The sequence below is a fragment of the Patella vulgata genome, chromosome 7 (assembly GCF_932274485.2).
Source record: "Patella vulgata chromosome 7, xgPatVulg1.2, whole genome shotgun sequence".
In the NCBI taxonomy this organism is placed as follows: Eukaryota; Metazoa; Mollusca; class Gastropoda; family Patellidae; genus Patella; species Patella vulgata.
In genome coordinates this window covers 52,902,474-53,190,831 of record NC_065885.2, presented here as the reverse complement: position 1 = coordinate 53,190,831, position 288,358 = coordinate 52,902,474, and the positions used below count along the sequence as shown (strand labels likewise).

General features: G+C 34.3%; 7 protein-coding genes and 3 long non-coding RNA genes across 16 annotated transcripts; 8 read left to right on the top strand and 2 right to left on the bottom strand.

Annotated features, from left to right (window-relative positions):
- The first annotated feature begins 13,543 nt into the window (after positions 1-13,543).
- Positions 13,544-28,658, top strand: LOC126828817 (LHFPL tetraspan subfamily member 3 protein). 2 transcript variants are annotated; one of them, XM_050558826.2, is made up of 4 exons: positions 13,544-14,154; positions 23,664-23,900; positions 24,072-24,087; positions 27,008-27,146. In XM_050558826.2, exons 1-4 carry the CDS (start codon positions 13,746-13,748, stop codon positions 27,009-27,011), a joined length of 666 nt encoding a protein of 221 aa, XP_050414783.1. In that variant the 5' UTR covers positions 13,544-13,745; the 3' UTR covers positions 27,012-27,146. The 2 variants fall into 2 exon arrangements, with proteins under 2 accessions (XP_050414783.1, XP_050414782.1); XM_050558825.2 differs by lacking the exon at positions 24,072-24,087 and having other exon boundaries at positions 27,008-28,658.
- Positions 28,659-47,591: 18,933 nt separating this feature from the next.
- LOC126828826 (uncharacterized) lies at positions 47,592-53,492 on the bottom strand. 3 transcript variants are annotated; one of them, XR_007683260.2, is made up of 4 exons: positions 53,472-53,492; positions 51,132-51,222; positions 49,284-49,441; positions 47,592-48,020 (listed from the first exon to the last, which is right to left on the bottom strand). It is a non-coding gene; the product is annotated as an uncharacterized LOC126828826 (long non-coding RNA). The 3 variants fall into 3 exon arrangements; XR_007683258.1 differs by lacking the exon at positions 53,472-53,492 and adding an exon at positions 52,832-52,955; XR_007683259.2 differs by lacking the exon at positions 53,472-53,492 and adding an exon at positions 51,348-51,400.
- A 2,916-nt stretch (positions 53,493-56,408) lies between these two features.
- Positions 56,409-62,166, bottom strand: LOC126828832 (uncharacterized). Its single transcript, XR_007683267.1, has 4 exons — positions 62,042-62,166; positions 61,024-61,111; positions 57,983-58,152; positions 56,409-57,116 (listed from the first exon to the last, which is right to left on the bottom strand). It is a non-coding gene; the product is annotated as an uncharacterized LOC126828832 (long non-coding RNA).
- Positions 62,167-108,477: 46,311 nt separating this feature from the next.
- On the top strand, positions 108,478-127,040 carry LOC126828812 (paired box protein Pax-2-A). Of its 3 annotated transcripts, none has more exons than XM_050558819.2 (5): positions 108,478-108,677; positions 116,992-117,039; positions 121,081-121,301; positions 121,768-122,260; positions 126,142-127,040. In XM_050558819.2, the coding sequence occupies exons 2-5, from the start codon at positions 117,021-117,023 to the stop codon at positions 126,516-126,518; spliced, it is 1,110 nt and encodes a 369-aa protein (XP_050414776.1). In that variant the 5' UTR covers positions 108,478-108,677; positions 116,992-117,020; the 3' UTR covers positions 126,519-127,040. The 3 variants fall into 3 exon arrangements, with proteins under 3 accessions (XP_050414776.1, XP_050414775.1, XP_055958402.1); XM_050558818.2 differs by lacking the exon at positions 108,478-108,677 and adding an exon at positions 116,350-116,566; XM_056102427.1 differs by lacking the exon at positions 108,478-108,677 and having other exon boundaries at positions 116,630-117,039.
- Positions 127,041-146,223: 19,183 nt separating this feature from the next.
- On the top strand, positions 146,224-154,371 carry LOC126828810 (26S proteasome non-ATPase regulatory subunit 6). Its single transcript, XM_050558815.2, has 8 exons — positions 146,224-146,412; positions 149,605-149,810; positions 150,491-150,636; positions 151,056-151,275; positions 151,582-151,690; positions 152,633-152,801; positions 153,315-153,420; positions 154,189-154,371. The coding sequence occupies exons 1-8, from the start codon at positions 146,268-146,270 to the stop codon at positions 154,255-154,257; spliced, it is 1,170 nt and encodes a 389-aa protein (XP_050414772.1). The 5' UTR covers positions 146,224-146,267; the 3' UTR covers positions 154,258-154,371.
- Positions 154,372-155,709: 1,338 nt separating this feature from the next.
- On the top strand, positions 155,710-177,667 carry LOC126828797 (DCC-interacting protein 13-alpha). 2 transcript variants are annotated; one of them, XM_050558789.2, is made up of 22 exons: positions 155,710-155,879; positions 157,529-157,627; positions 158,034-158,093; positions 158,367-158,438; positions 158,616-158,703; positions 159,146-159,187; positions 159,889-160,004; positions 160,332-160,510; positions 161,186-161,350; positions 162,673-162,757; positions 163,568-163,588; positions 167,021-167,130; positions 168,001-168,043; positions 168,485-168,559; positions 168,963-169,033; positions 169,826-169,993; positions 170,885-171,006; positions 171,347-171,542; positions 172,472-172,571; positions 172,936-172,986; positions 173,230-173,283; positions 173,909-177,667. In XM_050558789.2, the coding sequence occupies exons 1-22, from the start codon at positions 155,826-155,828 to the stop codon at positions 174,125-174,127; spliced, it is 2,190 nt and encodes a 729-aa protein (XP_050414746.1). In that variant the 5' UTR covers positions 155,710-155,825; the 3' UTR covers positions 174,128-177,667. The 2 variants fall into 2 exon arrangements, with proteins under 2 accessions (XP_050414746.1, XP_050414747.1); XM_050558790.2 differs by lacking the exon at positions 163,568-163,588.
- Positions 177,668-183,432: 5,765 nt separating this feature from the next.
- Positions 183,433-189,789, top strand: LOC126828827 (uncharacterized). The gene is made up of 5 exons (XR_007683261.2): positions 183,433-183,761; positions 185,094-185,232; positions 185,410-185,555; positions 187,831-187,960; positions 189,116-189,789. It is a non-coding gene; the product is annotated as an uncharacterized LOC126828827 (long non-coding RNA).
- Positions 189,790-193,947: 4,158 nt separating this feature from the next.
- Positions 193,948-241,533, top strand: LOC126828790 (voltage-dependent calcium channel subunit alpha-2/delta-1). The gene is made up of 38 exons (XM_050558773.2): positions 193,948-194,074; positions 200,130-200,211; positions 206,896-207,036; positions 207,643-207,702; positions 207,945-208,074; positions 209,127-209,258; positions 210,402-210,459; positions 210,800-210,850; positions 211,507-211,606; positions 212,088-212,165; positions 212,433-212,522; positions 213,088-213,216; positions 214,221-214,311; positions 214,715-214,764; positions 217,930-218,010; positions 221,278-221,334; positions 221,796-221,873; positions 222,434-222,508; positions 223,330-223,401; positions 223,581-223,652; positions 224,134-224,195; positions 225,230-225,297; positions 225,689-225,737; positions 226,737-226,834; positions 227,091-227,163; positions 227,754-227,837; positions 228,189-228,292; positions 229,054-229,152; positions 229,511-229,689; positions 230,021-230,091; positions 230,496-230,577; positions 230,951-231,012; positions 231,527-231,553; positions 231,755-231,780; positions 232,037-232,154; positions 234,363-234,484; positions 235,007-235,089; positions 235,598-241,533. Exons 1-38 carry the CDS (start codon positions 193,965-193,967, stop codon positions 235,712-235,714), a joined length of 3,261 nt encoding a protein of 1,086 aa, XP_050414730.2. The 5' UTR covers positions 193,948-193,964; the 3' UTR covers positions 235,715-241,533.
- A 7,425-nt stretch (positions 241,534-248,958) lies between these two features.
- On the top strand, positions 248,959-254,682 carry LOC126827926 (E3 ubiquitin-protein ligase CCNB1IP1-like). Its single transcript, XM_050557507.1, has 9 exons — positions 248,959-249,018; positions 249,984-249,999; positions 250,515-250,574; positions 250,934-251,004; positions 251,776-251,850; positions 252,699-252,813; positions 253,590-253,610; positions 253,894-253,985; positions 254,551-254,682. The coding sequence occupies exons 1-9, from the start codon at positions 248,959-248,961 to the stop codon at positions 254,680-254,682; spliced, it is 642 nt and encodes a 213-aa protein (XP_050413464.1).
- A 3,123-nt stretch (positions 254,683-257,805) lies between these two features.
- On the top strand, positions 257,806-286,571 carry LOC126828795 (protein O-linked-mannose beta-1,2-N-acetylglucosaminyltransferase 1). The gene is made up of 26 exons (XM_050558784.2): positions 257,806-258,102; positions 261,426-261,529; positions 262,005-262,082; positions 262,876-262,920; positions 266,057-266,159; positions 267,085-267,143; positions 268,046-268,096; positions 269,749-269,833; positions 270,430-270,556; positions 270,825-270,891; positions 271,458-271,641; positions 272,897-273,006; positions 273,829-273,913; positions 274,151-274,277; positions 274,672-274,741; positions 275,607-275,705; positions 275,887-275,982; positions 276,329-276,405; positions 276,941-277,034; positions 277,300-277,349; positions 277,629-277,755; positions 278,102-278,237; positions 279,156-279,305; positions 280,037-280,201; positions 282,373-282,504; positions 283,164-286,571. The coding sequence occupies exons 2-26, from the start codon at positions 261,466-261,468 to the stop codon at positions 283,282-283,284; spliced, it is 2,502 nt and encodes an 833-aa protein (XP_050414741.1). The 5' UTR covers positions 257,806-258,102; positions 261,426-261,465; the 3' UTR covers positions 283,285-286,571.
- Positions 286,572-288,358: the final 1,787 nt, after the last annotated feature.

Below are 288,358 nucleotides of genomic sequence, written 5' to 3'. Positions count from 1 at the left end.
CGTTATCACGCCACCACTGACACATGAAAGCGGAATTAATTAAATATCAATATTTATCAGCTGTGACACCCAGATGGTCGACCCATTACAAGGTCCCAAATCAAGGCCAGAGAACCGAACAAAACAAGCTCACTAATGAGTCATTAACTAAAGGATCATTATACATTATATGTCTAGAAGAATAAAAGTATTATATTGAGTTAACATAGAGATGTCTCTTGAAGAACTAATAGTGTAACATCCCTGTAAAACTGTATGAATTCCAATTTGACTATCGCCAAAGTTGATAAATTCCAAAACGACTATCACAAAAAAGTTGATAAATTCCAAAACGACTATCACAAAAATCGACAGTATCCAATCGTGAATAAAGCGGAAAGGCGGTGAACTTGTAGAGCTGAAAGACTTTTGTTTTCCTGGGAAAATATCATTAAGTTTAATATTCTACTTCCACCAATGCATACACAAATGATAGTAAGCAAAGCATAATGGGCATAGTCCGAAACATTCATAATCATTTCTAAATATTAATCTAAAAATAAAAACTGCTAGTGACGTTTATAATATATTGACGTGAAATATTGAAATAATATACCCTAGGTAACCCCGAAATTCTTGATCAGTATTTATTGGCTGTGAGCCAATCGCCTGTGCTGTATGAGGTATTGTTAACAAAATACTACCCGTCTTCACTGTGTACAACTATGAACCTTTATAACTTTATGCAGTCTAAACTTAATTGTTATAAAAAAAAGATAAAAAATATCAAGGGGAAGGCAAAAGAGTGAGTATCGAGTTAGTTCTGCGGTATCCCCCAGCAGTCGAATTTGACTTCTTCTACTAGAGGATAGATCCAATTGCTTTAGTCTCAAAGGAAAGTATGTATGTAACTTAATCCACAGAACCACGGCTCACCCGATATCTAAAGGTTTATATCTAATATTTATTATAATAACATGGGATGGTGCAATATCTATATACAAGGGAAATAACTCCATTTCAAAGAGACGAATAAATAGATAAATTATTACAATTATGTATTTTAATTAACAGCATCGAGTGATTTAACTCCGGCAAACAAATCTGTAAAAACCCAAAACACACTTTTCTTATGTGAAACAAGACAAAATCAATTACTGTTTTTGGCGGATAAATTACCCCATCAAGTAACATTACTTTGGACACCGCTATTGATTTCTGTCGAGAGTTTTTCCCCATATCAACTATAATTTATCAGCTGTCTTTAACTACAACCAAGCACAGATATATGTCCTGTTAAATTAGCTGGATTTAATATTTTATACAGGAAATTAACAATTTGAATAAATAAGGTTTAACTCAAAACTTCTGGTTGCATCCATGCTGAGTCGTAAATATGTATACCTATGCTGGGTCCCACTATCGGTATTGGTTTCTTTTTATCTCTAAATCTTTGAGATAGAGGAAATAGGATTGATTACTAAATCTGTCAGTGAAATTGAACGATTGTCAATATGCAACAATATATGTATACCTTGTCAATATTCGTATACCTTGACTATATACCTATGTATAATCCAAACTACACTGTCAATAAACATGCTAAAACTGGACAAAACACGCGTCATCATTTATAATCAATGAAGGGGGGGGGGGAGAAAAAATCCTACATAAAAATATTAACTTTTAAAAACTATTGGAATTTAAAATTATTTCTACAAAAGAAGGAAAGGATATAGAGGTACATGACCAAAGAGTGAGTATCGAGTTAGTTCTGTGGTATCCCCCAGCAGTCGAATTTGACTTCTTCTACTAGAGGATAGATCCAATTGCTTCAGTCTCATTGGAAAGTATTTAACTTAATTCACAGAACCACGGCTCACCCGATATCTATACGTTTATATCTTATATTTATTATAACCACATGAGATGGTGCAATATTATATACAAGGGAAATTACTTCATTGAAAAGATAACGGATATAAAAAAAATTACAAAATCATTCGTGTTTCTATTATGAATTAACATCGTCGAGTGATTGTTTTAACTCTGGAATACAAATATGCCGAAACCCAAAAAGATTTGGCACCCCATACAGTAACATAATTTTACGTAACGCTATTGCCCTCAATTTACATTCACATCATTGATTTCTGTCGGGATTTATTCTCCATAGCATCTATTAATAGTAACGTATGTGTATAAGCCGATCAAGCGCACAATTTCTATCTTGGTTGATTATCGACAGGAAACGAGACGATGCATTATACCAGTAATCCTCAACCAGTGTGCCGCGAGATCTTCCTAAGTGTGCCGCGAAATTTTTAATCGGCACACTAAGAAAATGCGAAAAACTACGTGATCCCAATTGAGTATTTACTGATGTCTACTGATAGTTCATAGTTGTGTTTTTCTTTATTTAGTTTGAGTCATTCTATGTGTCTATGACTAGTCTCTGTCTACGGTTGTATGTTTTTATTTTGCAAAATTCAAATATCTTTCATATATATTTAGCCAGGTGTGCCGCTATTTTTTCATGTGTTCCAAGGTGTGCCGCTGTCAAAAAATGGTTGAGAACCACTGCATTATACCAACTGTCTTTAACTATAGCTGATTACAGATATAATTACGTTGGACTTATCTTGTTTATCTTGGTATATTTTGTAATGTACACCTTATTTTGCAAATTAGTCGCCCAAACTCATCAATTTGTTCAACACACCGTCGCGCATGCTCGGTTTATTCAAAGTGCGTGCTCACTAAGGAAGTTTCTCTGGATTTTTTAGAGCGGTTTACCACTTGTCAGTTGTGTAGTCATCTGGCAATGAACAGGCTCCTAGTCGTTGTAGTGGGATAGAAACGAACCCAAAAGTAGTCTCCGCAATATAGAACACGAAGTATAAATCATTTCGCCATTAACAAATAATGACACCGTCACCAATTATTTCAGAGATGGCAATAAGTAATACTAGTATTCATTGATCATGAGCATTGTCCTCCTCCATAGTTTTTATTAAAAATCTCCATATTTGGAACTTATTTAAACTTTCAGGTTATGAATGTTATCACATTGTGTAACCCAGCAATATGCACAAGAGAGAAAAGATCACTGGGCAAATTGTCGACCACCCACTTGTCACTTCCCGCGCTAAATAGTGTTTTTATTCCAATAGCAGAACATTCACAAATAAATAAAGTCACTGATTACGTTAGTCTTGTTTCTTTGTTTTTGTTGGGGCTAGGGATGTATATGCGTCTTTTCTGCAAACCAGTAACCCAAACTCTAACTACTATTGAAGTTGTTTCAACAATCTAAAACCTGAAGTATAAAAAACCCCCATTCCGGCTTTAAAGGGTCTACAATACAATTGGTAATATTTAAATGAAGACTAGCAATATTCTTATGTCGCAAAACCTCCCTGTTAGGGGATATCATGAAAACGTTATCACGTCACCACTGACACATGAAAGCGGAATTAATTAAATATCCATATCGTGTCAGCTGTGACACCCAGATGGTCGACCCATTACAAGGTCCCAAATCCAGCCCAGAGAACCGAACTAGGACCAGGGCTCCCACAATACAAGCTCACTAATGAGTCATTAACTAAAGGAGTTTTGTACATTATATGTCTAGCAGAATAAAAGTATTATATTGAGTGAACATAGAGATGTGTTTTGAAGAACTGATAGTTTAACATTCCGAACAAAACTGTATAAATTCCAATTTGACTATCGCCAAAGTTGATAAATTCCAAAACGACTATCGCAAAAATCGGCAGAATCCAACTATGAATTAAGCGGAAAGGCGGTGAACTTGAGGAGCTGAGAATCTTTTGTTTTCCTGGGAAAATATCATTAAGTTTAATATTCTACTGTGCCAATGACTACGTGCACCAGTGCATATACAAAGGCTAGTAAGCAAGGCGTAGGATGCATAGTGACTCTTGTCCGAAACATTCATAATCATTTCTAAATATTAATTTAAAAAAAAACTATTAGTGATGTTAATAATATATTGACGTGAAATATTGAAATAATATACCCTAGGTAAGTCTTGTACAAAAAAGACGAAATTCTTGATTAGTATTAATTGGCTGTGAGCCAATCGCCTGTGCTGTATGAGGCATTGTTAACAAAATACTACCCTTCTTCACTGTGTACAAATATGAACCTTTGTAAATGTATGAAATCTAAAACTTAATTGTTATAAAAAGAGTAAAACAATACAAGGGGAAGGCAAAGGAGTGAATATCGAAAATAGGAAAAAAGTGATTAAGGGTAGTAGATCGCAAAAGAGTGAGTATCGAGTTAGTTCTGTGGTATCCCCCAGCAGTCGAATTTGACTTCTTCTACTAGAGGATAGATCCAATTGCTTCAGTCTCATTGGAAAGTATTTAACTTAATTCACAGAACCACGGCTCACCCGATATCTACAGGTTTATATCTTTTATTTATTATAAATCACATGAGATGGTGCAATATGTAAATACAAGGGAAATAACTCCATTTAAAAGATACAAATAAATATTATAAAATATATGTATTTTAAATTAACAGCATCTAGTTATTTAACTCCGGCAAACAAATCTGTAAAACCCGAAAAGACATTTTTCTTATGTGAAACAAGACAGAATCAATTACTGTTTTTGGCGGATAAATCACCCCATCACATCAAGTAACATACTTTGGACAAGGGTATTGATTTCTGTCGGGAGTTTTTCCCCATATCAACTATAAATAGTAACTTGTAGCTATCGGGGTTGACTATCGCCAGAAAATGAGACGGTGTAATATATAAGCTGCCTTTAACTACAACCGATTACATATATATGTCCTGTAAAATTAGCTGGATTTAATATTTTGTACAGGAGAATTAACAATTTGAATAAATAAGGTTTAACTCAAAACTTCTGGTTGCATCCATTCTGAGTCGTAAATATGTATACATGTACCTATGCTGGGTTCCACTATCGGTATTGTTTTCTTTATCTCTAATTCTTTGAGATGGAGTAAATCAGTTTGATTACCAAATCTGTCAGTGAAATTGAACGATTGTCAATATGCAACAATATATGTATACCTGGTCAATATTCGTATACCTTGACTATATACCTATGTATAATACAAACTACACTGTCAATCAACATGCTAAAACTGGACAAAACACGCGTCATCATTTAAAATCAATGGTGGAGGATAGAAAAGGTCCTACATACAAATAGTAACTTTTAAAAACTATTGGAATTTCAAATTATATCTACAAAAGAAGGAAAGGATATAGAGGTACATGACAAAAGAGTGAGTATCGAGTTAGTTCTGTGGTATCCCCCAGCAGTCGAATTTGACTTCTTCTACTAGAGGATAGATCCAATTGCTTTTGTCTCAAAGGAAAGTATTTAACTTAATCCACAGAACCACGGCTCACACGATATCTATACGTTTATGTCTTATATTTATTATAATCACATGAGATGGTGCAATATCTATATACAAGGGAAATTACTCCATTTACACGCGGTAACGGATATAAAAAAAATACCAAATCATTCGTGTTTTTATTATGAATTAACATCGCCGAGTGATTGCTTCAACACTGGAAAACAAATACATGTATGCCGAAACATAATTTTACGTAATATCATTGATGTTTGTCCGGAGTTATTCTCCATAGCATCTATTAATAGTAACTTATGTGTATAAGGCGGATCATGGATGATTATGGACAGAAAACGAGACGATGCATTATACCAACTGTCTTTGACTATAGCTGATTACAGATATATGGCATTTAAACTGACAGTTGACCTATATTACAGAAATGCTGTAACAACAAAAATGTTATTTAAAAGGAGAACTAACGATTTGAATACCGGCACCTTAATCGTAAACTTCTGGTTATCTCCAAATTACAAATACAAGATGTGTAGACCTATGCTTGATTGCCGCTTTCCGTAAGTCTCTAAATCATTGAGACTGAGGAAATTGTATTGTCAATATACGTACCTATATTATTATTAATAATATTAATATTAATAATATAGGATTGTTACATAACAAAACTAATGCAATACTGTGTATAAATATTAATTTTAAAAAACTAACAGAATTTCAACAAACCAATGAAACACGATCAATATTATAGCAGAACATTTACAAATAAATAAAGTGTATACAAATAATTACGTTGGACTTATTTTGTTTATCTTGGTATCTTTTGTAATGTACACCTTATTTTGCAAAACAGTCGCCAAACTCATTAATTTGGTCAAAAGACCGTCGCGCATGCTCGGTTTATTCAAAGTGCGTGCTCACTAGGGAAGTTCCTCTGGAATTTTTTTTAGTTCGGTTTACCACTTGTCAGTTGTTTAGTCGTCTGTCAATGAACAGGCTCCTAGTCGTTTCAGTGGGATAAAAACAAATCGTGGTCCCGTATACACGCCGACGTGCACGTAAAAGAATCCAAAAGTAGCCTCCGCAATTTAGAATACGAAGTATAAATCATTTCGCCATTAACAAATAAAGACACCAACACCAAGCATCAATCATTTCAGAGATGACAAGTAGTATTCATTGATCATGAGCATTGTCCTCATCAACAGGTTTTATTTAAACATCTCCATATTAAGAACTTATTTAAAATTTCAGGTTATGAATGTTATCGTGAAATGAGCGGGTATTGCTATCCACCATCACATTGTGTAACCCAGCAATATGCACAAGAGAGAAGAGATCACTGGGCAAATTGTCGACCACCTACTTGTCATTTCCCGCGCTTAGCTAAATAGTGTTTTTATTCCAATAGCAGACCATTCACAAATAAATAAAGTAACTCTTACGTTAGTCTTATTTCTTTGTTTTTGTTGGGGCTGGGGATGTATATGCGTCTTTTCTGAAAACCAGTAACTCAAACTCTAACTACTATTGAAATTGTTTCAACAATCTAGAACCTGAAGTATAAATAATTTCACCTTTACTTATTCCCAGAAGATCTCATTATTCCTGATTCTGCATCTATAAATGACTTCCATTTCGACTTTAAAGGGTCTACATTACAATTGGTAATATTAAATACAGACGGGCGATATTCTTATGTCGCAAAACCTCTCTGTTAGGGGATATCATGGAAACGTTATCACGCCACCACTGACACATGAAAGCGGAATTAATTAAATATCAATATTTATCAGCTGTGACACCCAGATGGTCGACCCATTACAAGGTCCCAAATCAAGGCCAGAGAACCGAACAATACAAGCTCACTAATGAGTCATTAACTAAAGGATCATTATACATTATATGTCTAGAAGAATAAAAGTATTATATTGAGTTAACATAGAGATGTCTCTTGAAGAACTAATAGTGTAACATCCCTGTAAAACTGTATGAATTCCAATTTGACTATCGCCAAAGTTGATAAATTCCAAAACGACTATCACAAAAAAGTTGATAAATTCCAAAACGACTATCACAAAAATCGACAGTATCCAATCGTGAATAAAGCGGAAAGGCGGTGAACTTGTAGAGCTGAAAGACTTTTGTTTTCCTGGGAAAATATCATTAAGTTTAATATTCTACTTCCACCAATGCATACACAAATGATAGTAAGCAAAGCATAATGGGCATAGTGTCCCTTGTCCGAAACATTCATAATCATTTCTAAATATTAATCTAAAAATAAAAACTGCTAGTGACGTTTATTATATATTGGCGTGAAATATTGAAATAATATACCCTAGGTAACCCCGAAATTCTTGATCAGTATTTATTGGCTGTGAGCCAATCGCCTGTGCTGTATGAGGTATTGTTAACAAAATACTACCCGTCTTCACTGTGTACAACTATGAACCTTTATAACTTTATGCAGTCTAAACTTAATTGTTATAAAAAAAAAGATAAAAAATATCAAGGGGAAGGCAAAAGAGTGAGTATCGAGTTAGTTCTGCGGTATCCCCCAGCAGTCGAATTTGACTTCTTCTACTAGAGGATAGATCCAATTGCTTTAGTCTCAAAGGAAAGTATGTATGTAACTTAATCCACAGAACCACGGCTCACCCGATATCTAAAGGTTTATATCTAATATTTATTATAATAACATGGGATGGTGCAATATCTATATACAAGGGAAATAACTCCATTTCAAAGAGACGAATAAATAGATAAATTATTACAATTATGTATTTTAATTAACAGCATCGAGTGATTTAACTCCGGCAAACAAATCTGTAAAAACCCAAAACACATTTTTCTTATGTGAAACAAGACAAAATCAATTACTGTTTTTGGCGGATAAATCACCCCATCAAGTAACATTACTTTGGACACCGCTATTGATTTCTGTCGAGAGTTTTTCCCCATATCAACTATAAATAGTAACTTGTAGCTATCGAAGTTGACTATCGGCAGAAAATGGAACGGTGTAATTTATCAGCTGTCTTTAACTACAACCAAGCACAGATATATGTCCTGTTAAATTAGCTGGATTTAATATTTTGTACAGGAAATTAACAATTTGAATAAATAAGGTTTAACTCAAAACTTCTGGTTGCATCCATGCTGAGTGGTAAATATGTATACCTATGCTAGGTCCCACTATCGGTATTGGTTTCTTTTTATCTCTAAATCTTTGAGATAGAGGAAATAGGATTGATTACTAAATCTGTCAGTGAAATTGAACGATTGTCAATATGAAACAATATATGTATACCTTGTCAATATTCGTATACCTTGACTATATACCTATGTATAATACAAACTACACTGTCAATAAACATGCTAAAACTGGACAAAACACGCGTCATCATTTATAATCAATGAAGGGGGGGGGGGAGAAAAAATCCTACATAAAAATATTAACTTTTAAAAACTATTGGAATTTAAAATTATTTCTACAAAAGAAGGAAAGGATATAGAGGTACATGACAAAAGAGTGAGTATCGAGTTAGTTCTGTGGTATCCCCCAGCAGTCGAATTTGACTTCTTCTACTAGAGGATAGATCCAATTGCTTCAGTCTCATTGGAAAGTATTTAACTTAATTCACAGAACCACGGCTCACCCGAAATCTATACGTTTATATCTTATATTTATTATAATCACATGAGATGGTGCAATATTATATACAAGGGAAATTACTTCATTGAAAAGATAACGGATATAAAAAAAATTACAAAATCATTCGTGTTTCTATTATGAATTAACATCGTCGAGTGATTGTTTTAACTCTGGAATACAAATATGCCGAAACCCAAAAAGATTTGGCACCCCATACAGTCATACAGTAACATAATTTTACGTAACGCTATTGCCCTCAATTTACATTCACATCATTGATTTCTGTCGGGATTTATTCTCCATAGCATCTATTAATAGTAACGTATGTGTATACGCCGATCAAGCGCACAATTTCTATCTTGGTTGATTATCGACAGGAAACGAGACGATGCATTATACCAGTAATCCTCAACCAGTGTGCCGCGAGATCTTCCTAAGTGTGCCGCGAAATTTTTAATCGGCACACTAAGAAAATGTGAAAAACTACGTGATCCCAATTGAGTATTTACTGATGTCTACTGATAGTTCATAGTTGTGTTTTTCTTTATTTAGTTTGAGTCATTCTATGTGTCTATGACTAGTCTCTGTCTACGGTTGTATGTTTTTATTTTGCAAAATTCAAATATCTTTCATATATATTTAGCCAGGTGTGCCGCTATTTTTTCATGTGTTCCAAGGTGTGCCGCTGTCAAAAAATGGTTGAGAACCACTGCATTATACCAACTGTCTTTAACTATAGCTGATTACAGATATAATTACGTTGGACTTATCTTGTTTATCTTGTATATTTTGTAATGTACACCTTATTTTGCAAATTAGTCGCCCAAACCCATCAATTTGTTCAACACACCGTCGCGCATGCTCGGTTTTTTCAAAGTGCGTGCTCACTAAGGAAGTTTCTCTGGATTTTTTAGAGCGGTTTACCACTTGTCAGTTGTGTAGTCATCTGGCAATGAACAGGCTCCTAGTCGTTGTAGTGGGATAGAAACGAACCCAAAAGTAGTCTCCGCAATATAGAACACGAAGTATAAATCATTTCGCCATTATATAACAAATAATGACACCGTCACCAATTATTTCAGAGATGGCAATTAGTAATACTAGTATTCATTGATCATGAGCATTGTCCTCCTCCATAGTTTTTATTAAAAATCTCCATATTTGGAACTTATTTAAACTTTCAGGTTATGAATGTTATCACATTGTGTAACCCAGCAATATGCACAAGAGAGAAAAGATCACTGGGCAAATTGTCGACCACCCACTTGTCACTTCCCGCGCTAAATAGTGTTTTTATTCCAATAGCAGAACATTCACAAATAAATAAAGTCACTGATTACGTTAGTCTTGTTTCTTTGTTTTTGTTGGGGCTAGGGATGTATATGCGTCTTTTCTGCAAACCAGTAACCCAAACTCTAACTACTATTGAAGTTGTTTCAACAATCTAAAACCTGAAGTATAAAAAACCCCATTCCGGCTTTAAAGGGTCTACAATACAATTGGTAATATCTAAATGAAGACTAGCAATATTCTTATGTCGCAAAACCTCCCTGTTAGGGGATATCATGGAAACGTTATCACGTCACCACTGACACATGAAAGCGGAATTAATTAAATATCCATATCGTGTCAGCTGTGACACCCAGATGGTCGACCCATTACAAGGTCCCAAATCCAGCCCAGAGAACCGAACTAGGACCAGGGCTCCCACAATACAAGCTCACTAATAATAATAATAATGTACATTTATATAGCGCTTAATCCATCCATGAGCATGCTCTAAGCGCTGTAAGTTAATGGCTTCTGTGGATAATACATCGTGAACATATGCGTCTTAAGTCTAGATCGAAATTGAGCAACTGTTTCTGAACACTTTATTTTGTCAGGTAAGTCATTCCATAGTCGTGGACCATATACACTGAAGGCTTTATCACCAAAAGATTTTAATTTAGTTGAAGGTACAACAAGTGATAGATTATTCTGTGAACGGAGTGGTCGGTTTGGTACATAAGGCTGCATAAGATCTGTGATATAGGATGGAGCTGAATCATGCTGAGACTTGTAGACCAGTGTTAAGATTTTAAAGTTTATACTTTAATGAGTCATTAACTAAAGGAGTTTTGTACATTATATGTCTAGCAGAATAAAAGTATTATATTGAGTGAACATAGAGATGTGTCTTGAAGAACTGATAGTTTAACATTCCGAACAAAACTGTATAAATTCCAATTTGACTATCGCCAAAGTTGATAAATTCCAAAACGACTATCACAAAAAAGTTGATAAATTCCAAAACGACTATCACAAAAATCGACAGAATCCAATCGTGAATAAAGCGGAAAGGCGGTGAACTTGTAGAGCTGAAAGACTTTTGTTTTCCTGGGAAAATATCATTAAGTTTAATATTCTACTTCCACCAATGCATACACAAATGATAGTAAGCAAAGCATAATGGGCATAGTGTCCCTTGTCCGAAACATTCATAATCATTTCTAAATATTAATTTAAAAATAAAAACTGCTAGTGACGTTAATAATATATTGACGTGAAATATTGAAATAATATACCCTAGGTATATTAACAATTTGAATAAATAAGGTTTAACTCAAAACTTCTGGTTGCATCCATGCTGAGTCGTAAATATGTATACCTATGCTGGGTTCTACTATCGGTATTGGTTTCTTTTTATCTCTAAATCTTTGAGATAGAGGAAATCGGACTGATTACTAAATCTGTCAGTGAAATTGAACGATTGTCAATATGCAACAATATATGTATACCTTGTCAATATTCGTATACCTTGACCCTTGACTATATACCTATGTATAATACAAACTACACTGTCAATAAACATGCTAAAACTGGACAAAACACGCGTTATCATTTATAATCAATGAGGGGGGGGGGAATCCTACATAAAAATATTAACCTTTAAAAACTATTGGAATTTAAAATTATTTCTACAAAAGAAGGAAAGGATATAGAGGTGTAAGTACATGACAAAAGAGTGAGTATCGAGTTAGTTCTGTGGTATCCCCCAGCAGTCGAATTTGACTTCTTCTACTAGAGGATAGATCCAATTGCTTTAGTCTCAAAGGAAAGTATGTATGTAACTTAATCCACAGAACCACGGCTCACCCGATATCTATACGTTTATATCTTATATTTATTATAATCACATGAGATGGTGCAATATCTACATACAAGGGAAATTACTCTATTTACACGCGGTAACGGATATAAAAAGAAATTACAAAATCATTGTGTTTTTATTATGAATTAATATCGTCGAGTGATTGTTTCAACACTGGAAAACAAATATGCCGAAATCCCAAAAGACTTGGTATCCCATACAGTAACATAACTTTACGTAACGCTATTGCCCTGAATTTGCATTCACATCATTAATTTCTGTCGGGAGTTATTTTCCATAGCATCTATTAATAGTAACTTAGATGTATAAAGCCGATCTTTATATCTTGGTTGATTATCGACAGAAAACAAGACGATGCATTTTTACATCTGTCTTTGACTATAGCTGATTACAGATATGGCATGTAAACTGACAGTTGAGCTATATTACAGAAATGCTGTAAAAACAAAAAATGTTATTTAAAAGGAGAACTAACAATTTGAATACCTGCACCTTAACCGTAAACTTTTGGTTATCTCCCGGTATCAAATACAAGATGTGTAGGCCGATGATTGATTGCCGCTGTCCGTAATTTTGTTTAAATTCTTTAAATCATTGAGATTGAGGAAATCGGATTGTAAACAAACGAAGAAAACACGATCAAGAGGTGAACGTAATTGACAAAAGAGTGAAGACAGAGTTTTGCATTATTCTCAAAGTAAATCAGTATATCAACATAAACCACAGAACCAAGGCTCACCCGATGTCTACACGTTCATATCTTATATTTATTATAATCCCATGGGATTATGCAATATCTACATACAAGGGAAATAACTCTATTTAAAATGTTTCATTTTGCCCGAATCTTCAATTTTCAATCCCCCTGAAAGCACCCTTCTTAACTAAAATTAGCAAATTAACTTTCGCTTAATCTATCAAAATCAAAGTTTAACTGCATAATAACTACCATAGTATCTCTAATCTACATAGCAAATCAATAAGAAAAAAGTCGTACTACTAACTGTTCTTTTGGAAAAATTAATACATTTGGGACTTTCTCAGTCGACATGTGAACACAAAATGGGTTATATCTAAAAGATAAAATTGGCTTGATTACGAAAGTAAAGTGCTACTTGTTGTCCCTATGCAAAACAAATCAATATATAAAAATGAATGGGATGAACAAAATTTAACAGGTAAACCCAATTGGATTTGTCTCCCTTCATTCAATGGCTATTTTTATCTTTTGCATTTACCTTTTATCTGTCATTCACGTCAACGGTCGCGTTTATGTCACGTGGTTTGTATTGATCACGTTTTTCCAGTCTCTTTAAGTGGTTGCCTAACAAAGTATACAAAAAGACCAGCCATGCGAGACTAGACTAACCATTGTTATGGGTAAACTGGTTTGACCGGTAGCGGTATTTTATCGCTTTAATTACAGGTGCTCTCTTGTCGCGGAGGTGGAAAAATCGTTTATGAGCCTCACCCAGCATAACAACAATACATCGACATAGGGTGTTTCTGATAGAAGAAGATTTTGCTAGGTTTTGGGGCAGATTTTCTTAAAGTTTCACCATGGAACGTGAAACAGTTATTGAGGACAGACTAAGTAAAATTTATCATACAAATTACGTGCGAAATTCTCGAGCTATCTGCGTTCTGTGGGGAATATTCACTGTGTGTTATGCCATACTAAACATCGTCTGTTTCATTCAACCCCAATGGATAGGGGACACAGGAGTTGCCACGGCTGGGTTTTTTGGATTATACAAATATTGTGTGCTCCGAAATAATAATGAGTTTGAATGTCTGGGAGATTTTTTTGACGCCGATTCTTATTTAAATTCCTCGTTTCACGCGGCAGCAGTATTTATTGGTCTGTCTGCTCTACTTTTTCTCATCTGCTGTTTATGTCTTCTGTTGTTTTTATTCCTGAACACAGCCACCGTACTCAGAATATGTGGATGGATTCAAGTTCTTGGAGGTTAGTATATGATGTAGACAAGTATTTTTAAATTCACTGACTATTAATAGTGTCTGTGACCACGCCTCTTTAAACATGACACTACAAAATTCATGGCCGGTAAATTCATTATCCATATCAATATGCCCATGTCTGATAGTCAAAGGTTTTGGTACATGCTTTATTCTCTCTTCCAATTGTTAACAACCGTTATTGTCCATTATTGATCCGAAGGACGAATTCGTTTCCACAAAATATCACCATTTAAAGTATGCTAGATTTGCAATTAATTATTCATTTTCACAAACTAACGGATTGTTATTTAATTAACTGCACTGGTATGTTCTGGTTGAATAGTTAATTATTTAGTTAACTTGTTTTACGTTTGAATTAGGGAATCCATGCTGTTAAAATATACCAATAGAAAGATTTTGCTACCATCATACTTCCATTTCCTACCTAGAAATATGTAATAAAAAAAGTACATTTCCTGGTAAATAGATACAGGTACATTTGTATATACTCCTACTTAATATGTAAATGCCACACAGTAATAATACATATAGATAACAATCAAAGTTCAGCCGTATTCACACTTATCTGTTCATTAATAGATATACATTGTATATATAAAAGGGTTTCAAAGTTTTAAATAAATTTATCATTCTTAACCATATCCCTCTTAATATAATTCTAGATACAAATGAGTATACGTGTATAAAGGCGATTGTGTATTATTACAATTTTACAATTAATTTGAAAAAAATTGTTACTGTATAACATAAATATATTTCATGTTTAAAAATCTAAAATTCATAGTTATTAGTGTTTCAGTATTTTAAACCAAATTGTAATTCTTAATCACCACCCTTAACGCTTTATGCATGTACACACAGTTATAATACGTTACAACATCCATTGTACAACATAAGATATAAATTGATCTGAAATGTATCGATATAACGTGCTGTTTATGAAATAAAAGTGTGTGTGTGTGTGTGGGGGGGGGGGGGGGCGAATGGTTAGCACGTGCGCGATGTATCATAAGGTCTGGCGTGGTTTCGATTCCCCGGATGTACGTGACACGGAATAGGGTGGCCTGCCCAACCTCGTGGGTTTTTTCCAGGTCATCCGGTTTCCTCCCACTGCTTAAGACTCCTACGCGCAAGCGAAATATTCAAATAAGATTGAACCTTGTGTTAGTCCCGGAATGACCTAGTTTGTCTCGAGTGGACGTTAAATCCCATCTCCCCCCCCCCCTCTCTCTCTCTCTCTCTCTCTCTATAAAATATAAAATTCATGACTAATACATTAGGGTTTTGTTTAGTATTGTAAATAAAATGATAATGTATAAACACACTCCTGTTAATCAATGTTATATAATTATAATAATGAGTATATAGATCGTAACGTGTTGTAATATGACACTAATGTAGCGTATAATAATAATAATAAGTATTCTATGAAGTTTTCATTTCTATTACATTAAGCTTTGTTTAGTTTGTAATCAATATCAACCTTTCCAATATCGTTACATCGTTTTATCTATCACTCAATATCGATTACGTATTGTGCATGATATGATTGACCTAGATCACGATATAGTATCAATCAATCAGTGATTACCAATCGGTGTGGTGTGGAAGAAATCATTATTGAACTTTATCATTTAGCAAGGCATGGTAACATTTAACAGCTTTCGAGACAATGCCCAATGAGTTTAAAAATTCGTTGGGATTTCAAATTTTCAAAATGTTTTAATCTCGTAATACACATGATCTTAAGTTCTATTTGGTTTTAAATTTAAAACATAGCGTAAAGTTCAGGAATGACACATTTGGGTGTGTTATATTTACGTACATAAAACACAGAGAGTCACTTTATCAACATATGTATTCCCTGGACATGATTTTAAAAAAATAAAATAAATAAACACCTCACACATCTTAAAACCTAGTTCATTTCCCTAAATTCTTTAAATATATGCATTACACGAAAAACTTACATATTGCCTATTTTAGAATATGTTTTAAATAAAAACATAAAAATAACACATAAATCTTTACATATATATTAAATACTGTTACTTTTATGTTTATTTTCACCTATACGGTTTTAAAACTCTTTCGTTTAATGGACCTTGATATATCACTATTCTTAATGTAAAATTTCAACAAAGATTTGTTAGCTATGTAAACTCATATAATAGTTCCGGTCTGAAATTTGTGTTGGTCTGATCTAGATGAATTTAGTTTTATGTACTGTTATAAGCCCGACTTGGGTCATTGTGGTTGTTTAAAATAATTGTTACCAAAGAAGAAGAAAGGAAGACATCACTGGTTAGATAAAGGTTAGGTCAGGACCAGTATAATCCGTTTCGCTTTTATGTGTTTAACATTTACACTTAAGTAAGGGGTAACATTTTTTAAGTATTTGTGTTCAATGGACCCGAACCTGTCATGTAGTTAGTGAATAGACGCTTTGGTTTGGTAAGATTTAAGAATGTCCTGATTTAGACTTCATATAGAACGGGGAATTGACAAAGGAGTAGTATCGGTCAATCGAAATGATATACAGAGCAAATTTAGCTAAATGGATAAGGTTATTGAAACGAATGTAAGACGTTTCGGGCACGGTGGTTTTTAACTCTAATCTGTTAGTTTTACGAGCACCAGTAAGTACCCCATATAACCAACATAGCCTTATCTTAAAAGATGCTGTTGCACTGTATTATACCCCATATAACCAACATAGCCTTATCTTAAAAGATGTTGTTGCACTGTATTATAGTTCTAATTTTTTTTTTTAAAAAAAGCGGAACGAAATTACACCCTGAGTCAAATCACATAGCATAGTTCCCGTATGCACACTGTGGTCCAAATAGGATTTAAGTTAATCGTGCATTGTGCATATCAATTATGTTCGGAAGTCTGCTCTGAGTAACTGAAAACATTCTAACTGCAAGTCTTGGGAGTGTAACGTATTCCAGCATGACTATCTCTACAGCTAAACACGTGACGACAAACACACCTTAGTTGTAAAGTGTCTTTAGTCTTGTGGTGGTAAATAAACCTACCTATTACCAATATTTATCTACCACCAAACCATCAGCCTTGTACATACCATGACGTGTGTCACTATCTGTGGAACTCTAAAAGTGCTTTGATGAACAAACTCTAATCTCAGCTGTCTTACTGGACAGTTTTGAATTAAAAATCCCAATTTTACTAATGCCACTGATAAATCTATAATAACAATTTACGCCCTTGATAGTTAAGCAGTTCTGTTATAGATGCAATTATGTTAATGTTAGATTCCACACATGTAAGTAAGTGTGCGGGTACATGTAGAGTCGCCTGTTTCTCGGGAATCTCTGGCTTCCTCACAATGCCAAAGATATTATTAAACCATACCACACGAGTTGAATACATCCCCACCCCCTCTTTGAAGGTACGCTTTTCTGTCGAACAAATGTCTACTCTGTGGTTCTAATTTACTTCCCATATACGGATATGGTTATATTCCCTATTAATTGTTTTAATGATAATTTAATACAATAATTAACTCAGAAATGGTGCTGTAGGAACCATCCACAAAAAAATTAAAAATGTACAAATACCCTGAAGAGAAATAAACAAAAGCAAACTATATTCGTGTGTTTGTAATGCAAGAATGGCTACAATATTTTAAACCCGGAGCAGTTAGCGAATTCCTGCTAGAATCAATATTGTACTGGATATTGATTACAGCAGAAAAGCATCATATACAACACGTATTTCTATCTTTTATCCAATTGACACGCTACGGGTCGATGATTGTTTTTTCTGTTTACTTGTAAACAAGGATATCTCATTCTAACACACGTATATCCTAAAATCTGATACTGTGATCTAAATGGCATTTTCCCCCTCTACAATTCGTACCGTTAAAATAATCTACATTAAACATTGCCGGCTTTCATTTGGAAGATTTGCTGTTTTTTTGGCAACGTTTGCAACATACGTGGTCACGAAGATGCTGTGTTTAAAGATATTTAAATGTTGAGACATTGTACATGTTTAATCGTTAAATTTAAACAATTTAATTAATTGAAAGATATGGTTTAGCGGAAATGAAGCCATTTAAGTAGTATTTTTTTTCCAGAAATCCCCTAATGATATTAGGAAGTTCGGAGTTTAGATATGAATTAAACTGGCTAATTTCTCAAATAACTAGAATATGTAAGACACGAGTTAAATTACGGGTGTATATACCTCTGAAATGACACTTTATTTCATTTGGACGCTGGCTAGTTTTTCAAATACCGCGAAATTATATCGAAAGAGTACGGCGCCAGTTCAGATTACGTCGGTATATTAATTTTGTCAAACACAACCTAGTATTCACTAGTTGATCGAGTAGAAATATCTTTCTGATGGGAAACAACGTGTAAAAAGAAACAAAATTATAAAAATGTTTTAAAAAATTGTATCCGCTTATGAATATTTATTTATTTGTTTTATTTAAATATATGTTTACCAACATTTTTTTAATTTACCTTGAGCTCCTCAAATACCGCATGTCTCACGTAAAAGTGCATTTTAAAACATAATTGTGTAAAGTTTTAAAAATATCTATTTAAGACGTTGCAAGCCAAATAATCGAAGTAGTTTGTCATTTACGGTTATTTAAGGAAATTTAGTTATACCGGTTTCCACTGCTTCATTGGTGTGTAAATGTTAATTTCAAGTGGTTTTATTTACCTTTAAGTAAGAGTACAGTTGCCTAAGTCAACATACACCTAGTTATATACCCTATGCCTAGGTGTGGTCATCTAGAATTAATTGCCTATGCAATCGTCACCGACTTTAAAGGAGCTAGATCGCTAGTATTTGGGACCTAGAAATTTACCCAAATGGGTTGCAACGCATATAATAATGTAATATGAATATATATAAACTGATTTACATCCAATCGTTTCTGTTTTACTCTAATTTCTAATCAGTTATTTTCGGCGAAATAAATTAAAAGTCTCATTCGAATAGCAATCTCTAGCGTCTGGTTATTCTAGTCTAGACCGATGGTATTTATTGCGCATGCTCTGCAGATAAGAATATTGCGTCATCATTTGACTTGACTTGTTACAAATGGCGCTGAAACGCATTATGTTACACGGTTCGTGTACCAATGGTAAAATGTTTATGTTTGATATCAGAAGCCTATCTTTTCCCGGTAAGATCACAACATCAGTGTTGATTTAAATTGACTAATAATTCGTCGAAGACTTTAGGTGATATTCAGTTAGAGACTTGGCTACTTTAAAGAGATGAATTACTAATTGAATTTTTGAACCATTAGTGGTGGGGTGGGCTCGTGTCACTTATACATGTAGTGTAATTTCGGGGTCCATTGCAGTATTCTAACATTAATTAGACATGTAGTCTTAAAATTTTCTGGGAGAATCGAAGAGGTGGAAGTTTTGTTTCTTTGTTTTTTTTTAATATTTTTATAATACGATACATTCACTTCAGTTGGATTTGATCTTTGGAAGATATTGATCTCAAACTCTTGATTTTCATGCCAAATGGCCCAATGTTACATGATTGGGAGGTAAGAAGATTATAACTAAACAAACGATAAAAATATCATGTTCCTGTGTCGTTAGCTGATACAAATTAAATATATTTGAACATATTTCAATCGTATAGTCATGAATTCAGTAAAAACGAATGTATAGCCTTGGTATTCCTTCAATATGGATATCTAACTTATTTCAAAGAAATCCAATCGTAGCCGGGGACCATTTTGTAGTTTGTTTAGTGATTTGCCGACCAGTAGACCTTATCACACAACCTTCCTAAATCTTAATGGGAAATACCTCCCCTATTGTCTGCATTAACCCCGCCGCTTTCATGATGTGTGAGAGTAAATTACAAACACGCCGGAAATTATAGTATAGAGGTTTTCAGTTCACAGACAATTGTCGTGTTAGAATATTACTGGATTGCGATGATGAATTATTTAATTTAGTTTTCAGTTCACGGACAAATGTCGTGTTAGAATATTGCAGGATTGCGATGATGAACCATTTAATTTACACGTAGTTTTCAATTCACAGAGAATTGTTGTGTTGCAATATTACTGGATTGCGATAATGAACTAAATTTGGCTGTCTATGTACACGACAGCTTACAAAAACCTACACCTTAAAACTGTTGTCTTCCCGATTAGAATATAAATTAAATCCTATCACGGTGACACTGTATACTACGCTTATGATATCGTGATGAGTTGATGGAAATAGAATTTAAAATGGATACAATGGATGTTCAAGTCAAATTGACGTCATAATCCTGAGGGATTAAAACCTGGTTAAAACCTATTTTTGCTGGCAGTACAAAAACTCGTATGCAAATTATAGAGTAGATCATTCGAACATTATTCGGCGCGGAAGGGTGTGTGGGTGTGTGTGGGTGAGGGGGGGGGTATAAGTTTGGAGGAAACCGGAGAAACCCCACGTAGTTATGCAGGCGAAACAACGCTTTTGGCCTCCATAACCTCTGAAAAATGAAAATAACACTTTAAACTCCTATATAAATGGATATCTGAAGCATGAATGTGTACAACATGCCAACGGAATCTGGTTCACAGCCTCATCCAAGATATGTGCAATAGCCTCGCGATGCTATTTTCGACAAATCCCCACGTCTCTTCTAGTAACACTAGCGGGAATGTGCTTCTGGAAAAGCTAAAGGCAAAACTTCTCCCCGAAAATTTCATGAAATATGTTTAACCTGAGGTCATCTTTTCTTATTTTTTACCAAATAAAATGATAAAAATTTTGAAAATTTCTTAAGCAGCGAGAACCCCCACAAAAATATCGTGACTGGTTACGACTTCAGTGATTATATGTTTAAAAACTGCAGTTTAAATTTAAATGATTTTGTAAGAAATAGACCTGCAAATCGAAAGCTATTGAAGGTTTGTCGTTTGTCATTTGCCAGAAAGTTACAATCCTAACTAAACATGGCGTGTTTATTTATAGTGTTGGGATTTGAAGCTAATCTTAATGATCAACAGAACTTTGTCCAAAATATCAACAAAACAGTCTCTGTATTTATCAGTTGTATAAGATGGTGCAGTATTAAATTTAGAAATGTCAAAGAAATGAAACAAGTAGCTGATTACTCTATGTTTTATGATATTATCTCTCCTGGATTTTCTGACTCTTTCAACTTCTTTTTCTCGCTCAGCTCCGGTAAATAATCAGCTGAAAAATGTGTTGATTGTCAATAAACTTTATGAGTATCTGTTTTTACAAAAGAGATATCTATTGACATTTTTGTTTAGAATCTTAAAAGAGTGGAAATGAAACTGTTGGTTTGGTAATCTGTGATATTAAATTAGATAATGAGACAGAGATATTTTCCTGTGATAAATAACCCCCATTCCTGTTTATATAGTATAATTAAAATCTTATTCAGAATCCTGAACATTGATTAAAGTCTTACAGTGTATGCTAAACATTAATTTAAATCTTATTCAGTATCCTATAAACATTGATTAAAATCTCATTCACTAATTTACACATTGATGAAAATCTTATTCACAATCTTACGCGTTGATTAAAATCTTATTCACTATCTTACACGTTGATTAAAATCTTATTCACTATCTTGATTAAAATCTTATTCACTATCTTACACGTTAATTAAAATCTTATTCACTATCTTACACATTGATGGAAATCTTATTCACTATCTTATACGTTGATTAAGTCTTATTCACATTGATGGAAATCTTATTCAGTATCCCACACACTGATTAAAATTTTGTTCATTCCCCTACACATTAAGTAAAATCTTATTCAATACCCTACACATATTTTTCAGTGTCTTATACATTGATTAAAACCTTATATTGTGTCTTATAAGTTAATTAAAATCATATTCGGTGTCTTATAAGTTAATTAAATTCATACTCTGTGTCCTACAAACTGTTTAACGTCTTATTCACTGTCCGTTTTATGAGCATCATATCTAATCATATTTCGAATCTTTAATGGTTACTAAACTGTAAAATTTATGTTTTAGAATAGAGACTCAATAAGTTACTTAATTCATTATACGACCGGATAAAATTTCAATCACATATTTCTTAGCAACAGAATGTTCTCCCCACCTCATGTTGTATTATCAAACTAAAATTATTTCACAGTTTGGCGAAATTTATCTGACCACATTGCTCAAGTCTACAGAGCCGTAAGGTATCCTGATTGTAAATTTACCTTTAGTTAAAAGTTAAGATTATATCAACTGTAGCCATGAACCGCCATCGATCATGTAGTTTGCATATGGATTAGGCTATCTAATCTAGTTGTCGTTGATGCCCATTCCAATGACTAAACTAAACTGTCCTAAAACCATTCATTAATGCAACTATCTTTTATTCCTATTTTAATATAATAGTTTAATACTTTATTCAAATTTCTCCTAATTAAATCGTTCACCTTATTAATTAAATACCATTAAATTCAAATACGTCATCACAATCACATTAGTAGACCTTGTACTTATTAATATATCACTGTCTTTTTATTGCAACACTATAAAAAAATCATGACCCCGTTATACATGATATTAATTCACACGACCTTATTAAATTAATAGGTCACAGTCTTATTGATAGGTCACACTGATAGGTTACAGCTTTATTCCACATATTTATTAATTGCACCGATCATTTTATTAATATGATCTCATTTAATATATCATAGTAATACACCACACTGTTATTATTATTATGCTACTGTTGATAAACAGAAATCTTATTAATTACACCACACGCTTTTTAATACACCACTATTAGTACACACAAATCGTGCTACACCACACACTTATTATAACACCACTGCAATTATTACACCACACCCGTAGCAGTACTTCACTATTAATACACGGATATTTTATTACACCACACCCTTTTAAAACATCACTATTGGTAAACACAGATCATGCTACATCACACCCTTATTATAACACCGCTGTTTCATAGAGCTATTATTACACGACACCCGTATTAGAACATTGTACATCAGTATTGATACGCGAGATTTTATTACACCACACCATTATTAATACATTACTATTTCCACACACGGGTAGTTTTAAGCTACATCCTCATTATAACACCATTGTTAACCATAGACCTAGTATTACAAAAACACCATTAATTGGTACACGGAGGTATTATTACATCACATCTCTACTAATACGCCGCGATTAGTGCGCAGATACCTTATTACACCACACCTTTAGTATATATGGGGATATTATACCACACCTCTATTAATACAGTACAATTATTACATGCAGTACACAGCGATCTCATCTCTTGCATACCACATGATTGGCTTTATATATATTTAGATTAAAATGTCCGTTGGCAGGCATAATGTTAGAATCCAGGGGAGGGGGGGGGGAATAATATTTGTGTTACTGCTACACATATAGTTTTGGTCAACGTTTGAATATGTTATTCTTCTTTTGCAGCAATTTTTATGTTCCTTGGTTGTGTCATCTTTCCAAATGGCTGGGACCACAAAACTTTCAACAAGATTTGTCTAAATGATAACAAGTCCTACGATATGGGTTCCTGTGGTATACGATGGGCTTACATCTTGGCCATTATACTGATCTTTGATGCCACCATCTTGGCAATTTTGGCCTTCGTCTTGGCAGCAAAACAGGCCAAACTCTTACCAGAAGTGTACAAAAAGATGGAAAAATGTAAGTAAATTTTGGAGTATGTTTTGGTGACCTCAAACATTAACAGTCGGGAAATTTGGACAGTATATATACTAAATAATAATGACAGATATGTACAAAATAAAATCTGTTAAATTGTTGTATATGCCAAAACTATATATTTCATATTCAATTGTTACCTTTTCTTTGCAGCGGAGAAAAATTTTCAGTAGGTATCAAACCGTGTTCATTGTCGTAAAAAAGGAAATTACATGTATCTCTTTTTACACGTAGTCTGTTAACCTCCGTTTTCTGCGTTTTAACCATTGCTTTTAATTTTGTCACTTTTGAAATATTTTGTGTTAGAATTATCACGTTTTTGTATTCGTATGATATATTAATTTGTTTAAATAACAATAGTCAATTGTATTTAACTTTCATTTTATTTTTAACTTTACATGCTTAATACTTTTATTAATAAAATTTAAACCATTAAGTTTTTACAAACCAGTTTATCCTTTAAACCTGGGCTCCACTAACTAACTGGTATTATACTATAACACTGTATTGTAAATTATGGACCGACTATACAGCTTTAAAGTTTTAAGCTTTTTTTCTTCAATTTTTGTGAGTGTATGTTATGTTTAAATCCTCTATTTTCCTCGATGTCAAGTTACTGTAGAGTAGAAGACGTGAATATTTATAAAAGACGCACATTTATAAATCCCTGTTGTATCCCACCCCTCCATTGTTGCATTTAATTGTCTACACCGCCATGGATAAGACACAGAGCTATACGTGTTTTATACGTATTTAGCATTAAAGTAAACAATAATTTTTTTTGAAAACCAAATGAAAGCTAATTTCTTAGACAGTAGTAAACGTTTACTTGAAGGTGTTGTCAGTTTTTAAAGGTCAGAGTTCGGATTGATTCATTCTTCATTCCGAAGTGTACGTGAAATCGCTATTTAAACAAGTTACTATGGCAACGGTTACTGTCACCATGATCTGTTACCAATGTGTTAAGTAGTCTTGGTATCTTCTTTACAATTCTTAAAAAAAACAACATTTCTATCTGTTTCGTATTTTCTTTTTATTAGATTATAAGTTTATCAGGTATATATTCGTCCAAAAAAAAAAGACTGCGATATTCATTTTCCTAGAGATACCATCTACTAGGGATGTCACTGAACATAGTTTCTAATAATTAAGTTGATTTCGCTATTTGTTAAAAGGGAAAAGGTCAGATATTACAACCGATTGTAATGTGTTGATGTTGTGAGTTGTCAAAGCCACAATTTGAGCTTGTATAATCTCTAAATATGAGCATGGAGATGAATTTACTGACTATTTGTTTCCTATAGCCCCAATTGTCCAGACATTGTTTACTTGTATTCCAAACTCGCCCAAAGCTGAAGCGGCTAGTTGACACAATTCATTTTTCTGCCGACAACGTTGGAAAGAGTTAATACCTCAGATTAAACTTTCAGGACCAGAGATTTGGATAGGTTGTTAGCCATTCTCGATTATTGGGGTGGCGGAATTTCACATCATATCATGTCGATATATATCCGTAAGTCCTAAATATAAACCCATGCTGTTTGTTGGTCTTTATATTTTGTAAAAAAAATCCACAAGGAACGTCCAAACATTTTAGAAAAATAGCTACCTTTAAGACAACACATTAACATTAAAAATCCCCATACTTTTTTGGAAATGCGCTCCAAAACGAACGCCACAGTTCTATAATTCCATGATTTCGCATTTAGTTTTCTGTTTTGGGGACAAGGAAAAAAAAACCCTATACGGTTGTTGATCAATCGTTTAACGTAGACAAACTTGATCACTGGTGACTAAAACTTGGAAGCTGTAAAAGTTCAATGGGGTGGAGTCAATCGGCGCACTGGTTTTTTAGCAAAGGAAGAGCTAGCCATGCTAAGATGACTCTGTTTACTTCAGCCTACAGAAGACTCGTATTAATCTGTCGACTGAATCTGAATAAACAGCCAAAGTTTGTCGGCATCCCCACTAAAACACGACTTTTTCGGCCTCGTTGGCAGGTTTCAGACCAATACTGTGTCAATAATGTTACTTCTTCAATGAACTTTATTTGTTTGTCGTGTTGTCTTTTTCGGAAAATGATACAAATATTTCAAAACTATTGTATAGTTGTTTCACCATTGAAATTTTATGTTTTTAAGTGCACGAATTCTATTATCTACTATATAATGTGGAAACTTATAAACGTGAAAATAGAAATGAAATGGGGTTTAAAGTCCTACTGTTCTGCTCCGACTGAGCTAATGATGACGCAAACGTGGAAATGATCAAGCTTTTGTTGTTTTGAGCCGCCCTTGTGTACTAGTAATCTTGTCTAACATGGATCACACATCTCGTCAATTTCTAAACGAACATAACTTAAAGGTGGTTCGTCACAAGTAAATATTTCAATAATCCCTTGTTAATAAGTTGCTAATGGACAGACGACGTCACCGCCCAAAGATTAGTTGACTCTAACTGTTACAAAAAAAATAAACCCATTGTTCGATTATCCCAAATTAACCCTGTTTGTCCAGCCTTTCTACTGTTTAATAACCTTAAACAAAACACATGTACTTGTAAGTTATTATTGTGCTATTAGTAAACTAAAACTTTAGTTTTCTCTGTTAATACCAGTAACTTATGTTTTATCCTGCTGTTCTTTTAACACGATATAATTTTTATTTAGTTAAAGTCACATAGTTATATTTTGGATTATATTAGTATTAACAATTACAACTTTTAGCATAAACTTTTAAACACGTAAACCTCTGGATAGCGACTACTGTTGTAACAAATACAGTAGTCTGCAGCCTTCTTCCATGATATTCGAAATAATAATGATATTAGCTACTTTTAAATATGTTTATTGGTAAATGTATATAATATATACATATAGATTTATGTTGATTTTTAAAAAATATATAAATCTGACACTGTAACATTGATCAGTATTTTTTCTGCATTACATGTATATACCCATGGATCAGGGTGCGTTAATTAAATGAATGTTACGGATCAGGTGTCATTAATTAACTGATTACACTCTGTTTCATTACTACTGTGCCATGTTTACTAATGATCGTTTTTTCATTTATTTCTTATTTCAGCTGATTTCAATGGCTACGCAAGTGATACGATGTCTAAACGATCAGGACTACACGCTTTATCCGATGATCGATATTCCGAATATTCTCATCGATCAGAAAAATCAAAACGATCGATACATTCCAGTAGAGCTGCTTAAATCAATAATATTTGTCTATGTATAGCAATATATGGTTTATTAGACGGACCAATTATTCACTACATATTCGTTGACGAAATCCCAATTCAAAAATCGATTATGGTTTAAGGTAACATCAAAACTTTACATCAATTGTTTGGAAAATTTGTCTGTGAACAAAAACTGAAGGAAAATTATGAATAATTGGTCTTTGTAATAAGTCACCTTTTTGTATAATAATGTAAATTATTAGCTTTTATAATTAATTTTTTTGACATAGAACTAGTTATAAAGTCCCGTTTAGAGATGCCGTGATGCAACTCTTTAAAATCATTTCTGAACAAATTTTCCGTCTGATAGAATATTCCGATTACAGCTTTATCAAAGAAGTACTCTTCTGTACGCCCAAGCTCTCGTAATGATATACAATACAATCATGTTATGCCAACTTAAACAGGCTTTATTAATAAGAACAGACTAAAGGAATTATATGATTTAAATTTTACTAAAACAATCCACAACAAACAAGTGGCCATGACATTAGATAGTCTAAATGTTTGATTTGGTTGCTTTTACTAAATTGTTTTATGACTTTCTTACTTAATTCGTGTTTTATTTTGAGATTATTGACTATTTAACCTTAAACTCATTATGTCAGATTTTAACATATTTGTTGTGTACCTGTATCATGTATTGTCTTTATTTGTAAAACTCTAAATGGGACCCTGTTCTCATAACGCCAGGGCGTTACAATCTAAGGGAGAAAACTCTATAAGAAATTCTGTGGGTACAGACCACTAACTAATTCCAGAATTTACATTTATTTTGTAATGTCGTGACTGACACGTTACATTTGGCGATACACTGGTTGATATTAAATATGAGAAATAAGTGGTCTGTGTCGTTTTACATTTTGAATATTATTACAAAATTGATAAAATTATTTCGGCACTATGGTAAAAATCTGTAATATTGTATTTTGTAAACTGTTAAATTGTATATTGTGTATAGGGTAAATGTATATTGTACAAATGATATCATGCATAGTACGCTATAGAGATCAAATAATATTAAATAGCGAGTAAACGTTATATTTTTGTGTTCAATAACTGTAGATAATACATTACCCATGTCATTTTACCATAGAGATAACATAATTACTTATATTTTATTATTTATATTATATATTGAGCTTGGCTTATTATTCTACCACTATAATTACAATTTACCTGAATTCTTTAATGTCTCAATCGCGATACACACACGTATGTCATCATGTCTTTATTTGGTTTTATTCTTAACCCTATAGCAGAGATTAAATTTTAATTTTTGGTTTATTCTTTTACATTGAATAGAACGATAGGCACTCATTTTACCATTATAAATTATACCTAAAAAAATATCCTCTAACAAATTTAACATCAGAAATTGAAATCTTGTCCGTAGTTTGACTATAATCTAAAAACCGAAGTTTTGTCACTAATTTTACTATATGAATTGTAATATTCAAGACAATAAAATATTCTTTTATAATACAGCAGCCTTGGTTTTTTAATTGAAAGATACTGATACTCAATGCTAATTAACTGTGAAGAACAGGACCGAGGTCCCTGTACACATTGGCGTGCGTGTGAAAGACACCTTGGCAGTTGGAATTTGAAATAAGATTAGGACGTGTAGCGCCGCTGTCCAGGCAAACTTTTCCGCGTACCACACTATGACCTTTTCCGTCTTCATCAACCCGGGAGATGCGAAAATGTAGGACGTTAAGCCCCAATTCATTTCATTTACTATACGGAGAAGCCAATCTGATTAAAATACTGATCTATATTTCGTTTCGTTTTTTATACTTTCGATGGCCTACACTACATGTAGATCTAACAAATTATTGTGGGAGTTCACGTCAGGTCTCAAGTAAGCGACATATGTCCCTATAACGTCAGTCATTCGATTAACCAATCAGAATCGATGTTGCATGTGGCTATGCTTTGCTTTGGTTTGATTTCTATCGCTGCTAATGTCTACCCACCGATTCCGCGCAAAAAAGGTCAAGCACTCGATTCGACAGACCATTTGATTGGCTGACCCCTCATTTCAAGCATAACACGAGTTAAATAACAATTCTTCCAGATCCTAGTGCAGTAAAGACAAGTAAAACGAAATTTTGAACTATAAAAACGAAACGAAATAGGATCTGTGTTTTAATCAGATTACGAAGAAGCCTCCGTTAGGGTCTATAAAAGATTAAGACCAAGTTATCGGCTTAAATTATCATTTTTCAAAATGCACTATAGGATAGCGTCCTTAGATTTTACGCCCCTATGGACATATAATTCAAGCCCTCAATTGTTTCAAATAAACAAAATAACCACTAGATCAAGCCCCACTCATTTACATTTGAATGACTACTCGGCTGTATTCCGAGGTTTTAGGCGTTACCTGTGGCAATTTAGTCGTTGCTCTGAAAAGGTCGACCTGCGTATTCACCTCGACTCACGGAATAAGTTGCATATAGCACGTTATCATGTTTTCATCCGAGTACTGCTTTATCGACAGATGCTACTTCTTGCTTGGAATAACTTTTGGCTTTTTTGTTTTCCACTATTTTACATGGAGATGCCAGGAAACCTTATATAATCCCCACCTCACGGGTTTACTTCATACAACGATAGGTTATCTCCCCCTTCTTAAAATTAGAAAGTGTTTGTGTTTAGCGGCCCTGATTAACCCCTGATCATACAAGTTTTAAGTACACATTCATATGTCAGAGTTTTCTTAGTTATCTTAACACACGGAATTCCTTTAATATAGAGTTGTATTCCGCTTTGCTACTAAAGCGTTTCTATAATCAAATACCCATAGTCAAAACTTGGGTCGGTTAAAATTAACTTTTCAAATTACCAGGGCGAACAAGCATCACAAACAATATAAATATAAAGGCCAATAGTCAACTCATTTGTATAGCTTTGTTTCCACAAAGCTTAGAGAGATAAAGAATACTTTCTTTCTGTCCTTTCTGGTTATTCATACAATGTCTATTTTTACTTTATTTCCATACAAAAATGAATGATTTATTTTTGGCCTTCTTGGTTGTCCATATTATGTTGGACCTATTAGTCAGTTAATTAAAACAAAGGACCGAACCCACAGCCATGATAACCTAAATGTCAACAAAAACTGAAAACGACCTTATATTTTATAAATATATAGGCCATGGGCTGAAACATCGGACTTTTATGCTGGATTTCTATATGCTATAAAAAGGTTAGGATAGCGCCCGTGGTTCTTATATGTGAATTACACATGTTGTTTCAACGCTAATGAATTGTTTTGTAAACGAAGTAACCACTAGACTAGGCCTGACCTGTAACGTACGGTCTCGATAAATTTATATCAGCTTTCTCCGTGAAAAAAGTGTATAAAGTAAAAACAGCCGGAAATAGTTGTTCCTTTTGGATCAAAATTTGTCGATCAACTGACAAGCAAAAACATTTACTAAAAAATATAATAATATAAAACTTTTTGTGGCGAATCGAACCCCCATAGAAATAAATATCTAAGTCGTAAATATAGGCCCATTTTTCCTACACACACACTAAAATACTCTCTACTACTACACAGTGGTTCCCAACCTTTTGTTGGTTGCGACCCCATTCCAGTGCATTATCTAATCGCGACCAGGTCATCTTTTACTGTGAAACATTCGTCATTATTTACATTTATTATATAAAACTTATTGTGGGGAATCGAACCCCCATAGAATTAAATATCTAAGCCGTACATATAATCCCATTTTGCCTACATACACATTAAAATACTGCCTATTATACAGTGGTTCCCAACCATAATCGCGACCCCTCTAAGAACAATTTATTTACATTTATTATTGATTTACTTATTTGACAACTTATTGTTTACATTTTACACATTTTTAAAAATTGAGAAAAGACAATTGGAAATGAGCTAAGAGGTGTATAGATCATGAAAGTTTTAGAGTAATCCGCCACGAATCCACAAAAAGTGCGTGTCGCGACCCAGAGTTTGGGAACCCAGGCTCTACTATAATAGCGCCCGTAGTTCTTATACCGCGAACGGTATATAAGAATTCAATGTGCGTGAAATTTTTATTTAACGAAGTGACCACTAGACCAGGCCTGACCCATTTATTTTTTATATCGTAGCTATACATACCTATAAAACCTGAGGTAGTGATTGTGCAATCCAAGAAAAACAGAGTTGTCTTCTCAATATCACAATCTTAGTCAAGTGTGAATGAGTAGGTGTCAGCTTTTGTTTCTTCAATTTTCGATTCCACACAATTCTGTCAGTTGGGTTTACTCAAAAGACAGACGAAGTCAAATTAATTTAGTTGCTGAAATTATTAAATCTGCAATATGTTTCATTTCTGAGTTTTCATCATAAAGTTTCAAAAGAGTAGAATGAAAAAGAATACATGGTTACCCATACGACTGACCTTAAACATCATGTGATTGCCCTCATTAATTGTTTAAAACACGGGGACGAACTCGCAGCTATGATAACCTATACGTTAACAAAGATTCAAAACCATCACAGATTTCTTTTATAATAGAAAAGTTGACTAAAACTGTATAGATTGCTGAATTTCTTATATGTTATTTCCAGTTAAAAAGGCCAGGATAGCGCCCATGGTTCTTATGTGTAAATTACACATCTTGATTCAGCCACAATGAATTGTTTAGTAAACGAAGTAACCACTAGGCTAGGCCTGACCAGTAATTACGGTGGGAATTAATTTATATCAGTTTTCTCCGTTGATCAACCCAATTAAATTTATTGAAAAACAAGCGTTTAAGCAAATACAGCGCCTCAAAGTTGTTACTTTTGGATCAGCTGTCATAACAACAAATGAAAACTTTTTTGTATTTATTCATGTCAGTAAGAAGTAACAACAAATAAAAATAATAAAATACATGTGTACACTATTTAAATATATTATAGAACCTAATATGTAATGAACTATACAGGTCACAATTTTATGGAATACAATCACTGCTTATTGCTGATAAAGCCCTGATAAAGTATAAATGTGTGTGAGATAGCTATATTTAATGTCCGCTTCCACCGAAGTGATATCGCAGACAATATAAAGTATAACATGTAACGAAACAATATATACATGTAAAAAATAGCACTTAGTTAATGCTGGCCAGCCGAGACACACTTCTAATTACCTTGATGGAATCCTAACTTAATTAAAGTCATGTAATTATGAAAGTGATCAAGGTTGATAAGGGTAATACTAATAACAACCAATATGACACGGATCATTTTTACCTGAAAATAAAACAAATTGATTAATGGTAACTTGTATTGACAATGGTATTGATTAATGGTAACTAATATTGACAATGATTTGGACTGTTCACGTATGTCACCGATTTTTAACTGTGAATAAAATCACTTTTAGGGTTTCAAAGAACAAATCATCTAACTAAATATTCCTCATGCAGTTTCAAAAGCCTAAAATGAAATTGAACAGACACCACAAGCATTATAATATAAATATAAACTTCAACCTTCATCTCATTTGTATAGCTTTACCTTACATTAAAGGAGTTAAATCGCCAATATTTGGGACCTAGACATTGACACAAATGGGCCGCCACGCATATAATAATGCAATATGAATGTAAATAAACTGATTTACATTGAATTGTTTCTGTTTTACTATAATTTCTAATCCTTTTTTGAGTTACAAACTTAGCTGCTTTAAGCCTGAAATGAATAATTTATTTTTTGCTGTCTTGGTGATCCATAAAATTAATTTCTATTTTACTTCCTTTCCATAAAGCCTCAAACGAAAGTGAATTACATGTAATTCATTTTTGGCATTCTTGTCTGTCCATATTATGTGATTGACCCGACAGTCAAACGAAGGACCGAACTCACAGCTACGATAAACTAAACGTCAAAACAAAACCTCAAAATCACCATGCACATATTTTTTTTAAATATGGCCTTGCTCTAAAGAAATCCTACTGCTTGCTGAATTACTATATGCTATAAAAAGGGTTAGGATAGCGCCTGTGGTCCTTATGGGTAAATAACACAGGTTGATTCAACGTTAATGAATTGTTTGGTAAACAAAGTAACCATTGGGCCAAGCCTGACCCGATTTCAACATTACCCATTTCAATATTTTAATAACAACACCTCCAATGCTTCTCTAGATAGTACATTAAACCGGTTTATAAATTAAAAAATTGACCGGGCTAAATATTTATGAAACGTAGTGGGAATCGAACCCACGCCAAAAAATATTTAAATCCTAAATAGCTACGTATTTCCGAATTACCCCTAAAACTATACCGATCTCTGTTGAAACTCCTTTATTTAAAGAAAAGGATGATTTAAAAGAAAAGATCAGGTAAGCGTCCGTAGTTCCTCTACCGCGAATGGTATATAGAATTCCAAGGTCTATGTATTGTTTTATCAAATATAGAGTTGCATTTTTGAAAACACCTTAAAATAAACCGAACACTACTGAAATACATTTTTTAAAGAACATGTGTTAAAAGAAAAGATCAGGATAGCGTCCGTAGTTCTTATACCGCGAACGGTATATATATAGCATTTCAATGTCTGTGAATTGTTAATTAAACGAAGTAACCACTAGACCAAGCCTGACCCAAGTACTAGTGTCGCAACCACGTTATTTAACCATGGGGTAGTGATTGTGCAATCCTTATAAACAGAGTTGTCTGCCCTATATCACTGTTTTAAGTATATGTTCGTGAAATCGAAGTGAGAAGTGTCAATTTTTCCAAATTTTCGATGACAAGCAATATTATGAATTCCGTCCACTCAAGATTTAATCTTCACACTTTATAGGTTTAACCTATACAAGTAACGGAACATATGTCACATAGTACATTGTATAGGTTTATATATTAATATATATTAACTAACAGTAACAATTACATAAGTAAACCTTGGTTTAGCACCAAGAACACTGTGTTGAAAAATAAAAATACAAAAATCAAAAAGTTTAATAATGGGATCGAACTAACAGTAAACATTCCTTAAATGAACTACACCAGTAATAATTTTCTATTTGCCTGTTAGTATTATAAATCAAAAGTACAGGATGATATCCGTGGTCATTTGCACCATTATTATAGCGAGCTCATTCCACGCTGTGGCTGATTTATTGTTATTTTCAGCATTAAAATAATGACATTACTGAAGGTGATAATTGACTAAAATCTCCAAAATTAAAAAAAAGAACACAGTCGTTTATAAAAGTTCAGGTAGTAAAGTACCATATATAAGTAAACAAAAACGCGCAGAATCAGTGAATCGTAATTAATAACTCGCAATCACCTTGCCACGGGCCCTTGAAAATGCTACTAGGGTAAAATTAACTAAGTAGCCACTAATTAAAGCAAGCCTTACACCTGAAACAATAGACTTAAAACAATCCTACATTATTCAGAGGGGCCTAATATTTGTTAAAGTTACATGTAGGTACTCAACACGCCAGGTGCAACATAGCTCGGTTGGTGCTGGCGTGCCATTAAACACCATTTCATTCATTCATAGAAAACTCTTCAAGATATTATAAACTGTTTTAGTGACATAACGAGAAATTATGCTACTTTAAAAATATTTTAAAATATCGATTTGGACAGAATGCAAGAACTCATTTGTTTACAAACAAAAAGAAGAAAAAGAGACCAAGATGGCGTCAGTGGGCTTATAAATCTCTAAGGCGATTAAACCTCCTAGAATACACACCCGAATTTCGAACGAAGTAACCACTAGACTAAGCGTGGCCTCGTGTTGAGCACTTCAGTTACTAAACAAGACCAACCTTCTCCTGATTGTGCAATACCAATATTGATAGGACCATATGTAGATGTGTTCATCATTCTCAAATTCCTTGGACCTGAAGGTCATTCATTAGACATGTTCTCCAAATTCACATTTGGGTGTACGTGTATTAATATCGGCTTTGTTTGATAGATCAGGATAGCGTCCGTAGTTCTTATACCGCGAACGGTATATATATAGCATTTCAATGTCTGTGAATTGTTAATTAAACGAAGTAACCACTAGACCAAGCCTGACCCAAGTACTAGTGTCGCAACCACGTTATTTAACCATGGGGTAGTGATTGTGCAATCCTTATAAACAGAGTTGTCTGCCCTATATCACTGTTTTAAGTATATGTTCGTGAAATCGAAGTGAGAAGTGTCAATTTTTCCAAATTTTCGATGACAAGCAATATTATGAATTCCGTCCACTCAAGATTTAATCTTCACACTTTATAGGTTTAACCTATACAAGTAACGGAACATATGTCACATAGTACATTGTATAGGTTTATATATTAATATATATTAACTAACAGTAACAATTACATAAGTAAACCTTGGTTTAGCACCAAGAACACTGTGTTGAAAAATAAAAATACAAAAATCAAAAAGTTTAATAATGGGATCGAACTAACAGTAAACATTCCTTAAATGAACTACACCAGTAATAATTTTCTATTTGCCTGTTAGTATTATAAATCAAAAGTACAGGATGATATCCGTGGTCATTTGCACCATTATTATAGCGAGCTCATTCCACGCTGTGGCTGATTTATTGTTATTTTCAGCATTAAAATAATGACATTACTGAAGGTGATAATTGACTAAAATCTCCAAAATTAAAAAAAAGAACACAGTCGTTTATAAAAGTTCAGGTAGTAAAGTACCATATATAAGTAAACAAAAACGCGCAGAATCAGTGAATCGTAATTAATAACTCGCAATCACCTTGCCACGGGCCCTTGAAAATGCTACTAGGGTAAAATTAACTAAGTAGCCACTAATTAAAGCAAGCCTTACACCTGAAACAATAGACTTAAAACAATCCTACATTATTCAGAGGGGCCTAATATTTGTTAAAGTTACATGTAGGTACTCAACACGCCAGGTGCAACATAGCTCGGTTGGTGCTGGCGTGCCATTAAACACCATTTCATTCATTCATAGAAAACTCTTCAAGATATTATAAACTGTTTTAGTGACATAACGAGAAATTATGCTACTTTAAAAATATTTTAAAATATCGATTTGGACAGAATGCAAGAACTCATTTGTTTACAAACAAAAAGAAGAAAAAGAGACCAAGATGGCGTCAGTGGGCTTATAAATCTCTAAGGCGATTAAACCTCCTAGAATACACACCCGAATTTCGAACGAAGTAACCACTAGACTAAGCGTGGCCTCGTGTTGAGCACTTCAGTTACTAAACAAGACCAACCTTCTCCTGATTGTGCAATACCAATATTGATAGGACCATATGTAGATGTGTTCATCATTCTCAAATTCCTTGGACCTGAAGGTCATTCATTAGACATGTTCTCCAAATTCACATTTGGGTGTACGTGTATTAATATCGGCTTTGTTTGATAATCAATCCATTTCAATCATCTACATAGCTTCTCTAGATAATATATTAAACTGGTTTATTAATATATAACGTTGATGCTTTTCGATTACAAAATTGACCAGACTAAACAGTAGTATTAAAATATATATTAAGGGCATCGATTCCGTGCAAATAAATATCTAAAACGTAAATATAAGCCTATTATTTTCGAGATAAACCTTAGAATATGATGGTCCCAACTGGAATTCATTTATCTAAGACTGGGGTAACGTCCGTGGTTTTTAATTCAAGGTACACGAATTGTTTGATTAAGAAGTAACCAGTAGACGAAGTCTGACCCAGATATCTCGTGGTTACGTTGCTATATACTCTGACGTATTGTGCAATCCCACTGGCGTCTCTCATATATGGTTCTATCTACAGTTAAATAATTCCCATGCGTAGTGACCTTTAGCTGTGGGAGGAAACAGGAGGATCCAAAGAAATCCCACGAAGTTGGACAGGCGAACGCTGACGTCATACGAGCGTAAAAAAAAGTACATTATGATTGAAAATCAATAGTATTTTCTTTTGAATTATTTAAACAATTCATTTCAGAGTAATAGGACAATAATTGACGTATCTAAGATGAACAAAATTACGTAACAGATGTAATGAAATATAAAGGCCAGAAAAAATCACCTCATAATTAAAGCCTCTACTGCGCCAACAAGATTTCATAGCAAAGGAGTAGAACAACTCTCGGAGTTTAAAAATCATTTCAGTGAAAAAGAAAACCCATATCACAATAATGTATGAATTATTCTAGCCTCTGATGTGTCTACACAAACGGAAAAGTAATGGCGTTTATCGACACGTCAGCACTAACCAGGGTATTTTCCGCGAAAGATTTGATGGATTACAGATACGGACTAGGTGATAGCAATATCCGACCACATTAAAATTCGGCGTGTATATAAAATCAGTCAATCCCTGGTAATTGCACAAATAATCAATTGAACAAGTCAACAGTGAAGCTGATGTCCCCCGCAGAAATTTTCGTGTTCCATGGTCTCAATCCATCAACTTGCTTATCTCTGCTTAGCCTAAGTGGAAAATGCCGATGATCAACCAATCAGATTAAAGTCTCAACTTCGATTCCGGTCCTGACTGGGTTATTTTTTCTTCCGCTAGTTTGAAGCCTTTGTCTAAAATGCTATACTAATTCTAAACACAATTTATATACAGATAGAATTTACTACATGTATTTAAAAAATAAATGAAATGAAATGAAATGGGGTTTAACGTCCTACTGTTCTGCTCCTATGCTGGGCTAATGAAGACGGGCATACGCCGTACAGTGTGCTATGAGGGCAATTTTGCCCGGGCAGCGGCACTATCGCCTACTCTTATATCGAATTCCAACTGCCAAGGGACCTTTTACGTGCATTCCAATGTATACACGGGACCTCGGTTTTTCGTCTCATCCGAAGGACTAGACAGCTGTCCTTGTCAGGCCCCCCGACCTGCATCACTGACAAGGGGGAACCCCGCCGGAAAATCTGGATGAACTTTCTCGGCCAATGCAGGGATCGAATTTAAAAATAAATATCCGGCCTAAATGACTTTAAGTTATAAGACACCATTGTGGCAATATTATCTAATAATTCAATCGAACAGTATCACAAAGGGACTATTAAAAAAATATAAAATAGAATATTCTACCTCAATTAGAATGGTTAGCGCGTGCGCGTTGCATCATTGAGTCAAATGGCGTGTTTTCGATTACCCGGTTGTACTGACAAGGAGTAGGGTCGCCTGTCCGACCTCGGAGTTTTCTGCGGCTCCTCAGGTTTCCTCCCACTGCTAAAGATCCTTACGCGCCAGCGAACTGTTGAAGTAAAATTGAACCCTATGCTAGTCCCGAAATGACCTAGTTTGTGTCGAGTGGACATTAGATCCCACTCGGAAACCGGAGGACCCGGAGAAAACCCACTGTCCAACCTCGTGGGTTTTCTCCGGGTCCTCCGGTTTCCTCCCACTGCTAAATTGCGGTCTGAATCCTATGTATTACAACATCAACGCTGTAATTCAAGTAGCTTAATCATCCAATTCATGAAGGTCAGGCTTGGTCTAGTGGTTACTTCGTTTACATAAAACAATTCTAAATCGCAGGAATCATTGTGTCGCAAGGACATAAGAACCATGGACGCTATCCTGACCTCTTTTGAAATAAATATTACCATGGCAATATACTGAATTATCTTTCAAGGTTCAAGATGCAGTAGGCCATTATATAAATTACACTTTATAGTTGTGGGTATAGGTTCGATCCCACCTACATGATTTTTTTCCGCCAATTTGTATGTTTGTAATTGAAGTAGTAAGGTCAAACTGGGTGTAGATGTTAGATGACGAACAGTGTCTGTGCAAACCATTTTGGAAAGACAATTAGGACCACAGTTATCACAATACAATTAATTCTCAGTAGTCACAAGGCGTCAGTTTTAATATGGTTGTTGGGTTGAGTATGTTCGGACTACTAATATAATTAAATTTAAAAATAATATCGCATTTCAAATAATCCGAGACTTATTTTATTATACACAATGACTGACCTACTGATGGTAAGATTGCATGTAGCAATGAATTGATTTAGCTGAAAATGTTTGCGTATTATGTCAAAACAGTAGATATTATGGGAATGTTGATGATGTCACAGTTGTGGGTTGACCAAAGCAAAGGGTTTGGAAATTAAAAAAAAAGTAATTTGTCAGAGTGAAAGAGGGGATCGAATCCGCGGCTATGGTACTCTACAATGTTAGAAAGATACACACACTTTCATCGTAATGCCAATAATGGACGAAGAAGAGTCTGCTTCGATAATATTTGCTATTAAACTGTCAGGATAGCGCACGTGGTTCCCGTGTACATACGATCCCATATTAAGGAATTGTTTGCTAACGAAGTAACCAATAGGCCAAGCCTAATCGATATCAGTCCTTATAACTGTACTACTTGAATCGTTGATTTTTCAACTCAAGTACCACATACTTGAGGTCTAGCATAGTGTAAGTGTAGATTTTTGACTCAATGAGCTCTAAATCTCGCATTCTGGTGAAGTCCCAATTTATATTCAAATCATAGATGGAATAAGGACATTTGATGGATAACCGTTGTGTGAAGGGTTGTTTATTACTACACAAGAAATAACCGAACACATTATATCTATTTTAAACCTTAACATGGTACAGCTAGAATATATATTCCCCCATTATTACACAAAACATAAAACTTAATAAATCAACTCTTATGTTGGAGTAGAATATACAGTCCAACAAAATTTAATTGATATAGGGGCTTATTGTATCTGGAACCTTGAAATATAATCCAATCTACTGGTATAATTATTTATTGATTTCAAAAGAATTACAGGATAGCGTCCGTGGTTCTTACGTCGCAAGCGACATACATGATTCCAAGGTTTGTGAATTGTTTTAAATAAACGAAGTAACCACTAGACCAAGCCTGGCCTGCTCAACACTGTATAATTGAATCAAAGTTATATACCTTGTTTTCAAGGTGTATGGGTTGATACACCATCTCTTTTTTGGGTGGGGCTCCGAGGCAAACGCTTATTTCTACTCAGGTAAATGATGTCAGTACACCGCACGTGCATTTCACGGTTTAAATCAGGCCAGGGAAAATGTTCCTAACAGGGATATTGATTGGTTGAGAAAAGCAAACGTCATCCAATCATTTTGTACAATAGCCAACATCCTGACTGCGTCGATTGTAGTGGATGGCAGAAATGAATGCGGGAATTCGTCGAAGAATCCTACTTTATAATGTCACAGATATATATTTTCTAAGACCGAAAATATCAGTTCTGCAAGAGATTTCAATGATCGCGAAGATTTAGAAGCCCGATCCTTCACAGAACAAGAAATTAAAGCCATGCAGATGAGTCGAATTCCGCCAAACACGAGGAAAAATACCAATTGCATAGGAATATGGTGACACTTCGAGATCAGTACAAAAGATTGGATTTTAACTTTTTTGATAAGCAAAGTACATTTGCTAATTTCCGCACAGATCAATTCATTAACTTCGCGAGGTATTGACATCCAGTGACAGACAAAAACAAGACGAGTTGGAATTGTAGAGTTCTCAAGTTTGTAGTGTAGAAAATGTCAATGGATTAATTTATACTAGGAATATATTTGGATTACGTGCTGCGGATGAGCATAAACCGCGACAAAATGTGAAAGTTTTTAGTGTTGAAAATGCCAAGAGATTAATTTATAAATAGTAAACTATTTGGATTATGTGCAGCGGATGAGCATAAGCCGCGACAAAATGTGAAAGTGCGACAAAATGTGAAAGTGCGACTAGATTCAAAATGTAAAGAAATGTGAGACAAAATGTAAGAATATGACTGAAAGTGACGCACATTCGAAAAGTGCTGAGTCAGTTGAAAATGATGACTCTTTTACCATAACATGTTCAAAACGGGTTGTAGATGTTCAAATAAATATGTAAAATCATGATTTTGTTATTTTTGTCCCTTTTCAACTGATACACGGCCACTTTTCAACTGATACACGTCCACTTTTCAAAAGTGGCCGTGAAAAGTAGCCGTGTATCGGTGTATACCCTCCCATTTTCATCAAAGAGTCGAGAAAAAGTATGGGTATAAATATGGTTTCAGATCACAATTGATTCTCACCAGTCTTACATTTTACAAAATGTTAGTAAAGACTAGTGGTTACTGCGTTCGAGAACTGGGCGTGTATGGCTAAACTGTGAGGTTAAATAGCCTAAATAGATAATTAAGAGCCACTAACGCTATCCTTTCTTTTTTCTATCAAATACAAAAGAGCACAGGATAGCGTCCGTGGTTCTTATGTGCGAACACACAGTGAATCTCTTCAATGCAACTGAATTGTTAACTTAACGAAGTAACCACTAGACTAAGCCTGGCCCGTTTAGCGCTGTACAATTAATCTACTTGAATCGAGTCTTTGGTTGTGCAATACTTATGGATCCAGACCACAATTAATCTCTACATTGTTACATTTTAAATCTTCTTACAGCTAGAATCTAAGCATTTGTAGGATAACTGGCAAGTAAAGGACAATTTTGTTACTTCGTAAAAGCTTCGTTACCTTTGTCGAATATTGTGATGTTAATATTAAACGAAATCCTTAGTTAAATTCATGTATATACCCATAAACCCACGGTCTTTGTTTCCTTTGTACTTTTGAGTCCACTGGCGTGGTTTCGATTGCCCGATTGTACGTGACAAGGAGTAGGGTCGCCTGTCTAACCTCGTGGGTATTCTCCGGTTTCATCCCACTGCTAAAGACCCCTACGCGCAATTGAATTATTGAAATAAAATTAAATCATATGTTACTCCCGAAATGACCTAGTTTATGTCGAGTGGACAAAATAAAATTTAAATATGTATGAAACATGTAGTGGGAATCGAACCCATGCTAAATACCTACAATTACACCATAAAATATATCTGACTCCTGAAATTCTTTTATTTTAAGAACCCCCACCCCCAACAAATCATGATTTAAAAGAAAAGACCAGGATAGCGTCCGTAGTTCTTATACCACGAACGGTATATATATAGAATTTCCAGATCTATTGCTTTAGCACACGAAGTAACCACTAGACCAAGCCTGGCCCAATATAATATAAAGCGGCCACCTTACTTCACCATGTGTAGTGATTGTGCAATCCTGGTAAAACAGAGTTATCTGCCCTACATCCAGTTTTATTAAAAATTTACTGAAATCGAAGCCAGGAGTGTCAGTTTGTCAGAATTTTCGATGACAATCAATATTGTGAATTCTATCCACTTAAGACTAAATCGCCGAAAGGTACATTGTATGGGATTACGAGTAAATAAATTCCACTGACGAAACATTTCACATGGTACATTGTATAGCTTCACCATTATACCATTTACCTATATATATATAGCCTAATTGACAGTAAGAATTACTTAAGTACACTTTCATTTAGCACCAGGAAAACTGTGATGGAAAATAAAAATCAAAAAGTCCAATAATCGGATCGAATTCACAGCAACCATTCCATAAATGAACTACACCAGTAATAATTTTCTATTTGCATGTTAATATTACAGATCAAATGTACAGGGTGATACCCGTGGTCATTTGACCCAATGTATGGCGAACTCATTCCACGCCGTTGCTGTTGTATTGTTTAGTTCTGGGTTGGGTTAAGATAGGGCGGGCCGGAAGCGTATGGTGTAAAGGTCCCCAAATTTCCCCACAAACATTATTTAAAACTGACTAAAGTAACGAGCGATAACTTCAGTCAGTTTTGTAGAAGGATAACTCGTGTTTTCCTTTTTTCACTTCCATTTCTTGAAATCTTCGTTATGCATCTATCGTAGCAATGTGTTAAAAATACTTTGGGGCCTATCAGATGAAAAAGGAATCAAAGTTGTCGGTCATATTTGAAATAAACATGTTTATCGGAGTCACTAGGGGGGCGTTCTAAAGTGCAAAAACCAAGTGATATTCTCTTCTGAGGGGTACTTTTTATATAGGTAAATTGTGGCACCATTCCCACGAAAGAAGAATTTTGTCCGTCATACTTGTCCGTCGTTCTACCTGGATTCTATAATGTGTTCAGCTTGGAACCGGTTCTGAAGGGCCTTTTCTACACTTCTAGCGCTCCAGTTTCTCTGCCATTTTATGATCGTCGATTAGTTGTCTAACATAAAATATAGTTGGATTTTTTTTCTTCAGATCGATGGAAGCGGTTTGGCATTAATGGACGATGATCAACTTAAAGTGTATTTTGCATCGTTTGGAGATAGGATTGCTCTGAAACACTTTGTTACAAGAAAATCGTCATCGGAAAATCATTCATTCTAAATCGACTTCGAACAAAAATAAATATGAAAAGGGCAGCATCATCAGATTCAGATGGAGACGTCGAAAAGTCATCAGATAGGAAAATAAAGCTGTTTGGAAGTTCAAACGCCAAAAAAGAAACAAGAGTCATTGAAATTGGTTGGTTAAATTGGATAAGTGGACATGGATACAAACAAGTGAGGAAACCGAGATGTGGAGAAACAAGAAAAATAAAGATTGACAAAACTGCCATGAAAGAAGAAATTATCTTGTAAGCAAAAGATTTATTCTTCCCTGATGGGAAATCTCAACTTGGAGTTCTTTTGAATGCTCTATTAGAAATTTTGAAGAAAAAGATCTCGTAGGGGATGTAGGCTATTTGTATGAAAAAACAAAGTTGGGTATTCTTAGATTTTATTTGGCTACAAAATCACATCCCTCAGCAAAAGTTACCACAGCAGACTTGTCTACTGACAGGACGAGTGAAGATATTATCAGAATAACGACACCTCACTTGACAATCCCAGCGAGTATGTGAAAGAATTTTCACATGAGAATACGAACGAACATTAAGCCGTTCGAACAGGGAAAGAGCAGATGTGATTTACACAGATGATGAATATTACGATAAGACTGTTCTCTACATACATCGGGGCAACGCGTTTGATGAGATGATAAAGGCATTCGAACACGAATCCATCATGCATCAACCCCACATGATAAAACGTGTGTTACAGAACGGACACGGGGAAGTCAGAGATGACATGGGTGGTGTTTTGCGGGATTGCCTGGCCGAATTCTGGAGTGACTTTTATGAAAAGTGCACTGTCAGCGATGTTCACAAAATACCACAGCTAAGGCATGATTTCGGTGAAGGTAAATGGAAATCCGTCGCAAGAATATTGGTAATTTGATGGTGGGATAGTGGTTACCTCTCTATAAAGTTATCTCATGTAATTTTTGAATACATCTTTCTCAACGAGGTTAGAAGTGACTTAATAGAATCTTTCTTACAGTTTATTCTGGCGACTGCAAAGGAAGGTGGTAAAGATGGCAATGTGCAAGTTTCCAGAAGGCGAAGATGTAGATGACCTATTAGATGTCTTAGAAGATCTTTAATGTAAACGAAAAATAAATGAGAAAAATATAAAGAGTGTGCTGTTGAAAATTACACACAAGGAACTCCTGCAAACTCCTAAATATATTAGACATTCGTCACTGAAAATGGATATCATGTCAGATATATATGTGAAACTTATACCGAAGACGAAAAGTGTCCTTTCGATACTACGGGGTGAAGTTTTGCCAAAAGACCAATTCATCCTGGATTATTTAAAGAAACTCATTCGTTAGATGAACCCAGATATGCTATCGAAGTTTCTTGGACTTTGTACTGGGTCGGATGAGCTGACAATGTTGGAATTAACCCTCGAGGTAATAGACATGGATGGATTTGCCAGGAACCCTACGGCTAACACCTATGCAGGTATAATCAAAATTCCAAGACAGTATAGTTCATATTTAGAGTTTCTGTCTGAAATGAATAGCATACTCAATTCTAATATGTGGGTGATGGACTTTATTTAATATCTAAGCTAAAGACACTTTCACGTTGATGTCATTTCATTTAATATTAGTGCCGAGAAGGTAATGACCATTTTAATAAACATGACTTTCCTTTGATTTCAATGATCGATCGGTCAAAGATGGAACTGTTAAATCAGCAACAAAACGTCTCGAAAATTTAAATGTGATTATAGTGATGTTAATATTCAACGAAATCCGTATGTATAAACCCATAACCCACCGTCTTTGTTTCCTTTGTACTTTGAGTCAACTGGCGTGATTTCGATTCCCTGGTTGTACGTGACAAGGAGTAGGGTCTTTCTCCGGGTCCTCCGGTTTCCTCCCACTGCTAAAGACCCCTACGCGCAAGTGAATTATTGAAATAAAATTAAACCATATGTTACTAACGAAATGACCTAGTAATATGTCGAGTTGACGTTAAACCCAATTTCTCTCTCTCTTTCTTTCCTTTGTACTATAATGATAATAATGTTGATAATGGAAGCGAAACCTGGTGCAGTTTGAATTCCCCAATGTACATTTATGGTATAATTTCTTATGGGCGTTTTGGGGGAATGGTTTAACGAGTGCACGTTAAATCATAGTCTGGCATTGAGTCAAATGATGTGGTTTCGATTTTCTGCTTGTACGTGACCAAGAGTAGGATCGCTTTTCAAGCCTCGTGGGGTTTCTCCGGGTTCTTTGGTTTCCTCTCACTTCTAAAGACCTCTACGCCCAAACGGTTTAATGAAATAAAATCGAACCATTTGTTACTCCCGAAGTGACATAGTTTTAATCGAGTGGACGTATGAATGTGATTTTAGATTAATAGCCAGGTAAGATATAATGCATCAATTACAGTTTGACAGTTTACGTATAGGATATTAACCTACCCGAGGTTGATATGGTAGAGAACGCGAGGGAGAGTAGGTTTATATCCGACATATACAACGCCATTTCACCCTTAAATTTAATGGGCTCTTCCATTAAAAGGCAACAACGATTGGATAATTGCTCGATAGTTTCCGCCAAATAGCGAAAATTACCGAAGTAATCACGTGCAATTACGTGCATGTTTATGTTTATACGTCGCCATTTTGGACTATTGAATTGAAAGCAAAAACAAAATGGATAGTAATACGAAGTCAGACGAAAAAATAATCCTTTTTAGCCAACATATTGACGATGGAATAGATGTGAATGCAAATATCGACGAGGATCTATCCAAAGCCTGCAGAAAATTTGGACCAAAAGGCATTCTTTTCCAAGAATTCAGACAGTGAACCATGATTGAAGGTTTTTGGTATGTTCAGAGAAGGATTTGACCGACTGTTATAAAATACTTTATAAAGGAACTCTTGAGCGATAAATAATTTCAAGTCTAGGAGTGTGTGGACGGAAAGAAAATTCTGGAAGATATCTTAGACATTGAGTATGGATAATCGATTTAAATATGCCGATAAGTACGCCGTCTATTTCGGCCCGGAATGTTACAAACTGTACCATAACATTTTTTAATTGTCAAAAGAATAAAAATTTATTTCTGTGTTTTTTTGTTTTATTTCGATCTTCTATATCATCAGTGGTTGATATGAGCTGAATATATCGACCTGAGATGACGTCATTAGCGGTTGATATGAAATATCAACCTGTCATGACGTCATCAGCGGTTGATATGGACGAATATATCAACCTGTGACGACGTCATGACAGGTTGTTATGAGATATAACTGCTATGGACATCAAAGAAAAAACTACCGCCAGTTGTATATAGTAAAATATGATCTGTGGGTTATATGTAATACACCCAATAGAATTCTATTGTTCGTAATGTATATTGATTCAAACACTTATACAAAGCTAATCATGTGTAAGTTATTTCACTATCAAAGACCTGTATATTGGTTACTTCGTTACTAAACAATTTAAAAGAATTGAACATATAATATGACCTTTTCTAACTGTTATCAAAATCATACAAAGGATTATGACTGATATTTTATTTTGTGTTATGTTTAATATTTCATTAATGGTTATAATTTTTATACCAAGGATTCGATTCCGGTCCTGACTGAGTTATTTTTTTTCTTCGGTAATTTTGTTGCTTTTGTCTAAAATGCTATCTAATTCTAAATACAATTGATATACAGATAGAATTTACTATTTAAAAAATAAATATCCGGCCTAAATGACTTAAGTTATAAGACACCATTGCCCCAATATTATCTCATAATTCAATCGAACAGTATCACTAAGGGACTAATTAAACATGGTATAAATAATTATTAATGAATTGGCACTCGCGTCAGAAATGGGATTCAATCAAACAAGAGAGGATTCAGACCACGAGAAAATTATTTTAATGACGCTGTATTTAAAATAATGTGTCAGTCATCTTGTCCGACATCTTTGCTCTCTTTTCTTTGGAAGTTTATCTACAAAAAAATACTTTAGTCAATTAAGTCGTATGTCATTTGTTGCAACGTTTTTGGTCGATTAGTGTTGCTACCCTATTGAGGTTCAGAAAAAGACTGTCCTTTTTTTTTAAAAAAAAAAATATTCGAAATCGTCCAAAAATAATTAAAACATAGCAAATGATTTTAACATTTTAATATACATCTAAATACAATAATCTTGAAAATGCAACATATATCATAATATTACGCTCCAAGATGTGTGTTCATGTTTTAACTCTGTCTGGTAGAGGATTTATATAGTCTTTGTCCTATTGTTCAGCCAGATTCAGTTTATTGAATAAAATATTGATGGAAATCGGTGAAGAAATTTACCCTAGAGAATCTGAATCGCCGAAAGATGAAATACCGTGGTCATCGTTGCTTGAAGTCCCAAAATTACTATCGCTTGAAACCCCAAAACCACTGTCATGGTTGCTTGAACTCCCAAAGAAACCGCCACTAGACTCCGTGTTCCCAGATGTAGAGGATACGTGATTGGTACTGTCTGATCCTGGCGTTTCTTGGCTAGTCGAGTCTAATGCTGACACCTGCCCACTCTTACCCATGACTGTAAAATATAAGAATGTGTGCTTGGAATACCTTTACTGTCATTATCTCGAAAACATGTTATTTGCTTAATAACAATATGTCCATTTGTAACGCGCTAGATCTAAATGCATATTGTGGTTATTATCTACGTATCTCTAAACTCTTCATTTCTCATATATGATTCACTTTAAGTTAGCACTGCACAACACGAATCGATTTTGAGTTTTGCAATAATAAATCCAGTAAAGGTCGCAACATATTTTGTTAATTAAAGGATATGAATGTCTGCCCTAACCCAACGATTTCCAAATCCATGTATGATACATCTTCCGGGTATGTTGCTATGCATGATCTACATACATCTGTAATGTTCCTATTTCACTTTGGAGAAGATCTCCCCGTCATTCATCAGAACTCGAGCCTAAACTCATGTTGGATGTTGACTAAATGTCATAAGCAAAAGAGATATCTTCAAGAAATCTGATCTCCATCGTTTTCATTTGCTTGATAAAGACGAGAGCATCCTCGTCAAAACGTCCCATAGTATTAAACTCAGTAATTGTGTATCCATAAAATTGTACCTTGTGTTAATATGTTCAATTATTAAATACCAATCAAAGAGGTTTTACATGATCGATTGTAAATTAAAACTGGGCAACACCCGGCTAATTATTAGTATTACAGCTACGAGAAAACGCTTACAGATTGAATACACGAAGTCTACTGTTTTCTAAACAAATGTGAAATATATGCAATTAAAGTAACTAAGTCTCTAACTCAATATCATCCAAAATCTTCAACATTGAAAACACGATTTATTTGTCAAATTAAATCAACATTCATGTTGTGATCTTACCGGAAAAAGATGGGCTTTTGATATCCAACATTTAAGACAAAATAAACATTTTACCATTGGTACACGAATCGTGTACCATAATGCGCTTCAGCCCCAGTTGAATCAAGAGACGAGGCTAGACACATTGCACCAAATCAAACGGCGTATGTAGACTGGAATAACCAGACGCTAGAAATTTGCACTCGCTTGAGACTGCTGGCTTATTTCGCCGAACATAACTGATTTGAAATTGGGAGTAAAAACGGAAACCATTGAATGTAAATCAGTTTATAAACATTCATATTACAGTATTATATATGCGTTGCGACCCACTTTTGTCAATTTCTAGGTCCCAAATGTTAGCGATTTAGCTCCTTTAAAATTTACAATAAAAATCTCTCTTTTGAAAAGTCTAGTATTTTATAATATAGAGCCAGTTGCACTTACCACAGAGACAAATAATGGTAAATACTGCCGCAAAAAATATAACTAATATTGGGAGAACGGGAGGAACACTAGGAGTCTCTGTGGAAAAACTTGAAGAAGGTGTCCTGCTGCGAAAACTTGGATAAAAAGGCGTGGGAGAAATCGTCGTGGTTGTCGTACTTGAAAGAAAGATAGAAGTATGGTATTAATAAACGTGTTACTATAAAAAAAAATTATTAATACAGAGAAAAAATGTGACAAAACCGGGGCGTGGTCTAACGTTGTCGTAGATAAAGATCAACCTTGTGAGAAGAGGGTGATTGGCAAAGTGGGACACTATAAACCTGTCTTAGGATCTCTCTTTGCGATGATGTTGAACATTAAGATAACCTCTAACTGTTACCAGTTGAAGTTTACAGTCATATGAAAGGCACCCAATTTTCGTGAAGAATGTTCCTCTGTGCATATGACATGCTTCTACGTCGCCATACAATCCGACATGACCAATATAATGCGAATCTCCTAGAGAAGGTGTTTTCCGTCACGACGCCATATTTCAATAATCCGATAGGCCTCTCAGTGCCATATCCAGTCGATAACGAAGAGTTTTGTAAGATAGGGGGCGGTGAGGTAACCATTTCTCTTTCAACATAGTGCTTGGTGTCTCAAGAGTACTGCATTCTCTCTAGCTCATCTTCCAGAAGGTTGAGTTTCACTATGGTAAGTTTTCAGCGCATTTTATTATCAAAACGGCTTTTTTAAATTCCATTTCATCATGACAACTCATATTTTACACCATCATTGACTCTCCGAAGCTTCAAAAGGAACTAAATATTTAACATTCTATGGTGTTATATAAACCCAATAGATGTTTGGCGTATTGGACACCCTGCTAAATAAAATGGGGCGCTTACACTGAGCCTTATTGACTATAGCATGATAAATATTTGGACCCTAGGGAAGCTTTATGCGAGGAGCTGCAATTTGTATAGATTTTAACTCTTAGTCATTGGAATGGCCGCAACCCCATAATATTTAATTATGAAACGTATTAGTAAAGCATAATGTTGGTCCGAGAGGTCATCTGTCTTGTTCTAAATTGTCTATCAACTAGCACTGAAGGCAGGGGCAATGAGAGAGTGTGTGTGTGTGTGGATGTTTAAATACCACGACTTTCACTGAATAGACTACGGATTAAAACATTTTGTCTGGGGCCACTCTTCTTTGTGTGAATTTTTTCGGGCATCGTTTATTATTTGTGAATGCAGCTGATACATTCCGATTGGGTGGTTGAAATTCAGGTCGGTGGGATTTCGGTTACAAAACGATTGGACAATTTGAAGTTGCTTAATAGTAGAAAAATGCTTTTGCGGTGGTTAAATTTTCAAAATTTTCTCTGGGAGGGCGAGGCCCCCATACGCCGTGACGATTGATTAGTTGTTTCGGATTCAGGTTAGCCACCTATATTGGACCACATTGAAGTTCCTGTAATCATGGGCTGTAATAGAAGGAAACGCGTTTGCAACAGTTAAATTTTCAAAATCTTCGCCAGGCTGTTCCATCTCCATGGACTGCACTCGTATGATTGGTTGATTGGAATTTGAGTCACCCACCTAAATTAAGCAATATCGGACCAATTTGAAGTTGCTCTATTCGCGGACTATACGACCAGCTTCGCCGAAGAAGATCGGCGCCGTCGTCTGTAACCCGAAATTGTTTCGGGCATTTTGGGTTCTGCCCCTCTAACAGTCATCGAGCCCATACGCCTGTCAACTGGTCTTTTGTCTGAGTTGTCTGATTATCCCACTCATGGTATAGTGTCACTGCATACAGACGTACAACAACAAAACACAAAATCATTGTATTTACCTTTTCTCGCAACAATAGCTCTCCCACACAAATCTAGTACAACAACTACCTGTAGAACAGTAATAGCCGCCACAATAAACTCCATAACATACTATTAAAGATAAGAACAGAGACAATAACAATCTGTCATGTTGTATTTTTATAACTAATTTAGACAGATCAATGTGTGTATTTAGTAAGGATACCAATATACGATCGTTTAAAATAGGTACTAACCAAATCCACCACTGTAGTCAATGTAGTCAAGTCTTTTTTATACACAAGTTTGCACGTGTTACATAAGGGCATTATGGGATAAATCTCATTGCCATAATACATGGTGTGGTTTATATGATCATGGGCATAATCATCCAAATTTCCATAATGTCCTTGTGGGAACCAGATAGTTAAGCCAAGAGGCGACAACAGTTCAAAAAGGTTTGTTTTGTCGCTTTGTTTATAATCGTCGCCCTTTTAACTCTCAAGTAAGGGCTTTGAGCAGTCCAAAATGCACATTTTAAACCTAGCACTGTAAAAAATTTTCATAATATATGCCATTTTTTTTATATTATAGACTTTCTGAGGGAATACCCTGAATATTTCGGTACTAATTTCGATTGGGTATTCACCCAGCTTGTGAGCCTGTCAGATTCCTCGCGCTTTCCATCTGGACTGCCCACATTTTATAATCGAATTTAATTTGAAAGGCTGTACTTTCATATAATACATTATACTAAAAATAGTTTGTCCAATCAGTGAATTATAGTTTGTTCAACCGGGATAACGAAGACGGGTATACGCTATAGTTGATTTAATTGTTTTAGTGCCACAACTTCTGATTGGACGCTACTGTTCACATGTCTGCAGTAAAGAGAAAACGTAGCTATAAGTTCGGGAAATGCAAAGTAATCTAGCAACGTCCAGATGTAGTAAAACTCACAATCGTTGCTTCAGGAACATTGGGGAATAGAGACTTTTGGAATGCGTAAATCCTGGTCCGTATCGCTTATCAGTGATTGTAACCATGATAAAGACTGGAATTTAATCATTATTTTTGATGAGTTTTTTCTCTGAATTTTCATATTTTTCCTGTCTGTCTGCATGCTGGGTGATCTACGTGCTAAATTTAGGGAGGTGGGGCTTTGCAAATCAGTCAATGGTGTGATTCTTTGGTAAAGGTGTATAAACTTTCTGAAATGATACATGAATGAAACCAAAAATTGCTGTCGAGTCGAAGTCGCAAATTTTTAAGGAGATTCGACATTAAATCTTATTTAATAGCTCGGTGATTGTCGAGCGACTTTACTCCTTCCAGGAATTTGTAGGCTAGGCAGTTGACTAGTACTGATGGTGATCTTGGTAGATAATTGCCATCATGCTGTAATATAACTAAACTCTGCTCAGCTACGTGGCGAGAAAATCTGTCAAAACCCTAAAACTACATTGATGCGTAATACGGATGGTGAAAATTCCGTTTGCCAAAAGTCTCTGTTATTATGTTTTGGACAAACGTATTGATGTGGGGTGTAATTTTAACCTTGAAATTTGAAGTTAATGATGGCATTATCATTTAAATACATGTAGGTTCATCAGATCTCCAAGAAATTTTATCCATTTCCTAAAATTGAATTAAAACCTGTTTATGTTATGAAGTAGTTTATTTAAATTTTATCTTAAAAAAAGATAAAAAATTATTTCAATTTTTCAAACAACAAACTTACCTGAGACTGATATCGCATAACAGACCACGGTCAAGTATTTTAACTGTAACATGTTAATGCTATCAGGGAGAACACAACAGATCTACTCTAATGCTAAATATAATGTATGCTATAAAGTATTTTTCAACCAGGATATTGTGGATGATAATTACTATTCTTTTGATCAAATAAACAGTGACACCAGTAGTGAATTTTCTTTGAAAGGCTGTACTTTCATATAATACATTATACTAAAAATAGTTTTTCCAATCAGTGAATTATAGTTTGTTCAACCGGGATAACGAAGACAGATATATGCCACACAGTGTGCTATAAGGGAAATTTGCAAGCACAGCATTTGAATTCCTACCGTTAAGGGTTCTTTTACCTCAGTTTTTTGCTCCACCTAAACGACTAGACAATGTGCCTTATCAAGGGGAAACAACACTAGAAAATCCCAGGATGCTTTTTTGGCCAACACCGGGATCTAACCCCACACTCTCTGATTAGAGAGCTAGTACCCTACTGAGCCACCATGAGTCCCCGATGGCATTAAATAAGACGGGATATTGTAAATACCCATTTTATTCATTAATACAACATTTGACAATAGATAAAAAAAACCCACGTTACAGGTTAATTTACTGCAACATTTTCATACTTTATTTTGAGAAAGCCCAATCACCTAGAACTACATGTGTATATCTTTTTAACCAGGATATGTAGACGGTCAATAATTCGTTTTAAATATAGAGCAGTGACACCACTAGTGAATGTTCTATGTAGAACCGGATTTTCATATTGTACTTGAAGTAGGTGTCGAACAATTTGTAACAATGTTACTATGCTTGATTGAAAACATATTGTACTCATGTGATTGGGGGATTGTGCTCAGTTCGCCATTAAGTTGAGACACGCAACTATAGTAAGGTGTAATAATAAATGAAATATGTTCATAATAGGCTTCATTAACTACGCACAATCTTGTAGCGCTTTTTCTTTCACAAACATGCCCCATACAAAGAGTCCCAAATATGTCATTTTCATTGATTGATCACTAGAGACTACCCGCGGTTTTCACTTCTGTGAGTGGCCCTATGAAAATGTTGTCTTCCATAATGCCTGCCTATCCACACACTCCCCTTCCTATTTAATTATGTATACGATTTTGAGCTTTCTGTCATAATGAAACCATATTAATGCCTTGAGTCTATCACCATTTTACGCCGAGTTGTTGACTCAGTGTCAGAACATTGTAAATGCTACCTGGGTCAAACGTCTTGATATTTAAAACTTGTGATTGTTATAAAAAGAAACCGTAATTAACCCTGTGAAACCAAATTGTCTCGAGATAGCCCCAGAAAATGTCCACGAGAAGAAATGAAACCTGTGAAATTGATCTACAAAGATGAATTTGCTAAAATACCGGACGAAGTTGCACCAAACTTGCCTTCTTTTCCCTCCATGCTCAAGCTTTGGGACTTGCACTACTCCACAAAAGAGAGAGGGAGATAGAGAGGGGAGATATGGGGTTTAACGCCCATTCGACACAAACTAGGTCATTTCGGGACTGAAATATGGTTTATTTTTACTTCAATAGTTCGCTTGCGTGTAGGATTCTTTAGCTGTGACAGGAAAACGGAGAAAACCAATGAGGCGAATCAGGCGGTCCTACTCTGGAATCAAAACCAAGCCACTTGACTCAATGACAAACCTTCTGATCTAACGCGCAGGCATTAAACCATTCAACTACCGTCGCCTCATAAGATGAAGAGCTTATGACTTGGTTTAGAAGAGCAACATATTTTTGTCCAGAAGCTAATGACATGATTATGGTCATATGTCACAAAAGGTTTGAACCCTAACAATTTGTAGTGCGTATCCATACAAGTAAAAATCAACTGCTGGGGCATATGGCCACAGCAACACCTTCAAGTACCCCAAAATTAGGTCATATGTTACATGGCTGAAACCTTTTAGAAGTAAAGATATCCATAGCTGGAGTAAATATTTCGCCAATCTAACCAAAATTTCAGGGGCTTTCCCCAGGTCAAACCACGCTCAATATCTCATCACGGGGCTAATAATATGGTCATCAGTTACATGGCTGAAACTTAACTTAACAGCAACAAAGATCCACATTTGAAAAATATAAATTTCAGAAATCGAACCAAAAGTTTTGGGGCTTTATGTAATTATTGAATTCAATACACTACACAATTTTAATACACTATAACTTGAGTTACGTTATCCTTTGCTAAATGTTTGTCCACACAACCGTCAAATTATGAATTATACTGCTTGCTACAATTAACCAATTAACTGGTGGTTAATTCACTTTTAAGGCAACTTATTGAAGCTTAAGTATACCAATACCTACTTTGACAGTGAATTCCGGAAAGGGCAGATTGCTCTTAAAAGAACCGGGAAGCCCTTTTCAAGAATGGCTGTAGATTTAACTTTCGAACAGACACTTAACGCAGATGTGCTTCTAGCCAAAGAACAGGGATCAGTCCAGTGCATTCCATACTTCGATCTCGGCTCGACAAAGATGGGTCAATAGTCATTCAATTCGTGTCTTTCTAATTTGTTTTAACGAACTTGGTTTAAATACAAACGATGATATTTCCTGAGATTTAGAGCTGTTTATAGCAACACACATTTCGAATCTTGGAGCTACGTCATCAGAGTCTTTAGGTGGAAACGAAGCACTCAATAACTGTGATTATACCGCATCTTTTAGTTCGAAAGGGAAAGTCTGACCTTTAAAATCTTTAGAAAAGGCTGTAGATGTTCATAGGTATTGTTTTCTTCGTCATTGGAGTCTTCGCTTTCTTGTTATCCTCTTCACCTACGCAAATACTGTATTGTTGCCCCAGTAGCTTAATTTAATTTTTTAGACGTTACCTGTGGCAATTTAGTCATTGCTCTAAAACATTAGTCGGGAATAAGTTGAACATAGTAGGTTATCACGTTTGTTTCCACCGGAGTGCCACGTTATCGACTGATTCTGCTTGTTGCTTCAACCGTTATTAAATATCATTTGCCCTAAAAAAAAATAACCTGAGTGACGTGTGCTGCTTGGGATAACTTTCTGACCATTTATTTACATGAAGTTGAATTTATTTTTGACCTACCTGGTTTTCCATATGATTGATCTAAAACATCATGTGATTGTCCCCATTTAATTTTTAAAAAATGGACTAAAACTGTACAGCTTGCTGAATTTTTATATGTTTTTATAGTATAAAAAGATGAAATCTGCGTATTTCGCCAAACATAACTGATTAAGAATTACAGTAAAAACAGAAACGATTGAATGAAAATCAGTTTATATACATTCATATTACATTATTATATGCGTTGTTACCCATTTGTGTCGATTTCTATGAGCTCCTTTAAATACAATACAAAAACTTGTCAGGTTTTTATGCCATAATTATTTTTGAAAATGAAATATACAGTATATCATAACATTACGCTCCAAGATATGTGTTCATGTTTGTAACTCGGTCTTGCAGGAGACAAATTATGTACATGCCATGTAGTCTTTGGCCTACTGTTAGGTCAGATTCAGTTTACTGAGTCATGGAGAATGAGTATGTGCACGGTAAAGTTCGAGGCCGTGACTCATGGAACTACTTTAATGAAAAAGCTTCACCCCAATACTAACCATTCCTGAAAAGTCGATGACAATCTGTGACAAATCGGGCAAATAACAATAAATATATGCCGGTGTATAAATTACCATCACAAAATCAACAAGTTAGAGGCCTAATGCGTCATTTAGCACTTTATTCATCGATTGCAAACTACAATATTACGAAAAGTTAATCACTAACAAGAATATCAGCCATATTTATTGGTAGCCGAAGATTATATAGGGTTTGATATTTTGATTTCTTAATTAAAAGTTCAATTATCAATCTGAGTTCATACTTAGCATGGATTAAGCCGTGAGAAATTTGATATTTTTGTGAAAATGTGAGTGACGCACCTTTAAGTGTTGTGTTTTCACTTTTTTATTCTTAATCTGAATCGCCGAAAGATGAAATACCGTGGTCATCGTTGCTTGAACTCCCAAAATGGCTACCGCTTGAAAATCCAAAACCGCTGTCATTGTTGCTTGAAAACCCAAAACCGCTGTCGTCGTTTCTTGAACTCCCAAACCCACTGTCATCGTTTCCGCTGTTTAAAGACCACGCAAAGAAACCACCACTAGACTCCGTGTTCCCAGATATAGAGGATATGTGATTGGTACTATCTGATCCTGGTGTTTCCTGCCTGGCCTGCCCACATCTACCAACTGTAAAATATAAGAATATGTGTCTGGAGGAGTTTTACTGCCATTATCTCGAAAACATATTGATATTTGTTTAATAATAATATGCCCATTTGCAACGCGCTAGATCCAAACCAACCATTTCGAAACCCATGTATCCGATTATATTACTATGCATGATCTACATACATCTGAAATGTTCCCATTTCACTTTGTAGAAGATCTCACTGGCTCTTCATCTGAACTATTCACCGAATTATCGGCCCTTGCCACAAGAGGGAAGTATCCCAACTGTATTACGTCACTTAGTCTGAAACATTCGAGTTGGCAACAGGTCTGTTAACATGTCGAGAATAAGGTGGAACGGGAAACTAAACCCTTTGCAAATAAATTTCTAAATGCGTTCACCCGCAAGATATTGGCCAATATTGTACCTGGTGTAAATATCGACACTTTGGGTGAAACCGATCTAAAACGATTTGCGACCGACATTAACTTGATATTCAAGAGGCCAGAGAAAATTTTGACTATAGAAGTCTATTAGAAGCTAGAAGAGAGGATTATCTTCAATAAGTTCTTGCGGCTATGGTAGTGTTAGGCATAAAGGTATCTGAATCTAGAAGGGATAGGAATATCATATGTGTACATCTGTAAGCCGGTATTTGAAGTAAAACGTAGATATGAGTCACGCAAGAGCAAATGTGACACGTTGATTATGGTCTTGGCAAGTTAATAAATGTCTTAATTAATAAGTTATATAACATTTAAGACCTAAAGAAAGACCTGCAATAGGCAGATTTATCTTTTTTGCAAAATGCATCTTTAAAGTGAAAAGTTGAAAATGATATATACACAACTAAAATTTACAATATAGAGCCGGTTGCACTTACCACTAGTACAAATAAAGAGAATTATTGCCAAAACCATACCCCCTATACATATTGGGATAATGGGAATATCAGGAGTCCTTCTGGATAAAGGTGGAGAAGGTGTCCTTCTAGGAAAACTTGGATAAAATGTCCTGGTAGAAATCGTCGTGGTTGAGTAACTGGTTGTCGTACTTGAAAGAAAGATGGATTTATGATATTAATAAACGTGTTACTATAAAACTTAATAATACAGAGAAAAAAAATCACAAATCCCCGGTGTGGTCTTATTAACATTGTGATAAATAATATGGTTGTCAAAGTGGGACACTACAACCCTGTCTAGGATATCTTTTTGTGATGCCGTTGAATATTAAGATTACCTCTAACTGTGTGAAAGTTTACACTCATATGAAAGGCAACCCCATAGCATGATAGAGTCGGCGGAATCCGTTGAAGGATGTTCCTCTGTTCACATGCCATGTTCCTGCGTCGCCATACTAGAGCTCTACCATCCGACATAAACAATAGAATGCGAATCTCATCAAACCAGAGTGTTTATCTTCATGACACCATATTCCAATTGTCTGATAGGTCTCCCAGCGCCATATCCAGCAGATTACGAACAGTTCTGTAACATAGGGACCCTGCCAAAAAGGGCGCTTCTACAAATAGCTAGTGACAGCAAAGCTACTACAAAATCGCAATTATTTCGGGGCCTTAATGACTATAGGATGTTTAATATTTGGTCTGTTGGGAAGCATTATGCACTGAGCTCTGAAAAAGGCAAAATATGAGTTGCTGATGAGAAATAGACCAAAATGTGTTAAAAAGTGCAGAATGTTCTCTGGGTCTTCAATCGGTAAGACAGAAAGTCACGGGTTCGAAACCATCGTGGGCCGAGAAGGGTCCGCTGGATTTTCCAGTCTGATTGTGATTTTTCCTTTTCAGTGGTACAAGATGAAGGTCCTGGCAGGGAACAGTGGGTAATCATTCGGATGGTATGTAAGACTTAGGAGTTTTGAAAGACGCGAGATTTAAACAACTACGGATTATTTCTGAACTAATAAATGGCTAATGACCTTTAATCTTGAAAAAACTGGATTAATCATCTCCACTATTGAATTTCAAAGTACGTATCTATATACGACTTCGTTTCATAAACATCTAGGAATATAGGATGACCTTATATGGAATTTCTATATTGAATCTTTAATTTCAACTTACACGATCCATTTCAAATAGATTATATTAATGTTATATTTTACCAGTTCTTGAGTATGGCTGCCCGCACAGTCTTATAAATCTTTATAGACGCATTATTTAAAAACTACGGAAGCCCATATTCGAACCATTTCTTACAATTTGCTTTTCCTTATTTTCCAATTTTAAAAACTTTTTCCAATTTTTATTTAGAATTCTCAATTTCGTAGAAAACAATACATTTGCCAGGAAAATTTAACTACCACTAAGGAAAACAATACATTTGCCCAAAAAATTTATTTAACTTCCCCTAAACATCAAGCAATCCATTTTGGGTCGGTTTATGTTGTGCATATTCTTGGATATGATGAGCTGCCTCGGGCGCTTACTTGTAATCCTTACATAACTCTGGGCTATACATGTACATTCATGTTTTGTGACAGATTGTCACGAGTGAAGTTGATGGACAGTCTTGCCATTAATGTCGTTTAAAACATCGGTTTATTCTCAAATAAACAATATTAGTTCTATTCTTGGTCTTCTACCTTTTTTTTTTGCGATGTATCTGATCAATTTAAAGGTTTAAAGTAATTAAGTCTCTAATTCAATATCATCAAAAATCTTCGACATTGAAAACACGAATTATTTGTCAATTCAAATCAACATTGGTCTTGTGATCTTACAGGGAAAAGTCGGGCTTCTGATATCCAATATTCAAGACAAAATAAACATTTTACCATCGGTACACGAATCGTGTACCATACGGTGTTTCAGCGCAATTTGGAACAAGCCATGTCAAATGGGGATGCTATATTCTTATCTGGAGAGCATGCGCAATAAATACCATCGGTGTAAACTGGAATAACCAGACGCTAAATAACCAGATTGTCATTTAATTGAGACTTGGGCGAATTTCGCCAAACATTGCTGATTAGAAATTACACTAAACACAGAAACGATTGAATGTAAATCAGTTTATATACATTCATATTACATTATTATATGCGTTGCTTCCTATTTGTGTCAATTTCTAGGTCCCAAATATTAGCGATTTAGCTCCTTTAATCTATAATCAAAGAAGCTTCTTTTAAACTTAATCACTTACGCTAGGTTCCCACTATCACGATTCGCGTTTGATTGAAATCGTGGTTTTAGTCGAGGAGTAATCGTGGTGATCCTTTCAGGCCTAATCATATATTGAGATCAGTCGTGGCAATCGTGTTGATGGTATCGACACGTATCCGAACGTATCTTCACGTACCAGATCGTGGACTCAATAGGGACAATCCTATCGTAACGCATCGCACGACAGTGAGAACCCAGCATTACGTAGAGCTGAATTTCAACTTACACGATCCATTTCAAATATATTATAAAAATGGTATATTTTACCTATTCTTGCGTCTGGCTGAGAAGTTTGGAACAGCTGTTCAAATTATAATCCAGAAAAATTTGAGAAATTGTAGCTTAAAACTGCCCGCACAGTAACTAAAGTTGGTCATTTATGCATCTCTCGAATATCTTTATTTTAAAACTGCATGAACTAGATTACATCATCTCAGAAAGATTAAACGATTAGGCATATTACACGAGTTTCTTATCTTTAACGGATAATAGGTTATAAAAGCAATAATTATAATCTCAGATACTGTAATGATTAAAAAGTACTACCTTGTCGGTTAATTTTAACAAAAAACTCTTTTCCCTAAAACCATTCAACAGTTCAATAGCTTACGTCTATCCATTCAACAGTTCAATAGCTTACGTCTATCAACTGGTCCGATGGGTCTTGTTCCGACTGGTCGTTTTGTCATGGTATAGTGTCAATGCATACACACGTACAACAAAATCATTGTATTTACCTTTTTTCGCAACAATAGCTCTTCCACACAACTATACAACATCTACCCGTATGAAAGTAATTACCGCCACAAAAAACTCCATAACATACTATTAAAGATAAGAATATAGACTATAATAATCTGCTATTTTGTAAATTGTGATACTTGGTGTGGATAATGAATGATCATGAGCATATTCCAAGAAGTGGAGGCGGCATCATGTCATTTTGGCGAAGTCATCGACACCATATTGGTTAATCCAAAACAGCGTCTGTAATTATGTTGATAATATGCCTGGCTGTTCCGGGTTGACGGACTATGTGAAACAAAAAATAAGAAATATAAAATTTCTTGTGAAAAAAATCACTTTGCCTTCTAGTCAACAAAATAAAGTGTCCGAAATATCATTACTTTTTGGTCACCAGTAGGGTTAACTGGTTTTCTGTCCAACTGAGGATTAAAGCCAACAAACAAGGAGGATTGATCGATGGTGCGGTCCGATTAGTTTTTGGCACCACTTTTTTAGCTTCTTAGTCACTGCCTTCAATCGTCATAATTTTAAAATGACGTCATGCCGTCTACAGTTCATAAAGCTTCTTGGCACATTCACTCATATTTTCATAATGACCTTGTAGTGGGCAAGAGAGTTAAGCCAAGAGGCGACAACAGTTCAAAAAGGCTTCGTTTTGTTGGACGGGGAAGTCATATACCGCACATCGTGTGTTTTTTGGGGGTTTTTGGGGTTTTTTTTTTAGTTGTTTTTTTTTAAATCATAGATTATATGAAACAATGAATAAGCGTCGTGTCACACGTTTCATGGACACACGTATTATTGGGGATGTGGTTTTAAGCTTGAGTTTTGCAGTTAGTGTTGTCATTATTATTTAGATATTAGTTTCAACAAAACTACAAGAAATTTTACTTCAATAAGCCACCCATTGCCCCAAAAATGAGACAAAACCTGTTGATATGAAGTAGTTTATTCAAATTTAATATCTAAAAACTCACATTATTTCAGTTGATCAAACAACAAACTTACCCGAGACCGGTAGTATCACATAAAACAACACGGCCAAGCTTTTGAACTGTAACATGTTTATGGAGAATACACCAGGTCTACTCCATTACTAAATTTATTGCATGTTATAAAATGTTATCAACCAGGATGTTGTGGATGATAATTATGCAGCGATTAATTAATTGTCTGTTTCTCACGCATGGCCGTTTTATCCAAAATAATTACGCACTTCTTTAATTATTTGGTAAAATTTAGCAAGGAGAAAAATTCGTTACATATTATAATTTGTGAAACTAACATTCTTTTGCCTTCAACGCTGAACTGAAATTCATTTATTTATCCATATATTTATATGTATTATGTAAGTGTACATGAAGATTTATACTATAACTGACCTATTTCTAACTCGACGGTGATAAATAAACTCATCAAAAATATGAAATCTGTCCGTAACACAGGAAGTTATATCAAGCCAGCGCACACACACTTCAGTCAAGTCAGTGATTTTGACAAGACTATCTTCTATATTATTGAAAACAAAATTCAATAAGTGATGGGGTGACCACCCATCCGGCATATTGCGGGACAGCCTCTCAAAATGCTTCTATTCTTCAATACAAGCCAAAATGTCCCGCAATTGCTCACATCAAAGATTTCTATACAGTAATATGTGTGAATCTATAGTCTCGATAGTCTACTTGAATGAGAATTGGCCTATTGGCTGCCGAAATGTGGGGAGTCTAAAGTGTGGCGGCCACACCTGTTTTTGTGGAAAATGTCATATTTTCACGCACCATATTTCCTAGAGTACAATTCCGATCGAGCTGAAATTTGAAATATCGTCTTGCGGCTGCTAATCAAACATGTATTCCAATTTTCATCAAAATATGAGACGGTTGGAGTAAATTTTACCGTTTTAATTGGTGATTTGACACGGGCTGACCCCTATATGGGAAATTTAAATGAAATGGGGTTTAATGTCCTTCTGTTCTGCTCCTATACTGGCCTAATGAAGACGGGCATACGCCATACAGTGTGCTATCTAATTCCAACTGCTAAGGGATCTTTTACGAACACGCCAATTTATACACGGAACCTCGGTTTTTTGTCCCATCCGAACGACTAGACAGCTGTTCTTGTCAGGCCTTCCGTCCTGCACCACTGACAAGGGGAAACCACGCCGGAAAATTAAATTAAACATTAAATATTCGTGTCAGGAGTTTCACAAGTATAGGCCTATATTAAAAATTCGCAGATTATTAGAATCCGAGAAGTCGCACAAAAAGTACTCTTTTAAATCTTGAAGTTTTAGTTGCATATCTCTCAATGTCTCTTGTCTTTGCTTCATCATAAATCATAAACTCACTAAACTGTCTTGAGTTGTTGTGCATTCAGGAGAAAATCACAAGTTATCACTACAAAATCAGAGTATTTCATTACCATATTTCTTGTCTCAGAATGCTTGGAATAAAACTGAGATCAGGATAGCGTCCGTAGTTTTTATGTCGCGAAACAAGAACAAAATAAAAGTGTCGTAGCTACATTACTATATACTACGGGGTAACAATTGTAGACAACCGAATGACGAATGACAGGAAATTTCTTAATAATAACGTATTCCTTTAAACAGTTTCAGATTTAGGGGGGAAAATAAGTTTTTCAATCATGGCGGCTGTTAATTTGCATTGTGAATCATGTAATTAAGTTATTACATTCTATATCTGTTTATTTGCTTACCTGGCCACGAAAACATAGGTTTAGACACCATTTCCACCAAATTTGAACATTTGATAGCCAAGTTATAGCATTAAGTCAATTTTTGAAACATGAAATTATGCTAATTAGCATATTACGCAATTTGACTCCTTTCCACCAAAAATATTTTGGAACATTTTTAGTATGATGTGCAGGAGACCTTACTGAAATGCATACCACCAAAAGAAATTGCAATTTGTTTTGGGTTGGGCCCTTTTTTCAGCTAGATTGACTGGACTATTATATGTAATGAACTGTATAATCATGCATATATATTAGAGGGTCCCGCCTTTCTGTCAGTTCTCATAATACATTGTGCTTGATAACGACAAGAAAATCATTTTTTGAACGCAACTTGATTAGAAATATCAGTAATTGTTATCCATAGAACTGTTGGGTTTAATTTAATGTGTTCAATTACTAAATGCCATTCAAACAGTTTAAGCTATATACGTGTAAATAAATTCCAGTCGCTCATATATATATATACTAGCAGGATACCCTGCTTCGCTCGGGGGTCATAACTCCGAAACTGGAAGTGGTAGACTAACGCCACCTAGCCCATGTTACTCCCCGGTCCGAGCTACCCCTATACCCCAAATTTCAGACTCAGGGCAGACCTAGTGTAGCCGCCAACCCCGAACAGACCGGCTTCGCTCGGGGGTCATAACTCCGAAACCGGAAGTGGTAGACTAACGCCACCTGGCCTATGTTACTCCCCGGTCCGAGCTACCCCTACACCCCAGATTTCAGACTCGGGGCCGACCTAGTGTAGCCGCCAACCCCGAACAGACCGGCTTCGCTCGGGGGCCATAACTCCGAAACCGGAAGTGGTAGACTAACGCCACCTGGCCTATGTTACTCCCCGGTCCGAGCTACCCCTATACCAAAAATTTCAGACTCGGGCCGACCTAATGTAGCCGCCAACCCCGAACAGACAGACAGACAAACGACAGTCACAAATATTAGTATAGATTAATGAAGAGTCAATAAGAATCACATTAAGTAGATTTAGTTTAGCACCAGGAAAAGGAATGGATTACTAAGATTGTTTATGTATATCTCTGCTGTTACAATTATACAAAATGAAAATGGAGTTTAACGTCCCTCTGTTCTGCTCCGACTGGGCTAATGAAGACGGACACGCGCCATACAGTGCGCTATGAGGGAAATTTTGCCCGGACAGCGGCGCGAGGGCCTACTCTCATATCGAATTCCAACTGTCAAGGGATATTTTACGTGCACGCCAATGTGTAGAAGGGTCCTTGGTTTTCGTCCCATCCGAACGACTAGACAGCTGTCCTTGTCAGACCCTCCGTCCTGCACCACTGACAAGGAAAAGCCATGCCGGAAAATCTCGATGAACTTTCTCGGCCAACACTGGGAGCGAACCCGCGACCTCCAGGCTAGCCTACAATTATACAATGAGTTGTAATAGTTTAATTCGGGCAAGAGCCCACAATACTTACACTCTTAACTGTAGGATGGTACAAGATAGGGTGTGATCAATTTTAGTAAAATTATGTACATCAGTGGATAGAACACACATTTTTGATAACCTATTAAAGACAATAGGAAAACAAACCGTCACATATATTGTACTTCTTCACGTATTTCTACATTTTATTCTATAATTTCTATATTTTATGCAAATTTCTATATTTTATTATATAATTTCTACCTTTTATTCTATAGTTTCTATACTTTATGCTATAATTTTTATATTTTATTTTATAATTTCTACCTTTTATTCTATAGTTTCTATACTTTATGCTATAATTTCTATATTTTATTCTATAATTTCTACCTTTTATTCTATACTTTATGCCATAATTTCTATATTTTATGCTATAATTTCTATATTTTTCGCTATAATAATATTATATGATAAAATGTATTAAAAATTATAGTTATCTGCATGTGTATAATCCTGATGATAAACAAGTACATCTCATTTTCTATAGCTTTGCTTTTTGGCTTGTTTTCCATAAAACCTCGAAAGAAAGGGACTAATTTATTTTTGCCGTTCTTGTTTGTCCATATTATGATTGACCTATTAGCTATTTGTCCATTAAATAAAACAAAGGACAGAACCCACGGATATGATAAGCTAAACGTCGAAACAAAAGCTCATTTTTTTTATATATAGGCAGTGGACTAAAACAAGAGTACTGCTTGTTGAATTTTTATATGTTTTTAAAAGGTTAGGATATCGCCCGATGGTTCTTATGTGTAAATTACACATTTGATTCAGCCTGAATGAATTGTTTAGTAAACGAAGTAACCACTGGGCTAGGCCTGACCGGAAATTTACGCTTGTTATGATTCAGCTGACAAAAAAAAAGAAGGAAATATTAAAAATTTAAATGAATATTAAATCTTATGGGGGGGGGGGGGGGATCGAACCGTGCAAATAAATAACTGTAAATATAGGCATATCTAAATACATCCTACTGTAATATACATATTTATTTAAAAATAAAACTGAATAAAATGAGGTTCAGGATAGCGTCCGTGGTTCTTATACCGCGAGCGGCATAGTAATTTTCAAGGTGTGTGAAATGTTTAGTTCAACGAAGTAACCACTAGACCAGGCCTGACCTAATTGTATCGTAGCTATATTACTATAATATACTTTGTGTAGTGATTGTGCAATCCAAGAAAAACACAGTTATCTGCCCCAATATCACAATCCTGGACAAATGTTTCTGCGAATTGTCCGATTTTTTTTCCTGAATTTTAGATGACAAGTAACTCTATAAGTTCCGCATTTTTGTGAAATCAAATTCATTTAGCCGCTGATATACTATTTAAATCAGTTTAATGTTTCTTTTTCTAACTGAATATTGCACATAAAGTTTAAAAAGTCTGAAATGTTATTCATATAATTGACCGAATCGCGTGATTGTCTCGTTGGTTAAGTAAAACAGGGGGACGAACCCATAGCCTTTATTCTATATGCCTACAATGTATTTTTGGCGTTGGCGGTTATCGATATGATTGGCCTAAAACATCGTGTGACTGTCCTCTTTAAACAGGGGGACGAAATCGCAGTCATTATATCCTAAATGTCAATAAAAAGTGTGAAAGTCCACATATTATATTTAGTATAGCTAGTGGACTAAAATAATTCATACAGCTTTCTGAATTTTTATAACATTTCTATATGCTAAAAATGATTAGAATAGCGCCCGTCGAACTAATGTGTTAATTACAAAATATGTTGATTCAACGCTAATGAATTGTTTAGTAAACGAAGTAGTCACTGGACCAAGTCTGATCGGATTTCTACAGTTGGGGTGAATTGATATCAGCATTGCCCGTTGTTCAATCCATTTTAATTTTTTGAAACAAATTATGTGATTAAAATAAAAATAAAACCCTAGCTCCGCCATTGGTTCTCTATTAAATCGGTTAATTTATGACCGGACAAAAAAAACAAGAAACAACTAAAATACATAATATATGCAGTGGGAAGCTATACCCCACCCCACCCCCATGCAGATTAATATATATCTAAACCGTAACCTAAGTATAGGCCTGCATTTTTTTTAAAACACGCCTTAAAATATATCGCTCTACTGAAACTCAGTTATTTTCAAAAACGTGTTAAAAGATCAGGATAGCGTCCGTAGTTCTTTTACCGCGAACGGTACATAGAATTCCAAGGTCTGTGAATTGTTTTAATAAACGAAGTAACCACTAGACCAAGCCTGACCCAAGTACTTGAGTCGCAACCACGTTATTTAACCATGGGGCAGTGATCGTGCAATCCTGGAAAACAGAGTTGTCTACCCTATATCATAGTTTAATTATATATTGCGGAGATCGAAGGGAGGAATGTCAGTTCTTACTGACAGTAAGAATTACATTAGTAAACTTTGTTTAGCACCAGGAAAACGGTGTTGGAAAATAAAAATAAAAAAATCAGAAAATTCAATTGCGGGATCGAACCCACAGCAAATATTCCTTCAAATACACAAACCAATTATGTCTTCTATGTGCATATTAATATCATAGACCCGGTCTTGAAACACTATCAAACACTACAGGATAATAAATTAACTACTAAATTAGACCATAGCAAACAGCCCCCCCCCCCCCCGCTTTAAGTCAAAGGTTTTTAACTATAAAAAAAGTAATTGTAAGAGTAATATAGGAGATCGAACCCACATCTGTGATACATCTCACTGGTACAAAGATGCACATTGTTTCATTGAATGTCTGTCAATAACGGGTCAAGGAATATCTGCTGGTTAATTTGTGCTATAAGGGTGCCAGGATACAGTGAGCGGTTCTTGTGTGCTATTGCTAACACTCGTGTGCACACGACCCCATTTTAAGAAATTGTTCGCTAACAAAGTAACCGCTTGGCTTAGTATAGCCTATACTAATAGTTTTAAATGTACTACCAAAACTATTGGTGGCTTTTAACTAAAGCACCACCGACTTCATGCTAGTGCGTACGTTTTTCCATGATGAGCTATGCGTCTTTCTAAATGGACGTTTTATGCATTTCCGTGGTATCTGGTACAACAGATCACAAATAATATCATCAACTTTATCGTCAAACATAAAATGGACGCTTGGTGTTTTTCTGTTACAAAAAAGGACATGATAGCGTCTGCGGTTCTTATGTGCGAACACATATTCACTGATTCAATGTCTGCTGAATTGTTAAATAAACGAAGTAACCACTAGACCAAGCCTGTCCCGTTCAACGCTGTATAATTAATATACTTAAACCCATACGTTGGTTGTGCAATACTTAAGGATCCAGACCACAATTAAATTTCAACACTTTGCATTAATATACTCTTCAAAAAAGTAGGGGATATTGAAATGCAAATACCTATGCAGGTTGTGATATGATAAATAGTCCTGTATACTTGACATGCTTTGAGAGTATGTTCACAGATGAAGAACTTATCGCCCCAACAGAACCACTGAGTTGCACATGCGACACGCAATAGCGCCATACAAGTGGGAGGGGTTGATGAAAACTGCCGCGTGCTTGGTTATCCTATTCATGTTTGCTTTCCTATCGGTTCTTGCATAAGATTGACTGTTTAGCGTATCTTTGCTTTAATATGTTACGTTTAATTTGCAATGAGACGTCTTCAACATGATGAACGTCTACGTGCTATGGGCATGCTTCAAATGGGTTCTACACAGCGAGCAGTAGCCAACATGCTTATGTGTCACAGTCTGTGATCAGGAGACTGGAACCGGTACCAACATACACACAATGCTGATGATAGACCTCGTTCAGGTCGTCCTAGAGCCACTACACAGGTCCTGCGAAATCGAGGACAAACGGCCAATCAGCTTTCTGTAAACTTGTATTAGGTTACAGGAATTCGAGTTACACCCCAAACGATTAGAAATCGGCTAAATGCAGCCCATTTGCATTGGCTCCCAGTAATCTAGAGAATCAAATTCAGAATCCTACTGGCAACCTATAAAGCCTTCAACGGAACTGCACCTTAATACCTTTGTGACTTAGTAACTCCACATAGAACCCATATCGCATCAGAGACGTCAAGGCTTCATCAACCTACAACCAATCTAGATCTTTTTGGAATTCGCTACCCCAAATCATTAGACAATCAACCTTAATAATTTTCAAAAAAAAATGAAATGAAATGGGGTTTAACGTCCTACTGTTCTGCTCCTATGCCGGGCTAATGAAGACGGGCATACGCCATACAGTGTGCTATGAGGGAAATAAATTCAGTGTTTATTATTATTAACAATTATAATGTTGTCACGCCCGAAGAAATGAAATTAATTGGATGTTATCAAACCTAGATATGCCTATTATTTTAGTAGTAAGTCAACAAATTTTATGACATTTACACCTGGATTTCAAACTGTGTTTGCTCGTGGCAGATACTTGGCTAAATAGAAATTCTTTCATATTTCAAGATCTCGGTTCCTTTCGATATTGGAATGTATCCGACCATAACTTCATGGATTATGGCCCCTGATTGTACGAAAAATCACGTTTTTAGCTTGTGGACACTGTAAGATGTCACAAATTTGATCCGATTTTGATAAATATGCTAAAAATGATTAGAATAGCGCCCGTCGAACTAATGTGTTAATTACACAATATGTTGATTCAACGCTAATGAATTGTTTAGTAAACGAAGTAGTCACTGGACCAAGTCTGATCGGATTTCTACAGTTGGGGTGAATTGATATCAGCATTGCCCGTTGTTCAATCCATTTTAATTTTTTGAAACAAATTATGTGATTAAAATAAAAATAAAACCCTAGCTAAGCCATTGGTTCTCTATTAAATCGGTTAATTTATGACCGGACAAACAAAACAAGAAACAACTAAAATACATAATATATGCAGTGGGAAGCTATACCCCACCCCACCCCCATGCAGATTAATATATATCTAAACCGTAACCTAAGTATAGGCCTGCATTTTTTTTAAAACACGCCTTAAAATATATCGCTCTACTGAAACTCAGTTATTTTCAAAAACGTGTTAAAAGATCAGGATAGCGTCCGTAGTTCTTTTACCGCGAACGGTACATAGAATTCCAAGGTCTGTGAATTGTTTTAATAAACGAAGTAACCACTAGACCAAGCCTGACCCAAGTACTTGAGTCGCAACCACGTTATTTAACCATGGGGCAGTGATTGTGCAATCCTGGAAAACAGAGTTGTCTACCCTATATCATAGTTTAATTATATATTGCGGAGATCGAAGTGAGGAATGTCAGTTCTTACTGACAGTAAGAATTACATTAGTAAACTTTGTTTAGCACCAGGAAAACGGTGTTGGAAAATAAAAATAAAAAAATCAGAAAATTCAATTGCGGGATCGAACCCACAGCAAATATTCCTTCAAATACACAAACCAATTATGTCTTCTATGTGCATATTAATATCATAGACCCGGTCTTGAAACACTATCAAACACTACAGGATAATAAATTAACTACTAAATTAGACCATAGCAAACAGCCCCCCCCCCCCGCTTTAAGTCAAAGGTTTTTAACTATAAAAAAAGTAATTGTAAGAGTAATATAGGAGATCGAACCCACATCTGTGATACATCTCACTGGTACAAAGATGCACATTGTTTCATTGAATGTCTGTCAATAACGGGTCAAGGAATATCTGCTGGTTAATTTGTGCTATAAGGGTGCCAGGATACAGTGAGCGGTTCTTGTGTGCTATTGCTAACACTCGTGTGCACACGACCCCATTTTAAGGAATTGTTCGCTAACAAAGTAACCGCTTGGCTTAGTATAGCCTATACTAATAGTTTTAAATGTACTACCAAAACTATTGGTGGCTTTTAACTAAAGCACCACCGACTTCATGCTAGTGCGTACGTTTTTCCATGATGAGCTATGCGTCTTTCTAAATGGACGTTTTATGCATTTCCGTGGTATCTGGTACAACAGATCACAAATAATATCATCAACTTTATCGTCAAACATAAAATGGACGCTTGGTGTTTTTCTGTTACAAAAAAGGACATGATAGCGTCTGCGGTTCTTATGTGCGAACACATATTCACTGATTCAATGTCTGCTGAATTGTTAAATAAACGAAGTAACCACTAGACCAAGCCTGTCCCGTTCAACGCTGTATAATTAATATACTTAAACCCATACGTTGGTTGTGCAATACTTAAGGATCCAGACCACAATTAAATTTCAACACTTTGCATTAATATACTCTTCAAAAAAGTAGGGGATATTGAAATGCAAATACCTATGCAGGTTGTGATATGATAAATAGTCCTGTATACTTGACATGCTTTGAGAGTATGTTCACAGATGAAGAACTTATCGCCCCAACAGAACCACTGAGTTGCACATGCGACACGCAATAGCGCCATACAAGTGGGAGGGGTTGATGAAAACTGCCGCGTGCTTGGTTATCCTATTCATGTTTGCTTTCCTATCGGTTCTTGCATAAGATTGACTGTTTAGCGTATCTTTGCTTTAATATGTTACGTTTAATTTGCAATGAGACGTCTTCAACATGATGAACGTCTACGTGCTATGGGCATGCTTCAAATGGGTTCTACACAGCGAGCAGTAGCCAACATGCTTATGTGTCACAGTCTGTGATCAGGAGACTGGAACCGGTACCAACATACACACAATGCTGATGATAGACCTCGTTCAGGTCGTCCTAGAGCCACTACACAGGTCCTGCGAAATCGAGGACAAACGGCCAATCAGCTTTCTGTAAACTTGTATTAGGTTACAGGAATTCGAGTTACACCCCAAACGATTAGAAATCGGCTAAATGCAGCCCATTTGCATTGGCTCCCAGTAATCTAGAGAATCAAATTCAGAATCCTACTGGCAACCTATAAAGCCTTCAACGGAACTGCACCTTAATACCTTTGTGACTTAGTAACTCCACATAGAACCCATATCGCATCAGAGACGTCAAGGCTTCATCAACCTACAACCAATCTAGATCTTTTTGGAATTCGCTACCCCAAATCATTAGACAATCAACCTTAATAATTTTCAAAAAAAAATGAAATGAAATGGGGTTTAACGTCCTACTGTTCTGCTCCTATGCCGGGCTAATGAAGACGGGCATACGCCATACAGTGTGCTATGAGGGAAATAAATTCAGTGTTTATTATTATTAACAATTATAATGTTGTCACGCCCGAAGAAATGAAATTAATTGGATGTTATCAAACCTAGATATGCCTATTATTTTAGTAGTAAGTCAACAAATTTTATGACATTTACACCTGGATTTCAAACTGTGTTTGCTCGTGGCAGATACTTGGCTAAATAGAAATTCTTTCATATTTCAAGATCTCGGTTCCTTTCGATATTGGAATGTATCCGACCATAACTTCATGGATTATGGCCCCTGATTGTACGAAAAATCACGTTTTTAGCTTGTGGACACTCTAAGATGTCACAAATTTGATCCGATTTTGATAAATCTTGAAATGCATGTTTATAACTCAAAGATCTTGGTTCGTTGCGATATTCGCGCATATCTTATCGTAACGTCCTGAATTATGGCCCCTGACTGTACGAAAATTCACGTTTTTGGCTTGTGGACCCTTCCAGAGGTCACAATTTTTATCCAATTTAAAAAACCGTTTTAGTATATCACCGTTACACCGTAATGAAGGTTGAGTTCGAATTTCGTGAAAATCGGGCCAAAACTGACAGACAAAATGGCCGCCGCTTGTACGCGAATAGTGTAAAAAATATGGTATATCAAGGTTGTGGACCCTGTAGAGGTCACAATTTTAATTCGATTTTGATCAAACTTGAAATGAATGTTTATAACCCAATGACCTTGGTTCCTTTCGATATTTGCGCATATCGAATCATAACTAAATTATAGCCCCTGATTGTACGAAAAATCACCTTTTTTTTTAGCTTGTGGTCCCTTTGGAGGTCACAATTATTATCCGATTTAAAAAAAAAAAAACATTTGATTATATCACCGTTACGCCGTAATGAAGGTAGAGTTTGAATTTCATGAAAATCGGACCAAATTTGCCGGTCAAAATGACCGTCGCTTGTACGCGAATCGTGTAAAACTATGGTATATCAAGGTTGTGGACCCTCTGGAGGTCACAATTTTGTGCCGATTTTGATGAAACTTGAAATGCATTTTTATGACCCAAAGATCTTGGGATTCTTTCGATAATTGCGCATATTGGATCTTAACTTGCTGAATTATGACCCCTTTTTTTGCTTTTGGTCCCTCTGAAGGTCACAATTATCTGATTTTGATGAAACTTAATTTGAAATGCATGTTTATAACCCAAAGATCTTGATTCCTTTCGATATTCGCGCATATCGGATCGTAACTTCCTGGATTATCGTCCCTGATTGGTCGAAAAATCACATTTTTAGCTTGCGGATTCTCTAGAGGTCACAATTTTTTTTTCGATTTTAAAAACCGTTAAGATCACCATTCCACCATAATGAAGGTTGAATTGGAATTTTGGGAAAATCGAAATGAAACTTACCGTGTTAGGAATGTCCATAATATGTATAATTTAACACGAAATTCAAAAGTCAGTCACGTCGGAATTTAATTTCCCTGAACCCTTAACTACATATACAATAAATGTTAACTCGTCTTAATTGAAGCAGACGTCTTATGACGAGATTTTTTTATAATGCTTTCATACTCTACAATAAGTTTTGTAGAAGAACGTCTCACGGACGGAATAATCCTTTGACCATCGTCTTCAGATGGCTTAGCAGCAACGTTTTAATGATGAACATCCAGAGTACTGTACTGGTAAAATTAAATTTTTAAAATTTTGTGCTTTGAGGTCCAAAAATGTGAAGCTGACAAATGTGAATACACACACAGAACATCATTGTCAATGCCCATCAAATATACAGTTCGTATATTGGACACGCTTCTTCATAATGAAAAGAAATAAAATCCATGTTGAGTACAACTTTTTGAATATACTTACCGGTATATGTATTACATGTGATAAAGGAAAGGAAAATTTTCATAAATTATATTGTATACTTGGGCCCGGTTCCTAAAAGATTCTTAAAGTAAGCACAAGGGCATACCTCACTTTTTCTTACGTAAGAAACGTATACAATACCATCTCTAGAAAAGTCTTATCTAACCACAAGTCAAGTATGAGTCTAAGCACATTGTGACTGGTAAACTGAAACTACGATGCTCATGCTCTCTCACGTCATATGCGAATTACGTTATAAATTGGTCGGTTGCTTTGTTTATCGTCTGCTTCTCTTTCATCAAAATAAAATCAACTAGCAAGCTGTTCCCCTAAGAAGGAAAGAAACTGGCCGACAGAAGAAAATACCTTTTTGATGCTGCTAGTCGAGGCAAACAAGGAAAATTTAATCAGTTTATCACCGTTGAGAAGAAAAGGGACACGTGGAAAGATATCAAGAGTCTTTTGGCAAGCGGAATCTTTCCCATCCGTATAGATTTAGAGTTTTGGCGTGGTCTCGGCACTAGTGTAGATGGCACTGCGTGGGTTCACTGATACTGTTTCGTGTTTCGAAGCAGGATGATGGGAAGCGAAGCAAAAAAAAAAAACAGTTGTGGGCCAGGCGACAGTCCTCACGCACACATACTTTGCCGTTAAAGCGCCTGCATATCTCTCGACCATCAGTTAGATATGGTCCACTTGATTTAGGAGGTGAAAATTTGGCAGACAAACGTATTTTAGTCCTGTCATGGCTAGTTGAAGATCCAAATAATGAATTCAAGACGACTGCAGTGGTGCTATCAGACCTATGGATCAGATTGTAGTCCCTCAATTGTGGCTTAATTGGGGGGGGGGGGGGTATTCCAAGTAAAATTTGTGACTCCTTGAGATTCCCTATATTCGCGGTCATATAATAACACATTCTGCCATACCTAGTTAGTCGAAAGTCTTAAAACAGATTGGGTATAGACTAAATAACTACAAATCCCCACTATGTCAAGGTCTCAACTGGGGTAATGTTTAGGCAACGCTTGCTCTCGCCCCCAACCTGCAATTTCACTCCATTACCGATGTCAATGTGTTTGTCTTCAAACATTTCGCGGGCCTGAACCCAAATAAAATCTTTTATCCTACGCAATTTACCTGGACTAGGCCTGTGTAACTCATCATGTGCAGTATCGGTAAATTGGTAGGGGTTAGTGGTCCTAGTGGTTGCTGCGGTTGAGAAGTGAAATTCAGTGGAGCCGGACTATTACGGTTTATCTGTTTGGCGAGGCGGGCCTTTTCCACCTCCATTTCTAATTTCCTACAGGACTGCGGGGTGGTCGAGGCGAATAATGGACACCATTCTGGCCACTCACATCAACGTTGTCATGGACACCATCACACGTTGGTGTAATACTTGACAGCATGTCGTGCTCGACATCTTCAACAAGGTCTTCATGTTTAACCCTCTCCAAGCGTTCAGACAGGTTCTCCCCAGCTTCTGTCCATGTTATTGAACTGTTAATGTAATTGTAATGTTAAAACCCTGTTCACGTTTGCTGTTGGCAAAGCACATGGCTGCCCACATTGAACTAAAATACGAAACTACGTAAAATCATATAGAAAGCTATTCCCCCATAGTTTCGTAAAACTTAATATACCTAAAAGAAATTAACACCAAATATTCGCACAGCGTACGTATGAGTAGCTGAGATTAGTTATAATTCAGCATGAAGGCAGTTATATATCAAGATCGCCACCAGTGCTAGTCAAGTGCCTAGCCTACAAATTTCTGGAGGGAGTAAAGTCGTTGGACAGTCGCTGAACTATTAAATAAATAAAATTTAATGTCGAATCTTATTAAAATATTAATATTAACAGAAGTTTTTGGTTTCACCAATGTATCATTTCAATAAGGTAATACTTCTTTACCATAGAATCGCAACATTTACAGACTTAGATTAACACACTTTTTAAACATAATTTTTTAACTAACTTACTTGGCAAATAGCTTCCGATCCTTCTACATGTAATCATTTCATGAAATACTGAGCCAACTACCTTGTTTCAATATCTTCTGTTAGCAAAGCGGGTGAAACCTTTTGTCGATGATATTTTAAGCAGATTCGCCATTAACTTATCAATATCATCTATTTTCAGCCACTATTCAGCAATGGTCCTAACTGTGTTCAAGGCTTGTGTACCTTCAACTAAATTGTTTTCAAGTGAATATTACATTCATTTTTTTTAGTTTTGCACACTTTCCTTGTATCGTGGAGGCTGTATATGTTATGGTCGATTCATGTGGAGGAATCTCATCATTTTGTTTGATTGGGCAGAATTTTAAAAACGGATTTTATCAATACCGTGGAGTATTACTCTTAGAACTTTGATTTTTGGAATGAGAATGCTATAAATAGCACATCGTTTCACTAAAATATTATTGTCCTTCATGGAGCAAAGCGGCTAAATATATTCGATGTCAGCTACTGGCATTATATGCCTTGTGGAAGTTGCTGTTATATGTTGTGGAACTAAGGGCATACCACCTTCGGCACAGCATTCTTTCCACGATTCTCAGCTTCTCTCTCTCCAATCTCTACGCATGCTTCCTATCCTCGTCATCTATTCCATCTTCATCTTTCTGGACGCCACCATTTCTTCTTCGAAGTCGAAAACAAAATCGACCTGTGATGGACGTGTGCGGAGGCCTCGTTGGTCTTATAAGGTCAATTATCTGGGCATGATTAGACAGGCTCTAGCCTATAGTCCTGGGGCCTGTTTCACGAACTTTTAACTAAGATAACATCCAAATTTTAGTAATTTGATTGGATAATATTAGATTGATTTTAGTGCTTAGCCAATCAAAATTGAAGTATCTACTTTAATTTGGATTTTATCTTTAGTTAAAATTTCGTGAAACAGGCCCCCGAACTGCATAGCTTATACGACATAAGCGGTATTTCGATCCGATCTACTTTCCTGCAATCGGTTGCCCATACTTTAGAGGTGTGGAATGCAATAGTACAACCAGCATTTAACATAAGTTACAATAGCTTCTAAAATAATAGAAAGAAAAATTAAGCCTTTAATGTCGGGAATCGAACCCATGCATAAACATGGGTATTAAGAATACGATTTTAAACGAAATGGCAAGTTAAAATCCTTTATATATTCTTAACAAACAACAAAGTTAAAATCCTTTATGTTTTCTTAACATTTTGTGAATAACTGCAAAAGGTCAGGATAGCGTCCGTAGTTCCATGTCTAGTAGACACGAGTTAATTTACAATTCCCTTAAATTTTCAGTAACGAAGTAACCATTAGACAAAGCCTGGCCCGGTAATTAAGAACAATTAAACGTTTATACATGTATCTTATCACCGTTGTTGTTTGTGAAAGACATGACACGTGATTTGATATTAGATAAGATGAAAGAGATTAGATATTATTACGTGTTATCGATCACTAACAATATATCTTTGTAGGGTATATTATATGAATCAAAGACCTATTTCACTTCCATACTACAGACTAATGATTTAAACCATGAAAATACGCATAAGTCTGATCGAACGCTTCAATGACTTCTCAAAGTCAATAAAGTTTTTCTTTTATAATCCTCTGACTTTCGAATACTTTGGGTTAGAATGCCAAGCATATATTGTGGACAGCACAATCAGAGGTCGTGACATAGCGACCTCCACGGAAACCTTGACATTGAACGAACCTTGAACTTTGCAACTCGATTATCACAGGCAGACATTTTAGCTGTAAAGCGCGAGACTCCATATTCGCCATGATCGAGGAATCTGATAGGCTCACAAGCTGAGTGAATACCCAATCGAAATTAGTGCCGAAATATGCAGGGTATTACCTGACGGGCTTGATAAGATGTACGTAGTTAAAGCGAGACCAAGCCTTCTATTGAAGATGAATTTAAGGGAAAACAAGCCAACAGTGAAGCTGATGTCCCTTAGATAACAAACCTTAATCTCTCAACCCTCCGTGTTTCGAGATAAGACATGAGGCCATTACCTATAACGTTGCACCTGCGGGAGCGATTCACACCCGGCATTTTTAAACAAAATTGACAATAGTTTTAATCAAAACAACGATTGATTATTGTTATTTATAATATTTCTACAACACCCAACTACAATTAAGCATATAATTCTACCTGAAACGGGTACAAATCGTCGTTTTTAAAATCGAGGCGTTAAGCCGTTACTAAGACCGCCATCTTTTTAAACGATACGCTGTCATCATGAAGGCGGGGCTAAATATAAGGCTTTTATAACAGCCAATCAAAAGGGCAATCGAAAGCACAGTAACTATGAATGGATTTCGATGGCGGTGAAATGTCAGACAAAAACAACGCTTCATTAATTTAAACGCGAATATTTGGAGTTAGGCGACAGTTGTGCTATTACATTGGCCTCTGTAAGTTTAAATAATCATAATATCATAAACTTATCTATTTTAAAGATGTTACATGCATTAATAAAGAAATTGAGTTTGCCACGATCAAACTCAGTCAAACCTTTGAAGTACCTTGTAGTAAAACTGAGTTTTACCACTCTCCATCAGTTAGAATCAAAGTTATCTTGTCCCTAAGCATCGGCCAATGAAATTGCGTAGCTCGCCTAATGAACATTTGCATCAAGTTTAAACGTTCTACCTCACTTAAATGCAGAGTTATGTTTCAAAGTCTTGACCAATCAAATTGCTTATCGCTATTCAGCCTAAGCAGAAAAAGTTCATTATCGAACTTAGTCAAGGTATTAATGTAATGAAACTATACACCAAGTTTCATCACTCTCACTTAATTAGAACTAACGTTCTCGTGTCCCAAAGCACCAACCAACCAAATTGCTTATCTCTGCTTACCCTAAACAGAAGATGCTCATCTTCGAACTTCATCAAGGCATTCACCTAATAAACACATACACCAAGTTTGAAAATTCTAAGTTTGAGAGTAAGTGTGTCCCCAATGAACGCCTAAACCAAGTGTAAACATTCTAGCTCTATTAGAAGGAGAGTTATTGTATTCCAAAATCTCGACCAATTAGAGCCAAGATAAATTCTTTACCCAAGAAGTGCTTTTTAGAAATTCTGATCCCAAACTTGAATGCTTTTTCTAAAGTGTCGATTCAGAACAGGTTTTTAAACCAGCGGTTGCCAGGCAAGATACGCCCACATTTTGCAAGAGATGGTTAGAGAACAAGTTTTAAAAAACCGATTTTTCGTACAGTCAAGGGCCATAATTCAGGAAGTTGTGATCTGATATTCAGTGATATTCGCGAATATCGAAAGACACCAAGATATATTTCAAGTTTCATAAAAATTGTGACTTCTAGAGGGTTCACAGCCTTGATATACCATATATTTACACTTTTTGCGTAGGAGGGGCGGCCATTTTGTCCGGCAGGTTTGGTCCCATTTTCACGAAATTCGAACTCAACCATCATTAGAGTATATCGGTGATATATATTTTTGGGGTTTTTTTTTTCAATCGGATAAAAATTGTGACCTCAAGAGGGACAACAAGCTATAAACGCGATTTTTCGTACATTTTTTCGTATATGTGGTCGGATCCCATATATAACTATTGCACAACCAGTATGTTAGGTTACAGTAAATTAATTTACAGCATTGTAAGGGTTGGTCTAGTGGTTACTTCGTTAAATTGACAATTCTGTTGGCTTGAACCAGTTGACTATGTGTTCGCACATAAGAACCACGGACGCTATCCTGTGCTCTTTTGGCCTTTAATTTTGTTTTGTCATAAATACCATAAATAACAATATTTTAGGAACAAGCAGATGACCAAGATACCAATCTTAGGAAACATATTTTTGGTGCTTTTATATGGGTTCAATATCAAGCCAATGGCGTAGGTAAATGTCTTACAATTCAGCAAATGTTATATAATCAGTTTAACAAATATCTCCGATATAAACGGTACATGTGGTTGCCATAATATTTATCAAATATGTATGATAGTAACTAAATGTGATAAGAACAATCAGCCATAATATAGTCGGTTGTTTAACTTATTGAGGGTTAGAAAAATATTGACTCATTTCACGTGTCTTGCGACGATGAAAGGGTATGGTCAGATATGGAAGCCACCTATTAATTATATGTTGTGCCTGGACCTGTTACAGTAACATCTTCGTAATCAGCCTCGACCATTAAACCAGACATAGTGTAGCTCTCCAAAGTTATACACAGAGTTGATTATAGATAAATTTCCGTAACCCCTTAGCATAATTTTAAATATACTCTACAAACTGGGTTTTTTAGTCTGCACAGTAAATGAGAAGAGAACTCCGGGACTATTATTTTTGCACATATGTAGCTAAAAGAAGTTTGTATATTGAGGCACCAGGAATCGTGATAAAAAAATGATGCCGGTGCCATAAGACATTAAAAGTCTCAAACCAAGTAAATCACCAAAGACATTCTTGTAATAATTATAAAATGTAATTTTAATATATATTCACAGAAATTATAAACACCAAGAATACAATTAGATCCGTTTCTTTTAGTATTGATGCCTCATACTAACGCTTATGTGGTTATAGAAATATTCGCAAAAGAACCATACGGCGATGATTGTCATACAAATACTTCATGTAATAAACATAGGTTCATCTTTAACCATGTTTGCTGTGGAGAAGCAGAATTCTATATACAACAGGAATAAATTCTTAGATTTTAAAACCTAGCAAATAAATTTAGTAAATCCGATGATTTGAAGGGAGCCTACATTCCCTTTCACATATAAAGATTCCCACCAGTGTTCCTAGATAACTGCACACGAGTCAATTTAGAAAATAATTATGGTCTGTTATTAGCTCCGTATTCGAAGTTGTCTCCCCTAGAATGTCATTTCTTTCATTGCTAATCTGTAACTTATAACATACTGTTTCAAATATTAGGAGTCGCATATGAATTGTTACACAGACAAACTTTTGATGGACAATACACGTATTTAAAGGCTAGAAAATCAATATTCAGAGCCTTTTTATTATCTGCCTTGTCCCTACCTGGAATCGAACTCACGGCCAAGTTACTGTCACTTTAGATCGTCACGATGGTAATTCCTTGTTTTTAACAGAAAATCATCAAAAGACAATTCCAACGATTTTTCTTTCCACAGTAAATTGATAAAACGGTAACGGCAGGATAGCGTCCGTGGTTCTTTCATTGCGAAACCGCAATGATAAATCAATTTTGTGAGTGATACAAATGTTTTAATAACGAAGTAACCACTAGACTAGGCCTACCTGGAGGTCAATAACAGTAATAATCGTAATAGGACAACTAGTGGTTGATTATGAACTATCACCGATTTTTTTTTTACAAGAAAGCAGGGGATTATTAAAATATGTTCGTCTGTCCGTCACACTTTTTGGGACACAGTAACCCTTTCTAATGTTCAGACTTGGTATAGGTGTTTATTAGGTCAATGCCTTGATGGAGTTCGAAGATGATAATTTTTTGCTTAGGGTCAGCAGAGATAAGCAATGCGATTGATTGATGTTTTGGGACACGATAACTTTTTCTAATTTAGTAATTAAGTGAGAGTGAGGACAAATTTTGTATAGCTTTGTTACATCATTATCTTGACTAAGTTCGATGATGAACTTTTCTGCTTAGGGTTAGCAGAACGATAAGCAATTTGATTAGTCGAGACTTTGAAACACAATAACTCTCCTAATTGAGCTAGAATGTTGTAACTAAGTTCGATGATGAGAATTTTCTGCTTAGAGTAAGGAGCGATAAGCTATTTGATTGTTCAAGACTTTGGAACATAACAACTCTGCTTATAAGTGAAGTAGAATGTTTAAACCTGATGTAGATGTTCATTAGGTGAATGTCTTGACTGAGTTCAATATTTAACATTTCGAGCTAAAGCTAAGTAGAGCTAAGCAACTTCATTGTTTGATGCTTTGGGAGAAGATAACTTGGATTCTATCTGATAGAGAGTGATGAAACTTAGTGTATAGTTGATGATCAGTTTGATTGCTTGATACTTTTTAAAAAAAAAATAAATGTGCTATTAATTAATATGTGTCATCTATTTATTTTGGGATTTCGGCGGGGGACATCAGCCTCACTGTTTGGCTTGTTTTTTTTTATTATCGGGCGCCAGAGCTTGGTGCAGACCTTTCTAGGTATACCCAGTGGTCTCATGTCGTTCCACTCCACTAATCCCTGGGTTAATCCATGCGGGGGGGGGGGGGGGCACGTGTTCAAGTTATATGCCCTTGATGACTGCTATTTTTATCGACCAACCCCCATAATTCGTTAATTGCAAAGGGAAGTAACTCATCGGGTAAAATCAGCAAAACGCAAAGGCTCCCATTCAAAAGACAAGGTTTGGAATTAGCCGGAAGGTAGCCTAATTCTCAAGTTTCTCCAAGCAAAAAATGAGAGAAGTCCAAATTACACTGAATGCGAATTTATTAACAACAAATTACAATAATTATTTAATGTTAATGAAGACCGGGCAGGTATTTATATACACATAGGTTCTAGAGTTTAATTGAAATTGTTAATTAGGCGGTTTCGCAATGTCAAAACTCAAACCTGTAAACCCGGGTATCAACCAAAGTACCTTCTTTGATTTAACCACACTACTTATATAAAAATGTGTGTGTGTGTAATAGCTTTATTTAACGTCCGCTTCCACCGAGGTGATATCGCAGACAATTGCATGTTATATATACTAGTGGAATTATTTACAAAAGGGATTAAATGGATAATTAAATATGTATATAATATATGTACAGAAAACAATAAATGACGGGACGAGACGTTATATGAGGAGTGCAATATAAAGAAGTGCGAATAGAGACAATCATAGACATTTTACAACACGACACGAATATTTGACAAAATATAAATTAATTTGCATGACGAACATTTAGACAAACAGACATGGTATGTCTCTATCAGATTTCGCTTGAAATCTGTTCCAGGGCAATCTCAAGAAATTATTAGCATAAGGACAAAATTAGCTATACACAAAGTCACGGCTCAAATTGGAAGCATGGAATTAAATGTTGAATGTTTCCAGAATAGATGTGCCAATATAGATAATGATATAATGGAGTTAGTTCTAGAAAAGGCCCTAGATGGAGAAACTCCCAAAGAATTGGAGCTCGAATGTAACGAATGCAACAAGAAAGTTCTTAGAGAGTGAGAAAAGGGTCACAACCGGTTAGAGAACTATCACTCCAAGTATGGAGGTGACATATTCAAACTAGAGAATGGGCGGGAGAGTGATGTCGATTCATCCGACGGTGAAAGTGCAGATTGGCCAAAACAGGCACAACCAAAAGGACCGAAACTAAAACCCAAACCGCTGAAATCTAGACAAAGAAACCAGAGAGGGCATAACGTTATTAGTAGGTCTAGCCAAATTCAGACACTCCTAGAGATTCGTCGGCCCTAACCAACGCACCAATGTGGAACCTTCAAACAAACCTATCCTAACAAATGAAGAAAACCGTTTTTTGTTGGGTTTTTTGCTTTAGTCCGGGGCCAGTCCAGAAATCGGGGCCGGTGGAAAAAGAACCCGAAACAATAGATCCAATACCAGGAGATGATATTTGATAAGGGACTAAAATTTACCCCAACACCTTCAAATGATAGTTGCTTACTCTAGTCTGAACTGACACAATTTTGTAGAAAACTGCGCCTCAGACATCATTTCTTCAGAGAGGATGATCCTCGACCCCCAGAACCCGAAAGCCGGCCCGAAACAAATTTACTTTTACACCAAAATCAGGAAAAGATGTACAATTACGATAAATTCATAACTATAGCAACTCATAAAACTCGATCAAAACCCATCATTAAAAATCTAAATAAAGATGAATTGAATAATCTCAATAATCTGAAAAATAATCAAAACGTGCAGATAACCGATGAACTCTAGTCGTTATGGATAAGTCATTCTATCAAGAAAGTATATTCAAAATGCTCAAAAACACGGAATATTATGCTCCATCAACCATCAAAGAATACAACGTCATGGTGATTGCGAGAACATTTGTATCTGGCTACACCGGAATGCTGTTAAGGGAGGAACAAGAATATCTTGTGAACTTCGCTCCAAGCATTGGATACTTTTATGGATTACCGAAAGTACACAAAAGTAAGCTAATTCAAAATGCTGAAAGACGAACTAATCATGAAATTGTAAATATAAAATGTCTAGTTGACCTAACGTTCAGGTCAATAGTAGACGGGCCAAATAGTACCCAAAGACTTAGCAACTTCATTGATAACATTCTGAAACCACTATGTTCTAAAGTCAAAAGTTTTCTCCGCGATGATATAGATTTCCTACATCATTTACCTAAGCAGGTAGAACCTGGTAGTACATTAATTAGCTTTGATGTAGTAAATCTATATAATAACATCAGTAAAGATCTGGGGTTAAAAGCTACGGAATATTGGATAGATACATACCCTGATAGTATCCCAGATCGTTTTTCTAAAAGATTTATAATTGGCGCTCTAAATTTAGTAATTTCAAATAACATATTTTTTATACGCCCACATTTTCATGTGGCTCAGTGTACATAGCTTTAACCACCGATTGGAATTAGCAGTAAAATAACACTTCTGTAATAATGTAATAACCGACAAATTACGATCTTTGTATACACTATGCAGAGAAAAAAACTCCATGAACTCAGTTAGCTGAAGTCTGACAAACCAGTGCACCAAAGCCGTGCAAATCGAATGGAACGAGGTGGGTGCAACACAAGCTGGAAGCCAGTTACAAAAGGATTATAAATTGGTAACACATCTTGAAACGATGGCTGTAGTTCAAAAAGAACTTACGGCTAAGGGCATTTTAGATGGTATAAAGACATTTAATTATGTTTGAATACAATTCCCAAAATAAATACTAAAAGTATGCTGATAATATGAAACTGATGCACGATTTCAACTGAATGATAAGGGTGAAAATTTATATAATTGTTCTAAACTTCTGGATACCAAATCATGGCCATCACTTACTAACATTGTTGACAATAAAGGCGATTTTAATCATTTGGAAATGATAGAGTCAAGACAAGCTACATTTCATTTGATAATATTATGTTATTCTGCAGAGGATTTTTCCATTATTGATGATATTAGTTATGAATGATGAGGAATGAAATATTTCATTTCGTGTAATTTGATTCATTTACCACCAAATGAAATTTGGTCAATTATTTATAAGTTTTCTGGTGAAGGATATAGAAATATATCAAAGACAACTGCAATTGTTGAAAGTGTTTTTATATCATGAATATTCAAGTCTCAACTCTGATATTGTGGATTCCTTAGTACGAATAAAGAAAACATGACCAAAATTAGAAGCTTTCAATGCTGAACTAGCTGTAAATCTTCCTTTTTTTGATGTAAAGAATAGACTACAAATACAGATTTCAAGATCAAAAAACGAAAATGGTGTAGGTGCAGCACCACCTGAAAAAAGAATGAGATTTAATAAACAATAATGATAAAACTACTGAGATTTTTTAGAAACTATCAAAAGACTTGTGTTTTAATTAGTAAATAAAATTATGTGATAAAATGATTGCTTTATTTTTTAACAAAAAATACACTACGTATCAAATACGCATTACATATATGTAAATATTAAGTTTACACACTTTTATTTTTAAATACTACGAAAATTGCTAATCATATTTGTGTATTGCAGACGTGTTTATTGAAAACAAAAGTGGTCTAAGAACATGTATCGTTTATGAGTTGTCTCCCCTAGAATGCTATGTCGTCATAGCTAGACTGTAAGTTCTAACATCACATGCTTTGTAAAATATTACCAGTTGCATATTTTTTCACGTGTCACTGACATATTTTTAAAAACGAAACAAAAATTTCAAGGCAAAAAAACCCCCAAAATCAATGCTTTCGGCTTATTTTTTTTATCTGCCTTGTTCCCTACCTGGTATCGAACTCACGACCAAGATGTTACTACAGGAAATTTATGTTTACATCAAAACAAAGAACATACATAAATAGACCAAACCTACCATTTGCCTATCTACGGTAATTGATAAAATCTGGGCGGTAGGATAGCGTCCGTGGTTCTTACATTGCGAAACCGCAATGTGAGTACCTTTTTGTGAGTTATACAAATGTTTAAGAAACGAAGTAACCACTAGACTAGGCCTACCTAAAGCAAACTCACCACAATAATCTATATGAGCAAAATACCGCTTGAGTGTGAAATATCTACGTCACAGGCATTATCACCATGTACTAGGTTAAGAATGTTTTACAGTTAGTGTCAGACCAATGAGCATCGGACAAGTTATATGAATTAACTTTTTGCATAAACATACCGTAGTTAGCGTCATCAGTTGTATTATCTCTAACATAAAAAAAATTGCAGAACTTGACATCACAAACTATTGGTGGTGGAGCAGTATTTGTTGGTTTGGAGTTTTTGAGTGTGGCGTTACATTTTTTTATTAAATAGTTCTTGATTACAAGTCCGGCCCACACCGCCACGACTTGCCCAGTCTCTACCCAAGGCAACGTCTTGTCTCAGATAATCAGTGCAGTGTGGACAGTCCCACGACCACGATTCAATCGATTTCCGTCGCGTCGTGGCTTAAGACAATTAAATCCGTCTGCCCTGTTTGATTCACTTCCTACTATTATATTTTGTATAGATCTTAGTTGTAAGAACGTATTAAAATCTGTACATTGCAAAGTGATCTATGTGGAATTCGTTGTTCCTTTTTTACAAAGTTGAGTTCATAACTCATTTTCACAACTATCTCGGATTGGCACACTATTTACAGAAGTCGCTGTTGGTCATGGGTTACTTTTCCTGAAGCGCTATGTTTACATTCTTAGTCAAACATTATATATTGCCTGATCACTTACAAAAATTCCACACTTATCTGCCCACACGGATCTTTTGAGTGCCTTTTCTGAAAACCGAAAATCTTTTCATCAAATACCCATATTACTATGGTTAAAAATACTATAAGTTATTTAAATTTCGGGCCGGAATAGTATAAACCAAATCACAACCAATTTTTCTCGACTTAATTCGTACTAATTTTTGGATTATATCCTTTGTGGTCCACCAGATAGCGCTGATTATACTGGTCACGTGTCGTTACGCGCAGGTCTACAAACCGTAACCTTTGACATATGGCCACCTATTACAGGTAAAGGGGGATGAAAGAGGGGGTAATTTTCTTGTCGGTGACAGTATTAAATCTACCGAAAGGGCAATAAAATACATGGACTCCTTTGTTCAGTTATCCTGATGAAAGTGTGATAGCTGCCTTTTATGGGTTTCACATGACGTTCAAAATAGTTTTTGTGATTCGCAAATTGTTTCATATGTTAGACCCTTATTATCCTGATATTGTACCTAATTTGCCTAGAAGAATAGGACATGAAAATAATTTTTGTCGGCATGGTTGATTAAAATGCAATTAAAGTTAATTTCTAATGAACAGGTATGAAAATCTGTTCATCAAATCTACCATATTTACTATCAAACATGGAGCAGTCGTCGGATAGGAATTTTAGTTTTAAAGAAGTATAAATAATCTATTTTTAATCGTTCATCCCAGATAAGTCGGTGCTTAATTCTTTTTTTCATGGAAAATTCCAGGACTCTATAATATTCTAGGCAACGACGATATTTTCCGGTAAACGTACGTGGATTTTTTTTTATTTTACATTGTTAAACATTCTAGAGTAAATGACGTTATGATATGATATTAATAAATTTTTGTGGGGCGTGGTGGGGTCATTTTGGTAAGAATTATTATACAACATAATTTAGAAATGTTCACATTTTCACTGAAAAATAAAATGCAAAAACGTGCCTACCAGTAAAACTTTACATCTGCGTTTCCCCAGCATTTGATAAAGAAGAACTAAAAAGTAAAGAAAATTGATTATCTGAAAAAAAAGTACAAGCATGATATAATTGACTATAAAGGAAATTGGTAACCACACAGCAAACGCCTCGGTACATTTTAGTAGAATCTGAATTTTAAACTGATTCCAACACACCCTTAGGGTGGTATACAGCCTTCTTGTTGTAGCTCATTTAAGGTCATATTTTAAGTTGACCATTTACACCCATTGAGAATAAGTGTCATTCTTAGTTATTCCAGATAAAGAAGAAGATAATGGAACTGAAGTACTGGGGTTAAACGTAAAAACTACAGAAAGGAAATGGAAAGATATAGTCGATGTCATGGCAGTTACTTTCAGAATAAGGCCGGCATGTGAACAAACCATATTTGGTAAGTATCTTTCGGCTAATTGGCCCTATTTGAATATGCACGAAAGTTCAATACAACGAATCTGACCTGGGTCGGGATGCTGCAAGTGGAAAATGAAACAGATCATTTATGAGAGGAGTAAGATTGTGGAGATAGTTAATTGTATTTTTTTTTGTTTTTTTCAGCGTGGATTTTCCTTGTCGGTGAAGCAGGACAGCGTCTAGTCATTGGCGTTGGGCGTAAAACAGAGGTATACACGTGTGCTTAAACTTAAAAGAACTCTTGACAGTTTGAATTCTATGAAGAGCAGACAGAGAGGCTCATAGTATACTCTTTGGTACAAGCCAGGTTGGCTGCAGAAGAGTTGGGCGTAAAACTCTATTTCATTTTATTTTAGCTTCGAAACACCAAATCCGAGAAGTGCCCCAGAAGCCACATTGCATATTTTAGCTTTAGATCTTTTGTAATGGCGGGACCGTTACTACAACATGGACGGTTAGGGGTGTCCTGTAATATCCCAGGTAGAATCAGGACTGTAAGGTTCGAAATAAGATGTATACGTGTGTAGGGTTTAGTGTTTATGTTATTTTTTATTCTGGTTGAGAAGCCCCCCCCCCCCTCAATCCAAGATTCAAGGCGCTAAATAAATGTACTAACAATATCTAGACACCTTCGTCTTTGTTGGGTTTTCTTTTTTTAGAAAATCCTTCCTTTTTAAGTTGGCCAACGCATCGTACAGCTTTTTTGTATCCTGGCTGTATCTGCTCCGATTCTCTAAAACGCAAAGTCATATTATAAGGTTATCAAAAGGCGGAGAGGGGCGAATTTTAACAGTATGTTACCTGAGTAATGTGTAATTAATTCGAATTTCTCTTCTAATACCATTAAGTCTTTAATTACGTGTTTTATACTTCACTGACTTAATCGTTTTTTAAACTCATTAGCATATAGATATATTATGAGGTAAGCCCCGGGGTGCAATATGACGTGCAGTGACAAGTAAAAGACTACGCTGATGCCCTTTTTCTTAAATTCAGCATCTTGAAACGTATTGTCAAATTATTGGAGCCCACTGCTGAGTATTATCAAATAACTAACCTAAGTCGATTAATTCGTCGTTTTTTTTCTAAAGACTGTAAACACTGTATTTGAGAGAGAGGCCAATTAGGGTTAATTATAACGACAATGTACGTCAAAAGGCACGTGCACTCGTGTTGAAATTTGTTTCGAATTATCACCGTGCTGTATATGAGAAATAAATGAAGTGACATTTTTTAGCTCATGTTACGGTTGGCGGGATTGCACGTGCATGAAAATTGCCTGACAAAAAAAGCACGCGTAGTTAATTAATATTCAATGAAGCAATTAACAAGGGCGATAATTACCACCTTGCTTTAATATTTTCTACAATTCCAATAAATCTATATTTGGTACAAAATGGTAGCGGGTTTCTGTTGATGATTGTTTAATTTTGGAGATAACATCTTGGAAAAGTTTTTTCGTTAGAACACACTGTTAAATACATATTAAATAGCACAGCAGTTATACTTAATTGTCGGCCGATGTTCATTAAAATTTTACTGATTTTTTGTAGTCAAAAACGTACCTTGTTAGTCTAAATATAACCTTAAAGATATATTATGTAAGCGCCGATTCTGCCTATTGCAAGTCATTTTCTTTCTGGCTTCATTTTTTATATAAATTATCATTTAGACATTTAGTTAAATAAAACGTCCATGGCTGGGATATTGAGTGGATTAGACAATGTAAATGAAATGTGGGTTTAACGTCCTACTGTTCTGCTCCTAAACTGGGCTAATGAAGACGGGCATACGCCATACAGTGTGCTATATCGAATTCCAACTGCCAAGGGATCTTTTACGTGCACCCCAATTTGTACACGGGACCTCAGTTTTTCGTCCCATCCGAACGACTAGACAGCTGTCCTTGTCAGGCCCTCCGTCCTGCATCACTGACAAGGGAGAACCACGCCGGAAAATCTGGATGAACTTTCTCGGCCAATGCAGGGATCGAACACCCGACCTCAAGGCTATCGGGCCAGCGTCTTGATTAGACAATGTCTGCCATATCTTTATTAAACGTAAATATAGAAAATCCTCCATATAAATGCATGGTTGTTTCTGTGTAAATTCATAATTCTGAAGCCATGGTAAAGAGCATGACCAGATCATTAAGCACTGTTCCACATACTTAAGAAAAAATGACGTTTCGATTTAGTAACTTCCCTAGATTTTCTATCTTTCTCCGGGGTCAACCCGAACCGCAGTAAATTGTCGCTCGCTCGATTCTATTAATGAGAGGGGTGACTTAGGGCTAAGTTAATAAAACTATGAAGATATTTTTTTTTTAAAAAATGAAGCATTTTAAAGATGCATATATAGCAGTAGTAGTAGTAACCGGAATATATTAAAGTCAATCTGATTAAAATACAGATCTATAATATTTCGTTTCGTTTTGTTTTTTTGTTTTTTTTATACTTCCGATGGCCTACACTACATGAAAATCTGAGAAGTTGTACTCCTCGAAGGTCGTGTCAGGGGTCGTCAGACATTGATTAATCAATCAGCGTTGACGTTTCTAGTGGTTTTACCCACAGTTCCGTGCATGGCACGCCAAGAAGTCGCCGTAACAGACTGTTTCATTGGCTTATCTTTCCCTTCAACCAAAACGCCAGTAATATAACAACTCCTCCAGATCCTAGTGTAGTAAAGACAAGTAAAACGAAATTTTGAACGAAAGGACATAGGATCTGTGTTTTAATCAGATTGAGATTAAAGTCTGCTTCAGTCGAGAGTGATATCGTAGACAAAATGCCTCTTTAAATGATGTGTAACAGTTAACGTTTTAATGGAAGCAAAAAAATAAAATACAACAGGGGATAATATATCGACTATTCTGATTAGTCGCCAAAGAACTTAGTAGACCAATGAAAACATCGCACATAATTGATATTTGGTGCAGCAATGGTTATCAGCTGATAATGGTCGTTAACACTGCTTTAGGAATAATATGATATAAAATGAATTTATATCACCAATATACCGTAATATACTTCAATGTGGGTTTCTTTGGTACATATTGCTCGGCCATATTAATGTCAGTTTTTATTTGGACTCGGATGATAAAATACAGTACCGTCGGTCGGAAAGGGTGATCAATAAAGACAAAGGAGGGTTACAAAATAATGCATAGTACGTGGATTATCAGGGCAACATACCAAAGTAACTGGCGTTGCAATAGCAAATCAGTACCATAGCCCGCTTAGGGCAAGACATCCGCCATTACGAGACTTCCTCCTTCCACCGACCTTACACTGGGACCGAGAGATTCAAACAATATATAAATGGTTCGTGATTTTTTTTTTTTTTTCCATTGCGACACAAATATATATGCCAATTCTAAAAAATCTATTTGACTATTTTTAATTAAATCACCAATTTTCGATAACTTGGTTGTGTGATTCATTATAGCAGTGTCAAATTACACAAAATAAGCCTTTGATATTGTGGATTGTTGAAGGATTTCACAAAATTAAAAATAATGTGCAGGGGCTTTGGTCCAAGGTGGGGGTTTCCTTTAAGTCCCGACAACTCTCAAGTTGTTTTACGTCCACTCCGCACAAACTAGGTCATTTTGGGACTAACATGTACAATTTATATCAATAATTCGCTTACGCCTCTCTCTCCACGACCCGGGGTTTATCTACTACCGATTGCTTACATAACAAGTTCAATAAAATAAATAATTCTCTATTTTTTGAAGGGGATCTTTCAGTTTTAAAAACCTCACCATGCTGGGAGAATTTGTATGGCGGTGGTCCTACTATGGATATGATCCCACAAGATACTGGGCGTGGCAGCATAAATAAATAATGCATCTGGGACATTTCAAAGAACATCAGATTTCCAAGTATCGTTTATTTCAACACACTAATCGAAGGTCGAAAAATGAAGTGTTCATAATGAATGTTGATCGACTAAGCTCTAAATTTTATCGCATGTTTTTGTTATAATTTTTTTTTTTTTTTTTAATAAATTTCTTTAACCACCCTTTCACTGTTGCACACACACGATAATTTAACAATTGGGGTGATTAACAACACGTGACCATAATTAGCATATTATCATCTGTACATCTAGGTTAAATGACGCGGCCATTCTTTCATCTTGCCGACAACTATGTACAAATGGTGCTTAAATCCAAAAGATAAGCTCAAAAGGGGGGAAAGTGGTTTAATTTATTCAATTACATTGTGATAATCATGGGTCAGGTATTTAACAAGAGTTTTGTAAAAGTAAATATCATATTTCTTAAAGGGCTATTTGGGTACTTTGGTTTTGTTTGTCTGTGTTTTAAGAATTATCAATCATTCTATCGTTTCCTTTTTTGAAATCGTTTACATTGGGGATATGATGTATAGAATATGCATCCCTATTACATATCTTTCTTTGCCAATAACTTGTGCAATATTTCGACATTACTGACCAAAAAACAGGCTCTTGTTGGTGATTACTAGGACGGCTTCATAATGTATATAATATAATGTATAATAACCTTGAATGTAAAGGAAGGAGGCTAGATTCGAATACAGAACTATCAAACACACCATAAAAGTCACGTGTCTATATTGAACAGTACGTGTGTTTGCGAATACTACAAGAGGAAAGAAACCTGAATAAAACCTCAAATATACAACATTAACAAATTTTCCGGTCCGTACGTCACTTTTAATCATGTATATTGCGTTTATTCGTTTCTTTATATTTCTTCTACAATTACTCAACAATCCTAATGTGCAAGTATTATCATATATATTATCTTTTATGTGAGCTAAGTACGAAGACAATTCCGTGAAATATTTTACAATGTGATAATAGTAATCTATTTTCGAAAGTATTTGGGGTTCAGTTGCTTCTAAGTCTATAGAACCCATATTTAGCATATCAAGTCGAACATAAAAATGACCAATTAATAAACACGCGCCTATAACAAAACCTTATCATTACCTTTAAAAGAATAATGAAACGAAAGTAAGCTGGAAATACATCACCATGCAAGCACGTGACTTTGAGATTCGGGTTTTGTTTTCCAGACACAACTGTAACGTCTAGGCAGGAAGCCTTCTAGAACCACACAAGTCATATTTTGTCGATAACTGATTGGGATAAAGATTTTTAACAGCCTTTTGCACATAATTAAACCAGTTTTATTGAATGTTATTTGGAACGGCTATTTAAAATAACTGCATCGATTAATCTAATAATATACGTATCTTCCGTACCTTTATACTGAACATCGTTATAAGCCCACTCGAAAAAACTGTTTTTCAATCAGACATTCGGATTATTGCATTTAAATCCCTTTTTGTTAAGTTTATCTTTCGCTTTATTTGAAACAGGCATTTTAAAAAATTATAGACTTGTATCTTCCTAATTTAAGATATAAATTCTACTTCAGGTATGCACAAATTAATTCATCACGACCCTTAGATTTATCTCTTTTGTGTATCACCCATACTTGTATATTTTCACAATAATGCGGTAGTATTGGGTAAATCGTCCTGCCAGGGTCGCTTGTTGGGGATGGTGTTGGCTCACGAACCAGGAGGTCCTGGGTTCGCTTCCGCTGATGGCGGACAAAGATCCTCGGGATTTTCCAGCAAGAATTCCCCTTGTCAGTGATATATGGCGGAGGGCCTGACAAGAAAGACATCTAGTCGGTTTGTATACTACGGAGGGGGGTGGGGGTGGATGGCCGAATGGTTAGCACGTGCGTGCTGTATCATAAAGCCTGTGTCATTGAGTCAACTGGCGTTGTACGTGACAAGGAGTAGGGTCGCATGTCCAACCTCGTGGGTTTTCTCCGGGTCCTCCGGTTTCCTCCCACTGCTAAAGACCCCTACGCGCAAGCGAATTATTGAAATAAAATTAAACCACATGTTAGTCCCGAAATGACCTGGTTTGTGTCGAGTGGACGTTAAACCCCATTTCTCTCTCTCTCTCTCTTGTATACTACGAAAACCATTGGCAGCACAAATAGAAACAAGAGGGCAAAATAACTCTTATAGCACACTGCAAGGCGTATGTCCGTCTCCATTATCCCGATTGAAGCAGACCAGAAGAACTTATTTAATTTCGTACGTGTTCCTAGTTGTATCACCTTTACCTTAATCGGGTTTTAATTTGTTTAGCGTGTAAGAAGCCGAAACAGACACGAACTAAGTGTAAACTGCGTCACCAATGTATTTACCATTGGTGATCCAGATATCTACCGACAACAGAGCACTGAATATTTAATGGTGAGCGAAGGGTGAAATCAAAGATTATTAATGACCGAGCTTTTCACTGCTAAAAAATTGTAGAGAATACAAACTACAATGCAGACCTAAAGTTACATGACACTATTAATTTACTACTTCACCCATCGGGTGGTAGAACATCATTATTAGTATACCGTCCCCGTAGCTGTATCAAACAAACTTCCCATAGGCCACATTTTATCGTAATAATGACCACTGTTACTTTATGATATCCGCTATAAAAACATCAAAGAATTTGGCCGTGGACTTACGACAGGTGACGACAATCACGAACTGGGCAATTTAATGACTTGATTCAGTGTCGTAAAACATTTTCCCACCATTAAAATGTTGTTTATTTTTACTTTTTTCCTTTGTCAAAAATACATTTCTATCGTGATCGCCCTGGTCAAGCTGTGCATCATTTTCACGCCAAATTACGTGGCCACAAAGATGTGGTTTTAAACGACACTTCCTGCAGTGGCCATCTTTGTTTCTTGCAATATCACTTATCACATGATGCCTGATTTGTACCTCATCCATAAAAGAGTCGATAAATGATCTGCCCAGGGTGATGCATGTTTGGGATTTAAACATGACTTTTATGTTTTTTAAAGTATGTGAAATTAATGAGCATACACGTTTAATGTTATCGGAATGTGAAGTCGCATTAAAACTTTCTACTGGCCGTAAAATATATATCGGTCGTGTTGCATTTCAGTTATTTCGTATTAATTATTACCATGTGTATTTTATTTTTTATGAGAAATGAATGTGGCGTTGGATGCATAGGCTGAATTAGGCCTATAGATACATACCGTTTTACATATTAGTGAAATTTACTTTTATTCTAAAATCGAAAAAGAAGAATCTAATTGAACTGTCATAATTAACTAATTAATTTGTCTCATATGAATAGAATTTTAAAAAAAAGTATTTAAAAAATATAATGGATGTGCTGTCATAAAAGGTTGGCATTTGAATATGAAAAATAAAAAATAAAACGTGTCATTTTGAAATATAGAAATTCCAACAAAACATTAATGTCATCTCTATCAAATCAACCCGTCAAATTGTGGTTTGTCAAATCCGCGAGTCAATTAAGAACACCTTTTAAACGTGGTCAAAACCCCACATATGACAGTCAAACAGGAGAGTCAATTGCTTGGTCAACAATAACCATGTAGATCCATTGGGAAGGGTTTTTCTAAATCGGCGCTAATTGTATTTGAGGTTTCTGAATTATTAAACACATCTTGAAAAAACTTGCGAAGATGTTAAGACACTGAACTAAAGAATATTAAACAATGGGCTGGGAATTTGGCAGGTTTTTCTCTCAAGCACTGTTATGTCAATACACGAGTCAGCACCTTGATTTCAGATAGCAGTGTCATTCAATTTGATTTTTTTTTTTATTTTCCAGAAGAAGAAAAAAATTTCAAAAAGAAGTGTGATGAAAATAATTCTGTTAATTATTTTTTTGTAAGATATTAATCTGGTTTCTTTCCTTACAAACTAATCTTTTCCCGATTGTCAAAAAACAAAAATTCACATGGACTGTTGTTTTGTATATCTAAAGAAACCCAATCATGCATAACTTAACTATTTATATAATGAACAATCTCTTACGTTATGGAAGCCTAAAACTGCAATCAAATGTATAATTAATTTACAAACTAAATTAAAAACAATTATAAACTGGTAAAATAATTCATATTTTTCATTGGACTAATAATGGCTTTTCCCAATACAGGCCTACCAAATGATTATAAGACCACACAACAGTCAGATAATAATCTAATAGAAAAGGGTGAATATCGGCTTAAATAAGAAATGCTTTCTGATTTTATCGTAAACGAGAAGAATTGGACTTTTTTCATGTTATCAATGGATGTTTTTTCTTCACAATTAAATCATCGGATGTCTTATTTCAAAATGCGATTTTAAGAACGAATCTGAAAGTGTGGCATTGTGCTTTCGTGGACCGAATATTTAAACTCTGCCAACTGTAAAAAGAAAATGTTTTGTGAAACTTATGATAATAAAGCAACTCCAGTTGTTTTTAACTTAATTACATGGACTTTACTTTCATTTTGAAACTGTCAGAATATCCAAAACCAAGATGGACTATTCAACATTCAAATTTATATTTTCTTTACATTGACCCTTTCGGGCCAGAGATCTCTACTATGTCTTACCCACCTTTCTCACGCATTAAAATACGATCCTTATCTGCGACCATTTTGAATAGCCTTGGTCAGATTAGAATGAATGTCGTAAATAACGCATCAGTGCTCGCTACTTTGAAATCATATTATGTTTTAAGGTAGTAAATGTCCTATAAAAACAGGTTTTGTTTATATTGATTATATTCCCAAAAGACATTTCAGCGTTGTCTCCCCAACGCTTGGCTCCGTGGGTAGCCAACATTTTCTCCCCTGGAGGTGAATCGAAAACGAAAATGGACAATACGAAGCTATCAGATCTCTTTGCTGGCTTCTACTCCATTACACACCTCGCTTTACACTCGACAGTTTTTATGGGCCATCAATATACAATAGTCAACAAAACCGGGAAGCTTTTATTTTCTGTGAACTAAACTATCCAGATACAGCACCTGCATTGAGCATGTCCAGTCTTTATTCACCATGTCGAAAAGAATTAACCTCAAGATAGGTTTTCTTAAAAGCGTCCGTCTGCTGGCAAAAGCTCCTCTCTCTTGTTGAACTTTCAGTTGGAAGTCCTGATTAAGAAAATGTTCTACATACACCTTGATGTTAATTTTGACTTTCATAATATTTACATGGGATATCCTATTTTTATTATCCAATATATTCAATAGTATGTCGAGTGTCTCTAGGTTTATGTTCGTTATAATTCCTGATAATATATACATGCATCTCTAAGCTTCTTTTTTACTACCTTAGCTTTCTACAATTTATTTTTGTCTTTTTCAGAGATTCTATGAACTAAAGACGCGTATAGATGTATTCTTTGTTTTCAGCATGGAAATAACATTTGCATTATTCGGTAATTCTAGCACTATGATTTTTGTATCTGATGCATTGAATTTACTTGCTTGCTGCATGGAATACCATCCCATGTCGACATCCGAACCCGACTACAGTTTATATGTTCTTTAAGGTTCTTCTTGCACAAGAGTGATTTTTTTTCTAATACTATTTATTCAACAAGTATTTACATATTGTAAAGGTACAAGACGGAGCTTATATAAAAGCATTGGATATATTTATGTTTTCTTATAATTGTTTCATCTGTTACATTTCTCTATGATTCTATCATTTATATTTCGATAACTATTTATTTTTACTCTGTATGTGATTTTGTATTAATTTGTACAATCCTTATTCCGATGAATTTCTCTCATTACATATTTAGTAACTATAATTCTTTATATTTTGCTTTTTATACATTTTACCTAATACTCAGATCATCTATTGTTGATCACTACTCTCCTCCGCCCCAACACCCCCAAGTAAAATAAAAAAATGAATACTAAAAAATTAATCATTGGGGCCCACAGAACAAATAATGAAAATGATAAAATGTCGATATCAACATAAAAAATAAGCGCTTTAGTTTTCCAAATCGAGATGTACAATAAGATGTGTCAAAGTACAGAACCCTGTAATATACTACATAAACTGCAACTGGAGTATTTGCTGCCATTGAAACAATTTGAAACGATTTTCTCACCACATATTAAGTTACTATAACTTTTAATATTCTCAATGTTTTATTTTATTAATTCCTTATATTCTGTATGTTTTTATGTATATATTCGTCCTTTAATTAAATAATTACGATTTAATGTGTACAGAAACTTGTCTTTGGGATTTGTTAGGCTACAACTCCGTAATTAATACATGCGTTAATACAGAGATAATCTATGTTTTATTTATAATTGTTTAATATTTTCGGTCCACAAATATCTATTTATATCAATTCCTATTTTAATAGGAACTGCAGTATACTTACACGTCATATAAGAAAATTCATAATTTGATTAATACAGTAAAATCGGTCCTAATTGAGTCTTAAAATGGACATAATTGTAGCTCACCACTCTACATTTAATTTGTAGAAATGCTGTCACGAACCACAAATTAAGCCACAAAAATTGCCATCATGATCATTAACTGAAGTTCTTTATATATTCATCTATAATTAACATGGAAATAATCTGCTCATATTTTTCTATTGGAAACAATGTATAAACATTATAAGGAAACGGCCCTTTGATAGTTTCAGCTCCATTGAGTCTTTAATTCGCTTCATTTTTCACCAGCTGTAGGATATAATGGGTAATCATCGAAGTAGGGGGTTTATATTTAGCTAGCAAACTGGTCGACTATCAACAAGCATTCGAGCTTACCCTATTCATTTACATGCTTTTTACCATCCAAATTATAGAATTAAATGACTCTTTTTGTTGTTGTCGGCGCATATGTTTGACTTTAACTTTCTCTTTTGTTTGTTGCTGGGTCTATAGTCCATATTAATCTTTGAGAATATGTTTTCGGATGATTTTATGCTTCATGAAATCCTCTTACTAAAGGCTAATTTGCAGTGCCCTATGCTCGTTTTCTGTCGATGACAACTATTCTAATATGGGGATTTTGTTTCCCTCTTATTAGTGAAAGTAATACATTTGGACTGTGTAAATAAATAAAACAGTAGGATTATAGTTGTGGGGTGGTTTGGGAAAGGAGGGGGGGGGGGGGTCGATCGTAAAACACAATCTCCACCAATTTTCCTCGAATGCCAACTATAAATAGATGCATTGGATTTGCTTTTTTTCTCCAAACCGCATTACCCACGCCAACTTGGTACCGATATTTCATTTTTTTTTTTTACATAAATAGTCCCGGTCCATGAAAGGGGGTTACGCTGGCACTACAGAATGTTAAAAGTCAGACTCTTCGTTTACATTTTGACTCATTGTAAACCAGAACCGTTACCCATCCCCATCTCTGTGGACCGGATGACTTCAGACGACGAATTATAGAACACCATAAATAAAAGTGAATTTAAGTGTGTAAATCAACGCCAAAATGTAACAACACCGCCTATTAACCTGTCTGAAAATTTTAATCAAAATATTGAATCTCTTTCAGAAATGATCGATAGAGATTCGATGAACGGGGTTACGAATTTCATTTAAGAAATTCCATTCTTTAATTCTATGAGTAACCTGATAATACCGACGATTACTTACCTCGAGAGGTGTATTGGTATGGTTATTCGTGCACTTACACGGCGAATTGTGGAACCTGAATATTCGTATCTCTCCGTTTTAGAGCCGCGGATAGTTGTTCAGAAATAGTATAAAGGTTTGTATAGATCTGTTTCACCAACCAGTGCTATTCGTTAAAATATCTTTAAGACTTATCCTTTAACTATATATTCAATTAAAGAAAAAATAATTAATTTTGAATATAAATATGTTGATATGACAATTCAATAGAATAAAGAATCGAGTAAGAAGTGTTAGAAAATTAATGGTGTATATTATAAGCAGCGTAAAATTAATGGAATCTACACAAAAACATCGAATGTGAACACGTGTATAGAGGTTGAAGGGTATAATTTATGTATATATCTACACGATAACAAAATATTTGTATGACTCTCTTAACCACATACAGAGCAGTGAGATTCGCTTGCTGATCAAACGCAGAAACTAAATAACCCTATTCTTTAAATGTGACCATGGTCAGATGATGACAACAAACCGGACAATAGAGGTGGCTATAAAACTGACAATATTAACAGCTTTATGGTCTCATCACAAAGCAGAGTCTAATAGAATTAACTAAATGAAGGACTCGTACAAGCTAGACACCCATTTCTCTTTTCAGTTAAGTCGACCAGAAAAAAGTCCTTTCACGATTGGTATTAAGATGATGGTGTGTTATGGATAAGGAGGCTTGTGAACTTTTGATACTTTTAATACGTGAAAAGTAACCTATCCGATTAAATCAAATCTTTAATAAAACAAGGAGCACATTTGTTTCTTAATACTTTGTTTCCTAAGTAATACTCGGAAGATTTATTATTGGTCAACCTGGAAAAATATTAATACTAAAGATTAATCCTAAGGTCCAACAGAACAAATAATGAAAAAGATAAAATGCCGATATCAACATAAAAATCAGTGCTTCAGTTTTCCAAATCGAGATATACAATAAGATGAGTCAAAGTACAGAACCCTGTAATATACTCCATAAGCTGCGACTGGAATATTTTGCTGCCATTGAAACAATTTACGAAATCGAAAATCGTTACACTAACTGTGTATCGTATTCATATAAGTTTCGTCTTTGGTGAAAGTACAAGAACGAAATCCATTTGTCTGTATTCCCCAAAGCACTAGGATAGACGAAATCGGAATAGTCACTAAACCCGGATTTACTTAGTGTTAAAAGATATCGACATTTCTTAGAATGTATTCGAAATACTTCTTAGTACTTTTTATACAGAGATTAACCTGCTGAAGCAGTGGTATCAATCACATAGCATTGCGGCGTAAATATCAATAGTGGATACTAGCATTTTAGAATCTGTCCACCTCTCAGATTAGTTGTAATAGATGTATATATAATTAGCATGTGGGTTAGGTAAGGTCGGGTAAATTATTTAAAAAATATATAGGTGGACAGATTCTGTTATCACTCTATTTTGTGTTAGATTTGTATATGATAAGACATTTTAACAAAGTCGTTTAGTCTCGTGTTTAAGATGTTGCCGACATTTCTACTGTGAACACGATGGTGGAATCTCGATACCCTACCAAACGCTAAAGTCAGAGTAGCACAACCACCATTCCAAAGGGGGTTTCAAACCGGTTATTTTTTTAAAGAGTTATCGAAGTAACTAAATCTTTCTGGACACTGATGTGCAATACTGTTAATATGCTATGCATTATTACCGTGGTCTTATCTTCTACCTCCTCGACAGCAAACAACGAACAGAAGTAGACTCCAGCTGATGCAAGTGAAGTCAGAGTAACCTTGACTAAGTACATATAGATTAGAAGTAGTTTAAATGTATTTATTTCGAATGAACATTATTATTATTCAAGTGCAGTAAAAATAAAAATATGTTCGAAATAAAAATAGATTTGAATTACGAGAAGAGTCTATCGAGAAGGGTTGAAAGCTAATGACAGGGCCGGGGATATGATTTTTGGTTTGTGAGTAATTATCAAGCGCCGTTTCAATGTCTAGACCTAGACCTGCGTAAACAGCCCTTTTTGAATGTTTAATGCATGTTCCATTAATCGCCTCTTGTAATATTCATTGAGTGCAAAAAGACTGAATAAGCGACAAAGATCGGTTATCAGGTAACCTAATACTATCATTAGCGTTCTGAAAAAAGCCACAATTTTCTTTGAAGGCCATTGATTGGTGTGTGAGCCGAAATTTGTGCCCAACGTGTACAACATAATATTAGTTGACATCATATCGTACGCGGGAACAAAGGCAGAGGACAAAGTTTAAACGTTGGGTGAAAACAGCTCAAATAATCCCCGCTGCTAATTATTACCCATGCACGTGCTATAGACACGCTGGATCCGCCTGCCCATAATCATTTCATGACGTCAAGTGGCCTCTATTCACGTGACACAAAAACACTAGCCTTGTACACTGAGACAGTTGCCATACGCGAGCCTAACGTGGTTCTAATGCCTGGATAATCCAAGAGAGTTAATTTGAAGGGGAAGCAACTCGTTTACGGACGATTTTCTTTTATGTTAGGGTTAATACTAGGCTGTCAATAGTTCCTCTCTTGTGCTGTGTTTTTCGATTGTTAGGAAGTTCTATAGCTCTAACTAATGAATTTTTGATTAGTAATATAATGAATATTTAATATGATTTTACGATAAAGCCTTTTATGCCTTCTTTAATCTGACTGAAGCGTTCGTGATTTTTAAATCAACACTTTTTTCCTTGCGAATTTTACTTTTTTGTGAAAACACCTGCTTTTGTTCCGAGCTTAATTTTCTTGTCGTTTTCAGGAAAAAATGACATTTATCGAGGAATAATCAACTGTTAAAAATAGACAGTACAGACTGTTTAAAATTCTATGAGAGTGTTTTCTGAAAAAAAAATCATGACAGTGAAAGTGTTAAATAATATGAAAGATAATATTCCGACATAATTTTTATTAGCCTAAAAGTTTTATGATGTAGAAAAAAGATAATATCAAATAAAAGAAATGTCATAAATCCGAAGTTGCTTTCATTAAAACATATTTTTAATACGTTTTATTGGAGATTCATCGCCGTTTTAATATTATTAACCGTAATCTAATAACCATAAATATATATGGCTGATTTAATATAAGGTTGATGTCACCAAGATTGTGTTGATAACAATAATATTTCCATATCTGACATCATAAAAGATTTAGTCAAAGATGCGTGATAACAATGACTGGCGTAGTGCACGAGGCGGGGCATGGTGATTTTGAAATAGTTTGCTAATAATGAATAGAACCCCATTGATTATAATTTGATTTATTTCCTAGATGTTTATACCAATACTAGTAGAATGCAGATTGAACAATATTAAAGAGGATAGAATTTTTCTTAAGCAATATTAAAGTAGCATATTAGTTTACACGAGCCTATGTAATCAACGATGATTGTTTTTAGTCTTGGTTATCCAGTGCTATCCTCAGAATTCTTATTTGTGTTATTGACTATTAGATCGGGCGTTTGAATAAAAAGAGAGAGAGAAAGAGAAATGGGGTTTAGCGTCCACTCGACACAAACCAGGTCATTTCGGGACTAACACATGGTTTAATTTTTTATTTCAATAATTCGTTTGCGCGTAGGGCCTTCAGCAGTGGGAGGAAACCGGGGGACCCGGAGAAAACCCACGAGGTGGGACAGGCGCCCCTACTCTTTGTCACGTACAACCGGGGAATCGAAACCACGCCAGTTGTCTCAATGACAGACCTCATGATACAGCGCGCACGTGCTAACCATTCGGCCATCACCCCCCCCCCCCCCCCCGCGTTTGAATAAAGCCCGTCGTACACGAGCAAATTTTCTTTGACAAATGGAGATTTGTCAAATAAATTTGCTCGTGTACGAGAGGAAATTTGCCACATTTTCATTTGCCATATGAGATTTGACAAAAGCTGGCATGCATAGCTTTTCGTCAAATAAATGTGTCAGAGATTTGGAACTTATGCTCGTAATTTGCCACAAATCTGCGCACGCATCTAAATCTAATGATTTCACTTTCATTTTTCGACGCAGGGGCAAATGTATTTGCTGGTTTCGTACACGGTCAAAGAAAATTTGAAGAGACCGTCAAACAAATTTGTTTAATTTATTTGATCTTGTACGACCAGCTTAAGGATTTGATTGCGATTGTTAATGACAAAGTTTAATATGGTAATTGTCATGTGTTCGTTTTGGGCATGAAAGATCATTTTCTTTTTTTAGTCCTACAATATCATTATATTTGTATATTAGTATAGTAACATATCCTCGAGATGGCGTAGATTTCGTTCCGACATTTGGTAATTTATTTCGGGTGATACAGTGATATCCAGTCGTTTAAGAAGAAAGGGGAAAAACAGGGGGCTTGGTAAAAAAAACCTTCTCGTTTCCTTTAATACTTTAATCACACATACTTGCCTCAAACCCGATTGTACTTATCCCACTCTAACCCAGCCCCAAGCCCTTAAAAAGATACGATTAATCATGCACATTGATAGTAGTTACCGAGTTAAATAAATCGAAATAAATGAACATATGGAAAAGAAATACGACCATAAGCTCCGATGTCAGAATTTAAACCTCTCTCTCAATAACAAGTATTTAGTTGATACCCTTTAATAGTTCACCATCATTTACAAATTATCAAATTTCAAGAGTTGTTCGGAAAAATAGAAATCTTCGGCACACGCAATAAACCTGAACAGTGGTCGGTAAAACCTCCAATTTAACTTGCCTCATTTATTCTTTAATATGATTTTGACTATTTGATAATTAGAGTATGATCAACTTGAAGTGGCTAACTAGTGTATTACTAGAGTAGAAGAAAGGGGCAACACGATTGTCGCCCGAAGGTTCAGCTACTAATCTACCAGGCTTATATACAACCACAGCCACGCGACCGTCATCAAACGGTTAAAAACTCATTGGTTTCGTCTCAATCTGTGTCCTGGAGCAATACTGCTAACTGCGCTAATACTCTCATAAAGTACTGATGAGGTTTCAATGAGGTGTAGATCAAGGAGAAATCTGGTCATGTTTTTGTAAGGATCATTACAACACGATTTTCAGATTGACCATCACCCAATACTATTGTGATTCTCAAATGGTCCTCTTCAGAAATTAACAAAAGAAAACAAATCGGAATTGCTGATAGAAATCGATAAATCTTCATGACAAAAAAAAAAACATTTTGTAAGAAAGATTGACAGTGAAACTATTTTCAGTGTTTCATTTTAACTTTACTAATTTTAAGAAAAGCCAATCCTACTCCTACTTATTTATTTTTTAAAAAAAGAAAGTGAAATTTGAATACCAAAATTGTTGATGAAAACACAATGAAGCGCGTTGTATATTGAATTATGTACACTAGGATGGGATATTTGAATATCCATACAGTATATTTTAAAAATTGTTAGCATTATATTGTTAGTTGTGAAATGATAACAACTCGCCTCCCGTCAATAATTTTAAATTTCAGTTTCTTCCGGGAACGTTAAAATATGTTGAATTTATGAAGTATTGTTAATTATAAATTGTCGATTATTTTGAATATTTGTGTATACACTTGAATATTGAATATCTAATGTAATATATCTGTTCCTTTTTCTACTGTTTGCTTGAATATTTTAGATATGAGCTTCGGTTTAGTACCGGAGCGTTAAAATGAGTATTGTTGTATACACCAGAATAGTAATAAATCTGATCTTTTTTCTGCTCATTGTTTGAAAATTTTCAATATTGTTTCAAAAGGACGTACACCGTCAAATCACTTCAATAACCAAATACTTTAAATAAGTCGATATATTTTAAAATGATTCGTGTTATTGTGTTAAGCTCTTTTTTGTGCATGAATGTAAATCATTGTATCAGTTATTATCTGTGATATTTGTTTTTATTTCATCCACTAACTGTGATATTTGTTTTTGTTAATATAATTATCTGTGATATTGCTTAGTTTGTCTCGTAAATATTACCATGTATTTGGCGCAATATATCTCGGTTGGAACTGACGTGCTATAAAATCCCGTTTCATTTCATAGGATTTTTGATTTTATGGGTATTATCAAATTGTTATTCATCTTTTGCACATATCAATGTGTTCATTAAAATACTCTCAGGAACTATCGGATTTAAATAATAAAAATTTAAAACCCCAAAATATCGACTTCAAATTATTCACGCACAAGTTTTTTAAAACTAAAAGGATTGTGGTTTTTAAATCTTTTCTAGTTCCAGATTATCACGCTAAAATTTCGCACCAGCTTTGTCCAAGGTGATATAATGAGACAGGCGTTCTTCTATTTGATTTTTTTTTTTTCTATATTCAGCTCTGTTAACCAGTTAGAACATTAAACCCTGAAAAAAGAAAAATATGCATGTTTTAGAATTCTGTTTGATATTTGATACACAACAGTGTATTTTTTTTTTAAAAAAAAAGGTCAGTGATCAACGACTTTTAATTTTGATTTTGAACTGTACTGTTTTTGTTTGTGATCTCATTATCTAAAGGTGAAAATCAAAACTTTGAGATGAAGTTAGATAAGAATTATTCAGGTGTTTTAGACGGCAAAGTGTGAATATAATTGGATCCGATTTCTGATTTATTCTCAACAATTAAACAGTATGTGATAAATATCATAGCCTATTAAATTACATTTTAATCAAGACACAAAGTAAAACTAATGAACCCAAACTCTAAAAAAATGCTAATTAATCATGTGGTAATGCTCAAAGGTGATTTAAATCGTGAAATGAATAGAAATGGAGTTTAACGTCCTTCTTATCTGAACCGACTGGTCTGATGAAGACGGTTTAAATAGAGAATGCATACTTTCTGTTGTATGTAATATATTTTTCTTTTGTTGGGGTGAGAGTGTTTCGGGTTGTTTTTTTATTGTGTGTGCTTTGTATGTTGGTCTTTGTTTCCCTGGTGGCTTGGGTTTGGTTTTTTGGAACCGGGGAGGGGGGGGGATAAATTAAACTTAAATTTGTATTGGAAGTGAGGATTGCATTTTCTCTTTAAATTAAAACCTTAAATAAAATGTTCACAGATGTTAAATCGTTATCGTAAAAACCTTCAGAGCATCTATACCATTACCGGTATTATTATATATTGCAATTTCCAAATAAACATAACGTTTTCAGATAAAATACGGAACAAATTAGATAATTTACATATTTTTAGTTTTAAAAAACATGACATTAGATTAGATCATTATTATTTTCGGTAGACAAAAGACTCATAGTAATAAGCAAAACAAACTATATGTAAATAAATAAGAAATACTACTGCGAATCAAAGATTTACACTAAAAATAAATAGCTTGGTTGTGATTCATAAATTAAAAAGGTGAAGTAACGTGATAAATAAATTCTCGGCTATTAATGGTAGTGTTATAAAATAAATTCCAAGTGGAAACAGGGAACCAGATAACCCAGCAACAACGACCCCACCAGGTACCGTGTCAAACCGCGATAGGCTATATTCGGGTACTGGAATAAAACTTTGTCTTTTACGATTATCATGTCCGTGTCTAAACAAAACCATCGTCTGATAGATGCGGATCATTCATTGTCGTTTATGGACAAAGTAATTGATTTGTTATTCTCAATTTTGTATAGACAACTTTCAAAGACGGGTGACTAGAACAGTCCGAATCGGGAGGCGGAAATTTGTGCAGGAATCGGCTCGTTAAATCTCGCAGTTCTTGATCAAATAGAACGTGTTTAGTTAGAAGTTCGAGTCAATTGCAGACAAAATGGCTATAAAATACGCCGATACTTATTTCCTGAGACTTGATAGTAACAATGTGTTCCATTTCCCCCAGTTGATGAATGTTATCTACCGTCATTAAGCCCTTTATGCTTCTTGATTGTAAGGCCACAGTTTAGCCGAAAATAACCGGAGAAAGAAAGCCTCCCGGAGCACGTAAAAATCCGAATCTGACGTGGGTTTGTGTTCAAGTGCCGTAAGAAGCACGAACGCGCATCAAGTTGGCAAGAAAAGGCGTTGTTATAGCCCTGTTATCAGCGTGTTGTTCAACTCTTGTTTCGCCTAATTTAACAAGAAACTATATTCTTTGGCCATCATTCATTTCAAGACGGCTTCGTTTTAACTCATTTCCGCATGGAAGAACATAAAAACCTGGTAGGGGATAAATTCGCTCAAAAGAACTACTGACCCCGCCTACCTTCCAGTGAATTCGCCTCCTATTGGCCGTCGTTTGTGAAGAGTTCGTGACGGACGATAATTCATTACAAATGATTGAAGATATGTGGATATCAGCACTTGTCTATTTGATAAACCGTTAGACACCTTCAATCATGTTGGCTAAGAAGCGTTTTAAAAATTCATGAACGACGAACTAGACCTAAAGTGTTTAATTTCAGTTCGGATTTCCTGCTAATTTCCGAGCAGCGACAAAGACTGTACATTGATTGGTTAATAGCGTTGAGCGTGCGCACGAGCAGGTGATAAGTGTGACAGGCACGTGAGTTGCAGGCTAAGTAAAGACTGAACAAGAAAAAGACACCGCAACGAAATCTTCTGCCGTCGTCACAGTATTTACTCGGTAAGTAAGCACTTATTTTCACATTTCTTAGCATTAATTATCGGTACGTATATTCAATTATTTTATTTTAACGGTAATGTCTGATGCAATCTAATTATTTCTTTTAATTAAAGAAATATTTTTAATTGATTATTTAGACCTGCATATTCCTTAGGCTTAAAGATTTTGTCAATAAATAAGGGGTTCTTTTTTAGTTCGAAAAGTGTATGTAATTTTTTCAGTGACATTTAGTAATTGACACACATGAGACACTTCTATAGGAATCAAATAATATTTATTAGAGAATTCTAGCCGAAACGTTGTCCAGTTAAAGAAAAAAACAAGTTGAAGTAAATGACATCACATTTTTATGGAATACAGTTACAGTTTATAACTGAGCGACGTTCCATTTGCTTTGTCTAGAGCATGCTGATGGAAACTTTGCTCAGTAAGAAATCAACAGTAATTGTATTCCATAGAACTGGGTTTTGTGTTTAACTATAGTTAATGTCAATTACAGGGTATTCTACACTGATCATATGCGACAATTACTTAAAATTTAAAATCTGATGAAAATATATTGTAAAAGTACAAATTGTTATCAATAGCATTTCTCTTCAAACATGAATCTCATTTAATGATTTCAAAAAGTTGAAATAGAATAATGTTACGGTATTATTATATGCGTATCATCCTCGTACATCTTTGTCGGAGAGGATGATGGAACATATTCACATTCAACAATACTTAGCTGTTAAATACCCATAACTCTCTCGAACTATAAACAGTGTCTTTCAAATTCTTCTCAAAAGTCTATCTCGATATAAAGTTAACATTGCGATTCTTTTAAAAGTAAACATCTGACAACGTCATTTTAAAAGTGTTGCATTCTTCATAACCAACTCTTTATCCATTAGCGGTCTTATCGCACATATGGACAAGAACGATATATGTTCGATATGCATGAAACATGCTATCAGTTTGCGTGCTATCAACTATTATCCTGTTATACATATTTACAGGGAATATAAACGTTTTAATTACAAAGCTTCATAAATATTTTATAATTGAATTCAATCCTAAGAAAATTGCTCAGTCGATTTCAAATGGTTGTTAACAAAAAATAGCACATTAATTGTAAATTTAATTCCAAGAACAAAGAAGGGGCTGTATATTTTGTAACTGTTGTAAGATTAGGGACAGACAGATTTGGAGAAAATGTTACTCTTTATAATAATAATTTTTATGTGTTTAAAACATTAAATAATCCCTGCTATCACTAGAATGGTCCAAGTGAATAATAATAATAAAAAAAGATTGAACGATTTCCAATTATTTTTTTGTAAGCCTAAATTAACATGACATTCTTTTTCTGTTTCAAAAGTTGATTTTTCAAATAAAAATTCTTTTACGAAGAGTCCCGTATGATTTATTCGCCAAATGGGTAGAGCTGTTATATTTTTAAAAATGTTATCCATCTAAATAAATACCTTTGTTTTTAAGCTCTACAATCAATATAAATAATTGATCACCTGCATTAGTATGATTAAGTGATTATCTAGCATGAATAAATCATTTTTTATTGAGAGATTCATGAATAAGTTGAGCAATTTATTTCTAATGATTGACTAATTAGCTCGATATCGATAATTAGGAAAAAAAAGTATTATTATTAAACAGGAATTATTCGCTAAATCTGGCTGCGGTTCTGGTTAGCCGTCTCTTGAGAATCGATAAAAACGTCACGTGATTTATATTTAAAGTTAATGCAAGGAACCTAAAAATTGTTTGATTTTGGATGAATTTTTAAATATTTTTATTAATTCATGGTTGTCTGTTTTGTAGTACTTATTTTATTATACGAATTTCAACGCATGCTGGGGACCTGTTTTTATTAGTTTCAAAAATATTTTAGGTCTCTTTTATGCCTCTACATCTTTAATATGGAGGACATTTCTTACGGCTTAGAGGGAGGGAGAAAGAGAGAGAGAGAGAGAGAGAGAAAACAATATTAAAGCAATATAAAATCAGCATATTAGTTTACACGAGTCTATGTAATCAACGATGATTGTTTTAGTCTTAATTATCCAGTGCTATCCTCAGAATTCTTATTTGTGTTATTGACTATTAGACCGGGCGTTTGAATAAAGAGAGAGAGGAATGGGGTTTAACGTCCACTCGACACAAACTAGGTCATTTCGGCACTAACATATGGTTCAATTTTACTTCAATATTTCGCTTGCGCGTAGGGATCTTTAGCAGTGGGAGAAAACCTTAGGACCTGGAGAAAACCCACGAGTTTGGACAGGCCACTTTACTCACTGACAGACCTTGCGATTGCACGCGCACGTTTTAACCACAAGACCACCCCTCCACCTTACGGCTTAAAAGACACGAATTACAATTATCAGTGGTAGAAATTTAAAGCCGTTGAATCGTTGATCGACATTTAGGGGATTTTCCACCCCATGTAAACTATAAACTATTGTGATATTTGAATCTCTTAAAGGAATATCAGACCAAAAATGGTTCGATTCCGCTCTGTATTATTAAAGATGTGATGATTTGAAATTTTCACAACAGTTGGCATCCTGTCCATGCCATATAAACAAGCCAGTTCCACCTATAAGTGTTGGTAAAATCTTTTGATGAACCCCTTGTAATCAGATTGAATCCATGCTGGAAGATTATCTAGCGTTGATATTTTAATTTCGATTTCTTAATTACATGTTAAATAATCAATTAGAGAACAATTCGGCTTAGATTAAGCCATAACGAATTAAATATTTTCTGAAAAGAAAACACGATTTTGATCGGGCCAAGTCAAATAAAGTTAAACGGCAGTCTCGATCGCCCCACATGAAGACGTCCTCCCACAAGGACCCGTACCGCCCCAACAACTTATATGGTAGATCCTTATACTTTATTCTTCTTGTGGATTTGTAGAACATGTTTTGTCCACGTGTATTATATTTCTTTCTAGACATGGAGAATCAAAGCAACCAGGCAGAAGGAGGTTTCACGCCTCGATTGTATATTTCTCCTTCTTTTAAGTAGCAATGTTTAACCATGTTGAAAAACGAAACGGGTTACGGGGTGCAACCTTCTTTTATATTTTAAGTATATTTATTCAGAATTCTGCGTTAATGAATATTTATAATCCGAAATTCTTGACTTATATATGACATTTGTGAACATTTGGCAATTCGTAAAGAAAACCACAAATGGAAAATTTGACTTCTTGAGATATTTGTTGGATATTTCAAAATGTATTGATAGGTGTCGTGGTAGATATTCCCCATGTGCCTGGGTGGAGCAGAGCAGTTGGACGCGATTCCCCATTTCATTTTCATTTCATTTCCTCGATTTGAAAAAAAACCCCAGAAGAATTAGATGTGTTCCTCTTGGCTTTATTTTTTTGTTGTCTCGCGATTTTTTTAAAAAATTTTCTAACAATAATTATGAAATAAATATTTACATTATATAATTGATACAACATATTATTATGATATCTGAAAACAAGTCACAACTTATATAATGTATCTCCCGTGATAAATTATTTTTTAAAAATATATACAAAAAAAATTGCATTGCTTAAAATTATATAAATTAAGTTTAAATTAAAACGAGAATATGTTAATTCTCAATGTTGTAATTAATCAAAGAGCTATATCTGATATATCGTGATTTAGTACAGAAATGGGTTGATATACAGAAATTAATGATTAACAACAAGATTTTCTATCTGATGCTGGTAATGGGGATTGAAGAAGCATATAGCTGAGTTGGGTCATCGGTCTAAATCAGATCCAGATCTAACTATATACTATTCTATCCAGTTCCACTTAAAAGGGTGCGAAATGTATCCAGTTTGGCTATGTATTATTCATATAGAATAATTGATGTATGGTCTACTTTATGTACTGGTGTCTAAACATCTAAAGCGAAGCTAAAAGACATTGTTGTTGTTTATTCGCTTCTTCATTTCAATTTAGACTTCATTATTTTACCAAATAGATTCACCCTTTTATTCGCTTACTTTATTTCTAAGGACTTATAAGATAAAACATGTCTTTCCGCTTCTTTTCAAATCCACAATCTGGTTACACCGGTGATAAAAATTTATGAACTGAAAAGAAACGAATGGTTTTGATTTTTAGTACCCAATAAATTTGTGGATCTATTTTTCGCGAGGTTCTTCAATTTGTGATAAAAAAGATTCGTCTATTGTTATTTTAATGTAATAAGGATGTGGATTGCTTGGGTTTAATAGCTTTACAAACTTGAGCTGCCCCCAAATAGTATTAAAGCGTATAAGGTTTCGTATTAATTGTATAAAGATTGTGACATAATCGACTATGGAAGAGCAGGAAACTGTAAAGCGTAAACATTGCATTTCTTTTCACAATTTCTTCAAAGGTGTTAAACATTTTAATTTACATATTAATCATTAGGTTGGATTAACTGAACTTTTTTTTTTGGGGGGGGGGGGGTATTTTTACTCAAAACAACTGTCAATGTTATTAAAGCATAAGCATTGCATTTCTTTACACTATTTCTTCAAAGGTGTTAAACACTCTAATTTACATGTTAATCATTAGGTTGGATTCTCTGAAGGGGGGGGGGGGGGGTACTATTTTTACTCAAAACAACTATCAATGTTATTTATTTTGCAGAAACTTTATTGAAGATATAAAAAAAAAATCATTTGATCTTGAAACAGTGATATATAGAAACCAAGCCATCACTAAGATAGACAAATGCAATCTTTTTATCTCCTATTACTTCACACTGTCCAGATTTTGATGAGAAGGGGAAATGAGTAAATACTTATAGATTTATGAAAATAACGAGGGGATGTTTTTGCATAATAATTCAAATAAATTGTCTTTTTGTACTGATTTTGCTTTCCATATCATAACAATATTTGGAGTTTATCATCCATATTTGCTATGAACCCATTGAAGCCGTTAAGGGTTTGGGTACCGAGATAAATTATTTAAAACATTATTTTTGTACCTAAAATACGTTCACACGTAAAATATTTCTATTTTATATGTTAGTTGGTTATACGGGTCATCACGGTGTTTTCACACCATCAAAACCAAGTGAGAACGCATCAAAACTTCAAAAGAGTCCCTTACCGTGAAAAATAATCTTTTTTTATTGTCGGTGTTTTGTTATGGCAACTAATAGTCTATTTTGTATAATTAGATATATCAGATATTGTAATATGTAAGCGATAACAAACCATAACCTACAACTTTATTTCACTTGACTGACAAAGAGTGAAAGTTGCATAAGTTTTACTGTGTCTTTGATTCTTTATTTTCGTGTTGTTCAGACATTGTATCTAACCACTGATCATATCTTCATAAATGATGTACTCACTGTTTTCACACACAAGTTCTGTGTGCATCAGTATTCATAAGAACAAAAAAAAAAATCTTTATCCAAAGTCCATCTACATGTAGTTTCGTATTTGAGGCGCAATGAGTGTTTATTAGAGTACAAATGTTCTGCAAGTACTAAAATTAAAAAAACCTACCAGGTGAATAAGACGCTTGGTCACTAATCAGGGGGTCCCGAATTCAACCACGAGAGAAAGTTACTCCTGATTTTCGCGTCATCTCCCCTTTTCAGTGGTGCAGGATGAAGGGTCTACCTAGGAATAGCGTCCAATCATTTGGATGAGATGAAAAACCGATGCACACGTTGGCTTGCACGTAAAATAATCATTGACAGAGTAGGCGCATGGAAACGCGACTGTCCGGGTGTATTGCATCTTCATCGTTGCGGAAAGTAGGACGTTAATTCCTATTCCATTTGTATCATTAATATGTATCTGCATGTGGACATTAATTCAGTATAGATTAGAACCCAATGTTTCTGGTACCGTTAATCTGGAAGTTGACTTTTGGACTATGTTAGTTGTGATTCAGGACCTAATATTAGCCGGTAGTTGAAGCCGAAATACATCTATACCATAAACGGCTCCGCAATACAATAAAAAATAATATGGTTGTATTCAAGCGAATTCTTAAGACAATACCAAGAATAATAAATCAAATGTTCATACCAACATCAAAAACATGGTTGATACAAAAATATTTCCACCAATAAAACGAGTTTTAATCTTTTAATTTTTATTTATATTTCTTTTTCTTTAAAAAAAAGTTATGTTTAGGACTTCTGCTTTTGAAATAACCCTAATTTGTATTTAATATCTTCATTGACAGGTTTTCAGTTTTTATTTTAGAAATTCAAAGACTGTTACGGCATATCAAAATACAGACCCACCTTTTATCTATCAGTATGTAGTGTCTTATAATGGCCATCGCTTTTTTAAAAAACTTTCAAGAAAAGGTGTTTTCGGTGCATACATAACTACCATTGTTATCTGAAGGAAAAATCAAAACGTCTTTTAAAACGCCTTTCAAAGATGCTGCTATCTGAAAATCACACATAATTTTCGCTTATTGGAAAACTATTGGATAGCGATAGAGCATTTCGTGGGGGTGATGAAAGCGTAGTGGAAAATAATACAACACTGAATAGCGTCGAGAACATCTACCAGAGCATCATTGAAAAAAAATCAAGGTTTTTTTTTAAAATGATGAATACAAACATCAGCGATGTATAGAAAGGGTGTATAATGCCTGATTGTTAAATTTATCAAGCGATGTTATGAGTAGATAATTAGAAAAGCGTACCGTAACCATATTACATATCATGCATGTATATCTTTGTACTGACAATAAGCTATAATAGTCTATTATATATCCACTATTCCTTACATCTCTTTCATCTTTTCATCTGTAAATTTTATATCATGTTAATTATGACTACGGGCTTTCATACCATAACTTGAACACATGTAAGGGTGGATTTCGCATCTATGAGACGTAGTAATTGGTCTTGATTTGAGCTACTGACATTGACATTAAGGACAAAAAAACTTTTAACGAACTCAAAATTTATTTTCTTCATAAAAATTAAGTCTTTCTCAAAGGTTAACCCAACTCATGGATATATAGTTATTTCTTAGACTATTTGTGTTCCGGTAGAAATAATGTGGCGCATTGCAGAGACCAGGTCTAAACTTAAGCACATTAATTTCAATATTACCGTGTTTTATTTGTGAAGTTGATGAGATATGAAATCGTGCATGTCTTTATAAGGAAATATATTTTAACAGTAACTTTCAAATATTAAAAATTATTTATTAACGGTTAAGGTGTATTTATTTATAAGGAAAGATATTTTAATTGTAACTTTCAAATATTACAAATTATGTAATAAACGGTTAAAGTTAGAAATAAAACGGAAAATTAAGCTATTGTCAATCGGTTTTATATGAGCCGGGAGAGTATAAGTATGGGAAAATTAGAAAGCGTGAATCTTCATATTTAAATAGCGAAACGGTTGTTTAACAACGACACCCATCTTTGCTCAACTTTTATACATAAAATGGTTTTGAAGCGGCGATAATGAAGTAATTATAGCGAATCAAACAAGCGAGCATATTCTCCCTTAGACTTGACAAATTTATTTTTCAGCTAAGCAAAGCGGAACGAAATGATAGCTGGGGTCTATAATTCGTTTCGCGTCACTCCAAATATTGTATAAATGTTTATTGTTAGTGTAGATGGGTATGAAAAGTTTTATAAAGAAAATATATTATACATTTTATCGTTTCGGTTTATATATGTACTTTGTGATATTTCTTTTGCGTTATGGATTGACATGGTGATCTGGTCAGAACAGTTTGTGGCAACTAGTTACTGGGGTTTACTATATATTATATTTATTTGAATAGAAGTATACATAAACGTTGGGGGGTTTCGGATGGATTTATTTGATATTTAATGTTGTAAACCCATTTCTTATGTCCAGTGATAAGACAGCTTGTAAGTACTTTAATACTCATCATTTCAGTCGACGTAAAATGGTTTAGTTTGACATCCCGTAAACGTAGTTGAAAACTACTGCTCGGCAAAGTATAAATATTTATTATGCCTTGCTGATATCATAATATGGTTCCAGCACGTTTGTGTTGAATGGGATTAAGTCGGAGTTACTCATTAGGTCTTACTTCGGCATTTAACAAACTTGAGGGCGCATATTTTAAAACAAGTATCCTATTTTAGTCGAGTGCGAAATCGTCATTTAATATGGCCGTAACTTTCGACTAGCTGAAATCAAATCATTGTTAGTTTTAGCAGGATGAAAATGACCTACGAGGGTCATCAATATCCCAGGCTTGCCATCATGAATATATTTGTCCGTTCTTTGGAGGTTTTATTACATAATTTGTTTCAATTTTATTTTACAGAAATATTGATCTATATTACTAGTCCTGATATGAAGATGCCGCATACAGGTAAAGAACTCAATAATGTATAATTTATAACTTATCTTTTGATAAAGCACTGTTCTGGTGGGGTGGAGGGGGTGTATAATTTTATTTTGTTCCCCTATAAATTTAAAAGTATAATATATAGATAAGTTTTTCTTATCATTATTTTAAAATCTGATGTTTAGTTTAAAGGTTAATTTTCTTGGACGACAAACTCTCTTTGTTGAATATTGTACGTCTATGGATGATATCGGAAATTGTCCCCCCCCCACCCCATTCCCCTTCCCTGTTTTGTTCCAATGTCGACACAGTAAGCCAAAAATGAAATCAAAATAGTAAACAATCAAAATTTCGCATAATCTTTCAAACGAAAAAAGTAAGAGTTGAGAACAGACCCAATCACCAATTCAATTCAACCCTTTTTTTTGACCGTATGTTTAGCTAAGTTATCTGAGAAATAAAATCCAGTATTGACGACGCACATCAACATAGATGGGTGGTTAAGAGTTTTAAAATCTTTTGAAGTCTGAAACTATATGCGTTTGAACACGACAGCCAGTGGGGATTAAATACTCATACAATATGCAAGTACTAATTATCTTGTGTAACTAGAATTAAACAGGTATAATGTAAAAGCTATTATCAGACTTGTTGCACGACAACATCCAAATAAGCTTACGAGATACCTATAGATTTTCTTCGATTCAAGCTTGTAATTTATTTATTTGATGAGAATTACAGCTGAAACAAGACTAGTAACACGAATATCGACATTAGATAAGGTTAAATGAGCAACTGCAATCTATACCAGATATAGCATTTGTTTAACTCTATGAAATAATAATAACGTGTATTAATCTGGACTATAATTATTTTAGAACCACTCAAAGAATATATACAATGAACAAAGGTGGGATAGTATTCGGAAAATCAAAATATTATACCAATCTGTTTCGAAGGGTATTCTCTCAACGTTATCAAGCTAATATAGCAATACAAATGTGCGGCAAATATTTCGATGATACTCTAGAAAATATTTATTCTTTCTGGACCCATGACAATACTAACCTATTCCGCATTGAGTTTTCAACTACTGAGACTATTCCTAATTCGAATACTTTGTATTTAAGTATGTAACTTTGTTTCTCAATTTTTATATCAACTTTTAAAAAGAAACGTGGACATTGTTTTTGTCACATTTAAAGCAAAATTTAATGATTTTATTTTTGTCTGTTGATTTTTTTGTGACAGAAGTTTATTGAATGTATATAATTATATGTGTTTATAATTTATAACAATATTAATTTACTACTTATGATGAGGGAGAGATGGGGTTTAACGTCCACTTCACACAAACTAGATTATTTCTGGACTAACATATGGTTTAATTTTATTTCAATAATTCGCTTGCGCGTAAGGGTCTTTATTAGTGGGATGAAACCAGAAAAAAACACGAGGATGGACAGGCGACTCTACTCCTTGTCACGTACAAGAGGGAAATCGAAACCACGCCACTTGACTCAATGACAGACCTTATGATCCAACGCGCACGCGTTAACATCTCGGCCACCCACCCTCCTAATATTATGATAAGCTTATGATAAGCATTATGATAGAAGCTCTATAATATATTATATACATGTACATGTATATACATTTATGGAATAATTCTATTGACATAAAATCATGTAGAAAACTCAATTAAATATAATAGTTTATAGAGTCCAGTTGACAAGATTAAAATCAATTATGTTTTACTTTACAAGTCATATTAACATTAATATTTTATGGGATTTGGATTTTATATGTAAATATTATGTTTATATTTTCAATATATTCGTTATATTTTTACGAATTTTAATGATGTATTTGTATCTTTTAAATTATTATAGGCGAGGGATATGTTTATAAATAGATACGGTTAGCTAACTTAAAATAGCCAAGTCTCTAACTCAATATCATCCAAAGTCTTCGACATTGAAAACACGAATTATTTGTCAATTTAAATCAACATTAATGTTGAGATCTTACTGGGAAAAGATGGATTTTTGATATTTAATATTTAAGACAAATTAAACATTTTACTATTGGTACACGAATTGTGTACCGTAATGCGTTTCAGCGCTATTTGCAAGAAGTGACTCGAAAAACGAGACTAGACATATTCCACAAGTCATGTCAAACGGTGACGCCATATTTTTATCTGGAGAACATGCGCAATAAATACTATCGGTGAAGACTGGAATAACCAGACGCTAGAGACTGCCATTCGATTGAGACTTCTGGCGTATTTCGCCGAACATAACTGATTTGAAATTAGAGTAAAAACTGAAACGATTGAATGTAAATCAGTTTATATACATTCATATTACATTAATTTATGCGTTGCGACCCATTTGTGTCAATTTCTAGGTCCCAAATATTAGCTATTTAGCTCCTTTAAATAATGGATATTATGATACATATGTATTTATATTAGTTCCAAAATTGTTTTCAGTAACATATGTAGGGTCAATAACTTGCAAATAAATCACTTCAGTATTTAGTATTCCTTATTGATTTTACGTTAATCTTTCCTGTGACGCTGTAATGGGTGGTTTGAGCTCAAAATATATGATAGAGACAAAATATCAGTAGATTCAAATCAGTGTTTCAATATTATCCAAACTATCGTTTTTAACTCGTTAAAAAACATATTGAATAGCTTATAATAGTGTATGATTTTGATATTTACTCCTCATTTTGAAATTGATTCAGATTACATCTCTTGTCGGAGGTGGCGGCGAACTTTGATGTTGACGCGTTACTTGTAGGTCCACAATAAAACATTGAATAATAATACATAGTTAAGTTCCACATGAGTTGAGTATAATGCTCTTTTCTCCCTTTTCTTCTTCATCAACTGATTGTGCTTTTCAGTCCCTGCAATTTTTATAGCTAGGGCGAAATTATCGTATTTTGTTGTGCGTGAATCGAACTATATGGGTAGAAACTTTGTAATGATGCGAAGAAAATTATCTAAAAGAATTTGATGAAGTATAACCTTATAAAAAGGAATATTCAGTTCTCCCCTCGCTCTATTAAAACAAGTTAAAAGGGCCGTTTTGAGATTGAAAGTCGTTTGCGTTTCGTTTGATGACAAGATGAGATTTTAAAGAGACCGTGTTCATTACACTTATCAGCGCCATCTTTTTATGGAAGTTTATTACGCGAGAAATTTTAAACCTATATGTTAGTTGATAGAGTTGATGTTTGTGGTTTCAGTGGTTTGAAAGCATATGACGAGAACGTACAGGTTATTGATAGCTAACAAATACAATTAGAAATGATTGCTATTATTAGACCCGTATATAGATGGAGGCATGGTCTTCTACAGTTTGTACAGCTGCCTCCATGATAGAGTATCAATAAAAATCATCAAAATCAAATACAGTATTCATTATTTAGCCGAGACAACTCACAGACATTAATATGATCAACATTATTAAAAATTTATATTTAATTAATCATTACATGAATATTTCGAAAAGTTTAATGGGCAGCCACACTCTTCAAATGTTTGTTATAAAGTTTCAGCGCTAAATATTTTAAAATTCGTTTGAAAATATTGCCAAAATAGTTAATAGGGGTTACGTAGCTCATTTAGAGTGTCGCGCTTCAGTATTGAATTGAAATAAAATGGGGATTAACGCCATACTGTTCTGCTCCGACAGGGCTAATGGAGACTGGCATACGCCATACAGTGTACTATGAAGTAAATCTTGCCCGGACGACTATACGTTATCCCTTGCTACACCGGGAAATCCTGATGAAATTGCTTGCGCCAACACCGGGATCGAACATGGGACCTCCAGGTTAACGAGCCAACGTCTTACTAACTTGCCTTAAATTTTCAAATACAGAATAGTTAATGCGATCTTTAATATTATGCTTCTCGATAAAGTAAAAGTAGATAGCTGCACTTTAATGTTAGACGTTCTCTCCTAGAAACGTTCTCCTTGCGATTCCTCTTTTTTTTTTAAAAATCGCAATTCCTGGTACACAATTTATTTTATTCATTTTCAGGTCAGACTGGCGTCAACCAGCTAGGTGGTGTGTTTGTCAATGGTAGACCACTTCCAGATCAGGTTCGCAGACGTATCGTGGAACTTGCGCAGATGGGAGTCAGACCATGTGATATTTCCCGCCAATTATTGGTATCTCATGGCTGTGTCAGTAAAATCCTTACCAGGTTCTACGAAACGGGTTCCATTAAACCAGGTTCTATAGGTGGCAGCAAACCTAAGGTAACTGTTATTGATAAATCTTGACCTCTTTTCCAAAACCTGATATGTACCATTAAACCTTCCATTTCTCAGAACCATTTATATATTTCATAAATCGGTGAAACAGTATCCATTTGATTTATAAACGGAACAGGTTATTTTAATTTAATAAGATATAATCATGATCTTGTTTTGGAAAAGTGTTTCACTCCACCCCAGACACTATAAAATTTAACACTGCGATGTTTGTAGCTAATAATCTGCAATGCACAAATCTATTTTCGGAAAATGTTTCTCAAACCGTTTCCCCCCATTTACAATTCTAATTTTATCACTTATTAAAGCTGGATGCCTATCCTATGGACATCAGTGTAGCACTTATACTATGCTCTACGTCAAAGTCTATAACTAAAATCACGAATTAGGTTTATCAACATAGCGAGCGACATTAATAACCAGTCTCAAAATATTTTACCTCTCTTTTCAGCAAGTTGCCACACCTTTAGTTGTAAGGAAAATTCTAGAATTGAAGCAGCAGAATCCGTCCATCTTTGCTTGGGAAATTCGTGATCAACTTTTGGCACAAACAATCTGTGATGAGAACACCATTCCGAGTGTTAGTTCTATCAATAGAATATTGCGTAATGCTAGTATGTGTACGGAATTTCCAATGGATGCTGAGATTCTGACTTCACGTTATGGTCCGGCAGGCCCAGCACGCCCTGCATTAACATTTATGCCAAGTAGTCGATATCCAACACCGTGGTACCCGTTACCAATACCAGGTCTATCGTATCCCAGACTAGTCCAACCACTTGTTGCCGATCTGGAAACCAGTAAGCGATTAGGATTGGACACCTCATCCGGTGATCCCACAATATTGGGCAGCTCAAGTCTGCCCAGCGATAAGCCCCGATCAGCAAGAACTTTAGAAAGAAGTGAAGGGTCTGCGTTTAAAAAAAGGAAAAGTGACGTTGCAGGTAGGTCGAGATATATAATTATTTTTACTAATGTTGTGTTTGAAATGGATCATGTCGTATTTTCATTATTTACAATTTTCTAAATTGACAATAAGATACGAATTCACGTTAAAGATACTCTGACCGTTGGTAATCGAAATGAAAGTGGGTCGTAATGCTGCTGTTCTGGCAACATTCCTCTCAAAGGACACTGCACAGCATATGCCCGTATTCCTTATCCCGGTTGATGCAAACAAGTAAGACATAAAAATACATTTCATTTCATTTTCATCAACGCAACCCTATTAACCTGTTTATGTCTTCTTTAATTTCTCCTGACACCCCCCACCCTCCATTGAACCCTACGTGGGAAAAATACATATGTATTATAATATGATCCTTGAGTGGCATTTAGTGACTGAGCACATTAAAAAAACACAACACAATTTATATGGAAAACAATCACTGGTTTATACACATATAGCACGACGTTTCGACAAGTATTCTCTATATAAATTGTGTTGTGTTTTTTTTATTATAATATGTAGATTCGAAATGACTTGGTTGTGTTGGGTGGGTGTAAAACCCCAATTTTACGATTTCCTGGTTAAATATTCGATTAAATACAATGAACTTATTTTACAAACCCGTGCATTCGATGTTTTTTGGGGGTTACCGTTTATAAAATAAAACAAACAAAAAATCTAAAAACCAATAAAATCATTGGAACATATAATTTCAAGAATAAATCCTCAAAAAAGAAGCTTCCATATTGTCTAATTACCCTGAATTAAAATTTGAAAAAAATGGGAGCATAATTTTCTGAAAACGTAACACTGGCTTTTTTTATCAGCCACCGAAACATTTCAAGTGGTTTTTGCGACATATGAATCACGAAAAGCAATTTACCAACTGTCGTTCATTTACAAATTCAGTTTTAACTTTAATTTTATTGCCATAACAAAAACTGGTAAAATATGGAAAACTCACAATTAGGTGAGAATTAACAAAATCTGCTTCACCAATTAATATACGATCTGGCCTAAAAAAAATTGGGAGAAAAATAATAGAACAGACTGAAAAATTAATACATTGTATCGAAAAAAAACCCTGAGAGTGATTATTTTTTATCATAGAATTTTCGTAATAGCAACATTTAAACATTTTAAAAAAATACTTATACCTTTTTTCTGTTAAATTTTAATATGGACAAATAACGGTTAGGCAGAAAAACATGATCTTTGCCTGAAAAATTAAAACATTGTATCAAAATAATTGATATTAATTTTTAACATCATAGAAATAAGCAAAATATTAACATTTAAACATTTAATTAATACTTATATACCTTTTTTTCTATTACAAGTTTAATATGGGCAAATAACAACGGTTGGGTAAACAAAAATGATCTTTGTCCGGTCATCGAAGTTTTTCTCCATTTTTGGATGATATTCTAACATATTTGTAAGAATTTTCAAAGGTTCAAATAAATGTGTCGTGAAAGGTCATGATCCTAAGATCAAACGAAAAAAAAACTATTATGGACGATACAGAACAAGTTCTTTCTTTACCAAATGCTTAATATGAAATTCATAACTTTCACGTAACAATGGCCAAATGCTCGCCCCATATGTTCTCTTAGCGATACAAACAGAGGAAATCTGGAAGAAACCCTAGAAAACATGTCAACTGTCAATTTACCTGGTTCTTTTGTGAATTTAAACAATTGAAGACGACAAATAAAACAGATTTGTTATAGCTTAAAAGTAAATTAAATCCGTCATCGGCCGTTGAATTTTTTTATTTTTCCTTGCTCGTCACGTCAAGATGGCCGTCAACTTCACAGGTTAATTGTTGTTGAATAAATGTCAAACTTTTCATTTTAAAAGGAAAATTGAAAGACGAAAATAAAGCGAGCTTATCAAGCAAATATCAAGAAAGCGTTTGTGTAAAGGAAAAATATCGACATCTTTTCGAGTGTTTTAGAAATTGTTTTATTTGACAGGAATATCGTGTACACGTCAAGTTTGTGTTTTGTAATTTGGACGGTGGTGAAAAGTGATGACGCGTGGAAACTTTGTATCTGCTTCAAGCACTAAAAACCACTTAGTGAAAAAAATAGTCAATAGAAGTTAGTCCAAAAAATATCAGCTGCTCATAATTCCCACAGAATGTACCAATTATATCTATTTTATTTATACAAATTGTTTACTTGTAAAGGAAGCCCAAGAGTTTAAAGGCTCAATACCACTCTTGTTGTAACTGAATAATATGTCCCAATCTTTATTCTGGTCAACAAATTGTACTATTTTACAATATTCCAATTAATTGGTGATACAAATTTCATCTTAACATACCTAATTAAAAAAATTGGAAAAATTCAACTAAATGATTTGAAAAGCCTAACGTAAACCTTTTCAAATTTGACTTGGATTTAAAAATATTTTCGAACCCTCTGGACAAGTAAAATAGGATTTAATAGATAATTTACACAACAGGTAGGGCACTTAAACATCTAGTACTTAGAATAAGGCTATTATTTATTTTCTGGAGCTGTCAAGCCAGCAAGAGTGTTATTGTCCCTTTAAAGATAGATCATATTTAAATTAATCTGAATAATCACGAAGCCTATATTTTCCATATACGCTAGTGATGAATCAGTTATCTAATAATATGTCAATATTAGGATTAAAATTGTATTTTGGCTGTGTGAATTTCTCGAGTTAATTTCAGCCCAGGTACACTATGTGACAAAATTTCTGTTTTTTCAATTAGTGATAATTATTCTTTTTATTCGAGATTATGCTGCTTGATTACTAATCATGAATAAATTAGATACAGCTTAAGAACAGCACGGTAGATTTTAATTGAAAGTAGGGGAGTTTAACACGTTAAATGAAAATTTTGATCAGATTTAACAAGAAGATGCGAAACGAATATTCTCTTATTAAATTGAACCATAGCCAACACATGATATTATCATAAAATTACATAACTGTCGTTAGGTTCAATTTGAAGTGCGGTCAGGTCATCTTGAGTGTTTAACTCGGCCTTCGACAATAAAGATATTTTCAGATAGTGCGTCTAACAATAGTTGATCGCGTGCGGATATCAAATTTTTGTCGCTAAAGGCCAAGGGATAATTACCCATCATTCTCTTCCAGTCCTGCTCACGAGCGCTTGTGGGAAGCGCGAGGAAATGACTGTTACTTTCATTAGTCTTATGGCAGGTGTTTTCCCGTCTCGCTTCACTGTGAACGGTCATAAGATTTGATTAAAGCTTCGAGACGGCTAAATTATTCCGTCGTAAAAGATTATAAATAATTTACAAGAGTGTGAAGACGATAGTTATCATGTTTACATCCCTCCAAGGAAAAGCTTTATGCGTGCTTTAATGATGAGATTAGCACTTTATCATCCCTCCATCTTTTCTTTAGAATAATAATGATTTTATAACAAGTGGCTCCCCCTAGTTTCCTTTCTCGCCTTTAAATATTCCATATATTCACAACAAAGAGGTTATTTTGTTTTAATAACTTTCTTCAACTGGGGACGGACACTTATCGACAAGCAGAACAAAGTCTCGCGATATGGTTTCGCTTCCATGGGTTTAGGAGAGATCTGTTTGAAAACTGTTTAACAACTCTTCATAAAATGGTGTCAGCTTTATCAATAGCGAAATAAAATTAACCGTCTAATATTTATATATATTCATACAACTTCTGACATCTCAATCACAACTGTGTTTATCCGCCGTAACAAAATAGCCCACTCAATCACCGTGAAATGATAGGTACCAATTACCTGTCAAAAAACACGTTATTGTGCGTGAAATGCTGAGACTTTGCGTTTGATTTCGAGAGTTTTAATAACACTCTTATCTTGTCCTTCACTATTTTCAGACACGTCAAGTGACAACCAGACGACACCCAACAAAAAGATCCGAGTTCAGAAAGAAGATGGTGACAAGGAAGGGGAGATAATTTTACCGACCCCCCAAGAAGAAGAAATCAAAATGGCGGACAAGTGTTTTAAGCCGCCAACCACGAGTTTTTCAAAAGACAATAAAACATTTTATATGGGACTTAATTCAAGTCTGGGTTCCCCTGTTGGAGTGTTCTCGCGTGATTCTATATGTGTTCCTAGAGTAATGCCATATCCAATTGTAAGCAGCAGTCTAACTCTAGGACAAATCCCACATGGCCATTCCGTCAATCCTTTCTACCCATTCCATATAAGTTCTTTCCGAAATGGCGTTGGACATGTTGCTCCTACATGAACATTATTGTAAAGGTTCACCAGATCTAGCGGTAAAAAATCCCCAGTTTCTACTGTCTACGTTACCAAATAAAGAAGACAATTATCTACTGGAGAGAATAGCTTCATGGTTAAGCTAAGGCCAGGATCGGTGTAGACCTACATAATAGACCTAGGCCTAATTGTTACTTAAGTGCAATATCACATGACGTGAAAATATTTCAGATGTAAAATCGCTTATAACTAATTTCATGGAGGAATTAAATACGTGAACACATCTCTGTATAGCCTATGTGGAAGAGATTCTGAGATTCTTTTTGGCTAAACAGCATGCTACTAACGTGTTCTTCCAGGGGTTTGTGAACATTTTACAGAGTCGACAAACATCTAGGATTAACTGTAGAAAGAGAAATGTCATGCATTTTTCTACGTTCGCGGCCGCGTGAATTCCAGAATAACCCTTACCCCGCAATTCGTTATTGATAGGGCTACCATTTCTGGAAATCCATGGCTATCACCGTGTTCATGTGCTGCTGACCATATTTGGGACAAAATGTATGTTTAAGTTAATAGATAAAAATATGTATAGTGCATATATATTTATTTGTAACAAGTACGTTTGCAAGAAATAAAATATTTGAAAACTCGACCTTTATGATTTCAAATGCGACACATCAATTTAATTTGCATTTGTCCAATAACGGTATTCGCCACTTATCTTACTATATCTCTTCAGCAAACCTGTATCCAATGCTATGGTTACACTGTCGATATTTTGCCGTAAATCGTCACAATTGTGTCAGATTTTCATCTTTTTGACAAAAACGTTGACAATGCAGCTTAATAGGCAATACAGGTCAACTATCCAACAAAACACAGAAGTATACAGAAGATTGTCACGTATATGTACGTATGTGGACTCATCGATATGCGATAGCCTTATTTTTTTAAAAATAAATTGAATAAACTAATTTTCGTTTAAAAAGACAACAAAAATATAATTTCACTGATTTTAGGTTTACATATTTCATATTGCTCCAGTTATCTGTATAACTAACAAAACAAAACACACAATATTTTTACGGCACCGACTGGTCTAATAAAGACGGGCATACGCCACACCTTGTGCTACGAGGTAAATTTTGCCCGGACAGCGGCACTATGTATGGCCCACTCTTATGTCTTATATGTACACGGTACCTCGGTTTTTCGTCCTATCCCAACGACTATACAGCTGTCCTTAGATTTATGGCTCCGTGTCATTACTTCCTCGTCAGCTATTACCTCCCCTTAAAATAATTCGATTTTGACAAAAACTACAAACGGGTTACATATTGATTTCAATGTTGCATGGTTTTAACCTTTTCTTTGGACCGAAGCCTCCTGTGACAGACGGAGCTACATTTCGCACTGTAATCCTCCACAGGAGACCATGAAAATTTCGATACCGACAAACTGCAACTAAAATATAACTTAAAACCAGTTGTCTGGTGACAATGAGTACGTGAGTAGCAATACTCATGCCCGCAGCCACAGTGACTTTTGCCCCATTATTGCTATCAATTTTTGCGCCAGAAAATGGGAACGTCGAAATTAATAGAAACAAGTTTCGGGACTAATGATAGGTAAACCTAAAATTCTGAAATCGAAAATATATTAACGTTTTCATTCTTCTAACGACTATAACCTGTTTTTTTAAAAATAAAAAAATATATAAACGCAACTCCTCTGGTTGTTTTCCGATATTGTTAATGACAGTGCAGGGCTGCGCAAACAATAGAAAATGATCGAATTTCTGCAGAATTTCCTTCACACAGGCCTGTAGATTTATAGCCTAGTTAAACTGAATATGCTCCCATAAAATACCCCCTTGCCTCTCTTCTCCTTACATCATTGTCAATGGGTGCATACACACAACACAACTTTACACATCTAATTACCATACGATACCAAACAAAACAATGCTATCGAAGTATATTGAAATCTCAACTTTCTACATTCAAGAAATGGTATCTGTATTCACCCGTTATCAAAAGGAATAGTCAAAGCGAGTTTGTTTAAGAAGAATAAATTAAATTCTCTACCAGATCTCTCTGCCATATTGAATTACTGATGTCCCAGCACGTGACCAACATTTGATACTATCTGCGCACGTGTTCTGTCCATATAACTGTCAAATCGCCTGTTAAATATTCCCTTTTAGCGCTTTACCTGTTGTATGTACTGACAACTGATTATATCAAAAAACACATATCTTGTTAACCTCTGAATATCTTGTTAACCTCTAATCTCAAAGCTTCTGTAAGGGGAGATAATTCCATTAATAATAATTAGATTTGGGCGGGATACAGTTTACAGTTCTATCTGGCTTTCTATTGTTTTTTGTTGCATAGTGTCAAAATAAATCTATTTTATGCAAAGCAACAGCCCTCGGCTTAGGGCTTAGTTGTAGAAATCACTTCTAGCCTGATTTACAAATACCTGTGTTGAAGGTCAAGACAGAATATAGACGCCTATATATTTAGATTTGAAATTACAGTTAGGTGTCTGGTAGTTGAGATCGTAAAAACATTTCAAAAGAATATACTCATACTAACGGGGAAAATAGATTTGTTATCAAAATAATAAGGATTATTATATCTTATTATATTACTTGACTTCGGGAATGGGTTAGTAAAGAAATCGAGATGGTATATTAAAAAAAACGGAGACATCAAATAAATAATATTTATTAATCTGGAGATAATCAGGAATACCTGAAATAATCGGAAATAAATTTATGCCTAGCTTAGCTACGTGGTAAAATCCTTGAAACCATTCAACTGAGATGCAATATTTAAGAGCTAAACCTACCTATTGCAGAATTCTCTTTTGCCATCACATGTGATACCAAGTCTATAATCAACTATCTAGACCATCGGATGTGTGTGATTTTTAACAGATTGAAACACGTTCGAAATTTAATTTAAAAGTGGATAATCGAGACATTTTTATTATCGTAACAACGGTAGCAATGGAAATCGAGACTATACTATTTTGAAACTGTTTGTTATCTAATTTTAATCTAAATCTTACATAAAGCACAGTTAGCAGACGGGGCTAAATATACATGACATACGTTTATAGCGGGTTACAAACATTTAATCCGCTATCTGTAATACATATAAAGGTAAAAGTAATAATACTAATTTTCAAACATTAGTTCACCCAAATGTAGATTTGAAAGTCTTGATATTCTTTCCCATGCCATTATTTCTAATGTGCACATCGAACAATTTCACTTCTGACTGAGAAATAGGACACAGGTCACCAAATATTCCTACGCCGTCACCCAACAAGGGCCAAAGCTATTTTTAGTCTTCCTCTCCCTTTTCCTTTTACCCCTTTTGCATGGCAATTTTTGTTGATTTTTTTTCGTGTAGAATCGAAGAAAAGGGTTTGAAAATACATTTTCTGCCAGGTTTTGGTGAATATTCATAATTTATTTTGATGTGGAAGGATACAAGAGTTAAGAGGTTGGTAAGGTTGAAATGCAGGGCCTGAAATTGCATGTTTACCTGTCTCTATTTCCAGCTTGTGTATCTCAAGTTTTTCATGAAGAACCTAATACGCGCTTTTGGGCAAGTGGTTGCCACATGTTGCTCCATCTGTGATAGAAAGCGTTCTACCCAACGAAAATTTGGGAAAAAGTTAGAGCCGGTCTGCCAAATGACGTCCATACAAACAATTATGATCTATACTTCCTCCTTGTTAGTTCTGTGTTATCTTTGATGTCTAGCTGGGATTGGTTAAAAATATTTCTGTCGAGATAGGTCAATTTAAATCAACATTGATGCTGTTATATTACCGTGAAAAGGTGGGCTTTTGACATCCAATATTTAAGATCAAATGAAAATTTTAAACTTGGTAGACGAATCGCGCGCCAGAATGCCTTCGGGCGCCAGTTGTAATGAGCTACTCGGTGAACGAGGCTAAACATATCCCACAAGGGAAGACTACCGGAGTAGAATGGAATAACCAAACGCCAAAGACTGCCATTCAATATGCACTCTTCGCGTATTTCGCCGAACATTGGAAATTACAGTAAAAACAAAAAAGATTGAATGTAAATCAGTTTATACACATTCTTATTACATTATTATTGCGACCTATTTCTAGGTGCCAAAGAATAGCGATTTAGCTCCTTTAATTACTAGTAAATTGAGTGAAATCAATCGGTCGAACAAAATATCGAGATATAATATCATTAGTATGCACATGATTGCTTTTCGATTACTGAAATCTAATTCACTCATCCCCTAAATATAGGTATAATACGTCTCCTAAAACCGCTCCAAGGTCCCGTCTTCATTAGCCCAGTATAGGAGCAGAACAGTGGAATGACGCCCATCGTTATGCCAGATATCAATTGTCATTTAAGATATTCGAATGCAAAAACATATTATAAATATAGGTATCAAAAGACCCAGCAGGACATACAACAGGTAGATCAATGGACAAGGTCGGGCTGGCTTATAACTGGTGACGAGGTCGGTGAGATACTGGGGAGCCTGGTTGTTGATGCACTTGAAGACAAGTAGGAGGATCTTGTATCGTATCCTGTATAACACCGGGGAGCCAGTGAAGTTTAGCACGGACATGTGTGATGTGGTCGAACTTCTTTGTGCCTGTGACCAGTCTGGCTGCTGCATTCTGTACACGCTGTAGCTGTTGCATGATGTAGCCGGGTAGACAGTGAAGCAGGGAATTACAGTAGTCTAGACAGGGGGTTGTGTAGGCATGGACTATCGTGGAGGCAGTGACTTCGATGAGACTGATATTCCGCAGATGGCCTACATGGAAGTATGCATCCTAAATGTCGTTAGACTGGATAATTCTGGGTCTGTACTTGGACAAATCAGCAAACAACATTTCTTGGCGTACATACAAAAAGAACAGCGTTTCAAATTATTGTCTGTATAAGATACATGACGGAGAACTAAGTCGATTAAACATATATGCGTTGCATGCAGAGTTTTCATGACAAGTCAAAGCACACTTGATCCTGCTCTTTGTCATCGACATCGATAAAGCATCTTCCAGTTTGAACTCCTCATACATGCACCGAAACAATGAATTACTAGGAGGGTTGGTTGCAATCGTCTTAAACTTTTGTGTAGGCCCTGCAATTAAATTAAAACAAGTACGTATTATATTTATAAATGAAATGAGCCTAATATCTTGCCTTTCTGCACCAACCGGGCTAATTAAGACGAACATACGCCATTATGGAAATTCCGAATGTTAAGGATTCATTTACTTGCACGCCAACGTGTACACGTATGCATGCCCACCCGAGCGACTAGACTGTTCCTTGCCAGACCCTCCGCCCTGTACCACCCGAAGAACTTTCTCAACCAAAAATGAGACCGAACCCGGGATCTTCAGGTCAGTGAATTCCATCACCATTGTAAGATTTGTACATTGATTTTACACCCAGACTAAAAGGTATCGAACGTGACGTAATGACGTAATCAGGATGCAGCCCATCAAAGATTTTCCCATTGACTTTAAAGATACATTATGTAAGAGCTAAATATGAATATTGCAAGTTTTTATTTTGGCCTCGAATGTTATATACATTTTTAATTAGACACCATTAACCCATTGTCAACTCTCTAGATCCTCGGATGGTCGCGATTGTTAATGACTGGAAACACGATCGCCATTTATAATTTAATTTAAAAATGGATAATGTAGACTTTGTTTATTATGACAACAATAGTACTTGATAATCGAGACAATTGTGAACACTTCAAAGCCTGTTAATTTGACTGAACTTTTCAATATATTCAGTTTTCATTATTTATCTTTAAACTATTATAGCAAGAACGGTCAGATTTTTTTTATTATCTAAACCTCACATAATTCATCTTTAATGTTAACCCTATTGTCTCTTGGGTGGGTGTGATGGGTAAGCCTTTCTTAATGAATGAAGGCGTGGCAAGTACTCTGCAAACATGTAGATTTTATTTTCTAAAGGAAAGACGTGTAAGAATTGAGGTTTTAAGTCAGAGCAGATAAATGTAGTTTATCCGTGTTTGAAAATTCTAAGATGATGAAATGTAATGGTGGTCTGCATCCTCATGGAGTAAGACTAGCAATTCCCTACCCATTGACTTCAGTGTTAAATCCGATTTTGAACAATCCGATCATCTTAATTTTTATAACCACAAAGAGCCCAGCATGACACAATCCTCTGATGAAAAATAGTCACCAAATGTAAATTCAAACACTCTTCTTCTATTCATGACAAAAAAGTCAACAAAACAGTAACGGGGGGGGGGGGGGGGTGCTTATTATATAGAGCGTAATAGGGGCATTCGAATTCAGTATCAATGCGTTACTTAATGTCTCGTTCTCGACCTTCAAATTACACTTATGATATATCGTCTGGCTGGTTGAGATAACGAATGACATCGCGACAACACGGAAGGCTTACCATTTGATTCACATATAGCACCTTTTTCGAAATTACACTGTTTCGAGCTCCATTGGAAGTTCCTTGTTTCGTCTAGAAGAATACAATGTTGTTGCAAATTATCATTAAGGTGGTCTGGTTCGCTTGAATTGTTTCGCCAATTGCTCCACGAAGACAAACAGGTATTATCTGTATTCCAACAGAAATGTTCGTCCGTTTCTGTTGAACCTCCGTCAAATTTTAGTCCAATCCAGTAACCATCAAATGACCTGAAACGGTAGTTCTGAGAATAACAGGTAATCTTTATGATGAATGAGGAGTGAGGATTGCTACTGCAGAGTACATCTACATATTTGAAGGCGTGACAGATCATACTTATGACTTTAAAAATAGCGAATCCCGGGCAGTTTAACCCATCACAGTTCTCAATAAATCTTTATTAAAATTGTGAATCTAGTATTTTAATAATACATCTGCTTCCGCTGAACAAACAAATAATCCCAAATATCTATGCATCCATTGCTTATTTCAACAGTGTAAATGATCCCATGTTTTAAATAATGTAGTTTGCTATGCGCAGCAATAACAACATTTTCGGGTTCATTGATAGGCGTGATCTAAACATTTTGCGATAATGTGTATTGGTATATATTTCGTTAATCGCTATTTACTAGTCGGCAGATATATATTTTTAAAGTGTTAAGCAATGGGGTGTGTAGGTGATAAATTCCGGCAGTAGAAGATTTGATTAAAGTTCTTCTGACGGGTGTGCTCCACGCATTTTGTGAAAACGTGCATTGGCATATACCGAAATCTGGTCGTTTTGGACGGAATCGATCTTGTTACTAGTCGTAAAGTCCGTTTTCCATTTACGCGTTTTTGGCCCGGGTTTTCGCCGGTTACACGGAAACATTATTTTCTATTAGACCGACTTTATCGTCGGCGAAAACGCGCACGAAACGCCGCAAAAACGTGCACGCGAAATACAGGCCTATAATAGTAAATTACTATCCCTTAATTTGCCAGTGACTACCGGAACAAACGGATATTTGTCTGTGGAAATACGCGGATTATCCAAGTAAACAACAGCCAGTTAGGCATTTGGCCATCAAGAGAACCAGCATACTCCTCGCAGTGTTTCGTTTAATTATACCTAATCCCACTTAACACTGCTGTAAAGGAAGCAAATTTCTGTTCCAAATTTTTATCTGATTAAACCAGTTTCAAATCAGTTTCAGACAATATTTTACATTTAACCCGTTTATGAGACCGACCAAATCACTTTTGAGCTGACCCTGTGCTTAAGAAATTGATTTTGATCAATTTTATTGGCAAATGCATATTTTCCCTGTAGTTGTATATAAAATTTCACCTTGTATGTGTCGACATGTATGTCATAATCTCTGTTTGCTTGCTCTGGTCTTTAATCGTGATCAATTTATATCCATTCGCTTGACAATCGTCTATAGCGGTCTGCCATTGCTTCGAGTCTTTTAAAATGATAAAATCACAAAAACCTTAAGAAATAAATAGAAATAACGTGTTTCCATAATTGACTTAATCATTTTAAGAGGACATATATAATTATATGGGTCAATTTTAGCACCCTGTCCGGTCAAAAATCTTCTATTTTGCAAGGAACACGTAAAGGCAGCTTAAATTGTCCTTTAGAATGTATATATTGTATGCTAAGCTTAGAATAAAATCGTGTATTTTGTACAAAGTTGATGGGATGGGGTCTAAAAAGGTCTTCATGTATAAAATACATTTAAACATGCATTATGCAAGAGCTAAATCTGATTATTGCAAGTCTTAATTTAGGCTTCAGATGTTATAGAAATTATAAATTAGATCTTTATTTAAACAAAAAGACCAAAATCAACTCTGTAGACCCACGGATGGCTCGGCTACAGCTCGGATTTAAATAGGATTTCACTAATTGATTAAATCAAATAAGGGGTAACCTGATGAAAATACGTCAGTTAGATCGAGGCTAAATGATAGAGTGTACTTAGCGAGAGTGTACTTAGCGAGGCCGCTGTAAAGCGTTTCCGTATGCCATTGAAAACTTTACTTGATAATCGAGATATGTAGGTGGAGTTAACGCCTGTCAATCAAACGATCTGCGGAGGTGAAGACACATTTCGCTACCATTTCTAGGCAAATATTACAACGATGATAACTATGTTCAAAATAAAGTAATTTGACTGAATTTTTCAATATATTCTTCTTTCATCATCTACTTTTGAACTGTTATAGCAAGAATGGCCAACTCTCTATAAAAATCTCCCATAATGTATCTTTAATAGTGGCAGTTTAACATCTTCACCTGAAATGAGCTTATACATATAATTATACATTTGCTAAAGCAAAGGCCGAGCACAGCGTCCACAGTGCGATTTGTAAGCTTCGGATACCAATCAAATTTGATGTGAAAGCAAATAAAAAATAGGATCTTTTGACATTATAAAGATTTCCTAGTGTGTGATTGTAAAAGTGCAGAATACTTATTCTTACTATGTTTCGTTTTATGCACAAACTATTTCAACTTTTCAATTACAAGTGGGTTTGGGATTTTTACGCTAATTTAGGGCTAATTGTGGCTTTACGTAATCCCATTTTCTGTGAAATTCAGATTGGAAATAGACTTTCTTAAAACAGGACCTCGGAATAAAATCAAAAGATTAAAATTTATAATATAGAAAGTCTATATAAAATGAAATATTCTTACCTGTTTGGCAAATACCGCTGAAAGTCAAAAGCAACAGCACTGCGTTATACATGCACATACAACCCATACTGACAACACTTTAATAAAAAGACATCTGTCAACAAGGATGCAATATGAACTTCTATTATATCCAAAGAACAAACCAGGCTGTATTTGATTGGTGAGATATTAGTTTGTAAAATGAAAATATCGATTAAGTGTCTTGTTTTGTTTTTAATAAATTTGTATAAATCCGTTTTTAACATTAACATTAAACACATACAGAGATTTTGTTTCGTTTGTTCTGCCGAAACTTTATCCGATAATCGGATTAATTCATATCCGATTTCAGTACAAATTCTCCTGGGGAATTATCTCTGTTTTGGTATATTGTCGTCAGTATTATCTTGTTTCAATCAATATCATTTGCATGTGTATACCGATATTAATGACGTATTATGTTTAATTTTTTGTTATAGTTATTAACGTTTTGCACTGCTAAAGCTTTACTTCGTCGACTGTCTGAGAGGTAGGCCCGGGTCAGTTGCACACAAATTCCACAAATATAATACCCAAATATCAAACACGGCTTAATATTTATATTATATTGCACGTGTGTTTACAAACATTGTAAGAAAGATGATAAATGAATATTTTTGCAAATACCGTATAAATCAGAAATTGGTGATCTGTCTTTGCAATTCTCAGTAAGATATCTACATGTTGAATACAATTAAAGCACAATTAAATGCCCATACTTACCCACCTTTTAAATCTGGCGATATAATATAGTAATCAAACTGCAATATGGTGTGCATAGGTGTACGGGCTCGATGTATTGGGCGAGAGGAGAAATGATATACCCGAAAAAGTTCCCTTGTAGTGACCGCGGCCGGTGCCTGAAGGACGCCTAGTGGGGTTTTTTTTATAGGTGCCCCCTCACCCAGAAAATTTTGAAAATCTTGTAAAATAAAAAAAATAAAGAAGCTGTGAGGCAATACCAATGATGTCTCGTGAAAATCAGATACTTTTGGTATTATTTGATAGATGGAAAGTGGCATGTTTAGGTGAACATCACACTTGTATAAAACATCCCCAAACTCCTCGAAGGTAATACTGTGCAGTAATTTAAACATTTTCGCATGGTCGGGGAAAAACAACCTCCCCTGGCCCACGATCACCCGGTGCTTCAGCTTCGCGCGGGTCCCGCGAGTACAACAACTGGAAAGTTATAGCCTTTAAGGTTTTCTCCGGGATTCCCTTTACCGGGTCACTTTTTTGCACTGTTTCGAGTTCCGGGGTGTACATGTAGTAACTAGAAAGTGGTCGGTCGAATGTCAGCCTTACGGTTTTCTCACTGATTCAAGTTCCGGGATGAGAGATCTCATTCTATACAGAGTTGCCACTCAGCGCACTTTCTCATGCCTGTTACAATAACCCGGAATTAATGCTATGCTGGGTTTGTAAGAACCGCCATGAGACATGATTTTCCTGAACTAATTCTGAGTGGAGCGTAACTCCTTCAATTTTTTGCTTAAATTCATTCGCGGATCCCGGAATAAGAATTTTCGCGATTTTTACCCCCCCCCCCAAAAAAAAAATGTTTATAATCCTGCCCATTGACTCATCATTAATATAGCCGTTCGTTTTTTATGGACACCACAACGAACCTGTCCCATTTTCCTATAACGGATATAATTTTTCATTCCTTCTAGACCACGGGAATAACAGCAAGAATATTCACAACTTTTGAAAACTACGGTAAAACCTCAACCATACAGTGCGTCGATTACACCAGAAGCTGAAGGTATTTTAATATTAATATTTTATGATTAATTTTGAAGCTAATGAGAATTCGATGCTGCGCCTCATGTAGCAGCATGGGCCTTTCTGTCAGACGTGGAGAGCGGGAGATGTCAGACCGGTCGCCACATCTTACATACGACCCATGCATCTTTTCTTACTACATATTTCTGTAGTCTTGTGATCGTCTAGAATTTGTCTCTAGCTGTCTTTACTTCTGCTTCACGTTGTGTATTTACTTCTTACAGTTTTCTTACGACGTTTGTCTTACCAGGAATAACAATGCAACAGTTCGCTTCTACATTTTATATATATAGCCGAATAAACGTATACAAGCATAATATATAACAATACTAGCCAAAACCATTTCTCCACCCTAGCCAGCATCACGGCTGTCTAGGAACTCAGATGGAACCTCTCTGGAATCTAATGGAAGTCTGCTTAAAAGTTTACTATGATTTCTTTTATAATACTCACAGAAAGCCTGTTAATGGCCCTGAACCTGTGCAATTAACGATATGATTGGTTAAATTAAGCCAAATGATGCAATTAGAATAATTCCACTCACGTGTAATCTCGTGGTATTTTATTGACACCTAGAAACAGTTATGTTTTGGCTATATAACTCTCTCTATGTGTCAACTGACAATTACAGACTAAGTTGATTTAGTACACGCTACATAAGTGAATATGTTTGAAATTACTAACTTGCCAAATCATTAATTAATATAATGCCATCTTATTTCTCCATACAACGACTATATTACTACACTCAAGCAATGTCTGCGCCAACCCATAGAAATTGGCGACTTTTTCGAAGTAAGTTGAAGTGGGAGCTTGGGCTTCACTAAAACAAATGCCACCCAGCGCACACAAGATGTCCTGATCATTTCCGTAGAATCGTACATGTTCAGTATTACTTCAGAACCACATGGTGTAGATGGGTGGGACGTTGGTGGTTGCAAAATGTCCCGCAATACCTTCTGCTCTCCTGGGCATTATAAATTTTATGATTCTAACTGGAACTTCATTGGTTCATTGACTGGTAGAAGTTGTCTGCTTCGGTGGTAGTTATATCGTAGACAAATGAGGGTATACTGTGCGACGTACAGGATATTACTCGGTCTTAAGCTATACGTACACGACATGCTGCATGCAATAGAGACTTTTGGCAAGTGGAATATTTCCCATCCGTATCACGTATCAGTATCGTCACGTGATACGTTGCGTCAATGTAGTTTTAGACTTTTGGCAGAGCTTAGTATTTACAGCATGATGGCAGTTATCTACCAGTTGCCGGACATAGAGACTTTGATGATTCATTTTACACTTTTCACTTTGTGAAATACATGACTGACAAATATGAATCCATCTGTCTAGATGATACCACAAACGGTTGCCGGACATAAGTCTTCTAAACCAGAAATGATGCAATGGGCTTTAATGTCCTACTGCTCTGTACTAACAAAGTTAATGAATATTGTTATTCGTCAACCAGTGTGCTATGAGGAAAACTGGTCCAGACAGTGGTGCTATGGCCTTCTCTTATTTCGAATTCCAACTGTTTGGAGTTCTTTTATGCGCACGTCAACGTGTACATCATATATATTTGGTTTCTTGAGAAGCCCCCATGCTGCCTCCTGGAAAAACATGAGGTACTTTCTCAGCAAACATAGGGATCGAACCCCGGACCTCGTTCTTGGCGAGTCTTACTCACTGAACCACTGTTTCGAACCATAAACAATAGATAAATTCGTAAGAACTGGATATATATGCCCCACTGTTTTGCTGGAATAATATTAAATCTTGTTTATGTGAGATCCAGTATAACAATTCCAGTTACTACAAAATAACTACTACTCTTTGCTATTACAAGCCAATCCAAGAGGAAAATTCACAATTGTCCCTTTTTATTTTTAAGCCATCATCTACCATCTTCAAAATTCATTTTTGATGTAATATTCATTTTCAAAATTCATTTTTGAGGTAATATTCATTTTCAAAATTCATTTCTGATGTTATTTTCAAGTTCATTGACTTTGAAAACCTAATAAAGGACATTATTACAAGCCATACAGAACCGAAAAAATGACGATTATCTGAAAAATCTTTCATTTTAGGGAAATTGTAGTCGCCATTTTGGATTTTCAGCCATTTTGGATTTTGGAAACTGTTCTTTTGAGGTTGTATTTAAGTTCAGTGACACAGAAAACCCTTTAAATCGTATATCACTAGCCATATCAAACTTTATAATGACGATTATTCGAAAAATCGACCATTTTAGGGAAATTCTGGCCGCCATTTTGAATTTCCGACATTTTGGATTTTGGAAACTCTATATATTTAGATTGATTTTAAGTTCAGTGACACTGAAAACACTTTAAATTACATATTATAAACCATATCAAAGAGTGAAATGAGCTTGAAAAGTTATTTCCAATATTTATTTATTTTTAAGTTTGATGTAATTGATTATATCTTATGTTTTTGTGTCCGCTGGATTGGTTGACCTTAGAGCAATACATTTAGACACCTAGATCATGGTTCTACAATGTATACTTCTAAAGATATATATGTATTTCAATAAATTGGTGGCCATTTTGAGAAAAATCGCCGTAACGATTACCAGGGGGGCTGCTGGGTGGATGCCATCTATGTGCCAAGTTTCATGCTTTTAATCCGAAATGCACAATTCTACCAAAAATTCTTCCTTAACCGCCCCACTATATCGCCTTTAGAGAAGATATTAGATGCTTGTGGTTTACTGGTACACTTTTTCGCTTTAGCCCTACTGCTGGTAGACCCCCCTAAAATAAGAAAACTTTTCCATGCATAATTTTTGATGATGATAAATGTTTGGCAGTCTGGTATTGATTTAAAACTCTTACTTTTAAACTCTGCAAAGAAATAATTATGATAAATATTACCCAATTGAATGACCCAGATTAGATATGGAACTCAACTTTTCCCAACTTACGTTATCAAAAGATAAATCTTAAAACACGCAGAACAAATGTTATCTCAAAATAATGTTTGAAAATGACAGCCAGTGCTAAATAGTTACGACAAAACACAGAAATCAAACTTTACCATTGGCCGTTTCATATGGAAGACAAACGGCTCTTTATTCGGTGTTCTTAATTCATAGTCCTTAATTCTTATTTCTTCATTTGTTGTCGTATTTCGACATTTGAACACTACAATAAATATTTCTATCTTAAAATCGATATTTATTTTACAAATAAGGCATCTGTCATATCAGATTCATGAATTGTATTTTGTAGATTAAATTTGGAACATAACTGATTAGAAATTACAGTAAAAACAGAAACGATTGAATGTAAATCAGTTTATATATATATTATAGTAGATCAAGCACAAGTACTTCTATGTTTACGGTAAATAAATACATAAATACGTCCCGGTAAAAAAAATCAACCACTTTTGTTCGTTATGATATAGAACAAATCATAAGCTAGCTGTCTGCATTCTATAAATGTCATCTGATGTTAATAATTTTTACCATACATATTATATACATTCGTAGAATAATAGATTTCCATGGCAATGGATTATGAATAATATCAGGTAAACACAACAAAAGGTTATAAAGTATATAACACATAACATGACATAAATTTACATAGTCTTCCTGTCTTCCTGCTATAATCTGATCATAGTACATTATTAAAATAAATTTTATATTTATACAGTGGGGGGGGGGGGGTAAGGCAAATTAAGCATTTAAGTCTGGTAAGAACTTGTCAGTGAAATGCAATTCCATGTTTCTTCTTAGAACGATATCGTCAAATTTGACTTTAAGAAGGCAAAATACTACATTTGATATTCAAATTTTTTAGCACAAGTTTTTAAATGTTTAGAGACATTCAAAACAGGATTAATTTATATACTTTATTGTCTGTGTACTCGGATACGTGCACGCAGTTCAGTACCGCATTCGCCTATGTAAAACAATTGCAATTACACACAAGAACGTAAACTAAATTTTTAGCATTAATTAGTATTAGGATATAAGGAATACAGTATGTACATAGGCCCCTATGCCAATTTCCAAGACAATCCGTCCATTAAGAATTGTCGCCTGTAGGCAACACAGAGACACACACAAAAAAAATGGTTGTGGCTTTGCCCCTGGGGGTCGGTCAAAAACAATAGGGGTCATCCTTGGTGGTATGCAGACTTTCAAAAGGTTCTGTTAAGAATTGAGACGTGTAGGCGACACACAGACACACGCAACCCCCCCCCCCACACACACACACACACACACACACACACATACATACAGAGAGAGAGAGAGAGAGAGAGAGAGGAGGGGGGGGGGGGGGCGACGGCAATATACGTCCACATTCATCATTCATAATAGAAGTAACATATCAACAGGGCCGTAACTAGCTCAGAGCAACGGGGGGGGGGGGGGCGAAACTTTTTGCAGGAATGTGAACGTATATTTCAAATATTGTCCAGTCCTAGATCATTTAATGGTTTGTGCAAATCTGCTAATTGGCCAAGACTGGTTTTCCAAATGAGAAACACGTCGTCTAAATACGTTTTAAATGTCTCTTCGATGTAATTTCTATAGTTAATACCAAATCTGTTTTCATTTATTGTATATAAGTGTTCTTCTAAAAATTGTATTACGACGCTAAGACCTGGTGAACAAACCGAGCCCATGGCACAGACTCTAATTTGTACAAAATTACGCTTTCCAAATTCGAAAGTGTTTTTCCTGTACTGAGAATAGTATCGACAGCTTTTAGAATAAACGTCTTTTAAAAACGGGGATTTATATGTAGAAGTAGAGATAATCTATCTATCCAATAATTGACTGTCTCCAGGCACAAATCATGCGAGATATTACTATAGAAACTACAGATATCTAATGTTACAAATACATGTATTTCATTATCGTTAATTTCATGAGGCAGTTGATTAAGGATGTTAATGTCATCCTTTATATAAGATTTAACTTTGGGAGCAAGAGGGTTTAAAAGAATATCAGTTAAATAAGACATTCCGGCTTTATTGTCCTAAAGCTTAGATCGCATTTATGTATTTTTGAAAGGCCATAGAATTTACTTGCTTTACAATCAAACTTAGTTAAAGTAGCTAAGTCTGTAACTCAATATTTTCCAAAGTCTTACACGTTGAAAACACGAATTATTTGTCAATTCAAATCAACATTAATGTTGTGAATTTACCGGGAAAAGGTAGACTTCTGATATCCAATATTTAAGACAAAATAAACATTTTACCGTTGGTACACGATTGCATTTCAGAGCCATTTATAACCAGGGACTCGAAGAATGAGGCTAGACATATTCCACAATTCATGTCAAACGGTGATGCCATATTCTTATCTGGAGAGCATGTGCAATAAAAACCATCAGTGTAGACTGGAATAACCCGACGCTAGAGATTGCCATTCGATTGAGACTTCTGCCGTATTTCGCCGAACATAACTGATTAGAAATTACAGTAAAAACAGAAATGATTGAATGTAAATCAGTTTATATACATTGATATTACATTATTATATGAGCTGCGAACAATTTGTGTCAACTTCAAGGTCCCAAATATTAGTGATTTAGCTCCTTTAAGTACTTTTGTATACGCCCTCATTTTCATGTGGACGTATTATGCCGTCGCCCCTGTCCGCCCGTCCACAATTTGTTTGTGGACAGTCTTCACGTCACAATTTTTATCCGATTTTAACGAAACTTGAAATATGTGTCTATCTCCCAAAGATCTCGGTTCCTTTCGATATTGGCTTGTATCGGACCATAACTTCATGGATTATGGCCCCTAATGTACGAAAAATCACGTTTTTAGCTTGTGAACACTCTAGAGGTCACAATTTTGATCCGATTTTGATGAAACTTGAGATGCATGTTTATAACCCCAAGATCTTGGTGCCTTTCGATATTCGCGCATATCGGATCGTAACTTCCTAAATTATGCCCCCCTGATTATACGAAACATCGCGTTTTTACCTTGTGGTCCCTCTAGAGGTCACAATTTTATCGGATTTAAAAAAAACGTTTTAGTATATCACCGTTACACATAAATGATGGTTGAGTTCGAATTTCGTGAAAATCGGACCAAAACTGCCGGACAAAATGGCTGTTCCTTGTACGCAAATAGTGTAAAAAATATGGTTTATCAAGGTTATGGACCTTCTAGAGGTCACAATTTTCATCCGATTTTGATGAAACTTGGAAAGCATGTTTATATCCCAAAGATCTTGGTTCCTTTCGATATTCGCGCATATCGGATCGTACCTTCCTGAATTATTTCCCTTGATTGTACAAAAAATCGCGTTTTGAGCTTGTTGTCCCCATAGAGGTCACAATTTTTATCCGTGAAAATCGGACTAAAATTGACGGATATAATGGCCGCTCCTTTTACACGAAGAGTGTAAAAATACGGTATATCAAGGTTGTGGGCCCTCTAGAGGCCACAGTTTTTATCCGATTTGGATGAAACTTTAAACATATGTTTTTTATCATAAAGATCTTGATTTCTTTTGATAATCACACGTAACTTCCTGGATTATGACCCCTGATTAGTCGAAAAATCGCATGTTTAGCTTACAAGTGGATTCTCTAGAGGTCACATTTTTTTCCGATTTTAAAAACCGTTTAGATATATCACCATTCCACCATAATGAAGATTGAATTCAATTTCGGGAAAATCGAAATGAAACTGTCCGGCAAAATCGCCGCTCTTTGTACGCAAATTGTGTATAAGTATGTAATACGAAAGTTATGGACCCTCTATAGAGGTCACAATTTTGATGAAACTTAAAACATATCTTTATATTCCAAAAATCTTAGTCCCTTTTGATATTTGCGCATTTCAGACAACAACTTTCTGGATTATGGCACCTGATTACAGTACAAAAAATCGTTTTTGTTTTTAGTTTCTTCTCAATCCATCTCTTGCAAAATGTGGGCGTATCCTACCTGGCAGCCGCTGGTTGTTCTCCGGCAGGGGTAATTCGTTTAGAAAATCGATATATTTGTCTGAAGTTTTATAACAGATTTTGTTTCTCACTCAATTTATATATACCTTCATAATACATTATTATAATATGTGTTGCGACTTGCGACCTATTTGTGTCCATTTCTTGGTGCCATAGAATAGCGATTTAGCTCCTTTAAATACCCCACCCCCTTCCCCTCATTCAATAAAGTTTAGTACCGTGCAAATTTGATCTTTGTTAAAGGTATGTAAATATAAATGGAGTATTTAACGTCAAAATATGTGCCATAACACGAAATAGGGACTACAAGATATGCATCCCATTAGGCTACTATAAGGTCCAAAGGCCAATAGGCTCTACCTTTTCAAAATTGGAAAATATTTTCTTGCACATTCATATATACGTAGCCTACTTGTGAACGGGTACCCCGATTCCAATGGTCATATCTCAGTCAATAGTAATGCTTGAGTCATATAACTTTGCAGTTTTACATAGGCCTAATTATGTAGGCGATCCTTTGATAACATATATTTTTTTCATAATTTTCTGAGGGGGTCACTTTACAAGCTCTGTTCACTTGACATGGAATGATCCTAATCTGATATGACAAATGTCTGATTTATAAAACAAATATTGATGTTAAGATAGGCCTTCCAATTGTAGTGTAGGCCTACAAATGAAGAAATAAGAATTAAGGACTATGAATTAAGAACTAAGAATTGAGAACACTGAATAAAGAGCTGTTTGGTCTTTCATAGAGCCAACCATAGAAATTTACTCTAACTATCGGGATTCATTCCATCTCTAGTCCACCATACGTGTCTCTTTGATGATGATGACAATAATAATAAATAATAATAATAATAATAATTAAATACCGGTAATAATAACTTTATTTTCAAAGGGTTGAAAATTAGGCCAAGAGGCCTGTCTAACATTTGCCCTTTATAGACTTTATATGAAAAATGTTTTAATATCCCGTAGGCCCCGAAGTTGGGGTGGTTGGGTGGTTGGGTGGGTGGTTGGGGGCACACAGATCCGCAGTGAATATTCGCTTGGCCGCTACAATCACTGATAAGGATGACATCGATGCGACTTAATGACTACAAAATATTAACTTTTTTCTTTCGACATATTAAATTCTGAAACATTTTTTTTTTTTTAGTATTAGAAAAATAAATAAAGGTGTTTGATTTATATCTTGATAAAAAATATTCCATATTTAGTGTAAAAAGGTACAGAAAATAGTACGCGGAGGCGTAAAATGGGTAAAACGATATAATTCTGCCCGTACCTGTTCATATTACTACGTTCGATGTAAACAACGCACGTGTGACCATCAATTTGACGTTTTTTTCTGTTTGTTTACTCTGAATTCTTTCAGAAGTACATTTTTTACCGTCTAATATGATTGACCTGCTCGTGTTTGTTTTAAAACAACAAAACAAGCCACAGAAGTAATCTTTTTTGGCGTTATCGATGCCATCTTGTTTTGTTGGTAAACATTGTGATGTGACGTCACCCTTAGAACCACAGCGGTCTGACCTTTTAAAGGTCAGTCATCTTGGACAGAGATAAAAGACGGATGTCGCATTAGGTCTGTAAAACAGATTGGGGTGGGGGGTCAGATTGATATGCCCTTGTTTGCGCTTTAATAAATGGCGCTTCGGGGATGGGGTCGTTGGTCATTGCCGGTTAGTAAAAAAATCGTCTGCTATTGTTCAATTTCGTTTCGTTTCTCGGCAACCAAAATTTTACAGTTCCGCAGTGGATTTTGTGACGTCACTCAAGCAACATGCCGGTGGAAAATTTGGAAGAAGAAGGGTTAGCAAAAAATCCAAATTTAGAGTATTCTCAGTGGAAATATTTACTCGGAACAGATAAACATAAGAATGACAGTGAACTCAAGAAGACACTTTTGGATGCTATCAAATCCGATAGTAAGTTTTGGAAGCATTACCGACCAATTTCGGTGATTGTTTTGGTCGTATTGATATTTTTGCTGTTGTCATTATTCAATTTTGATTTGTCATGAAGCTCTCTCGGCCAGAATGTTTTACGCGTTTCCTGACCCAATTCATGTCTTTTTAAAGGCTCAATACCACTTTTGTTGTAACTGAATAATATGTCCCAATCTTTATTCTGGTCAACAAATTGTACTATTTTAGAATATTTCAATTAATTGATGATACAAATTTCATCTTAACACACCTTATTTAAAAATTTTGAAAAATTCAAAATAATGGTTTGAAACGTCTAACGTTAACCTTTTCAAATGAAACTTCGATTTTAAAATATTTTCGAACCCTCTGGACAAGTAAAATAGAATGTAATGGATAATTTACACAACAGGTAGGACATTAAACATGTAGTACTTAGATAGAGATATTATTTATTTTCTGGAGCTTTCAAGTCAGCAAGAGTGTTATTGTCCCTTTAAGCATGCGCGATTTTTCACAAGGAATAGTTTGTGAAGCACACACTCATTCTATTTCACTAGCTGGAGTGGGGACATCAGATCTGGTCATATGATTATAAAATAACTTAGATTTAAGTAGACTAGGACTGGCCCTGGGGGGTTGGGATGGCGATAACAATATTACATGTCATTTCGGTCCCACATCATTTCGGACCCACATCATTTCCGACCAAAAAATATATGGCCGCGACATTTCGGACTCGGGCAGGTGACGTTTCGAACTCGGGAATAAGTTGAAAAGAAAGGTTGAACACAACTGTCATCGTTTCCCCTAAAAGTAATTAATTTTTTTTAAAAAGGATAATATGCGGTAGAATTTATTTCAAAATGATCCAGAAGCTACACGTTTACATGCATTCCTTGACAAGCTGGCCATAGATAGAAGTACCAATCGATAAATTAGTGCGTACAAAGAAAACTCTTTCTGGAAAATTTTAGAAATGGCAACGATCAAAGTGGATAATTAAAGCTGATTAACCGATAATCCCTATATTATTATAGTATGCGCAAAGAAACATTACAGTTCTTTAGTGGACGAGGAAAAACGTGAGTTGTCAATCAGCAATAATGGCGGCCATATGTTGATTCAATTATTCCGACTTACGTAAAAGACAATTATTTAGGCTTTCACAATTATAAAAACATTAGCAGTATTACTAAATATACACAAATTTTCAACAATATTGTATATTGTCAAGTTCAATACTCGCCGATGAAACAAAACTAAATAGAACAAGCAGTGTAAAATCAGTGTTGTCTTTTTATTAGCGGTCTCGAGAATAGCCGATCAATTAAATAAAACAAAACAACTATCGGACTCAAATAAAACGAAAAAAAACACAAAAAAATCCCCAGCTGTTACAAATATATCACACAAATGTTCAACAGTCTTTTAAGTATTCATCCGAGTCCGAAATGTCGCCAGACCGAGTCCGAAAAGTCGTCAAGTAAAGTCTGAACCGTCATCAAACTGAGTCTGAAATGACACAGACCGAAATGACATGCTACCGAGATGGCCTGATGGTCTAGAGTCTCACTCTTCGACATCTAACTGGCCTGTCACCCACCTCTGGGTTGTGGTTTCGATCTCAGGTGTGAGCATATGTGGCTTGGAGATAGGGGCACCATCTCAACCTCGTGGGTTTCCTCCCACAGGAAAGACCCGGGCTACGTGTGCGCTAAGATAATAAAAATGAAGATAAGACAACATGTCTGCAATATCACCTTTGGTGGAAGCTGACGTTAAACACTAAGAACAACAACAGAGACTAGGCCTATGTACTATAGTTACTTTAGACTAGTAACGGTGTCTGATCGGACTATAATGTCCTTTCACTGTTACTGTCCGACTTTAATGACATGTAATATGGAAATAACACAGCATATGCTTATCCAATATTCAAAATCTAGTAACGGAATGTTACCATGCATAAACGAAAATTTTTGCTATGCTTCAATTATATATGTATTAATCGGTTTTATGTAATTCTTAAATATAAAAACTTTACTGGTACCGTATCAATACTGACAGTTTAGTCGGTTAATCGAAGTACAGCAGGAATATTTGTTTATGGTAACATTCCATTCCTAGATATTGAATATTGGCCAAGCATAGCCGTGAACCAAGGTGGTGTAAAAATTATTAGGGATGGACAATAACAGTGAAAGAACGTATAGTCCGATCAGACACAATTACTAAAGTAACAACACTAGGTCTAGTGTACATGTAGATAAGAATGGTCTTGTCTTAGTTATGAGAACATACCATAGCTAAAAAAAGCATTGAGATATACTGCAAAGTGTCCAATTTCAACGAGAGCTCACTCATGCAGTAGAATTGCTTACGGTAGTAAATTCTGCCATACAACCTAAAACTTCAAGCGTGAAGGAAATAAATCTGTAATCCTTGTGTGAAAAAATAGGCTTTTTTTGCCTGTCATGCAATTAAAAAAAAAAATTAAAATTCGAAATTGTAGCAACCACTGCACATGTATATTAACGATACATGTATTTGACTTGCTCACTGAGTCACTACTTATAATTACCGATAGTTGTCTAACTACAGGAGTCTGAATTTCTGTCCGTATGTACATAAGCTTAAACCATATGACACGAGCCGTAGCCACTTTTTTCCATTATTTTCGTCTATCAAGGCAACCATTCACCGACGTCACACCAGACCTAACCAACCTCTTAACTATTGTATCCTTCTATCTCAAAATCGTGAATATTCACCAAAACCTGGCAGACAATTATATTCATCCCGTTTTTTGCAATTCTACACCCAAAAGTGAACAAAGATCGCAATGCAGAAGGGGAGAAAAGAGAATTTTAGATCCCTTTTGACTATTTTAACATCACTTGATAAGTTTAATTATGAAGGTTTTGTATTTGGTAACAATCAGCTTCACACTACTCAGGCAATGCCTGTAACATATTAGTATCCCAATGGATCTGTTCTGGTGACTATTTGTTGTACCGTATCCATTGAGAACCCATTTTAAAGCTATTATTATGAATTTAGTCATAATGTAACCTTTTTGATAGTTTATGACTTGTCTTTGATCATTTATGGTCTCTGAATATAAGATGTTCAAGTTATTATCACAGCTTTATGGTTAAGCTTCATCATAATCATCATTTTAATTAATAGGTATGGCCACATGGTATGAGGAAGTGTGTAAGGATTTGGGATGGAAAGTTGATACCAAACTGTTGAAAGACATGAAATCGGCAAATGAAGCTGAACTCAAGAAACTAGATGCAGAAATTGAGGATGCTGAAAAGAACATGGGAGAAACAGAAATAAGAGACTCAATGTTAAAGAAAGCAGAATTTTTGTGTAAAGTTGGTGACAAGGTGTGTACACCTGTCTACCCTTTTGACTTGCAATAGGACTGGTGACATTCGAAAATGGAAATTCATGGACATGTGCATTTAATCTACGAAATATAAATGTATATGTTGAGCGCAAATTACCCTCAGTGGACATATTACCGTTGACTAAGTGGACTTTGCTCGGGCTATTTAATAGATTACCGCAATGATAATCCGTTCACCCATGGTGACCACTGAACCTAAATTCAGAAACTTTATTTCGACTGTACAAAAATAACACCACTGAACTTTACGGCAATTACAGCAAATACATTTTCTTCCCCACACAAACCAGAATCAATTTTAGTCATGTAAGGTCTAATAAAGGCCTAATACCATTTTCATAAACAATTTAGCTATGGCTGAAACTGAATATATATATATACTATGACTGTGTGTCAACTCTATTTGTAAAATGGTGTTTGCTAAAAAGACATACATGTAATGTGTGATCGGTATAAATTCTGCATCCACAGCCAGTGCTGACTATTGAGGAATAGACACAATCTAATTTAAACACAACCCATTCAAAAAATGCCTTACAAGTAATTAAAAAACTATTTATGATTTTATAGACTGTATTTAGAAGGTTTTTTTTTTTTTACCTAATTGTTTTTTGATCCATGTGATTTTGAATCTTATCTTTTATTTATGTATTTCAGGAGGCAGCACTAAGTCAATTTCGTAAAACATACGAGAAAACTGTGTCTTTAGGTTATAGATTAGATCTAGTCTTTCATCTTATTCGACTTGGACTTTTTTATATGGATCATGATTTGATCACCAAAAATCTAGAAAAAGCACAGAGGTTTGTCAACATTTTTAAATTTTCACAGGTATAATATAGAGCTGTCAAAGCCAGGAGCATTGTCAAGTCCTTGTAGATAGTAGCGATCGAAAATAATGAAACCTATCTTTACAATAATCTCCTTGTGAATTATGTTATTTGGCCAATAAATAAAGGTGGTAGGGTGGTTGTTTGAGTGGTCTAACGTGCTCTTTGGATCATATGGAATTATACCATAATTTAGTCATGTAATGAACTAGTATGTGTTGAGTGGGCGTAAAACCCCATTCTCATCACTCTGATAAACAAAATGTAGAGCCAGACTGAGAATGTTTACCTCCCAAAATTCAAGCTCTACCAAGGGTGATAACTCAGAAGTCTAAATATTGTTGTGTACATGTTTGATACTTATCTCTTCTCTTTTCATCCTATATTTATAGTTTAATTGATGAAGGTGGTGATTGGGATAGAAGGAACAGATTAAAAGTCTATCGTGGTGTATACAGTATGTCTATTAGAGAATTTAAAACAGCTGCTAATCTATTTCTGGACACAGTTGCAACATTCACATCATATGAATTGATGGATTATCAAAAATTTGTCACATATACAGTGCTTTGTAGTGTTATTGCCTTGGAACGACCAGTCTTAAGGGAAAAGGTAAGTTTAGTAGTTGCATTTTATTTTGTATAAAGATTAATCTTTCATCAAAATACTGATGCTGCTTTATGTGTAAAAGTAAGTGTAGTAGTTGTTTTTGTATAAGATTAATCTTTCATCGAACGACTGATGCTGTATTACGGACCTAAAATGTCTCTCCTTTACAATCGATGGTACTATATTTTTATTCATATGAAACTGTTTACAAATGCGCGGCAATTAAAATGGAAATAAAGAATGAAGCATTAACTATATGTATATCATATGAAATGATTTGAATATTTATACTTTTGATTTTTTTTGTAGGTAGTGAAAGGTTCTGAAATATTAGAAGTATTACACAGTCTACCTAAAATACGACAATATCTCTTCTCTATATATGATTGTAGATACGAAGAATTCTTCAGGTCATTGTGTAAGTTTTCTATTGTTGATGAACATTTTAAACAATATTTTGAAGATAGTCATGGATAAATCATAGTAAGAGAGTTTAAGTCCAACGGCACAAGATGGCCAATAATCATTTACTTTATTAAAAGTGAACAAGAGGATGACTTCAAAGTGCTCTTTAGATAACTGACGAGAAAAGGCATAACCCAATAATCCCAAACAAGCGATTTTGATTTTATATAGAAATAGAAGCCGCTGATTCTACTCTTACTTAAAACACTAATCCTAGATTCATATATAGACAACGGATAAACCTATTATGGATAACCTATTTATAGTATGTAATTTTGTGACTATTGACTGAGCATGCACAACAGAACACTTAAATATTCATTATGCAAGAGCTGAATCGGTCTATTTCAGGTCTTTCTTTAGGCCTTAAAAGTTATCTAAATTATTAATTAAGACATTAATTAACTTATCCAGACCATAATCAACTCTCGATGTCATAAAGACTATGTTTTTTATCGTACTGACTTTATTAATGATGATGGGGGCTAGGCCAAAAATTCAATCACTAAATTCTCGGTTCAGAGTGGATCAATTTGACTGAATTTTTCAGCAAATTCCCTTTACATTATCTAGTTTTTAACTATTATTATTTTGAGAACTGCCAGCTCTTTATCTAATCTCCCATAATGTATCTTTAAACTGCATGAAAATAAACTACACTTAGAAACTTTATGAAAACAAAACCTTTGCCATAGGTAAAAGAGAATAACCATACAGTATAAAGTTGTCACAAAAAAAATCACCAAGCTTATATTTCCAACGCAATTGGCGTAAATTTGCGATCAAAACCTTCAGCATATTCTCCAAATAATTTATTGTCTGTTTCATGGAAAATAATAATTAAGTGAAATATTAATATAATCATGTTTATTATTTTATATTTATTTGGATTTAGCTGAAGTAGAAGATTTAATGAAAGCAGATAGATTGATTGTACCACATTATAGATATTATGTACGAGAAATGAGAATTCTAGCCTATGCCCAGCTGTTGGAATCATATCGTAGTTTAACATTAGAATATATGGCAGGTGCTTTTGGTGTAACAGTAGAATTTATAGATCAGTAAGTATAGCTAGTAATCAAATTTATAAGAGTTACTTCCTCAGATTCAGTAGCACTGCAAATTATTTACTGAATCCAGTATGTTTTAGAACAAGACAGCTTATTCTGTTGTTAACTTACTTTTAAAGCTAAAGAATCTGAATTCAGTTATGAATATCTTTCAGAAATGGAGTGGATTACATGTATATGCCTGAAAAAATAACTCTAACACATTGGGATTCACACTTTGAAGTTAAAATTCACTTTCTCAAAACGTTAAGAAAAATGTCTTGTTTCTTGGATAGCCAAAATTAGCGTAAAACAGTAACAAGAATAGACAAGATTCTTGCTAAAATATAGTTACAATAAAAGTAGACAACCACTGCCCTGGCACTTTCTTTCCGTAGTAGCTAGGACATATGTGTTACATTTAGGCGATATACTGTATTTTTGTCAATGGCAAACATTTCATGTTAATGTGTATACATTGTTGTCATTAATTGAACTCTGACTATATATCTTTTGCATTTTCAGAGAATTAGCACGCTTTATAGCTGCAGGACGATTACATTGTAAAGTAGATAAAGTTGGTGGTATCGTAGAAACTAACCGACCTGACAGTAAAAACTGGCAATATCAGGTATATATAGATTCTTTCTAGTTCTTATACACTGATAAAGTAAAACATCTTATTGGACCAGGAATTAGGCCCCATGCACTACTATACTCATCTTGTTCTTTTTAGGGGGTACACTCTTTAAAAAAAAAAAGGTCTTTGACTCTGCTAATTAAAGTACATACGGTCAACATAACACTTGGCATGCTTATTCCTTGGACAATTGTGCATCATTTGACAGACTTTGATTTTTGATATGATGTCACAATTCCAAGTTGGCAGCGATGATGCCATATTCAGTTCCTCATCCATAGCAAGCTTGTACTTGTTTTTTCTTCCTATTTATTATAGTATTTGCTCTTATCTGGTTGATTTTTGAAGATGGAAATTATTTGTATCAATTATTATTCAACCATATTTGATGCAGATATCTATTGGTGCATCCACAATTTCACGAGCAACTAAATTTTGATGCCAAATGTGAAATCACTATTATGACAGTATATTTTAGCTTGGTGTTAATTAATTGTTTGATAGATTAAAACAAGAAACTACTGTAAATACGACTTTAAAATTACAATATTGTTATTGTAAGATAGTTTGTCCAGTGGTAAAAAATTTAATCATAATGACACCACTTTGAATCTTTTTGTATGTCTTAAGACATAATTTCTTGACAATGGCTAACTGTAATTATGTAATAAATCGGTTAGTCTTCAACAAATATAACTTATGTAAATAAAAGATAATAAATATACAGCCATATTTATTTGTCTTTTCTTTCTTTTTCAGTCTACCATCAAACAAGGAGATATTTTATTGAATCGTGTACAGAAACTAAGCCGTGTTATCAATATTTGAATAATAAGACATTTCTTTACTTACTGTTATCATATATATACATAGAATTCTCCTCATTCATCATAAATTATCTTGGTCCACTACATTTATTTGTAATAAACATGTTTCAATTTCCGTACATTGTCATTTACTATTGCATACCCCTTCAACCTGCTGGACGGTCTGTCTATGAAGACAAAGTATGGTATCAGGTGTTCTAGAAAAGCATGCTTAGTATCATGCATGATACCATGAATACAGATACATAGAGTACTAGTATATTAAAAGTGCATGAGCTACAGATGATAAACTAGTAGGATATTATGGAGGAGAACTCTGTCCTATATATTTAAACTGGAAACAAAATACAGATAAACAGGAAGGTGTTATATATAGTTCTTAGGTATTTATAGGCTTTATAGAAGAAAGAAAGAATCAATCAGATATCTTGTGGGGGTTTCCCCCTTGTCAAGGTATAAAAACTATTGATATCCATTGAACAAGGGGGGGGGGGGCGCCAAATGGTTAACGCAAGCATGTTGGATTAGAATGGTCTGTCATTGAGTCAGGAATCAGATATCTAGTGAGGGTTTCCCTTATCAAAACATATTGATATCCCTGTGAACAAAAGGCGGGTACCAAATGGTTAACGGGTGCGCATTGGATCAGAGGGTCTGTCATTGAGTCAGTTGGTGTGGTTTCATTTCCCTGCTTGTATGTGACAAGGAGTAGGGTTGCCTGTCCAACCTTGTGGGTTTCCTCCCACTGCTAAAGACCTGTATGCACAAGTGAATTATTGAAATAAAGTTTAACCATTTGTTAGCCCCAAATAGAAATAGTTTGTGTCGAGTGGACATTAAACCTCATTTCTCTCCCTTTAAGGGCGAAATTAACAAGAGTACAAACATTAGAAAGCTTATCACCTTTAATAAATTTGTCATCAAATATACTTACATCACACCTTGCGATCTTAACCAAACATATATTTAAACAAGAAAAAAAATGGAGTTATTAAAATGTCACATTTCTTGCTAAATCGTACAGGTGAATCAGAAGGCACAATGCAGCACCTTTGTATAATTGGGTGTTTTTTTCTTAGCAACTAATACACATATTTATTACATTTAACTTTCTTAGTTCATTAGAATATGACCATAATAAGGGTAAATCTAAATCTAAAATATGTCGTTATTAAAAAAATACTATTTAGATATCATTGACCCGGCTCAAAATGAACATGGAAACAAGAGTTAGATCCCTTTAACCAGCTAAGTGACAATGACATTGGGTTTTTTTGCAAGTTTAATAATAAATTTACTGTTTTGTTAATAAGCATTACTTGAAAGTATTATATTTAATGATAGAATATTAATTTTCAATTTTATAAAGTCAGTTTTTTTATCTGTGAAAAAAGATAAACAATTATTTCCAATGAAATTTCCGAAAGCTTCATCACAACAACTGCGGTCCTATAACTGTCTGCAGGTGCTAAAATGGCTGTCTAGTTTCAAGTTGGTGAAACTTTCGCCGTTAATTCATTTTTTTGCAAGGTTGCAATTTAATAAGAATTTATTTCGAGCCCCAGTAAGATGCCAGACATTGAAAAATTGCATCTTGAGGATGCATTGGAGGATAGTCCCCAGGTATAATTGAATAGAAAAATAATAGATTATTAAATTTTAATTTTTTGAGGGGAGTGCCTTCATTCAGACATTTGACATATTTATCTTCATGAATCAGAATGGCCTATGATTAAATGACATCATGACTCAAACTCTAAAATTCATATGTCAAGTGCTTTGTGCCATTATCAAATGGTCAGTTAGCTATGCAGTGATCAAAGCTACATAAATACATAACTCAATCTCAATGGCAAGCTCAGAGCTGTAGATTGACAGATTTCAACCAGGGCTATAAAGAAATAGGCACTCCCGAGAGGGGGATAGAATCGTTAATTATACATCTCCTGAACAACTCTAAAACAAAACAAAAATGCACATATTTTGAAAGATGAATGTTCATGTAATTCAAGCGTATCATTTTTACCTCTTCATTATTTATCTATATCTATTTTTTTTTTTTTTCGTCCCCATCAATTTTACTGTAAATTTTGTTACAGCTATACAATCCCATGTCAGTCCATGTGAATGTAAAAAATAAGACCTTGCTTACAGTACCTCGCTAGAGTCAGTTAATCTATGTCTGACAACACGCTGATAAAAATGAAATGAAATGGGGCTTAACGTCCTACTGTTCTGCTCCGAACTGGGCTAATGAAGACAGGCATACGCCATACAGTGTGCTATGAGGGAAATTTTGACCCGAAAGCGACACTACGGGCTACTCTTATATTGAATCCCAACTATCGAACGACTAGAGTAGATAGCTGTCCTTGTCAGGCCCTCAATCCTGCATCACTCGCTGATAAAAATAGGCACCCTTTTGCCAATACCTCCCATTGTAGTCTAAAAAGAGACTAATGCACAAATTTAAGAATATCGGCGACATGAAATTAAGTATTTTAATACCAGGGGAAACAAATATAATTTTTGAAAAAATTAGTCTGCTTTAGTTGTAAAAGGTAAGTAAAGCAAAATATGACTAAGATTCTAAGTTTTTTTCAAAGAATTTTTTTTTTCCCCCTTGTGTGGTTAGGCTACCTAAATTTCAATTTGTCTTCGTGTCGTCTGCTGCCAGAAAGAAGTTAGTACACAGATTTTGCCACTAAATGAATTTAAGATATTTACCAGGAATTTAAGATTCAACTTTCCAAATATGTGGGACAAGGACGGGACATATTTGTTTTGTGTAGTTTAAACAAATTGATGAGATCTCTTAATTGAATTATGGTCTTATAGCAAAGTATGCTGCAGGAAGATTCTACTTTAATAAATACTTTTAATTGAAGGCACATATTTATTATATGGGGCTTTGGGTAGTGAACATATTTATGAAACTGACAATTCAATTTATTTATATGGATGCCTATGCCTATAAGCAACAGAGTCTGACTTTCTATCCGTATATATATATGCATACACCATGTCCAACCAGAAAATAATATAATAAAAAAGATATTGTCTGATTGGACATGGTGTATGCATATACGAATAGAAGGTCAGACTCCTGTGCTAGAACACTCCCGCTACACATTGGTTTTAAATGTGACCCTGAATAAGATGTCAACTGCGAGTAATTCACTATAAATCAAATATCTGATTTCAGTGGTGATTGATTATAATTCTGTTTTAATAATCATAGGTTTTTCTTATGACTTTTGTTAATTTTTTAGACCAGAAATCTACTATCTGTGTTTGAAAAAGATGCTTTTGTATTGAAGAAATACACAGGAGGTCTACAAGCATGCTGTCAAAGAATTATGTCAGCACAGGTAAACCAGACTATGTTACATTTCTATGCCTATCAGAATGTATAAAAAATATAAACACCATTGGTCCATCTGTACAGATCAGATTTTTATTTTTTAGAGTTAGCAAGCTACTTCAACTAGTCGTGTAGACATGATTCCATAGAGACACGATTCCATAGAGTCATTTACCCTATCGAAATTAATGGCTGTGCATCAATTCAAAGAGTTACTGTCCATTTAATTGCTAAACTATTTTGGCAATAAGAAAAATCTCACAATTTTGACTTTAAAGTAGATTTAGATCGCCTACTACAGTTGACGTTGCAACCTGCTTATGAATCGGGATGCAAATATCATATTGTACCATTACTGCCCCCTAACTGATATTCGGATCCTCACATAATTATTATGCTCCTTTTTTTATTAGAATGAATTATGTGCAGCAACACAAGGTTTAGCACAACAGCTAAGAGCATATGAAGCACATGTAAGTTACATGTACATACATAGACCTACATTATTTTATATAATATTTATTCATTTCTTAGTAACATAAAGTCCCAATTCTAGTCAGATCACATAAAAAAGAAGTCAAAATATTATTTGCTAGAAACTTTACATAGTCATAAATATGAAATAGATTTAATAATTTTTAGTTGGTGTACATGTACGTGGTATTTGATGAATCTGGGATTTACAATATAAACAAGTGCATAATGATACTTTAATTGTTCTACATGATTTATTTTTAATATTTCAGAAATTCCCTCTAGAAAGTGAAGACAGTATTCTAACATCTACATTAAAGCAGTTTGCCAGCTATATAGACGATGTAAGTAAATGAACTCAAATCAAAACTAACCAAATATGGTTCCCACTTGTCTATCAAAGATGAGTCCCAATAGTTTGAATTCAAGAATTGAAAGTATATGTATGAATTCTCCTTTCTTGCATTTGATATTAAACATTAGTTATACATTTATCCTCTGATTTCTGTATTTTGTTTCAGATTAGTTCTATACAACAAGTGTTAGCATCACAGTATTCAGAAACAATGATGTACCCTATAAATAAATTTGTCCAAGCTGATATAGAAGGTTTGTATTATTTAATAAATAAGAAAGATCATATATTAAAGCCCCTCCTCATGCAGTCGATATTTAAGGCCTGATATACACATACTTCTGAGTATTTTCACAAAAGCATTTCAAGAGTTGTGACCCTTGACTGATACCGTTGTTGATAAATTTCTACTACTATACAGTATACTCATAATGATTCTAACGATTTTCTTCAGATTTTCATGAAGAATTGTAAGGATGGTTCTTATCGATTTTAGTGTATTTTTTTTAGAAAAATACTTCTTGAGTTATGGCACCAAACTTATGATTATTAATATTAGTACATTTACATTTCTATGGAGTTCGAAAAATCATGAGATAAAAAATCTGATATGTGGGCATACGTTACTTTGCCTGGCAAGCTATCTTGATATTTTTAGTGTTATTTTGAATTGGGTTTGAAATATTTTCTTTACAGAAGTGAGCACAATGTATGAAATGTACCAGATTTCTTCTCATGGTAAGAATTGTGTTATATAATTATATAGTCAGACCCCGATACCACAGCAACTATAGCATACTTTGGAAAATCACTTAAAGTTCTTATTTAATTATTTACACCCTACAAATAAACACATCACCTGTTTAAAAACAAAAATAGTTATTTGTAAAAAACCTTAATGAAAAATCTTGATTAGATCTGAATTTGAGAAATTAAGGTTAATATCTCAGAGGCCAACTCATTTACCATCTATATTAATATTTGTGACTGTCGTTTGTCTGTCTGTTTGGGGTTGGCGGCTACACTAGGTCTGCCCCGAGTCTGAAATTTAGGGTATAGGGGCAGCTCGGACCGGGGAGTAGCATAGGCCAGGTGGCGTTAGTCTACCACTTCCAGTTTCGGAGTTATGACCCTCGTGCGAAGCAGGGTTGGCGGCTACACTAGGTCTGCCCCGAGTCTGAAATTTGGGGTATAGGGGTAGCTCCGACCGGGGAGTTACATAGGCCAGGTGGCGTTAGTCTACCACTTCTGGTTTCGGAGTTATGACCCCCTGCTAGTAATACATATTTTCTGTTTGCTGATTTTCATGCTCGATATGGATTAATGAATTTATTCTGATACATTCTCAAAATTTATTATGGTTAAGAAAGATAGATCCGCTTAAAAAAAAGTTATATTTTTCATTCAGTTTTGTTTGTCAATTATTAATTTTATTTCAGAACATGAACAAGCTTTAGGAAAATATATGAAATTATCAGCGAAAAAGAAGGAAAATGAGAAAGCAAGGATTGAAACTAACGAAGAGTTATATACAATGAGAAAGAAATTTCACCAGGTTGATTACTCTTAATTGGAATGTTAATTGGGACATCTAGTCCACCCTCCATAATTTGAATAATAAAATATGAAATTAAAATTATTGTCTTAAAAAAAAATTAATAAGTTTGTCTGAATAGCTACATTTTTGTCAACTCATCATCAATTTCCGACTACCTTGTTTGTTCCGAATGACTAGGCACACTTTAATCACCAAATTGCAGAACTGGGCTTGAAGATCCTAAGCGGCAAGACATTTTGGTCAAAAGTCAAAGGAATACCTCTTTTCTGTTGGAATATGTAAATGTAACAAATTATATTTGAATGTCTTTCTCTTTACTTTTAGACCTCTCTACATTATTATTCCTGTCTTAATGCTCTACAATATAAAAGGAAATGTTTTCTATTGGAACCAGTCATGGGTTATTTACATGCACAGAGAGCTTTCTTCCAAATGGGTACAGATGCTGTTATGAAACCAGAGATAGAGGATTTCTTAGGAAATATAAATGCAAGTGTATTAAGGTTAGAATCAGTCATTATGTCTTTTTAGATAGTGACATTTTGCAATATTTGCATTTTTGGAACATAAACCCAGATCAATTTTTCAGCCTTCTGCCCTGTGTTATAATTATCTATATCCTTGGCCCATATGCTAAATCACACAACCCTGGGCTATTTCCAAAATATGAATACTGGTAAAGAAAAGTTAAAAATGGTTAAATTAAAATACATTGTTCAAAAGAAAGCATTTTAGATCATATTTTCTGCTCAGGCTACTGGGATCAATCCTAGGGTTGGCAGGTGAAGTACCTCTGGATTTTCCAGCTTGGTTTCCCTTCTTAGTGATTCAGTACTGAGGGCCTGGCACAGAATAGTATCTAGTCATTCTGATTGCACGAAAAAAACGAAGTCCTGTCTGCACATTGGCATACACGTAAAGAACCCTTGGCAGTTGGAATTCAAAGAAGTGTAGGACTAGGAGGAAACATTGCTGTCTGTGCACAATTTCCCTTAAAGCACCATGTGGGTGCAGAAACATACAATATTAAGACCCATATTTCATGAAACTCATTTATAATGACAATATGAAAATAATTTTACATGAAATTGTAGTAATGAAATTTGAGACTTTTTTCCTGCTAATGTTCTCTTTTTTGTTCTTTGTGTGTAATGTTATATATATGTAATTTTTTTAAGTGTACATCAAGAGTTATCTGTAGAAACCCAGAAGACGGTAGAATTAATTGATTCAATAGAGAAACAGAGTGTTCATCTTTATCATCCAGAACCTCCTATTGATATGCCATATATCCCTCCTAATACATCGCTTGCTCAAAAATCTGGATATCTGTACCAAAGAAGGTGTGATACTATAAGTATTTCTTTTCTATCATTCATATTTTTTTGGGTGCACTACAGCAGCGTAGCAGGTGACACTTTTTAAGGGGGTGGGCACTTTTCGTCTACTGCATTGAAAAAATTCTAGCTACGCCCCTGGTGCACATATTCGACTTTCAAATGTTTACCCAAATCTTCATTTGGGAGTTGTTAGTCTTGTGAATTATACTCATACTTTTTCATCGAAGCAAACAAGACTTCACATGATAGAATTAGAATCACATTTACCAAACTTCATGTATGTTGTCTGGTTTTTCCAGTTTCCTGCCTGTTCTAAAGAGTCCTATATGCATGATATACAGTTGGAATTCTCAGAATTTGAAATTTCCAGAATTGAACTTCAGGCCACACAAACAATATATTCTGATTCTCAGATAATCCTTTTAAAAAATTGATGCAGAAGGGTGTTTTTTGTTTTATTTTGTCAAAATTCTAGCTAGTTTACCATATTTAAGAAACACACAAATTTATAGATTTAATATTTATTTTACTCTTAATAAGAAAAACAAAAAAATAAGTAAGATTTTGAAATAACGTCCGAATAATTCTGCGACTTCATCTAGATTAACTTGTTTTGATGACGGGGCGGTATCTGAGAAACAGAATACTTTTTATGTGACCTAATCAATCTAATGAAATATGTGAGCTGAGTTGAAAAGTTAGATTATGTCATAATTCTACTCACACTACCCTATACCCTAAATCTATTATCAGGACAAGAAGAACTGTGACATGATTCAAATGCTTTTGACTCAATTGTAATTCCACCAATTCAGAACACTCTTAATGACAATTAAACACCCACCACACCAATCTTTTAACTCTGTGTAAGATGTCTGACCTTTATGATTTCATGTGATTCATACGTAGACATCACATCGTGGTGCCTTTTACTCAATTTATGCCTTCGCGTACTATTTTATGTACCCATTTAGACTGAGTAGGAAATATTTTTTATCCAGATATTTATTTTTTTTCTTGATAATTTAAAAAATTATTTTAGAATTTAATTTGCAGAGGAGAAAAAAAAGTTAATATTGAAAGCTAATTAACTTGTTCCAATGTCATCCCTTCAGTGACTGTAGCAGCCAAGCAAATATTTACGCTGTTCAGTTTGCCACCACATCCCCATAAGATATTAATACCTTAATTACTTAGTTGGGTTGATTAGTCATTAAGCTTTTTTTCCCTCTCCAAGACCAGGGTTGCGAAAGAAATATTTTAAAGTTTTTAACAAATCCCAAAAGATTGAAACTTACATAGAGTATTGTTTTATAATATTTCAGTAAACAGGCTATATTAGGATCCAAATGGGATCGTTGTTATTATTTTACACAAGGTGGTAATCTAATGAGTCAGTCTAAAGAAGAGGTAGGATATATAAACAATTATCTATGTATTATCTAACATATCTAGCAACCTTTTATTTATTTAGTAACTGTTTGCAACTTACCTATCTATATAGATTTATCAACTTAATAATAGATTTCTCCTTGAGCTTATAATGGGATATGTTGTTCAGTTTTGGACATACAAAAAAGATATTCTGGTTATTGGACAATCCTTCCAAAGAAACTTATATGGGTAGAAGGTTTGTGGTTTTATTATGTCAAAGATTCACTCTAAATGACTTCTTACAAACACTACAATTCAGATAAAATGGGATTTAACATGATACTCTCGTGCACCAACTGGGCTAATGAAAACAGATCACATTTCAAGGTTCTGCATTAATCTTAACATCAAAGCTGCATACTAAATAATTGGGTTCAAAGTTAAGTTTTTGTTTAAGCTAGAAACATTTAATTAAATTATTTTCCTTTACCGTGAAAAATATGGATGAGAGGATATTTTTAATTTTGATTTTTTGAAATAAAAACAAATCATGCGGCGGTATCTGAAAACCAGAATATTTTCTTTATATGGCTTATAGATATAATATTTCATTCTTTTATCTTTTTTTTTTATTTATTAACCTTGGTGATTGGAGTCTAGTTATACTAAAAGCATGGTTGATATATCAGAATCCATTTCAAATATATTCACAATCAGACAAGGTTATAACCAAAACCGCTATACTCTTCATTGAGTATAGATTATTACATGTTTCATCATGTTTCTTATGTATTATATTAATTCATCCTTCTCTCTATCTTCTATTCCACTCTGTACTTTATATAGGCCAGAAAATATAACAAAGATGTAAGTAATATATAACCATTGTTTCTCAATTGTTAATGTCACTAGAAAACAGTTCAATGTTAAAAATATTTTTATTTTTCATTTCAAATAATTGTAGAACAAATTTTATAGTCAATTTATGGAAAAGAATGTTTTAAAAGATCGATCATATCTTCAATCTTAAAATGAATTAACTGAACTTTAAAATTAAATATTTGTAGTCGAATTCAATAGGTTCATCAGTTATGGTAGGTTTATAAACTTGTTTATTACCCATTGATATATTTAAAGTAAAGATTAACCTAGGTATATTATTTGAAGTAAAAATTGATGTACTTGTATCTTAGGTACAATATTTGAAGTAAAATTGATGTACTTGTACCTTAGGTACAATATTTGAAGTAAAGATTGATGTATTTGTACCTTAGGTACAATATTTGAAGTAAAGATTGACATACTAGTACCTTAGATACAGTATTTAAAATAAACATTGATGTACCTTAGGTACATTATTTGCAGTAAAGTTTGAGGTACTAGTACCTTAGGTATAATATTTAAAGTAAACATTGATGTACTGGTATCTTAGGTACAATATTGAAAGTAAACAATGATGTACTGGTATCTTATATAGGCACAGTATTTAAAGTAAACATTGATGTACTGGTATCTTAGATACAATATTGAAAGTAGATATTAATGTAATAATATCTTGTACAATATTTGAAATAAATACTGATGTACTATTATCTTAGGTAAAATAAGATTTGTATTTGATTTCCTGTATAATGAATATGATATTAAAAAGTCTTCTAAAATATATCCATTGATGATAATCCTGATAATCTAAAATTAAATTATCTCTGAAGTTTGATTTCCATTAAAGTACAACTACAGCATACATTGCAGCACCTGACAAACATGGCTATTATTCAGTGATGTTCTGAGTTGGTTGTAATTAAATGTTTGTTTTGTAGGCTGTATGTCTTGTTAAAATCACATCTTTAGTCTTTTAAAGGAGCATTGCTGAATTTATCTCCAAGACTTTACAATCAGAATTATCAATAGATATTTTCTATTAATCAGTCTTGAGATATATATAAAAAGACTCCAAGGAATGAATTAAAGATCTGATTTTAGTAAGATTGTTTAATAACTTGACCCACGTTCTACCTTACCTTCCATTCTACTGTATTGTACTAACCAATAACCAATATTATCATATTTTTATAAAAAAGCCTGGGACAAACCTTATAGACAGTTTGAAATATTGTTATGTTTTATGAAAAATACAAGATGGACAAACATTATGGATATTATCAATAGCCATTTTTTATTATAATTTATAAAATTGCTAGATGTACAAATGTTATGGACATTATCATTATAATTTATAAAATTGCTAGATGGACAAATGTTATTGTTATATTTTATGAAAATAATATGTAAGAGTATGATGTCTACAGTCTTGGCATCCCAATATTTGTCAGATGTTTGACTAATTGGTTGTGTATGTATTTGATAAAGATTTTTACCTAGAACTTTAAAGTAAGGGCATTGTATTTTTCATTATAAAATTATTCCTCACATCACCACGTCTTTATCATTTTAAATGACACACCCATATTCTGATCCGTATCTATAATCTTTTCATCACAAATATTATATAGCACTATAATGTACCTATTATTGAAAAATGCCCGGTTATAAAAAGGTTAAACTTACAGGAAACGGGCTAAATGTCCTAAAGGTCAAAATAAAGTGTTGAAAAAGGTTGATTTGTGTTGGGACAAGTACATTTTTGTTTCACTAATTTTAGTTTAATTTTTGACTTAACTGTGTCGATACAGCAACACAAAATCAGTTATAACTAAACACTGGCTTTGTCTAAAGATGTTCAAATTGTCATCCCACAAAACATATCAACAATTTTATTTTTGACTGAAATCAAAGAGATCTAGTCATTTTAAATTTGGATGACTTTTGTTACGACTCATTGAAGATTATTTCTGAATTATTAATTTTTCAAGATGTATTTTTTGAATTAAGAATTAATTTAAAATATTTTTTTTTTTAAATTCTAGTAAAACTACAAATCTGATTTTATGTTATTTAAACTATAAAAAATTATGAAAAAAAGTACTGTTAGGACACTGACCACCCACTACCATTCAGTCAATTACACGTACAGTATATATCCATTTGATAACCTGAGCTATAATACCTAATTACCTACAATACACTCCATTGAAGAAAATCTACATAAATTAAAAACAGATCAATTTTATTTTTATATATATATTATATATATATGAGGTGGGATTTAGGAGTTAGTCCAGTTAAATAATGGTGATAGCTACTTAAAACCTACTTTTAAAAACTTTCTAGAACAGTATACCCACATTAAAGACTGAAAGATGTGGTGGCTTTGATAACGTCACAGACACATTCTTTGATTAGGGGTAGCATTTGAATGGATATAATTAATACAATGTTGAATCACAATGTCATGTTAGCATGGGCTGTCTTTGTTTGTGGATGTATGTCACAGATTAGTTTGTGTTCGCTGAGTGTATTCAAAAGATGAATAAGAATATCTTTGTTTTTTCATTATTCACCAGATATGATTTCATTTTTTCATTACGTAATAATAATTTAAACTCTATTCTTTATTTTTTCTTAGGGAACAAAAAAATCCCAATTAACACATTGATTTCTTGATAACTTTTTTCTTTTAAATAAATTCATCAAACACAATAAATAGCAATATGAATATTATATCTGTTGATTTGGGTATGGTCACATTTAATATACCATCATTATGTTCAAATTTGCAGAAATTGTTCAATGGTCATAAGGAAGAACCCAGAATACATTCAATTATTAAATCATGTAAATGTGGTACAGTCAATGATGTGCCAAAATATTTTCTGTCCTAGGCAAGGCTTGATCCCCGCCCTCCAATTCTTTTTGCCAACTTTGATTTTCAAAAGCATGTTTATGTCGAGTTTTGAGTGAATTTACTATATACAGGTGGGACTACCCTAGAACAACATAAATCATAACTCATAACCGATGTAGGCTTAAACAATTTGGGACTCTTAAAGCTTCAGACTATGATACAGGACATCATAGGCGTATGAGCAGCCGCCCCCCCCCATTTTGGGCACCAAATGCTGGGAAAATTTGGGCACACAATTGTACTTTGTAAAAGTTGTATAAAAAAAATATTGTGTTCTTGAGTGTGTCCAATTTAACAGCGAATTTATTATCATTATGTAACATACTACCGCCCCCCCCCCCCAGTCAAAAATTTCCCCGTACGCCTATGCAGGACATAGTTCACAATGGAATTTTTTTTTAGCTGTGTATCAGCAGTAACTGGGCCTGACAAACTCCCATCTGTGTTTTAGATTTTACACTGCTGATATACGGCTTATTCTCTTATATTTACAGTTTGCAGGAAGTTTAGTAGTGGATTTAAATGAAGAAGGATTAATAGCTGAAATATCAGAATATGATGATAGAAGATTTGTATTTCAAATAGTAGCGCATTCATCCAAAAAGTAAGTCTGTAATAATCTAATCAGTTGGGAAGGAAAGTAAAATGTTAAACCCCATTTCATGTCATTCGCTTTCTGTTTGTGGTCATAGTTGAGGTACAATATTATAATCAGTGCAGTCTGAACTATTAGACTCTAATTATTTCAAAATATCCGATTTTGTTGAAACTTGAAATGAAAGTTTATAACCCAAAGATCTCGGTTCCTTTCGATATTCGCGCATTTTGGACCATAACTTCCTGAATTATGGCCCCTGATTGTACGAAAAATCGCGTTTTTAGCTTGGGGACCCTATAGAAGTCATAATTTTTATCCGATATAAAAACCCGTATTATTATATGTTATATGTTATATATGTTATATTGAATAGCAATATTATATGTTTCACCCTAAGGACGACTGAGTTCGAATTTCGTGAAAATCGGCCTAAAATTGACAGACAAAATGGCCGCCATTCGTTCTCAAATAGCGTAAGAATATGGTATATCAAGGTTGTGGACCCTATAGAGGTCACAATTCTTATCTGATTTTGTTGAAACTTGAAATGTAAGTTTATAACCCAAAGATTTCGGTTCCTTTCGATATTCGCGCATATTGAATTGTAATTTCCTGAATTATGGCCCTTGATAGTAGGAAAAATCACTTTCTTGTTAGCTTGTTCTCTATCCATCTCTCGAAAATGTGGGCGTATCCTGCCTGGCAGCCGCTGGTTAATATTGTAATGTATTGATATATATATATGTTAATGTATTGATATATAAGTTAATGTATTGATATATATGTTAATGTAATAATGTGTTTTAATACCATAATGTGTTATTTAATGATGTGTTTTAATGTAATAATATATCTTAATGTAATAATGTGTTTCAGGACTGTCGTTTTACAAGCTGAGAATCACAGAGAAAGAGAAGAGGTAACAATAATAAGTTTAATGATAAATGAATTGAAATTCTTCAAGAAACTGCAAAAATGGAAATGCCATAAAATGATTTATGGCATGTTGGCACCAATATGGAAGGCTACATTTTATTTTGAACCAAACAAGTATTTTTAACTAATTGTAATAAAAAAGCAAAAACATACTGTTACAATGCAGTAAACAGTCATTCTATGATTCCTTCTTATGTTGTACTAGAAGAATGCCCGGCTTCGCTCGGGGGTCATAACCCCGAAACCAGAAGTGGTAGACTAACGCCACCTGGCCTATGTTACTCCCCGGTCCGGGCTACCCCTATACCCCAAATTTCAGACTCGGGGCAGACCTAGTGTATCCGCCAACCTCGAACAGACAGACAAACAGACAGACAAACTTCACAAATATTAGTATAGATTTATTAATATATTGTATTTTTAGTGGATTGCTGCTATAAATAATATAGTTAGAGATAGTGGGTACGTTAGAGGAGGTAAAACTCCACCAAAACGAAAGGTAAGTTAAATAATCAATAGTACCAACTACATCTGTACCAGCACACATAACGATGTGTGTAATTAATAGATTATTTAATTTTGGGGTCTTTAGCAGTAGGAGGAAACTGGATGACCCAGAGAGAACAAATCAAGGTTGCCCACTCCTACTAAACGCTACTACCCTACTAAGCTAAGAATTGAAACAACACCACTTATAGACCTTAAAATCCATTAGACTACTAGTTTACTTTCAAATTTAATTAGAAATTTAATGTAATCCGATTTTAGCAAAATAAACAATGAAATCAACAATATAAGTTTAATATTATGGATGTTTATATATATATATATATATATATATATATATATATATATATATATATATATATATATATATATATATATATATATATATATTACAGGACAGAACACCAAGTTTAGAGAAAAGTCAATCAGCAGACAATCAGTCAATACCTAGTCCAACAACACTCAGGTACATTTATATAATATATTTATATACCACATCAAATATTCTATATTGTTAGATAATGCCAATTAAAGTAAACTAGATATAGTATCTATTTTGGGCAATGTCCAATAGTAAAATACTTTATGTGAATCATTTGATAGTATATGTGGCATGACGTACAGTAAAAATAAGTAAGCCCAGATTCTAGATGCCTTTCTGTGCTGGCATGATCATCGTCAAACTCCAAACGTCATCTCATTGAAACAGGTATATACCCTTTGACATTTACATCAGTTTCTAGTGATTTCACTCCACTTTAAAGTCAGTTTAAAATAATTTTCACCTACTAGTACATGAGATACTCATATTAATATCCAAACATCAATCCAGAAAGTCTTTTCATAGATGAAGAAATTGGTTAGATTTGATTTCTATTCGTCTGTTGTAAACAACCAATCAGTTTCGGTTACATATATTAAGAAACATTTTTCATTCCTTATTTTTGTTAGCTTTAAAAAATGAATATTGTTATTCTTCTTCTGTCACATTGCCTTTTTAAATTACACCATATACTCACCTATTTAATCCCTATGGATGTTCAGATCATTGTCTGCTAGCCAACCACTAGGGATCATACATAAAATTTAAGGCATTTAGAATTTGGCTACTTTGTATAAGTATATTTATGTAATGCATGGCACTTTATTTTATAATTTGAAATTATTTTTTATTTTATCATCAAATACGAATGTTTGTCTCAATATGTCATGTTATTTATTATTTTCATTTTAATTTATTTGGTTGAAAATTTAATAGTGAGAATGGTTCACGCTCATCATCAGTCAGTACGTCTGCTACCACAACTGGTGCTGCTGCCACGCAAGGGGAGAATACTCTTGTCTTAGATACTCCTATTCAATTTGATTTGGTATCTCCATCACAGGAAAATAGGGGGCCTCAATCACCAATGTCAGGTCCTCCAAAGTTAGTATTTACTACATAAAATAATAACCAATTAGTGTCTTATAAAAACATCTTTAATACTAATAGCTTTGAATCTTATGCCAGAGGTAACCAATCTTAATGTGTCGCATTAACTGTTGATCTATAATGCCTGAGGTTAAAACAGTTTTAGTTCAAGGCTATGTCTCTCCTTATACAGATGATTATATAATTAATACTTTCTTTTGCTATTATTTCTAAGCTGCCTTCAGTTGTAAATCAAAATATAGAATATTTAGAGCTGTAATTATACTTTTAAGACAGACAATATACAAGTATAGTTAGTGCAAAGTTAGGCCATATTCTAGCTGGTTCTCAGGAAATCCTTTGAAAGAAAAAAGGGGGGATCTGTTACGTGCACACCATGTACACCAGACCTTGATCCTGCATCAACGATAATGGAAGATCCCAGCACCTTAGTAATTTCAATTTGTTGTTTTATTTCAACGGGTCATGCGGCTCTCTAAGTGAGTCTCTGAGAACCAGAATTTTTTTTTTTTATCTGTGGCCTTATGTATCGTAAATCAAATAAGTAAATTGTATGTACTACTTTTATCAACATGTTGATGTATGTATAAATGAATATAGTAAATTGCATGTTATGTATATTGTTATTTGTTTATATATTAGTAGCCATCTCGTTTGATTACGTACTTGCTACTAGTTCAATTAAGTTCAATTATCTATTTTGGAATTTTTAGATTTAACATAGAAATTCATAACCATGCTCTATTCTCAAGAACTAAATTTTATATTATGTAATATATGATTTTATATTAGATTTATAATATTTAAATATAAAAGATAATTTGATATATTTTAGTTATAGTACATAAAGTCTTAAATTTGCATAACGACAAGTATATTTTGTAGGCGTATTAACCCATTTGATCAATCATCTGGTGAAGTGTTTGACGTTAAGTTTGATAATGCAGCATTTAGTCAAGTATTTACTGTACGTTTTCTCGGTTCTATGGAAGTGAAAGCAGATAGAGGTAATATAATAGTGATAAATATAGATTTGATTATAAATATACAGGCAATGATTGTTGGGATCTGGGGTAAAAATACATGAATTTTTAACTTTTAAATTTGACTCAAAAGATGTAATTTTGGTATGGACGGTAGTTAATTGATGGGATGGAACAAAGGTTATTTTTGCCTTTAAAAAAAAAAAGAAATGTCAGTTTAGACAAATTAAGACATTATTTCTGAATAGAGAGGGGCAGATTTAAACCACACCCATAGCAAAGAATTTAGTTAAAATGTCAGAGTCAAATAAGATAATTTGATTTTAAAGCAGTCTTTATGTAAAGCTTTTTGTGTTGTTTATAGGTGAACCACTAGTACATGATACTATCAGACAAATCATGGCAGCCCGAGCAATACATAATGTATTTAAAATGACAGAATCTAAGTTTATTGTATCTAATGAAGGGATGAGATTATTAGATCCTTCCAATAATGCAGTTAGAGTGGAATTTGCTCTTCAGGATATCTCATTTTGGTCAAGACATCCAGAGAATGAACGGTAGGTAATAACATACCCTTATGTTTCAAACAATTTGTGCATGTATGAAGTGAATTGATGAAACAAATGTATACATTTGTAATACAAGTTCAGAAGTACAATCCTCATATAAATGTCTAGTAACTGTATCAGTGTAACTTTATAAATGTAACAAAATGTAGAATAAACATGTATTTCCATTTAAGTAAGGCACATGAATATTTATAATCTGTATATATATTTTTGACTGTTTGTCTGGAGTTGCGCCTATGCTAGGGCACGCACTCAGGTAATGTCAGCACTGCTGAACCAGTGTGGACCCCTCATAGTAGCAATAGTACAGAAGCTGGCAGCATTTATATGATCGTGCAAGCATCATCTTTGTATGTTATTGTCTTTATCTTTGTTGTTACCATTCAGTGTATCATTCAAACAAGAATTACATTCATAAAAGTTCTGCATTTCCATTGCATCTCACAACATTTATAATGTTTTTTTACACTACAAATATTCTTAAGAGACTGATAGGTTTTTACACTACAAATATTCTTAAGAGACTGATAGGTTTTTACACTACAAATATTCTTAAGAGACTGATAGGTTTTTACACTACAGATATTCTTCACAGACTGATAGGTTTTTACACTTCAAATATTCTTAACAGACTGATAGGTTTTTACACTACAAATATTCTTAACAGACTGATAGGGTTTTTACACTACAAATATTCTTAACAGACTGATAGGGTTTTTACACTACAAATATTTTTTAACAGACTGATAAGTTTTTACACTACAAATATTTATAATACACATTTATAATAGGTTTTGAAGCTACAAATATTTATAATAAACATTTATAATGGTTTTTACAATAGAAATATTCTTAACAGACTAATATGTTATTACACTCCAAATATTTATAATAAACATTTATTTATTTTTTGTCAGATATTTTGGTTTTATAACCAGAACAAGAATTGTTGGTGGTGCTAAAAATAATCTGTCCTTTGCTTGTCATGTTTTTGAAAGTAATAATTCATCTGAAGAGGTAATATATATTAATACTGGTGTCTGTATCCATTATTATAAGTAAATTATTTTATAAGAAAGATCTTCAGATTTCATTTAATGTATTAAGAAATGGTCAAGGTAGTAGCTTTGGTATTACTTTGAAAAAGCATCACTCATGAGTTTAAGATAGTTACTGGGGACTAGAATAAAGAGTTCTTAGGAGCCACAAAGAATTAACATTGAAATATTATATCTGGGATTTCTCCTTTAAGAAGTTAAACTTTTAATATTCATTATATAAGAAAGATTATTACAAAAAGATTTTGGTAAATGAATTTGTCTTTATACTATAGGAGATTATTCTGGAATTTTTTTTAAATATGTTACATTTCTATTAACAGATTTGTAAATCTATTGGTACAGCTACTAGAATGGCATTTGAAGCATTAATGGTAAGTTGATTATATAATTAAGAAATAAATACTATTTTGCAATATTCACTTTCACTCTGAAACTGAAGATTATTGAAGGATATAACTTCAACCAAAGAAATAAACATGACATGGTAAACAGTGTTAGGAAGTTCCTGGTATAACAGAGCTAACACACAAGTTAAGTTCTGTCTCTCCCTTCTCTCATATTAAATATTTACCTACCTATTTCAATTTTTTTTATTTATCATTCTTTCTTCCTAGGCAAAGAGAAATGCCAAGGCTGGTATCGTTAAACCCAAAGTCAACGAAGATAAGGTCAGTTTCGCAAGTCGGTTTAATTTTTTTTGTGATAATATTATTACACATACTTTGATTTGTGTTATCATTATGGTTGCTTAAGAGTTTCGGTATTTACATTAAAAAGTACGAACATACTATGGACCAGTGCTATTATGGAATTCATTCAGCACACAGACATTCATCTACTTCATACTTCAAGAATATATCTCTGCCCTGAATGGCCGCCATATCCAAAAATTAGTATACTGCATTGTAATGTGGTTCTACTTCGTTATAAAAAGTTCTTAAAATTCTCAATGTATATTCAGTGTTTTCGACTAAAATCGTCGATTTAGGACTTTAAATGTTGGTCAACTAGCTTCGTGCCTGTTCTCAAACAGCGCCAGCTAACTGTAGACAGGCAGCCTAAGTTTAGTATGCATGGAATTGTGATGTCATGTCAAAAATTGCACAATTAGCAAGGAACAAGCATGCCAAGTTTCATGTCGTTAGTACATGAATTGGCAGAACCTTCAGCTTTTTTCATAGAATGCATTGCCCCCAAGAAGGACAACAAAATGACTAGCACTTAGGGTCCAGTTCCTAGTTCAAAAATATTAACTAAACTTGAAATAAAAATCTGATTTTCTGTTCATTTTAGAAATTACCATTAGAAAATCTAGAGCAGTTAGAGTTGAGTGATTCAGATTGCGAATCCCTACCATTAAGTCCAGACGGCAAATTTCTATTACTGGCTAACACGGACCCATCAGAGACCGGCTCCTCAGTATTTGAATATAGCAATCAACCGGTTCGAGAAAATTTGGGCGATGGAGACGAACGGCGCATTGAAGGTGCTGAATGTGAATCTGAGGCATAGCGGAAGTACTGAAGAAGTTATAAGAAATGCTGTTAGTGTTATTGTGATAGACAGAATTGTACAAATATTATATCTTTGGATGACTTAAAGCAGTCATAATTCCTTATTTCGCTTGTCACTAAATACTTTCCATGGTATACAGTATGGCTACATTCTGCTTGTTGCCCTAGATCAGAGGTGACTAACTTTTTACATACCGGTACCATGCATCAATTTGTTCACACTTGGAATCAGATGTGCACTACAACTCTTATAAGCCCATCTAATTCAATGAACGAACGTCCATCTTTCCTACTCAAGATTTATTAAATATTTTTTTTAATTGAAAACAGATTAATGGGAAAGAAGATAGTATTTGCTAAAAATGATGTACCGGTATACGAAATAATAAAATTGCTAAAAATAAGAACTAGGCTGACTGCCTTACTTTATTATTATCACAGGGATGTAATACACCACTTCTAATCCTCCCTGGGTTGGCCATCTCTGTCCTAGATCTATTCAAAATGAATGGGATTCAATCTGCTGATGGTTCACCAAGAATCCACAAGTCAAATGCAGAACGTGGGCCAGGTAGAATGTAATTGTACTGTTGAAACGCATTTTTTTCTTCCAAACATCGATGAATTACATATTTACAGAGCATATTATTATTCATTTGTGCCATTCATTGTTAGTTCTGTGTACTCTGTAGCAATAATTTATTAGAAAAATGTTCAGATATATGCATATTTATTGTGATAATAATTTATATAGTATGATAACTGGGGACATCCTACTCTAGCTTATACTTGCCTGTTATATAATTGCTCAATATATAATAATGCTTATTTATCCATATTTTTATTCTGGCAAGTTTCATGACTAGCATCCGATCAAACCATTTGATAATTTGTACAACGTATGAATAAATTAGACATGTTTGAATATGTATATCGAAATGTCTGCTTTTAATCGCAGCCAATAATTCTGACATTAGACATATTAAGTGTTATCCATGTTTGTTATTTATTTCCATGTTTATTGATGTTACATCACTATAGAACACAATCTATTAAATACAAGCCACTGATGTCACATCGTTACAGAATAAAAACTAAGAAATATAAGCCGTGATTTTACTGTTTTAAATCATGATATTCAGATGTTTGAAGAGTCTCTTCTGTCTTGATTCATCACTGGGCCTTGGTGATATACACACTGTCAAGTCATACTATAGGTATCATTATGGGTAAGAGCCATTAGTTGTATGCTCAATTCTCTGACATCATATATATTTATTTACATATACCAGCTTTTACAATTTCCTCTCCAATAGATTTGCAATTTCAAACATTTGGAGATTACTTGATTAAAGGTTCCAGAACTGAATTCTGTCTACCATTCGAAATGTGTCCGTCACGTAAACACAGGAATTTGGGACAAGACATGCACCAACTGAATGCGATACTATCTTAACTAATCACCATAACTTAGAGTGTTGATTTCATCACAATTATTTTGCTTACACCACATCTGTTATTGCAAAGATAACTGACAGGACTCAATTCCATGTGCAATTTCATTCATTCGAAATGTTCCCGACTGACAATCGGAGCAGTCTTCTAGTAACTGCAAAATTTGGGTTCAGAGAGATCAAAGTCATTTAAACGGACAAAAATTTGGTGCAAATTTGAAAGATAGCCCCTGCTTGTGATGGAATTGGAAACTTTCTAACTGAATAAAATTCAAAAAATGGAATAGCCCTTAAGAACAGTGTATCTGTTAAAGGTCCTGAAAGGTAATCGTTAATAAGATTTCCCTGACCTTTATATCAATTTAAATTTTGAGCAATTAATGTCACACAATATAAAATATTTTAAGTTTTATTTGTAATAGTAATTTACACAAAATATTTATAATGCTTTTGCTATGTAGTTTTTTTTTAAAATTTGCATGCTTTAATTCCTGAATGATTTTTATAATGCTTTTATATGAACCTGTCTCAAATATGTTTGTGCTTTGCTGTGTGTGCTTATTATTGTTTGTTTGTTTGAAGACCAATTACTGAGTGATGTATTGCTTTAGCTATGCTATCTCCTAGTCTTCCCATCACTCACCTCTATATTCTATTTAATATGACAGCATGCTATTGAAAAAGGTCTACCAGTTGTTATCTTTTATTTATTAAATTGTTGTATAATTTGACTGTTATGTAAATAGTAAGAGTATATTGAAAATATATATCATAATACTATTCATTATTGTTTATTTATTTAAATATGTGTAATTGTTGGTTTTTGTAGAGATAATATAATAATCTAATAATGAAAATGAAATAAAATAAAGAAATTTGTTCAAAGATGCATTATGTAAGTTTTAGATAAAGAGTTGGTCATTTTTGCTGTATATGATATTTCAAAAATAGATAATTGAAGTCATGAAGTTGGTCATTTTTGCTGTATATGATATTTCAAAAATAGATAATTGAAGTCATGAATGTCTGAAGTTTTAACAACTTTTAGTCTAAATAGTCTTGGTTGTCAAGTACCTTTGCTATTATAGTCTTGGTTATCCATTTTAACATTAACTGATTATATGGCACAGATGATCCAATCCATTTAATACCTTAGCCATCCAATGGACAAGACAGTGAATAAAATAGATTTCTAAATAATAATTTATATAACATTTGAAGCCAGACTTTCAATAGGTAGATTTAGCTCTTACATAATGCATCTTGAATTAGTCTTGAGTTATTGACATGGAAATAGTATATTATATTAAGAACTTTCAACTTAAGGAGTGGGTATTAGGAAAGGGTATTGTTAATCGGTATTTAGTCTACAAGTATGTAAAGCTATGTTTATGGTCTAAAGCTACCTCTCTAGTATAATTAGTTGCTGACTATTAGTTCTATATATTGACCATTTGTAGTTAGTTATAATGTGATTGTTACAAGAGTCTATTGTTATGTAATTTGATATAATAGTATATAGATATAATATATACAATATGTCTAGAAAGGAATCTATTTAATCTATCCACAAAAACACCTGCACAAATATATTGTAGAAAAGTACATGTTGTAAGGCAAAACTATGTTTTATTGTTATTTAGCAGACCTAGATTAGCGGTTGGTACTAATTTGAAAATCTGTAATCAGAATGCAGAATATGTTTAGCAGTGGCATATGTAGGATTTCCAAAAGGAGCAGGTACCGGGGTACTGGAAATTTTAATTACTTTGGTTGTTTAAAACAGCCCAAAGTCGTTCCTTTTTTCCCTAATAATTAGCTCCGGGTCGTCTTGTCCCCTTACCCCTAATTATGCCACTGATGCTTATCGTTTTCTGTAATATAAATTCTGTATGACATCAATATTTCTTATTAGATAGGTTCTGCATTAGTTGTTCAGCTTATTCTCATAAATTGACTATCCATGTGAATAAAAATTTATAACCTGAACAAATGTAACAAGTGTTATTTTTATTGGCGTGATTTATACATATATCCTGTTTCTCTGTGTTAACTTACATTTGGAATAAACTGTTGAAATAATATGGCTATTGTTTTTATACGCCTAAATTTTAATGTGAACGTATTATGTCGTCGCCCCTGACCACCCATCAATTTTGTCAATTCACATTTTGTTTGTGGACACTCTGCAAGTGCGGATCCAAAGACCATGGATAGGGGTGACACACGCTGCGAGCGCTGAAGTCGAAAGCGCCAAACAAGGGGGTCCAGATGGCCTCCCCCCGAAGAATCTGGTTCTAATATAATGAATTATAATCCAGACCGGGTGCGCCCCCCTAATAGACCTGCCCTTGGTCTACGGGTGACAATTTTATCTGATTTTGATGAAACCTGAAATACAGATTTATATCCCAGAGATCTTGGGGTTTTTTTTATATTGGCATGCATCATACTGTAACTTCATATGCCCCCTGTTTTTACCTTGTGGACAATCTATAGAGGTCAATTTTTATTTGATTTTAAAAAACATTCAAATATATCACTGTTACACCTTAGTTACGGTTGAACATGAATTTTGTGATAGTTGAACCGAAACTTCTTGTCAAAATGGCCACTTCCCTTTACACAAATAGTGTAAAAACGTGCACATGCCAGAATATGCCCCCTACTCTTTACGCCAAATGTGAAATATGTACAAAGTTTGCGGATCCTCCAGAGGTGACAGTTTTTGTCTGATTTAAATGAAATGTTAAATTTGTGTTAAGAATGAAAAGATCATAAATGAGTGCAACGGTGCTGTGCATTAGACCTTCTGTGCTGGAGTTTTGAGACCTCATGCCTTTTAGGCAACATGTGAAATATGTACAAAGTTTATGGATGAGATTGATTTTGTTGTGCATTGGACCTACCGTTCAGGAGTTTTGCTGCCTATCCCAAAAACCTTGTGAACACAATTGAGGCTATTTTTTTTAACAGATATATTTTAAATTTGGTTTGAGAGAGAGAGAAATGGGGTTTAATGTCCACTCGACACAAACTAGGTCATTTCGGGACTAACATGGTTAAATTTTATTTCAATAATTCGCTTGCGCGTAGGGGTCTTTAGCAGTGGGAGGAAACCGGAGGACCCGCAGAAAACCCACGAGGTTGGACAGGCGACCCTACTCCTTGTCACGTACAACCGGGGATTCAAAACCACGCCAGTTGACTCAATGACAGGCCGTATAATACAGCACGCACGCACGCACGTGCTAACCATTCGGCCATCCAACCCCTAACCCCCAACCCCAAATTTGGTTTGAAGCATTGGTGTCATGAGAGGAAGAACACTATCGATAATCAGTGTTTTACAACCTTTAGTTCCAGAGTTATGCCCCATTAGCTGAAAACTTTGTGAATGCAAAAGATGCCACAATTTTTTTGCAGATTTTGTGTGAAACATTAGGTTCATAAGAGGACGAACCCTATCGATATTCAGCATTCATTAGCCTTCCATTCCTTAGTTACCCCCTTTGCCAAAAAACCTGTACCGGTATGTGATAGACTACAGTTTTTAGCGGATTCATTCAAATTTTGTGTGTAGCACTGATTTCATGTGAGGGCGAACCGCATTGATTTCCCCTGTTCTTTTTCCATCCATTGCAAAATGTGGGCTTACTTGCATGACTGTCGCTTGCTATTTCTTTTCATTGTTTTATATATGGGCATTTATTGTCCATCATCTATCCAACTTTTCCTGGGAACGCCCTTCACCACATTACAAACACTATAGAATTTCATAATGATTTTGCAGTTATCTCCTTGTTTCCCTATTTACGTCCAAATTCATGAAAGCTTGTCAACATATGGGACAACGCTTTTGATGGAATGTTTTACAACCTTTTGATCGTAAATTTGTAACTCGTTTTGCTGATTTATATTTCAAAATTTTCAGATTAACGTATTTCAGAAAGTTGTATTTCGGTTCACGCTACAGTAAAAACTTTGAAATGGAATCTATTGGTAGGAGATAAGGAGTTATCCACTTTCAAATTATGAAATCTTTAAATTTATTAAAATCAGTGGCATAAAGAAGAATCCTATATATGAAATTTAAAAATTTTCGCATCGTAAATTCCAAATATTATGCTGTTTATTCCATTCGCAATTTTGTTTTTAAAGCTTAGTGTAGAGTTCATATATATTTTTTTAACATTGGCCTGTGGGGATTTGTTCACAGTTTAGAAGACAACCTTACTACTGGTTTGACAAGTCCTGATCTATGTTTAAATATTGCGAAACCCGGTTATACACTATGGCTTAAGTGTTTGAAATATCTGAATTACTTTATGCCAGATATTTTATGTTTGTATAATATTTTCAGTCATGTCTCGTTGATATGGAATTTGTTAAAATCACTGAAAATAAAAACAAATGAAATACTATACTATGCCATACAGCAATAACATTTCCAATAAAAGTTCAGGCTCTAATTATATCTCACAGCCTTTTCTTAGCACAACGTCGCAAATTATACCATTTTATAATGCAATCTATTATATATAGTTTATAAATTATATGTTTGCCGAGGCGCAATAAAAAGTCACCACAGACACGAAGAACTGGCAAGACAGGTATTTTTAGACCCGAAACGAAAAGCTAAACCCAGCCTTAACTCTAAAATGCAGAAGTGAAATGGGGTTTAACGTCCTTCTGTTCTGCACGGACTGTGCTAATTAAGACGGGCATGCGCTACACCTAGTTACTTTAGTAACGAAAATATGAGAGCCTGCCCTGCCTGCTGCTCTCATATTTTCGTTACTGAAGTAACTAGCGCTACACCGTGTTCTATGAGGGAATTCCAAGTACCAAGGGTTCTTTTGTGTGTTTGCCAATGTGTACACAGGCTCTCAGTTTTTCGTCCCATCCGAGCGACTATACCTTGTCCTTTACCAGGCCTTCCGTCCTGCACAAGTGACAAGAGGGAACCAGGCCGGAAAACCCAGATGAACTTTCTCCGCTAACTACCAGGATCGAACACGGAATCTCTATGGTAGTGAACCAACGTCTTAAGGTCCACGGTCTTCTCACCAAGCAACTGCGGCTCTTGCTATAAATACAAAACTTTGGGATTCTAAGATAAGATCAGATTTTATGGTATCAATATGCCATAATATTCAAGAGCTGCGTACATATCATTAAAGCAAAATGGAAATAGTACAAAAGAACAAAGAACATTTGATGTAGTAAAAACATTACACCATTTCAAATACAACTATCTTCATTTACATAATGTGTCTTGAAGATTAGATAAAGAGCTGGCAGTTCTCACTATAATAGTTAAAAACTAGATAATGTAAAGGGAATATGCTGAAAAATTTAGTCAAATTGCTCCACCCTGAACCCCGATATTAGCGATTGAATGTTAGGCCTAGTCTCGGTCACCATTACTAAAGTCGGTACGATAGAAAACATAGTGTCGGTTATCCATTTTTGGATTTAACCATCAATAAGCGCTGAGCAGCAGATTGGATTCAAATCAAATGAAAATCAGACACATAAGATTATAGCATCGAAATTAATTAAGAGAGAGAGAGAGAGAGATATGGGTTTTAACCGTAGGTCATTTCGGGACTAACACATGGTTCAATTTTATTTCCATAATTCGCTTGCGCGTAGGGGTCTTTAGCAGTGGGGGGAAACCGGAGGACCCGGAGAAAACCCACGAGGTTGGACAGGCGACCCTACTCCTTGTCACGTACATGTACGACGTACCGGGGAATCGAAACCACGCCAGTTGACTCAATGACGGACTTTATGATATGGCGTGCACGTGCTAACCATTACCAATGGTCCATTAGCCCCCCCCCCCCTTCCGGATAAGTTAGTTAATGTCTAATTTATAATTTATATAACATTTCAGGCATAAAGAAAGACCTGCAATAGACTGCTCTTGTCAAATACATGAAAATAAGAGGTCAAGTCAATTGAATACTTACACAATTCTTAAATCTAAAAGGTGGGAAATTGAGCATTTATAACTATGGCTGTCTGTCTGCTTGCTCCCAGCCATGCTGTAAGTATGCTAATGTAATCTATTATGCTTGTAATCTACGTAACTCAGTGCTTTATATAAAATGTAGAAATGAAATGAAATGAAATGGGGTTTAACGTCCTACTGTTCTGCTCCTAACCTGGGCTAATGAAGACGGGCATACGCCATACAGTGTGCTATGGGGGAAATTTTGCCCGGACAGCGGCACTACGGCCTACTCTTATATCGAATTCCAACTGCCAAGGGATCTTTTACGTGCACGCCAATGTGTACACCGGACCTCGTTTTTTCGTCCCATCCGAACGACTAGACAGCTTTCCTTGTCAGCCCCTCCGTCCTGCATCACTGACAAGGGAGAACCACGCCGGAAAATCTGGATGAACTTTCTCGGCCAATGCAGGGATCGAACACCCAACCTCCAGGCTAGCGAGCTAGCGTCTTACTCACTTAGCCACGTGATCCCCTATAAAATGTAGTACTGAACTGTTGAATTGTTATTCCTGGTAAGACAAACCTCTTTTAAACTAATGAGAAGATACGGTCTTAACTACTGAGATAGTAAGAAGAGACTACACAACGTGAAAAGGAAGAAAAGAAGACAATTACAGATACTAGACGATCACAAGGCTGTTCCAAAATATGTAGTAAGAAAAGATGCATGGGTCATACGTACGCTGGAACGATATGTCCGCTTTCCACTTCTGACAAAAAGACCGATGGAGCTACAATAGGCACACTGTCGTTGATTCGGTTGTACGTGGCAAGGAGTAGGGTGGCCTGTCCAACATCGTGGGTTTTCAACTAATTATTGAAATAAAATTGAACCATGTGTTAGTCCCGAAATGACCTAGTTTGTGTCGAGTGTACGTTAACCCCAGATCTCTCTCTCTCTCTCTCTCTCTCTCTCGGTTCCTTGGATATATGTGACTGGGGTGAAAAAACATCTATTTCAAATAAGAAATTTATTTTATCAGAGTGGGCGTATTATGTTGTCACCTTGTACGTTGGTCTGTCAACAAATGGCTAGTTTAAAACCTTATTTGACAATACTTGTGCAACACTGGGGATCGCGAGCCCTCAGAGGCTTTCCATTCCGGAGTTATATACCCGCCCCTCCCCACCCTTTGTCCCAAATCTTGTGAACGCAGTATAAGCCCCAATTCTTAACGAACGTAATCTATGTGGACGCGATAGATGCTATAATTTTTAACAGATTATTTTTTCAAAATGGGTGTGAAGCATTTTTGTCATGAGTAGAAGAACACTATCAATATTCACTGTTCCTCGACCATTTGTTCCAGAGTTACAAGAAGCTATACCTTTTTTTCTGATGTTACATCATCTGCCTTTTACCTCCTAAACGATACAGAGGCTTCAATTTTGGTGTCATTTAGATTGTGAAAGGGTGAACATATTTGGTGTGAAGCATAGGGGCATATATTAATGGTTTGTGGGCCTACTCCAATTCTAGGCAGAGGGTCGGTCGGACGAGGTGTCTAAAACGCGTGCTCTGTTTCATTTGGCCTGTTATAGATTTCAGTGTTACGAATTTATACTCACGTTTGTATATGTGACATTTTCTTCTGTTCGGGTGCCCCGGTTTTTCCCCGGCTGCTAAAGATTTCCGCGCAAGCGAATAATTGAAATAAAAGTACATGTATACGATATGACAGTCGCGTAATGACCTAGTTTATGCAGAGTTGGCAGTAAACCCCATATCTCTATTCCTAGCACTTTAAGCAGTGTAGAAACTGAAGACGTTTTCCATATAATTAGCCACTGGATACAATTCTTATGTCTTGTTATTTTAGTTCTCGTGGTTCTGGCAGCAAACTTTCATGATTATTATTATCGAAAAGGTTATTCCTTCTGGATATGTACCGTGCTTGACATCTGCCATTAAAATTGTCCTCTCTGATTAGCTGATAGCCAGTTTTCTCAGATCAGCAAACGACTAATATCAGAAAAAGACGAAAGATTACTCAGTCCCTAATAAGACATGCCGTATTAGCACGAGGTTATATTAGCGCGGTTCTCAGTAACGGATATGGTGATCAGGGCTGTTTATAACTGGTTTGGTACCTTCGGTGTTTCCAGACAGATGTCAACTATGAAGATTGTTTTCTTTATCTTCCTTTTTCAAGGTAAGTTTTTATGCAAAGTTTTTTTGTAAAATGTCCGAGATTTGCTGACTAGCTAACGGTGTACCCCAGCAGGGCTGTCATACTTGTGAGCGGCCGGGAGGGGGGGGGGGGCTGGGTAGGCGTCCCAAATCCAAATTGCAAATTTAAAATCAAGATTTATGGTAGTAGTGATGAAATTTGGATCTAAGCCATCATTGATTTTTGGACCGAATCACCATTGTTAGGCAAAGTTTCATCAAGTGTGAGCGAGTGACATCAATGACCCTACTCCACATCAGAAAACCCTACAATCTAAAAAGAAATTTGACACCGTGACAACCTAATAAATGTATATATTTATATAATTAACCATTCTCTCCTCAAGTGTTCGGTATCAGATTAATATTTTTATGTAATTTTTTGATTGAATCTGCTTTCCCTCAGGTGCATCCACAATAACATTGACTAACAATTGATTTTAAATAATTTTCTGCAATGGAATGCCACAAGTGTCCCAGTTAAGACAAATTAATTTTAATCTGTACATTACCCTGACCTTGTCGTCTTAAATATTCTAAAGACCGCCCTGGATGTACCTTAATATGTATAATAGGAGCTGAATTATCCTACAAATTAGAACTTATAATTATCGAAAATATTACAAGGATCTTCTTTGTATGTATTTGCAGAGGTAGTGCACGATGTGTGAGCGGGAGGGGGGGGGGGTTAACGTGCACAATGTAGATAATAAGGCCAGTTATCTGTGCAAATCATAGGTTCGATCCTGGCTTTGGACGTTACGACGAGTAGGGTCGACTGCGTAACCTCGTGGGTTTTTGTCGTGCACTCTAGTTACCTTTTATTTGTAAAGACCCATGCATGTAAATGTTCTACTGGCATAAAAATAGACCATATATTAATTTAGAAAATTAAAATCTTCAAATTATCAGGGGGATCACGTGGCTAAGTGGGTAAGACGCTGGCTCACTAGCCTGGAGGTCGGGTGTTCGATCCCTGCATTGGCCGAGAAAGTTCATCCAGATTTTCCGGCGTGGTTCCCCCTTGTCAGTGATGCAGGACGGAGGGCCTGACAAGGACAGCTGTCTAGTCCTGAGACGAAAACCGAGGTCCTGTGTATACATTGGCATGCACGTAAAAGATCCCTTGACAGTTGGAATTCGATATAAGAGTAGGCCGTAGTGCCGCTGCCCGGGCAAAATTTCCCTCATAGCACACTGTATGGCGTATGCCCGTCTTCATTAGCCCAACATAGGAGCAGAACAGTAGGACGTTAAACCCCATTTCATTTCATTTCATTTCAAATTATCAGTCACTGTTTGTTTGTTTATTTAGTGGATATCCAAGCCAGCAAATGCCCAGAGCATGTTGATTCACAAATACAGAAATGTATAGAAGAATCAGGCATGTATAATCTGGGCCAGACTCTCGGAACGATAATTGCTAATGGCATTGATAACAGTGGCTTCTGTACGTAAGTATATCCTATTCAAAATTCCATCTTTAGAAATAAATCTGGAAAGATTTTTTAAGTAATTTTGAGAAAGCTAATGTATCAGAGATGTCTATTTTGATTTATTTCTTGATCACTTATGGATCTTATCTTTAATCCGCTATAAAAGTTTATTTGGCTTATTTGTTATATTTTCAGAGGAGGAAAATCATCAGCGATAGTCTGTATTGAAGACGTAATCAATAATTGCGCTAATCACACTGAGCAGCGCCAGATGATGACTTTGATGGTTGATGTTCATAAATTGAGAACAAATTTTAATTATTTTTGCGAAAACTTAAACAGTGAGTTAAATATTTTTAGTCTAATTGTTAATCTAATGTCAATTAACATGGCAATGGATAGTTTCTGTGGGCTTTAATACAAATGCCATAGCTTGTCCTCCATAAGCTTTAAAGGGCTAATCCCGATAACTTTTTGGAGAATAAAACTGTTTAATTATGTTTTAAAATCCCTTAAAGTCCTCTTCCTAAGGGCCGAGCAACTAACTCAATATTTGTGATAAGTTTTCAAATAACTGAAACCCGTCAGTCTTCATCTGTTAATGGTGACCAGTGTCCCAAGCTGTATTATGCGGTGTCTAGATAAAACCAGACATTTTTTGTATAAAAATAATGTATAGCTGAAATTTACCTTTCGTTATCAAGTACAGCATTTGGTTCATTCACTGTATAGACCTCTATAGGAACGGGAATCGATTATCAGGTCTCCCAGCGAAAAAATTGACCGGAAATCTTAAAAGGGTTACGTGTCCGGATAAGCAGTTTTGACGGTCACGTCCAAACGACTCAAAATTTTGAGCTGAAATTTTGAGATAAGGTCAATACACCATTCCTCTATATTTTGGCGCTTAAATTTCATACATACTCAGACTTTTATTTTTGAGACTGTTCAAATAAGGGATAGTCCCTTTAATACACTCGACTAAAATGTCTAGAAAGGATGGGTCCGGGAAAGACAAAATGAAATGAAATGGGATTTAACGTCCTACTGTTCTGCTCCGAACTGGGCTAATGAAGACGGGCATATGCCATACAGTGTGCTATGACGGAAATTTTGCCCGGGCAGCGGCACTATCGCCGGGAAAGACGTTATTAGGAGTAAACGTCATGATGGTTTCCCGAGATAGACCACGTGGCATTTTATGCTCGACCTTGATTGACTCCGTGGCCTCAAAAAGAATAATGCACATATCCCCACAATCCAACTTTACTCCTGAAATCCAATCTTCTCGGCTGTAATTGGTTACCACTATATGGTAGCATACAATCATGTAGCAATTGAGAAAATTGATAAGCGAGACGAAAATACCATGCCCAATGTCCTAAATGTCAGCTGAAGACGTAAAAAGTTTATTATTTTTAAATTTAATTATGTATGAATGTCTCTAAGAAACCTAGTTTGGTGAAGTCCTGTAACGTCTGTTGTCCAGGTTAATCAACTCCCGTTTTTATTGTACCAATTGGCCGTCTTCTTTTTCGCGGTTGATGAAGAAAGGTAGGCAATTCCTGTAACGGTTGTCTTACTAACACCAACTTGTGTTTTTTATGGAATAGAAGTAATTGATATGTTCGATATGATTTTAGTTTACTGTTGTGGGGAAACAGTTTAGTAATCATTCCTAAATTTAGTATGGAATGGAGTTTAACGTCCTACTGTTCTGCAGCGACTGGGCTAATGAAGACGGGCATTTACAGTGTGCTATAATGGAAAACGTTGCAATACGGCCTACTCTTACATCGAATTCCTACTGTCAAGGGTTTTTCTACGTGCACGCTAGTGTGAACACGGGACCTCGGTTTTTCCTCACATACGTTGTCCCCCCCCCAGACTCTGATTGCGGTGAATGCTTAGTCTGTAATCACGACTGTATGCGGTGGGTGTATAGTCTGTAATCACGACTGTATGTGGTGAGTAATCAACCCTGTAATAGTTGTGGTGTGTGTGTAGTCTCCAATCAATCCCGTACCCGTAATGTTTGTGATGAGTGTGTAATCTCAAACCACAGCTGTAATGGTTGTGGTGCATGTGTGATCTCAAACCACAAGTGTAATGGTTGTGGTGAGTGTGTAGTCTCATATCCCAGCTGTAATGGTTGTGGCGAGTGTGTGATCTGTAATCATACCTGTAATGGTTGTGGTGAGTGTGTAATCTCATATCCCAGCTGTAATGGTTGTGGTGAGGTGTGTGGTCTGTAATCACACCTGTAATAATTGTGGTGAGTGTTTAGTCTGCAATCACACCTGTAAAGGAAGAGGTGAGTGTGTAGTCTGCAATCACATCTGTAATTATGCAATCACAGCTGTAATAATTGTGGTGAGAATGTAGTCTGCAATCGCACATGTAATGGTTGTGGTAAGAATGCAGTCTGCAGGTAATCTTACGTGGGGTTGTGTGGTCGAGTTCTCTAACGGAATGGCATTGATACAATTTTTGTGTCGATGGAAAGGGTGCCCTCAGCGTAACCGCTGGTCCCCCCCCCCCACACCTATAGACTATGCATTCAATCGATTTTCTTGGTTATTTTTCATAGTTATTTAAATATCTTAATTATTTCAGTTTTATCAGCCAACAAATCTTGTTTTTCAAGTTTATACCATGTTGGAGACTGCGTTGAGAAAACGACATCCACCATGAAAAAAACACCACAAAACTGGTCGGTTAAAAATGTTTTGGATAACTTGTGTCAGTAAGTTTGAATTCTTAGCTTACTAGAGTGAATGTAATTTTCTTTTTCTTTTTGAACGTGTGTAAATTGAAAATTTGTCGGTAGACGCATATAAACGTTTTTGGCGAGGATGTCTCCCAATTAGAAGGTACTCAATATTTGATTGAACCATTCTTGATTAGAGACTGCGTCATGCTGAAAATCCAGTCTCTAATATTATTTGACTTCCATAACAGCAAACTAGTGATGTAGACGACTTTTCTGGTGCCATCAGAACTACTTGGCAACGCCTTCTTTATCAGATAGACGCCACTGAATAAATGTATTCTAATTCACTAGTAGCGGATTCCAAGCCAGTCGATCGGTGTTAACGCAAGGAGCTGCAATCAGTAAATAACGCTGCACCGACTAGGCTAATAAAGACGGGCATACTCCATACAAAGTACCGTGGGTGAAAATTTTACCCGGACAGTGGCACTACAGAACACGAGTTTATCTAATTCCTACTGTCAAGGGTTCTTTAACGCGCACGCCAGTGTATACACGGGACATTGTTTTTTTGTCCCATCCGAACGACTATACGTTGTCCATTGCCAGGCCCTCCGTCCTGCACTAATGATCAGTGGGATCCACGTCAGAAATCTTTCTCGGTGAACACAGGGATCGAACACGGGACCTCCAGGTTAGCGATCCAATGTCTTACTCACTGAGGCAATCGCGGTTTGAACTGGTACCCGATTCCTTATTGTTGTTTAGACTTGACCTTTTTACAATTAAGAAATAATGGTAAATAAGAAATGTATGTAAACATTTAGGAAATAGAATACCAAATCAAAGATGTATTAATAAAACGTTGGGTTGTTAAAGCCTCCCAAGTCAAGAGTTTTCTAAAGACAATTATAAATCAATCCCCATCTGTTATAAAACATATTCCTTATGAAAACATAGAACCAGATAGATACGCAACTGATGCAGGTTCACCTAGGTCTAATGCACAGGTATCCGAACCAAACTGGCTACCGAGTCAACTCCGGATATCTGAAAGCATGCGAAAACTATCTGTTAGTTTCAAAATGACTATGAGATATATTCAATGATATGTGTATGGATTATTATAACAAATGTATTTTTAAAAATAAAACCAGATTTTGTTGTTATATTTCTTTCTTTTTTCAGATTATTTTCTTCCATCAGTACTTGTTATTCCATCTCTTTCCCAGCAACATGTAATATGACGTCACAGCTCTTTTCTCGTCTGTTTGATGGAGCTCGTTATCCATATTGTGATTTAAGTGAAGTTCAAAGAGAAATGAGACTTGCAGAACTAATGTATAACACAAGTCCTTCATCGTTTAATGTTTTCCTATCATTCGTGTGTGTCTTTGTGGGTTTGCTATGTAACGGCACCTTCATTGTCTCATGTGGTGCAGAAAAGTAGGGCGTTAAACCTCTCCATTTCATTTGCTCAACGATGGAATAAGTTTGCTTCCCATCATTGATTATAAGGACAATGCCTGACGTCAATATGACGAGAAAAGAAAATGGAAAGCATGTACGATTGACGAATGGTAATATTTCGTGTGTGGGAAGGAAATTGTCAGAGCTACGTATGAAACCTATTGCTGCTAGAATGAAACAATACCATGCCCAAAACAATGTTCTTTAATGGGCATATAAAATAAAGCGCTATCCGCTAAATACAAGGCACGAGAACACATAACACAACTAAATTGTGTTCTATTTGCTATTATCATTAATGTCTATATAAATATTTTTTCTTTATATTCTAGATTTCCTGTGTTCTTTTTGCTATTATCATAATGTCTATATAAATAATATTTTTTTCTTTATACTCTGGATTTCCTGTGTTTACCTTTATTTTGCGTTTCGACCACGGGAACGCGTCCCTGGATGTGTACTTTCTTAAACCAAACAAATGATTTTTTCAAATTAAAAAAATACAAATCCACGGGCCGAGTAGTTATTTTGGAAGCCACAAAAGGCCCAAATCTGACATAAGATCTCTAATTAACGGAGGCGAGAGGGGGCAACGGTTGTAAAAGATATCAAACAAGGGTGATTAGATCGATCCGCTCGATTATTTTCATTAGATTGAAACCCATTACAGTTACCATATACTCTTCTTCGACTTCTATGAATTTTGAAGATTTCTTTAACGTGCACACCATTGCGTATGTATACAAGTTTGGAGCCCAGGTATTCACGAACGATTAGACAGACTTTGCTTGTCATTTCCCAATGACCCCGCTCCCTTTCATTTGAGAACCGGTGTCGCAATTTGACGTATTCTCGCCCAAAATTAGGAGAATTGGAATCTAGTACCCGATTAAATAGGTTCGGTTACTCGGGCATGAAAAACATCAGCTGCGTATCTATTTGGTTCTCTGATTTAACATAGAATTTATTTTATAACAACTGTAAATTGATTTATCATGTTGCTTCACCATTGTTTGTTTCGGTGTCTTTATTGAAATTCTGCTAAGAGCTTTCAACTTCCTAGTTGTTATGTTTGACTTGGTGTCCATTAAAACATGAACGAGAAACGTAGAAGGGATATAATAGTCTAGTCTTCACTTTCTCTCCCAATTTGTACCTAAAACACAATCTATGTGCCTGTATGATTATTGACGAAATGGATTCTAATGTCTCGTCAAAACATTAGTATCTCTAGCAGCCGTGGTATAGCTCAGTGAGTAAGCCGGGGGTTTCGTGTTCGATCCTGGTATACACCGAGAAAGTTCCTGGGTGGTTTGCCATTATCAGTGCTGCTTAGTAGTTCGGGTGGTACGACAAATCCAGGACCCGTGTACACATTGCAGTACAGAATTCGAAATAAGAGAAGGTAGTAGCGCCGCTGTCCGGGCAAAATGTCCCCTATAGGACCCCCATTTCATTTCATTAGTACGTTTCGAAAGCAATTATTTACTATAGGAAAGATCAGATCAACACCTCATTACTAACAAAGGTATTTCTTATTTTTATTGCTCTTTGCTAAATGAGGGAGTGTAAAACAGACTACCAAATATTGTATACAACACTTAAGGCCAGATTATTTGTATCATCAGAACCAACCGGGCTAATGAAGAAGGTCAGTAGATAAGAGACAGGCGTGTAATTTGAACGATCTATTCTCAACGGGAGGTATAACCCACGATTACATTATTAACCTTTATAATACGTAAAGAAACAATAAATCATTTGTTCTTTGAAGGTATGTTCCCCTGACCATAATTTGTTTTACAGGAGGTATATTTATCGGACATCATAATATTTCTAACGGTTAAGGACAATGCAATTATAGACACAAGCTGCATAGTAAGCTTACAATAGATTGATTAACGTATTCAGTATATTTTGTCAACCAGTGTTCTGCAATGAAATGAAATGAAATCGGGTTTAACGTCCTACTGTTCTGCTCCTATGCTGGGCTAATGAAGACGGGCATACGCCATACAGTGTGCTATGAGGGAAAGTTTGCCCGGGCAGCAGCACTATCGCCTACTCTTATATCGAATTCCAACTGCCAAGGGATCTTTTACGTGCATTCCAATGTATACACGGGACCTCGGTTTTCCGTCTCATCCGAAGTACTAGACAGCTGTCCTTGTCAGGCCCTCCGTCCTGCATCCCTGACAAGGGGGAATCACGCCGGAAAATCTGGATGAACTTTCTCAGCCAATGCAGGGATCGAACACCCGACCCCAGTCCATAGATATCCTAGTACTCGGTCGTAATGCAGTCGCCCATCTATTAATCTTATTGGGTTCGAAAAATTATAACTTGCTACTCCCCACCCCCTCAGAAACGATAAATAAAATGACCATTATGTAGAATAATTGTAAGCTAATATCCGGAATAATTCATTTGGGCCCTTATTCACGAAAACTTAAACTAAGATACAATCGAAATTTTAAGAAATACTGCAATTCGATTGGTTGACCAGTAAAATCAATTTGCATATATCCAATTTGATTTGTCCAAATCAAGGAGGATTTAATCATACCATGTTACAACAATACACTGTTCAATAGATGCTCAAAGAAGTGATATAAAATATCCACAATCCCATCTGGGGTGTCAATAATTGAAATTTATTTCCAGCTTTAAGATGAATTGTAAAGTATAGTGTTAGCTGAACCATAAATAGTTCAGTTTGAAACATAATTTTCCATGTACCCCATATCAAGCTGTAAATAAATCTTTCAATACCGTACTATACGTAAAATTCAAGTGAGCCCGTTGTCCTTGTTGACAATTTGTTTCCTGATTTTTGACACACCTACAATATTTCGTTACTAAAATAATAAAATCCAATGCAAGGTGCAGGAAAATAAATGAAATGGGGTTTAACGTCCTACTGTTCTGCTCCTACTGGGCTATCGAAGACAGGCATGTGCCAAGCAGTGTCCTATGAGGAAAATTTTGCCCGGACAGCAGCGCTATGGCCTAGTATTTCCCAACTGTCAAGGGTTCTTTTACGTACACGCCAATATCCCATGGTTACCGTAAACATGGATAATCGTGACTTTGTTTAATATCGCAACAACGGTAGAAATGACAATCGAGGCTAGATTATAATTTGACATAATATTCTCTTTTCATTATAAATTTTAAAAATATTATAGCGCTTTTTCTAATTTTACATAATGCCGCTTTAACACACTTTTAATATATTTGCACAGTTAGCCTAATATTTATACTTCCACGAGTGCTGGATTTACATGAAGAGAGACCCTCCAAATCTCCCACTCTCACGACTAGAGGAAGACGAAAGTGTGTCTTAAACACCTTTGAACAAAGTCATGCGTGTTATGGCGGATGTTTAAGAAATGAAATGTGTTTAACGTCTTCTAATGAAATAACACATTTTCGCAAAGATTTAGACAAACATTTCTGCAATATTTACTAAAGGAACAGTCCTATCCGAGGGGCAAGTCTATCCCACCACAACTTCATTTATTACACTTCAATAAAACAATAACGTTTTAACGGTCGTCCAGAATTAATCAGCTTGGATATGGACATGGAAGTAAACAGGCATGGAATGGGGTATCTCGTAAATCTAATAATACTTCAGTCATTACGGGATCAACATCGGTTATGGTAATTTTTATTTCAATAGTTAGACCTGAGATATGCATTGCTATGGAGGAGAAGTTTGTCCATGAGACAGCGGCGTCCCCTGCTCTTCTTCGATTTCCAACTGTCAAAGGTTCTTTTACAAGCAAACCAATGTGTACACGGTTGTATTTCTGTTTTTCGACACATCCGAACGACTTGGCTGCACACTTTCCCCGTCTGACCCGAGGGAGCCACACCTGACAAAATGATGGCCATGCTTGGCGAGAAATACCGAAAGGTCTTCCCAAACTGTTTAACCACCAAATCCCCCTTGAAAGTAAATGACCCGCACCAAACATTCGCAATAATAAATAGAAGAATTATAATCATCCAAACACAAAACAGACATATTTCGTCAAATCAATTATAGGCCTACATCTTGAGCAGATTAACTCAGTGTTTTGTTTCAGTTTTGAAGCAGGTCGGATAGCTGATTTTAGGGTAAATTCACGACCCGTGACAGATGTGATAGAATTGAATTGTCAAATTATTTTTGTAGGCTTTAAATGGCCATGTAAAATGGATTCAGTATCAATTTGAATGGAAGGACAAAACAAAACTAACTTTTATTACATTTAATCAAATAGAAATACACAGTTGAATTATTCCGTTAGTCGTAGACAAATTGTTGCAGGATTTAACATGCTATGGACATTGGAATAATGAGTGAACACTGTAATTCATTTATAATAAGTAAGAAATCTCTACATCTCTGTAGCCTACTCGACATTTTCCCTAATTTGACTAAGCACGCACGCTACATGAGTTGCGTGGTTAATGAGTAGTTATCGATTACCATTTCTCCGGTGCCACTGAATGGAGCACCTGTCGAGATGGCGCTGCTGTAGTAGCTCCAAGAACGAGGCTGATATCGAACAGCATCATGGCCGTCAATAAGAAGAGATATCGGCTTCTTGAAATATATTTTAGTTTTCTGTTATTTGGTGTTTTTATGATATGTGAAAGTGCTAAGCTGCCACCAACATTAGACCAGTAAGTGAAATTTTGAATTGAATGAATTGGAATACAAACGTGTTCCCCACAACAATGACGTTTATGCCATGGGCACATTCTATGAAATCGGTATTATTATTACGATATCTAATTCTATCAGGAAGTGGAAGTTGAAGTTCTTCACTTTTATCCCATCAGACTTCTTTCTGATCTTCGACTATGTCTAGACTGACCTAGTGAAAGGAGGAGAGATAATAAAGTTAGTTGATTTAAAGAGAAACCGACAGAATAGGGTTATTGTTTATATATAAACTATTTTTTTTTAAACAAGTACATTGTAGGAACCCATCTCGTCGTTGAAGTACCGTTTAACTTTAAACTGATCTATACTAAGATTAAACCATTTTTGTTTACTAAAAGTTACACATATAGCCTAGTCTATAAGCCAGTCAAATCCCTAAACTTAAAACTCAATTTTTCTGTACTTTTTCCTGTATTGATGCTTACATGAAGATAAGCCAAGGTAATAGTACATACTTAAGCATCCTCCTAGAAGCTGTAGAAATACTAAAACTAGTAGAATGCCAGGATGTTTTATCTGAAAACATTCACATGCATTTTAGAGGAAACCATTAACTGAAATACTGTAGGTGATGCTACATTATTTAATTTATTAGTCTACTCTGCAAATCATAACAAATAACACATGTAAGTGTACGTGTCAGAAATATCGTAAACAATGTTAAAAGTTTTAAAGTTAAAGTGTGTCAGAAATATTGTAAACAATGTTAAAAGTTTTAAAGTATGGATAACTATTATTAGACGGTAAATTTTAGTCCAGAAGTTATATTTTAATTCATGGTGTGTGAATCAAATCAGCGAGGTCAACATGTTACTCAGAATGGAGAGAAATGTATACATTATTTAATTTATGTTTATTTCAAATTAAATACAGTAGACTCTGTCACTTCCGACATCTGAATACCACAGCATTCTGTAAAATCCGTCATCATTTTCATGCCCTGATTTTTTTCCTTATTACTTCAACCAAAAGAGTTTTGAGCAGTCCAGATTCCAAATATTCAAAATTACGACATCAATCAGCAGTCCCGTCATACGATTTACGTTCAGTTAACTTTGGATAATTCAGCCTTAATCAGTGGGTGGTAACCAACAAGCAGTCACCAATCAATTATCTGCGAGCATGAAACGTGTCTGTCTTTGTTGATTATCTTGTAAGAGTGTAAGAGAACACTTGGTATTTGATTTGAGTTTCTCAAGTCAATTCATATGTGTGATCATCCTGCAAAGCGTGCCTGTACGGAGGGAATTAGGCGTTAAGTATTCAATTGGCCGTACTACAGTATCCGTCATTTTTGCTGATAAGTTTAACTGCCATAAGAAATGATTTTACGCTAACGCTAAGTTTGAAGACATCAACAGAATTATGCACAAGTGGTTTAACTTTAAGGGCGTGGACAAAAGTAAAATAATACTTCCGGTATTGAGGCATTTGAGTATTCTGACATGCTGTGTAATCCTACATATTGTATTGATTCCGTACCATGTTGGAATTGACCTGTATTGTTACCTGTGCCTGGCATATTCTCGTTGGAATTGTTCATCAGGATGTGGACAAACTTTTTCAAATATCAAAATTTTCAACTTGTTTAATGTTTGGTAGAGTTATCTTTTTGGTTATAATTTGACTTTTATAGCAGACTTTGTACTGTATTAGTTGCATTTCTAAGCAGTACATGACTTTGGACTACAGGTGCTCAATAAATGGAATGCAGCTTAATGTCTCTTCAATACAGTCCTGATACTTTAGTAATTTTGAGACAAAATTGAAAATGTATTTCTATGGTGTATAATTTATACCGGACAGTAGTGTTTTTACCTATTTTTCCTCGATTTCTAACTATTATTCATCCCATTCAACTAGGCAAACTTTGCTTGTCAGTCTCGCAGACAAGTAGGGGTTGGGCTAGAAAATAGACCCACTTGTGTATGCATGTTTATTTTAAAACAAATGCTCTATTGCTGTCACTTTAAATAGGATACTGTGAAATTGTGTTAAAACATTTTAGTGCCCGAAGTGTTTTCTAGAAAAAATAAAATTGTAAACAATCTTTTTAAAGGGAAGCCTATTTCTTTCGGCACATGAAATAAAATCAATACCTCCACTTAAATATAATTTAGAATGTTATGAGATCAACCATGGCGACTGCCTGGGGTTACTAGAAGCAATAGAGTAGGAAAACAAGATTTACAATATTTACATTTATGCTTTTAGAGTTTAAAATAAACTAAATAAAATTGCGAAGGCGTCATGCATCTTAACTGAATTACGCATGTAGATTTGAAATTTGAAATTGAAAATAATTCTTAAGCCAAACCTCACACTGGCTTTCAATTTGTATCTGCCAACTGGAATATTTTATCTGCCCATGGATAATGTACTGCAAAAAAAACCCCAGCTATTTTGATTACATGAAACAATTATATTTCGCAGTTACAGAACAATTATATACAATATAATGCAGCATTAACAAAATAAAATTCTTCAATTCATATTATTATCATCCCAGTTTAAATGCCTACATGTACAAAAGAATTAAAGAAAATTCACAAGTATAAATGGTTTGGAAGATGGCTGTTGTGTTGTGATCTTGTGTTTTGTTGGCTGGCAACCGTCTTTCCATAAGTTTGGATATACATGTATCAGGGGTCATATTACAGGTATTATAATGTAAAGACTTATTATTGTTATGTAATTACAGGGTGTAAAAGTGTAAAGCACTAACTCAATATTATCCAGAGTCTTGGAATTACAAACACAAATTATTCGTCAATTCCAATCAATAGCGATGTTGTTATCTTACCGTGAAAATATGGGCACCTGAAATAGATTGTACATGTAGTGATATTAAATATTTAAGACAGAGTGAACAATTTTCGAACCCGTAAACTCCTCGATGCTCTTGAATGCGATTTGTAAAGAGGTGTCTTGATTAACGATGCTAAACATCAGTGTGTACATGTACATGTAAGTGAAATGTCAAACCGTTCTTCCCATGTAAACTAAACTAACCAGGCGCGAGCGACAGCCATTCAATTTCAACGAACACAGCTGATTAGAAATTACAATAATAGTGTTTTAAAATGAATGTAAATCAGTTTATATCCAATAAAATTACATTAATATGTGCTTTTTGACCCATTTTCATTCATTTTTAATTTCCAATCAATAGAGATTTTTCGCTCCTTTAAATATAACACTTCATGAAGATCAGACTGGTTTTCATGAAAAAGAAATAATATTACTTTATTTGTTTAAGCATGGCCCATATATATACGGTCCGTGGGTTAAGATACATGACGATGGCATAGTAAAATCAGTAGAAAGCTATAACATTTTTGATAAAAGTACACTGCATGATGTTAAACTCTTTATTTGATCTTTATTCTGGGCCCTTATTCACGAAAACTTAAACTACATGTAAGATACAATCGAAATTTTAAGAAATACTGCAATTCGATTGGCTGACCAATATGCAAATTGGATATATGCAAATTGATTTTAAATGTCAGCCAATCGAATTGCAGTATTTCTTAAAATTTCGATTGTATCTTAGTTTAAGTTTTCGTGAATAAGGGCACAGAATAAAGATCAAATAAAGAGTTTAACATCATGCATCATAAGGGCCCCGGTGTTTAATCATATGTTTTTATTATGTCTGATAGTAATAATACTGATTATATACATGTACTGATAAACATGTGTTTTTTGATAGTGGTGGTAATTATACTGGCAAGTAGAACATCTTAAATCAATAATTAATTACACTTGTCTACACATTCTTCTACTCTTACACTTTATTTACCATCTTTACTAGACAGATTTTCACTTCCAAGAATATTCATCGATAAATATTGTTTAAAGAGGCGTTAACATTCTGATCAAGAAAATTAATTTTGAATGACTGGCCTATTTATTAAGGGTAAGGAATTTTTACATGGGGTTACTGAATTCCTTGAAAACCATTAAAAATATGTAAAACTTCCAAATGATATCAATGAAAATCGAGACTACAGTGGACTCTTGTCACACCCGACATCGTACGGGATCGTTACAATATTTCGGATCACACAGCGTGTCGGAATACCAAGCTTTCTCCATAACCGGAAATACTGTAACTTCGAAAACCGGAAGTATTTTTATATTGTAGCTTCGAATCACCAGAATGCTATTCCCTTTAAAAATGATAAACCTTTCTGTACTTTCAAAATTTTAATACATTAAATAATTAACAATAACAATGCATGCGTACAATATATTCATAAAATCATTTACATGTAATATCAATGCATGCGTACAATATATTTATAAATATCAATGCATGTAATCGTTTAAAGTAGTTTGCTTAAGATTACCGGAAGCATATCGTAAGGCGGAGTCCTGGACAACATCTTGTATAATGTACATGTATAATGATTCTTCAATCGCGGCAATTTTTATATAATGTAGCGGTATTTGACATGAGTAACTAAAATCAAATACCAAGCGCACTCTTACATGAGATTATGAATTGTAAAATAATCAACAAAGAATTTATAACATTATCAAAGTAATCAACACAGACTGGCGCTTGCGAGTTTTAATCTCACCGATAATTGATTGGTGATTGCTTGTTAATCTTTTCTGGCTTCACACCCATTGAGTTTTAATCTCACCGATAATTGGATGCTTCACACCCACCGTTTGAAGTACGGATTATACGGTGTCGATTCAATGGAAATTATGTGACGAGACGGCTGATTGATGTCGTAATCCGGAACATACAGAATCCGGATTTACCAGCGATTTTTTGACTGAAGTAATAAGGAAATAAATCGGGACATGAAAATCATGTCGGATGTCACAGCAATCTGGAGTGATCAGACATCGGATGTGACAGAGTCCACTGTATGTTATTCTTATCAAAACTTCAAAGTGAGAACTTCGCTGAGAATAAAGTAATTTGACTGAAATTTTCAATATATTCCTTTTTCATTATGTATTATTAAACTATTATAGGTCTAAATTTTACATAATCCATCTTTAAAGTCGGATGTTATTTTCATTCTGTTGATTTGGGTTGAAGGTAACATCAATGGACATGGTTTTAAACAATCGTGCTCGTACAGTGGGTCTGTGTTTTAACATAATGACACCTGTTACCTTGATTAGACGAAATGAAATGGGGTTTAATGTCCTACTGTTTTGCTCCGAACTGGGCTAATGAAGATGGGCATACGCTATACAGTGTGCTATGAGGGAAATTTTGCCCGGACAGCGGCACTACGGTCTACTCTTATATCGAATTCCAACTGTCAAGGGATCTTTTACGTGCATGCCAATGTGTACACTAGACAGCTGTCCTTGTCAGGCCCTCCGTCCTGCATCACTGACAAGGGGTAATCACGCCGGAAAATCTGGGTGAACTTTCTCGGCCAATGCAGGGATCGATCACCCAACCTCCCTTGATTAGACAACAGATCAAATGTCTTCATATAATCAAAGCCTTTCAAAAGATTTTATGCAATTTTCTGTATCACAGGTTTTGATACATGTACAAATGTACTGTGAATGTCCATGTTAGTTTAACAATTGCAGTCAGTCACATGGAATAAAATGTTGGTACAGTGGATAATTTTAATAGAACTAAGCTTTGATAGTCTGGATAACCATGTAAGGTGGCCGCTACCATGTACATGTACAATGTAGTACCAGTAAATTGTGTTTATTTGCTCAGACATTTCACAGATAAAATTTTAAGACATATCCTATTAAGAAATTTTTGGGCAATCTTTTCCCTATGGCTCAATACATTGAGCTGAAAATTTATTTAGATACATATAACTATACAAGGAGAATAGTCAAAGTTGGTTTATTAGTACTGTCCAGGTAAAATTTGTTTTGCAAAATGACACAAAGTTGAATCCAATTTCCTCTCATTTGTTTCATAGTGTGGTAGATTAATGTTTTCACTCTCTCTTGATGTTAAACTACGTGTATTTTAATAAATATTTTTATAATTTTTTCTTGCAGGGTTACTCAATGGAGTATAGAACTAGGAAATGATTTAGATAAAATGCTAAATATGATTTCTGCATTACAAATTGTTGATTTAGTAAGTATAAATTCTAAGTGTTTTTACATTTACTAAAGCCTGACTATATTTAATTCTTCACGATTTAATCCACAATTGTCCCTTGCCTTTCATCGAAATGGGTCAGTCACACTTTTTCGGACACAATAACTCTCCTTCCGATTGAGCTAGAATGTTCCAACTTGATGTAGTTGTATATAATGCAAATGCCCTGATTGAGTTGAAGATGAGCATTAGGGTAGCAATTCGATCGGTTGATGCTTTATTAGGACACGATAATTTTGGTTTTAATTAAGTGAGAGTGATGAAACTTTGATTGGTTGATGCTTTGGGACACGATAACTTTGTCAGAGTGATGAAACTTGGTGTATAGTTTTATTATATCAATACCTTGACTAAGTTCGGTAATGAACTTTTTCTGCTCAGGGTAAGCAGAGCGATAAGTAATTTGGTTGGCTGAGACTTCGGAGCTTGATTACTTTGATTCTTATTGAGTGAGAGTTGTGAAACTTTGCATATAGTTTTAGTTTCATTACATCAATATCTTGACTAAGTTCGATGATGAGCATTTTCTGCTTTGGCTAAGTAGATACTTCAATCTGATTGGTCGAGACTTTTGAACACAATAACAGTACTTCTAATTAAGGTAGAATGTTCAAACTTGGTGTAGGTGTTTATCAGGTGAATGCCCTGAACAGTGCTCACTCTGGGTTCCATTTATTTTCCACCAATTTTTCATTTTAATTTATTAACCATATATTTTCTCCACGCCACCAGAAATGAAAATATCTATTAGTTTTTTTCTATAATTTTTATTACATTTTTACTTTCAATATTAATACATAAAATTGCGATGTTACAATTTACAAAATTCTTGTTTGCTTTGCAGAAGCTATTTTTTGAAAGCTTTTTTAGTACGCTACAATCAGTTGTGAATGAATTTTTAACAAAACATTGTTTTGGTAGCTGGATCAAGAATTTGAAAATTTCCATTAAACCCAAAAAGATCTACATGTACCTTTTCCAAATCCACATAAAATTTTACGCTTTTCAAAATTTTTCTCTGCCACAGACTTTTGAGGTAGGCCTAGTAGAGCTATTGTGGAAGTGAAAATCACTTTAACATCCACGAGTATAAAATCAGATGGACGAGAGTATCACCTTTAGTCTTGGCGCATTTTGGTCGTGGAATACTAAAATAATCTGACATTTTTCTATTATTATCAGACGTTGAAGAAGGTTGTTCAGTTCTTCGCTTATGACCCATGCCATGATATTATTTGATAATAACTGAATTTCGAAAACACCAAGAATATTCACGCATTTATAAACTCTAACAATAAACCTGGCTTCATTTATTGGCGGTATAGGCAATTGCAGTAAGAAAAAATCAAACAGAAGGCATAACCCCAAACAAATCAATAGAGTATTGTTCATATAGTATCCGCCATTTTGATTATATATAGAAACCATCAGCAAAGCCACCGATTTGTATTTGAAGACAAATAATTAAATCTTTGGTCTCTCTTAATTAGTTTACATGTATTACTACTCTTACTGTAAATATTTATTAACACAAATCCAAGATTAAATAATAGACAGAAGATAGCTCTATTATTGATACCTGATTGATTGATACATGGAACTGACTCTGCCAAGTGCAATAGACTGTAATGGACTGGAAATCACAGCAAAAAAAAAAAAATATCCCCAAGGTTAATAAAGAATCGCCTTACAGAAAAGAGTTATCACCCAAAAGTCCGCCAGGTTAAATATTTTATCGCCGAAATTATATTTTAATCCCAATTGGCGGAAATGGTGGTCAACAGTGTAAGCGTTGGCCTTGACAGTGTTCAATCATGCGAATTTTCCACTCGTTTGATCGGTTGAGTCTTTGGAACATGATAGCTTTGGTTCTAATTAGATGAGAGTGAGTAATGAAACTTGGAGTATAAATTCATTATACCAACACTGTGACTAAGTTTGATGATGAGAATTTTCTGCTTGGGCTAAGTAGCGATCAGCAATTTGATTGGTCAAGATTTTGTTTAACATTTTAATTAGAAAACAAACCAGTCAGATTAAAAAGAGATCCAACAAAAGATTTTACCAGACACTTACATGTATTAGTGAGACTGGGTGGTTTACAATGATAAACAATCTACATCTGCATTGTACAGTGCATTTTGTCAAAACTTCAAACACTGAAAACTTTGCACAGAATCAAGTAATCTGACTGAAATTTCCAATACATTTATATTAACAATCCATCAATAGATTTTTCAGGACACTTAAATACATGTATTGGTGTTGTTTACTGAGTTATAATAGATAATAAACAATCTACCATGCATTTTGTTGAAATATCAAACAATTAAAAAATTCGCACTATATCAAGTAATTTGACTGCAATTTTCTATACATTAATATTTCTAATAAGTTAGACAATTATAATGTAATATGAAGTTCATGGCTGTAACTAGGTAATGCATACCCATATTGGATTTAGATCCCATCTGCATTCTTCAAATGTCTTGAATGTTGATTCAGTCCCAGTACATAAAATGGAATTGTATTACCCACTACAAATGACATGAATGTGATTCTGATGTGCTCTTTATAACTGATTTCAGCAAGGACTCTTTGGGGATGACATTTCTAATTCAAAAAAATAGGCTAGCGTATAAAATCAATAGAAGTATTTACATGTACGACGACTAGTCAGAAGTGTATTACACGCTGTAATTGTGTTGAAATGTTGGCAATTTGCTACGATCTAACAGTAAGAGGCACCCTTGAGAATTCTCATTTCTTAATCTGTTGTTTTGAAGGATGTGATGACATCAAGATTCTAAGTTCTGACCCATTGATACAATTATTGATCGAACGCATCTGATTCTCTTTAAGGAGTTTTGGTTGAGATAATTTCCATAACTCCATGCTCTTTTTATACGCCCACATTTTCATGTGGACGTATATTGTCGTCGCCCCTGTCGGATAAAAATTGTGACCTGTAGACTGTTCACCCACAATTGTTTGTGAACAGTCTACAGGTCACAATTTTTATCCGATTTCAACGAAACTTGAAATATAGGTTTATCACCCTAAGATCTCGGTTCCTTTCGATATTGGCATGTATCGGACTGTAACTTCATGGATTATGGCCCCTGATTGTACGAAAAATCACGTTTTTAGCTTGTGGACCCTATAGCGGTCATAATTTTTATCCGATTTAAAAAATCGTATCATTATATCGCCGTTACACCCTAAGGACGGCTGAGTTCGAATTTCGTGAAATTCAGCCCAAAATTGACAGACAAAATGGCCGCCCCTCGTACTCAAGTAGCGTAAAAATATGGTATATCAAGGTTGTGGACACTATAGAGGTCACAATTTTTATCGGATTTTAATGGAAACTTGAAATGTAAGTTTATAACCCAAAGATCTCGGTTCCTTTTGATAATCGTGCATATCGGACCGTAACTTCATGGATTATGGCCCCTGATTGTACGAAAAATCACGTTTTTAGCTTGTGGACCCTATAGAGGTCATAATTTTTATCCGATTTAAAAAATCGTATTATTATATCACCGTTACACCCTAAGGACGGCTGAGTTTGAATTTCGTGAAATTCAGCCCAAAATTGACAGACAAAATGGCCGCCCCTCGTACTCAAGTAGCGTAAAAATATGGTATATCAAGGTTGTGGACACTATATAGGTCACAATTTTTATCCGATTTTGTTGAAACTTGAAATGTAAGTTTATAACCCAAAGATCTCGGTTCCTTTTGATAATCGTGCATATCGGACCGTAACTTCCTGAATTATGGCCCCTGATTGTACGAAAAATCACGTTATTTGCTTGTGGACCCTATAGAGGTCATAATGTTTATCCGATTTTAAAATACGTATTATTATATCACCGTTATACCCTAAGGACGGCTGAGTTCATATTTCGTGAAAATCGGCCCAAAACTGACAGACAAAATGGCCGCTGTTCGTTCTCAAATAGCGTAAAAATACATGTATGGTACATGTATATCAAGGTTGTGGACCCTATAGAGGTCACAATTTTTATCCGATTTTGTTAAAACTTGAATTGTACGTTTATAACCCAAAGATCTCGGTTCCTTTCGATATTTACGCATATCGAATTGTAATTTCCTGAGTTATGGCCCTTGATTGTAGGAAAAATCACTTTCTTTTTAGCTTGTTCTCTATCCATCTCTCGAAAATGTGGGCGTATCCTGCCTGGCAGCCGCTGGTTTATTTTGATGTTTATGAACAATTGTTTAGGCCTGGAGTTTATGTACTGATAACTTCCATTAAAAACAGATAATGCCATATTTGTAACTACATGTAGCTAATAAATTAAGAAAACTGTTACATTTTGTTTTAAAGTTGTTATTGAACGTACGCATGCGATTTTCTTAAAGAATTTTGATAATTCAATGCTGTTTTTTATTTTGATTTTTATGAATAAATTGTTTAGGCTGACAGTCATGTACTGATAACTTTAAAATAATACAATGATGCTATATTTGTGACTAGCTAATAAATGAACTTAACTGTTACATTTTCTTTTAAAGTTGTTAAGCAATGTTTTCAACTAAATCTAAACTTCATTTATACATAACCAATGCAATGGAGATGCATGGAAATACATTTTGTGCTTTTTTTAAAATTAAATCAACCTGAGGCAGTGGAGCTGGTAATTGCAGTCAGATTTTAAACATGATTCCATGTCTTTAAATATATAACAAATACATCTGTACGTTGACTAGCTTCAATGTAGAGCATTTTCTGTTTTGATTAGGCGGAGATCAGATATTTGTTTTGGAACACTATAACTAGCCGTAACGGTAATTCAAATTGAGTTACAGTGATGAAACTTGGTGTATAGTTTCATTACATGTACGTGATCAATACTTTGACCTTGTTCAATAATGAGTATTATCTACTCGGGTTAAACAGAATGATACATGTACATTAATATGAAAGTAATTTTTGTGTGTCCTCTATTTATTTTGGGTTTAAGTTGGACGACATCAACCGCACTGTTGGCTTGACTTGACATTTAATGTATCTATTCTAAACTGATAAAAACAGAATATTATTACAATGTATGTTAACCAGTGTACTCGCTCTAACGCCAAAAGTTATCATTCCATTAGTATGAAATATACATGTTTCATTTAGATTAGTGAAATGAAGAAGCCTATTGAATTTCAGCAATTTTCATCAATTACTTCTAGAATTATGGCCCTTGTTGAACCTTGTGAACATATGAAGGCCAAAAGTTATCATCCGATCTGTATGAAATTTATATGCATTATTGTCCCCCCACCTTTTGAAGAAAGCAGTCTGTCTGTCTGTCACACTTTTTGGGACAATAACTATCCTTCTAAATTGAGCTAGAATGTAGTTGGTGTAGTTGTTTAATAGGTGAATCCCTTGGTGTAGTTTGAATATGAACATTTTCTGCTTAGGGTAAGCAGAGATAAGCAATTTGACTGGTTGACGCTTGGGGGCACGATAACTTCTAATTGACTGATAGTGATGAAACTTGGTGTATAGTTTCATTACATCAATACCCGTCTAAGTTCAATGATGAAAATTTTCTGCTCAGGTTAAGCAGAGCAATAAACAAATTGATTGGTCGAGACTTCGGAACACAATATCTCTCCTTCAGATATTCAAACTTGGTGTAGGTGTCTATTAGGTGAATGTCTTGACAGAGTTCCATCATGCACTTATTCCACTAAGGCTAAGTAAAGATAAACAATTTGATTGGTTGAGACTTTGGAACATGTTAACTTTGGTTTTAATTTGGTGAACGCGATGAAACTCCGAGTATAGATACATTATACAATTACCGTGACTAAGTTTGATGATGAGAACATTTTCTGCTTAGTTAAGTTAGTTAAGTATACATGTAGGTAATCAGTTGATTGCATGATACTTTCCAAAAAGATACATGTGCAATTAATTAATATGTGTCATATATTTATTTTGGGATTTCAGCGGAGGGCGTCTGCAAGTCTCTGTTGGCTTGTCTAAATTAGGAAAACGAAAAAGCCTGTTGTATTTCGGTAATTTCTGTGGATTACTTGATACTTCCAGAGTCCTTGTTTCAGTTTGTAGAACCTTGTGAACCCTCAAACGACGAAAATTATAAACTGATCTGTATGAAATTGTCTTGTAAATGCCCCCAATTACCTACAAAAGAATAAATGTGGGACCACTCAGATGACTAGAGTAGGCTTCATATTAATACAAGAAATGACTGTGTGATAATGGTTTAGGTATATAGCCCCTGCAAAACTTATCTTAAAGAAACATAAAATAGCATCGACTGCTTGAAAATTTCTGGGACCTGCACAACCATGCCTGAAGTTGACCAAAATTTATGCATTTCTAGGCTAAGATATTATGAAATGAAACCAATTCACAAAATACATAATAAAGATAATAGATGATAATTTAAATGTTACACTGACAAAACAGAAAGCTATTACAATGTATATAAACCAGTGTACTTTACTAAATTATTTTATTATAAATCCTGTACAAATATGGGCTGCATGTGGACAGTGATAAGTTGAGCCAACCTTTTAAGAACTTTGAAATCATGCAGAATTAGTATGGTAGCACTAGCATCCTTTTTCTTGATAAGTTTACATTTGCCGTTTCTTTTATTTTAGAATTATCAGAAGGCTGCAGATTTAAAGAATCAAGGTAAAGATGTCCATGTGAGCTTTGAACGTGTCCATAGCCGAACTATTGTAACAGATTTATCAGCTGCCCTATCTGTGATGCTTGGTAAAAAGATGGAAGCTTTAAAGGTTAATATTTCTTTCTATTTTAACAAACATTTTGTTAAATATTTCAATCTGTTAGAATGTAGGTTAAGTTTTTCCCTTTTGTTGTTAAATGTTGATTAAGATATTTCATTCTGTTAGAAACATTGATTAAAATATTTCATTTTGTTAGAAATGATGATTAAGATATATCATTCTGTTAGAAATGTTGATTCATATATTTAATTCCTTAACAAATGTTGATTAAGATATTTCATTCTGTTAGAAATGTTGATTCAGATATTTCATTCTGTTAGAAATGCTAATTAAGATATTTCATTCTGTTGTTAGAAATGTTGTTTAAAATATTTCATTCGGTTAGAAATGTTGATTAAGATATTTAATTCTGTTAGAAATGCTAATTAAGATATTTCATTCTATTGTTAGAAATGTTGTTTAAAATATTTAATTCGGTTACAAAAAATTATTAAATCTGAGAAAATATTTTTTCCAAGATCTTCAAACTGTCAATTTTTTTTATAAAAGCAAGTTGAACATTTTAGATTGAATAAGAAAATGGATATCTTTATTAATTAAATTACAAATATTGATATCTTTTCGATTGAAGTTTAAAAAATTGATATATTTCAGAGATCTGTTGATGTAGCGGAAGCAGCAGCTGCCAATCATACCTGGAATCAAACATTAGAGGTAGCAAGCCAAGTCTTTTATAAGTTAATGAATGTTACAGCATGTACAGGAGTGATAAGTGGCACTCTGGTACCATTGTTGAGCAAAGTGCAGATATCTGAGAAATTGAGAATACATGTATTGATTTGAAACATTTAATGATAGTTTCAGGGCATATGTTTCATTGCCTGACAACCAATGTTGTGTTGTTAGAAAAAGACAAATAATAATTTGCTTTGTGTTTTGTTTTGTTATTTTTTCAGAAAAAAGATGTAGCATATTTTAATTCTAATGATATGCCCGAAGCTCTTTTATCTTATGATGATCGATTTCAACAACATGTTAGTTTTAATATTTCAAGTGTTCACATTCCTGTAGAAATCTACGATGGAGGTAATTCATTAATAGAAGATTTCTTTCTATCTGTCCAACTAATACAGTCTTTGTCAGATTTGTAGGGATTGTTTATTATTCCGTGTGAATAATAGATTTCTTTCTCTCTGTCCGTCCAACTTTTTTTTTCTTGTCAACACTACACAATACAGTTCTTGTCAGATTCATAGAGATTGTTCATTTAGGCATAAAGAAGAATCGTATTGAAATTCAGAAGTTTGTGTTATCTCCCCATTTCCATTCACACTTAACATGTATAAACACTTGTAAACACTATATATATAGAGAGAACAAAGCACTTGATGGAATGTTATAAAACTTGGTTTGTATTTTAGACAGAATCTGCAAAATACATTCAAAATTCACAGTCCTAAGATTTATATTAAATATTGCACTAATTTAACTCAAAAAAATTATTTAAAGGAGATAAATCGCATATATTTGAGACCTAGAAATTTACACAAAATAATCGCAACGCATATAATAATGTAATATGAATGTACCGGTATATAAACTGATTTACATTCAATCTAGTCAGTTATGTTCGGCGAAATATGCCAGATGTCTCAATCGAATGGCAATCTCTAGCATCTGGTTATTCCAGTATACACAGATAGTATTTATTGTGCATGCTCATCAGATAAGAATGTGGCGTCACTGTTTGACATGACTTGCGGAATATGTCTAGCCTTGTTCTATGAGTCCCTTGTTACAAATGGTGCTGAAACGTATTATGGTACACGGTTTGTGTACCAATGGTAAAATGTTTATTTTGTCTTAAATATTGGATATCAGAAGCCCATATTTTCCCAGTAAGATCACAAAATCAATGTTGATTTAAATTGATAAATAATTCCTGTTTTCAATGTCGAAGACATTGGATGATATTGAGTTAGAGACTTAGCTACTTTAAATTCATTGGAAATTAAATGCAACAGATTAATCTGAAATAAAGAATGAAAACATCAGCATTATTGTCCTATGTCATCAATTCTCATTCAATTTATCACATCTTGGATGTAATGTGAATTCATTCATGTGTTTATTTATAGACATACAGATATTGAATGGTTTGAAGTGGTCTGCAGCCCTAGATGACGTGTTCAGACAGAATTATGAAGAGGATTCAGAAATACTATGGCAGTATTTCGGAAGTCAAACAGGTTTTATGAGAACACTACCAGGTTTGTTATTAGATAATTAATTTTTGACTTTTAGATAACTAAAGAATGCTAATGAATAATAAAATCAAAGTAATTATCTAAATATTTCATAATGGTGAAAAGTATAAACTTTTGATTAAATTTGATGTGAGGATTTCTTTTACAAGAAGATAAAACACATGAAAATATTTACATCTATTAAACATACATTATGCAAGAGCTAATTCTGCCAATTGCACATCTTTCTTTAAGCCTGAAATGTTATTTAAATTATTAATTAGACATTAAATAATTTATCCAGACCATAATCAACTCTCGATATCATCGCTAGCCTGCGATATTTACTGGATTAGAATCCTATCTGCTGCACAACGCTGGTTGATAATTAAATCAAAAAATGGTTAATTGAGACTATGGTTTTTTTTGCACCAACTTTAGTAATGATGATCGAGACTAAGCCAAAAATTCAATTGCTAAATTCTAGGTTCCGAGTTGATCAATTTGACTGAAATTTTCAGCAAATTCCCATTACATTATCTATTTTTTAACTATTATATAGTGAGAATTGCCAGCTCTATATCTGATCTTCCATAATGTATGTTTAAATTGATATTGAGATATTATTACATGATATGACAGTTTAATTAAAAATACCAATTCCCCATAAAGACCAGAATCTATTAAATACATAGGTCACAGTTCCATGGAATACAATTCATGTTTATTAATGATCAACACTTCATGATTAAGACTAGACAAGCCTAGTCGAAATGTCGCTCACAAATTGTATTCCATAGAATTTTGACCTGTGTATTTCCAGTTCAATTACTAAATGCCATTGATTTATCAGTATCAAATAATTTGATAATTAAGGCCAAGAAAAAACCTTTCATGTGTTTACAGTTAGTTAGCCCCAGGCGATCGGAAAATCTTTTTCTGTTTTTTATTTGGGTTTGTATTATCCATTTCCTAGCATTTCTAGCTTAATTTCTGAGTAAGGTTCTTGAAAACATTATTGGAATTTGTGAAGAGAAAATCATGCCAAGACCAAATTATAGTTCTTGGCAAATAAGATAAAAAAAAAAAGTATATTTTATTTTGACCTAATCTAATAACTCATCAGATAAAGACTTTCTTAATACCTGGTATATATTTTAATTACAGCAAGTAAATGGATTAAACACGGCCCTGTTGATTTATATGATGTACGAAGACAATCATGGTAAGTATATTTAATCATTGATATTAAATCCCATGCTTAATAAGTCACCCCAGCTGTTATAACCTCTTTATTTCTGTCTTTAACCAAAGAACTCCATAACAGATTTGATTAAATTGTTTATTGATAAACCTGTACATATTTCTGTCTTTAACCAAAGAACTCTGTAACAGATTTGATTAAGTGTATATTAATAAACCTGCATATATTTCTATTTGATATATCATCAATAACTCGGGATAATGATAAAGTAGTTTTCAGTCTGCAGTAATAATTACTCAGCAAATTTCATTTTTTCATTATTTTATTTTTTGCTTAATTTTTTCTCCCAATATGTTATTAGGTACACCCAAGGTTCAAGTTCTCCAAAAGATATGATGATATTAATAGACACGTAAGATTCTTATTTATTATTGTGTGCTTGTTTTGATATCTATGTACAATACAATAAAACAAACCCGGTTATTTAGAAAGTGTCAAATATTTTGATATTAAACAGAACCTTTCTACTCAATGGCCGCATATTCTGCACAGAATCAGACTATCCCTCGTGAATCATAATTGTGTAAACGAGCTTGAAATAATTGATTTTAAAATGGTTGATTGAGTAGGCCTACTGTACGTTTAACTAATTTTTGAACTGCAGTATTTCAATAGAAATAATAATACTTCAGTGAACATCCATATTACTGGTATATATATACTGTACTTTTAGTTAATATACATGTATATACCGGTAATATGGATGTTCAGTGAAGTATTATTATTTCTATTCAAATACTGTGGGTTAAAAATAAACATGTGGCATTGGTCAAAGCTCCCAGGGTTTTAAAACTATATTTTGACATTACAGCAACACAATCGAAGATACATGTTCAAGCTTTTTAAACATATTGCATGTTAGAATGTAAGTAATTCCTGAATAAAAAAAAAGTTTTGTGGCACCAGGCATGGTCTCAGAATTTTAGGATATTAAGATTAATATAGTATTATAGTAACTTGTAGAATATTTCAACCAGTTTTATTTTTATTTTTATAATATATTTACAGGAGTGGTAGTACACATGGTCAAGCTTTACAATTAATGAAAGTAGCTGTTAAATCAATCTTAGATACATTAGGAGAAAATGATTTTGTTAATATTGCATCTGTAAGTAAAACAATTTTTACACACTTGCATTTCATGTCAGAGTACAAGTATATTACCCCTTTCTATTAGTCCTAAAGAGGGACCCTATTGAAATGCAGAGTTTTCTTAACAACTTTTTACAGAGTTACTGCATCAACAATCTACGTAACGTTGATAAAGTTAAGTCTGTGTTGTTTGTTTACAATTTATTGAAGCCTAGCTGTGGTTATTTTGTAAAAGCATAAAAATCTTATTTATTGAAAAATAAGAATTATGTTTTTGAAGGAGTTTGACAGACAGTGATGTTGTTTACTTGTCAGATTATTTATTGTGTGTGATTAAATATATCACCATTCACAACAAAGATTTGTTTTCCTTTAAATGTTGAAAAACCAATTACAACATTCCTGTTAAAAAAATGTAAAAAGTACATAAAGTAGAAATCTAATGTTTTGAATTCACTGTGACATTAGTTATTTGTATAATATTTTTTGTTTTTCAGTTTTCTCAGGAAGTATCGTTTGTTGGTCATTGCTTCAATCATTCAAGTTTTGTTCAGGCTAATTACAGAAATAAGAAAGTTAGTATTAGAAATATTAAGAAACAGGTTTTTTTTTAATTGTCATGATTAAAAGCTATTAGTGTAAGCATAAATAAATATATTTATTTGACTTCATTGGATATATCTAACCAGAAATAAAGATAGTAGAGCTGTAATAGTTTTATCTGAAAATGATTTTAAAATGTTCTTTATTTATTTGGCTGAATGATAAATAATTTTAATTAAGCGCTTTGAGTTATCATATAGAGAATAATGTATTTTGATTTTTTTCTTTTCAAATTTTAGAAATTAGCAAGAGATGTGGACCAGTTGAAAGCTCATGGAATGGCAGACTTTAAAGTTGGATTAAGATTTGCCTTTGAACAGTTTGAATTGGTATTTTCTATGATTTTTGATTAACATATATATCATTCAAATATACTATATTTTATATATTTTAAAACTATCAGATTTTGAGATATAATAAATAATATGTATATTACATGTACGGGTGATTTGAGGAGAGTAATTCTATGTCTGCATTAACGATTTACCCAATACTAAGGAAATATTACCAAATACCATGCCATACTCTAGGTGACAGAATATCTCTTTTATAACAACTCCATAAAATTTTCCAAATATGTACTGTAAATTGGAAAATATTTCAATTGGATAGATCTGTGGTAAAGATGATCCCTATTGATTTCCAGTGTTTTCAATGAAATACTTTCTGAGTTATTGTCCCTGATCAGTTGGATCGGGATCATTATTTACAGTACAGGCCCATAATACCAAAGCTTTTTGTATGCTAAAAAAACAAATTACCAAAAAATAAAGAGATAAAGACAACTATTACAGAACAATCAAGCTGCTGAAGGTTGTATATATACCTTGCCCGACAAGCTTTGTTTTGGTAATATATCAGGTGATAATGATGTGTTATATGGTATATGTTTAGTTTGAGAAGAATAATTCCAAGTCTGGTATAGGAGCTACATGTAATAAAGTTATTATGCTGTTAACGGATGGTGGAACAGATAATGCTGAAGAAATATTTAAAGAATATAACTGGTCCAATAACAAGTCTGTAAGTAATCTGTGTACACTCACAGTGTTTTAAATTTGAATAAACTCATTGTCTCATTCACTCCAGCCTAAATTGTATAGACTGCTACAACTAAGATGAATATTGGTCTGAACAAAATAGCAATACATGGTGTCAAAGGTCAGATTTCAATATGCCTTTTGATGGGTTAAGAGAAATATGACTGAAACCTTGCATCATAAGCCATTGTGCAACCACCATACATAAACACCCAGACATTGATAATTGATACTGTTTTGTCCAGACCAATATTTGTTCTATTCAACTTAAATTTACTGGTGTTGGACATTAAGCTGGTTTCCACTTACCAGGGTTTTCATTGTGTTGCGTGGAGCTGTTGAGTAAAAGAGTTACATAGTAATTCGATTCATATGTTGAATGAGATTAAGGTCCAGCCATGTACACAATGTGAACATAAAAGAGATCCCCTGACTTTGGAATAAAATATCCAGGCAAAATTGTTCTCCCTAGCGTTATGCAAGAGACTACGGAACAAGAAAAATACAGCCTTGTGTTAGTCTCAGAATGACTAAAGTATTCTGTTGACGTGACCTTAAACATACATTATGCAAGAGCTAAATCTGCCTATTATAGGTCATTCTTTAGGCCTGAAATGTTATATAAACTATATTAGACATTTATTAACAAAACAATGCCATTATCAACTCTAGATGGCATCGAATATTCAAGATCTTGACTAGATTAGAACGGTTTGCCATTTAAAAATTTAATTTAAATATGGGAAAGCAAGGCTAAGTCTCGTATATACCAGTGCCCTTATTACCACTATGCACACATCTTGTCAAAACTACAAACAGTGATAACTTGGCTCAGAATGAAGTACTTTGAATGAAATTTTCCATATTTTCATTTTACATTATCTATTTTTGAGCTAATATAGCAAGAATAGTCAGCTCTTTATCTAAATCTTACATAATATATCTTTAATCACAGCTGTAGTAAATGGTATCAATATTGTTTTACAGGTGAAAGCTGATGTAAGAGTATTTACTTATGCTGTAGGACCTACTGCTAATCCTACTAATGCTATCAGATGGATGGCTTGTGCCAATAGGGGTAAGTATATGGCACAATCTTTGAAAGCTCAAATGGGTTAAAGTACAGAAATAAACATCTGTAATTAATGATAATATTAATGATTAAGTATTTAGAAGGCACTTATTTCTCATTATCATTTTTCATGAGCTTTTAGTTCACACTAAACATATAATTCACTAAATAAATGAGTTTCAGTTTGTTCTGAAGTGGCTGCATCTCAAAATGTTAATCGGCAATTTATTCTTAGAGCAGCAACTGTGAATATTTAATCAATATCTGCACATTTTAGATCCCTTATAACTGGAGATTGTAATGTTAATGAAGTGATTTCTCATAATTACTGTCTACTAAAATCACGGATGTTTGAACTTGAGTTAAAGATAATATAAATCAAGATATTTAAATGAATGAATTATTTCAGGTTATTTCTCTCAGATACCAGCAATGGGGGCAATACGAGCTAGAGTTCAGGTGAGAGTTTTATTTATTTATCTCTATTAATTTTGGGGCAATGAAGAAATATTATTTGCAAATCCATGTCTGTTGTATCGAAATGAAAAAAGAAATCATATTCTCAGATTATTCGTTTCAAATGAGTAACTAGATATAGAGGGAAAAGGAAGGATCAGGGTCCCCTGAATAGCTTTCCAAAACATTTTGAAGACACTTGTTCCAAACCTGTTAGGACAATAGTTGTGGGGCCTTGAAAATTGTTGACTACTTAAGACTGATTTGATTGATGCTGAGTGGCACATGTTCACAAGTATCTTGGACTTAGCCCCCACCTCACAAGAAAAAGACAACTTTTTTGTTAAATGTTTTGTTACTTTAGGTGTTTACAGGGTACTTGTAAATTTATTGTGGGGGTTGGGGATGTGAATCATTCTGAGATATTCTCACTTAAATAGTATTGTTACAGACACTCTTTGCAAAAACATTTTCAAATAATGTTTATACAGTTGATATAAATATGCGTGACTGATGTATTTACACAATCTTGTTGATGTAATAAAATATGCCATGTTAGATTGTAATTTACAACATGTTTAGCCTGCTGTTTTCAGGACTATGTAGAGGTGTTAGCTCGACCTCTAGCAATCAAACATATTGAACATACTCAATGGACAAGTAGCCACCAAGCTCCATTAGATACTGCCGATTCGGTAGAGTATAGCTGATCACATCTAATTAAATCTAACCTTAACTGGTCATCATCATTCAAATTCTTTTCATACAAATATATGTGCAATCTTATGATTGGTAATAAAAAGAATTTTCTAGAAAAAAAAAGGATTCTTGACAGGGTTGGCTGTTGGACAGAAATGGTATAGTCCTAGTAAAAACTTGGAATAGATCTTAAAAACAGTCAAAATTCACTTAAGATCATTATTTTTTAATATAAAATTCTACATGAGATAACTAATGGTACCTACTCATGGTTTTATTAAAATTCAATCACAAGACAAAATGTGATATCTATAAATTCTGTTGATATACAGAAGACTATAATAGTTGTATTTTTGGTAAAGATTAGGCTGGGTTGAGTATTAAATTATAGATGATTGTTAATATCAGATTTGGATCAATTTGCTCATTGATTCAATTCTCATTAGTCAGTTGCCCCAACCACTAAGGAAAACATTACACTTTAAAAATCCATGTAAATTTGGCTTGAGGTAGAACTGAACTGAGCTTTACTTGACACAGTTTTAATTAAAAAAGTCATAAGTACATAATGGTATATTCATTAACAGCAATGTAGGCTTTCGGTTTTTTAATGGTTTATACCATGTGTTTTTTTTACCAGTCAACCCTGATTCATGATTCTTTGCATGATTGTCTTAAAGTATTGAAGCCATGAACACTATTGAAAGGATGATCAGTTTAAAGTCAATTCATACTTGTTAACATAAGCATTATAGTGGAATAAGAATGATTGATTATTCAAAGAAAATTGTATGTTTATGATAAATTGCAAGTGTTGACAAGTGAGAATTGTCTTTATAAAGGTTAGATTTTGTATAATAACAGTATGTTAAACTGTTATAAATGGTATCTGGTTGTACTCTCTATTAGATCATCTATCATTCAGTTTATCTATGGTTTATTGGTTCTAGCATTATATTGGTGTATGTAAATTGTGGTATTTAGTTCGCAAACATCATCACATATTGTACATGTAATTTGTCATTTATTTTCTGAATCAAGCAGGTCTGTTGTTATAATTTAATTATTAGCTTCACGGTAAAAAAAGATAATGTGGCCATTGGCATTATAGCATCACAGTAAAAAAAATGATGTGGTCATTGGCATTATATACCGTTATCTTTGTAGCATATGAGATAAGCAAAAGAAACCCAAAAGCCTATATATATAGTAAGTGCAAGAGGACCACACTACACACAAATATGTAACATTTTAGTAGGATTTTTAGAATAAATTGTGACTATGCTTTGCAACTGTTTTGTATACATACGTTGTACAATTTTATGGATACATGATTGCTGAATATATTATACTAGTCAACGTTTCGATGAGGATATTTATCATCTTTATCAAGCATGGATACAGATATGAGTAGTAGGCAAATACAGACTATTCAACAGCAGTGTGATGAAATACTATTAAAACTTAACACTTCAAACAGGGAGCGAGTTACAATTGAAACCACATACAAAAAATAATTCTAGAGTTTATAATGGTAAGCAGATAGTTTAAGAAGTCTACATAATGCCAGGGAATCTGTAAAAATATAGATAGGAATAAATGAAATAATTGAGCCATGGCGTTTCAGCATTTTAAGATTACAAACACGAGTCTTGGGGTATGGAGCTATTTAAAGAGCTATATTGAAAAGTCAATGTATACATAAAAGTTAATTATAAGCCCCACCTCACAGTATAACTTTGGTTTAATATGCTTTATGTTGATGGCCATAAGTAATTTCCTGCTTTACTTTTGGTACTGATTTCTTACACTAGTACGTGTATATGTTTCATCCCAAAGAAATCTATGGTGTATGTTCTTGATTATATGCGCTACTGTGCATGTCTGAATGATTTGTGACTGGCAAGACATTAGGCAATGTTTAATTTCCCCCCCCCCCCAGTATATATTGCTTATTACACTACCAAGTGTACTTTTATATAAGAATACATTACAGAATACTTTCAAACATTTCTTTTATACTATGGTGCTAATGGCAATATAAAACACAGACCAACCAAACATAATCAAACATGTGCCAACCAATCACAATAGTTTAAAAATAGTTACCAGTTTATCAGATGCACAGTGTACTTTTGATAACAAATTTGTTTTGTTATGTGAAGTATATAGCCAGAAGTGTATAATTATGGAGAGTACATGCATATTTCAGAAATAACTTTCTTCCCTTCAAGCTTCTTTATTCATCTCAAGGACTTTACAATCAGAAAAAATAGGTATCTTAAAAGCTTACAAGTGTAAAATTGCGATTGTATTTTGAAATTAGCCCATTATTATAGCTTGTCAACAGAATCACAAGCTTAGAGTGATATCTTTTATGACAGTAGCTAATCAATACTCCTGATTTGAATGATTGTTGTACAGATTCTTTCATTAAATCTTTTTGCCATCTTCATATTTTATTAACAGGGTTATACAAAGTATCTCGCTGAAAGTTATCAATATGCTGATGTGCGTGAAATGACAACCCAAATAACTCGAGATCCACATGTAAGAAGGCATGAAAGAGTTTGGCAAAGTCCTTTATGCAACAATTATTTTTGAATTACCAGAATTTGCATGGAGACTTTTGCCCGAAGTAATTTTGCATTTGAAATCTAACATCTTGTTCGATTAAAATTTGTTTTAACAAGTTAATTGATTTTAAACCCTTGCTTTGTTTATTGATATTGATCCACCTCATTGTTTTGAATTTTAACTCATATGTTTAAAATGTTTCGGTTGGGGAAATTGCTTGAGATTGTTGGTGGAATCAAGAAAATGTTTAGTTGGGTTGACATATTATTGCAACTCTTAGTATAAATATTAAAGAGGCATTATCACTTTCAAGGAAAAAAAAATATTCGGAATAATATCATATTCAAAATAGCCTTATACTTTCCTAATTACCCAAAATCCAATCACTGACCTACTTAGAGTAAGGTATTTTGAGTGTTAATTAAAATGTTTTAAAACCTTTAAATTGATAGATAAAACATTTATATCTCAGCAGTGGCAATGTGGATTTACCTTTTGCACATGTCCATGTAATATTATCTATATAGATAAAATCAAAGATGTGTGTATGGATGTTCTCCCATCACATGTGGTATCAAATTAACTAGCATGCCCCCTTGAATGTTTGAGGCCATGATTTATGAAGGTCAAGATCATTTGTTAGTTTAACACAGCCAAAAATCTGTGCCTGCAGCGAAACTGTTTTACTGTTTATTATGGTAATTAAGTTTAATAATAGTAACGGATGATGTAAGCTAGCAGGAAAGCGTGCAAGAAAGGAAGATGCCGAGTAACATGATCTTTGGTCCCGGGCGTAGCCAGGTATCGAGCTAGTAACAAAATAAGAACAAGTATTGCCCTTCAAAGTCCTAATGCCTCTTTATTAAAATGAAAACAATTTGTACATTCATTTCTTTTTGACATCATTAATGAGATTCAGTTCCAGTACAAGGCTTGTTTACATGGCTACTTCTGCCCACATGTCTGTTATCAGACATTTCATCTATGGACTTTCCACCAACTTGAAATTCTGCTTACTGATAGCAAAATTATTCTTATTACTGCTGACATATTCATGAAGCACTGTAACATTTTGCAGTCAGTAAAATGCTATGTCTTACAGATTCTCGGATCCTGTGCTATATTATAGACCTGATCAGTAGCCTAATACGAATGATTTTGTAATCAGTGACCCTGAAGTGGATAGAAGATGAATTTATAATATTAATAAACAGACCTAAGAATTATTTGATTGATATGATAATGTGGTTATTATTGCTTCTGTTTGTTTGAAGGAATACATACCAGTTCTGTCACGCCCACAGGTGCTAAAGAATGCCAAGCACTTTGAATGGGGCACCATATACTCGGATCATTTGGTATAACCTCAGTCAATACATATACATGTATTTTTATACACACACGTAATGTGGACGTTTGTTATAGTAAAATGACCATATCTGTTGTTCCTTGTTCCAATTTCCGTTGTTTTATTCAACCATGATCCTTTGGACGAACATATCATTGTTGAATTTCAATCACTCAAAATTCATTATTTAATTAATAAAGTATACTAAAATTAATACCACCTAGTCATCATGACATGTACAAAAACTTTTTTGAAGACGTAAATACAACAGATATTGCCATTTGTTATTTTTTCCACATATAAATGTTGTTCAGTTATTTTCTATATATTTTTTCACAGCACAGTAATTAGGTCTCACAGAAACTCCAATTGTTGCAAATATTGCAAAATGTTCTTCAGACTGGAACAATGAATAGAATACAAACATAATATCATAGTATGAATTTACTAGCCTGTCCTACATGATATACAATCTTCGGAGCTTACAATATGATAAAAGTCTGTGTAATTACTGCATCCATTTATTTCAGCTTAAATTTTAGTGTGCATTCTCATTTATTCAATCTTATTAAAGCTGAATAAAATTATAAATTTTAAAAATAAATTGACTTGACAGTAATCCTTATCTTCTAGAGAATGCACTGAATGAACTTTTGTGATGTATTTTTTTTAATATTTTAAAGATGTTTTTCTCGATTTAAGTTAATTTAAAATCATCTAAGGTAGAATTATGTCATGATTTAAAAATATAAGAAAAATGTTGATTTTATGAATCATATAATCAGTTACTTGAATTTATTTAAGGAGTTTGCAACAATTAAATTGTAGGCATACATATTCATATAATTGTTTAATGTACCCCACACTTTTAACTGGTAATAGACTACAGTCTCTTGGACTGCTTACTGACAATGATATTTCATTGCATGACAAATTTCTGCATTAAGAATTAGGATTTAAAAATATTGTGTCAGCAGTTATTGCTTATCAAGTTTGAAGATAGATTGTGATGTAGTTCCATACACCAACTTCCACATTAAGAGTTTCTGTGAGCGATTGTATATTTTCACCTAAATGTATTAAAATATGGACCAATTAAAACACAACATTATAAAATGTTTTTATTCCGTTAAACATTTGTATTTTAGACATAGTTATGTTAAAATGTCATGTTATCTTTGGTTTTACTTGACTGATTGCACAATATATTTACTTTTATTAATTTAAGAGTTTTGCTATTTGAATGAGCACATTCTTTGGTACCTTATGAAATGTTTTGAAGAAATGATTTCTAAAGAAGGGTAATTCAACAATTGTTTTTATTATAGGGTAAAATATAATACTATGTACATGAATCTCATATATCACCCATTATCATTCAAACTAGCATGGTTAAAGTTTTTTCTTTTATCGAATTTCATTTGGCTCTATTCTTTTCTATAATTCAATGGATTGGTTGAATTTACTAATCACTAAAATATCTGCTAAAACGACTCTTTATTCTCTCAAAAATACTAACAGCACTTCAAATCAGATGTGTAACAAAGAAAGCGCATGATATATACACTGTATATCGTAATTATTTTTCTGTGCAATAGTCATTGTGAATGTTTGTTGTGTATTAGTGTGACTATATTTGTGCAATTATAATTTAAATGATACTATTTATTAAACAGTTATTTGGTTTTATATATTGTCTAAATTTTAAAGCTATATTTCCCTAATTAAGAGGTGTTTTTTAATTACCAACTCATCAAAATTTAATGTATACACTAATTTATTTTCTATCAAAATTGAATCTTTCACAAAATTTGAAATATCAAGCAATTTATACTCATCTCATTGAGTCTGTATTTAAAGCCAGATTGAACTGATAATATCTGTATTAACAGGGTTTGGGAATGATGACTACAGTAACATTACCAGTATATAACAGAACAGCTGGTTCGGTAAGTAATCTTGAATATGAGTTCCTTACATATTTACTTAAATTTGAAGTTATCATTTATTAGGGAGGTTAAGCACACAGTCTAAATGGTATGTGATGCATTGGAAATCATAATTCACATCTGCATGGCATATTGCCAGTTTCTTATATATATAGCAGAACTGATTAATTTGTGGAATACAATTCAGGGTTATGGTAATATCGTCTGAGGATCTTACTTCGATTCTTAGTATGTAATGACTGTGGAGCTCCTATTAGATCTTCCTCTGATTCATAGTACCTAATGTTGTTCCATGGAATTCAATGCAATTCAACTGAGATTCACAGTTTCTAATATGTTATCCCTAAGATTTCCTGGGACCTACTCAGATACACAGCACTTAATATTGTTCTTAGGACTTCTTTGGGACCCCACTCAGATTCACAGTACCAGTATACAAAGCAATATTTTCACTTTTTCAGTCAAATCAGACAATTTTAGGAGTAATGGGTATTGATGTTACAACTGGTGATTTAGAAGCTAAAGCTCCAAAAAGCCAGGTAAACATATTACATGTATTATACTTTCCATGTACTCAATGTTAAAAAATATGCTCAAGCATTTTTCTGAAACCACACAAAGTGGAAGACAAATAGAATTTTTCTCAGGATAATTGTTCTTCAATTGCATTTGTAAATGTAAATACTCGTTAGCATGTACAGAAATGAAATGAAATGGGGTTTAACGTCCTACTGTTCTGCACCGACTGCCCGGGCAGCGTCACTATGGCCTACTCTTATATCAAATTCCAACTGGCAAGGGATCTTTTACGTACGTGCCAATGTATACATGGGACCTCAGTTTTTCGTCCCATTCGAACGACTAGACAGCTGTCCTTGTTGGACCCTCCATCCTGCATAACTGACAAGGGGAAACCACGTTGAAAAATCCCAGTGAACTTTCTCAGCCAATGCAGGGATCGAACACATGAACTCCAGGCTAGCGAGCCAGCGCCTCCACTTAGCCACCGTGGCTCTAGTATGTACAGACTTACCTTTTCTGTAGTCAGTTTAAAAGATTTAATTTTAATTATTGTTGTTAAAATTCTAATCTCTTTCAGCTTGGACCTAATGGATATGCTTTTGCTATCAATCCCAATGGTTATGTAATTTTTCATCCAAACCTGAAGCCTAGTGTAAGTAAATGTTGGCTACAATTATATTTTACATGCCCCATGGTCAATCTTCAACAGATCTTTAGCCTTATGCATAAAAACTTTCAATTTTGATACTGAAAATGGATTGTACCTTAAAGAGGCCTTATCACTTTCGCCTAGATATTAAATGTAATGAATTTGTTGTTTTTATATCCTAACATATCATTATGTATTATCTGTAAGAAACTTATCTATACATATCATTATAGATTGTTGATAGGAAACATATCATTATTTATTATCGATAAGAAACTTATGTGTACTTATCTAGACATTATATCGATAGGAAACATATATTTAGGAATATTATTATTTATAGGCAACTTAGGGGTGGTGGGTGGTCTAGTGGTTTAACGTGTGCGTGAAATTGTAAGGCCTGTCATTGAGTCAAGTGGCGTTGTTTCAGATTCCTGTGGTTTCAAATTCCCGCTTGTACATGACAAGGAGTAGGGCCGGTTTCTCTCTCTCTCTCTCTCTCTCTCTGCAACTTATCTAGACATTTAGTTATATATTATCAATAGGAAACTTATCTAGACGTATTATGTATTATCTGTAGGAAACCTACATGTATCTAGACATATCCTTATATAGAAAACTCATCTAGACATATCATTGTACATTACTAGCCAGGCATAACATGGGTATAGCCATGAACCGGAAGTAGTAGAACTCTGAAACCGAAAGTGGTAGTCCATTGCCACCAGGCCTATGATGCTCCTCATTCGAAGCTAAACCTATGTGTAGCTGCCAAACCCTGAACAAATAGGAAACTCATCTCTATCATTTTATATTATCTATAGGAAACTTATCTAGATGATCCACCAGATGTTGATCTATTAGAAGTTGAAATCAATAATCCTGATAAACACAAAGTAAGCTTTATCTATTTGTATCGGTTCGTCACTTTTATATATTAATTTTTACTATATAAATAGTTTTAAAACGTTATTTTTATGTATTCACTTTTTATATTATGAGTAATTGGGGTAAATTGTGCCATTTGATACAAGCATAGGTTATTGGTCAATGTATATTTCATATTAAATTGTAGTTGAGGAATTTTATGATAGATGGTAATGATAATTCTATGAATATAGATACACTGGTTTTATCGCCTAGTTTGGTAAGTAACTTACTTTTCTTATGTAATCAGTGTTAACTGTCTATTCCATTTGGAAGTTAAAGTTTAACTCATAATATTTTGAAAGTTCAATGAATTGTCATATATTTTATTTTCTATCTTAACATTTGCTTAAAATAAGTTAGATATGAAATTGAAAGCAACCAATATTCAAAAATACTGGAGAATATTTTGATTTAAAAGATTCATATTTTCTAGAAATCTGAAAATGCACCAGAAACAGTTTAAAAATTGATCATTTGAATTGAATAATGTATTTGAATAGTAGTGAATAAAATATTGTAATAGCATATACCCTGGTAAATATCGAATAAAATATTGGAATAGTATGTAAGTATGGAATAGAATATTAGAATAGTAAAATCAGCATTCCATGTGACCCATTAATCATATTGGTTTGTTTTTTGGGATCGGTAAAATCTGTTTCGTTAAAACTTATAATTGATTATGTCTTGTCTTTCAGAAATATGTGAGCAGAGCCAATACAACCTATGCCTTTACATCAATAAAAAATACATCATTTAGGTATGTATGCCATCCATGCATTCTTTAATTTAGATCTTTGTCTTGTGTCCAGGGTTAGGCCCCTGAGCCTGGCCCAGTGAGAGACTTCCACTCTAGGGTAGTCTCTTCACTCAAGTACAAGAAACCTTTGGAAAAGCTGTCTGTAATGATATATATAGTATATCCTGTAGCAATCTTACCAATTCATACATGAACAACATAATTTCTAGAAATAAATGAAATGAAATGAAATGAAATGGGGTTTAACGTCCTACTGTTCTGCTCCTATGCTGGGCTAATGAAGACGGGCATACGCCATACAGTGTGCTATGAGGGAAATTTTGCCCGGACAGCGGCACTACGGCCTACTCTTATATCAAATTCCATCTGCCAAGGGATCTTTTACGTGCATGCCAATTTGTACACAGGACCTCGGTTTTTCTTCCCATCCGAACGACTAGACAGCTTTCCTTGTCAGCCCCTCCGTCCTGCATCACTGACAAGGGAGAACCACACCGGAAAATCTGGATGAACTTTCTCGGCCAATGCAGGGATCGAACACCCGACCTCCAGGCTAGCGAGCCAGCGTCTTGCCCACTTAGCCACGTGATCCCCTAATTTCTAGAAAGCCGCCAAAAATATGTGAGAGCATTGATATGTTTATGGGCCTCCCAGCCTACCATACTCACAGTCTCCTCAGTCCATCCCTCTCTGTCTCATATTCAGAGCATAGTTCTTGGAATTTCTTAGAATAGCATGTACGGTTCTGATTAAATATTATTTATTTTCGATATACTACATTTACATCTGACATATATTCTTTGACTCCTATTGGCCTGTGGGTCTGTGTAAATATGTAAGAATGTCTCTGATTGGTCCAGATAGTGTACATAGAAATATTGCTAGTAGTACTTGGCTCTGATAACTTACAGTGTAGATTAACAAAAACAAAACAAAAAAAATGAAATGAACATGTAATGCTATTTTAAATAAATTAAGCATAGTACAAGATTGAATTATGTCTGTATTATATTTCTTTGTTTTTACATTTTCAGTTTAGGTGTTTCCATTCCAACATACCAGGCATCCTATCCTAAGTTTTTAGGCGATATTCTGATGTTTAGTAAGTACATGTATATTATTTTGCATTCTGGAAAAAAAATTGTTTTATATCATATTTCATTGTTTTACTAAAAGATACTCTAAACCAAGGAATTCATGCTTTAAGTGTGACCTAAAGTCACATTCATTTCTGATTAGTAATAAAGTACAAAGTATGCTTCTTTGGTCATCGTTCACTGGATGATTTAAGAAAAAAAAATCAATTTGAGTTGAAGTTATACAGATACACTGGGAATGTCCAAATTAGAATGTATGCAACATTTAAAACATATATTTCGATCCATTGCTGAAATATAAAATTTAATTTATCTTAACTGAGCTCAGAAATGTCTAGGGTATTCTATCTCCATTAAAAGGATAATTGAATTGAAGATTTCTATCTTATTTTCCAGATCATTCTGTATTTAAGTCAAGTTCCTATGTAAGAATGATAGCACCATGGTAAGTTTGAGGATACATTTCACTAGATTTTAATTTTATTGATAATTTTTTAGGTGTTATAAGAAGGTTTCTTTACATCTGAATTTTGACATCCAGGCTCCTGTTTGTTATATCAAAACAATAGTTAATTGTATAACTGGGACATTCATGTACAATTGTAATTTCAAGTTCATCATCCCTACAAAAAAAGCTGTGCTTATTAAAGAGCCTAATGTGTGAATACTTGTCACAGATTTCCTGAATGTTTGTGATAGCAATGGACAAATCCCCAATAAAATCATCTTGGCTTCCTCTTATTTGGCTGTTAGTTACCTTTGATGATATTATTGTTAAAACTTCTGTACTATTGTATGATCATGATGATCATGACTTAAAACCACACCAACAATCTCCTATAGTAGGCCTACTGGGTACTTTAGTCTGAAGTCAATTAATCATATGGAAGATGATCACTGATTTATTGTGGTATTGGGGTGTATAGGCCACAAGATGGCCTGGATTGTTTATGACAATCAGAAGAGCTAATTAAAAACAGCCATCTTCCATTTCACTCCATCCCAGAATTCCATCTAGGATCAAAGCCTTTTATTAATCAAGGGAAGTTACTCTATTAACACAAAGAACTCGAGAAGGGTTCAGACCACTATTCCTTAATAATATGAATAAGTTGGTTTAGTAAAGGAGTATATGACATTATTATACATGTGGTTCAACTTTTTATCAAATGTTCTCTCGATGTTTCGTCAAGTTTTCTCTTATGGTTTTCAAGCATACAAACATGTATAAATATAATGAACCATTCATTGTATGGTTTTAGTTTTCTTTTTTTTTTTATTGCTCTATCGCTAAAATTTACAGTAGTAATAATGGTCTTAGGTAACTAATTTTAGTGGACAAAGATGAAAGCCAAGCTGCAGTAATTTAAAACATAGACAAATATAAGTCAAATTAATTGTATCATGTTTTAAATTATCTAACTTTGTGTTTGGTTATATACAGGGATTATTGTGAGAATATGAGTAGATTTGATGGATTGAGTGGTACTATTGATGATATTATTCAGTTATTAAAAGAAAGATCTGCTAATGATTCATGTTGTAAGTATAGTAATACATTCAAACTGTGAGCATTAACTGATAAAACATCTTAGTTACAGATCTAGATCTGTGGCGCTTTTAGCCAAGCACATAGGACAAAGTAGCTATAGAAAATTTGTAATTGGTCCCCACTTCATGAAGTAAGGCGACTGGCCGGCTCATCGAGGATTTAAAAAGATGTTTTTTAACCAAGATTTGCACTGTGTATGAACATGTTCACTAACAATTAATTCTGCTTACATTTCTTTTTATACAGGGAATAAAGAACTATTGTTTCAGTTATATTGGGATCTTAAAGTTATGAACAGTTTAGAGAAATATTATACAATGTAAGTCTTATAATATTTTTATAAATATGAATTATTGGGGTACTATGGTCTTGTGTTACAACTGGGCAAGCTTTACTTACCACTATAAAGTCCCAAAATTCCAGGACACTTTTCAGTCCTTATATTTGCATAAGTAAGGAAAATGCTTATTGACCTACTGCTGCATTGTATGTTTAACAAAAAGTTTCAAACAATGAATTCAAATGTATTGTATTGATTCTGGGCAGGGAATTATTGTATTATTGCACAAGATGTACATAGAGGTTAAAGGTACAATATAGTCCTTAAAATGTACGTTTGTCTACTAGTTGTGACGGGTGATTTGATCCTGACAGATATTAAGTAAAACTTCCTGGTCCTTGCTTGCGACAGGTTGAGAACTTTTACTTGATATTCAGTAAATTGACTTAATTATATTTGATTATTCGTTTCGAAAATGATACTGATGAAAAAAATAGATATGAATAAATTCATGCGAAAAGCTAAGATTGAATACCACATGCAATGTTGTAAATGCACACAGCTAGTTAATAACGACTAATTTCACACCATCTACACATGTAAAAAAAATTTCTTTCTATTTTATATAGGTTAGAATCAGAGGGTAAATTAGATGGATTAATTATTGCTTTCGTGGCTACTAATGGTGGATTAACACAGATATACCAACACAGGTAGGTTTTGATACAGTTCTTCTTTCTCTCCAGATATCAAATTCTGGTTTAGTCCAGGAATAAATAGTCAGTGTTTGATAGAATAAATAGGGAAGGGGGAGTAGAGGAGAAGTTGGTCAGTGATATAATAAGTAGGGAACTTAGAAAAATAATAGGGGAGTAGAAGAGATGTAGGTCAGTGTTTGATATCTATGAGCTAAAATGACTCAAAAACATAAACTATCGTACAAATTACCAGAGGATTTAAAAAATACTTAATGCTCTCGAACCCAAGGTTATAGCATAACCTTAGCCAGGGGAGGGAGTGTTTCATAATATGCATATTGTTAAGATGAAATCTTGAAATTTCAGTGAAAATCAGACAATGGAAGAATATAGAGATACATGGAAGGCTGATTATTATAAACGAACATTAAATACAGATAAATATATGTTTGTACCACCAGAACCTATTGGTAAATATTAATACTTATTGACTTTATCTTGTATTTATACCACTGGATCTGGATCAATAGTTGCTAGGGCTGTCATGATATCTCATGTATTGCGATATATGTATTTATACCACAGGATTGGGATCAATAGCATATAGTTGCTAGACCTGTTGCAATCAGTCTGATTAGATCAATATTTTGTTTCGTATTTTTATACTTTCGATGACCTACACTACATGAAGATCTGACCAGTTGTAGTGGGAGGTCGTGTCAGGGGTCGTACGATGGCTTTTGACCCTATGACATTAGACATTGATAAATCTGTCAGTGTTGACGTTTCTAGTGGTTTACCCACAGTTCCATGCATCGCACACCAAGATGGTGTCATTGGCTGATCCCTCACACCATCCAGAACGCAGGTTATATAACAACACTTCCAGATCCTAGTGTAGTACAGACAAATAAAACGAAATATAAACTATAAAAAAACGAAATGAATCTGTGTTTTAATCAGATTGTGTTGCAATATATCATGTATCACATTATTTTGTTCCACGATATGCCAAAAGACTTTCACACAAATTATATAAGGTGTTTTTTTTTCATTAAGAATAATCAGCATTGAAACCTGTGTTCAGATCATGTAAACTTAGCTACCAATCAAATTGCACATATTGGCCTGATGAACAACCTTTTGTAGTGAATTATGGTATTTTTAAAACCCAGATGTGTGAGTTTTGTATGTTATTTACAGTGAATGTTATTGTAAAATAATATTTCAGATTTATCTAAAAATGAGAGTGGTATACCACAGATAATGGTCAGTCATTCTATTAATATTAAAGATGGTACAATGTCTAGAGTTATATACAAACCAGCAGGTAAAATATTACAGCCTTCTTTACTCTTCAATGTTTTTAAAAGTTCAAGAACTTTATTTTTAGAAAGATTGTCCATATTAAATGCTTTAAATGTAAGCCTTTATTTTTAGAAAGATTGTTCATATTGTTTGCATATTTTGTTATGCCATTCTTCTATAATTGGACTCAGGAGTTTCAAAGTAGGTCATTCTACGTTAAAAGGGATGTTCCATATTTCTTTTTTCTCATAAAAGAAAAATGATAATGATGAGAGCTACTGGCTTCAATTTCAGAAAAATTTAATAACTATGCATTATTAGATATCAACTACTAAATGATCTTTTACACAGCATCATATCTGTTGGGGTTTTTTTTTCAGTGGTTGGAGTAAAAATAACTCATGACAAAATACAGGAGAAACTCATCAATGATTCAGAGAAATTTGGTATACAATATCCTTTAGCTTATCACTGTAATGAATCAGATTATTTGTCTTGTCATTTACTGGACGATGGTGGTTTCTTAGTCTCAACTAACCAGGAAGATTTAGTTCCCAAGGTTAGTTATGAATGAATGTAAGAGTTACGAATACTGTTTGTAAAAACAACTCACATATAAACTATGTTTTGACATCAACTATAAATCTAATTGTCTGTATCTAATAGTTGTTGTTAAATACATTTATCATGACTGACAGATAGTTGCTACAAGGTGATGGCAATTGGTTGCTAAAGAAAATAATGGTCTCTTTTTCTCAACCCATTCATTTAGATAAGCCAGTCATTCCCCTTTTATTAGTCGATGGAGAAAATAAGAAATCAATTATAACATATTATGGTGCAATAATTTGATTATGCCTTGTAATTTTGTTTAATTTGTTTCATTTTAGATTGGAGAATTTTTTGGTAAAATTGATCCAAGTGTTATGGAGAGATTATTGAATGTTTCTGTATATAACAGGTTAGTCTTTAAATGGCAGGTTTGTAGAAACGAATTGTTAGCATCTAAATCTATGTTCAGGTAGATGTTAGATTCAGTTACTTGTTTAAGCGATGACGAAAGCGGCAACTTATGAAGACCAGGTCCCTGCGCATTATTCAATTAAAATGTATCATGTTCACTCTCAAATTTTTTCGCGATATTTTGACTATTTGTTCAAAAAGTACACTCATCATATAATTGGTTTTAGACACAGTCCTTTATAAAGTCAGAAAGTACCCACCTTTGTACTTCTATTTTACTTCTTTCTTATCATTATAAGATCAATAGAAAATTCAATTGTTTAATGTACTAACTTGAAAGCCACATAAAGTTATTTTTGAGAGATTGTTTATTCATAGATAACTTTCTTTTTATTTTCACAGAAACAAACATTTGAATTATCAAGCATCTTGTGTTATCCGTGATGATGATACTACCAGTGCTGGTTTTACTGCCTTTAAAATTGTAAGTTGAATAATATCAGGGTTAGTTACTGAACAGGCTTCTGCTGTACTAAGGTTATGATAATGTTGATTTTATGTAGCTTGTTAAAAGGGGAGGGGTGGGGTGGGGAACACATTAGTCAAGAGTCTATACAAAGTCTTACTAAATAGAAAATATTTTAGGAGCTGCAGCAGATTCAAAATTCAGTATGTCACTGTGATGATGTGTATTTCAATGAATGATGGTAGAGAAAAGTTGCAGTCAATCCCTGGTTCCATTCACTGGATTTGGTAAAACTTTATGAAATTAAGGGAATTTTTACATGCAAGAATGTATGTATCAAAAAGTTTCCTTGAATTATACTTTTCTATGAAACATATTTGTATATTTTCAGCCCTCCATCAATTTATTATTTGATTTTCTATCAGTGAACTGGTGGTCAGCTAAATTTTCATGGTGTGTATTGTATTCTTGTTTTCTGTACCTCTGCTAATTTACCAATATTATATAGAAAATGATGCACATTGAATTTGATAATTTAATATCTACTTATGTTTTAACAATTTGTTTCTGTTTTCATCAAGTCACTTTACTTCTACACTGTTCCTCAGGACCAAGGAACTCTATTGGAATACAGAATTGCACATTGAGAATGTTTTTTGAAACGATTGGATTGTATATATTTAGAGTATCATAACAGTTTTTGGTCCTTTTCTCCTAAACCTTGTGAACATTTTACATGTCTGATATTTTCTTTTCAAACTTTTTTGCTATTGTTGCCCTAATCCTAAGGAGGATTTATATTAGAATTCAGACTCTCCCATCTATGTTATGCATAGTTATTCTTACTCTGAAATTTGAAAGCTGCTCTTCAAAAAAACTGCTGGTGGGTTTATATGCATTGTCTGGCAACTCTATGTTTACTTCTGTTTATAAAGGTCAAAATTGATTGTTCCATAATATTTTGCAGGTTATATATAAACTTCAATATTTACAAGTAAGTACCATAGAATATATCTTTACTTGTAAGCTTACTTTACTGTACTGAAGTAGTTAAATTTACATGTACTATGTACAATAGTTGATATTGTCACATGTTTAAGTGAAAGTATAAAGTAAAGTATTCATATTTTATGGTTTATGAAAAGGATTTCCTGTTAAAATATTTAGATAATTTGTTATTTTTTTGTCATTTCAGTTGGCTTTTCCCAGAACCAACTTATGGTATGTTTTATATTCAAATTTTGTTGTGTAATTTGTTTGATAAAGTGTTGAACATCTCTTTATTATATTACTTTTTATTTTCTTTATCTGTAAAGAAGAACTGACAGGATTTTTAAATTCATGATCAGTTCACATTTTGACAAATATAACCCAAACATATCTTTTGGTTAAATTTTGATGTCCTTTTTGACTTTGCCGGCTTCTTTATACAGCTTGGTTAATGCTTAGAGATATGAATTTTGTGTTTTTTTGACAGTATACGGTGTTGAGGATGAGATACCAAAAGTAAAGACATGTGTTCAAGTTATGTATCAGTATTATTATGGTGAAGAAGATAAATATGATGATAATATAATTTGTGATAATTGTACAAGGTGAGTTGATTTAAAGTAGCAAAGTCGCTAACTCAATATCATCCAAAGTCTTCGACAATGAAAACACAATTATTTGTCAATTTAAGTCAGCATTGATGTTGTGATCTTACCGGGAAAAGATGGGCTCCTGATATCCAATATTTAAGACAAAATAAACATTTTACCATTGGTACACGAATCGTGCACCATAATGCGTTTCAACACCATTTGTAACGACGCTAGACATATTCCACAAATCATGTCAAACAGTGACGTATATTCTTATCTGGAGAACATGCGCATTCGATTGAGGCTTCTGGCATATTTCGCCGAACATAACTGATTTGAAATTAGAGTAAAAACGTAAACGATTGAATGTAAATCAGTTTATATACATTCATATTACATATGTCAATTTCTAGGTCCCAAATATTAGCGATTTAGCTTCTTTTATAAGTATTGTTCTTATATGCACTTAAGAAAACTATTGAAAGTGTGTTTATAAAAAGAATGAGGACAATCTGGCAGTGTTCCTTCAGACCAGTGATGGGATTTTGCCCGTATATTCCGGACTTGTCCAAATCTTTTTTTCCAAACGCCCAAAATTGTCCGACCGGGAATATGCCCAATCGGACATCAAGACATGGTGAATAATATTCCAAATTAATATAGTTTACTGAGTGTATAACTACCACTCAACCCGATTATCGTCAATAATACGCTGGGTTTATTAGGTAATTAAGTGATCAACGTATTTATCGTGTTATACCGTCTATAGTATAAACCTACCTTGATTTAACTACTTAATCTGCCTTGATTGACTGACTTAATCCTTTGTCGGACAATTCATCAATCTAATCTTAAACAGAAGTCATTGCTTTCCTTTTGTCGGACTATTCATCAATTCAATAAGAATGATTATAATTTTAATCCACCTCATTTGTCGGGCATCTTAATCGCATTGATGTGAGCCGACATCATCTATAATAAACTAATCATAGATGTCACATATCGTAAGAGTAAATAACACCCTAAATCAATGGACAGTCATTTTGTCTACGATATCTTTTACGTCTTTTAAGAATCCATATAGAAATTCTCATCCATGGTGGCACTTTCCCTTGATCTCGAGCGCGGCACGAATATTGCTTAACATATTATTAGGCAGTGCTTACTATGAAGCCGTGTGATGAGTCACGTAGGCAATTAGTCTCTATTATCCAGAAAAATATTCTACGAATATATTGAAGACTAGGAGTTTCTGGGTGACCGAGACTAGTACGCACCCAGCAAAATAACAAAAAGGGGAGGGGCTACCAATAGCTATATGAGCAGAAATTCTAACGTATTTGTAGGCGTCAATCATTCTGCTGTGTTGCCTATGATGCCTGTCACTCTGTCGTGACTATGAAAGAGTGTTATTCGCTGAAGTTAGCTTTGCCTGTTTACAAGTGATTTAACTATTTCGAAAGTTCTGCATTCATATTTTGCTGCCGTATAAACGAAGACACATAATTCTAAAGGAATATTATGGTTGTGAATTTGATGCCGAAGCAGGATCGGCAAGCTTTCATTCAACATGTCACGAAAATATTACGGGATTTGAATATTTTGTTGACATGTGGTTTTTAATTGTGGTATGAATTGAATACTGTACGGGAATTAAATATGAAAAATAGCGAGGTTCACCTATTTTTATTACGTACGGGATTTGAATATTTTGACATGTGACTTTTAATTGTGGTACGAATTCGTCTTCTTAAATAACGATAAGAGTTATGCCCCTTTATTTTCGGTAAAATGTCCGACAAGTAAAATTTTGAAATCCCATCAGTGCTTCAGACTCAAGTTAATAATGTTTGTAGTTTTGACAAGATGTGTGCATTTTGGTAACCAGAGCACTGATATATTCAAGACTTAGCCTCGCTTTCCCATTTTTAAATTAATCTAGTTAAAACTCATATAACATTTCAAGCCTAAAGAAAGGCCTATAATAGGCAGATTTAGCTCTTGCATAATATATGTTTAATAATGATAGGACTCATTAGTACTTCAGTTTTTAGGAACCAAATTACTTTCTCACTTCTCAAATGGTGTCTTGTTCGAATTGCCATTATTAAGTAAATGATAATCTTCTGAGGAGTTCTCGATCACAGCTTGTAATGTAATTTTAATAAATGAAAGAAAGAGAAGATGTTGACATGAACTATGTTTTGTATTTATTTATAGGAAAGTAATAGCAGTAAGATTAACAAAAAATAATTTGATACTAGTAGTAACGGATCCTATATGTCAGGAATGTAGTATGTATAAACCATTATTACAACAACCCCAACAAGTCAGTGATGATGGTAGGCAATACTTTTTTTTTCATTATTATTTCTAGCCTATTTAAATTTTCACTAGCCATTTGTCCTGTGTAAAATATCAGTATAGTATCAATTTACGATACAGACAAGCACATGGGTTACTATCTGTTATCACTGTTCATCTATGGAGTAGAGATTAGCCTTATCAATTTTGAGTTAATGCCCCTTACCTGGAAACCTTTTGTACACTCTAAACAAGAGAAGGGTATTAGGTGAAGAAGCTTACTGTATAATAGCTAACACTGATTGTCATGTTTCAATTCCTGGCAAACTCTATTTAAAACTTGCTGTTTTACTACATACAGGCCTATCCAAGAATTCCAAATTTGATTGGGACATAAATATACCTAAAGCATTTTAAGAGGCCACATATTCTTAAATTAAAGGTGCATTATGTAAAGATTTAGATATAGAGCTGTCTGTTCTTGCTACTGAAGAACAGAAAATCAAATTAGTTTGGCCTTGTAAAGAAAACTTCTTCAAGTTAATTATTTATTTTTACAGAGGAAGATGATGAAATCTGTCAGTTATCAGAAGAACCTCGGTACAGAAAACATCCAATGAATTGTTATGATCAAGATGACAGGGTCAGTATGTCATATGTTATGTAATACAAATTGTCTTTATCAAATAAATTACCAATTGTTCAAAACATCTATCCAATAACAGAAACTGAAGCATAAAAATATGGCGCTAGTAACACATGAACAAAATTATGTTATATATTGGTACCAGCAATTCTGGGAAAGGATCAATCAAGAACTATTGGTCTGGATAAAAAATTGGATTATTTATTTATATGGTAATTGGCTATAAAGTTCATGGAGTGACTTAGGGAAACATTGTCCTAATCCACCATGTATTCTGCATACTTTCAACCAAAAGTATAGGTCACATTAACACTGTTTTGTCAGATTTGTTGGACACAAAGCAGAAAGTTTTTGGGCCAGAGCTATCTGGTTTATTACTTTCACATTGATAGGTATAGTATTTAACATCTGTTAAAAGACAAATCATCTGCAATTTTGAAGATATAAATAATTGTAATGACTGCAAGCTTGTATTGTAATGTATTATATGTCTATTATTTTGTAGGAAGATGAAAGTAAATGTGGAAGTGGATCTATATTTTATCATAATACATTAAATCTGCTTCTTTCTTGTTCATTAATGTTATCTATAGTCTGGCTACTCACTAACTCAGCCAGCTGATAAACTACCCAAATTACTATTATTATTTTAATTCCATTTGATTTTCTTCCCTTAAGTGCTGGAGGTTTTCCCATTCCTAATTGTTGGCTGTTGGAATATAAAAAACCTAAATATTTAGTGTTAGCCAACAAATGTTTTGTTTTCAAGGAGAATCAGCTCCTGTTGTCAGTATTTATTTTAGAAATACTCTCTGGCATCAAATGTCAACCGCTGATCAAATTGTAAATTTATTATTTAAAGTATACTTTAGTAATTTTTGTGACAGATTGCCATTGAAATATATTAACTTGATGTGATACTGAAATGTAACATAAGTTTTTAATCAAATGTTATTTTTATTCAAAAGATTAGCTACTCTGAAATCAGTATTTATTTTCGAACAGTAGGCTATATGGTATAAATAACTTACTTATTTTGTCTTAAAGTATTAGTTTTCGTCTTAGAGATTCAAAATGTGTAAATACAACTTTCTATGTCGCGTCCATGCCTTGATGAAGATGTGTAGTATTTTCCTGAAGATTTTGTAAATTGATAATACTTTTCCATCTGATTAAGAGGATTTTTGTTTGTTGTATATTTAAGATATTTGTCGATAGGATTGAATTTTTTTATTATTATTTTATTATTTAAAACCCAAATTTCTCCCTTTGCACTTCAGCTTCACTTTTCAGGTTTTCTTCAATTTATTTATCTTTTTTATGATTATTATTTTTGAGCAATTTGCTTTATTTACATTTTAATCAATTTTGGAGAAAAAAAAATCCTCATGGCTTCCTTCAATATATTTAAAAACCAAATAGAAAATTTAATTGTTCCTTATGGATATTGTACTGTGATTTTGGATGCTAAGTTATACTGGTATACATATTAGATACTATAAACAACAAAATATGTATACCGGGTATTAGTTTTAAAAAAAATAGAAAAGGGTCAGATTGAATTTAATTGTGTAGGCTGAAGATTATAAGATGTGTTCTTTTTTTTGTCGGGGGGGGGGGGGGGGCTTATAAAATATGATATACACCATTTAATTACAGTGTCACATGTGCAATATAAATTCTAAGATTGGATGGATAAAATCTCAACTTAAGTGCAATATAAATTGTATTATTGATATTATGATTTTATTATAACCTCTTGATATATGTATGATAATGTGCAATATTGATTTATAGGATATAAGATGATACTGATTGTGAATATTGAATATCCTGAATTGTGATATAAATTATAACCTAAAATATTGGATATCATCAATTGTGATATAAATTATAGCATAAAATAATATTTGATCATAAAGTGTGATATAAATTATAACACAAAATCTTGGAGATCATGAATTGTGATGTTATTTATAACATAAAATGATATTTGATCATAAAGTGTGATATAAATCATAACACAAAATATTGGAGATCATGAATTGTGATATAGATTATATTTAACATAAAATAATATTTTATCATAAAGTGTGATATAAATAATAACATAAATTATAAACTATAACCAATTACATTAAAGGCTGTTAAAGAACCTTGAAATAATACAGATATAAATTATAATATGAAATAATACAGATATAAATTATAATATGAAATAATACGAAATACAATGGATGTGATATAAAATAAAACCGGACATGTTAAGTGCAATATTGCTTTAAACATACATTCTCATAATATTTATCAAGAAGAATTCAATATAAATTGTTAAACAAAGTCAATATTTGTATCAATTGTTTTCTTAGTTGTTCAGGAGAGCCAGAAACACCAGATACAAGTTATACAACCTTTTAACTAATGATAAACTTATATTTTTCTTATTCTGAAATGTTCCAGTGAAGTGCAATATGAAATTTAAAATAAGATATATATATAAAAGAATATAATTTTTTCAATCAAATATAATATAATAAATTAAATTATGATATCTCTGATAACACAGTCCATTTATCAGCATACTGTTGACTCAAAATTAGTTATATTGATATTAGTTATATTGGAAGTTAAATGCCCATTGGTGAACTTTTCGTGTGTTTCAGTGTTCATGTAAACATACAGCCCATATTAGTCAAAAATATTGGGTAATTCTAATCATGGTTTTAGAAAAGGTTGGTTTTTGGAATAATTATATTAATTAAATTAAATATTATTATGAAGCTGAATTAAATTAAATTCCCTCATTGAGAAATAAAGCTAGACATTTTATTAGTGGCCAAAATTAGTCTCTGTATGCACCAAGTAAGTGTAACAGCATTACAAACACAAAATACCTGATGGGCATTTAATTGTTATTTGATGGTATTATTTAATATACAGTACACCTAGCAATACATGTCTCTTATTCTGTGCCAGATGAGTCATATATTTTTAAAAGTCTACAGTACAGGCAAAAGCAACCCAAAGTAAAATTTATCTGTACCTACGAGTGATATGGGTGTAACTGTATTATAGGTTGTTTATAGTTGGTTGTGGTGAATTATTTATTATGTAGATATATAAATTACCTATTAATTATCTACTTATTTATTAACTGTTTGTTATTTATTAAGATTACCAAATATTCTATGTTACATGTACAAATAGTTGTTTATTGTAAGAGAAAATATAAAGTTGTTGTCTGATATCTTTATTTAACAAGACAATGCCTGATATGCCTCATTAAAATAAATATTAATTAAGGTACAGGTTTATATACGTTAATTACATTTAGCATAAATTTGCATAAGTTTTGTTTCTTTTCTCTTTTTTGAAAAGGTAAATATTCTTCAGATTTTGCCAAAATTGAAACCCTGTAGAAGTAAAATAGCTAACCAAAAATTTAATTTTTACTATATTTTTTTTTATACAAAAAGAATGTATGTATTTATAATTTTTGTTCCTTTTTTCCTAATTTTCAAATTATATTAACCTTTGTATATATTGTTTGTTTTTTTATAATTTAGAATTTTATTACATGTAAATAAACTGAATATGTAACATCCTTGTATATAGAAACAAATCATTTCATTCTCCACAAACTCTTGCATTATGTGTTCTCATCATATGTACGTCTCTCTTTGCTCAATCAATTTCTTCCTTTTTAAGTATTTGTTCCTTGATTGTGTGAATATTATAATCAAAATGTAATGTGTTCGATTCTGATGCCTTGGAATGCCTAATAATCCTAGTACTGCATTCTTGTTTATAGAGTCCTTTAAAAACATGGCTCAAAAAAAAAAAGGTAAAATGATGCCTTGAACACCTTATTAGCCTAGTATTGCATTCTTCTTTAGAGTCCTATGTATACATTGCATCCAAAAATAATTATGGAATGTTCTGTAATTAAATTCTTTCAAACTCATGAAATGTGTCAAATCGTGTAAACAAGAAGAATTAGTGGCAACAAGGCATGTGTCAAATGCATGTGTTATTATCTCTCCCAATCACTATTTCAGAAAGGGTTATGTCACTATTCTGCACATGCTTAATATATATCTGAAATATTATATTATGTCACTATTCTGCACACGCTATATCTATAAACCAGACTAGCTTAATTATGACATGACCAAATTCTGTGTCACTTGACACTTCAGGTGTATTCACCTTGTGAAATATATATTTATTTAAAACGATGCAGTTCTGTTGATATTTTCTAGGAAACAACCACTGTTTAGTACACAATTTATTATTTTTTACTTTTAATATATTAATATAAACCCATTTACAGACATTTAAAAGTTTTATTTTGGTAGTTTCATGTCAAAAGGCTCTTTCTTTGAATTTTAGTTATTTAAAGATGCTTTATGTAAGATTTAGATAAAAGCTGACAGTTCTTGCTATAATAGTTAAAAACTAGATAATGAAAAGTGAATACCTTTTAAGTTTCAGTCAAGTTGAGTGACGTTAGGGCTGTTAGGAGAAAAGCAGAGTCTCGATTGTCATTGCTACCATTGTTACTATAATAACTAGTCTTGATTATCCATTTTTTAATTAAATCATTAACTGCCAATCGTGTTTAAATTTTTGGAAAATTTAAGAGCATCCTATGGCACAAAGAGTGTTAATAAAGGTCTAATTAATAATTTATATAACATAAAATTTATCATTATCTAATAACAAAATTATACAAAACATTAATACGTTTATACACTTAGTTATAATACACATGTATGGTATTGTGCAAAATGTATTTTCAAAAAGAAAAAATGTGAAAAATTAATTAAAAGCATAAAGGAATACTTTGTTAAAGGCTTGCTTGGCCAAGAATCATAACAGAATCAGTAAATGCTGAAATGAAACACATTAAAATTTAATGGTTTTCATATGTTGGAAAAAAAAAAAAAGCATTTGGTGTGAGTGTGATCATCATTTTGTTTGAATAATAATATTTGGCTTATTTTTAATTTAATCAATATTGATTGAATATTTTGAATATGTCTTAGTGGTTTATCTTTTCAGCATATATTGGAGATTTTCTTATATATTTATCATATTTTCATAATAGCATTTGGTATTTGGTGAATATTTTGTATTAATAATTTTTTTGAAACACTTTAATCATCTTTTTTTCTAATTCTCTGCCCTTTTAAAATATAGTTTCAATTATATTCAATCCATTTTTCTGACCTAATTTTAATGTGGTTGTATATTTCGTCGTCGCTCGTCATGGTCTGCTATTGGAGAAGCCTTTCAACTATTTCTAATGGTACTTGATGAAACTTAACAAATTTATCACACAATTTCTTTTAAATTTAGGTATGCATTGTTTACATTATTAAGACAGACCATTCCATTTTCATCTATTTCTGATAATTATAGTTAACCCCCTTCATAGCTTTGACTGGATTTCCTAATTATTTCTAGGAATTGAACAGAATTTCAGGTCTGTAATTAGATATAGCAATCTGATGTTCAAAAGTTGAGGACAATATTGACAGAATTATTGTTATTGCTTCTACTTGCTTCAAGAAAACAAAAGCATTTAATATTTATTATTGCTTGGATTATTGTGTAGCTGCTAGTTGGCACATGTTTAATTTGATGCCAGTATTTTTATTGCCAGTCTGTATATTGAAATGAATAGTTCTGTACAAGATTTTGTCATAAAAATATATTGTATAATACCTACAATAAAAACAATGTTGATACAATTAAAAATCAATTTTAAAACTGAATCTGTGATTAAAATTAAATGAAGAAGAAAGGCTGATAAAAAAAAATTAGCTGTTTTGTTGGTAAGCCTTAACATTCTTAAATTAAAGATACATTATGGGAGATTCGATAACGAGTTGGCAGTTCTCACTATAATAGTTAAAAACTAGATTATGTAAAGGCAATTTGCTGAAAATTTCATTCAAATTGATCCGCTATGAACCGAGAACTAAGCGGTTGAAATTTCCGCGTAGTCTCGATCATCATTACTAAAGTCAGTACGATAAACAGCATAGTCTTGATTATCCATTTAATCGTTAAATCGTGAAGGAAAGTTATGCAGTAAATCGGCTCATAATCCACTAAAGATCGCAGGCAAGCATAACCATCTAGAGTTGATTATGGTCTGGATAGGTTAATTAATGTCTAATTAATAATTTAGATAACATTTTAGGCCTAAAGAAAGACCTGCAATAGACAGATTTAGCTCTTGCATAATGTATCTTTAAACTAAATTATAATGTTATATATGAGTTATAAAAAAGTATACATCAATATGTTATTTTCAGTACCAGTACATACATTTTATTGTTAAATTATTTGCACCAGATTTTTTTTGATAAATGCGTGTATGTGTGTGATTAGTTTTTATATTGAATTCCTTATAAAATGCTTTCATCTTTATATGTGTACAGGGTTTTTATTCTCAGTTTTTTTTATCAATTGCTATCAATATCTAAACTATCTATTAATGCTAACATGGGTTATTGTTGTTGCAGTTTGTGTCATTGAGCAGAATGGGAAATCTCACTGTGCCCCCTGCTATTGTTCTCATGGGGGGATTAATCAAGCAAGGGGATTATCGAATACAATGGTGTTAAAAGTATAGTCTGTTTTTTTAAACTACTAGGTTTAAACTAATTAACAACTTTATTCACAAAAAATTTCATAAAAGTAACAACAAATACATGTATCAAACATAAATCATAACCCTACTAAATGTGATATGGCGTCAGTATATTCAATTGCACTTTTTATACGCCCACCTTGAAATGTGGTCGTATATTGTCGTCGCCCCCGTCCGGCGTCCACAATTGCTTGTGGACGCTCTATAGGCCAAAGTTAATATCCGATTGACTTTAATTTTATACACAGTGTTTAAGGTCATGAGACGAAGAAGCCTATTGATTTTCAGCGATTTCCGATAATTACTGCCAGAGTAATGGCCCTTGATTACTTCAAAAAATCTTGTGGATGCTCTAAAGGCCAAAGTCAATATCTGATTGACTTTAAATTTATATACAATGTTTAAGGTCATGAGACAAAGAAACCTATTGATTTTCAACAATTTCCGATAATTACTGCCAGAGTTATGGCCCTTGATCACTTCAAAAAAAAATCTTGTGGATGCTCTAGAGGCTAAAGTTAAAATCCGATTGACATTAAATTTATACACAGTGTTTAAGGTCATAAGATGATGAAGCCTATTGGTTTTCAGCGATTTCTGATAATTACTGCCAGAGTTATGGCCCTTGATCACTTCAAAAAATCTTGTGGATGCTCTAGAAGCGATAGTTAATATTCGATTGACTTTAAATTTATACACAGTGTTTAAGGTCATGAGACGAAGAAGCCTATTGATTTTCAGCGATTTCCAATATTTGCTGCCAGAGTTATGGCCCTTGATCACTTTGAAAAATCTTGTGGACGCTCTAGAGGCCAAAGTTAATATCCGATTGACTTTCAATTTATACACAGTGTTTAAGGTCATGAGACGAAGAAGCCTATTGATTTTCAGCGATTTCCGATAATTACTGCCAGAGTTATGGCCCTTGATCACTTCAAAGAATCTTGTGGATGCTCTAGAGGCTAAAGTTAATATCCGATTGAGTTTAAATTTATACACAGTGTTTGAGGTCATGAGACGAAGATTCCTATTGATTTTCAACGATTTCCGATAATTACTGCCAAAGTTATGGCCCTTGATCACTTTGCAAAATCTTGTGATGCTCTAAAGGCTAAAGTTATAATCCGATTGACTTCAGATTGATACACAGAGTTTAAGATCTTGAGACGAACAAGTATATTGATTTTCAATGAATTTTTATGACTTAAACAGTTAAATCCATGATATTAAAAGCTTTGCATACAAAACGTTAGCATGGGGCAGAACTTTATAAAAACCAAACAAATTCTAATAGTTTTCTGATAATTACTTCGTGAGTTGTTGCTCTTAATCAGATTTTAGTGTATTATAAATGTTTCATTACCGAAAAAAGTAAAAATATGCGACAACCCTTGTTGACTGCCCGGACGATTTAGTTGCTGTGGGCGTATGTTTCTTTGCCTGGCAACCTATATTTACTCCATTTAACAGTTTGATTTTTAGATCATTAATAGATTCTTCTACTCTTTTATATTTTCGTCTTTTAGGGGGCAATCGTCCCCCTTTATCCAATTGAACTATTGTATTTTCAGTAAAAGTCTGCTGGTGCTATTGGGTTTCGTATTTTTTACTCTGTACTTATACCCCAAATTAACTAAATTTTGACCTCCTTGAGAATTAGGAATAAACCCTATGCGAACTTGAGCCATTTTAAAAGATATAATGTAATTGGGGGTGACAACTATCCTTATATAATGAGAGTGAGTTTCTAATCATATATTTGATTGATTTATGAGTACTGTCTGAATGAAAGGTAGGTGAATAATATTTAAGATACGCGATAACCGATGACACATGAATTTAACTTATATATTTTAATCATTAAAATAATTAAATTTTAACTAGGTGAACAGTACTAATAAGGATACAGTCTATAATCCTTTGTTTACTTAAATTTTCACACCACTACCCTATAACACCAGTTGATTGGGGGGCACAGTGAGATTAAACCGAGCAGATAAATGGGATAGTTTTGATGAGTGGATAGGCCTATTGTTTGGTATCTCATTGGGATGGACTGAGAAGGAGTCTGCCAAGTTAATGTTCTCATATAGTTTGGGGGTTCCGTTTAGTCCTGATTTTACTTTGAATTGATAAGATTGTCCCATGCTGAATTTGTACATAAGGTAGGAGCATCAGCCATCAGGATAAAGGGTCATACCATGCCAAATCACCCAACTGGGTAACCAATACCCCACCCTTCTGTGATTTTGCTTAAATTTGGTTATATGCTTATTTTAGCAAAAATAGTTATCCTCTCTTTGCTGAAAACCTTGTGAACGCGACAGGAGGCTACAGTTTTTAAAATTTGAGTTGAACCATGGGATCATGACAGGACAAACCCTATCGATATTCAGCGTTACGCGACTTTCCATTCCAGAATTATTCCGCCTTTACCGAAAACCTTGTGCACGGGATAGAGGCTACAGTTTTTATACGCCCACACTTTCATGTGGACGTCTTGTATGTCGTCTCCCCTGGACGTCGTTTGTCTGTGGACACTGTACATGTCACAATTTTTATCAAATTTTGAGGAAACTTAAATGTTTATATCCAAAGATATCGGATGAGTTCGATTTTGACCGGACCGTAGCTTTATGGATTATTGCCCTTGATAATACGAAAAATTGCGTTTTTATCTTGTGGACCTACAATTTTAAACTGATTTTGATGAAAATGCCCAAAGATCTCGGATGAGTTCGATTATGGCACGTATAGGGCCGTAATTTCCTGGGTTATTGCCCCTGCTGGTACGAAAAACAGCGTTATTAGTTCGTGAAGTCTCCAGAGGGCACAATAATATATCGGCGTTACACAATAGTCACGGAGGAGTTCAAATTTCGTGAAAATCGGACCGAAACTAACCGTCAAAATGTCCGCTCCCCTTTACGTAAATAGTGGCAAATCATAGGCGAACAAGTCGGGGGGGCTTACTTTCGGGCAGACGGGTAAAGTGAAAAAAAAAATGTATTATTTCATCTTGATGGCAAAATCGTATTCTACGCAAAATTTTACTCTAGAAAAGTTGGGTCTGGGTTTGTGCCCATTTGATGGACCCTCCCCCCCCCCCCCCGCACTGAGCCTCCAGACTAGGTGTGCATCGATTATTAATTATGAATGCAGTTGCAACAGTCTGGCTGGACGGTTGGAATTCAGGTCGGCATCGAGTGTGATTTCGGTCACAAAAGCATTGGACAACTTCGGAGTTGCTTAACTCACCGGCTAGAATTAGCAGAAAACGCATTAGCGACGGTTAGATTTTCCAAATTTTCTCCGGGAGAGCGCGGACCCTATACCCCACGACCATTGATTGTTTGTTTGCGATTCAGGTGAGCCATCTATAGCAAAGACTATATTGGACCACACTGAAGTTTCTGGAATAGCAGAAAAACACGTTTGCGGCAGTTAAATATTCAAAATTTTCTCCCGACGGTACTGTCTCCTTGGACTGTAATTCCAGTCAGCCACCCTAATAAATAAGGCTATTTAGACCACTTTGAACGTTGCTGTATTCACGGGCTAGAATAGTATGGGGCGCCGTTTGTAAAATAATTATTTAATTTTTTTTATAGCAAAAAACATAAGATTTAACTCCGAATATTTAGATAAATATTAGAACAAAAATGGCATATATGTAAATATCAAAAAATATTGTAGCTAAAAGTCGAGTTTTTGGTCTATGAAAAACTTTAAATGTTATATCTTGATTTCACATCGCTTAGTTAAATATATAGCTAAATGTGCTGTTTTTCGTAGGTATAAATGCTAAATACTAAATCACTGAAAAATCTAAAGTTAAATATTTAGCTAAATATATAAACATTTAGCTAAATATATAAACATTTAGCTAAATATATAAACATTTAGTTAAATATATATATTTAGTTAAATATATAAACAGTTAACTAAATATATAAATATCATGCTAAATATATATGTTTAGCTAAATGTATAAATATTTAACTAAATATATATTTGTTGTCCCGCCAATATTTCTATTATCGTAAGCGACACAAAAAATTGCGCATAAAATGATGACGTGAGCCTTGGCACAAAAAGGGCTACTAGCAATTAGAAATGGAAGCTGACCACGAACTTGTAACCCGAATCACGGCCGAGGTACTCCGGCCGTTCGCACAGATCAAGGCAAGGTGCAGTCAATGGAAAGTTGTACACTACGTCATCGTTTAGCGTGAAGTCGCTTACAACAATAATTATTTTACAAAAAGCGTGGTACGGTTGCGCTTTGTAAATTTAACTATATGTTTAGCTAAATATATAATTATTTAGTTAAATATATAAATATTTAGCTAAATATATATTATTTAGCTAAATATATATTATTTAGCTAAATATATATTATTTAGCTAAATATATATTATTTAGCTAAATATATATTATTTAGCTAAATATATAAATGTTTAACTAAATATATAAATATTTAACTAAATATTTTAACATTTAACTAAATATATATTTAGCTAAATGTTTAAACATTTAACTAAATATTTAGCTAAATATTTATATATCATCAAATCTCTTGTTTTGGTCTTAATATTCAATGCTAAATGTTAAATATGAAAATAGAGACAAATCAAGAAATATTTATATATACTATTCAAAAAAAGTAGGGGATATTTGATTTTGGGGGCATAATACTAAAATATGCAAATGACTACGAAAAAAGTCACTATAGAACCTAACATAAGAAACATTTCCAGTTACATGTGACGCCCAAACGCACCAATAGCTACCGCATGGAATGCAGGTGATGCTTGGGATCATCATGGGGGTCCAACCCAAGATTTGCACGACTCTGACTTTGAATGTTACAGTCATTGTGGCATTGAATTCCAGGGTGGAAACATCAGTTTAATTGTTTTAGTGACCAGAAAACAAATTTTGATATGCGTCGGCTTACCCAAAATGAAAGGTTACGTGCCCTTGGCATGCTACAGATCGGCACAACACAGGCGGTTGTGGCGCGGACGATGAATGTTTCTCAGTCTGTCATAAGCAGGCTATGGTCCAGATACCGTGATACACAATCTGTACAGGACAGACCACGCTCAGGGCGACAACTCAAGCCCAGGATCGATTTATCCGTACCTTGGCCTTGAGAAATCGTGTCATCACAGCAAATCAGATCAGCGCTCGTCTTCAAACAGACACTGGTGTGAGAGTGAGTGGCCAGACGATTCGGAATCGACTGCATAGGGGTCACCTTCGCGCCCGACGTCCTCGCGTGATCCCTTGTTTGAGAGATCATCACATTCAGGCAAGACGTCGTTGGTGTAGGGATCGTCAACACTGGGATAATCGACGCTGGAGCAATGTGATGTTTTCAGATGAGTCAAGGTTCACTGTTGATTTTTTGGACAGACGTAGGAGAATGTGTCGTCGTCGAAACGAGCGCTTCCAAGACGTTAACGTCATCAGACATGATCGATTTGGGGATGGTTCTGTTATGGTGTGGGGAGGCATCACTGTTGCTGGAAGAACGGCTTTACATGTTGTTGCAGGGCGTGTTACAGGCCAGTACTACCGGGACAACATCTTGGCAGTCCATGTTTTGCCGTTCGCACGACGTCATGGCCGCCGTTTCATCTTCCAGGATGACAACGCAAGATGTCACAGGGCCAGGATCGTTACAGGTTACCTCCAACAACAGAACATCACCACATTACCATGGCCAGCACTGAGTCCCGACCTCTCCCCCATCGAGCATGTCTGGGACATGCTTGGACAGAGGTTACGTCAACGTCAACAACGTCCTGCCAATGTCCAAGAACTTGCTGCTGCGTTGCAACAGGAATGGGACAATCTGGACCGAAATGACCTTAGACGTCTCATTAGGAGTATGCCACGTCGGATCAATGCTTGTTTGGCAAACAGAGGAGGATTTACCCGTTACTGACTTGGTTGTGATGCTGTGGTAACTTTGCTGTTTGACCCCGGGTATCATTTTACCCTTATAATGGTCAGTCTGTGCCTTACTTAGTCTAACGATCATTTGGAATAAATCGATGAATGTGAACTTCATTTCATTTTGATCATTTGTTTCTTCGTCAGTTTCATTAGGTGACTTTAATAACACTTAAAAATCAAATATCCCCTACTTTTTTTGAATAATATATATTATGTTAAATATTGAGTTTTTGCTGTATTTTTAGTTTAAATATTAAAAGTGAAAAATTTGCACAAAAGTCGAGATTTAACTATGTATATAAATTTAAATTAAATCTAGTGTTTTTTGATATATAAAAAGCAAAATAATTAATTTACAAACGGCGCCCCATAGAATAGCAGGAAATGCGTTTGCAGCCGTCAAATTTTCCAAAATTTGCTTGGTGGGCCCTACACGGTAAGCTCCGCTCTCATCGAAGACCGGCGTCGCCGCCTGTAACTAGTGTGACCCGAAATTTTTTCGGGCATGTTGGGTTCTGCCCCCTAACTGCCATCGAACCCGTGCGCCTATGCAAATCATGTGATATATATGCCATTGTTGTGGAACCTCCAGATCATGCCACTATTTTTATACGATTTTGATGAAATTTAAATATGGGTTATCATAAGATCTTCGAAAAGTTCGATTTTGGTGCGCATCAGTACCAAGACTGAATGAGCTTGAATATTTTTTGGCAGGGTCCGCTTGCATGGGATTGTGTCTTTTCTAATTCTTACATCTATTTGCCGTGATCAGTAATAGATCACGTACGTGTTTCCACATAACGGCAAGAAATCGAAACTTCTACTCTACGCTTACGGACAATAATTGAATAATTGGGCACTTGAACTTGTAAATCTTAAGCTATGGGATTTTTCATGGAGAAATTGTAAGCAAAGGCACAAACAATATTTTTACTCGATCCTCTCGGCAAGAATCGTTTGCAGTACCAGTACCACTCCTTTTCAAATTTCCTGTATCCGCCACCGAACCCACAAACTACATTCTTTGGTTAGACTTACCTGATTTATGAATACGTAGATCATTTAAATTCGAGCTGGAAAATAAAAACTACGCGCACCTGTCATACCACTGACGTCAACGTGACCGTGACGTACATTGTAACGCGATAATTTGCGAGACTTTTCATTTTATTTTTAGAAAGCAGACGATGTAAACATAAACAACTATTATTTTGTTAAAAAAATTCTGAAACATGGATTCACTTATCTGCAACTTTCCAAAATGCAGAAAGGAACTCGAAGCCTTTGCATGGGTAGGTCGAAAATTGATTCTCGGCAGGAGCTAGGTAACACTGCCAGTGCCTGCACTTCAAATACACTAGGGACAGTACTAACTAGTAGTAGTAGGGTAGGTAAGAAAGAAAATTCAATTCAATCAACTTCAAATACGGCCATGTCTGAATCTTAAATCTGTCTACTAAATAATAATAAGGCTCTGCGTAGTACTACTGTACTAGTACCAAGACTGCGAGACCAATTAACCTAGTTATTTAAAGTGACCGGTCACTCTTCTTATGGGTGCTAGCGGCTATGCCTAGACAAAGCTTCCTTCCTGGCCCAACCCCAAGTTCTCTAGAATTTCACATATAAAATGTGTCTACTAAATTATTAAAATACTACTAAAATCTAATGCCTGCATCACCAAGACGCTATTTTGGTGAACACCTTTATTAAATCATATGATGTGCTCTCACGACGTCGACAGTACCGCTAGGCCTAGTACCAGGCCTTCTAGTTCTACCTGTCATATTATTGTCCGAAACTTCAGGCAAGTTCAGATCAGACTAGTCGGCCAAGGCCTGCAAACAACGGATGAAATACTGTTCATTTTCTTTATGCCAACAACTTTTCTAACTTTACACCAAAATTTAATGTGGAACCCAGAACTGCAACTAATATTGTCAACGTATAAATTTTGATACACTTTCAAACATAAAAGTTGGAGAAAGATATGGGATACATTGCAATGTAGCCTAATATATTTTATGGTGTTTTGATAAGAGTGTGTAAAAATTCTCATAAATACCCGAATCTTCGGAAGACTGACGAAGCTGTACATACATAGTACAAATTATGTATCCCGTCATAGCCCTCAAAATAGCCGTTAAAAAAGCGCTGATCTAGGAGGGATGGGTCGGAATCGGTAAATCAGAAATTATTTAAAAGTGAAAACCGATATGAGTACTTCTAATTTATACGTTGTCATTGATAATTTCAGGTAACGTCCTGCTCCCGTATCCTTATTTAATGGCTGATATTTATCGCATCCACCGAAAACAAGCTTTTTTATTATTCAATGAGACTCAAGTCACCAACAAACCACAATTTGTTTGAAGAGCACTACACAGTTCTTGTGACTCGGGTGACGCAGTTAGATCCAAGTTTAAACCAGCGTAATACTTATTAAGACTCAAGTAGTAAATTATGAAGGATGGTAAGGGGTATGAAAATAGAACAATCACAACATGTGGACCCTTAGATTAAATTCCAAAAGAATTTGGCGGATATTTTTTTTTCAGACCTCACGCCAAACTTGACATTGAGCCCACCTTGGATCCTGCACGCCCCCCCCCCCCCCCGCATCTCATATATAATATGCTGCATCTTTAAGGTGTCAAGGTATGCCCGTATTAGACGAAGTTCACAATGTAGTCAATGTATCGGCAATATAGCGTTTCATTGTGATGCTGTTATGTGGTGGCGCGATATTATTATTTTTCAAAAACAAACACTTAACATGTAAATATAGATATATTTTGCGATGATGATGGTTCCAGACAGTTTAGCAAAGCTTTTAAGTGTCCAGCGTGTAAGTAGCTTAACAGATATTGAATTAACACATATAATGTTATTGTTAACGTAAATGGCTTTAGTCTGAATAAGGTTGTCTACCACCCGGTGGGAGATCATTTTTTTAATTTCGGCATACCTTACTTGAGTTATGGGGTTCGATTACCTTACATATATGCTACTTTCGAAATTGTCAGTATTGCACCACTGCTTCATTATTTTTTCTACAAAGCAATGGGGCAATATTTGCCCAAATACTTACATAATGTTGTCTGATAATTATATTTTGGCACTGAAATTGTTTATAATTTCGTGTATTTAGGGATATGCAGTGAATTCTAGTTTGAGTAAAATGTATTGATTTATTATGTAATTCAGGTGATACAATAGTATCTGGAAGATTTGATATTATACGTGTGGACTTAAAACCATCGGAACAATATAAATCGGTAGGTGGATAACGATACAATGTGTCGGCATGTTTTTGTGAAATGAAGTGTGGTTTAAAGTCTTGCTATTGTGCTCCAGCTGGACTAATGAAGACGGGTTATAACGTGTGCTATGTTGGAATATCGACTTCCATCTGTCATGGCTTCTATTAATTGCACGTTAATGTGTACACGGTACCTCGGTGTTTTGTCCCATCCGAACTACCAGACACTGTCCTTGTCAGGCACCACTGACAAGGGTGAACCACACCGGAAATTCTCTAGAAACGTTTCCTACATTTTTTAAATTTATTATGCAATTTGAAAATATATCTTGCTGATAATGAAGAAAAAACAAATATCATTACATCTATACGGTACATATATTTATAACACTGTAGCCTATTATTAACATAAACAAGATTTAAACATGCATTATGCAAGAGCAAAATCTGCTTATTACAAGTCTTTCTTTAGGCCTGAAATGTTATCTAAATTATCAATTAGACATTAATTAACTTATCCAGACCATAATAAACTCTCGATGTCAAGGCTAGCTGGATTAGATTCCTATATGTCGCTAACGGCCAAAGATAATTAAATCAGAAAAAGTGGATAACCGAGACTATGCAAAAATTTCACCGGCTTCTTTCTCGGCTCATAGTGGATCAATTTGACTGAAATTTTCAGCAAATTACCTTTACACTATCTAGTTTTTAACTATTATAGCGAGAACTGCCATCTCTTTATCTTACCTCCCATAATGTATCTTTAACTGTTTTTATTTTGTAGATGGTTCTTGCTGGTCTAAAACCCGAGACAGTTATGGAAATCTGCACTCGATCTTTATCCTTCTGGACATACCAGGTAATCTTTGAATACTTCATGTTGGTACTAACAATAAATACTAAATGGCCATCTTGCCTGTTGTGTGAGTCGGTTAGTATAGCACCGGGACACTAACCAGGAACTTCCGGATTCCATCCCAGCATTGGCCGAGAAAGTTACTCGAAATTTTCCAGTCCTATTTTCCCATGTCAGCAGTACAGGATGAAGCGCCTGGCATGGAAAAATGTCGTCATTCGGATATGACGAAAAAACAGGACCCTTGTATACTTTTGACAGCAAGTTAAAAATTGAAAAAAGAACAGGCTGTAGCACCGCTATTCGGAAAAAAAACTTCACTAACTAATAGCACACTGAATGGTGTATGTTGGTGCAGGACAAGTAAGACATTAAATCACAATTTAGACAGCGTAAACCGTAACATATTTACTTCCTGATCATGCGGGGGGGTTGGATGGCCGAAAGGTTAGCACGTGCGTGCTGTATCATAAGGCCTGTCAATGGCGTCATTGAGTCAACTGGCGTGGTTTCGAATCCCCGGTTGTACGTGACAAGGGTATGGTCGCCTGTCCAACCTCGTGGGGTTTTTTCCGGATCCTACGGTTTCCTCCCACTGCTAAAGACCCCTACGCGCAAATGAATTATTGAAATAAAATTAAACCATGTTAGTCCCGAAATGACCTAGTTTGTGTCGAGTGGACGTTAAACCCCATTTCTCTCTCTCTCTCTCTTTCTGCATTTACTGATCGGCGATTGTTCAGTTCAAGGATGTTAGTTAAACCTGAGTGTACATGTAAGACGCCCAAAACATGGTTGAACCCCTGATCGTCATTTCTTGAAATTAAAACCTCTCGAATATCTTTTTTAAGACGCAGCAAGAAAAATCATATCAAGAATATGTGTCCAGTAAAGCTAAAGAACGAGCTATTCAACTAGAACAGTACTATGAACAAATTGTAACAAGGACACACGCGGAGCTTAATAGTAAGTATCATGAATTAGTCTTTTTCAATATTCCAAGTAAATCATTTTTACTAATCGAATGAGTTTCAAGGAACGAATATCGAATTCGTCCGAATTTTCGCATCGCAAATTTCGAAGACAAATCGTTGAGTTATCTTGAAAGTTCGGAAAGGCGATGCAGGACCAAGTTCAAAATTCAGAAAACGGTCATTGCCTTTCTAACCTTGTGAACCCAAGTATTAACGGGTATGTAATACAGTAGAGTGGAAACTATAGATTCTGGGTGGGTCGGGGCGGCTGAAATATGCATGACTGTACATGTTATAGGGGTTCATTGCTGGAGACTACTCACATACCTCAATCTTGAAGAATGCCAAATTACCTAGGAACAAAAACTCAAAACTGTGATTTGGCACAATATACCTGTAAAAACTGGTCGTCGAACATCAACCCAATCAACCTGGGTCTCCGCGCTACAAATGTAATACTGTCTTGAAATGAAATGTAGGACTGTTTTACCTTGAATCCGTGAAAATGCACTAGATCCATATTGCAATGAATGCCTCACAATCCCAAAACAAATTTATATCTAAGCCATAATTTACTAATTAATGGTCTTATTTTTTAAATAATGTTTGGACCGAACTGTTTTCCTAATAAAATTACTCCTGATCGTATATGGTCTTATTCTCTGTATTTAACCTTTATTCTATCATGTTTTTTCTTAATTATTCAAAACGAAATATAAAATTATAACAATCATGTTTGCCATACATATATTGACTCTTTTTTTTCAGCTTTAAAATCTCAAATCGGAAGTAAGTATTCCCCGTTACTTTTTGGTCGTTTTGGAGGCATCACAGTGTTTACCCAAATAGCATTTTTAGTTTGTTCTCTGTCAATCTCTTGCAAAAAGGTGGGCGTATCTTGAATGGTAACCACTTGTTCTTTTAACATATTGTTTACATCTATGTCTGTTGTAATAGTGTGAGTTATGATATTATATGCTGCTCCCCGTGGAAGTTTTTATGCATTTTTACTATCTTAGCTAATCTTATCTACACATTTTTTTCTACATCTAATTTTTGTTATTATTTTAAGCCGCAAAAAAGGAACTAGAGGTTGCCAAAAAGAAGTACAATGAAGTCACTGAAAAGCTACAAGAAAAAAGTCGTCAAAATCAAAAATTACAGGTAAACTAAAATCTTGAGCTAAAAAGTATATAGATTTGACTGAAAAACCGAGGTCCAGATTGGCGTCCACCTGAAAACCCTTAACAGTTGGAATTCAATTGTTGTTCTGGACAAATGTTCCTCGTGGCACATTGCATGGCGCATGCCCTTCTTTGTTAGCTAGGTAGGAGCAGAAAGGTAGACCGTTAAACCCAATTTCATTCATTCATTCATTCATTCTAAAAAAAAACATTATGATTTTGATTTATTGAAATCCACAATCGTTAACAATTATATTTATTTACTTACCTTAAACATACCTTAAACATGCATTATGCAAGAGCTAAATAGACATTAATTAACTTACCTACCAAGACCATAATCAACTCTCGATGCCATCGGATGCCTGCGATATTAGTGGATTTAAATACGTTTTGCGGTGGACGCGGTTATAAATTAAAGTGAAGTAATTTGGCAGTAATTTTCAGCATATTCTCTTTTCATTATCTATTTTTTAACTGTTATAGCAAAAACTGTCAGTTCTTTATCTAATCTTACCTAATGCCTCTTTAATATATTATTTCAGTCATTGTATGATGCTCTAAGACGTCGATGTATAACACCTTGTCTTGGTAATCGTGATCAGCCATCTGACAATTCCAAGCATTTACCCACAAACTATAATATACCACTATCATTGACAACTGTAGAAGGTTAGAAGAATGTTATTTATGTTATCCTCTAGTTATTTCTCAGTGAATCGCTGGATTATTACCCACTAGCAGATTCATGGGTGTTGTATTTCAAATGAAGATAATATCTTTATATCATTTTGAAAAAATTTGTTCACCAAAGGGATTGTTCTCGTGGTAATTATATAACTTCGCTTGAGTTCATAACGTCATCAACCGATATCAAAGATATTAAGTGTAAAATAAGCAGTGGCGACGAGCATTATCACGTCATTTGATTTGGAGTCGTTGACGGAAGGAATGCACACCCTTGGAATACACTAACAACCAATCCTACTAGGCATAATATTGTCGACAAACGCTCGTTTTTTTTGTTTTACAGTTCCCTGTCGTGCCTCCGTGGTAGATTTTGCGAGTGGCCATTCAGACAACTCGAAAGGTCTACAAAACGATATTTCTGCTGGACGACACGGGAACAACAGTCCCCCCGAACGTAAGTATTAAAACATAGTTTTAGTCCTATACGCCATCTTTTTAATGTTGGTACTTGACCAGTGGCGTTTTGCTTGGGTTTCTGAGAACAAACACCAACATTTCTGACAAAGCTGTTCCACAAAATATGTCTCTTTGTAACATATCAAGTTGGACCAGGACTTACAAAATCTAGAGCTTTCCTCTTGGCCGACGATGGGAATCGAACCGAAACATCCTAGTGTCCTATCCACGTGATTCCCTTTATGAAGGAATGAGATTCGGCATTTTATAGACAATGTGATAGCGACAATTATGAAGGAATGAGGTTCGGCATTTTATAGACAATGTGACGGCGACGAAAAATAAAATGACTACAAGGACTGTTTGGTGCCGCTGCAATTTTTTTATGCGGACTTTTATTATTTTATTATGTTGATTCACATATCTAATCGGCGTTAAGCCGAGAAAGTATTCCTATTATTTATATTGCTAGTCAACCAAACATCGATCTTGCTAACCGAAATATTGAAAAGGAGTCGAAGTATTACACCAACAGGGCTGAAATAAGTTATCCGTTTTATAGCTGAAAAATCTATTTCATTTTTAATTAACCACGTAATTTATTTCAGGTGACTTTGTGTTCCGACCAAATTCCACTCCAGTGATAAACAGAGCATCATCTGTTGCCGATATCCAGTCCCTACACAACAGATTTAATATAGATCTACATTTGGCTGAACGCTGAAAATGTGTTTAATCCTTTGAATTTATATTTATTGATGATAAAAAAGTTGTAAAGTGGTTATTTTTAAAGTTCCAGGTTAAACTTCCTTTGTATCCGCGCGTCTTTTTTTTTTTTTTACCGCCGAAGACATATTAACTTCCACTGTCCTGTTACTAAATGGCCCTAAGCTATTTATATTATGATCTCGGACCTGGGCTAAAACTGATTTAAAAAAGATGTCTTGAGGAATTGAGAAAGGGTTTAGCGGAACAATGTTCTACAGTCCAAATATCTTAAATATGATAATTTAACAAATGGTTGTTTTTTAGAAACATGTTAGGTATCTCCTGCCAAATGTGCTCAGCTCCAAGGGATATGGGGGGTTGGGTGGCCGAATGTTAACGAGTGCGCGTTGGATCAAACGGTCTGTCATTGAGTCAAGTGGCGTGATTTCGATTCCCCGCGTGTACGTGACAAGGAGTAGGGTCGCCTATCCAACCTCCTGGGTTTTCTCCGGGTCCGCCAGTTTCATCCCACTGCCAAAGACCCCTACGCGCAAGTGAATTATTGAAGTAAAGTTAAACTATATGTTAGTCCCGAAATGATCTAGTATGTGTCGAGGTTAAACTCTCTCTCTCTCTCCGTCCATCTCTCCATAGGAATATGGAATAAAATTAATTATATATTCGGTAGATTTTAGTTTATTGTAGTGAGAAAACAGTTATAGTTCTCGTTCACTCTTATATCGAATTGATACGCGGGACCTCGGGTGTTTGTCCCATCCGAACGACTATACAGTGTCCCTTCCAGGCCCTCCGTCCTGCAGCACAACTGACAAGTGGAAAGCACGGCGAAAAATCACGATGAACTTTCTCGGCCTACACCGGAATTGAACACGGGACCTCGCTGAGCAATTGCGGTTCGAGGCCAGTACTCATAAATGTAGCTCCAATCACATTTGACCCGAAGCAACGTTTTTCAGTGATGTTTGGTGACTCCTGTATCATATTTTTTAAATTTTATGTCAGATTGTTTTTCATTTGTACTCAAAAGCCAGTTGTTCAAGCTATTTTGTTACTGTTGATGGTAGTTAAAATGCACACCAGCCCATATGATTTAATATATGTTTCTTTGTATCAAAAAAGTTATAATGTAACCTATTGTTGTTTACCCTTAAGAATTGTTTTGTTGGGGATTTTGGGTGGTTTTTTTTTGTTTTTTTTTTGTTGTTGTTTATGTAAATATCAAATAATAAAATCAATACTTCACCATGCTAATTATTGGCCTAGTCTAGTAAAATATTGCAGTTTTCGAAAGACGTCGTTGTTCTTTGAATACATGTACTTATAAAAAATCCTGCACAAGCCTTACAGGACAATATTGGTGTACATAAAAAGTGATAGAACTGGTTAAACACATTCCAAATATAATATTAAAACACAGAGATCATTGCACCAATATTACATAAAAAGTGATAGAACTGGTTAAACACATTCCAAATATAATATTAACACAGAGATCATTTCTATCATCCTCTCACAGTCTAATCAAATGAATTATCAGTGAGCTGAAAATCGACCGCGACGCGTATCGGTTATCGCCCGATACTTCAGTCAGTTATATGGATAACTCGTGTTTTCCATTTTTTGCGTCACTTCCCGTTTCGTCAGATCATCGTTACGCATCTACCGTAGCATCGCTGTCTAAATATTATATCTGTAACACATTTATTGGGACGCTAACACTGTCCTTTAACTACTGTGAGCGTCATCTTTAATTGCAGTCTTGACGCCAAAATCTATGGTTTATAAAATCGGTCGTGACAACCGAGAAAATAACTCTCACTGGAGATAACTCCCATTTGTATAAATTATTGTAAACATAAAACCTGTTCGAGCAGATGATGATTTCATTTACAATAAGTCAATACAGTCAAGGACAGAAGTAATGTGAAACGTTTATAAGCTTATAGTTATAAATATTTATTTAGCCATTCAGCAGATGGAAATATATTAGTGCTTAAAATGGCGAACCATTGACGATTATGCAGTGATCTGCAGGAATTTAGAGGTCTAGCTATATAATAATATATACATTACATTTAAATGTAATATCACCTCGGTGGAAGCGGACGTAAAATACAACTAACTCAACAACAACATTTACATGTAGTAGAAGAACAGTTTTAGTCGTTTATGATCATACTTAGATGTTGTTATCTGCAAACACGAATGAATACATAAAAAAGGTATGTTTTGACTGTACTGAAAAACCGAATAGAACTAGCAGTAGCAACTTGACTTGTAGTGGCTTGTCGTTCCGAGTAACTTCAGTACATGATAGGGTGACCCATGCACCTACAGAAATACAGTCAACCGCTGATAGTTCGAGACTACCACTGAAGCGTGCACATTCGCCGTGTCGAGGCCAACTTTCTGACAGTATGATACTATAAAAAGCCATGGCACGTGCAATTCTCTACAAATCTATCAACTATTACAGCCGTAAAAAATTTATTGTTGACGATTTTGAATAGCAGTAAAATTAAGCTTCTTGGTTATTACAGCAGATTTAGAAATTAAGTTCGTTTCATTTTTTAAATCGCTTTATCATTAACTGTACCGTTAAGAGCGGCATCTTTTGGTTTAGTACAAATAATATCTCTGAAACACTCGGGTTAGACAGGAACATGATACTAGCAGTAGTTTCATTTTACTTTTACAAGCTTCTTATACAATTGTTGAGCTAGCTAACGTGCTCATTTCTAAATTCAATTTCTTGTTCTAGCTTTCTGGTATGTTTCGTAAAAAAGTAGTCTTGATTATCCCGGCCTGTCAATCAGCCCTAGAATGGTCGATAGACTGGTTAAGCGAGACTAATTTCAAAACACGGGCACGTAACCTATCTTTTACTCAAAAGTGTCTGGATGTTATGGACGACACATGGAACCAGTTTTCAGTCTATTATTTATAGATGATTAATGGTCATAGCTTATTAAGTACAACATGATCGTTTATTTAGTGACTATAATTGTGTGAAACTGATTTGAGGCTTGGCATATATATAAATATTGTGGCGAAATTGTCGAGATATATGGAGATATTTATTTATGGTGGGTCACCCTACACATGACACAGAAAGTATCACAGATCGAATGATGTGGTTTTCATACTGTTTGATGAGTATAATTTTCTTTAATTCAGTTGGCAGACTACATAGGCGTACAGTGAAATTTTTGACTGGGGGGGCGGTGGTGGTTGGTGCCCAAAAAATGTAGTTAGGTTCTTAGTATGTTATATAATAATAATAAATTCGCTGTTAAATTGGGCACATTCAAGAACACAATATTTTTTTATACAACTTTTACAAAGTACAATTGTGTGCCCAAATTTTCCCAGCATTTGGTGCCCAAAATGGGGGGGCCGCCGCCCCCCCAGCCCCCCCCCCCCCCCAGCTCTTATGCCTATGGCAGACTATCGCCAAGCTACATTTGTTGCATTAATAAATAACAAAAAAACAAATAAATCACTTTATTCAATAACAATTTATGGGAGATTATATATGACATTGAAGGTTGATTATTATAGGTTTGGATGAGTTAATATTAATGTCTAATAGTAATTAATAGTTTATATAACATTTCCGGCCTAAAGATAGACCTGCAATCAGATTAAGCTCTTCCATAATGTATATTTAATAAATAAATTCAAAATCGAGGTCATTATTAAACAATAAATTTCACCATTTTTTACCATGAATAGTATCAAACTTCTTTCTCTGGCTATGCTTTGGCATATTTTCCAAAACCAGCCTGTATTGGAGTTTTTGATTCGTTGTATAATAATTGTAGTAAAAATACATGCCAATTCTCGACACCATTTCTCGAAACGTATTGCCTTGTCAATTGTTAGACTCAAGTAACCCAACGGGTTTCATTGATACAATATACATGTAAGGAAGTAAGTAATTTCTGCATATTCCACAATGTCTCCTTCAAATATTTTTTATGTATGAATAATCACCATCTTACAAAATACGAATGCATTTTATCAAAGAGGGGTTCCAGAGCAATTATTTTTGTACCATAGCCAAATTTTTTAAATTATGGTATATGAACTTTTTTAAATGATAAAACAAACCATAAACCTAAAAGCCTTGTAGTAGACTTTGAAGAGGTCTACTTATCAATACCATTGATTAATTCTGTGTAATTTTAAGCTGTGGACATCAATGAAAAAGCATGATGATGAGGTTTAAAGTTTTAGAGATTAACGATTACGTTTAAAACAAGTTCTTGTAGCTGTATTTATATTCCATCATGTGGTAAAATTTGGTTTTACATACACGATACGTAAATAAAAAGGGCGATTCAATTCAGATTTCATATTGAACCAATTATGTCTAAAATCATAATGCCAATCAACAAACAAGATACAAGTCTTTTTTATTACAAAAACATTGGTGAACTAATCTCGGCCATGATCGGTCAACCAAGCTAGTTGATTATTGGGTAAATAAAACAATTGTAAACAACCAATGAGTAAAAGTTATCTATTCCATATAATTAATGTGTGTACGAGTCAGTCAAGTATTAGTTGTGGACGACATAATCAGTAGTTGTAGACGACATAACCAATATCTTGTGGACGACTTTTACCAGTGGTTATGGATGAGTTTGTTTGTGGATGAGATAACAGGTACCCCTTCATACTAGTGTACATTTTAGATTTTGTCAGAGAGTAGTGACCGTGGAACAGTCTGATAAAAATATTCACATTTTGCAAAATTATGCATGTACTGGTTATGGTTCTGAGTAAGTATGGTAATTATCTACATTGTAGATGAACGTTGCCATATATCTACACTGTAAGTAAGAAACACTGTCTATATGTGTAACAGGTAGTGTGATTAAATCATATGTTACTACTCTATTAACATCTTTTTATTAAATTTGGATTACACCTGTCATAATTAACATTTTTATGGGGTGATGGCAGATCCTAGTTTGATTCATTAAGTATATTTTAAACTGAAAACAGATTAAGGTATTATTCAGTAAAAAGTATGTGTGTGAATATATGCATCATTTCAACTCTTCCAATGCGTCATATGATGGCCATTCCTGATGTAAAGTGTGCTAGAAATTGTAGTGTAACTTCCTAGTATTTCATGGTATTATTGGTATTGATTCATAGCCTTAAAGGGATGATATCCATCAAACGTACTAGTGCTCTAGACCCATAGCTAATTACACTCACACTGCTAACATATTGTAAGCACATCAATTTGTACTTTCCATCGCCTAATGTATATAAATCTGTTTTAGATACCACTAAAACTGTAAATAATGTTACGTCATGATTTTATCACAAAGACAGTTTTAAGAACATTTTAACGAAGAACATTTTAAATATATTTTAAAAACTGATATTTTAAGATATTGCGATTATACTCCACTAGCTATATGGAGATTGTCCGTAATTGGAAAGATTTACACACAGAAGAAGATGTATAAATTCAACAGACTGATTCATTAATCACAAATTTGACTGATGTCTTTTTTTCTTTTAGATTGACATTGGTTTTATTTACGTGAGTGTTGATATTCAAAATGCGGGTTGAAAAATCAAAGCTACTCCGTCAGATCAGAAGAATTGTTAATAGAAAGTTTGGAGGTAAAACCTTTTTCCACTTTAGTTAGAGTTTGATATGGAGGACAACATCTCACATATCATGTGGATAGTCATTAGCATTTTTGACACTGAAAGTAAATGTATGAGAACGGTATAGTAATACACTGAATAAATAAACTATTAAAGGTAAGCTTCTATAAAGAAGTACAAGCATATCTATGGGCCAGAAACCGATCAAGGCATTTTCACTGCTATCTTGGAGTTGTGGCATATCAAAAATCCATCAGTTAATGCACAATTGTCCAAGGAACAAACATGCCAAATTTTATGTCGATCTTACATATACTTCAATTGACGGAGCCTTGGGTTTTTGTTGGTGGTTTTTTTTTCGAGAAGAAGAACAAGATAAGTAGCACTTGGTACCTGGTCTAAAAAGTATTGATGAAAAATATATATTTAGATTTAACTAAACATGGACAGGCTATATGTTTGAAAATTATGTATATTTGATATACAGGTTGGAAGAAGTTTATTTTGTTAACAGTATGTGTTTGTGTTATACTGTATTGTATCAACTCCTTATTTTCAAGATCAGGTATGTCCATATTCAATAGTTTATTCTACTGATCAGGGACCTGTTTCACAAAATTTTAACTAAGATAAAATCCAAATTTTAGTAATTTGATTGGATAATATTAGATTAATTTTAGTGCTTAGCCAATCAAAATTGAAGTATCTACTAAAATTGGATTTTATCTTTAGTTAAGTTTTCGAGAAACAGGGCCCAGGGATCTTAATCGGTTATGGTACTGGCTCACAAACAAGGAGATCCCAGATTTCATCCCTGTGTTTTATGTGGGTGGATCCCTGTGCCTGTATCCGTGTGGTTTCCCCTTGTGAGCATGATACTATTGACACTACATTAAGATACCTTGATAGTAATAGTACCTGATAAGTGCAGGTGAACAGCACTACACGCAAAACAAAACCGATAAGACAATATACCTATAGACAAGATAAACAACATAGACATTGCAAGAAATAAATATCAAGTGAATAACGGTAGTAGTAGGTCGCATCACCGATGTCTGGGCAAAATTACCCTCATAGCATGCTGCATGGCGTATATGCCTGTCTTCATTTGAATTAGATGGATCAGTAAAGTAAGACATTGAATTTTATTTCATTTCTATGCCAATTATAATGCATTTAATGATGTTTTGTTGAGTGTATGAAATCCAGCATGGCTTGAGGGCTAGTGCATTCTGTATAACACAAACAGAAGTCGCAATTTATTGGTCCTTATAACTCTATGATATTTGTGAACTGGACATTTTGATTTACCATCAATCTAAATTATCTACTAATAAATATTATATTTATTACAGGACGTCAGGTATGGGATGTAGGTGGGGAAGGTTTAAATGTTACAGGTATGTAAATTAACTAGTTGAATATTGTTCCATTATGATGTACAACATAAGTGTCACAGACCTTAAAACATTTCTACTCATTACTCTATACAATACTGTTAGATCTCTATCTCAATATGTAAATCAACATGTTTACCAAACTATAGAAATGAATTAGATAAAAAATGGGAGCACTAAATACATAATAATATATCCTTGGTTTTCCTTCAATAGATAATCTGTATCTAACTTATTTCAATCAATCCATGTATTTCCTGGAAAAAAGTCCCATCAAAGCAAGCTTAGTCTCAAATGAAAGGTGGGGTTCGTAGATACTTCAGAAAAAATTAACCAATCATGATTGCTTGGGGAAAATTTTTAGGGCGTGGTCAAAGGTCAAGATCGACTAATCAGAAAATAGCAGTCAATATCTCAAAAACTATCAATGTTGGACCCTATAAATGTATTATCAAGACATAGGAACTCTATATCTCCGAGTCGAATAAAGCAGTCTGTACTAATGGACTTAAATGCCAGTGCCTTGGCAAAGTTCCACCATAGAAAAATAACCTATGGTGTTGTCCCAAAATGACCGAAGTAATGTGTCAATGAAACTTTTAACTCAATTCTATTTTATTTTAAAAGATTTAAAGGACCGTTAGGTAAGATTATAGTAAGGGAGCCAGGAAAGACATTGGTGGGGGCCTTGAACACATGCTCCTTAATTCGGAGGTCTAGGGTTCTTTGAATTCACAGATGTAATATTCTCCACATCTACAGTTAATTTGGTAGACACAGCCTTTCGGGAAGGTGGGTGGTTGGATGGCTGAATGTTTAGCCCGTGCGCGCTGTTTCATAAAGTCTGTCATTGAGTCAACTGCCGTGGATTCGATTCCCCGGTTGTACGTGACAAGGAGTAGGGTCGCCTGTCCAACCTCGTGGGTTTTCTCCGGGTCCTTCGGTTTCCTCCCACTGCTAAAGACCCCTACGCGCAAGCGAATTATGGAAATAAAATTGAACCATATGTTAGTCCCAAAATGACCTAGTTTGTGTCGAGTGGATGTTAAACCCCATTTCTCTCTCCCTTTCGGGAAGATAGGCTTTGTGAGGTTTGACTTTCCATTAGCATTTCCTAACTCCTTATCTTGTTGCGCCTTTGGGGAATGTGGTCTCTATGCCTGCTTCTGCCTTCTTCTGGTGACATCATGTAAATTTCAGAAATCAGCGGGGATAAAGGATTTCCCATCGGTAAACCGTGGATCTGTCCATAATAGTTTTTTCCCCATGTGAAATATGTAGATTCCAGGCATTACTTGATCAAAGGAATAATGTTATCAACTTGCAGTGATGTATCCAGTGGTGTAGAATGTTGTTGAATACGGGTTTCAAGAACTCTGAAATCAAGGCTTCGTCTCTTGGCAAATTAGTGAGTAGGTCGAGCAATTCATTGGAGTCGTTAATGTAAATATCACTATGTCTGGAAGATCTAGGAATATCATGAGTATGATAAATCCTACAGATTGGATTTATGTGAAACAGAATGGACATCAGGAGCTTTTAGGTTCATCAACTAAATCAGCTCCCTTCTCCGAGAGACGAGATATATAAAACCTGTACTAACCCGTGGACTAATAGTGAAACGATAACGAAAAAATTAATAATGTTGAACGCGGAAGTTGAATTAATTCATCTCTGATGGGGCTAAAGGTGGCTTTCTTAAGGGGTGGAGAATGGGTCACAGATCTACTTAAGTAGAGTTTTTGATGTTATCTGAGGTAAGTTTACATAGACAGGAAGGATGATACTTGTAGGCTGAAGTTGACTTAAATCGTCAATTTTGGCCATTTCACCATGCCCACTGCCCCCGTCCTTATCCAAGATAGAAGGGGATTTCTCGTTCTTAAGTTAGTGTTAGGTTCTAGTGAACCAATAGTGAAAAGTGAAACTTTTAACGAAAAAATTAAGTTGTACGCGGAATTTGAATTAACTCATCTCTAAGGGGAGTGGGGGTGTAAAGGGTATATTCTTACAGGGGGAAGGGTCGTGGGTCTTCTTAAGCAATGTTTTTGATGGCATCTGAGGTTGGTTGACATATGCACGACAGTTGATCGTTGTACGCAAAAGTCGAATTAAAGCGTCATTTTGGTCATTCATCATTAATTTTTTGTCGTTCTTATCCGAGATAGAAGGAGATTTCGCGTTCTTAGGTTAGTGTTATGTTCTAGCAGACCAGTAGTGAAACTTTTAACGAAAAAAATTAATGTTGTACGCGGAAGTCGAATTAACTCCTCTCTTGAGGGGGTGTTCTTAAGGGAGGAAGTAAGGGTCGGGGGTCTTCTAAAGCAATGTTTTTTTGCCACATCTGAAGTTGGTCGTCTTATGCACGAAACTTGATTGTTGTACGCAAAAGTCGAATTAAACTCTAAATTTTGATGTTTTGTAAGACCCCCCACCCCCATGGGAAGGGAACCCGCAACTTAAGAATCAAGATTCAGAGTATCGGACGCCGCTGTCCACTCATCTAGCATAGTAGAAATTTTGTACATGATGTTGATAATACATTTATAGGGTCTAACATTGATAGTTTTTGAGATATTGACAGGGTTTTTTTCTGATTGGTCGACCATGACCTTTGACCCCACCCCAAAAAATTTCCCCAGGCGATCATGATGGGTCATTTTTTTCTGGAGTACCTACGAAACCCACCTTTTATTTGAGACCAAGTTTGCTTTGATGGGACTTTTTTCCAGGAAAACACATAAATCTGTGTTTATCCGGCAGACTAATGAAGTACAAATGAAAATAAACAACTTTTCCATGACTTTTTCCACTCGTGTATTGTGTTTAGTGATTTGTCTCTCACAACGATTATCAAGTCCTTAAAATCAGTTATGCTTGAATTTATCAAGGAATACTGATTGTCAAAATGATCAGATCAGATATAAATTTGATCAGTTGTCTTTGATATACTTCAAAGGGAACAAAACCATTCAAATATGATTCTTGTTTACGTATACCATATTCATGTAGAACAAATTTTGTGAACAATTATTTATACAGTGTGGATAATGTGTAATAAATGGAGAAACTGTTAACTGTGATGTTGGAAAAGAAACTGTAAATCTATTAATGATGTAACCCTATTATTATAATTCAGATGATCGATGTGGAGTTAAATGTAATTCGGGACAGCATTCATTTTATATAAGAACAGGAGATGGCAGTCTAGTTGGTCCAACAATATGTTTTGAAGGAGATGTGTAAGTTGTATTGATTTCAATACCTATTTTTTCATTGTATTTAATACTCTTCAAAATTAATTCTAGATTTGTCACATGTCAACTTAAGATGTGCACGTTTAGAATGATTTAAATATAGGAAAATGTACATGCAATTAATTGTTTTTATATATACGCCCCTGGTTGTACTAAAAATCACATTTATAGCGCATGGATCCTCTAGTGGACACAATTTATAAAAATTGTTTAAATATATCACCATTCCACCATAATGAAGGTTGGAGTTAGAATTTCAGTAAAATTGATACAAAACTGCCCAACAAAATGGCGTCTCCTTGTACGCAAATTGTGTACAAGTATGTAATACAAAGAATGTGTACCCTCTAGAGATCACAATTTTTATCCGATTTTGATGAAACTTAAAATAAATCCTTATATCCAATAGATCTCAGTCCCTTTTGATATTCGCGCATTTCAGACCATAATATATTGGATTATAACCTTGATTGTACAAAAAATCATGTTTTGTTTTCTTTTTTAACTTGTTCTCTCTCGATCTCTTCTGAATGTATCTCTCCTGGCAACCGCTGTTTTTTTTTTGGGAGGAATTAGATATTTAATTGTTCCACATCTTACTACAAAGTTACACGTGTGGGACATAAAACAATGTATATACATATATTACTAACAGCATGACACATAAGAATGATTATTATTCTTCTTATTATTATTATATGAAACACACATCCTTCACTGCTATAAAGGTTACAGTAGGACTAGGATATCACATCAATATAATCAAATATAATAAATATTTGAAAAGTGGAAATATAACAAATATCAGATGAAAGTGCTAATGAATATAGTTAACGTTCTTATGTTTTTAAAAATAAATGATTACTGAGTGGGACAAATTGATCCATATTGTCTATTTTTTATATTTCAGGATAGTCAGTAATGAATTAAAAAACTTTGGTCGAGGGTTAAATGTTGTGTTAATCAATGGTAAGCTGTCTAATAATCTTATTTCTCCTACAAACATTTCAGGTTTATTGTCCCCCACCTTTTGAAGAAATCAGGGGACTATTAAAAGGGGTTCATTTCTCTGTCTACTTCTCTGTCTGTCTGTTCGTTGCACTTTTTGGAACACAATAACGCAGGTAAAATGTTCAAACTTGGTATAGATGTTCATTAGCTGAATGTCTTGCACAGTTCGATGATTTGCATTTTCTGCTTAGGTTAAGAAGTGGTAAGAAATTTGATTTGAAATGAAATGAAATGAAATGAAATGGGGTTTAACGTCCTACTGTTCTGCTCCTAAACTGGGCTAATGAAGATGGGCATACGCCATACAGTGTGCTATGAGGGAAATTTTGCCCAGGCAGCGGTGCTACGGCCTACTCTTATATCGAATTCCAACTGCCAAGGGATCTTTTATGTGCACGCCAATGTGTGGACCTCAGTTTTTCATTCCATCCGAACGACTAGACAGCTGTCCTTGTCAGGCCCTCCGTCCTGCATCACTGACAAGAGGAAACCACGCCGGAAAATCTGGATGAACTTTCTCGGCCAATGCAGGGATCAAACACCCGACCTCCAGGCTAGCGAGCCAGCGTCTTACCCACTTAGCCACGTGATCTCCCAAAATTTGATTTGTCAATGCTTTGGAACAGGATTGAGAATGATTAAACTTGAGTAATTTGATTCCTCAATACTTTATAAAAAGATGTGCTTATAATTATTGAGTGTCATATGAGGCAAGATTTCCAAAGTCAGTTATTTGGTGTGTCAAGTAAAACAAATGGGTGCTTAGGTATAGATTCTATACCTAAGCATCCATTTGTTTTACTATAGAATCGTATATCAGTACATATATTTAATGTGATTTATGGTAATTTCTATTGTAGATAGAACTTTAGAAGTAGCAGATATAAAGACATTTGATACATATGAGGAAGGTCAGTACATTATTGTTATTATAAAATATTTTACTCTTGGAATAAGCGTCACTCAGATCCAGCTCTGGAGTATTCAAAATATCAAATACCACACAAATCAATATTAACAAAGTCCCAGAAAGATTATAAATAAACCACAGGGTTAATATAAGTATAACACATGTTGCTTTATCAATTATTGAATCAATTCAAGAAGGTGAACTTCCTGACTGAAAATATTGGCATATATTGTGTACAACAACTGTTACATTTAATAATAGCAATCATAATAATCAATAAACATTTAGTGTGACGTTCAATATTTATTGGTAAATATATGACAAGGGATTAATTTACTTTTGTTGTAAAATATTTCTGTGCATATCTATTTTTTGTTTCAAAAACATACTTGTTAAAGAGACGTTGAAATTGGGGGCCTGTAGATTTCAGGTTTTTACATAAAGTGAAAATAATAATAGGTTTATTTTGGTTTCAATTTTTTTTATAGTATACCGGTACCTCTTTCAAAAGTTATTGCTGAAAGAATTAATATAAGTGGATACTTTGCCCCAAATCCACCAGATCACATTTGAAATATATTTTCCTTTGATATTTTGGGGTATATTTACAAACATTGGTTTTTTTTTTAAAAATACAAATGTGACGTCATCCTTTGATGTACCATTATTATAAATATTATTGCAAATAATGGTACAGGCAATGTGCCAATCATACATTATTTATGCCAGATAAAAAAAATGGACTCCCATGATGATTTCATTGAGATGCAATTGCATGATAGTGTCTGTATTTCAAGTGCATTATCAAAATATTCCTTAATGTCTTACTCTCAACCATTAAACCATACAGCCATAGACCTATGTAAAACACAAAAGGCTTAGCCAAGAAACCTCAATTATCCTCATGCTCACATTGACAAATGGCTCAAGAGAAAACATACAAATTCACTGTTTCGAAGATGCTGTTGAGACACTGACAGCTCAGAACATTAGCTTAGGTATCTATGGCAGTTTGTATCGTTAAACAGACCTGTAAACCCTGTCAATAGTCCCTTAGTATAAATGGAATTCTTGACTTAAACATACATTATGCAAGAGCTAAATCTGCCTATTTCAGGTCTTTCTTTAGGCCTGAAATGTTATCTAAATTATTAATTAGACATTAATTAACTTATCTAGACCAAAATCAATTCTTGATGGCATCGCTAGCCTGCGATATTTACTGGATTAGAACCCGGTCTGCTGCTTCTGATTAAATCATAAAATGGATAATCGAGACTATGTTTTCTATCATACCGACTTAAGAAATGATGATCGGGGCTAGGCCCAAAATTCAATCGCTAAATACACGGTTCAGGGTAGATCAATTTGACTGAAATTTTCAGCAAATTCCCTTTACATTATCTAGTTTTTAACTATTATAGTGAGAACTACCATCTCTTTATCTAATCTCCCATAATGTATCTTCAAAAGTTAGCTGCTGTATTAAAGATACCACCTTATTATATTTAACTTTAGTTTAAGGAGGTGTCGGTGTCATATATTCAGCAGGTTATACATATACTTTATGGTATAAGATATGTTGGTTCCCGTTTAAAAAGTCTAGAATGGCAAAACAAGAGAAAATTTCTTTAATATTTTCTCTTTTTCCAGAATCGTCTTTGATAAGATTCTTGAAGAAATCAGTTCCAGATAACTTTGTTGTAATGATGGCTAGCTTTGATGATGCTGCCTCTAGGTAATATTCTAATAATGAAATTCTATACACTATCTTGTCTCATATAAATTATTTCAGACATGGCAGGAAACGTAAAAGCAATAATGTTTGTATTTTGTATTGTAAACATTGTTAAACATACATTATGCAAGAGCTAAATCTTCCAATGCAGGTCATTTTTTAGGCATGAAATGTTATCTAAATTATTAATTAGACATTAACTTATCCAGACCATATTTACTGGATTAGATGCCAGTCTGCTGCTTCTGATTAAATCAAAAAATGGATAATCGAGACTATGTTTTTTATCGTACAGACTTTAGTAATGATGATCGAGGCTAGGGCCAAAATTCAGTCGCTAAATACTCAGTTCAGGTTGGATCAACTTGACTGAAATTTTCAGCAAATTCCCTTTACATTATCTAGTTTTTAACTATAGCTGGTGAGAACTACCAGCTATTTATCTAATCTCTCATAATGTATCTTTAAGTTTCTAAGATATTTATTTTCCTAACGTTTTTTGCATAAAATTTGCGGTTGGTTGCTATGGGTCTTTTTACATATCTGCCAAGAGGGGTTGACTAGAATTATTTAAAGAGTGATGTATGTAATTTTAGTTTAAAAGAAGATAGTATAAGATGGTTAAAGTTATATGGGAGTACTATTGTTGATGATCTTACACTGAGAGATGGATATATAATGGTTGGACAGAAAGGTCTAGAGGAGGGTCAAGCAATAGAATTTGTAAGTACAAGGAAAATCTGTGAAAGGTACAGGTGTTTTTGACTTGATTGGGGTTTGTCTAAAAGTAATATATAACAATACACGTTTGTAGGCAAATTTCTTCTGGAATATTGTGCACATTCCCATTTCATCTGTTAAAAGTTGGGACAGAGTTTTAAAACTTGTCCTACATTATTTTAGAGCTAGCACTGGTGAATTTGCTGCTAATGGGCATATTAGTTTACCTGACAAGCATCCATCTGTGTTTTGAAATTAATTGTCATTTCAGATTAAGAAAAAATACAGGAAAGAATTTGCAGAAGTATTGGAGATAGCTGGTTGTTTAGAAATACCTTGTATGTATCAGCTTGAGTTTTTATGACATATTCTGGTTGATTTCACAATTTTGCCTACCAGTAGTGCCAGAAATAGATAAACATGAGGATTAATATATTTTATGTTGGCTTTAAAACTTTCTGTTGTAAATTCCTCCTGTGATATGTGGCCATATTAAAAAAATATTCTGTTTCTCAGATAAATCATGCATCACATAAAAATTGCTGCATGACCTTTTTTTTTTAAAAAATAAAAACAATCTCATTAATTACACCAAGTAGGCTAATTTATCAAGAACACAACCCTGATAAATGTAACAGACAATCATAAATGATACTGGATACATTGTTATAAACAATGCAGGGGCATAAATCTAGTGCCTTGAAATGTGATGTTTAGCCCACAGGCGCCTGTAAAGTGGAAAATATTTCAAAAATAACATTAAGCTATGACTATGTATATGTCTAAAGTCTGTTACGTCCATGTTCGTAAGCGAGATTATCAAATAATTGGTCTGATTCCAATTTCTAACTCAGGAGCAAATAACTTGTAATATATATTTCTGTTTGAATTGTCTAATTTAAAGTGGGATCTCATCGTAATCTACAACTGATGTTACCAGAAGTTATAAACCAGAAAGATATGGTTATAGGAGAAGCTGTAGCAAACTGTGGTGTAGAAAAAATATGTGAACCAAATAGTTTCCCTGTTAGAATAGATACTGGTTATGCTGATAAAAGACCTGTTGAAATATGTGTTAATGGACACATGTATGTAATATTTAATGTTAGAAATAAATCATAATAGATGTTAATATAACAGATGACACAACTATATGGAATACAAGTTACTTAAAGATACATTATGGGAGATATTTATAGAGAGTTGGCCATTCTTGCTATAACAGTTCAAAAGTAGATGATGAAAGAAGAATATATTGAAAAATTCAGTCAAATTACTTTATTCTGAACATAGTTATCATCGTTGTAATATTTGCCTAGAAATGGTAGCGAAATGTGTCTTCACCTTCGCCGAACGTTTGATTGACAGGCGTTAACTCCACCTACATATCTCGATTATCAAGTAAAGTTTTCAATGGCATACGGAAACGCTTTACAGCGGCCTTGCTAAGTACACTCTATCATTTAGCCTCGATCTAACTGACGTATTTTCATCAGGTTACCCCTTATCTGATTTAATCAATTAGTGAAATCCTATTTAAATCCGAGCTGTAGCCGAGCCATCCGTGGGTCTACAGAGTTGATTTTGGTCTTGTTGTTTAAATAAAGATCTAATTTATAATTTCTATAACATCTGAAGCCTAAATTAAGACTTGCAATAATCAGATTTAGCTCTTGCATAATGCATGTTTAAAGGATTTATTTTAGCAACGTTTCAGCGAGGGTTACTTGATAAAGACTGGAGAACCCTCGTCGAAACGTTGCTGAAATAAATCCTTTAAGTAACTTGTATTCCATATAATTGTGTCGTGTTATTCTCAGTTACTAAATGCCACTTAAACAATAATAGATGTTGTTCTACAGTTATATCGGCGAACATGATAAGCAGTATGGATGCTCAAATTCTAGTAATATTTCAATAAACGGCAATACTTTTTGTCCCCAGTAATGTCAAAATTTGATTGTCTTGCACTAATAAGAAAGGGATGTAACTCGCATACAGCTTCCATTTAGTGAATACTTTCTGTAGTCCTCTTTGTCAAGTCTTGGTGTATTCCAGGATTCCACACTTCTCAAACATACAGTAATATATCGTGCAGATGTACCGGTATATTTTATATATTGAGATTGGATAATTGTGCGATATATGTCACTATGTGTACTATAAATGTGCAGACTCCTATGGGAACTATAAATGTGCAGACTATGCAAAAGTGCTGAATTTGTAAAATGAGCAGGGTCAGTCAAATGTTATAATACTTATTCTGCAGGGACATTTTTCTATGGCTTTTTTTTTAGTAGACATTTTAAGTTTTAAAAGGATTTGATGTATTTATATTTGTAGAATGATGGGAGAAAATTTAAATAAAGGTGGACGTGGTTTTAATGTTATTATAGTAGATCCAGTAGATCTAAAACCATCAATAATAAATCATGTAGATACTTATACATTTGGTATGTGGCATATAAGTATAACTTTTACAATTTCTATCCTGTCCAATTCTTCAAAAAAAGTACCTGGTAGCCAAAGATTCTTTTTCATACACAGTACAGCATTACTGAAAACTTGAAATTGAAATTATGTTTTGAAGTATCTTCAACATTTCTAACGTCCTTAAACCTTTTTAAGCCATGTCGCACGAAAAGCATTGTCAGCAACAAGGGGTAATCAAAGACCCCAGACATAAATTGGTTTTTGGATGCATAATTTTATTATTATCAAATGATGAATGTTGCCACTGCCTCACTTCCGTTCTATTTACAGCATTATACTCGACATTAAGTAGCTGACAATGTATAAAATTCTGGCTAGACATTATGAACCAGTGCCTCACATTTGTTAAGGATATGGTCGTGGGGTCCCAAAATACCCCTTGTATACACACAAGGGTTAATCTTATTGTGGTAGAATGGTTTTATTTATATTAAAGGTATTTTAATATAGTCACCATGTTAACTTCATTTAACATCTTTAATCTTCTAAATGAATTTTTCCAATGACATTTAGTAATACATAGGACCCAGTCCGACCTACTTCTATAGAATATAATTTTTGTTTATTACTGAGTGACGTTTCAACTAGGCTTCTCTAAACATGTAAATAAAACGTAACTCTGTAATAAATTGTGTCCTGTGCATTGTTATTCAATTGAACGTGTTCCCAAGAGAGTAAAAATCTTATATTCTAAGGATCTATCCAAGTTTGTCAAATTGATTCCTAACTTTGCAACAACATTTATCCTTATTTATAATTATAGTTTTGTTTATATATTACAGATAGTACAGATTTAGAAATATTCTTAGAATCACTGGTGGAGGGAGATATTATTATAGCTGCTGTTTGTGATGATGGTTCCAGAAAGTAAGTTAAAATTATCTTTCTTGGTTCAAATAGAAACATTTTAATAGGTCATTCAAATAACATCTTGTTCAATTGAACTACTAGAAACATGAAGTAAAATGGGTGTGGTTTAAAATAGTCGCACTGTAACTGAGCAGATGAAATTATGGGAATCGTATACCCCCGCATGCATTCCTTCCCCAAATCCATTTGGATGAGCTGTTGTCAAGTAATACTTTTGTTTTTATTTCTACACAGATTGAGTTATGCTGTTAAGAAATTATTAAACAAGTTAGGAAGTGGACATATACAAAACCTTAGATTCCGTGATGTCTGGTATTTTGTAGGACAAAAAGGAATGAATGGTTTTACAACTTTTGAGCAGGTACCAGTATAACTCTTGTCAATTGATCACATCACTACACTATAAAGTAAATGTCAGCAATGTTACTTTTATTGTGAATCATAGATGTAAAGCAAGTAGGAGGGTTTGGGATAGTTTGGGTGACAGATTGGTTTAAAGCATGTACTTTTGATCATAAGGTCTGTCATTGAGTCAAGTGTCGTGATTTGCTTGTACGAAACAGAGGTAGGGTCGCCTATTCAACCTTGTGTGTTTTCTCTGAGTCCTTCCACTGCTAAAGACCCCTACAATCAAGCGAATTATTGAAATAACCTTAAATTTTTGGGATTCAATGCTCTGTGACTATAGTGTTTATAATTATATCCATATAATCATACAGTCTATCGTTTGTTCATTGTTTCTGTTTCTGTTCTAGATTAGTTATGCTGGTGTTGAAAGTGAATGGCCAAAAGAAATAAAAAAGGCATTTTGTATACCTAACAAATGTAAGCATTTCTCAAAATAATGTATTTCTCAAATTAAAGAAAATCACCATTTGAATTAGATAATTAAAATATACAGTTAAAGATATATTTCCTCGACAGTTAAGAGCCTAAATACATAACAATTGATTGAAAAATGTATTGAAACTACCTAGAAAACGTGATATTTTTCAAGTTTAAATCTAATAATACTGCCATTATGAGTACAGTCATCATTTAATGATAATCGAAGTGTGAGTCTAGCATTTAGTAGGGGCTAAATATTCTCTACAATAATACCTTTTCTCAGGATTATCACCGTTTACGATATTATCATCATCAATTTATTTGTCAGTTCTCTATGAACTCACAATGACATATTCTACGTTTATGTATCCTTATTTAGGGTTCTCGTAATACCATGCTTACCCAACTGATCAGGACTGTCGGAACAGTGTGGGTTTTTTGGGGCGTTTAAGAGATTTTTCTCAGAAAAAAGTGCAAGGATGTAGGACTGTTTAGAAGTAACAAATTGTTTAATTGACTTGCTGTGGGTTTATTCAGGGGAAAATGGTAAGAAAAAGGTCGAAAATTTTTGCACCCCCCCCCCTCCCCACACACACACACATACCCTTTGAAAAAATTCCTGTATCCTCCCCTGATATAGCTAAAAATTACACTGCTTCACATGCTAATGATGATTATCTGCATTTGACATTTAAGGATTTGTATTTATTGTGAATCTCTTTCCTCTATGATTTTTTTTTTTTTGGTCATAAGAAAAATCACACTTTCAGTTTAGAATAAGTTTTGTTGATCTAACTAATCGAAAGGGAATGTATCACCAACAAGGTGTGTTTTGTGAATGTATTTTATGTTTTTTTTGTAGTGATAGGACGTCAGGTTATACCTGATCCAGAAGTTTATCGTAATGATGAAAGAAGAGCATTCTGTGTCAAATATGGTGGTTATAGTGAATTATGTGATCGTTAGTAAATTAATATTCTCTTTTATTTCAATATCTTCACATGATTCCTACACTGTTCAAAGTTTCTGGTCAAAGTAAAGTAATTATAAATATGCATTTCTAAGAAATAGAGTAAAGTTATACTGTTAGATTTTCTTTATGTATAGTATAATAATGTTAAAGTTTTCTCTGTGTATTTTAGCTGCTCATGTTGATGATTTAATTAAACCAGTAAAAGTTATAAATAAACAAATGGAGGCTAATAAAGTATATGCTACACCTATTATTATTATACCAGGTAAATATATAGTATGAGCATGACAACACACACGTAAACAAAACCCCAAAAGTCTGCTCACAAGACACATGATATAGCAAGTATGAACATCAAACGTATATATCAGTCCCATAACTGTAGTGATACAGCCTTCACTCAAAATGAAAAACAAACTTACAATACTAAGTTCATCTGCATCATGATTACATATTTAATAGATTTAATAGAAGAAAAAACCTTAGCAGACATAACCGAAAAATAAATTTATTCAAACAGTCAATCATGTTTTGTAACTGATTGTAAAATTTTGTTCCCGAACTAGTATTTGTATTTTTTTAAAATAAATATCAGCTTTATTATATTTCAGGGCTGAATCATAATGCATTGGTTCGTACATTACAAACTACTTTAATGCAGCCCGGAATTAACCCAGGGTTAGTTACAGTAAGTATTTATAGATGATTAAATATCATCGTTATTATTTTATTTTAGCGTCACCCTTTCATACCTTGGGATGTTTATTATTGGTTTGTAGTAGGGTATAGAAGGTTGACATTAGTCATGTATTTAGAGATCAAACACGTAGTAGAATGTCCTGTTGTCAAAGCCGGTCACGTGTACGTATTAGTCATGCATTTTAAAGACACCTTATATTTCCAAATTTGAACAAGAATATGCAGATATTGCGTTATCCATACCTTGTAAACCATACAAAATTTATTGATGGTTGTTAAACCCCATTCCTTAAACTTTTCTGTATTGGTTTAAGGAATTCTAGACTCACATTTATACTGGAAGTGGTATCTATCATTTCAACATCATTTTGAGATTTTTTGCCATATAACTGACATTATTCTGCCAATCAGAAGCAGTGTCAATTTTTTACATGGAGTTATTGCACCTGTCTTTAACTTTGACTTATATTACAACACATTTAATGTCCTTTGTAAGTGATTTATGTATGACTGCAATATTTCAGATAATTTGGGATGAAAAATTTCCTGAACATGGTGATCTGGCCCAACTATTTGGCTTTAACAATAGGAGTGTTTCAGGAAGTCTACACTATTCGGGTATCTTTTCTAAAATTTAATAATTTAAACAGAAATGTTGGCTTAATTTAAGAATATTGCATGCAGTCGTCATATATGTCAACATAAAAATCTCTAAATTTGGTACACTTAAATATTGTTTGTTTGCCTATAGATATAAATTTTGTGTTTTCTTGAAATGTTCACTATTAATTGGATAAAACTTTAAAATTCTGATATCTAGTTTAACTTTTTATCATTTTGCTTTGTATATTATTTATGCAAATATACAATATTCTACCTTTAGAACAAGTCCTGAAAGCTTTAAAATTGGCAATAGATCAACATACAGATGTGGTTAGTATAAACTGTTACTAGATGTTATGATTGCATATACGTTATTTATTTTAAAAATATAAACCAAGTACTGTAAAACAAGAAATTAAAGCATCATAAAATTAATAATACCTGAAAATGGATGACATACTGGTGTATTTAAATTTATGTGGAGGAGATAGTAGTAGTATATATAGTTATAATACAGTGTTAAAACAAAATTAATAAACACCACTAATTTATTTTTCCACAGTAATTTCAGACATTAAATATCTAATTATATAATTTATTATACTTCAGGAATATTTGATAGTGTTAGAAGAAGAATTGATTTTAGCTCCAGATTTTCTCAACTTTATGGCTCAATGTGTAGAAATATTGAATGCAGATGAAACTCTACTTGGTGTATCTTCCTGGAACTTTAATGGTCAGTTTTATATTGATCTGAAATAAATATTAAAAATTAAAGTTTGTAGATTGTGGTTGACATTGCCTCCATGATTTTGTCTGAAATTGGAGGAAAGGGGAATATTTTTTTATGATTTCAGATTTAAATATTTGTCAATTATTCACTGAGTTATTACCTTTGATATGGCCAGAATACATTATTAGCATGTGAATATCAAAAATAACTTGTAAATTAATGAAATGTGAGATGAATTCAAATATGAATCACATTATTCATCAATTATTTTCTGAATTATCTTAAGAATGTTATATATACATGTACATGTTTCTATTCAGACAATACTAACTGTCAGTCTATATAACAGGTTATGAAGATGTGTCTGGTAATAAAGAGTTAGTGTATAGAGTTCAAGAATTTCCTGGTCTGGGTCTTTTTATAAAAACTTCAGCACTACAAAGATTATTTCAGTATGATAATATCAAACAGTGCTGTAATAAAAGGTAATTTTATCATTTTTTCAGTATAAGTGCATGTTCTGGACAATTATGTACTCTTCAAAAAAAGTAGGGGATATTCAGAAACAATACAAAACTGCGGAAATGAACTTCTGTTTTTATTAGAGGACCCAGAGAAAACCCACGAGGTTGGACAGGCGACCCTACTCCTTGTCACGTACAACTGGGGATTCGAAACCACGCCAGTTGACCCAGAGAAAACTCACGAGGTTGGACAGGCGACCCTACTTCTTGTCACGTACAACCGGGGATTCGAAACCACGCCAGTTGACTCAATGACAGGCATTATGATACAGCATGCACGTGCTAACCATTCGACCATCCAACCCCCCTAGCCCAGTAGGAGCAGACCAGTAGGACATTATCTATTTCATTTATTTATATTGAAATATTTAGCTTTTTAATGACTTATACCTACAGTTTCTCTTCATGCAATATGTCTCATATTCTGGGATCCACAGTGGCCCAGTAATTAGGGTGCTGGCTCACCGATCAATCAGTAGGTCTTGAGTTTGATCCTGGTGTCCTGCAAGAGTTCCTCAGGGTTTTCCTCCATCTGGTTTTCCCTTGCCAGTGATGCAGGACTGAGGGGCTGGCAAAGAAAAAACATCTATTTATTTACGAGATGGGACGAAAAATCGGGGTCCACACCTGTATTCAATAACCTTTACACAAAAGAAGCCTTGCCAGTTGGAATTCGATGAAGAGTAGACTGAAACCCCAGTGTCTCATGTTCAACACTTAAAAAATCTCTAACAGTAGGACGTTAATCCCCATTTCATTTCATTTCATTTTAAAAACTCACTTAAATTTTAAAGACCAATCAGGAATACATTTGGTATATGATTAGGTATTAGTTGCAATAATCAAACTCCAGATTAAAAAGATGATGATATGTTGTAGATCATGGTATGGTTGGAATGTAAATTCTTTAATTGGTGGAGAAATATTAATACCAGATGTATCTCGTGTTTTTCGTCAAGTTTACCAAGGAGCGGATAATTTAGAAGATTATATACAAGCTTTATTTAACAGACCAAGATTAACTAATCTGTAAGTCTGATTAATCTATAACAAGAAATTAATACGAATGAGAAATAATTGTGTTCAATTTAATACTTTGGCAGTTACATTAGGCAGTCGCTAAAAAAATATTGTATTTCTGATGTTTGAGGGAGGTTTTTTTGGGTTTTTTGTGTTTGATTTTATCAGAATCATTTGGCTAAATGACTTTTCACAAACATAACAATTTAAGGTTTAACATTTATCTCATATGTGTATGCATATTCACTTATGATTATGGATTTTCATGTTATGTAGCTAAAATTTACTTTTTGTTTTTACTGTGCGCTAAACCAAATAACAAATTGATTTATAGACAAACTGTAACTAATTTTTGTCTCAGTCGATGTATATTTTGCAATTCTGGTGTGAATAACTTCTTCCATCTCTCATCCTCAAACCATTCTCATTGCAACGTGTAGAATGCACATAAAAGATGGGCAGTTTCCAAAGTCAGTTTACAATTATCTATTGCCATTTATGATTCGCAAGAACATTCATCAGGATTGTCTGCTTGATAATTGAGCAAACAGGTCCTTTGATCGTTTTAAGTGATATGGCTTTATCAGAGAACCAGAATAGGTTTTTTATATTGTCTTATATTTTATAACACATCTCTACCAGATATATTGACTTTGGAGAACTATTTGTTTATGTACTGGTAAATGGAATTTTCATACAGAATTTAAAATCTTGCTGAGATATGTTTGTTTTTATTTTAGAGAACAAGAGACAACTTTAGGTAATATGAATAATTTAGCAGAGAAGGTATATGAAGACATATTACAAGATGAGTTAAAGAAAGCAACAGTATTAACAACAAATCATATAACACAGTGTTATCAAAAGGGTTCAATCATTAAAGAATTTAATCAAACTGCACCTAGGTAAGTAACCTGAAAAAATTACAGTAATTTCACTATAAAATTTTTCAATCTAAGACTTTGTGCTTTAAAGAGATAAAAACATTTACATTGTAAGATTTGGTATTCACAATATATAGCATAGTACTTTTAAATGCTTTTTTTTTCCAATAAAAACGTCATTAATTAACAAAAGAACAATATTTAGATTGTAATATTTGATGTTTAGAATATTTAGTATAGTACTAAAATATACTATTCAAAAAAAGTAGGGGATATTTGATTTTGGGGGCATAATACTAAAATACGCAAATGACTACGAAAAAAGTCACTATAGAACCTAACAGAAGAAACATTTTCAGTTACATGTGACGCCCAAACGCACCAATAGCTACCACATGGAATGCAGGTGATGCTTGGGATCATCATGGGGGTCCAACCCAAGATTTGCACGACTCTGACTTTGAATGTTACAGTCATTGTGGCATTGAATTCCAGGGTGGAAACATCAGTTTAATTGTTTTAGTGACCAGAAAACAAATTTTGATGTGCGTCGGCTTACCCAAAATGAAAGGTTACGTGCCCTTGGCATGCTACAGATCGGCACAACACAGGCGGTTGTGGCGCGGACGATGAATGTTTCTCAGTCTGTCATAAGCAGGCTATGGTCCAGATACCGTGATACACAATCTGTACAGGACAGACCACGCTCAGGTCGACCAAGGGCGACAACTCAAGCCCAGGATCGATTTATCCGTACCTTGGCCTTGAGAAATCGCGTCATCACAGCAAATCAGATCAGCGCTCGTCTTCAAACAGACACTGGTGTGAGAGTGAGTGGCCAGACGATTCGGAATCGACTGCATAGGGGTCACCTTCGCGCCCGACGTCCTCGCGTGATCCCTTATTTGAGAGATCATCACATTCAGGCAAGACATCGTTGGTGTAGGGATCGTCAACACTGGGATAATCGACGCTGGAGCAATGTGATGTTTTCAGATGAGTCAAGGTTCACTGTTGATTTTTTGGACAGACGTAGGAGGGTGTGGCGTCGTCGAAACGAGCGCTTCCAAGACGTTAACGTCATCAGACAGGATCGATTTGGGGGTGGTTCTGTTATGGTGTGGGGAGGCATCACTGTTGCTGGAAGAACGGCTTTACATGTTGTTGCAGGGCGTGTTACAGGCCAGTACTACCGGGACAACATCTTGGCAGTCCATGTTGTGCCGTTCGCACGACGTCATGGCCGCCGTTTCATCTTCCAGGATGACAACGCAAGATGTCACAGGGCCAGGATCGTTACAGGTTACCTCCAACAACAGAACATCACCACATTACCTTGGCCAGCACTGAGTCCCGACCTCTCCCCCATCGAGCATGTCTGGGACATATTTGGACAGAGGTTACGTCAACGTCAACAACGTCCTGCCAATGTCCAAGAACTTGCTGCTGCGTTGCAACAGGAATGGGACAATCTGGACCAAAATGACCTTAGACGTCTCATTAGGAGTATGCCACGTCGGATCAATGCTTGTTTGGCAAACAGAGGAGGATTTACCCGTTACTGACTTGGTTGTGATGCTGTGGTAACTTTGCTGTTTGACCCCGGGTATCATTTTACCCTTATAATGGTCAGTCTGTGCCTTACTTAGTCTAACGATCATTTGGAATAAATCGATGAATGTGAACTTCATTTCATTTTGTCATTTGTTTCTTCGTCAGTTTCATTAGGTGACTTTAATAACACTTAAAAATCAAATATCCCCTACTTTTTTTGAATAGTATATATAAAGATCAAACTTTCAAAAATCTTGATATATTTATATGTCGTTGCCCCTGTGTCTGGGCATTCACATTTTCTTTGTGGACACTCTATGGCTCACAATTTTTATCTGATTTTGACGAAAACTTAAAACATGTTTATATACCAAAGATCTTGGTTCCTTTCGATATTGATGCATGTCGGACCGTAAAATGCTGTTATAGCTTGTTCTCTGTCTACCTCTTGTAAAATGTGGGCATATCTTCCATGGCAACCACTCATTTTTAAGTTTTAAAACAAAGCGTTTCTATGTTATAATTATTTTGACAAGAATTTATCATTATTAAAAGTCAAGTATTAATTCCTTGCTTTACTCCTGTAGTTATTTTATTGTATAAAGTTAAAAATTAGCATTTTTTATTTCTTTAAACAGTATTCCTATTGTTGTAAGCTATACTCAAGAAAACGAAAATGATCTCAGTATCTTGCAAAAATTATGCAAATGTTTTGGATTGTTTTCATCAACAAATTCTAGACCAAAAAATCTTCATCATGGGCTTGTCAGGTATGTTTGTGGTTAAGTATGAAATATTTGTTTCCTATATTTACTTATGAATAGAATTAGAAGACATTTTCATGGGCGATACTAGTCTCTGTTAACAATACACATTTTATTTTAGTTATAACGTGTAGAAATAATCTGATAGCTCGAAGACCATAGCTATAAATAGATCTGTGTCAATGACAGGATTGTGTTATATGACTGAACATCATGTGGAATTTTTTCCAATCTTACAGTCTAGTTGATTGTGACTATAGTAGACCTGAAACAATAATACATGTACTATCAATCAGCTGTCGAACAAAACATCAAGCAAACAAAGTAGACTAGGTCACAGGCACCTTTTGTGTTTAAAGTGTCCAGGAAATAACCGATGGTAGTGGACATCCGATATACACAGCATGAATTGTTGACATTGATTTCAGAGCTAGCAGAGGTCTTTGGGAGCCTGAATGCTCCCTTCTTTTTTTCTATTTACAATTCTTGTAAGAAACACAATTAAGAAGTCTCATACACTGCAGATCAGAGGTAGTGCAGATGTTCATAATGAGATTGAAGAAATTCTATTGGAAATATTTTTGTCTTCTAGTATGTGACTAAAATGCCTTACATGTCGAGGAAAATAAATTGTTTTCATTTATATATATTTTTATGTTTTTCAGGTTTTATTATTTGCACAGAAACATCTATCTGGTGGGATCATCCACCAGATATTACTCGTATATAGAAGATAAATTGAAAATACCAAGTCCTGTTAATAAAGATGAATATCTTAGACCTTGATGTCATTCAATCCAATTATTTTATCCTTTGTTTTAAATCCTGTGATAAATGTGTCGTACAGAAATGCACAATGATTATATATATATATAAACTTTACTGTATGTTTAAAACTGCAAGAGTTCTGAGGGAGTGATGTAAAACAGGCCTTTAACTTCAAACTTTTGCCAGTGGTTAATTTTTGACTGGGAACTTAGTGTAAAAGAGTGTTAGTTATTTTAACAATTATTATATCTGATGATAATATTAACTAGAACAACCTTCATATCACATTAAACACTGTAAATCTTCACCCACATAACATAGTTAAAATTCTAATCCATCCACAATCTATATCATTTCATCGGAATTCAGTTCTCCAGTTCAATGAATATTATTTCTGTCTTTAAATAGACAGGGTGAATTTCTTTTATTTGATTGGGATATGTATACATTATTTCAATTAACATATTTATATTATACATGTATTAAGTTATATTCATTAAAAATCAGATTAAGATACAGATCTGAATTTCATGTGAATGTAGATCTGAAAAATTCAATGTAATTTTATTCAAATGAATTACGCCAATGTAATATTTCATGACTTACTATAATGAACCAACAAAAACACTTGTAGACAAGTTGTAGTAGCGATGTGTTGTACGTTGGATAGCTGGATAATAAGTACTTCTTTTAGCATCAGTTACATCACTGATATTCATGTGACCTACATAAAATTCATCCGGTACAACAATATGTATATCGTACGTCAGGTCAGGTCAGATTTTATTTAGGAGTAAACTCCTAAATTGAAATTTCAAATCTTTTTATGACCATTTGGTTTGGTTTTATACACATCAGTGTATCAGTATTAGACACACTTGCCAAAGAGACATTTTCGCTGGTCTGTAAAAAATATAATTTGATTCATAGTGATGTTACCATACAGTTTCAAAATGAATGTATGACACTTTGTAACCAAAGGCAGGTGGAGTGGGAGCCTGCTACTATAGTTAACTCTGCAAAATAGGTTGAACTGCAACGATCTCAAAATAGTGATCATCTGCATGCCCGAATGAACAATTACACCAAGTTTTAGATTACATTTACCAGATTTAATAAATTTGTAATTTTCAATTAAAAAATTCTAAATTTTGATTGGGTTTCTTTTTAGATGCAAATGAACAATTTTACTAATATTTTAAACTTCCATCGAGAACCAGATTTAAATTTTAAAAATCTGATTACAAAAATATCTCTACAACCATGGTGTGCACGTTTATGTTTTCGTTCACATCTGTACTTTGCTTTCGACTTCAGACTGGCCCATCAGTTATTTGGAAATTTGTTGCTTTTTTCATAGAAGCAATGTGAACAGCTGACAGGTCTCACATTCTTGTTTTTAAATCTTGTTTTTTCCGGTAAACAGTATTTTATTCTCAGAAAAGGACGGAGGAACAAGCTAGTCTTATATACCAATACCTCTCTCATAAATTCTTCTCTTAAGTGTGAACACTAAAATACAGCAGTTTACTGTCTGATAATTAAGTACCGTAGTCTAATTAGATATTTTTATATTGTTATTTACAAACAATATTAACGATGATATCAATATTTTAACATGTATCATAATTAAGCACATTATTATTTATTTGTGCAATCTCGTTTTTATGATTTATTTTTTGTGTGTGTATTGTTGGTCTTATTGTTTAAATTTATATTACAAAATATATACAAGCTGTAGACTTGATTAGATTTTTTAGACTACAAATGTTATTGCTGGTTTGATCTGTTTGTATGAAGACTTCTTGTGTAAATATGATGGAAGAAAAAATAGAAATGCAATAGAAAGACTCTGGGTGGGTGTGTGTGGGGGTGTGTGTGTGTGTGTGTATTGTATTAATTTAATGTTTAATGTTGATGCATATCTTAAGCAAGCAGGGTTTCATTCAAGTAAATTTGATCTCTGATGGATAAGTATTTTTTGAGTGCCCACTTAATTTAATCCTGAATTTTAAAATGTTTTTGTTTTGTATAAGCTAGTGTACATGAGAGAATTTTAAAAAAAATTCACACAGGTACATGAAAGAATAAAATCTAATATTTTGAGATTATAGCTATCTGTTAAAATAAAATTGAGCTCTTTAGAACAGAGTTCATAATGCTCTTCATTAACAGGAATACCATATAAATTAAAACTTATAGTTATTTTTCTTGTTTTTCTGATAGATTAGATCATTAGAAGCAGTACTTTCACTTTTAAATATTGCCGGCTGATTTACTTTTGGCGTAATTTGTTTATCTCGGAAGCACAAGATTGTTGTCCTAAGCTCTAGAATATTATGATTTATAGCATTACCCCATGTTTTAAATACATGTACCCTTAAAAACTATATTAAGCTGTATGTATTGTGTTTTAAAGTTACCGTAAATTCTTTTATTATATGTAAATTGACTGAGAAGTAAGTTCTTCAGTCAGTCAATTTCACTGTCCAACCTCGTGGGTTTTCTCCGGGTCCTCCGGTTTCCTCCCACTGCTAAAGACCCCTACGCGTAAGCGAGTTATTGAAAGAAAATTAAACCATATGTTAGTCCCGAAATGACCTAGTTTGTGTCGAGTGGACGTTAAACCCCATTTCTCTCATTTCAGTCAATTTCACTACCAGTCAGTTAAGACTGACGAATGTGAATGAAACAAGAGTCCTGATTAGCAGCGATTACAAGATTTGACACATTCTAAGTTTTGGGAGGTTATTTCGCCAAGAATTGTATGATGTAATTCTTTAAAATGAAAAAATATGAAAGATGTTTTTATGTTAATGTACAATTGACATTAAATTCAACACTACATTAAGAGTTACCTATTAATTCTTAAATGACTAATTATTCACAACAAAAAACACTAAGTATATATGGATATAACTAGTATATCTCTGTTAATTAATAATGACATTCCGTAAAACATACAAGTTATGTTTTTCAAGTTAATTGTGTTACAAGAAGACTTGCCCATCTCTTGAAGTGGGCATTAAATGATCCCTATGTAATTTAGTTGATGATTTGCATACAATCCCCAATTTAGCTTGCTTACAAATTAATAATTCTGTTATAATGTACAACTGTATATAATTGCCTTATAATAAGTTATTGGCTTTCCACGTAAATTTATTAATGTTTCCAATCAAATTGTGTGAAATATGTAATAAAATAAATCACTTAATCAAAGATGTTAACTCCATAATAATAAAGTGTACAATATTGTTGTATAAAAACTAATTAAATACTCTCATATTATGGGTTTCATTTTATAAATGAAAGATGATGTTGTGGTTATTTTCTGTTATTATTTTCACTATTAGCTTTTCTTTTAAGAAAGATAATTAAAAGCTTTTCACCCTCTCAAAACCAGAGCAATGTTTGACTCATGCATTTTCCGTTGAACCACGGATAGACTGAGAAGGAGCCTGCAAATATGGTAGGCTTTGGAGCCACTAAAGAAGTTAACGTTCTCACCTACTTTGGGGGCTCTTTTTAGTCTTGAATTTAGGTTGTTTTTTGACGAATTGGTCCACACACTAATTTTGTGCATAAGCTCGAAACATCGAGATATACTCTTGTTTCCAGTAACAGCCATTTTTTTCAAAATGTCCGCACCTTGTACACAAATACTGTAAAAGTATGGTATATCAAGGTTGTAGACCTGCTAGATGTAACAATTATGATCCGATTTTGTTGAAACTTTAAGTTTATGTTTATATCACAAAGATCTTGGAGCCTTTCGATAATCGGAACGTAAATTCCTGGATTATGGCCTCTGATTGTTCGAAAAATCACGTTTTAAGCTTGTGGTCCCTCTAGAGGACACAATTTTTATCCAGTTTATAAAAACGTTTGAATATATCACCGTTACACCATAATGATGGTTGAGTTCAAATTTCGTAAAATCCATCCGAAACTGACAGACAAAATCGCCGCTCCTTGTACGCAAATAGTGTAAATGTATGTAATACCAAGGTTGTGGACCCTCTAGAAGTCACAATTTTGATGAAACTTGAAATATATGTTTATAACAAAAAGATCTTGGTTCCTTTTGATATTCGAGCATATTGGACCATACCTGGATTGTGGAGGGGGATTGGATGGCCAAATGGTTAGCACGTGCGCGTTTTATCATAGGTATAAGGTCTGTCATTGAATCAACTGGCGGGGTTTCGATTTCCCGGTTGTATGTGACAAGGGTGTCACCTGTCCAACCTCGTGGGTTTTTTCAGGGTCATCCGGTTTCCTTCCACTACTAAAGACCCCTATGCACAATGTGTTAGTCCCAAAATGACCCAGTTTGTGTCGAGTGGACGTTAAACCCCATTTCTATCTCTCTCTTTCTGGATTGTAGCCCCGATTGTACAAAAAATCATGTTTTTTAGCTTGTGGAACCTCTAGAGTTCACAATTTTTATTTGATTTAAAAAAATCGTTAAAATATATCACCGTTACACCCTAATGACGATTGAGTTCGAATTGGACTGAAAGTCACTGACAAAATGGCTGCTACTTGCACACAAATAGTGTTAAGTATGTAATACAAAGGTTGTGACCCTCTATTAGAAGTCACAATTTTTATCCGATCTTGATGAAACTTTAAATATATGTTTATATCCAAAAGATCTTGGTTGCATATCGGGCCGTAACTTCCTAGATTATGGCACCTGATTGTACGAAAAATTGCATTTTTTTTTTAGCTTGTTCACTATATCTCTCTCTTTCAAAATGTGAGCTTTTTTTGCCTGGCAACCGCTGGTGATTTCCAAATGTCATCAGATCTTTATTATGCTCCCATGAATTTCATATACATACAGGACCTAGAGGCTATTGTACTATCCAAATGGATAGATGCTTTTCCAGTAAAAAGGGAAACCAAGCTGGAAATAAAAAGTACACAGCCTCACAGGTCCTACATTTATTTTATAATTTTTCATGAACGTTGGATGCCCTGCCGGCCCGTCCCCCACACATATTCCGCCTGATGAGATCACAAAAATTCTGAAATCTTTATTATGGTCTTGATTTGTGTTACTTTTTGTAAAATCATACCACTT

Bases quoted from the DNA above. Each gene is read 5' to 3' on its own strand.
- LOC126828817 (XM_050558825.2), top strand. From the start codon at position 13,746: ATGGAACGTGAAACAGTTATTGAGGACAGACTAAGTAAAATTTATCAT. The intron at 14,155-23,663 runs GTTAGTATATGA...CTTCTTTTGCAG, and splicing joins ATGGATTCAAGTTCTTGGAG to CAATTTTTATGTTCCTTGGT. The intron at 23,901-27,007 runs GTAAGTAAATTT...TTCTTATTTCAG, and splicing joins GTACAAAAAGATGGAAAAAT to CTGATTTCAATGGCTACGCA.
- LOC126828812 (XM_056102427.1), top strand. From the start codon at position 116,883: ATGAAAATGACCTACGAGGGTCATCAATATCCCAGGCTTGCCATCATG. The intron at 117,040-121,080 runs GTAAAGAACTCA...ATTCATTTTCAG, and splicing joins TATGAAGATGCCGCATACAG to GTCAGACTGGCGTCAACCAG. The intron at 121,302-121,767 runs GTAACTGTTATT...CTCTCTTTTCAG, and splicing joins TAGGTGGCAGCAAACCTAAG to CAAGTTGCCACACCTTTAGT.
- LOC126828810 (XM_050558815.2), top strand. From the start codon at position 146,268: ATGCCGGTGGAAAATTTGGAAGAAGAAGGGTTAGCAAAAAATCCAAAT. The intron at 151,276-151,581 runs GTAAGTTTAGTA...TTTTTTTTGTAG, and splicing joins GACCAGTCTTAAGGGAAAAG to GTAGTGAAAGGTTCTGAAAT. The intron at 151,691-152,632 runs GTAAGTTTTCTA...ATTTGGATTTAG, and splicing joins AGAATTCTTCAGGTCATTGT to CTGAAGTAGAAGATTTAATG.
- LOC126828797 (XM_050558789.2), top strand. From the start codon at position 155,826: ATGCCAGACATTGAAAAATTGCATCTTGAGGATGCATTGGAGGATAGT. The intron at 168,560-168,962 runs GTAAGTTAAATA...TATATATTACAG, and splicing joins AAACTCCACCAAAACGAAAG to GACAGAACACCAAGTTTAGA. The intron at 173,284-173,908 runs GTCAGTTTCGCA...TGTTCATTTTAG, and splicing joins CCAAAGTCAACGAAGATAAG to AAATTACCATTAGAAAATCT.
- LOC126828790 (XM_050558773.2), top strand. From the start codon at position 193,965: ATGGCCGTCAATAAGAAGAGATATCGGCTTCTTGAAATATATTTTAGT. The intron at 222,509-223,329 runs GTAAGTAAATGT...TATTATCTATAG, and splicing joins ATCCAAACCTGAAGCCTAGT to GAAACTTATCTAGATGATCC. The intron at 230,578-230,950 runs GTAAGTTGAATA...GTATATTTTCAG, and splicing joins GTTTTACTGCCTTTAAAATT to CCCTCCATCAATTTATTATT.
- LOC126827926 (XM_050557507.1), top strand. From the start codon at position 248,959: ATGGATTCACTTATCTGCAACTTTCCAAAATGCAGAAAGGAACTCGAA. The intron at 253,611-253,893 runs GTAAGTATTCCC...TATTATTTTAAG, and splicing joins TTTAAAATCTCAAATCGGAA to CCGCAAAAAAGGAACTAGAG. The intron at 253,986-254,550 runs GTAAACTAAAAT...ATATTATTTCAG, and splicing joins GTCAAAATCAAAAATTACAG to TCATTGTATGATGCTCTAAG.
- LOC126828795 (XM_050558784.2), top strand. From the start codon at position 261,466: ATGCGGGTTGAAAAATCAAAGCTACTCCGTCAGATCAGAAGAATTGTT. The intron at 274,278-274,671 runs GTACCAGTATAA...TTTCTGTTCTAG, and splicing joins GTTTTACAACTTTTGAGCAG to ATTAGTTATGCTGGTGTTGA. The intron at 280,202-282,372 runs GTAAGTAACCTG...TTCTTTAAACAG, and splicing joins TTTAATCAAACTGCACCTAG to TATTCCTATTGTTGTAAGCT.